This window comes from Tetrao urogallus (assembly GCF_951394365.1).
Source record: "Tetrao urogallus genome assembly, chromosome: 3".
Lineage (NCBI taxonomy): Eukaryota > Metazoa > Chordata > Aves > Galliformes > Phasianidae > Tetrao > Tetrao urogallus.
The window spans coordinates 39,307,140-39,595,497 of record NC_136815.1 but is presented as its reverse complement, the minus strand read 5'-3'; the positions used below and the strand labels follow the sequence as shown (position 1 = coordinate 39,595,497).

Genomic DNA, 288,358 nt, shown 5'->3' with positions numbered 1-288,358 from the left:
GCCTTCTGGGAACCATCTATATTATACTACCTATCAAGTAATACATATGGTTGTACTTTTGTCTGAGTTATTAATTCATTCCAAACTACATGTTTTTCCTTTCAGCGTTAATAGTCTAGTTATCTATATTTTACAGCCACAGTCAAGATAATTACTTTGAGTCTCTGCCATGAAGAGAAATAGTCCTATGCAATGAGGTGACCATGCATAAAGAGAGGGCGTAGACTCCTCTGACATATTTGCTAATGATGTGACATTTAAAGACATCTCAATGTACTGCTGTTACAAGAAGAGTTTTTCCCAACTCTTATTGGGATATACCTGTTGAGAGATGAAATCATTCAGCTCCCAGTTTCTTTTTCTTCAAGCATTATGCATAAAGTTGTAGAACCTTTTCTTGGGCAGATCTAAAAACAGGAATGGATTAGTCCTCTTTAATGATAGACATTTGATTGTACTGTGTCCACAGTGCAGCCAGCTGTTCTAGTGCCCCTGCAGCTGGTGGGGAAAGAGCATCCTTCAGGGCAGCAAAGGCTTGGATGAACTTTGACTGTGCAATAGAGGTTCCTGTCTCTGCACTTAACATGAAGGGAACAGAAGGTGAAATTCCTGTAGTTCTGTGAGACCATGTGTCCACAGGGTTTTACTTCTGCATCCCTTTCAGTCGGAATTCTTATCAAAACAGTGTTAGTGCTTTCTTCTGAGTCCATGCTCAGAACATGTGCTATTCCTTTCCCATAGCTAATACCTGTGTGACTGGGTTCTTAAGTAAAGATAGCATTAATCATCAGTTGCTTTACCATAGGCAGTGTCAGTGTCATCAGTTAGCGCTATACAGAACGTGAAACAAATCTGTCTTATGTGAGTCAACCTCTTTACAAAGACCAGCAGTACAATGTTTGTGGACATCAGCTATCAGTGGAATAGGCTGCATTCCCAACAGTCACAAAAGAAATTCTTTAAATCAAAAGGAGTAAGTGACAACTAGAATATAATCTGCTTGAGCATCCATATGACACACTTAGGATAGAGAGTCAGTTATGGGTCTTTCCTTAGTAGATAAGGAAATCTAAAATCCCCCAGAAGGGTTTGCACTGCGCTCAACCAATTAGCAATGCACAGTTATCATCATTGTTAACCTTTATTTACTATAGATGTTTATTAACTTGTTTTTGTTACTAGCTGCTGTAATGGCTGTAAAGACATCACTACTGGCCTCAAAAAATTATAGAAAGCAGTGTAAAATAAACCTTGAAGGTAATGGAAAATATTTTTTTCTCTTTCGTTGAACAAACATCTTACTGAATGAGCAAATTCTTGGTCTCTGGAGTAAATGAAATGTTATAAATCTCTGTACATCAAGAAGAATTCATTAGTTTTGTGACCAGTTTGTGACAGAAGCTAGTTTGTGACTAGACCAGATTTATCCTGGAGGAAAATGCAACATATGGGAAGACAGAGGAAAATGTGTGTTGTGGGAGATTCTTTTTATGAAACATGGAGTCACTGTGAGCACTCCAGAAAATTGGAATTGATCCAAACACAGTGCATTAATAGATAAACTTTATCTAGCCAGAGATAAGACAGACACTGTTGCTACAGTAAGGGATACAGGAAGCAAATCTCATTCTGTACATTGTACCTGGCATAAAATTCTTTGAAAAACTGCTTCATAAAATTAAATTGGATTGTCTTGTATATAGTTAAATTAATTTTAAGAGCCACATGGACCTGGGCAGAAAGTCAGTTTATGCTTCTTTCCCTTTTCTGCTTAAACCTTAGAAATTATTACTGTTTCTGTGGTGTCTTCCTCTAATTGTAGAATTATTCCCTAGGTATTAATCTGTTATCCTATGTATACTATAGCTAGATAGCTTCTAATTTCAGTTTTAAATAAATGTGAATTAGTAACAGGATTTAGAATTCTGTACAGATTAGCTAGCAATCTCTTCTGAAATGCACAGGTGAAATCTTATTTCTCTTCTATTATTGATAGACTTCCACCACAAAAGATGAATGAATGTGTGGAAGTAGATTTCTGTTATATTTATGTTATGCTGGGTGCAGGGTGCTAGTAAACTGTTTCTCTTCTGCATAATGATAAATCAAAGATGAGATTAGTCCCATCTTATAAAAAAAACCCACCTTCTTCTCCACAAAATATAATTAAAAAAAAAAAAAAAGCAGAAAAAAAACAGCAACAAAACCAACCCAAAACATCCCTTCCCCATGTGTTGAATTTTAGAATAAAGTAGTAGATGTGTATGAGTTGGTAGCATAACATTTACATAGAAGTAGTGCAAGTGAGTAGTCAAAGTACAAATTAGAAACGAAATAATATTTAAATTTCTAAATAAGTGGCAAGCTAAACTATAGGGAAGTAGTCCAAGATTACCTTATTGTGAGACAAAGAATTAATTTCAGGATTGCTAGGATTACTTAAAATGCTGAATACAAGAAACTGGGGAGAAGAACGGTCAAATATTTCAGAGCATCTTCATTAACAGCTACAATAGTAGCTGGAAAAATAATAAACACTTTCACTTCAGCTTTTAAATAATTAAACGTCAAGTTTTAAAAATTACTGAATCTGAGGATTTCAGTATTTAGACTTAGTAATGTTGTCGTTCAAGACAGATTTACTGGAACTACAGAAAAATGCAAAGAATAGTTTGAAATGTCTTTTTTTTTTTTTTTTTTTTTTTTTAAGTGCTAACAGTAGCTGTTTTAGGATCACAGTTAAAATGAGTGCTTAAATATTTGATTTTGTGTTGTGGCTGAGGAGGTTTTTGGGTCAGAGCACCAGTGTGGCTGAAGGTTTCTCACTCTGATTTAGACAAAGTAAAGTACCTTCTGAGCAAATCAGATTTGGAGTTCAGATCTAGCACTAGAAGACCAATAGAGTTATACGGAAAGTCATGTCTTTTTTATGAAACTTGTATATAATTTAAAATGTATCACCAATCAAACTGAGAAATTTGAAGTGTTACTAGTAAGTGAAAACTTCTGTTTATACATGAGGAATTTTTTGTGCTGTGAATTCAATTGTAGAGTGATGGGTACAGGCATGGAAGACACTTTCTCCATTCACCTCCGGGTATATTTGTTTTCAGAAATCCTAAGAGAAACTCTTGCTTGTCTAATTATTTGCTTTCTTTTCCCTTATCTTACATGGTATTAACAGCAAGGAACTCAACAGTTTGAAACTACTATATAATGTGTATATTATTCGTTGCAAGCTGGAAAAATGTTTATTATTCCTTACTCAGATTATGCTTTGTGTTAGCTTTTTTTTTTTTTTTTTTTTTTTTTTTTTAAGGTAACTTTGCAGGTTATTATTCAGTGATACTGATAATATATATATAAATACTATTTGAATTGGTAGGCATTGAGGCATTGTTTGTATTGACAGTGATGAAGGCTGCAAGTTCTCTGTACAGCATTCTATTTCATAGGGAAATTACAATGCATCAGTATATGTTCTGCTTGTTGGTTTCTTTGTTAGAGAAACTCATTTTGCTTAGTGCTGAGAGTGTGCACTGAATTACTAGTTCACACTATTGGAGCAGTATGAGTGCTAAAGTCTCTGTTGCCATGAACTTACCATCAGCAGCTACCTACTGCGGGACCTGAAAGAGATCAGGTTGCTTAGATCAACTGGTAATCCTTGGAGAAAAGCCTAGGAGATTTGATTAACTTCAGGATCCGATCATGATAAGATCAGGAAAGGCCTGGGAAAATGTCTGATAAAGTCAGAAGAGTGTCTTGTAAAACACTACTCACACATGGATATTGACAGCACATTACGTATAGAACAACTAACAGTGTCTAATCCAGAGGAGGTCAGGTAAACTGGTAAGAGCTTACAATAGTTGCCTCTCTATTGACATTTCAGGTAATACATCTCGACAAGAAAAAGCTTTGTACCATTTCCTCTTGGAACCTGACATTTATAGTTAAGATTAGAAACTGACTTGTATTCCTATTTTAAGAGAATAGTAGCCAAATAGTAGATATTACTGTGCAATAGCATGAAGTAAAGCTAAGCTTTTGTGTGCAGGTGTGTTGTCATTTTTTATTTTCCAGGAAAATAAAAAGCTAATGTACTCAGTTAAAGCTCTTGGTTTTGAAAGCATTTGTTTTTCCATTTACATGGAATTTTCCATTCCATGCACACAAGCATTTATGATCAAGCCTCACTTCTGTGCACTTTGCAGGCCCATGCAGAAGCTCTCTAGATTTTCACTGTTTAATGCTTCTGCTTGTTGCATACTGTAGTGCAGGTGGAAAGATGTTGGGCCCCTTTTTATTTTTTTTTTTTTACTTTGACCACCTCAAATAGGCTTTTGGGTGCCATCTCTCTGTATTGTTTCTTTGAGTCCAGGTTTTGGTTGCTAACTTTGATTCGATTTCCCGTGTGTCTTAGGATAATTAATTGCATATTCTCTAAGAAGTCTAAATGTATTTTTTCAAAATCTCACCTTATCTCAGTTTCTCTCCATGTTACCATCTAAGTGTGTAATTATTTTGCTTATTTTGAAATATTCAAGCGTCTTACATGTGCACAGAGACCACTTTGGTGATATGTTTTACTGTTTCAGAAACAAGAAATAGTTGGCATATTCTCACATCAGTTTACAGTACCAAAGAAAAATAATTTGCTGTATCTTGAACTAACTGTAGATGTTTCCTTACTAATAATGTAAGTTGTCCATAGAAGTTTTCATAAGGTGGTGTTTAGATTTGTCAGACGCTTCGTTGTGTTTTGTGACAAAGAAATGTTCCTTTAAAAGAAACAATTAATTTTATAATATATTTAATCAGTTTATTTTTCTTTTTATTAGGTTTCCTATTAATCTGTTCTTAATCTGTTCTAAGATGCTCATATAATAGTTCTGTTAAAAGCAGATGTATTGATGAAATTAACTTTGGGCTAATCTCTAAATATGATCATAGTTTTATGCACTGAAAGCTGCTATCTTCATTTACTAAATATATTTTTCCTTTTCTACATATTCCTCTGTTATACTGACAGATAGTTTATGTGACTTCACCATGCTATGAATTAGTGATGAACTGTTTTTATGACTATAGAAACATCAAAGATTACTCTGGTTGAAAACAGGCTATGAGTTAATATTAGGGTTTCCTGAGATCTTTGAAATTACAACAACTATTTTCTTTTTTAGTACGATGAAGACCATGGAGTTTACATTGTGGGTGGGCATTTGGCTTGTATGATGTGAGCAATGCATATGATAGTTGCTTTATGTTCTGCCTTGATTTGTTCAGTATGCTATTGCCACTCTGCTTGTTTATCCTGCTCATGAAATAGTCATTTATTCTCCCAAAATCCAGACAGGATTCAGTTCAAGTGGATTGATATACACATAAATGGCAGGAGGGAAGAAAAAAAAGAAAGCTTTGAAGATGGAGTTTGGAAATCCTATTTGGTGTGAGACAGATATGAGTTGTGCACCAGTCCCTCTTTCAGCTTGTTTGCTTTTTGTATACAAAAAGCAAATACTTAGTTATCTCAGAGGTCCAAAGCAGAAAACAGCATACTTAGGATAAATAAAATTGGATTTGGTGAGAAAATCAATAACGTGAGACATGCAGTTGAGCTTATTAAACTAGAAGCTTAGCCAGCTGAATTCTGGATTTACAGTAAAAGGATACAAATTATATAAAACTCAAGTGATTTATTTTAAAATAAGTAATGCTTCAGTCCTCAAATGTCATCACATCAGGAGCTCTCTCAAAGCTTGATTTTCATTTATTAAAAATGAGAAGTTTGAGCCAAAGTGTAACTTCCTTGCACCATTTATTGCTTACTTTCAGACCCCTGATTTGTGGAACATCCTTCTGGAGAGATGGATTTTAGTTTTCTAGAAAGATCTAGGGAGTGATTTTAATGAGAAACATAAATTTGCTGAACAAAGGTTTGATGTAAATCTAACTTGTTCATCTAATTTTGTAGATTTATTCCAAGTATTTATTTAAAATATGTTAATGTACATTAGAGTATTTGAAGTACAGGTTGTTCTCTGGTAGAGATATTTAATAGCTGCTAACTGTATTTGGTTCCCAATCAGGAAAGCTGTATTCCAGCAATTATTTAAAAAGATCTAAGTAATTAATTTCCTAGGTAATACTTCAGCAAAACTGTGGATTTGAGAACTTCCAGAATTCCTTTGCAACAGGCACAGATAACATCTTCTTGTGGGTTTGTTTTTTTTTTTCCTATGTGAACCAACAATGGTTTCTAAAAGTCTGTTCCCTCCCACTGATTGTAAAGGTTTTCACAGAATCACAGAATCACAGAATCACCCGGGTTGGAAGGGACCTCAAGGATCATGTAGTTCCAACCCCCCTGCCTAGCAGGGCCACCAAACATACACATTTAGATCAGGTTGCCCAGGACCCCGTCCAACCTGGCCTTGAACACGTCCAAGGACGGGGCATCCACAACCTCCCTGGGCAGCCCGTTCCAGGGCCTAACCACTCTCCTCGTAAAGAACTTCCCCCTAACATCCAACCTAAATCTTCCCTCCTTCAACTTGGATCCATTTCCCCTAGTCCTGCTATTGTCAGCCCTTATGAAGAGTTTACTCCCCTCCTGGGTGTAGGTTCCCTTCAGGTATTGATAGGCTGCAGTGAGGTCGCCCCGCAGCCTTCTCTTCTCCAGGCTGAACAAGCCCAACTCCCTCAGCCTGTCCTCATAGGGGAGGTGCTCTAGCCCCCTGATCATCTTAGTCGCCCTCCTCTGGACCCTTTCCAAAATCTCCATGTCTTTCTTGTACTGAGGGCTCCACACCTGGACACAGTACTCCAGATGGGGCCTCACAAGAGCCGAGTAGAGAGGGACAATCACTTCCCTGTCCCTGCTGACCACCCCTCTCCTGATGGAGCCCAGGATCCCATTTGCCTTTCGTTTTTCGTTTCGTTTCGTTTTTGCCTTTCGTTTTGTTTATTTGTATTGTATCTTTCTCCATGGCATTGTATCTTATTAGCCACTTTCCAATGCTGTTTTTAGGAGGGCACCAAGTATAGTAAATTGAAGTAAATTTTGTCTGGATAGTAAAGTATAGCAAATCATGAAGTATGCAAGCCATTGATGTGACAGTGGGAAGAACACCATTTTCAGTCATGTAAACAAGCTCGTCAAACATTTCTCCTTCTTCCTATAGTATTTATACCTTTTCCTAGCAATAGAGGTGGCTTCTTTATTCTACAACTGTGATATTATAAAGCTTACATTCCTCCTCCGTTTTATTGAGGAAGTTCTGTCTGTTCTGATTCACCATGATTCCTATCAAACTGACGTTGCAATTTTTTTGAAATTGTGTGCTGTGTTTAGATACCTGAGGTTGTTACATGAGGATTAGATACACAGCTTGTTCTGAAGAATTCAGAAGGCTAGAGAACAGCATTTTAATCTGCTGAAGAATGTCTTAATGTCTACTATAATCTCAATATCTGCCATTTGTACTGAGTTCATGTAGTTCACTTTTCTCAAACATATGATTCAGCATTATAGGTCTTAATTATTTTCTCTAAAGGTCTGTGCACCACTTTCTTTTACTGTTCTATTAGTGCTCTTTCCTACTATTACATCTTCACTCTCCCATTAAATTAATGCTTGGCTCTTGTTCAACAATGTAGCAATTGTAGCAATGATAGATCAGGTTTGTTAGCAGTAGTTTAGGAGTATAAATGTGGTTTCTTCATGTGACTAATCTTTTAAAATTTTGCAGAGGTATAAATCTAATACCCAGAAAGATTCTTTCCTCCTCCTCCTCTTTTTATTACCTGCCTTAGCCTTTAATTCCATATGCTTTTTGTCAATCCATTCTTTATATCTTCACAATCCTTCAGTCAATACAATTACTCCTTTTTATTTCTTTTCTTATTTTTTCCTTCATTTTATCATTTCATATTTCTTTTATTTGCATTCAAAAATATTTTAAGAGTTTATATTCTATATAATATTATCCTTTTTCATAAATTGCCTGTGGTCTTCACCTAAATAACAACAATAAGCTTTTTTTCTTTTATTCACTTGCTAACTTTGTCTTCTATCTTTGCCTTTGAATTCTTTTAGTGTAAATAAAAGGTGCCTGTGCTGTTCCTCCACTGGCACTGGTTCTAGAATGTCTGCAACGTGTCCTCCATCTACTTTGCACTATAGTAACATATTTACTTCTTAATGTAGATTTCTCTGTTATCTTATGCTGTTTCTGCTTTCCCTGACTACAAGAATGACATTGAGGCCCTGGAGCATGTCCAAAAAAGAGCAATGAAGCCGGTGATGGGTCTGGAGCACAGAAGTCTTATGTGGAGCAGCTGAGGGGGAACAGGACTTCTAACAGAACTTCTTCAGTCTGGAGAAGAGAAAGCTCAAGGGAGATGGTTTTTGGAGTCTGTAGGTTGTAGTTGTTAAAGGAAGTTGTAGTGATGTGGGAGTCATCCTCTTCTCTCATGTCAGTAGTGGTAGGACAAGAGGCTTAAGGACAAGAGGACCTTAAGCTGCTCCAGGGGAGGTTCACACCAGTGTGTACAGCATGAACACCAAACAAGAGGAACTTTCAAGCCACTGTGTAACAGGCAAACTATGACTTAGTTGCCATTACAGGAACAAGGTGGGATTGTTCCCGCAACTGGAGTTTTGCAGTGGATGGCTATAAGGTCTTCAGAAGGGATAGGTGAGGAAGGAGGGGAGTGGTGGCATGGCTCTTTAGGTTAGAGTGGGTTTTAATGTTGTTGAGCTTGTGGCTGGGAATGATAAGATTGAGTCTCTGTGGGTAAGAATCAGGGGAGGGCCAACAAGGTGGACATCCTGTTGGTGTCTATTATAGGCCGCCTAGCCAGGATAAAGAGATGGATAAGGCGTTCTGTAGGCAGTTGGCCGAAGTTGCGTGATTACCAGCTCTTGTTCTCATGTGGGACTTTGGCTTCCCTGATATATGTTGGAAATACAGTACAGCACAGAAGAAGCGGTGTAAGAAGTTTGTGGAGTGTATGAAAGATAGCTGGTAAGAGAGTCTACCAGGAAAGGTGCTAAACCTGCTGTTCACAAACAGAGCAGGATTGGTGGGAGATGTGGAGATTGGGATCTGTCTTGGATGGAGTGACCATGAAACAGTAGAATTCTTGATGAAGTCAAGAGAGGGGGCAGCGAAACTGCTACCTTGGACTTCCAGAGGGTAGACTTTGAACTTTTCAGGACCCTGACAGGGAGAGTCCCTTTGAATTCAGTCCTGAACAGTAAAAGGGTCCAGGAAGATTTGGTCACTCCTCAAGAAGGAAGTCTTAAAGGTGCAGGAGCAGGCTATCCCCCTGTTCTGTAAGAGGAGCCGGTGGAGAAGAAGATTGGTGTGGATGACCAGGGAGTTTTTCCTGAGGCTTCATGAGAAAAAGAGAATCTACCTCCTGTGGAAGAAGGGTTGGAGAACTTGAGGACAGTACAAAGAAGTTCTTAGGATGTACAGGGAGAAAATTAGAAAAGCAAAAGCCTAGCTTGAACTCAACTTGGATGTAGGGGTAAAAGAGAATAATAAATATATAAATATATAAATATATATTTTTACAAATACATGAAAAGTAAGAGGAGGACTAAGGAGAATCTCCATCCTTTACTGGATGCAGTGAGAAATGTGATCTCTGAGGATAAGTAAAAGACTGATGTTCTCAATGCCTTATTTATATCTGTCTTTCAAAACCAGACCAGATGTCCTCAGGGTACTCTACCTCCTGACCTGGAAGTCCAGGATGGGGAGCAGAATAAACCACCCACAATTCAGGTAGAAACAGTTAGAGATCTGCTCCTCCACCTGGACTGTCACAGTCCATTGGACCCGATGGAATATACCCATGGATGATGAAAGAGGTGGTGGAGGTGATTGCCAAGCCACTTTCCATCATCTATCAGCATTCCTGGTCGACTGGAGAGGTCCCAGAGGGTTGGAGGCTTGCCAGTTGCCCATGAAAAAGAAAGATCATAAGGAAGTTCTGGGGAACTTACAGGCCTGTCAGCTTGACCTCTGTGCCAGGAAGGGCTATGGAGCAGATCATCTTGAGGGAGATCACATGGCATGTGCAGGGAAACAGTGGGGTTGGGCTCAGCCAGCATGGGTTTGTGAAAGGTGGGTTCTGTTTGACCAACCTGATCTCTTTTTATGTTTGAGAGATCTGCCTGGTGGATGAGGGAAAGGTTATTAAGTCTATCTAGACTTCACCAAAGCCTTTGCCTTTGTCTCCCACAGTATTCTTCTGGAGAAGCTGTCTGCCTGTGGCTTGGATAGGTACACTTTGCTGGGTAAAGAACTGGCTGGATGGCAGGGCCCAGAGAGTGGTGGAGGTCAGGAGAGGTCATGTTCCCCAGCAGTTGGTGTTTGTCCCTGTCCAGTATTTTTTTTGATGATCTGGATGAAGGCATTGAGTACACCCTCAGTAAGTCTGCACATGATACCAATTTTGGAGGAAGTGTCACTCTGTGGATCTACAGAATGATCTGAACAAGTTGGATAGCTGGGCTGAGGCCAGTGGGATGAAGTTCAGCAAGACTAATGCTGGATCCTACACTTTGGCCTCAACAACCTCAGACAGCGCCATAGGCTTGGGGCATAGTGGCAGGAAGACTGTGTAGAGGAAATAGACCTGGGGGTATTGGTCAATGCTTGGCTGAACATGAGCCCAGCAGTCTGCCCAGATAACCAGGAAGGCCAATGGCCTCCTGTCTTATATTAGAAATAGTGTTGCCAGCAGGAGCAGGGAAGTGATGGTCTTAGCTCTGGTGAGGTTGCACCTTGAGTACTGTGTTCAGTTTTGGGATTCTCACCACAAGAAAGACATTGAGGCCCCAGAGCGTGTTCAGAGAAGGGCAGTGAAGCTGATGTGGAGTCTGGAGCATGAGCCTTATGAGGAGCAGCTGAGGGACCTGGGATTATTTAGAGTGAAGAAGGCTCAGGTTGACCTTATTGGTCTCAACAACTACCTGAAGGGAAGTTGTGGTGAGGTGAGGTACACTCTTCCTGTGTAACTAGTGATAGGACTAGAGGGAATGGCATCAAGTTGTGCCAGAGGAGATTCAGGTTGTATGTTTGGAAATACTTGTCCAAAGGAGTGGTGAGGTGCTGGAACAGACAGCCCAGGGAGGTGATGGAGTCACCACCCTTGGAGGTGCTCAGAAGCATGTAGATGTGGCTCTGAGGGATATGGTAAATGGACATGGTGGGGATGGGCTGATGTTTGGACTAGGTGATCTCAGAGGCCTTTTCCAACCTCAGTGATTCTATACTGTCTCAAGTGTCTTTGACATAGCGCACCTTTCTCATTCCTCGATCAGTCTCTCTTTTCTTCCATTTGTCAACTCTCCATTTCTTTCCTGTTTCAGTATTTTTCATTTTAATTAATTTATTTTTGTTTTTTGTTTTACTTATTTCCTACTACTTTTTCAATTTCTCCCTTTGTACTGATGCCTGTTGTCTTCCTTCTATACTCATATATCCACTCAGAGAGTTTCAGTTCTCTAGTCTAACAAAAATGCTACTTTTGAAAGTCATTTTCCTCCAACCACATAACTCTCTCTTTAAATACTTTTGTGTTCTTTCTTTTACTATCTGAGGCAACTCTGTGCTCTTTCCATTCCAAACTGTTTTATACTTTCGTATCTGCTGACCTCTTCTTCACACTAAATATCTTCTAATTATTTATTGCTTCTCTGTTGTTTTAACTCCCTCTGTTAGATTAAGATTTTTCTCTACCTATTCTGCCTTTCAGAACAGTCACATTTCTTCTCAGCTACAGGCTTTCCTGTTTTACTGAGTGCCTTTTCACCCTAGGGAAAAAACTCCCTAAATCCCAATACATCATGGAATACTTTCTAATTTGCTCATCTTGCCAGTGATACCTGTGTACCTTTTTCATTGAAGCTTTATGTCACATCTTATTTTATGAAAGATGCTCTGAAGAGATTATTTTGAAGTATGATGTAAATACGCAGTGTTAGAGAAAGAATGAATAATATTATGACAAATTCATATTATTTCAGACAAATTTAGAAGTCTTTCCAATATAGTTATACTTTGTGCTTTTCATCTCATCATTTTTGGCTCTCACCTTGTAATGTACTTTTCACTTCACTAAAAGTATGATAATGAAGCATGCATAATTGAAATGAAAATCGCTTCAGAACCACTTCTGATTGAATATGTTGAGAATCATAATCAAGCACTCCTGAAGTCACAGAAACTATGCATATTGATGCGCAGCGGAAAGTCTGCGCTCTGCGTGAGTCGCTTACTTGGATGATACACTGTCCTTTGAACTATTTTAATTACAAAAAAGGTATCAAGGATACACTAATGGGCAGTAAAACAAATCAATAAACTTACATAGGCACAAAAGAACAGCTCTATCAAGCTAAGTGATTAAATGATAGTGGTAGTTATTTGATGCATTTTATGTTCAGAAATGGTCTCCAAAGGAGCAGAAAATCCTCAAGAACAAGAAATACTTGTCTTTGATACACCCACAATTCTCTCTACAGATGCATTTTTTCCTTTTGATGAGCATATTTATGTGCTTAGTTTGCAAACTGAAGCTATTCTCTCCTGACTGTTTAAATAGTGAAGTATGACTTCAAATAGTTCAGTTCTGATCACGCGTTAGTTCTGTAATATGCTTTCTCCTTAGAAGCTTCTTTTTCTGAGTGGGTTCTTTTGAACAGCTGATTTCTCTCTCTGAATTACAGATATTGCTAAATTGTGTAATACATGGCATGCTACTGATGAATAGTTGCAGTTAATTTGACATAGAAATCTGTTTAAAATATTAAAGTAAGAAAGTCCGGGGCTGAAAAATTAGAAATGCTGTGCAACTTGTATGCAATTTACAATTCATATTAGGACATACAGAATCTATAACTGCACAATTAACTGTCAAAAAGCAAAATGCCCTGCTGATTGCATAAGGTGGATAGCACAGAGGAAAGGTAGATTAATTCAGTATTTCCTGTTCTTGCCGTGTCACTGTGCTGTATTTATTTCAAACCAACAAATTCCTTGTGGATAAATATTGTGATTGGCTGTTCTCTTACTTTCCCGTGATAGTTTTAGGATGCTTTATTATATTTAAAAAGAAAACAAACTTTTAGAACATACCTGTTAGGTATTTCCCACTTTACCTAGCTGTAAATGTAAGATGGGACAAAAGTAAGGCTAAATTTATTAAATTTGTCAGCTTATTCTTTTACACTATTCTGCACGCTATAACTCATTCTTTGTTTGAATCTATACTGCAGTACTGGTTAAGCAAGCAAAGCACTTACGAGATCCCAGAGGTTGTGTTGTATTACAATAGTGTTATGATAAAATGAGGAAGTTATTGAAGCTGCAAGTGATACCTATGATTTATGTTTCTTGTCCTTCATTGTTCAGGGATGATGTGGTTGTTTCAGGGAAAGAATTTGGTATTCTGTGAGGTGTGCAGGTGATATAACTTGCAGCACTCCCCATGGCTGCCTTGCCATGCTCAGCTATGACTGAGACACTTGTCTTGCAGGCACTGTCTGGCCTGGGCAGTTGATGGAGCACATATTCTGTGGGGAGAACAGTATATGCAAACACCATTAAACACATGGCTATGTATGCTTGCCAGAAACTTGAAGCAGTGTGATCTGGATGACTTGCTACTGTGCACTGATTCTCAAATACTTGACTGCATCTGTAATTCACGTGCTTTTTATGTGTTTGTGTGCATTTAATGTTCTATTTTTTATGTTTTATATACTTTTTTTTTCTCTCTGGAAGCTGAAATATTATAAACTGGACCATGCATTCCTACTGTCAGTTTGGCTTAAGTATTTTCAGTCACACGCTCAAAATATTTCACAGCATGGCCCTCAGTAACTGAAGGTAGTAATGTTAGTGAATCAGGTGAAAGCCTTTTTTTTTCTCTCATTAGAAACGTAACTCTAGTCAATAACAGAGGCATACTTTTCCAATTTATTATTAAATTCCAATTGATTTTACAGCTTTTTGCTAGTAACAGGTCCATAAAAGCTCAACACAGGTTGATGTTTTGCCTACTGAGGCACATCCTCAACTGGTTACAGAATTCTGTGTGCTCTTCACTGTTACTTTGTTCCATTTGTTCTAATCACCGCTGCCCAGATCACATCCTCTTTTTCATCCAAGCATTTTGAATAGCAGTAAGTATAAATGTAAAAAAGAAAAGCATTTAATCAAAAGTAATACTACAAGAGATCACAAAGCTGTAAGGAATAATTTCTGAAACAAATCTAGCAACTTCTGTAGCCATAGGGTGCCGTTCTCTCATACATAAAGAAAGATAAACAGGATTAAAAAGCTGTACTGAATTTACCACACCCCATAAAGCTTTAAAGATTTTAGAAGTCGTAGAGTATGTGTAGAACATATGTCTTCCAAAGAAAGCTGGTATGCTGCCTGGTGAGGTCAGTTTCCTGTGGAAAAACCTGAATAAGTTTTTGTATAGTAAAAGCCATATTTCTTTTTAACTCCTGGATGTAGTGACCTCAGTTTCTAAGAAATTATGTTAAATGGATGGGAAATTTCTTCTTTTTTTTTTTTTTTCCCCGAATTTCACTCTGAGAAAGAATAAAACTTCATAGCTGATGTTTTCCAAAAGAAAAAATAAGAGAACCAATAAAACAAATAAAGATATCTTGTTCAGTAAATGATAGTCTAAGCAGCATTAGCAAGAATAGAAGCATATGAAAACTGTCTTTTCTTTGGTGAACTAACTGTATGTATTCTGTGAAAATTGGTGCAGAATGCTCTGTGTGATGTTGGTATTGTAGATTAACTCTAGAAACCTCTAAGCCCTTAGCCTTTTTAAGATAAAGACTGCAGCTCTGGACATCATCCAACTTTTGCAGTTAAATATGACTGTCGACAGGCTTCTAAATTTTGAATCTCAGTCGTATCTGTGATAGTTCTTCCTCTGTGTCTAAAAGAGGTTTGACTATTAATGGAAGCTTGTTGATGAGATTCTATCCAGAAAAGCTGTCATTATCTTTTTATCCAAGCTTTTTTTTAATGTAAGTGGCATAACACTGTGCGGTGTTTAGTACTATGCTAAAACACTTGCTAATGTTGATAGTTTTATATAAAGGAATATTCATTATGAAGGAATAATTAACAATCATAAAATCAGATGTGAAAAAATCAAAAAAGTACTACAAAATAGTTGTATCAGAAAACACTCAATACTATTAATGTGGCTTTTTAAGTCTTTTCATATAGAAAATGGTGAGTTCATAAGCATGTGTTTTTAAAATAAGTCTTAGAAACTTTTGACCACTAAACCACTGTAAAATATTTTATATATTATGTATCTATTACATGGTAGTTACAACATTCTACTTAATAATTGTTAACTTGTAATAAAGAATTTTGCTACACTCAGTACTTGTTACTAGTGCATGGTTACCCATGTAGTTCATTTCTTCTGGCAAATGACTGTTTCCATGAGGCAAAGAATCTAACCATTCTGGTTCAATTCCCACTCCAGCCTTAGAACTTTTCACCTACAGAGTCTGCAGGGCTGTTCTCAATGAGTTCTCCCAGTCTGTACGTGTGAGATTCCCTGTACTTTAGGAATCAGTTTGGAAAGGTTCTGGTAGTTATGCTTATTTGCATGATATCTATCTTTAGTCCTATTGAAGACTAACAAAATAAATCAAAATTGTACCTTAAAAACATAGGTGGTATCTTCATTGCAGCCTCACTTGAGCTTAGATGGAAAAAAAGAAAAAAAAAAAGAAAAAAAAAAGAAAAAAAAGGCTAGTCTACACTGTGACAGCCTGTGGGGCATAGATTAGTTGCACTGTGCATATGCAGTGTTTTGTTCATGTTGTTGTTGAAGGTTTTGTTGTTGTTTGTTATTATTTTGTCTTCAGTAGTTCAGTACTTGGACTTTCCATTTCTTTTATATCAATAAAATAATTGCTTATATAAAAGCAGAGATTTACTGTGTAGGTTTGTGGGATGCAGGGAAAGAGGAAAATAAAAGATGACCTTTTGAGGGGTACAAGGATAGAAAAAAAAATTGAAAGGCTGGTTTTATCATTTGATGATGGCAAACCAAGTAAACATCGGCTATCTTGAGGTAAACAATAATTTCTGCTGTTAGAAAAGAGTACTTCCTATGGCTAGCAATTGATTCTATCCACATACTTTGTAGCAGATAGTGCCCAATGATAGAGAAAACTGCAAGCTAAACATCATATTACAAAGTAATACAGTTTACTTTGAATCAATAAGATAATTGAAACCAGCAGGGTTAATGTTTTCTGAAGCAAAGTTCAAAGAATCCATTCTCTGCTATTTATGCAGAAAATCATTCTACTGGCAACTTGGTCCTTTTGTGTTCCTCTGGAGTCCTATGTTTTGTTCTGCTTTGTTGTCTTAATGCTGCTGTCTTTGTCCACGTTTCCCACTAAGTTCATTCCTTTTGATCTGCCCCTTATGTCTTTAGCAAAACTCTCTAATGTGCTATGTTTCACCTAGAATATCCATTATAACTCAGAGCTTTTGCACTTATGTTAAACTGAGTGGACTGGACTGTACAAAAGAACCTCTAATGCCTGAAATGACTCGGTGGGCAATGTCAGCAACTATCCAAATATAAAACTGAATATTAAATATTCATTAAATATATTTATATTTATAAACATAAATATACTTAATATTTATATTAAATATAAAAATTCATTAAATAAAACTGAAATTCAGATTGCAATGTGGGAGCCAAGTAAAGAGATAGCACTGTAGAAAGATGGTGAGTTGGATCAAAATGATTCCCATGATTAACAAGATGCAGAACATATGCTTACTGAATGGTTAGAAACCAGTAAAGGAGAAAAATGAGAACTATGAGCATTTCCAGAGCATAAGAAGTGTGGAAAAATGGGAGGTGTAGGCAAAGGAGATGACTAGAACAATGGCTTTTTGGAATGACGTACTAGAAACAGTCGTCTTTGTTTTTCTGTTAGACAAACTGATTTGAAAATTATAACCACCAAGAAAACCCATGAAAGTGTGATTTCTTATTGAAGCTTAATTAAAGACTTTTGTATATAATATACAGAAATAATAGAGGTGAGACACTGAAATTTGTTGAATGGATTACTAGTGTTAACAGTGATACGTCTCAGGGCAACCTGTTTGACACAAAAAGAGGCTGGGCAGATCTGTTGTAGGCCAACCAAAATTGCCTTCAAATAATAATAATTAAAAAGTAAAGAAGCTTTCTGATTGAAAATGAACTACATTAACGAGTGTACTTTAGTGGGTTTTCTATATCTTATCAAGGAGTATTTTCGTACTTGCAATAACTTAGAGGGACGGCAATGAAACAATGACATGTTTGCAGTCTTTGGTACTTTCGGGCTATATATAAGTAGATGGAGCAAGGGATTGTGGATGTGCTGGTGAATACTTTGTATTTTGATTGTTTTTTTTATATTCAAGTAGTTTAGCAAGGAAAGAAAAAAAGTCTCATGAAATATAATGCTTCTTGCTGTGTTGATTAAAATAGTATGAATCATTGTCTTAATGTATTCCAGTTATTTTTTTTCTCTATCTTTAAAAATTGAAAACTGCTACAAAAGCACAGTACTTATCTCATTTTACAGAAGTTAATTTTGATACTGAAAAAATAATGAAATATTTTTATGACGATACTGCTTATTTTTCTCAGAGTTGATTTACCAGATTACTAACAAAGATTGCTGGACAGAAATTTGTGTGCTACACATTCAGTATGTTTTGATTCATTTTGAAAATGTTTTTTTCTATACACATGTATTGTACAGAAATGTTTGAGATTCTGAATTTGCTCAAGTAAATTATTCAGTTCCTAGGACAATGCATGCTTGCATTTGAAGGTGAGACACTGCTGCTATTTGATATAACTTTCCAGAAAAATAGCCCATGTTTTTCAGCTTCAAGGGGGAAGAAAAAAAAAATTTTTTTTTTTAATTGCTTTAATGGAAATAGTGCTAAAGAGAATTAGTGACCTGAAAGGAAAATCAAGAAGCTGTGCATTTCAAAAGCTTAACAAAACTTTGTAGGTGGAACATGATGGGTAAAAGACAGTAGTAGCAAACTAAGAGTGAGTGAATGAGTGCCATCTCTCATGCAGAGCAATACAAATCTCTTAGCCTTCCTAACAATATATTTTCTATCTTTAAGTGGCATAAATAGCAATGCATAGCTGCTAATGCATTATGTACATTTGTCAGGAACCATGGCCAAAATGTAGAGGGCAGTCTGTTCTGCAGTCCATTGAGTCCTAAGGTTTCAGGTGGTTAAAATGAACGTGAAGGAGATATTTACTGCAAATATTTTAATTCTGTTGCTGTGTAGGAAGACATTTAAAATGTACTATCTAGCCATTAGTGTTATGGTTTAACCTGGCACATAGCTCAGCACTAAACAGCCCTCTCATTTTCCCGTAACAATTGAATAGGGTAGAGAAATGGAAACAAATGAAAACTCATAGGTTGAGGTAAAAACTAAGACTGAAAAGGAAAATAGAAACAAAACCACAGTTGTAACTGTATGCATGTATATATCCACAGTGTGCTTACTTGCCACCTGAAGTCCAGCCATCAGTACGCCTACCCACCGATCAATGTCCCACTGGCAATGCAGTGTCTCGCTGACAGACACCCAGCAATCTCAGAGCAGTAGCCCCACCACAGTCAACTCCCTACAGGTTTATTACGCCATATCACACGGCGTGGGATAACTTGTTGCCTAAATCAGGCTAGCTGTCCTGGTTTGTCCCCATTCCCTGCTGCTGTGCTGTCATGGTAGTTGCTCTTCCCACTGAGTGGCCTGGCCTGCTGTATGTGAACTCACTATTCCTGAACAACCAAAACATTGTTGTGCTGTTAACACTGTCTCAGTTTAAATCAGGAAAGTCAGTTATGCAGTTATTGGTACATTTTGTACAGTAGTCCCTCTAAATCTTTTACAATGTAGAAAAGCTGAGATTGTGTCTGGGATCTGATTTGAGTATCTTCTATGAGCTTTATATTTTTTAGTTCTGCAAGATTAAATAATCAAGATTCAAGATCATTATGACAAAGCAAAGAGTAAAGGCAGAAATTATGTTGAAGCATGAAGAAAAATTAGAACGTAAGAAAGATAAAAATAGGAATAGATCTAAGACTGATTTTAGGAGAACGATTGCAATTTAAATTGTAAACACCTTGTGTGGCACTTTCTGCTTATTATAGTCTTTGCAAAGCATAATTGTATTGTCTAAATTAAAGTCATTCATCAAAAATTAATTATATATTGTCAGATAGTCTGCTGCTAGATGTGTATGAATATTGTTCACTCTGGGTTCTTACCAAAACATCTTTTTCATCTTATGCTATAACAAGACATAAGGAAGAATTTTTTCTCTCAGAGAGTGGTCAGGCACTGGAATGGCTGCCTAGGGAGGTGGTGGAGTCGCCGTCCCTGGCAGTGTTCAAGAGGTGTCTGGATGAGGAGCTATGACATATGGTTTAGTAACCTGTGGTAGCAATGGTAATGGATGGACAGTTGGACTGGATGATCTTGTAGAGGTCCTTTCCAACCTTGTGATTCTACGATTCTGTAGCTGAGAAGTTCTGATTTACTGGTGGAGAATTTCTGCAATTAGAATGTATTTCATTTTGCCTCTTATGCAGCCACTTTTTTCACTGTTGAACCACATCACATAAATGAGTGAGAATTAGAATATATTTTATTATTTCTTAAACATTTAAGTTTTTGCTTGGTTTTGATTTCTATATGTGGAGAAGCTTGTTGAAACAAGGACACAAGAAGTGGTTAAATGTTTAGGTATTATTTTTGATATGTATTTGTTATGATTCATTCAGTATAACTTTAATTTTCCTTTGATTTTTCCATGTAGTCATCTTGAGTGGTTGCAAATGAGTAGAGAAAAGCATACATTAAATTTCTCTGGTAGACTACTCATTTCTTTATATGTTCTGCTGAATTTTAATCTTCTTTTCTTTATTAGCAAGAGTAGAAACTTCAAAGTGCTGAAGAAAACTGACTTTTCCTATGTTAAGACTTTGTCTCCTATTCCTTAAAAACTCTTTGCAAAAAAAATAAAAATGTAACTATGTAATAAAAAGCTGGATCACAAAGCTTTTGCAAAAGGCTATGTTGTGATAATACAAGCAGTCACATCTCTAGCACTTCTGCTTTTTTGAAAAATGGTCTTTAAGCCTTAACATCATTTTTCTTTTTCTTTTGTTAAGCTGCTTAACTATGAAATGTACATTGGCCATCACTATTAACGTAGCCTAAATGCTTCAAGTTGGCGTCCTATCCATCATTTAAAAAAGAACAAAAATGAATATCAGTCACAGAAAGAATGAACAAGTGTTCTCTCATGCACCGACATTTAATCTCACACATACCTATTACTTCATAAAATAAAAAAATAACCATGCAGGGATGCATATGCATCTTTCTATGCATTCACCTTTAAAACTAAAGATATATTAAGAGGACTTGTTTCCTTACCCTTTTAAAATAATCATTTCTGTAAAAATCAAACTGGACCATTTGTGCCATGAAATCAATTATTTAATACTTAAGAAGTTACCAATCAAGATCTATGCAAACATGCTTGATGACTGGAAGAAAAAAAAAAAAAAAAAGAAAGACCCCAAACCTTTCACATTCATCATATTGCCTCCTGTTAGTATTATTCTAACCAGCTGAACTGGTCGGGCAATACTTCCATCAAATCATTGATTTGGGATTAAGATCTGAACATTCCTTAGAAGTATAGGAGTCTGAAGTAAACTCCAGTGAGATGGCTGCTCAGCAACTCACTATCTTTGAAGAATTTGGTGAAATTGCTAATTTTGCATTATAAAGTCTTAACTCTTGAAGATAACAAATCTTAGTAAATCAGAGTTATTTTTGTTATACTTTAGTTACGTAAAAAAAAGATGGGAGGAGGAAGTTGCTAAGATCCTCTTCATTGAGGGTGAAGTAGGATTAGTGATGAGGACTGACATTTGGTGTTTGTTCTTCTACAGGTTTCCTCTATGACAAAAGATGTGTTGCAGTGCTTATCTAGCCATACTTTATATGTCTGCATTTTTATATTTTATAATGTGCTTATGTTATATTTTAAATTTAGGCATTAGTCCGTGTTAAGTCTCATTCTGTATGCTTTGTGTAAAGCACTAAATGTGGTGGAAAACCTGCAGAGAAAGTTCACATTTAAAGCAAGATCCCATATTATTTCTCAGTGCAGGCTGAAGGAAGTGTAGCACTGACTGCACTGTAGAGGGGCTAAGCTATGAATGTTAACAAGGATGAAAAGTACACATTCTTTGGATGTCACCCTACAGTTGCACCGTTAGCCTTTGTCCTTTATTGTGCTTTTCACTACTGTTTTTCAGTACTCCCTTACTTTGAATATGTCTTGTAAATTGCAAAATACTTGCATATGGAGAGACATAAGTAATGGCTGTATGAGGCAAGAACTTGTTTCTTGCTGCAGTATTTAGGGTGCATATTCTGTTGTTCTGAAATGTTTTACAACTGTCACTGTTGGAAACATTGTAATGCTCAACTATGGCAAATTCTGCTTCTAGCCTACTAATTGTTTCTTAACTATCCAACAGCAGTGTTGTGTGAAATGGAAGAGAAAATAAAGGATCTGGGGAAGAGAAAATAAGGGATCTGGTGGATGGCAAGCTGGACATGAGCCAGCAGTGTGCCCTTGCAGCTCAGAAAGCCAACTGTATCTTGGGACGCATTGAAAGAAGAGGGGTCAGCAAGGCAAGGGAGGTGATCCTGCCCCTCTGCTCTGTGCTGGTGAGGCCTCATCTGGAGTACTGTGTCCAGATGTGGAGTCCTCAGTACAGAAGAGACATAGACCTGTTGGAGAGCGTCCAGAGGAGGGCCACAGAAATTATGCAAGGGATGGAACACCTTCCATATGAGGACAGGCTGAGAGAGCTGGGGCTGTTCAGCCTGGAGGACTTGTAGAGGGCTCTGAGGTGCCTGAAAGTATCTAAAGGGGGACTACAAGAAAGGGGACAGACTCTTTAGCAGGGTCTGCGGTAATAGGACAAGGGAAAGTGCTCTCAAATTTAAAGAGGAGAGATTTAGATTAGGTATGAGGAAGAAGTCTTCTACAGTGAGGGCGGTAAGGCACTGAAACAGGTTGCAAAGGCTGACACCCTGCCCTTGGAGGCGCTCAAGGCAAGACTGGACCTGGCCCTGAGCAACCTGATGTAGCTGTGCATGTGTTCGTTGCAGGGGAGTTGGACTAGTTTAGCCTTTAAAGGTTCTTTCCAACTCTAAGGATTCTATGATTGTATGAAAGGAGTTCAAAAAAAGCTCTTGAAACCTTTGGTGTGATCTTCATGCATTCTAAATAGCTGATTTTTTGAGTCATTTCACAATGGTTGTGAATGCTTCTGACTGTGCTGTTGGGTTAAAAGAATGCATCAGACAGCTTTCTTTTGTAATATGTGAAAAGATAACATCCAAACAAAAATTCTTCCTGACAAAAGCTGTGGCTTGTGTCAGAAATGGAAATTAAATACAAGATTGATGACTTGATCCAAAATGACACTTTAGCCTTGAGGATGCATCACAACTTTTTATTGTGTAATCTGTAATTAAAAACCAGAAAACATCTAAGAAAACTAGAAAATATTTTGAAAAACAAAAATACAAAGTGTGTGTTTTACTAGAAAGCTAATTCACAGATTTTTTATAAGATCAGGAAAAGAGAAAGGGGGCAATCACAATATCAGACTAACTGGCTATAATGTTCTTTTTCCAATTAAATGAATGAATTAAGAAAAGAGGGAAGTAGAGAAAACAGATATGTACCATCTGTGAAATGAAGACATAAAAAGAGAGTTCAAAATTTTCTGTTATTTTTATATATAAACAGGTGTGGTTACAGGAAAAAAAAAGTGACTGGGTAGAACTTTTTTAAAAAAATCTTGTTTTATAGATATACATATATATCTAAAGTATATTTTTTCTGAAAGTGTCCATTATAAAAATATAACCATATATGTGTTTAAAAGTAAGTTCTATGTGTTTTATGAGTATATTGCAAGCAAAATAGATAAATAGACACAATATCTTCATTCATTTCTACTACTTATTTTCTTTATGTAAAGTAAGATTGATTTTTATGGTTATTCTGGTTTAAATGGATAAAACTGAAAAAAAAAGAGGAGGGGGAGTTGCTCTCAGGTATTTTCAACTCACTGTTGTAAAATACAGGGTTGAGCCAAAGTCCTTTGTTACTAGAGGTGTCTTAATGCAAATAAATTTATTTCATGGAAAAAAACAATGTTTTATTGTTCTCTTAAATAAGTGGGACTGTATTCTTTTTCAGAGGAGTTAGTGAAAGAATGAGAGAGAAAAGATGTCAGGCAAACAGAGCTAGTTCATGGTGAAAAATACAGATGCACATAGACCAGATTTTATGAAGAAGCAGCATTTTTAAAATCACCAACTTGAACATTTACAGTAACTAATACTATATTTATGTATCTATATATTTACATAAACTGTATATAATTTTTATTAACATAACAGGCTACTCATTTCTAATTTTCTTTTTCTTTCCACTATAAACCATCCTTTTGGGCAGCTGCTCTAACAATTCTTAACAGAGGCAATATCTTCCCATGAGCAAATTCATTCTATAAACCCCTACCAAAAAATCTCAAAGTAAATTTATTAAGAAATCGTCCGAGTCTTATGTAAGATAAAAAAAAAAAAATGGTCTCATATTTGAAGTTGATGTTAGTGTAGTACACTTAGCTTAGCACATGCACTAAGTTTACTAGGTACAAGAGATATGAAATAAGTTGCACTTCTAGTTCATCATGCAATAATATACTCAATTCTCATCATATAGAATAAGGCATGTAAAATATGACTTACAAAAATAATGCTAAACATACTATTCTACAGGACACAGGCATTTTTTTCTTGTACTGGAAAGTTAGGAGAGCAAGAGATGTCAAAATGGGATGACTTCAACATAGCTGAGAAAACAGCTCTCTCATCTCTGTAGAGAGTGGAACTGTCCTAGCATCCTAGCATAATATTATTTTCTATGTTTTCCACACTTTTTCTTTAAAATATCATATACATATACACATAATCTGTATGTGAACATTAACTGTTGAAGAATTTAATGGAAATTATAGAATCATGTAATGAATTGTGTTGGAAGGGACCTCAAAGGTCATCTTGTTCTGGCCCACCTGCTGTGGGCAGGGTTGCCAAAATCCCTTCTCAGTTATTTATTTTACTCTTCTATGGATGTGCATGTAAGTAATGAAGTAAATTATGTTTTATCCAAAACAACACATGCTTAGTTCTGTTCTTTTTATGGCTACTCAGTAACTTTTCATTTTCTGAGCACAAATCCATGAAGTATTAATTATCTGAATTTAATGTTTAAATACTAAATACTGAATTGTGCAAGCCATGCAGGTTTGTTTTGCATATGTTGACAGTAGAATCCAAAGCTCAAACAGAAAGCTGACTTCAGGCCATATTCTCTGCTGTAGTATCATTGAAACTGAAGACTTTTTTTTTTCTACTTATTTCTCCTCATACTATTTGAAAATCTTCAGCAGCCTCCTACCAAATAGAGTAGAGTCTAGTGAATTTAGGACATAAAAATAAATGCAACTTCATTAGTCTAAGACTTGTCAAATTTAGTATTTAGTTTATTTGTTGTATTTAGTATCATTAGCTTGATTTCTAATATCAGAAAGAATGAGATTTTGCCAGAGGAGGCTTAGATTTGGATATCAGGGAAAAACTTTACAAAAAGGGTGGTAAAGCCCTGGAATAGGCTACCCAGGAGGGTGGTTGAGTCACCATCCCTGAATGTGTTTAAAAACCGTTTGGATGTGGTGCTCAGGGACATGGTTTAGCGGAGGGTTGTTAGGGTAGTATGGTTAGGTTGTGGTTGGACTTGATGATCTTGAAGATCTTTTCCAACCTGGGTAATTCTATAATTTCCAGTTAGTAAGATGTGTATGCAACATTATAGGATATTTGGCTTAAGTTTCTCTGGTGCTGGCCTTCTTGTTGTGACAAACCATCATTGTATGGGGCAAACAATTTCCTAAATTCTCAGCTACATTGTGAAGATGATGAACAGACATCAGAAGATCACACAAATTGTAAAATATGTACATATAAAACTTTCTCATCCTAAATTTTCTTTGTTATGACTTTCAATGTCTATCAGTCATAAAACAGAAGAGTAGTCAGTTTTACACAAAGAGTCTGGGACTGGTTATAGATGAATGCCAAGGGATTTTCAGTAGTATCATCTATGAGGATTGTATGAGTATCTGGAAAAAAAAAATCCCCATCAAAAAACAGCAAGTAAAATTCTATGGGAATTCTCTTTTTTCAAAGACAAGATTTCATTTGTTTGTTTCTTTTAGTTGTCATATTCTTGAAAAAACTATAATTTATTTTGAAGCGACAAGGAAATGGTTATTTATTCCGTTTTGTCTAAAGTGCAGTGAGTCCATGGCAAAGGGATGAATAATGTCCTGCTGGAGCTGTGTTTGATGTTTAGTTTGTGGTTTCATTTTTATACTTAGGATTCATATTTCCAGAAATTAGGACTTTAGTGATGGTATTTGCTAATGTTGTTCTTAAAACTTATGATCAGTGCAGCAGAGCTACATTGTGGAATTCTTTACACGGATTAGACAGACCAATGCATTCTAATTTTGGAAGATTTTATGTATTTAAAGATCAGAAAAAGGGATTTGTAAAGGTTCTCATTTTGTTTATAGCTATTTGTCTTATTTTTGCTGTTATACAAGATATCTTCTACACTTGCCAGCATTTGTAGATTTGTGCATAAACATCTCAGGGATGAAAGCATGAGAAAGACAACACATTATCTTTCATAGTCTCTTTATTTTTTTTTTTTCTGGTTTGTTTTACAAATTACAATTTATTATAGCTAGTTGTTTCATTTTATCTATCCAGTTGTATTCTAGGCTTTAAATACACAGGAGACAATTGAATCATAGAATCATACAGTGGTTTGGGTTGGAAGGGACCTTCAAGATCATCTAGTTCCAAACACCCTATTATAGGCAGGGATATCTCCCTCTGGACCAGGTTGGTCAATGTTCCATTCAACCTGGCCTTGAATACTTCCAGGAAGATACCAATAATGCATGGGTACATAAGTTGCTCCAAAAGTAATGCTTTCTATTTATTTCCCTAGAAACGACAAGAGATACAAAGTGCATAATAGTGCTATTTGATGGAGCACATTCTCAGCTAAAAAACAAAGCAACAACAACAAAAAACAAAACAAAACAAACAAACAACAACAACAACAACAACCAAGCTGTTTTTCAGTGTAGTCACTCCCACTGGCAAAGCATTTTCACCAGCAATGAACAAGAGCCTGCATGCCATGCTTGTAGAAATCTGCACCAGCATAGAAGACCTACTGCTTCACCATTGCTGTAACTTTTGTTGCTGAAATGCACCACCTGCTACTTAATTGTGCTCGTATCTACTGTTTGGTCTCTGTAAACATTCAGAAAACATTAAAAAAAAAAAAAAAAAAAAAAAAAAAAAAAAAAAAAAGCCAGTGGGTTCCATTCTTTCTGCTTGGAGGCATTCAGTGACATACCTTTACTTCATAAGTGCTTCCGTGTCAGATGCCATTTTGTCAGACTGCCCCACTGCTGCCATCTGTCACATGGCAACAAAATGTAAAGGAATATTGGTGGATTGGTTCAATCACTACTGCATACTACCAGCAGGCTCTTATGTTGTGAGCTGACATAATAAAATAGGAGGCATTACGTTCAGGGCAGTCCTCATATCCATGCCTTATTTTCTTGTGCTATGTTTGGAGTTTAGATGTATCTTGTACATCAAAAGCAATTTGGGAATTGTAAAAATTCTAATTGGCTTTTACTGCAGTTTTCCACCTTCTTAAAATAGTGTTGTTTAAAAAAAAATTGTTAAAAAAAAAAAAGTGTAAGAAAATACAGTAGTCTATCCACCTTCTATTTGTATGCTCTGAATCTTGGATTTTTGTATAACTTCAGCCGCTCTGACGTAAAAATCAGATTTTCTAGCTCTCAGTTGTAGCAAATGGGAAACCACTTGCATTTCACAGATCTGCTTCGTAAGTTGCATTAAGAATTTTCATGTCATGATACGTAGTGCCATGATGCTTGATGATTAGGCGCCCAGCTAGAACAGTGAGTTTCAGGATGCTTAAGGCATCCCCAGGGTTGTTAACCTGAGGTACTGTCATGCATCAGAAAGCTGTTTTAACTGCGTAAGTCCCTTTTATGCCTGAGCAGTTAGAAAGGAGTTGGATGCCTGAGAAAATCTTTACAAGCATAGCCAGAACTGCCAGCATCTAGGTCATGCCTGTAAAGACTACTTTTCATTAGGGAACATCTGAGTGAGTTTCTATTGCACTGTTTCCTTTTGTTTCTCTTACTGAAACAAAGTACATTAAAATCTTTATCTAGGAATAGACTATGTACCCTTAATCAGTGGAACTATTCATGCATGAAGCTACTGGTGAATGAAAATCTCTCTCATGGTGATTTGCTTTAGGAAAGATGGTTAAAATAGGCCCAATGGAAATAGGAATAGTAGATTCAAGACAAAGGATCTGAGAGAATTCAGGCCATCTCAATGAGCATGTGTGAAGGTACAACCCATGTTAGAGTTGCACGTTTTCAGTATTACTGGGTCACGTATTGTGAGGAAACTGATTGCTCTGCTGTTATTTAATGTAGTCTTTGGTGTTATTGCTTAAACCAAGGGGATTTCAAAAAACCAATTTTCTTCTCAGTGTTTAGTAGTTTTTTTCCTCTCTATTTTGTTTTAATAGATGAAAGTCTCTGTAGTTGGTTTCGCAGTTTGATTGAGATTATTAAATGACATTGTAGAATGTAATGAGAGTACAGGGTGTATATCTCTCGTAACCTGTAAGAAAATGTTTCATGAATGCAATACTATAGATGAATGTTTGAATTTTCAGTAATGCAGGATAATGTTTATTTAAGAACAATTTTAACTAGATAAAAAAAAAAAAAAAGACAATTACATTGTGATTTATTTAAAAATTCTACTTTGAGGCCAATTCAAAAATTGTGGAGTTTCTTCAGTGTAATCACTTCTATTCTTAGAAAATTGAGTTTTTATCACTCTGAATACCTCTTGGTCCTGATTATCTACATTTCAAACTAACAAAGCCCAGATAGTACTCGAGTAAAAAGAATCTCATTCAGCTTATGGGAAAGTGCACTTATGAGTCACACGTTGTTTTACTGTTTGCAATGAAATGGCTATAGCCACTAGTCATTCTTTATAATTACCTTTCAGTTACACATTTTGTTATTGTCTGATAAATGGGAAAATCTTAGCAAGTTTTGGAATTTCATTGCAAATGAATGCAAAATACATTTAAACGCTTTTGGCAGTTAAAGGTATGTTACTTTATATTATGAGAGGCTTTACTCTGTAGTCTCTCAGCAGGAGCCAGAAATTTCCCTGAAAGTTCACTTTATTTGCTGTGAGGAAAGCTTACTGAAGAAAACTGAACGTTTTGCTCAAGACTTTCAGAAATGTGCATGTGAAATTGTTATCCCATATATTGCAGTTTTACTGTGCGTTGAAGTAGTCCACATATACTGTAGATGAAAGAATGTGCAGAATTATGTTTGTATTGTACGGGCAGAGCAGCTAGTAGCTGTTGACTTAGCAGTGAATGCTGTTTGGTAATTCCTCAAACTGTTTACCTGAAATACATCAGAGTTTAAATCTACATTTGCTGACTCTGATTGCTGTGCCTGGAGAGCTATGCTACAAACAAGCATAACTTCTGATACGTCTTCTGTAATTTGTTCAGTTCTCTACTGTGCTTGCACTGATAGTGGACAAAATATCAGTAAACAAGCAAAAGGATTTTATAATATTCATGCTCAATAACAGAGGAAGCTGCTCAGATACAAAAGGGAAATGAAAGACTTCCCTGAACATGTTGCCTTCTCACTCTCTGTTCAGAGAGTGTTTGTTTCTGAATTCTTTCTGATTCCCAAGGCTATATGCTGTTGCCACTCTGTGCTGCTCTCATTCTGTTGTATCTCAAGATAAATAAACTAAAACCTGTATTTCCTATTTCTACTCGCAGGTACAGCAATCTATTTTTCTCTTCCTACTTTAAATCTCTAAGGGAAGTTTCACTTTGATTTTTGTATTAGTGGTTTTTGTATTAGTGGTTTGTCATGACCACAGCTGACCTCCTTCCTCCTCATTTGGGAACATTTCAAGCCCATACACTGGACCAGGCAACTTTGGGCCCAGATAGGTTTCAGCAGCTGACTCTGATCTCTCTGATGAAACTCAGGACACTGAGCAATATGAAAATGGAAATCTTACTGGGAAAGGAAAATTTCACTCAAAATCAGAGTCTAGAACTTAAACAAAAGAATAACTTTGCAGCGCTTTATGTGCTGTGGTGTATATAAGCCAAGGTAATGTGTCTGAGAGCCAAAGCATTTGGAAAGAGAAGTGGGAACCTCGGTGGATTAGGTAGCTTTATGCACAGTGTAGGCAGGTGGGAAGATTAATTTGGAAGGGTTAGTCTCTGATGAAATGAAAAATTTTGCAGGAGATAATGAGTGCTTATAAGCAACTTGGGAGGGTTATTCTGACAGAGATGTGTAAAGCAACATGGTCAGCTGTGGTGACGTTGCTGTCAGCAAATAAATAGAAGTGAAATTAAACTTGATAACAACAGTGTTTAGGTAAAGACAGGACTTTAAGGGGATTGTATTCCTGCTGACTAGTCAGATAAGCGTGCTGGCTAGATATCCATTCCTACTGCACCAATAGAAAGGTGCTTTGTGCTGTAGAGAGGGAGAATATCTATTGTTAGATGAAAAGGAATCACTTTATATTTTTCCCCTGCTAAGGAAAAGTAATCATTATAATGATTCGGAGTGACCACAAAATAGTATTTGAAATGCCACTCTTTAGAGGGTGGGAAATATCTCAAGAACAGTGAACAGAAATTTGAAAGTTCTTTAAGGATCTGCATCTTTGAAAAGCTCCTTAGCCCTAAGATGCCAACAAATATACTTGCTGTTCTGGGAAATATGGAGAGACAAGAACAACTCTTCTCTTAGCGTTCAAAAATAATTAAATGACAGTGTACAGGAGCTTGTCTCCTATTTATGGGGGGTGGAAAAGTTCTGAGAAACAGCAGGTGATATTTTTCTATACTTAGTAAGAAGGATTCTGGCAGCTGGTCATAGAAAACCAGGACATAGGTTTATGATCACTAATTACTCCTTGTGGGAGTGATACTTGGGCTGTGTTTTTCATCCTACAAGCTTCCCTGAGAAAAAGCAGGAGGTAGAAGAGTTCATCTAGATGATATTTTGATCTGGGGAGAAATAACAGAAGAATAGAACTGGTGACCCAAACCAGCCTCTACCCCAAAACAAACCTTCCAAAGAATGTCTTGTTGAGGAAATGAGATTTTTAATACTTTCATATAAAAATCAGGCTTGTTCTTTTTCTCTTTTTATGTTTTTTTTTTTTTTTTTTTTTCTTCTTTTTTCCAAAGTACACACAAAAGAGCTGGAAGTGAAAATAAAGCTGGGTTAAATTGCACTGATGAGTTTTTGAACAGCGTCTCCATACTGTATACTGTATAGTTTTGCATTATCTCAGTCAGAGATGCATATTCAACTGCCCGTATATTCTGCATTCAGCCTTTTTGGCTGACCAGAATCTTCTGCAATGCCAACTTCATGTATAAATAGACAACCTAAAGCATCCGTGGATCTGGACAGAATGGCCTAAAGTTTTAATTATTTAATGCATTATGGCTAGGATACTATTCCTCAGCATCTAACTTTGAGATTCTAAATTACTTTTTCATAATGCCACTGTCCAAATGTTCTGTAAGGTCTTTCTGATTCCATACTCAAGTAAGAGTCAAACAGGAGACTGTTCAAACTTCTACTCGGTAGATCTTTATTTCCCTATCTTTCAACTGAAGAGACATTAGAATCTGAAATATGTAATCATGTCATATCATAGAATGGCTTGGGTTGAAAAGGACCACAATGATCATCTAGTTTCAACCCCCCTGCTATGCGCAGGTTCACCAACTACCAGACCAGGCTGCCCAGAGCCACATCCAGCCTGGCCTTGAATGCCTCCAGGGCTGGGGCATTCACAACCTCACCTGTTCCAGTGTGTCACCACCCTCTGAGCGAAGAACTTCCTCCTAATATCTAACCTAAACCTCCCCGTCTCAGTTTAAAGCCATTCCCCCTTGACCTTTCACTATCCACCCCTGTAAACAACTGTTCCCCCTCCTATTTATATGCTCCCTTCAAGTACTGGAAGGCCACCATGAGGTCTATCTGGTGCCTTCTCTTCTCCAACCTAAACAAGCCCAGTTCCTCAACCTTTCCTCACAAGAGGTGCTCCAGCCCTCTGATCATCTTAGTGGTCATACAATTTTGTATAAATAGCCCTGTGTGTTACCTGGTTCTGTATAACTTTTCTTATGACTCTTCCCCTTCCATCATATGTTGAAGTACATGAGAGTCAGAGAGTAAGTGTCAGCAAGATACTTAAGTGCAGAATGTGGCAAATGAGACTTAATTGTTTATCAGTATCTTGTATCTTTGCAGTGACTGACATTTGACATCTCTGGTGTTCTTACTGCAGGCTCGTCACACAGCTTTCCCTACCTCCTAGTAGAGCTACACTTTGTCTCTGCAGAAGTTATTTAGCCAGAGATCATTCTCTTTTATAGCTTTTTTTTTTTTTTTTTTTTTTTAATTTAAGCTTTAATCCATACCTGCTTTTCATATCACTGTCCTGCTAATAACCTTTTCTTGCATTTTCATCTGCAGTTCACTTGACCTTTGTTTTTCAGCATAGACACAGATGCTTTTTCAGCATTGAAAGAGATTGTTTTTCAGCATAGACGGAAAGAGATTGTTTTTCAGCATAGACAGAAAGGCTCTTGTGTTTGCTAATACATAATCGCAGGCTAATAGTGGTAGTTCATCTGAACGCTTCTTCTGAACAATACTTGGGGAAAGCAGATCTGTTGAAAACAGTTATATTTTTCATGGAATTAGATTATTGTGATCCCATCATATTATGTTGTTTCAACTTGTTTCCGTAGCTGCAAACTTTGTGATTGGATTTCATAGAAATTTGATGACATTTTTTACTAAGAAAAAAAAGCAAACTTCCAAATTGAGATAGGTAAATTACTTTTTTGAAGCAAGATTTGCAAATTATAGAAATGAGATATAATTTCATACCTTGCCTTCTACTGGCTGTAGGCATATAGCTTTCTTATTTTCCCTTTTGTTTATTCTTCAACTTCTAGAGAGGCCATCACTGTTGGTTCAGTCATTTCTATGATTGCAATTTGAACAGGAAAAATTTTTGTTATGAATATCTAAGAATACGTACAGGACAAGGGTGGCAGGTAATATGAATCATTAAATCATTAACTAGTTGTACAATCCTCTTTTTCTTTTAAACTGAAAAAGTAAAAATATTGCCAAATGCAAAAGTTATTTTCAGCCACAGCAAAAGCCATAAAGTACATGCATCAGATGTGGGATTTTGAGGAACTGGTTTTTCTTTTCTGTAATCTTTTGAATGCATCAGGATAGCATCAGAGGAACATTCTGTAGTGTTTAAATATATGTTAAGTTATAATATGTATTGTTTATTATCCTGTCTTCTCTCCAGGAGGAAAAATGTCAGCAGTGGAGAGGGAATTTTATGCTTTTTAATGTATGCATGTTGCTGTATACTTATGTGGTGGTTTTACCCCGCTGGGCAGCTAAACTCCACCACAGCATTCTCACTGTCCTTCCACGAAGGAAGATAGGGAAGAAAGTATGATGGAAAGAAAGATAGTTAATGACTTGATACAAAGCTAATTTAATTAATGGAGAAAGAAACAGAAAAAAAATAAGTCACGTGGTAGCAAAGAGAGAAAAGAGTTGTTCTCTACTTCCATCAACAAGCAATATTTGTCCATGTCTCAGGAAGCAGGGCCACAATACATGTACCAGTTGTTTGAGAGAACAGATGTTTTCATAAAAAGAACTCCCTTTTTTCTTGCCCCTCCTCAACTTTTATTGTTGCATGTGTTACTATATGATACAGAATATATATTATATATATATATAGCCTCTATATATATATATATCTATAGCCTCTGGTCAGCTTAGGCCAGCTGCTCTGGTCATCTCCTCTCCTCACCTCTTGCCTATGATCTTCTGGGCTTTGGAGGTCATTTGAAAGTTTTGTTTCTGTGCTAGTTGTGCTCAGAAATAGTTATAATATCACATCAACATTTTGTCTGTTCTAGCTGCAAGTACAGTGCACAGCACCATGCGTGCTGCTAGTTCTATTGAGTAAGTAGGGGAGTTCTATTTATACGTTATTAGCACTTAAGATTGTGCTGTTAAGCACTTTTTCTGGAAGCTGCCTTTAATTTTTGAAAAGGATGGAAAATTTCTGGTGCATGAAGGAGGTCATAAATAAGTGGCCTTTAAAGCAGTTCCCTTAGGAACCTGCCTGTAACCCATCACATAGCGCAACCTTGTCTCATAGTCAACTTCACTGAAGCTTGCAGAGAAGAACGGAATAAGAGGATGGCCATTTGCCCTTTATTTGCTGAAAAAAAATGTCCCTGAAGAATGTGAAATTCCTTTTTAGCTACGTTTGATCAAAAGTATCATCACTATCATATAAAGCTTTCTGCCATCCCCAGATATGTGTTCTTGTCTCAAAATGCTTCTTCATCAGTTGTGCACACAAACATGCACAGCCTTTCTAAAATCTTAGATTTTCATTGAGTGTAAAAATATATCTTGCTATTAGAAGTTTTGGATTTTAAACTGTGCCTGCCACGAGCACTTGAATGCCTGAGTTTCGAAGACTGTAATTTGGAAGTTTAAATGAAACTGTTCCTATTTACAGTAACTCTAAAGCAAGTTGAGCTTTCCTTTTAAAATCCTTACAAAACAGCAGTGGATTTGTAGCATAAGTTGCTATTTTCCAAAGGTTTCACTTAATAATGTCATTCAAACTCAGCTAAAGAGAAGCTATTTACTGTATATTGCTCTGCCCATGGTGAGAAGAGATGTCAAGAGATGTTTGGCACTTTTTTCCAGTTTTATTTTTTTCTACCATGTGAACTTTTTTTCACTCTTCAATTCTTCCTTACAAAAATAAATAAATAAAGAATGGTGATGTAGTATAAAGGCAATAAATTAAACAGTGGCAAATAATGTTCTGCAGTAAATTGAAGAGTGGGTCTGACTGTGATCTCTGTATCACGGATTGGAGTTCTTGCTGAGTGCAGTGATGCAATCTAGAGAGATGTTGACTTACTTTCACTGGAAATTTATGAAGAATCTATGTTTAAATGGATTTCATTTAGAATTGTGTTACAGAGGTTCGTACTGTATTTATGTGATCCTCAGCTTTACCAGAGCTTCTTGAAACTGTTCAGTTAGTAAATCTACCGTGAGCCTCTTACGTCCCTCAAGAACAGCTGGGTCAAAAGTGCTTAGCTGCATGCCTAGTAAAATCAATTTCTTATAGCTCTTGTGTAAGCTCTGTGGTTATTGTCTTAGAGGGAAGACACCCGTTCTCTTCCACAGAATGTAAGAAAGGCTGCTAAATCAGCAGAGAGTGGTCGTAAGGTTTGAAATTACAGGTGTGTTTGTTTTTTTTTTTTCCTGGGAATTAGTATTTTCTTGACTGAGATACTTCTGTTGCCAAAGTTTTTTCATCCTGCTAGATCCAGCAATTTTAACTTCTCATAGGAGAGGTGGACATAGCTGTTGCTATCAGGGCACCTTGGGTAAAGCAAACAGTTTCTCTTGCAGCTGGAGGGCCTGTACGTTTGAGCCATGCATGGCAGTGTGGATCTGCTCTGTCTTCACCCCAGGAGTAAGGGACAGCAGCAGAGGGGTAACCTCAATATGAGGAAGGCAGCTTGTTGCTAGGATGAAGACGATAGGATAGAGCTAACAGACAAAAAGAAGTCTGAAGTTGTGTGATAAAAATGATGAGGATTATTTTATGTTTTATAACCTACCTAGAAATAGGTTTCTGGTGAGTGACTTAGATTTTCATGACTGCAGTTGTAAGGTGGACTAGATACTTTTGTAGGCACTTCCATTATGTGTGCGCTATTAATGCTGGGAGGTTCCTGTGCATGATTTCACTGATGATCCTTCTATTTAATGACACAGATATATGCTATTGAGGAGGAAAAATATCTGAATTTACAAATAGGGATATACTTTTGTTTATTCTTGTCAGATATGTCAAAGGTTTGATTGTATCCTGATCTCTAATTGTGTTCATTCTTTGACACTAGGTAAACTGTAAATATTTTTAACATGACAAGAAAAATGCATTCCATTTGAGGAACCCATATTTTATTGCACTGTTGTGAGAATGTGTATGTAAGCAGACATAACGTGCCAGAAGAAATAGCAGCCCATTTTGTTTTATACGCTGCTGTATATGTTTATGTTGCTATTTAATTGCTTGAATGGGAAGATAATAAATCCTGGTGCACACACAGTATGCCTGTTGTAATCATTTGTAATTTACATTAGAATAAGCTAGTACAGAGGCACATAAGAAGCTCTGAAAATATTTACATATCCTTCACTTCAAAAGTTTAAAATCATGGAGAGTGTTTGCAGTTAATTACCAGCCCAAATAACAAGAGCAGTCAATAACTCCAGAGAGATTTTAGAATTAATGCCTTCCTGAATCCATCATGATCATCTGGCTTTTATTTTGTGACTATTCCCTCTTTCATGAACTCAATTATGCTTAAGAACAAATACTTATGAAGGCAAAGTAACAAATGTAAGAGAATAATTTACCCATAATGATAACTAATTATCATCTCTGTTGACCAAAAGAGTTTATTTCTGTCCAGTGACAGCAAAGGTACTCTAAAGAAGTCCAGGTTAAAGTTAACTCTTTCGTAGAAATGCTTGAGAGCTGACTCTGGGATGAATTGAATATATTAGAAGTAAAAGAAGAATCAAAAGGATGACATGAGGAATGGGACTCCTGCAGTCAACTTTTAGGACCGCACAGTAGTTTGAGATGTTTTCAATTAATTTTCTCTGTCTAGAACTCTAAAATATTTTTCTGCTTTCAGTATCAATTCTGAAGGGACTAGGGACTGTGTTGTGGTTTGCTTAGAACAAGTAGAGCTAAGGCAATGGTGAAAAAATGTGTAACTCTTGCTATTTTCCAGGATTTGGGAGACAATTACTTCATCTTTATTTCCCAGTTTTTAAAAAGACATAAGCATAAGGGAAATGAGCCATTAGACCAAATACAGCTTTTCTGTAATAAAACAGACTTATTATAATAGGTTTGTACTTGATCACTTTTTTGTGTGTTTCAATGTGGTTTGTTTGATTTGATTTGCTTTTTTCAGCTTGAATATTTGAACATTCTTATAGGGAAAACTTGGTATGGTCACCAAGTTTTCATGTAAGAGTCTGCCTGTACTTAAATTCTTCTGTAACTGAGCTTAAGATAGGGATGTGCCCACTTTGCTAACAGTTCATTAACTGTATGATGGGGGTGATGGCATAGCTTGATATGTGCCTTAGACTCAAGCAAGGAGGCGCATTTACGTGTGTAAATACAGTTACCAATACAGATACGGAAATCTGTATAAATTTTGGCTAGGCATATGGCTTGGATCATTATTTTGTGAACTGCCATCACAAATGCAAGGCTGCTAAACAGTGGAAGTCATGTTTTTACAAATATTAAATGTAAAGTTCAGCTACAACATTTATGTAGAAAATGAGAATCAATATTTATGCAGCAACAGGCCTGTAAAATGAAATTATAAGTTGAGTATCTCTTTCATCTGCCTATAGTTTCACCTGCATGAAAACTTATAATTTACATCATAAATAAAGAACAAGTAGTATTTGCATTCAATCTGGATATTGAGAAGTTCATGGAAGCAATATGAGAAATGAACACTACAGTATTTCAGGTCATTATTACCCATTTCAATTGCTTTAATTCTGACTAATTTCAGTACTTCATTTTCTTTTGTATCATCTGATTTCCATGTATTCTGATTTTTTCCTTCTTCATAGAGGAGAATAAGAGTGTAGAAAAGAATCATCTAACATCGCCAAGCCTAGAGATCTTGACATAAAACTTTTGCTTTTCTTCTGGTTCACTATATGTAACTGTCTAGAAAATTCGTATTGATTGTGCACGAGCAAAGTGTGGGGATGAATTTTTATTGGTAGTGTAACTCTGTTAGCTAACTGATGGCAAAATCCTTTGTTTTTTAATAAAAGAGCTTGTGAATACTCTTCCAGAGAAGTTTCTGTGTGTTCCACAATATTGCTGCAATTACAAGGCGTAAAACCAGGGCCTTTTCTGCTCGAAGGGGGAAAATGGAAAAATAGCTAATGCTGATGAGGTAAAGCATTTTACTTTTTTTTTTTTTTCTCCTTCTGGAGTGCATCTATGTTTACTAATCTGCTATTTCCATTTACTTATTATCTGCAGGGCATAATGACTGTACTTGCGTGGTTTATTTGAGGATATTTTCAGTTGTCCTCTCCAGAGTATTTGGCATATTCTATTGAATTAGCAGGTAAAAATAAAGGAACAGTAGACCACTGTGAAAGTCATTTCATTTTTGATCAACCTCATTTATTCAAAATAATAATCAGAACATTGCTAAAGAGGAGACAGAGCTTCCATCTTGTAACTGTCTACATAATGTGGGTGCCCTGTGGAGCTGAGATAGGTATCAAATGGCAGAGAACAGCCAAGCAGAAGTGGTTAGGCCTACCCCATTTGCAGATTAATTATATTCTTTGTAGGGGTGCTTTGAGTTCTTTTCAGATGACTAAGCTCACAGTTCAGTATTATTATAGTAATCTTATATATATTTTCAGAAGAAATAAGAATTAGATTCTTCTTACCTGCAAAGTGGATTATCGCTTTTGTTACTGATATTCTCCGTATATTACTGATGCTGATGCTGTAGTCCAACTGTGGACTACATCATTCAGAAATTCATTTGCATCTAGGCCATACTCAGTATTCTAATGTGTAAGGTCTGATCTCATGAGAATAAATATGACCTGGTGTTTTGCTTCTGCTGGATTTTTAAGACTTCTTTTAACTTTTTCAATATAGCATAATAAATACAGGAGTTAACTATCCAATTTAAAATATAGATAGCAGATTTTGAAAACAGGGAAGCAGCCTGTGTCCTGCCTTAGTTCTGTCTGAAGCTCCATTTAAACTTATCTGATGATGTGTTCTCTGCCCATCTTGTTCCTGAACAGCAACACTCCTTTTGAGTCAGATGTCCTTCGCATGTAAATAGGGGTGGAAGAAGAAAGAAGGAAGGACAGGAGCATTTTGCTCTATTGAGGAACTGACACTAGTCAGGATGCAGGTCTTTTCTGGAAACTCGGAAGCCCTCTCAGGCATTGCAGTACTGAGCTGTTGTGGGCTCAGTGTGGATCACTGTGTCTCCTCTGCAGCTTTACTGACATGGTTTTGGGACAGTCTGTCAGCTCTAGCAGCATTCATTGGCTGTGCAGCCTCAAGAATCCATGTTTTGTCTGATGTTGTTGAGCACCATTGGGTTTAAAGAGATTGGCATGTGTCTATAGAGGGTAAAGTGTTTCAGAATCCAGGGGAAGAACCTATTAGACTATATTAATGTGTAGTAAGTTTTTGCTTTCCTCCTAGTGTTCTGAAGAGGTGACAATTCAAGTTGCAATGAAATCTAAACAGTACTTCAGTACTTTTTGTGTTTTGGAAGCAACTGACTACTCAAACCATCTGAGAATTAGCTTTTTTTTTTTTTTTTTTTTTAACTTCTTTTAATATATTTCTTCATTCAGCTCTAACATTTTGTTTTGAGTATTTTTTTTTTTTGGTTGAAGACAAAACTTTTCATGGTCTGAATAATGTAAGCAAACATTTATGTTAACTGAATAGGTGCGTGAGATATTTCAAACCAGGTGATTGAATATACGGGTTGATTTTGCTTTAAAATTGTAAGTGCTTATGATCTTCAGTTTTGACTGTATTAGTGCAAGAGAGCTGGGACAGTATTTCCTAGAAAGCATGTGTGAGTCGTACAAGGCTATCATCATACTTTGAGGCAGAAATATTTTAAATTAGCTCTCTGAATTTGCAGAATATTTATTATTTAGAACATAGAATATATCCAAGAAATGCTATACTTCAGCAAAACTGTTTTGGCTCAGCAATGATTCCAAATAGTTTTCTAAGGTTGGCTCCCTGAAAGTAAAGAAGTCTGTCAGTCTGTCAGCTTTTCCTTGTAAGGGAAATTACAAAAATTGTGTGGTATTTCAGAGCAACCTGGGTAATCTTTTATCAAGTGTGAGAATAACGATCTCTGAGACAGAATATGCTTAGAATTTCAACAGAATGGTTGTCTTTCACTACAGTTCCACTTAAAATTGTACTCATAACCAGCTTGAGGTGGTTTTTCTTTTTCTTTTTCTTTTTTTCTGTTCACTACTTTAGCAATATATAAAGGCTGAGAGTTTATTACATTTGAAAGAATATTACACTTAGGGTAGATGCATGTAATACATTGCTCCACATTATACTCCTGTCTGTCTTGTGAGTTCGTATCTACTGATGTTTATTAATAAGTAAATTTTATTACTTGATGCGTTAAGATGTTTATACACAAAAGGGTTATTTATTTTCCATTACATTGTTGCTAACTTCAAAGGGAGCAAAAAGTGCTCGCTCATCGTAGACGTATTTAACCCCCACAAAGTCACCCATATTTACACAGATATGCACCACTTCCTACACATTTTTTTTTTCCCCAGACCCTCAGCTATTCTATTTAGCATGTTTTATTTGCCTAGTGTACCTTTCCATTAATGGACTGTTTTCTTACTGATTGGGTAAAGAGACATCTCTGCAAGATATTTCTGAGGGTCTAAACCTCAGTGGCTTTCTGCCACCGTGTTTTGTTTTGTTTTGTTTTGTTTTTCTGTTAATGGCATGTGGAGCAGATCATGGCATTATTAAGAATCTGATCTGTGTATTCATCATTAGGAATAATGAAACCAAGTATTTTAGCAAAAAAATTATATTGAAAATACATAAATTGATTCATGATCTTCTGTTTTCCATCAGAATCATATGCCTACATGAAAATGGGTAGTTTGAACATATTTTCTAAGGTTATTGAGCTGTAGTTTAGCTTTTATAGTTGATAATTATCAAGTTATTATAATTCTCCATCATTTATATTTCTTTCACGTGTTCCTGTCAAAATCTCTTAGTTTCTTTTTCAGTATAGCAGTGAAGTCTTTGTCCTGCTTTCTTCTTCCTGATCATTCTGAACTACCTGTTCCCTACGTTATTCAGATCTCATTCTGCCCTTTCCTTTGTTTGAATGCAGCTGTCATGATACTTAAAAATTGTATTAATTTTCACAGTCAGACTCTTTACCTTGAAAATAATTTTTGTTTTCAAGACTTTGATCTTTACTTCCAGTACGTTGTTCCTCAGTTGATTACATCACAAAATATTTTCCCCAGCTCGTTGGCTCTTAGACATTGTCACTAGCACCATATCTATTTGTGTTTTACCATTTGTGAATGCCGATAATCGTATTAAATTCATCAAGAAAGTTCCCTGTGGTGCATAGAAAACTATGATTTTCTTAATTGCAATCTTTTGGATCTATCCTAAAACTTTATTCTTTTCATATAAGACAAGTTTAAGTGTCGCTCCCAGGCTTAGCTTGAAATCTTCCCAGTTATTTGTTCTTCCAAGAAAACAGGTTACGGTTTCAAAGTAGGAGTAGTTTAATGTGTATAATAAAGGTTTTATGACTAAAAAAGAAGAAAAAAAAATGTTCTCACAATACAGGATAGATTTTACAACTGAGTTATAAAAAGATTGTCATGTGGAAAGTATGACCAAAATAACAGATTCTGCATGGGTAACTTGTCAGAGTACTAATCTCTGACTAAATCATGCAAGCAGACCTAAATGCGAAAGGATCATGGGTTTGAGCTTGGAGAGTGTTTGCTCATCATGGTAAAAATATGGCTACTGGTGCACAGAACTCAAGCAAATATTGGAAGATGGGGCATTGAATCATAAAATGCATTGGGTTGAAAGGGAACTTAAGAATTACGTAGTTTCAACCCCCTCGCCATGGGCAAGGCTGCCACTCACCAGCTCAGGGTGCCGAGGCCTAAAATGCCTCCAAAGACAAGACATCCACAGTTTCTCTGGGAAACCTGTTCCAGTGCATCACCACTCTCTGAGTTAAAAAAAAAAAAAAAAAAAAAAAAAAAAAAAATTCCTCCTAATATCTAATCTCCCCTCTTTTAGTTTAAAGCCTCTTGTATTTCACTATTAGACCATGTAAAAAGTTGGTCGCCCTTTATAAGCTCCTTTTAAGTATTGAAGCACTGTTCATTGCATTGTTCAGCAGAGCACAGCTCTGGTTTGTAGCTGGTCACATCTTTCTGTCTCACATTATAGTCTCAGTGCTGTCCTGTCCAGACTACATGCATACACAATCTGCCAGGCAGGCAGACCCTAAAACACAATTTCCTTCCCAGATATTTTATTTATGCTCATCAGTAGCTGTTGCGCTGGCCTGGTGTTTGTCCTTATGTATTTTCAATGTATTTATGAAAATGTACTCACACTTTTCATCTCCCTTATGTAATATTCCTGAAATAAAATGTCAGGGAAGAACCGTATAGAGTCTCTCAGTGCAAGAATCACTTGGTCTCTTATCAAAATCCATGGTCCATAGGCTTGCACTGAAGCTGATCTGTCACTGAATGCTTGAACTGCCTCACCAATGTCTTCTAAACTGAAAGTTATGAAGAGAGGGAAGATAGAAGGAAAAGCAGCCCCTGGCACCTGCTGGAACCCAAGTAAACAAAAGGCAGTTATTCGTTCCACTATGGAATATTTATCCACAATTTACCTAGAGACATGCTTGATTCTTTGGAGATTAATGGAGCTTCACTGTCAACAACTCAGTCCCTCCTCACGGCTATTTCTTTTTCCATCTCCACTTTACAGGAAATAGTTATTTTCATTTTATCCAGATTACTGTAACAGCAGAAGAATAAATGACTTTTTTTAACATCCAACCAAAACGCTGCAGTGCCATTCCTCTCCCTTCAAAGAGGCAGCATAGTACAGCCATTATCTTTTTGAGTGATTTTGTTTGTTTTTTTTTCCTGTGAGAACTTAGAGGAGTGGTGTGTTGTTTGATTTTTGTTTGTTCGTTTTGTTCGATTGATAATTTTGGAGAAGTATGACTAAATGAACAAATAGAAAAGAAGATGGCCTGTGTCTTGTTTAATGATGTCATTATGCAGTAGCTGTGAATCAGCAAGCTTCATTACCTGAAGGCCTTTTCTAGTAGGTACATCCTATCTGGTATGTGAAAGAAGACCATTTTCAAGCTTACTTGCTCTTTGTTAGTCTGCTTTTAAAGGAGGTCTGCTTCATTTTGGATCTCGTGTAATGTAGCTGGGAAAGTAAGACTTGGAGGTGCTAAGAGGTTCCCCTGTTTCCCTTCTCATTTCAAAGAGGATCAAAGCAGCAGGGTTATTTGCCTGGCTAGAGGTGTCCTCTAGCACACTTGCACTCTTTTTGGTACCAAACATTTTGAATGTTTTTTATATGCCTGTGAATGCTTACCTACAAGATTATCTATCAAAAACAGATATGCTGCTGCTCTGAAAAAAAGTGTTTGTCTCATAAATCAGACGCGACTTAAGTACTTGCAGAAGTATTTCTCCTCTGCTGCAGATCTGAAATACCTGTAATATTCACTGTCAGAGAGAGAGGATTCCTCTTTACTATTTTCTTACCTATGATGTTTTCTCACTTTTTAAATAAGTGGAAATTTCTAGTTGTAGAAACAGAGCTTCTGACTGCTTGAAGGCAGTGGGAAATAAAAAAGCAGCTATCTCTCTAAATGTACACAAAATGATCTACGCTGTGTTTGTTAGACTTACAATTCCATAAGTTCCATGAAGTAGATAGGAATGGAGACTGGGAAGCTTTAGGTAAGTTAGATTGTATCCACGGAGTTTTTCTGGTCAGATAGGCAATAGGATTCAGACCTATCTGTACCCTGTCACAATTCCTGAGGGTCAACCACAGAGTAGCTCCACAAGAACCAAAAATCATTTGATGAGGAAGCTATATTGAGTAAAGCAGATTAAAATTAAAATGTCTGCAATTCAATTTGCTTTTAGGCTAATGTTTTCCCTGAGGATATTTTCAACTTCAGGGGCAATAAAATCATAAGATTATATTTGACAGCTTGAAAATTACATAGAGGATAAGGTGTTTCCTTTTAGAAGAGTCTGTTCTTCAACTAACAAATTACAGGTTTGCCTCTGGGTTGCTGTATAGATCTAGAAGCTCAGAATTTGCTGTTTATTTTACCAGGAGTATTTCAGTCTTTATCTTATGGGTCTGAAGTCACCCCATCCCCTGATGGCATGCTTAACATTTTGTCTCATCTGCATTGCCTGCAAAACACCTGTTTACCCTCCCACTTCTGAGCACAGAATCCCAGATAAAGAGAGCAGCACAAGAGCATAATTGTGAAATAATGCCAAATTCCTTTCTTCATTTCGTTTTTTGAATCCTGCTTTTGATTCTTTGCGCTTTACTTTAGGAAAGAATGAAATTTGTGTTTGAATGATAAATAGCAAAATAAATTGGCAATCACCCATTGGGATCTTAGCAGATCCCAATTCCAGGATCTTAAACTACTACCTGAAAACAAACTAATGAGCTGTAATTATTCACAAAGATTTATAACTTTAGATGTCCCTGATAATTTTTTGTATGATGAGGGTATTCATATGCTTTGATTCCTAAATATGGTTCAAGCTGAACTGATAATCCTAGATGTTAGGACCAATTACATGTAGGGGAGCTTTTTTCCTGTTTGTTTGAAAAATGTAGTGAAAACTACAAGTTATTCCCTGTTATAACACAAATCCAGTACAGTCACTTTTCCTGTTGGACTTTGTAAGCTCTCAGACAGGAACATAAACCTCTATTTCTTTCTCTGTCAGAAAATTTCTGCACTGGGTTTCTCAGTGCACGTTATTGAAAATGGTGAATAGAGACATGCTATAGATTTTTATACACTCCCCTATTTTTTCCATTTCATTGAATTTGTGAAACATATCCGCTTCAAAATGCTTTCCTAATTCTTTTTTTTTTTTCTTTCTTGTTTTGCATCAATCTTTGCAGTTCAGAACAGCTTCAGATCAAACAACTTACTTCCAAACCAATTCATTTAGATACATCTATGTCTGAAGAAAATATCCCAAACTTTTTACTCTTATGGAGAGGCAAGTAACAGCTTTCTGCTTGAACAACTACTCATGCATATTTATTGAATAGCTTTGAGGATGTTATGATGAGCTTGCTTATCAGTGAAAATGACTTGATGTAGTCTCAGATCTCAGTATCTGTGATTCCAATTAGGAGTTTAATAAATGTTGAAACCTTTTAAATCTTTCATTTATTGATAATGTAACATGACAATAAGCAGTTGATGATGGTGGAGAAATTCAACAAGCATCTACTGTCTAGATTAATTTCTTTTTCTTTTTTCTTTTCTTTTTTTTCTTTTTGGTAGCTTGCAGAGCCTGCATCTGTGCCCCACTGCATGTTTAACTTCAGAGAACTCATTATTAGTTCCTTTGTGCTCTAGCAATTTTCATCCTTCATAGTCAGAATTGGGCAACCAATTTTAAAGAATTTCCATGCACAAAGGAGTAATAAACATACTTTCATTTCTTCATACTCCAATAAGAAAGCCAATTCTGCTTAAAAACATAAAAGATGAAAACATTGGAGGTACGCATTTAGCATTGCTTTATTTTACATTCCTATAGAAAGCAAAAATAAGTACTTTGTTAATCTGAAGACAAAATATATGTCTGGCTAACATTGGAAACTTCTGTTATTAGGAAGTTTGATAGTGAATTGTAAGAGACACAGACTTCAGTTTTACACCTGCACTTCTCAAAATGTGTTGGAACCTGGATTCTTTCTCTTTTCTCTATGGCTTTGCTGGCTGATGTTACTGACTGGTGTTAGTCCATGGGGAGCACGAATAGATATCTGGTATCTGAGGGACATCTGATAGATATTTTCATAGCTTATTCTTGAGAAGTATCTATGATATACCATGCTACTTCTGTAGTATATGTAGTGTAGTTCCTGGTGCTACAATAAAAAGGTACATTAAGAGTGAACCAACTTATCACAGTGAATAAATAACTGAGCTTACTTGTGGAGAAGCTGTCCTTTTCATCATATAGGTCTCCTATGGATTCACATCTGATGCAGTCTGCTAAGTCATTTGTTCACACAGCTGCCAATCTTGTGAGTTTTCTCATGTATCCTTTCACTACAGAAATATTTTCTCTGGATGAGTCTTGCAAATCTCTGAAAACTCCTCAGTGTTAAAGTAGTGTAAGAAGCGCTGCTGAATATCAGAAAATGCACTTCATGCCTCCTGGTTTTGCAACATCCTGTTAGTAGCTTTGAAGGTAGCAGTCTGAACATTTCAAGGAGATACAGATTTACACAAAGGTGCAAAAAGCTTACATGCTGCTGGTCTCATTGCTTCCAGATCATCCAATTCTTGGGTGTTTTTAAGATATATACCTGTGATACTGTATTTACCATAAATGAACAGACTGTTTTTGCAGAAAAAGTCGAATTTATTTAATACAGCTGTTAAACAATGCATTTCTGTGTAATTCTGTCTGAAGATGTCAACTGTTGAAATTCAAGTCAGCTAAAACTGTTTAGATAACTATATGCCATCTCCAGCAATTCTCTCTTAAATAAAATTATTTATTTTTGTTTTCCAGACTGTTTTGCCATATGAAACCAACAGGAAATTGTAACCCAAAGTAAGTGGAAACTGATACCAAAATAGGTCATTATCAGAATTCCATACAATTATATTTACCGGGCTTTGTTGGTTTTTGTTTTTTGTGGGAGTGAGGGAATAAGTGGAAGTTACCTTGATTTGAAACCTTCAAAAAATGTCCGATTTTGCTCCTAGTTATACAGGATTTACATTTCTAGCTATGACAGAACTTTGGCAGTGATACATGATGACTGGGATTAATTTAGAAATACAGGTAAGCTTTTGGACCATGGCTACTTCGTTTCCAGGGTGGTTAATCGCAATCAGTCACTTTTTCTTGTCTTGAGAGCTGCTTGCTGAAAAAAAACAAATCTGTAGACTTGCAGTCTTCTGAAATTTTGGAATATTCTGTTTATCATGTAGGCCAAAAATAAAATTGGCTCAATGCAATTAAAAATCTTATTGATGGTTAGAGCGTTAATTGTTTTCTCTACTCCAGTTTACTTAATTTAAATATTGTCTTCAGAGTATAGAATATAATGCAGAATTAATTAGTGTAGAATTTAATAATAGTTTGGCTGATGATCGTAGTCTCTTCCTTTCTGGACTTGTACCATTCATTTTAAAAAAAGGATTACATTTAATGAAGTAAATGTGTTGTTTTTTATGACCATTTTCTGTAGATGCTATTTTCCAAGAAGAGATCATGACTGAAAATAATCTAAGCATGCTGGTTTTGGAGGTTAAATGTTTTCAGGGAATATCATAATTAGAAATTTTGAAGTCACAATTTTATGGTTTTGATTTATTTTCCATTTAAGCATTTCTGTCTTTTTAAGGCTATGGGAGCTTTCTGTCTATATCAGCAAATTAAGAGCCATTTATGTTTCTGAATGTGAATTAAGGATCCTATAGATTAGAGCAAAAATCTGCTGCGTAATCATCACTGATGAAAAAGAGATGATGAAATATTTTGTACTTGTAGATATCTTTAAGATTGTTTTTTCTTTTTTCTAACATAATACACATTTTCACTTCAGTGCTTATTTTTAACCAGTGAGTGATTACCAGCTCCCCAGCAGAGCTTCTGCAGCCCCAGTAATGGCATTTTTTTTCTGAGTCACATTAAGAATTACCTCTTCGAGCTCAGCTTTCATATGTTCTCCAGGCATAAGGCCTCTGCCCAAAGAAAAGGTGGATTTGGCTGTTTCAGTAGTGAATTTCACTCTTTTGATTAGTATTTACATCCTGCAGCTAGCAAAGTATTTGTATGTGTGTACATTCGTGTACTGGAATCATGACAATAAGTTTATGGTGGAAACCTATCAGTTTTATGAAGAATATGAATTTTGCAAAATTACATTTTATAATTCCACTTAAGATGCAGAGATTTTAAAAAAATAGTTTATCACTGTGGTAATAATAATAAAAAGAATTTCCTGCAAGACAGAGCTTACATATAAATAATGAGTGCAAATGCAAATAGGACTTAATAGATCTGAATTGTCTAATAGTCACTAGTTACTGCTCAGTGCTTTCAGTTTTTCTGTCAAAACAATCTCAACCAAAAATGGACAAAGCCATCATATTAAAAAAAAAAAAAAACAAAAAAACCACGTAGTACGCATATTGAGTGTCTGATGCTTGATACGAAGTTTTAGGTTTTCTTTAATGTGGGTATTTTTTAAAGTCTAGTTTTGTCTTGTTAAGGCATTGCTGATTGTACTTAAATTGAAGTGTTTTGAAGTCGTTATCTGTGCTACACCCTGTTTTGACAAGTTTAATGAGCAGGTTATAAATATTTTCAAATAGCTCTTCAGAATGCTCTGTAACTCCCTTGTTCATTTTCTTATTCATTTTACTTATGAAAGAGTCTCTCAGGAGTAGCACTTTTAAAATGTAATACATGCCATATTTTGTTGGAGTGCAATGCTGGATTTAGTTCTTATTAATGCAAAATAAAAAAAGAAGAAAAAAAAGGAAGCTGAAATTTAATTTACATGAAAATTAGTATTCAAAAAAGGTGATATATTAGGGGAAAAAAAAAAAAAAGGTTGAAATGAGACCAATCTGTCCAGTCGTTCCCTACAGCATGAGATCAGCTGTTCTTGAACCATTCCTTGAATATTTTTATTTAATTAATTCTTGGAAAAAAAAGAAAAATTAGGGTAGAATACATCTAGCAACAGAAGTTCACAGTTCTCATAGGCAATTGATTTCTGTGAACTGATGAATGGTTTCTGCTACTGGAAAATTCCTATGTCATCTTCGTTGTGATTTAATCTCGTACTTCTTATCTTACATTAAACATGGACAGCAGCTTGTTTCCATTCTCTTTGTTCTTTTTTTATGTACGTATATGCGTAAGTTTATGTGCGTATACAAAATATCTAGATACACAATTTTTAATATATGTGCATATATTATTTACATATATGAGAAAATTGAGATTCAGTCTTCTTCGTTCATGACTAGGAAGACTTGAATTCTCAGAGTCTATGGGCCATATTTTTGTATGTGTCGCTATTCATACTGCTGTCCTCTGAGCTGTCTCCATCTGCTTTATGTTTGTTTTTTAATGTTTTGTACCTAAAGCTGTAAAGAGCAGATAACAGGGGGATATAGTAGTGTTTGAGCAGATTGGTGGAAATGATGCTCCTATATTGTAGTTGTCTCTGGCAATGTATACTAGGGAAACTTTGATTCAGCTGTGCCAGCATGGCCTTCTGTTTCTGGAGTTAAAATGATAACTGCTAATAACTAATGTTGAAGGAGAATAGAATCACAGGTCAGTCTTTAGAGTAAGGAACTGTACGTAGGAACTAACATTATTATTGAAGTTATTTCAGATGTTGCACGGGTCTTACGATATCAAGCAGAAAAAGAAAAAAGAGTTCAGTGCAGCACAATGGGATACCTGTTCTCCCTTTGGCTTTGCCTTACGTTTTTGTTTCTTTGGTAGATCCTTTCATTTGGGTAAACAGTCTTGCTGTAAGGTGAAACTTTTTTTTTTTTTTTCTGTACCCTGTGTATATTATGCAAAGACAAATTATGTCTTTGTGGAATATACAACCTCAGTAACATTTTCAGTAAGGATAAGTCTGTCGTTAAAATAGTGATTTTGAATCTGCGTTTGTTGCTCTATTTTTGCAGCTTAGAAGGCTGATGAATTAAGCTAAACTGCACAAATCCTATTTCACATTTTGTCCTTATTGAAAGATCTAAATTGCTTTTCTCTGTCAGATAAATTCCAAAGTAGGCACATATAATCAAGGTAATGAACATAATGTATTTTCAGTTGTGGATATTTTTCAGCAGGTCTCTCATACCTTAAAAGTCTGCCGCTGAAAAACATAATTGCAATTCTCTATTTTAATTCTAGCATATTATCTCACCTTCTTTGTCTGTTTTTAGGTACTCATTTAGTGATTTCTTACATGTTGCTGGATTGATATTGTTGTTTGATACCCCACTGATTTCAGTGGGACACCATGCAAAGCACAGCAGCCTACCAAATGTTGATTGGTGCCCTTGGGAGCTCTAGTTCCCCTAGGCAATGACTACCTTGAAAGTGCATTACAGAAAGAAGATGCAGAGATACTTTTGAAGTTCAGCATGTTAGAAGTGCCACAATAGAAACTTTACCATATGTATTTAAAGACTAATGCAGTCCTTTAAAATATAATTGCTCATGTATCAAAACAGCTACATACTTCTATTGTATATTTTTTTTAATTACGGCAAAATCACCCTCTTCTTAGTAGTGATGTCACTAATATACACTGTATGCAGTAAAAGATACCTGCGTTAAAAAACTGGAATATATAGAAAAACTGACGCAAAATGAAAAAAAAAAGAGGACACCTTCATTTCACTCTTAGTTCAGAGCTTAAAAAATGACAAGGAATTGTATGAAAGTGCAAATTGCTACCAGGCTAATACTAGAGTTTCGTAAGTCCTCTGAAAACCTGCCCAGGTTGTCAGAGGCTTTTATATGATGTGAATCAGGTTTGAAGCATTTTGAAGAAACAAAAAGGCTGACAGGAAATTAATTTCTAAGTACAAAATAAATTAAACATTGAGACTACTATTCTGGTTTCTTTATTCATAGAGGAAAATCTCAATGAATGCTGCAGATATTAATAACAGTTGAATGTAATGAAGAATAACGCCCATATTTTGTGATTACTCATCTCTTGTCTATTTTCTTATCTGCTAAAAGATAAATACGCTGTCCTAGAGTTCACAAGTTTTTCATATTTAAATTATTCATATTTCATATTTAGTGCTGTAATTTACAGATTTTTTTCATTTTTTACTTTTTTAATTTACATTTGTGGAAATTTTATTTCTTTGATTGGTTCATTTTAGAATTTTTCCTTGGTTAAAGCTTTCTCCATCAAAACTGGTTACAGAACTGCAGCGTGTAGAGATCTCAAGTATTGCTTCCATACTAAGATTTTTTAGAAGGAAAAAAATGCTTCTAGATATTAAACCATGTCCTGGTAAGTGCAACTTGGAAAAAAATATGTCCATTAGAGAGCTCGGAAGAAAGTCTGTAACCACCTTACTTGTACATGGGACACTGTAGTCGATGGTATCGTTGCTAATAACACCCCTGGAAATACAAACAAACACAACACACACCTGACAGCAGGATCCTTTCCTTACTGAAATAGGAAAAAAAAAAAGCCTGAGGGAGCATTCAAACATGGAAATTCTCAGTGCATCTGAGAGAACTGAGAGACTTCCTTGTAAATTTAGAAATATTTCAGTTCCACATAACAAGAGCGTTTCTGTAAGCGGGAGAGCATGAGATTGCTTAGGGGGCTGGAGCTAGCATGCATGCTAGTATGTATGCATGAAATCATTAGGCAGCTCCTATAACAAAAGTTCCTGTTATGTGTAATCATTTTCTGTGCTGTGTGGGAGGAGCCCTTGTACAACCAGAAAATGCAAAAAAATGGCCCATATGAAAACATTCTAACTGATGCTTTTTTATTATAATAAGTTGAATGTATTTTCATATAATGGTAGTGTGACTGATAGAATTTGAGAATATTTTAAGAAAATTACAGTTTTTCTTATTAAGGCTTTTAGCATATTTTCTATCCCCCTCCATTTCAGCTGTTGTCCACTCTGACTGAATCAGATTGACCATCTATGTTACTTTGCTCCTGCTGTGTTTATTGCTTGCCTATTGCTGAAGTAAAGAGAGTGACTAGGATGCAAACATTACAAAGAGAGATGGTTCTAAAACACTGATTGCTGATCAAAAGCTTCTGTGAACGATCATAAATATTTATTTTCCCAAACTGAAATGGAGTGACAGAAAACTGCAAATAGTTTTGTATGTGTGAGACACTTATCTGAGTTTAGTCCCAGGAGGAGCCTTATAGTGCAGGTGACAAAACGTAGATTATAAAAGTTTTAAACTTTTTAAATTCACATTTATTTTAAAAAATGGGAATGATCTCCATTTTATTAACTTTAATTTCTGAAAAGAAGCATATGTGAGGTTTAAATATAAAATCTAAAACCAACATTGTTATGAAGTTGAGTCAACATTAGTGGATATAACAGTGCAAAATATTGTTTTCTTTACATTTGATAACCTGCTCATTTTTACTATTTCTCCTTTTCGTTACTTCTTATCAGTACATGAGGCATAATGAATGATGTGTTCTTTTGAAAGTCTGAACTGAATTTATTTCTGTCCAAGTATTTTGAGAAGCAAGACAGATTATGACAGAAGTCCATTTGATTACAATAGAAAAATGTGATATTATGATACAAGAAGTGAAAGAATTATTTATTTTTATTTGCTTTGTGTGAAGATAGATTGTGTGGCTAATGGCATATAGGCTGTTCTGCAAAGGACAAATTCAGAAGATCCTCTCACAACAGCAGTCCCTATAATATACTCTTGCAACCGTTGGCATAAGTGAAATCATGGAGTTTTAGTATCTTAACTGTACTGCTGCATAGAATGCCACTCTACTTGTTGTAAAATCAGAGGTTTGGGGATGGTTGCTTAGTTCTCTCAGTTGCTATATCTTTATGGAGTGCAACGAGAGTGTGAAAATATGAGATTCAGTACATTTTTGTTAATCGAAAATAACCATTGAGAAATGTGAAGTCTTTGGTGTTTTTGAAGGTAATTGAGAGGTTTCCACTGCGATCAGAAGAGAGAAAATTTCATCTGCAAAATTCTGAACAAGGAAGTAATTACTTTTAAATTAAAAATAGTCTGTGTCCGGTAGATTTCCGCAGGGTTTATCAAAGGAAACATTTAGGAAAAAATAAAATATAGTATAAACTATTAAGCATGTGACTGATACTGTCCTGTACAACATCCTTGTTTCTAAATTAGAGAAACATGGATTTGATGGATATATCACTGAGTGGATTAAGGAATTGGCTGTATGGTCACACTCAAAGAGTTGCAGTCAACAGCTCAGTGTCCAGAAGGAGACCAAATGAGGTGACTTTCCTCAGTAGTCTGTATTAGGATCAGTATTACTTAACATCTTTGTTAGTGATGTGGTCATTGAGATTGAGTACAGCTTCAGCAAGTTTTCCAGCAATACAAAACCGTGCTGTCAACATGCTGTGGACATGTCAACACATCCAGAGGGACCTTGTCAGGCTTCAGGGGTGGGCCTGTACAAAACTCAAGAAGTTCAACAATGCCAAATATGAAGTCCTGCACCTGAGTTGGGGCAGTCCCAAGCACAAATACAGGTTGGGCAGGGAATGGATTGAGAGCAGCTTTGAGGAGAAGGACTTGGGGCTTTTGTTTCATGAAAGGCTTTGCATGAAGTGGCAGTGTGCACTTGCAACCCAAAAAGCTAATTTTATTCTGGGCTGAATCACAAGAAGTGTAGCTGCTGGTCAAGGGAGGTGATTGCATCCCTCTAATCTGCTTTCGTGAGATCTGACCTGGAGTACTCTGTTCAGGTCTGGTGCCTGCAGCACAAGAAAGACATGAAGCTCTTGGCGCAGATGTCGAGGAGGCCATGAGGATGACCAGAGGGTTGAAACACCTTTCCTATGAAGAAAGGTTGAGGGAGCTGGGCTTGCTCAGCCTGGAGACAAGAAAAAGAATGTTCTGGGGAGACTTTCTAGTAGCATACCAGCTCTTAAAAGAGATCTACAGGAAAATTAGGAAGAGACTCTTTAGTAATGAACGTAGTGATAAGGGACAAGATAATGACTTTAAAGGAGAGGACATTGAGATATTACACATCATTCTTCACTATGAGGATAATGAGGCACTGGAACAGACTGCCTGGAGTGTTGTGGATGCTGGATGTTGAAGGTCAAGTATGATGGGGTTTTGGGCAAACTGATCTGATGGAAGATGTTCCTGCTTGTGACATGGGGTTTGGAAGTAGTTTTCTCCAAGGCATCTGATACTCGGCTCAAACTTTCGCCTTCATTACAGAATCACAAAATTGTAGGGGTTGGAAAGAACCTTCTGGAGATCATCTAGCCCAAACTCCCTGCTAAAGCAGGTTCTCCGCAGTAGGTTACACAGGAAAGCATCCAGGTAGGTTTCAGATATCTCCAGAGAAAGTGACTTCACCACCCCTGTAACTATACTCATCTAAGTGCTTTGTAACCCTCAAAGTAAAAAAGTTTTTTCTCATGTTCATATGGAACTTCCTGTATTCTGGTTTGTGTCTGCCATCCCTTGTCCTGTCACTGGGCGCCATTGAAGAGAGCCTGGCCCCATCCCCTTGACGCACACCCCTTAGATATTTCTATGTGTTGAAAAGATCCCCTCTCAGCCTTCTCTTTTCCAGGCTGAATAATCCCTGGTTTCTCAGCCTTTCCTTATAAGGGAGATGCTTCAGGGCCCCACCAAGATGATTAACTTTGTAGCCCTCCACTGGGTTCTCTCCCATAGTTGCCTGTTTAACTTCAAAATTATGAACAGTAGTGGTATCGTAAGTAATACTATAAATCGTTATATTTCCAATTATAGATAAGGTGTAGCTAATTAATTCCATATTCAGAGTAAATCTTATTGATTATGGAGTTTTAAATACACAAAATAAATGCTTTTACAATCTTTAGAAAATTAGTGTTAGACATCACTACATAAAAAATAAAGACACGTTGTGCTTTCAGTTGCACTGCTATAAAGTTACTTTCTTCTCACTGAATGCTATATTTTATACTACAGCTTAATATACAGCATATATTTAAAAAGTAATAATAGCACTTAGGTTTGGCTTTACTGCTCTCAGTCATTTTCCCTTTCCCAGTGAAACTTGTCAGTATTATTGTAATTATCTTGCATAGGTTTTTATTCATGTAAATGTTTTTCTTTGTGTTGTTGATGCAAAGTTCCTTTAACTGTTGTCATAGAAGTCAACTTTTTCGTAGAAACAACTTTTTATATAGTCACTTGTGCAGCGGTTGGCTGTACAGTCATTGCATTTCCATGAGAACGTCTCACCCCATTCAGCTGAGCAACACTGAGTCTAAAGAGTGATTATCTTTCACTCCAGGGCGTTTCTGTGGCATGTGAGGAAACGGGCAATGTACTTGTGTAAATTAATCTGAATGAGCATTTGGAGGGTGAATGAAATTATTATGGAGCATTTATATTATGTCATTGCTGAAGGCACTGAGCAATCCTCCATAATTGTAGCCATAATTCCAGACATAGCAATATTTTAAATTTTATGGCATATATCGTTCCTTCAGTGAAAAAGAGAACTATTAAAAATCCTTTTTGGAATAAGCTGTATAACGTATAACAAAGTAAAAAAAGTAAATAAATACATTTTCTAATATTAAATACAACTTTTAGTTTTATATTTCAGACCATAGATGCATTCAACCTCATATCAAAAGACAAGTATCTCATTTATTTTTAGTAAATTGACTTACTATTTGCAAAATCATTGAGAGTTGCACAGCTGTATAAGGGTAAGGTTTAGATGCATGCTCCTTTTTCTTTTACTCCCATTTTCTCTTATCTTGAAGTGGCTTTGTTCACATGCTCCTTAGAATTCTCCGGTTTCTCTGTGTGTATGTCTGCCTGCTGTCCACTGCCACACTCAGAGAATAGTGAAGCTGGCTGAAGGGACAGTTTATCTGGTCTTTGGTAGCTAAAGACCACAGCCATGTGGTAGCCATAAAGACCAGTTCCATATGAACATGTTTAAAGGCTCTGCCATCGTTTTCCACTTATTGGAGTGTTTCTGAGTGCTGTGTCTGCAGAGATTCTTCAGATGTGGTATCCCCTCCCATTTGTGCTACAAAATCAAAAAGCATCACAAATGAAAATCTCAGACATAGCCAATGCTCCTTTTGCCTCCTCACTCATTCCAGTTTGATTTTCCCATATAGCTCTTGATCTGCAGCCCAGTCTGCAGTTTCTTACAGGCAGCAAGAAGAAAAAATCATTCCTTAAGAAAACTGTATACGAACACTGTCACAGTCTGCTTCGGTCCCAGTACCAGGAGTAAAGTGGATCCATCTGTCAAGTCTTTACACCTTTTGCTTCCTCTATTCTCACCCATTTGTGTAGTATGAGTATGTCCTGTACAGCCAAGGGCAGTGGTGTGGTTTCAGTGGGACAGTGTAAACACCATTCCTGCCTTGTGTCTTTATGTTGTCCTGTTATTTATCTTTAAATTCTTTCTTCTGTCCCTTTGCTTTAAATGTCATTCATAGGAATTTAGGAGCATGGAAGGGAGTGATTTCTGAGGTGTTGTGCAGCTTGGTATTTATCTCTGGATGCCCAGCTATCTGTGTCTGTGTGCCAAGGAGTTAGGCACAATGAGAGACAAACCTGAGCTGCCAAGCTCATAGTTCTTACCTCATGGTGAGAACTCAGCTGAATTAATGAATTTTCATGCACTAAATGGTATTCTGAACCTGAACCAAATCCTGCTGTGCTTAATTTCCTTTACTGATCCCCTTTTTCCTATAGCAGATAAAAGTTAATAGCTTGTTGTTAATCTTAAATGAGCTTCTTAACTGATATTTCTTAGTTGCAGAACTGGTGACCTTTCAGTTTTGGGTAGGCAATTGTGAGTTAACATGAAGACACTGAAACCAACAGTAAATTATTTGTGTTATCTGTTTCTGGTAGGCATTAAAATGTCTTCTGATTTACTTCTGCACCTGCTTTTCATGACTTCTGGCATTTGGATTTTGAAGCCAAATGTGACATGCAGATAGGAGTTTCTATTTATTTACTTGGAATTTATTTGGTGAAAATAATGAAAAAAGGAAGATATTCTTCTGCAGTGTAATAACTGACATTAGAGTTCTTCATTCTCTGAACCCTGTGTTTCAACAGTTTATGGGCTGGTTCACCCCAGTTCCATGACTAGCAGAGTGGGGGACCCACAACCCGGTAAAGGGAAAAGGGGAAAAAAGGGAAAAGGTAGGGAGATGGGCCTGAAAACAAAGCAGCAGCAATGATCTAAGGAGAAACAAACTAATTTACTAAATAAGGTATTGGAATGCAAGATAACACACCGTAATACAATAAAATACAATATAATTAGAATCAAAGCTGGTAAATTAAAAAAAAAAAAAGAGACCGTCCAAAAGCCGAAGGCCTTACTTTAATTCTGAGATGAGATGTGCAATTGGGGTGAGCAGAAGGGGAGAGAGAGGTCTCATGACTTTGCCAGATGTTTTATCTCCTCTCTGAACACAAAGTCCTCTGGGAATGTAGTTCTTCTCTTCTGGGACAGGTGCCCAGAACTGGAACATTAACTCTTTAACTCCCAGTGCATGATGTTATGATGTGAAATACTGATAACCAAAAAATCATAAAAGATCACATTCATGGCAGAGACTGTAGAAACGTTTTAAACAATGCATTAATTTTATGTAAAATGTTTATACTGACTTTTTAAATAAGATTTCTTTCCATAATTGGCATTATTGTCCAGACAGTTCTTATGAGAACTTTCTGATGTTTCTTACTGGCTTTCGAAAGATGCTTTTTAGCATTCAAGAATTGTATGTATTTGGTCCAATTTGTATACCATACCTTCCTTGACATGTGGTTCCAGGCTCTCTGTGTGGTCTTCCAGTGCTTAATTTCAGCCTGGATTGCCAGGGCAGCACGTAGTAAGTATGTGCTGAATGTGACTGACATTGATTGCTATTTTCACTGAGCATCAGTAAAGAGCAGCTAGGCTCTGTGCTACTTAGTGCTGTGGAACAGAAGTGTGGATCTTGATCACCATGATGTGTTTAACATCTAAGCAGTTCAAATCTTCTGAATTGAATTCTAATTCTGCTGCAGCAAGCTAGTCCCGACAGTTTCATGAAATGTGAAAAGAGAGGTGGTTGAGGAAAAGAAAGGAGTATTAGTCAGTGCTCTAATTTAAGGGCCCTCTGAATTTTGATCTCAAAGTAGCACATTTTCAAGATGCTTTTATCCATGTTTTAGAACACTATCTCTGCAGATTTCTAGCTGAGAGATTTCAGAGCAAGAGTATAGAGAGGTAAAAATTCACTTTGTTCCTGACTTAACAAGAAGCACGGGAGCAATTTCTCAAATCTCTTTCATTGTTTAAAGAACAATCATCATATTATTTCTCACTGTAATAGTTTAAGGACAGTTAAGCTGCTAAGCGTTGCCAGGTTTACTATGTATCTTTTTCAGAAGTTATAGAAAATGAAGAATTTGCCAAATTGGCTGGATTGAAATAGAACCAATATAAGCTTGTTGCACATTTATTTAAGTAATGATATCATATGTAAAAACATACAAACCCTACAAACATAAAACTGTAAGCGATAAGTTTCATCCTGGCACAACTCATCTGTCAAATGAGCTGCTTATTGAGAAACAATTTATTTTAATGACCTTACACAGCAGTCTACAGTGTCTCACTTCTTTCAGTGTTTCTTCCTTTTCTGAAGCAGGAACTTTTTTGGCGTTTTGTAGGTCAGTTTGTAAATGTTCTCTGACTGATGTCTTGTCAAGTTTATGTTACATCACTATGTAAGTACCTAAAATTGTGTATACTTGAGCAGTTTTTGTTTGGCTTTGTTTACGATGTGGAAAAGGCAGTCTGCTCTATTATTCTAGTGTCATTTTGTTTTCTGTTTTTGAACTACTCTCGGACTTTGGTAGATGATTCTTGTATCCAGATTTAAAAGGAAGAAGGAGAAAAAAAGTTTATATAGATTTCCTGAGTATATTAGATTAAACGACCTAGATTTGCCGAAAAGTTGATAAACATGATACCTCATCTTCAGAATTTGGAAATGAGAAAAGCTATAGTGCTTGAAATACTTGGAGCAAGAGAATTTGCAGCACGGTCATTCAGTTGAAGCTTTTGAGTATTTGTGTAGTATTCTAATAGTGTCTTCTTATTAAATATACAGCATTCAGCTTTTTTTTTTTTTTTGCATAAGTTTCAGACATAAGTAATGGCGATTTGAATTTTGGAAGAACAGTGGCAGAAAATGAAAGCAAGATCTAATATAACTTGTGAAATGTTAGAGTGAGCGAGAAAAATTTAAAAAGAATAATAGAGAAAATATGGACAGGTTGTGGAGGTGGTGAGATAACACTCCTGGAAAAGATTGGAAAATATGAGAATTGAGAGGGATAAATTAGTAAATATTTTATCTTTTTATTATTTTCCAGCTTGTTGGTATTTTTACCTCTATGCAAAACAGTGCAAATCATGACTATTTCCAAGGAACTTAAGATGAAACTTAATACAGAGAAAAATAGTTCATTCACACATAACATATAGATTAGAATTTAAGCTTTGTCATGATCCAAATATCTTGTATGAAAAAATAATCAGTTAAAATACTATGTTGATTTTATGTTTGTTTTGTTGTTTATTCTCCTAAATCACCTCTGCTGAAACTGAAAGTCAAGGAGAGAACATCATAAAATATATTCCACATGATTAAATTCAATAAAGTGCAAAGGAATTACAGTTTTGAAGTATGTGCTCTGTTAATGAAATCCTGAAAATTACTGTGGTGAAGAGAGACGTTTTAAAGTCTTGTGGCTGAAATCACATCATAATTTTACTGAAAGATTTTAGGTTAGATATTGGGAAGAAATTCTTTACTCAGAGAGTGGTGAGGCACAGGTTTGGGCTGCTCAGGGAGGTTGTGGATTCCTTACGTTCAAGGCCAGGTTTGATAGGTTCCTGAGCAGACTGATATAGAAGCTGGCAACTCTGCCCATGGCAGGGGGCTTTGAACAAGATGACATTTGGGGTCTCTTCCATCCCAAGTGATTGTATGATCTATCATCTCTGATGATCAGGGGACTCTCACGCTTATCTGTAGAGGGTTGTAAAGTATATTATAGCCTGGAATTAATCTTTGTTTTGTTGTTTTCTTTTTTTTAAATTTTTATATATATATCCCTTAAAACAAACGATACAAGAAGAAATCTAGAAGGAAAGCATGTAATACAGTTGCTAGATACATCAATATAACAAAGCTCTTTAATGTTAGATTTTGAAAAATAACTTCGGTGTTCTTTGAAGTGACAGCTTGAATGATACCTCAAGCAGTTAGACTAATTTATATTGGTTTTTAAGTACATTTTGCCATATTGAAGGACTGTATGCTCTACTATGCAGCCTTGTAAATAGGAAATTTCCCTCCCTGAAACTTTCAAGTAATTGTTGTAATAGCGTATGTCAGAGTTTGTACTTTATGTTGCTCATGTGGGCTGTTTGAGATTCCTTGAGTTCTAAGGGTTGGTTGTCGTTCTACAAAATGTCATCTCATATCTTTATAACAAGGACCAGTACTATTTATTTTTTATGATATGCTCAACTGTGAAATTCAAATATTACCACCAAATTAGAAAGTCTCATTAAATCTATTACTTCTGGAAGTTAGCTAATCCCAAAATAATTTTGTCTTCATAATTTTTTTATACATAGGGAGAAGAAAACCCACCATAAGACTTCATTGTTGTAAAAGCTGAGTTCAGTAAGGTATTTAAAATATATTTCTAACTTTAAATACTTGAGTACTTCTAATGCTATTTTCACAAAACTGTTCCTTCGGAAGGAGGGAGGAAGAGAAAAATAGAAAGAAAGGTCCTTGAAAAGACCAAAGTCTGCTCTCCTGATGTCCATAGTAGTGAATTTACTTTGCTTATCCCTTTCTGCACTAAGGAATGTGAACTTCAGCATTTCAGGGTCACTACAGCCAAGGCCACTATTGAGCTTTGCATTCCCCACCAGTCTCTCCATGCTGGTAAGAATGAGGTCAAGCATAACATCTCTTCTTACTAGCTCCTTTGTCACTTGGATAAGGAAGTTATCATCAACGTAATCCAGGAACCTTCTGGATTCAATGAAGGCTAGGGCTGCTTCTATCTATCTATACTCTGTCTGACATCCAGGTCATATGCCCTGTACAGACCCTCATTGCAATGTCATCTATCCCTGTCTTCCATTTTATCTTGTCTCATAAGCTCTCAGATGGAGCTCCATACATTCTAGCTGCTCACTGACATCAAGGATGATACCTCCCTCCTTATCTACCCTGCCCATCTTTCCTAAAAAGCCTGTATCCTTCCATTTCAGTGCTCCAGTCATGGAAGGCACCTCACTGTGTCTCTGTAGTGTTACTGACATCAAAGCCCTGCAAGCATGTGCGCAGCTCCACTTCCTCTTGTTTATTCCCCATGCTGCAAACATTTTCATAGAGGCATTTGAGTCCCTGATGAAGCTGACTTACTGTCTATTGTCATTGAAGAGTTACTGTCTTGAGGGCTGACAAGTAACTGGCCCAGGGAAAGACAAATTGCTAAGCAGCTGAGTGTTATCAAATATACTGAAAAGGAATAAAACCAATGCAGTCTAGCGAAGTGTAATTTGGCAACTTGAGAGCATATATACCTCACTTTTCTGTGGGATAAATTCTGAAGATACAAGCTATGGCATCCTGCCCTGTTCCATGAGGAACAAAACGATTCATTGTACTGGCAATTCTTAAATAATTTTTGAGGGGTTCACTGCAGCTGAAAGGTCCTCATAAAAATCCTGTACAGAACACTGCTCTCAAGATTGGGGCAGGGCTAGTCTGTTCACCGCTGGATAGGAAGAGCTAAATGTTTTTTGTTTGTTTACTGAGTAGAAAGGCTTAGTGGCTGAATGTAATGATTGACAAACAGTACTCTAAATCCTTTGATAAACTCCTCTGTACATAAGAATATGTGTTCTCATATGGCCTCGTGTCACAATAATCTGTCAGGTGTATTAGAAATGGAGGGAGAATTCAGTAAGGGAATATGCTCAGTGAAAGGCATCAACAGAGGAAGCATATGCTTTTGATCCCAGATGGTGAAAGGTGGGATAACAAGGTTTACTCCTTAAATGGAAATCTGTTGAGGAATAAATTGAAAGATTATTTTGTTGGTTTTTTTTGCAATACTGAACAGAACTGAAGTTTGCTTAAGACAGATTTGGAGTTTGTTTTCCTTTCTACTTGGTTTTCTTAGGCTCTAGAAAATATGAACTATAAAGAGAAACTTGGATATTTGCTTTTTCAGTCTTTGTGAGTGCCATTATGTCATTCCCTGCAAGGACTGACGTGATAACTCACATGACATCGTGCCATCTCTTTCACCACTGATTGCAAGAATCAAAAACACTGTGGGTGAAAACTTGGATAGATATTTACTAATTGTCAGTCTTGTGAATCTTTCACAACTAATGTTCTTCTTTAATAGATAGGTTACAAAATCTCATAACAGCACAGTATATTTTATAGACTGACTATTAGTGATTGTTAGTAGTGCTGTATGAAAAACCACTGCTATAAAACACTAGCCAAAGCAGCAAGAAATGTAAATATTTCTCACTGAGGGAACCAATTTTTTAGGCAGTCTGATGGCTGCTAAAATAGTGGAGGAATACAAGAAGCTGGAAACAGTGCTGTTGCTAGGAGAGGTAATATAAGCAGATCACAGAAGAAATCTCAATTTTCAATGGTGAAGCATTTTCTGTCTCTAATACCTTCTTTAGCATTCTAGTTTTCACCTCACTTTAAATTGAGTGAGCTCGATCTGTTATGCTCTGTGAAGAGTTCTTTGAAAATATGATGAAGTATCACAGACACAGCATGCATAGAATAGTATTTCTGAAGCTGGAGCCTTCCCAAAGGATTTCCACTCAATGTCAGTATTTATACTTCACAAATTGTTTTGTTTGTGTTTTTTTTTTTTCCTACATGCATTCAAGCTGAGGTAAAGCTATTTGATACCAGGGTGTCCTAAACTGACTTATTCTCTAATATGTTCATTAATTGGCAAAAGGATTTATACTTTTGTGACTCTGGGTAACAGAGAGCCCTTGACATTTATTTTGCAGAACTCCTCCTAAGCCATCATTTTGCACTGTCTTCTATCAGTCTCATTTAACTTCTCTAGCATTTACTCTTGGTATGTCCTTGTAACTTACTCTGATGCCATTTCTGTCACACTGAAAGTAAGAGGCCAGTCTTTTCCCTGGGCTATGCGGATGCCAACATTTTCTAAAAATAGTCATGTATTTTGTTCTGCTGCATGGTCCTAATTTAGCTGAGCTTCCTGCTTTAATCATTCCTCTGCGACAGGTTTGCCAAATCCCAGATCCTCAAACATACTGTACAGCCCCACAACACCCATATTCATTTCCTGCATCGCTGTGTTCTGGTAACATCTGCTCATTCACTGTAATTCAGTGTGTCACCGGACATCTTTGTTCGCCTTGTATCTCCCTCTTTCACTTGAATATTTCTACACTGATAAGGAAGCAATAGTGAGTCAGGTAGTACCCAAAGCTGCACTTAAGTAATTTGTTCTCAGTAGGCACGTCACAAGTAATGAACTTTGGTAGTTCTGGTAATTTTATGAAAACATTTTGAACTGTGGCACATTTTGTAACCATGTAACCGAAGATGTAAAGAAAGCATCTCTTAATGCATCTCTGACCTGATTGCTCTTCTCAGCTTTATTTCCTATAGCCAGCTCAACTCTGAGATTTGTGTTGTTTCCGTTTCTGCAAGATTAATCTTTGTTTTCTAGGGCTGAGAATGTGTGTGTTGGGGGGAGGTAGTGGGGGTGGGAAGGAGGAGGGAAAGAAAACCAATTGGGATCCTTCATATACCTGAAAAAATATCCTTTCACTATACCAATTAGAATATGGAATAGCACTGATGAAGAAAATAGTAAGATTAAACTTTGTAAATGTGAGCCTGATCAAGCTGACATTTATATAAAACCAGTTTTGAAAAAGAGTGTGTAATTTGGAATTCCAAATGATTTTATAAAACATACATTTATTTTCTCATCTCTCTGCAAGGTAAAGGTTTCTTTAATATTCATTTTCTAAAATTCATAACTTGTACCACTCTTCCCTTATTATTTCATTTCCTGTTCTCCATTTTCTTCTCTTTCAGATCTTTTTCTTTCCATGTCCTTTTTCTTATCAGCAATCTCTTAACTCTTCTTTCACATTTTTCTTTTCCTTTTTAAAAATTATTTTCCTTTTGCCTAGATTTTCTCAGACTGGCACTATGTTGTATCTCTTAACATAGTCACATTCTGGACAGTTCATAGAAGTTTCTTTCTTGCTCCCATTGTGGGAAGATGTGCTGAAAAAGTACTTATACCTCATCCAGTTCCAGATGGAGTCTTTAAACCATGGCCTTTCTATTCCCTGAAATAGATTTTAAACTTAATAAAGGAACTGTGACCTGAACTCTGTCCTCTCCTCTCCTCTCTTGACTGAGAGTCTTGGAAAGTAAAACAAAGGGCAAAACTCCTGCTTAGCTTCGGTGACTGTGTCTGAAATGCACAAGTTGTTCAGTACTATTTTAATGTACCAATATAAATGCACACCTATTATAGCTGTGCAATTTAGTGACATCTTTTTTTTTTTTTTTTTTAATCTGGAGATTGATTTACTTTCATTACTTATGTTTAAAATCTTTCAGTAAAGTATAAGCTGGAAAATACTTGAATTAAGCACAGCTATCCTCTTGGTACTGTCACTGGTAGGCTTGGAACCTGCAAGGCTGCTATTACAGCTACTATAGCAGTCGCTGTGATATTCTGCTGCTTTTTGTGAATTTCCACAAAATTAATCTCCTAGTTCATGTTATCAATGCAACTGGTTTTTGGCATGGAGAGTAGTTGCATAATGTAGCCTATATCGGTAGTATTTAACAGCCTTATCCTCCAATTAGGAAGGCTGCAAGAAAATTGCCTATTGAGAATGATTACATACTAATTACTCAACCATGTTGCCTCTTGTTTTGAAGAGTACTAACTGAAATGGATCAAGCCCATAATACATAACAGCATGTATAATAAAATACTAGCACTGCTTAATTTTAGTATTCTCTACTATAAAACAGGTGTAATACTGTCATGAGTATAGAATTTTCAGTGTTGATTTTTGGCTATTTCCTCTCTGGAAGCAAGTGCTTTATGGTGGTTACAGACTTTCATTTTCTCTCTCCTGTCTGTTTTGTCGCTCACCTTGCCCATTGCCCAAAAGGTCCCCAATTGGTCTATCCAGGTAGCTCCTCTGTTTTGGCCTACAGAGTTTCCCCTTTCACTGATTTCTATTTTTGTTTAAATTATTTCATTTTGTTTTATTTTTTGCAGAAGTGCAATTTAATCTGTCAAAATTCCAGGGTCTTTTGCAGACGTGGGAACTGTAAGGCTTTTCATAGCAAGACCAATTCCTCTGTTTATTAAGTAAATTAATATGCCAGTCCTTACCTTTGTCTTCAGAGACAGCTTTTCTTTTTTGTCTATATTACTGGAAAAAAAAAAAAAAAAAAAAAAAAAAAAAAAAAAAAAAAAAAAAAGATGTATACTAAGAAGCATGTAATAAAAAACAATTAAAACGTGTCTAAGTTACGTCTGAATAAAAAGATGGAGTTTTTGTGACAACAATAGTTAGGAGTTACTAATATTAATCTCACATTAGTCTACATCATAATCAGTATTGTAAATATGTCCAAGACTTTATAGCCAAAGAAAAATATCTTACAGCTTTCAGTTTTTGCCATCCTGGCTCTCAGTGAGTTTAATAACACATTAAGTTAAAATCAAAGCAGAGCAGTAGTCAGTGAGGTAGAAAATTAGATAAACAAAATGACTAATTCCCATGAGGCGGGTAACTGATTAAACAGGGGGGGTTCCTGTAGTTGTCCACCCACATCTGCTGGCACTGGCGTCATTGTCTGGTGGCTTTGTGTTCCTAAACCAGAGGTTTTTACCACTAATCAGTGTTAATCTGAATCAACCTCTATTTTCAAGAGAGGACCAGGCTGTATTTGGTATTTTTTTTCTCCTTATTTCTATACCTCTATGGCTGGCATTGTAGCCTCCAGAAGAGAACTGTGTGAACAGCTGGGATGACCACTTTTTCATCCCAATCCAATCCAGTGCCATACAGAACGATTTTCAGTGATGAATGCTACTGTTACAGAGAAAGAAAGAGTTGTTTTCTGATTAGTTTTAAATTTTCTCATAGGCTCCTTAAATTTGTTTATTTTAATTTTGCAGTGCTTAAAGTGCTGTGTTTTCCTCTGTGGCATATTTTGCATATTTCAAGTTTTCTTATATATTTTGACAATGTATCACTGCAGGAGCATTCTGGCAATAAACGAATGTATGACAGTACTGCTATAAGTTCCTGCTTTCTGGAGTTCAGAGGAGTTAAAGAGGCTTTCATTGCAATTATATAAAAACTCAACTGAAAGTTCTAATTATGCTGATTGAGTCAAGTTGTTGATGTTTGTTTTCAGAAAGTGTTGAATGTGCTATATCTGCTATATGTAGAAGTAACTGCTCTGAAAAAAGATATATATGATGAGAACTGCAAACCATGACTGTGGTATCTCTAATGGCTAGAAATACCTATATTGTGAACAGTATATTTGAAATAGGTTACTGTCTGTTTCTCTTAACCTGAAGAAAATTAATGTTCTAATGGTAGATACTGTCTTTATAAGTGACTTTGCAGATATGATACTGGAGTAGCAATGTCAGTAATCCTTGGGAGTTCTCTGTAATGCATCTATGGTTTCATCAGAGATGGCAAACAAATGGTGATTTTAATGATTTTAGTGGTGAGTATTCACTGTGTGTGAATACTTGTCATAGGAATTCTTGGATAGGAAAGCCACTGTTGAATATGGGGTCTGGTAACAGAAGCTGAGTTGCAGTTCTGACTTCAACCTGAAGCTGTGTAATGGTGCTTTAATTGTATTACTTTAAGTCGACCTTTGTTATTGTTTTTATTTTTTCCAAATTATTCATGTGATTATCTTGATTATTTATGGAAAACCTCTGAAGTTCAAATGTTAGAAGAACAAAAAAAACACAACTATAAAAAAAGTTATTGACATTAAAGATCAATGACCCAACAGAATAAGTGACAGAAAATTTCTCTGGGCTGAGTCACAATCTCAAGTTTTCTTAGCCCACGTCAATAAGAAGCCTGAGCTTTTGGCTCTTATAATCTTCCATGAAGATGGACTTCTCTACTTTTTTTTTTTTTTTTTTTAATTAAAGTTGCTTTTGATATTTGAGTTCAGTCATTTAAGATGAGTATGCCAGCAAAGAATATTGATTTGACAAAAGCAAGAATAACTGGTTTCTTCTATTCCACCACAATGTTCTGATCTAATGTACTCTCATGCGATCCGCCCATCTCCCTCTTTAGCTTCCAGGCTTATTCCCCTAATTTTTCTACTCCTGAATACCTGAATTCCATTTCCAAATTATAGTAAAACTATCAATTGCAAAAATAGAGATGACAGTAAATGCCAACTCAAAAGAAAGCTCCAAATATCAAACAATCACTGAAAGTTAATTGATGCCAGGCTTTTTACTGGATTGTCTTGTTTATTGCTACCATCTCTAAGGAAAAGACTAGTAAAGCCCAGTGCCTTTCAGTGCTGCATTTGACATACCTTCTCAACAGGTATGAGGTATCCTCTTTTGTTTGGGCCAGGTAGACGCTTATGACATAAATTTGGTACAAAATTTTTATTCACACTTACAGATGTGACAAGAAAAGATTTTAAAACCCTACTACCACTCTGTCTCAAAAAAATTGCGTGTTGATTGCATTGTGTGATCTATAGTCTGGTAATTTAAAATATGTCAGACTGTGTTTTGACCTCGTGAATTTTGAATAGGAATGTTCTTTCTTGGACTCTGAATTATTTCATAAAAAGAGATGGTAAAGTAACGTGAAAAAGTTTTGGTGATTAGTTGAGTTGTGAGTCAAACAATGTGTACTCCTTCAAAAACGAAGAAAGGTAAATGCTGTTTAGGTTATGAAGTTTCAAATGAAACTTGGATTTTTATTTCTATTTATTTATTTATTTATTTTCCTGGGGAAGTTTAAAATGGCTGGTCATTTCAGTGGACTTTATCTTTTGAATTTTTTTAAATTAAATTTCTTTCAATCGTGCTTACCTTGTTAGTTCAATCTCTATCAATGTATACCAGAGACTGTGATTCAAACAGTTGCATATAAAGAGAAAGAATGCCATACCTGTTGAGAAATCTTGTTTTGCACTTTTGTTTTTATGTGGAAATCTTATCAGTCAATTAACAAAATGCAAATATGTGCAGCTTTCTACAAATGTTTAGTGGAATCAAAACATTCAGCTGATGCTTTAATCGATAAAATGAATAACTTCTGTACTACTTCTGGCATTGTGTCCCTCCTTCACATAGTCTGATTTTGCTTACCGTTATTAATTATATATTATTATTTTGATTTTTAAGCATGATTTTTGCAATGCATTATGTGGAGGAAATGCAGATTTCACAGGTTTCACTGTGAAATATTTTTTTCCCATTCAAGAGCTTCTGAAATAAACTTGAATCTTTTTATCTGTTATATAGAGGTATAAATATATATGTCAGATATTTATACAGAATCTGAAAAATCCCAAATAAATGTGGTATTATTTTATTTCCATTTAATGAAAGTCAAAGCATAAGAGAATAAAATTACCATGTTGACTAAATGTATTAAATATAGGCTAAGACACAGGCAAAACTTATATTAAATTGTGAGTTTTCTATTAAGCATTTTCTTACCTTCTCCTGAATTTGAAAAAACATGCTAAATTTCAGAAGTGCAAACATTCCTTTCTTAAACTTAGTTCTTCAAGCAATTCCCAAGAATCCTGCCAAACAAAACCTCCTAAGTCTTTACAATTGATAATTGATTTCCTTACCTCTCCTAGGAGATTGGCACAATGCGTTTTTGATTTTTTAACTTAAATGAAATGAAAAGATGCAACGCGATATTGAATGTCTCACTCCAAACTATTTGCATTAGGCATAATGCCAGAGACATGAAATTTATATTTGACTGGGAATCAATTGCCATGGCAAAGGAATTGCCAGTATCTCTTTTGTTAGGAAGCTCTGTGTTGAGAGGTAACACAGGGAAAAAGCAGACTGCAATAGCAGATAGTCAGAGAACTTCTGTTTGTCTTGAATAGGAAGCACAGTTATTTTGGTAAAACTGGGAAATTGACCTAAATTATGTAACAGTTTGTACTGCCTTCAGAGAAGCTTAGAATATGTGGATATTTATCCTCATTTGGGCCTCTGGTATCTGTGCTACATCTGTTCAAAATTAAATACATTATTGTATTCAGATAATTATGGAGAATCATCAAAAGATAACACTGGAAAAGTGAAGGAACATTTAGTTTTTTTCTGAGCAACATTCCAGGCTTTAATACAGAGCCAAAGTTTCCTGTCCAAGCTTGTTGTAGAGCATTCCTCCCAAAAAAACATGCAGTAGCAGTCCATTGACATTTAATCTTGTCATTTTCAAATGATTCTCCCATATTACTGCTTTTTTACCGGTGAAAGATCATGTGTTGCATTGTTCTTTTTATTTTTGCCATTTCCATCAGTTTGCATTTGCCAAGCCATAACTGCCTGCGTTACACGTAGATGTGGGACACCAGATAACTTTTGATGCAAATAATACTGGAATGTATAACCGTGAGTCCAGTATAACTTCATTCAGTTAATACCGGCATGAGGCCCACTTAATTTTGAATCCTCCGTAACTGTGCTTGTGGATTACGAATGCTTGCAATTAAAACAATAAATTATGACTAGGAAGTAAATATAATTCTTAACTATGGTAATGGGAATTAAACATTTAGAAACCTTGTTAGCTACTAATTGCCAGCTTCAATTCTTTTGAAGCATGTGCTTTGCTGAGAGCTGGACATTTTGTCAAAAAGCTTTGTCAGATGTTTGTGCTGCTCACTGACAAAAAAAAAAGAAAAAAGAAAAAGAAAAAAGTGCATGTCTTTGCTCAGTTGAAACTTTGCCTTGTTCTTTGAACTACTGGGTAGATGAAGTATATGTAATGTATTCCAGATCTGCAGGTTTCTGACTATCTTTCAGTATGAATTAATTCATGGAAGCTAAAATTCTGAATGATTTCTCCTTGTGTATTGCATTCTGTGAGAGAAGTAAGGATGTGTTTGGGTATGGGGAATACATTCCCAGCTTATGGACAAATTTTTCAACAGATGGGTCCAATATGCTACTACAGTAAATGACTAAATACATTATGTTAACTGAATGTAAGTAACTCTGTTTTCAAATGAAATATAATGGAAGTAGCCTGGAAAAAAATAACAGAATATGTTGTCAACCTGTGGTTACTAAATGGTTCCTTTGGATTCCTGTGCTGTGTGCATGGCTCAGAAAACTGTTCCAGCCCAGAACACTTTGTGGCAAGCTGTCCAGAATAGAGAAGAGTTCGTGAAATTTGCATTTAAACTAATGCCTCTGTTTCCCCATGTGTTTTGTTTTGTTTTGTTTCCCTTAAAACAGAAAGGACCAGCTATGCTGTGGAGAAGAGATAATTAATAATAAATTTTAATAAATTTCTCTAAAAACACCCTGCACAGTTACATAGAAATGTACTTCATTTCTCAGCGCACAAAGAAATGAGATTTGATTCTCCAGATATCTCCAGAAAGTGGAGCACAGACAATTTTGGTAGCAATGAAGGCAGGAGAAGGACTTTAAAAGGTGAACATGTAGTTTATTAGTTAATAGCTGTCACAATTGGTTGCAAGATAAGATGTTTATGCCTTTGAAACATGGTTTTAGTCTGCTTGCCAGTAAGCAATTCAGACAGTGAACATTCTTGTGACTGTAGACTGTCTCTGTATAAGTAAGCTTCTTCCGAGTTCAAGACTCTGTGAAGATGCAGACAGACAGCTCTCAGAGTCAAACCACCAGACAGATCTCCCCAGTTGAGGAAGGTAAGTATTAAGAGGAGTAAAAAATTGTTTACTCAGTTTTCCAAGAAAAAAATAATGTGATTTATCCCAAGTGAGTAAGAACTATGCAAGCTGCAGTGGTATCATGATAAATTCAGTTGTGTTTGATAATACATCTTTCTCCTAGAATTTGTTATTTTTGGATACAATATTCTGTTCTTTGCAACAGTAACCTTGAGAATTGTTTTGTACTGCTGCTCCAGTTGTACTCTGTTTAGCTTGTGTCTTTATGAAGACTTTACAAAGTGTTTGTTATCATTGTCATGCATCCATGAAGTTTTCTTTTGGTTTGCTATCTTATTTTATTAAAAATAGTGGAATGTTCTGTCATGGTGAAATTGCATCTATCACACTACAGGAGTATAACCTGATTTATTATAGGAAGACCTGAGCATAACTCAAGTGCTCAATGCATTATCCTAAATGAAGCTTTGTCTCTGAGGGCTGCCTTAGTCTTCAACTTTGCCATTATGTTTTAGCCATTGATTTCCCATTAGAACAAAAATGCCATAATATTACAGCTCAGTAAATGCTTTCTTTGGTATTGAATAACTGCTTGTTCTGTCAAGAGGGTGTCAAATTCTGTTCCCAACCTGTCATTCATGTGCTGCTTCCTAGACATCTATCAGTAGAGATGAGCTAAATAAGTTTGGTAACTCAGTTTTAGAGGAAGTATGGATTGCAAATCAAGTAGAAAGGAAGAAAACTAACTTTTTAAAGCATGCTTGTTTAGATAACTTTGATTACATGTCCCAAAGCTTTTCAGAGGAAGTGTCATTTTCTCTTTTAGCCGTTACTCCTCTTTGAATGATATACACTGCTCATGCTTCACACTACACTTGTGCACCAGACCCTGTCGCAACACTGCTACTTTTCCTCTGCATGTCAACCTTTCATAGCCACAGACAGGTGTTTTTTTCCTCACCTTATAGAGCACAGTTTGTGCCAAAGCAATTTGTGTATGGGGAGGCAAAAAGAAAAATGAAATACTGATGCTGAAGGTATCTCTGGGCGCTGATATGTTTGTGTGAGACTGAAGGAAGCTCTTTAGAGAGTTGGAAAGATACTCAGGTAAGTGTGGCTATGATTTCAAGATAAGGAGATTGCCGAGGTTAGCCAGAGGCAGGCCAAGAGACATCAGTCAGTGGTGGATTTCACAGTTTATTGTTTTTAAAATGCTTTGGTTTTAGAATTTCTTGGATTTCTTGGTTTTATATGTATCTATACATATATATATATTGTGTATAACAGAAGGAGAAAATTACTAATCATTAAAATATTTTACCAGCATAGCATCATAAAATGTCTGTGTGATGCATTATATGTATTCTTGTAATTTAATAACGTAGAGAGTTCTTCCATGGAAACAGGAAACAATGAAGTTTCTGAGCTGATGTATGAGATAATGAACTGTGTAATCTTAGATGCTGTGTGCTGTTTCCAAAATATCGAATGTTAAAAAATTGCTTGATGGACTGCAAAAAACCCCCTTTGAGAATGGGCTTGATTTCCGCTCTGTACCACAGCGAAGAAACAGTTGGAAACAGTGCTATACAGAAACAGTGCAAGCCATTCTGCAGAGATCAGTGACTGAGTTTGTGATGTGTGAAAAAGGTACGCTAACTGCGGGAAATGTGGTTTTGTGCTGAGAATTCTGTAGTTCCAGATACACATCTTAGACGTCATTTTAATATTAGAAGATCTTATCATCAATCATGAAAAACTGCCTCCAGACATCTTTCCCAGAGGAAGTCTCAGAATCCAAAGGCAGAGAACCAGGAAAATGAAGAACTGCCCACTGTAGGAGATGAGGTTCAAGACCATGTATAAGGATCTTGAAGGTGCACAGATCCATGCATCTAGTGATCCTGAGGGAACTGGCAGATGAAGTTGCTAAACCACTCTCCATTGTATTTGAAAGCTCTTGGCAGGCCAGTGAAGTTCCCAGTGACAAGAAGAAGAGAAACATAACCCCCATTTTTAAAATGGGAAAAAAGAAAACCCAAGGAATTGCAGTTATTCTCACCTCCATGTCAGGTAAGATCATGGAACAAGAGATCCTACCGTAAGCTATGCTAAGGCACACAGAAAAAAAATGATATGACTGGGGACAGTCAACATGGCTTTACTAAGGGCAAGAAGTGCCTGAAAAATGTGTTGGTGTTCTGCAGCAGAGAGGAGTTACTGTTGCCATCTACCTGGACTTATGCAAAGCACATGATACTGAACCAACACTACATCCTTATCTCTAGATTACAGATACATGATTCTGATGGATAGACCAAGTGGAGATTGGTGACAAACAGTTTTCCTTGGTGGGTCTATATTGGGGCTGGTACAGTTTACTTTTGTTGTTAGTGATGTGCATAGTGGGATTGAGTGCATATTCTTCAAACTTGTTGACAACATCAAGCTGCATGGTGCATTTGCCATACAGTATGTAAAGGATGCCATCCAAAGGGACACTGTCAGACTTGGCAGGTGGTCCCAAGAGAAACTCATCAAGGTCAACAAGAACCATAAGTCCGGTCCTGCACCTGGGTTGGGGCAGTCACAAGCCAAATACAGACTGGGCAGAGAACTTGTTCAAAGCAACCCTGAGAAGAATTTGAGGGTCCTGATGGATGAAAAGCTTTTCATGATGTGGAAATGTATGTGCACTTGCAAGTCAGAGAGCCAACCATGTCCTGGACTGAATTAAAAGAAGCATGATCAGCACATTGAAAGAGTTGATTCTTCCTGTCTACTCTACTCTCATGAGACTCTATCTGGAGTACTGCGTTCAATTCTTCAGCTTCCAGTTTGAGAAGAATACGGGCCTGTTGAAGTGGGTCCATAGGAGGGCCATGAAGATGATCAGATGATCTAGAGCACCTCTTCTGTGAAAAAAGACTGATAAGTGAGGTTATTCAGTCTAGCAAAGAAAAGACTTCAGGGAGACCTTACAGCAGCATTCTGGAGCCTCAAGGAGGAATCTAGAAAACCCGGGGAGGGACTCTTTATCAGAGAGTATAGTGACAGAACAAAGGATAATGATTTTAAACTAGATGAGTGTAGATAGTGTAGATTTAAATTAGCTATTAGGAAGGAATTTTTCACTATGAAGATAGTGAGGCACTGGACCAGGTTGCTCTGAAAAACTGTGGATATTTCATGCCTGTAAGTATTCAAGACCAGGCTGAACGAGGCTTTGGGTAACCTGGTCAAGTGGAAGGTGTACCTGTCTGTGGTAGGGGATTGGAATTAGATGATATTTAAGATTCCTTCCAGCCCATAGCGTTCTGTAATTCAGTGAAACATTGTGTGTAACCTTCCTTGAGAACTGAAGTAATTACTTCAATATGAAATGGATGTCAGAAGGGTATTTGTTGTATTATCAATTTTTGTGTGTGTAATATATCACGTAAGGGAAAAGAATTGTCAGCAGGTAGACTTGCCAAAATATTAGCAGATAGAGAGAGGCAGTATTTATAATTTGTGATCTGTCCTCAAAAATGACAAAACAGAGCACTGAAAGTCAGTGCTTGTTTGCCATGACATCTCTCAAGCCATAGGATAGAGAATTTATTTTCATAAATAACATTATCCAGCATATTAGATTTGCTGGAATAACTGTAGTGATTGAGATGTTTAAAAGATTTTTATTTTTTTTTTTATTTTTTTTTTTTTCTTCAGTAAAGCTGATATTCATATGAAAATTCATACTATATTTACTAATTATCTGAGCAAATTAAAATTTATTTAGGGTCACCAGCTGTACGTAGAATCATCTTAGTTCCTGACTTTGGTTCTATATGGTAATATAGTAATATTTATTAAATGAATACATAATTACATCAATAATACATGAAAACAACAAAAGAGATGAAGATAGAATATCACTTAGTTGTGGAAAATGCCTGGGTTTAACAGGATTTGCATTCAAGTGTAACTAAAAAGTAACTGCAGAGCAGTCATCAGTTATTGTGGAACCAGTGTTACCTGAGTATTGCAGGACGTTTAGGAATTAATAGAGTGTAACTGGAGACACTTTTTTTCTGTAGCAGAAGTTACTGACTTGATATAGTCAGGGTCTAAAAAAGGATAACACTGTGCAGCACTCCAATTTTTATTTTAAAGATACAAAAGTTTCTGGTTCTAGAAAGCTAAGAAGTTCACAAAATATTTGAAGTAAAGCCTCCTTCCCATTTCAGCTTACTCAGCTGTGAGAGGGAGAGTTTATAAAAAAAAATACAAAATACAAACTCATTTCATAATAACTGTCCCTCAAGAATGAAAAGCCTTTGAAATTGTAATAGTGACCTTGTCTTTCATGAGCATTTTGAGAGCAGAATTAAAAATATAGATGTTTGTTCATTCTTGGTGCACTTGTAAGGCTGACAAGGAAGCAATGATGTGCTGTAACCTAGCCAAAATAGGCTAGCTCTGTTAGAAGTAAGCTTGGTGCACAGGCTGCAAAACAGACAAATCTCAGTAAATACAGAATATTGCCATGTGTGTGCGCTTGGATTTAATAAAACTAAGTACAAGACAGTAAAACAAATTAAGATGCTTAAGAGATTAAGATATTTTTAATTAAGATTTGCATTTTTGTATTATGTTTTTTTTTTTCATTTCATTTTAGCTTGTGCTCTTAGGTTGAAGCTTTTGAGTAGAAAATTTATACAAAAAATCATAAGCACATGATTCATTCAGAATAATAACAAACTACTTGATGGGTAGGATTTTGTTACAGGTTTTGCATCTCAGGGCATTGAATGAAGTGTCTGTTTTGCTCAGGAGGTGTTGCCTGGAAATGTTTTATGCAGAAGGATGAGAATTTGTATTGTAGAATGAGGAGCAGGACACTGTTCTGGTCCTCTGATAAAAGCCAGCTGTGGTAGCTTTATCTCATAAATAAATGAATGAATAAGTGTGCACTGGGATGAGTATACTTCAGGTAAAGTTCTTGCAAAGTAATAATAATAGGATTTGGTATGACATTTTGCCAGCCCTCACTCATATCCCCAACTTTTCTAACATTTGTTTTTTTTTTTCAACTCATAAATATTTCTGCAGCCGATACACTGTTAAATGATACTGGATTCCACTGAGAGGTTACGTATGTTAATAAAATGGGTGACAAAGGTATTGATTCCTGATGTTTCTTTTGCTATGAGAGAAAAGAAAAACAAAAAATCTTTCATGAGAGCAAGAACATTCTGAAAAGCAACTCTTAACTGTGTCCTTCTGAAGTGTTACTTTCCAGTACACCCTTACTTTTGAAAAGAAATGAAAAATAAACTCGTTTTTGCAATATGAAAAATAAATTTGAATACCCCCACAAGATAGTGGGAACAGAAAAATATCTCTGATCATACCCTGTGAAACCAAGTTGTGTACTTTATAAGGAGCAGAAATTACTTACAACATCTTATGCTTCCTAATCCTTTTGCAATGTTGGTCATTTCTCTTTTTAAGGAATGACTATATCTGGACCTGACAAAGGCTAGTTCAGTTGTTCAGCTTAGACAGATAACTTATGTTTTGCAATATCTTTTTCATTCTAATGAGCTCTTTCTCTCTATTTTAGACAAATATCACTTGCTGTGTCATAGCACATGGATTTCAGGACCGCCTGCGAAGAGGTAGGATCAGATATTTTTCTTTTCAAACAATAGTAGATTCAAAATCAATGCACTTTTAATCCTTTTTATATGCTAACACACCCTGCCCCTCCTTTACCCCCTTTTTCTGCAATGTGAGGAATTATATAATCAGATGTAAGTTATTCAGTTGATTGCTTCATGGTGGCAGGCAGACTCTGTAATAGAACATGAAAGCATTTTCACAGGTGTTTTCATCACTGCCCCTCACCTTTGTCCCTTCCAATTTACCTCTTTGGGCACAATGTGGGTGCAGGTATCTTTGTTTTGTGTGAGCTTTGCCCTTAGTCTTTACCATTTATATTTGAAAGCCTGTACATGAAATAAAACATCAGTGGAGTCCCAAATCTATCTCTGTTCAACAAAATCAAAGGCAAAATGTAGGAGTATGGGAAAAGGGTAGGGAAAGATTGGAAGGTATGAAAGTGACCCAAACAAAAAGTACTTCAATTTTAATTTGATGAGACAAGAGAGTAACTTTCACATAGTATAGGTATATAGTTTCAAAATATCAATATAAAGTAATTCAATTTCCCCTCCACTAACGATGGAGGAAGTGTTTTTGTTTTTTTCCTGTATTTTTACTAACTTTGAAGGTAAATAAGATATATTTGAATATGTTATTAAGTGCAGCAAATCTTCTCAATGGTTTCCCGTGGACAATTTTTCTTCAATATGCTTACACAACTTTAGTTACACCACATTATGTTGTAATGTGAAGTCATTTTTAAGATTAAAAAAACCATTCAGTTGCCTTCATACTGAGAATAGCAAACAGTGATCAGGAAGGTGGTCATGTCTTTATAAGTGACCATAATTCCATGAAAAATAGAAGTGGAAGGAGGAGAATAACAATAGGTCAGAGAACTACATGTAGCCAAAACAATTTTGACTTGAGAATAAATTGATGTAAATTACTTGGGGGAAGAGAATATGAGCAGGCTGAAGATTATGAAATCATGATAGCCTTCTGAAAAGTGCACTGAGATTAGAAAATAATATTAAAGTGAATTTGGTCTTTGGGAAAGGATACCATGATGGTTGCCCACAATACTGTATGAGAGACTTTATATGCAATCTAAATTCTGTAATACAGTATATCCCAGATTATTTGCCTGGGGTAAAAGAGACATTTCTAATTTTTTTTCTTGCTTTTTTCTTTTTAATTGATTTATGGAGCAGATATGCGTTATCTTTACAGGATTTTTGTGTTGTTACTTTAACTGCAGCCTAGTAGAGATTGCTTAGCAGCAATTAACTTAGCTCACTGCCCAGCAGCAATAATGACAACAGCAGCCCAGAGATGACCTGGAATATGAGTCATGTCTTAGCCTTTAAAGTGCAAGTATACTGTCAGATCTGTTTCATTCAGTATTTGGTTTCTAATTGGGCATTCATTTCAAACTTAGGTCTTTAAAAATCTTTTTTTTTTGAGCTTCCATGATAGACATTGGAAAGACAGGGTTACTCCTCCCACCATAAAAGATGCTTGATCTAAGCAAGCATTTCTAACTTTTAAATTAATTAAATTAAATGAAGTAGATTCAACTCCATTTTATCTGCTTTGCGTGAAATTAGGTCTGTGCCACAGAATCAGTGGTGCCACTTCTGAGAAATTCTTAAAGCTGCAATGAACTAACTACATCTTGTGTCCCAAGCCAATCAAAGTTAATAAAATATAGACTTTTAACCTACTTTCACCAAATAAAACATCAGTAGCCTTATGCTTACAGGTTTAGCTAAATTTTTAACTAAAACCTCAGCACTAACATTGTAAGATATCCTCTACTTTCGTTGTTGTTCATGGAAAATATATCAAGCTGTATTCTCCTGGCCCAAGAGACATGTAGCCATCATAGTTCTGCAGCCCCAGATCCAAACAGTAGTGGGGGTGAAGATATATATATGAATATATAATATATATATTCATATTCATGAATATATATGAATATATATATGAATATATATATGAATATATATGAAGATATATATATATCTATATATAGGGAATCTATATATATATATATAGATATAGATAGATAGATTATATATATATATATATATATGCCACTAGGCATATGCACACAGAGCACACATAAACACTTCATATATGAATAGAGATGTACATATGCATGTATGTGGCCAGCCATTTGAATTATGTGAGGACACGCAAAGCACTCGCACAAACACAGATGGCATCAGCAGCCTCATCTAAGCTTCTTCTCTGGCTGAGCAAAATAGATTTTCATTAGAGATTATACTTATGTATGCATACATAGAATGTAGGTGCTCCAGCAGCTGAGCTTACCACACAGCCTGCCCAGTAGCTTCTCCTGGGGCCCAGTCTCCTCAGTTGCTGGCACCTGTAAATACACACACAAGTCTCTCATCCAGGAAAAAAGTTACAAAGGAATTCAGTAAGTTACCTCAGAATATGACCAGATAGATGTGCTGACCAGTGGCCTATTTAGATGCAGCCAACCTCTCTTTATGTCCTTGCCCATCTACCTTCTCCCCAGATCACTTAGATACCTCTCTTTCTCTGCCCGTGGCTCCTTCTTAAAATTTCCATAGTAAGTCCTGTGCAATTTAGAGCTGCATCCCTTTCTTTCAGGATCTGAAGAAGGGCAATAACAAGGAAGGGAACAGACTCTTTAGCAGGATCTGTTGTGATAGGACAAAGGAAAATGTTTTCAAACTAAAAAAGTGGAGATTTAGATTGGATATAAGAAGGAAGTTTTTTATAATAAAGGTGGTGAGGTACTGAAACAGCTTGCCTAGTGAGATGGTAGATGCCCCATCTCTGGAGACATCCAAGGTCAGGCTGGATGGGGCTCTGAGCACCCTGATGTAGCTGCAGATGTCTCTGTTCATTGCAGGGAGGTTGGACTAGTTGACCTTTAAAAGTCCCTTCCAACTCAAACAATTCTATGATTTTATGATAATACATTTCACACCCCTAGACAGTGAAGCTTCTAAGTCCCAAAGATAGTCTGGTATTGTATCATCACGAGGAACCTGTCCCAGTGGGTTCATCACATTCATTACATCTAGATACTGGGGCTGGGACTCTCCCAGGACAGCACTGGGAGTGGATCAGATAGAGTGTGCCTTCCTCTGAGTCCTTATTTTGGGTTTCCACCTTCCTGTCTGTGTGCTTCCCTAGCTTGTGGAAGTGGAACTTTGATAGGCTGATGGCCTCTGTGATGGGCCTGGATTAGCCAGGCAGGGTGTTACTCAGGCTCCCACCATCTGTTGTCTGTATAACTTTGTGCACACAGACAAGGTTTTATCACATTACCTAACAGTTGTATTTTTCATTTACTTGGTTTCCAGAAGGGTTTGGGGTTTTTGCTCCGCTATGTGGACAGTTTCCTTTGACTTGTGCCATCCAGTTCTATTAATCAGTTAATATAGATTTTAATTTGAGTTCAGTATGAGATGCAATATTCCATTCTGTCAAGTATTTCAATTCCAAAATATCTTTCAGCCAAGATTTTATCTTTGAGTTTCTTGTGAAAGTGATGATAGAGACTAAAGTACCATTGTGGCACTGCCTCCTTAATGAACTTATAGTTTTGTTCCACTGGTACATCTTCAGCAGCAGTTTAATCTCTCCAAGCTGTATTTTGTGTGCAATCACAAAAGCTTTGTTATTATTTTATTTCAACTACTGACAAGAAACATAAAATAGCTCTAGTCTTTGTTTCACAGTACTTTTATTTGATTGGTTATCTAGTCAGTACATTTACGACTTTCAGCCTTCCTTTCTGTACTTCCCCAGTTGCATCAGTTTCTCAATTAATCTATGTATCTGAGAAAAGTAGTCACTGATCTTGTATGCCACTATACTTACGAGGCAGTTTTTGAGAATGAAGGTAAAGGTTATCACGAAGCCTTCCTCTTCTTCCCCTCTTTGTTTCCTTTCTACTGAATATCTTATTGCTCTTTTTTCCCAATTCTCCAGAGACATGTAATCACCACCACCACTTCAGAAGAACTGAGATAGCTCTCCCAAAATGCTGAGTGAAACTCAGACACTTCACTGGTACTTTCATCCCCATCCTTACTAATGGCAGTAAGTGATTTGAACTGAGTTTCAACTAGCATAAAAACAAAATATTCCTCATAGATGCACTACAGACAAGGCATACTAATCATAATATCCATGGCAAGCTCTATTTTTCCTAATACTGATGTGAGTTAAATTCAGTAAACAGCCAAATACCACACAGCTACTTGTTCACTTCTCCCACAGTGGAACACAGAAGAAAATTAGAAAGTTTGAGAACTTGTGTATTAAGACAGTTTAATAGGTAAAGCAAAAGCTGTGTGCACAAGCAAAACAAGACAAGGAATTCGTTTACTGCTTCCCATTCCCAGTCAGATGTTCAACCTTTTCCAAGAAAGCAGGGTTCCATCACACCTAATGGTTACTTGTTAAGACAGACTCTGCAACTGTGGATGTCCATCCAGATGTTCACCCTTCCTCCTTCTTCCCACAGCTTTTATTACTGTGTACTGTGTCACATGGTATAGAATAGCACTATGGTTCATTTGAGTAAACTGCCCTGGCTTTGTCTCCTCCCACTGTTATGTGAGACAGTCTCAAAGGTCTTGCTGAAGTCCAGGTAGACAGTATTCACAGTTCTTTCCACATCTGCCAGGTCAATCATTTCATGGTAGAAGTTCATCAAGGTGGTCAAGAATGACTCCCCCATGGTGCGTCCACAGTGAGTACCTCCTGTTGACTTTATTTCATGTTTCTGGAAATGGTTCCCAGGATTAGTTGTTCTGTTACCTTTCCAGGGATCAAGGTGAGGCTGACCAGCCTGTAGTTCCTTTGATGCTACTTCTTGCCTTTCGTGAAGATAGGAGTGATATTTGCTTTCCTATAGTCTTCAAGCTGTTCTTCCAGTCACCGTGATCAAAGATTATCACTAGTGGCCTCACAATGAATCCTATTCCATGGATCTTTTCCAAGAAGATCCTTGAAAAGATCAAAGTCTACTTGTTCAGGTGCATGATGTTCAGGGTTGTGAGCTTGCTTTTCATCTTCCTCCCTGTCCTTAGGATCCTGAATTCTGTCATTTCATGACTTCTTCAGGTAAGACTGTCTCTGACCTTCATGTTCCCAACAAATTCTTCATTGTTGGTATGAGGTCCAGCAGAATCCCTCTCTTTTGTGGATTCCCTATCACTTGGAGGAGGAAGTTATCAACAGTGCACCTCAAGAACTACCTGGATTGTTTATATCCTCTTGTCTGGTCCTTTGCAGCAGTTGCCAGCTTGGTTAAAGTTGCTCGTGAGGAGCAGAGCCTGCGAACATGAGGCTGCTCCTATCTGTCAGTAGAAAGCCTCATTTGCTTGTTCTGCTTTTGCTTGTAGCAGACACTCACTGTAACACCACCTTCAGCATCTAACAGGATTTTGATTTGAGATTAGAGTGCTGAAATTGTCTTTCCTATTTACAGTTTGAGGCTAAGTTCCTAATGCAGATCTTACAGTCAGTGGAGCTTAGTGACCAATTCATCCCAAACCTGATAATCAGCTCAATTGCTCTCTGAGCTTTAGTGACCACAATGAGCTCTTCACTGATTATAGTAAGAGCTTAGAAGAAAGATGCAGTTGGGTGTCAATCTCAATATGATTCTGATGATTACTTTCTGCTGAATAATCTCGTCTGTAGACTGTGCTTCTTTTCAAGGCATCCTGAAATGAGTTTTTTCTTCAAGAAAATTATTCTATGTTGAACAATTCAAAAAAGGAGATTTTGCACATACACATAATTTTTTTTTTTTTTCTAAAGGGCTATTCTGGATTTCATACTCTTTTCCTTCACTGATCATCAAATGTATGAGTTGTACTGATTCTTGTAAAACGTTTTTTTAATCAACTTATTCAACAATTTCCAAGCCATAAGACTATCTATCTCCACTTTTATCCTTTATCCAGAGCTTGCTGAAATTCTCAAGAGTGTAAGTCATAGAGTCACTGAGTTCTTTAAACTCTGACCTCAATTCACTTGACCTTTTTCTACATTCTGAAAATTGTTGCTTAGAAGAAAAATTCAATCTCTGACTAATACTACAGTTTTTGTATTTATATTTTTTAAATCCAGCTTCAAATCATAATTTTATCCCAAAATCACAAGATGGAAAATGATGGACATTTTTTGATGCCTATAGAAATGTTAATGAACATAGTAAATTTGAAGAAACATGCAGAGTAGCCTTTGTTTTACATGGTGCTATCTCTTGACCTGAATTGTAATTACCTAATCTACTCCTAGTAAGTCCATTAGCAATCCAGGTATTAAAAAGCATTCATTTATAGTGTCAGAAAATGAAAGGTTTTTTTCTACAATTTTGCCTTAGTTCAGAAAGAAACTCATATGTACATTTGTATAATTGTATATGCATATATATACATTTTCCAAATGTTTAATTTACATATAGAATTAATCAGATTATGTGAAACAAAGAAAATTCTCTGTAAGACTTCATTCTTTTGAGAAAACACTTATTGAGAATGCCATAGCTAAATACTCAGACCTGACAAATCAAAGAAAAAGAAGATGGAGCCCAAATTCTCTGTTTTCTTCAGTTATCTTGGGTTGAAGTATAGAATTCATGTGCAGGAAAGTACTTGTTATCCTCTGGATTGAAAAATGTTGGTACCTGGTAGAACAGACTCTGAATGACAGGCTGAACACATTCCTGTATATCTGGGCTATGTTCCAGTTTTTGACAGTGTGTTTTTCACCTACGCTAGCAACACTCCTCCTACAGAATGAGTAGCTGGACCATTTAAAAAATGCCTTTTATGTGGTTCTGGCACATATTTCTACTTCTTGTATTCATTGCCATCACTCCCTTACGCCTCTGATTCACTTTCCTTTTTGATTATTATACTTGCCATTGTAAAGCAGTGACAGGAATGTCTCCATATGCCTTGAGGTCAGCTTCTGTTCAAATAAACATCCCAATGTGTAGGTATTCCTCTGAAGTTAACTGCATACATTTTTAAGGCAGTTTCTGCAACCCATTATCCTTACTGGTATCGGATTCTTTATGGCTTTAAACTAAATTGCAGAGTTTTGTTACACTTTGGAAGACAGGAACCAAAGGAGAAAATTAAAGTCCAGGTCATCCTGTATAGAAAAATCACTGAGAGATTTTTTTTTTCCTCTTCCTTTCTTCCATTGCTTCACAGACTGAATTCTTGGATATTTGCTGAGGTGCTGAGGTCTTTTAAAAAGGATCTGAAACTGGAGGAATTAAAGTAAACTAAATTGCTTTATTACCAAAGGGCAAAAGCAATAGATAAAGTAGCCTAACCAAAAGATATATTAGTCTCTTGAAAACTAATGAAGATTAACTAAGATGGATTGGAATACTGATTAAATTTCCTCTGGAACAAAACCCTGGAAAAGCTTTGGACTATAGAAAAAAGATTAAAATTCTTAATAATAATAATAATAAATTAAAATTGAAATTATTTAACAGTAAATCTGTCAGTAGCCTTATTTAGGCCAGGTAAATTAAAAGGTATTGATGTTTTATGTCCTGCAGGGAAATGACTCTGAAACCAATGTGTAACCTTATTTATTTTGGTATACCTTTAGTAGAGACCATTCTGCTAGCCAAAATGTACAAACCATAGTTTTAACAGAATCACAGAATGGCTGAGTCTGGCAGTGCCCTCTGGGTCCATTGGGTCTAATCCCACTCTATCAGGGGCCCCGGCCCATATCCAGGCAGTTGATGAAGGTCTTTGAGGAGCAGAGAGTCCACACACAGCCTGTGGGCAGCCTGTGCCAGCGCTCCGTCACCTGCACAGCACAGAGGTGCTCCTGGTGCTCTGAGGGAACATCCTGTGTTCCAGGTTGTGCCCACTGCTTCTTATCCTGGCATCCTCTTCTCCAGGCCGAACTGGAGCTCTCTTTTGTATATATTTCTTCTGAAATTTATTTCTAAATATTTGTGAAGGCCATATATATTACAGCAAAAATTTTATAATCTCTAAGAATTTATAAATTCTTTTTAGGAAAGATATCAGGACTTGATTTTATGCACAACCAATATGGCTATGTGGAATAAATCAGAGTATAATGGAAAAAGATTTTTGAAACACCTTTTTCACTGCCTTGTTGCTGGTAATCATTTGAGTGTGGCCATATTCTTTGTAGAAGTATCCTGCTTTGAGGGCTCTGCTATGTCATGCCATTCTCCAGCAGTGTTCTGAAACAGAAAGTTCAACACACAGTGGTATTGCAAAGCATGTATGGATCAGTTTTCAGCTCCTCTCATAATTACGTTAGTTCAGAAACAGCAGGCAGTTTCTAAACTCATACCAACGACATCATCTCTTACCAAAGCAGTGATCCTTTGTAATTGAGCTAAAAAGCAGGTGGCATCCAATGGCAGAGACAATACAGTGGAGGTGCAGAATTCACTGCATCTGTCACTTAGGAAGGAAGACACCTTTATCTTCTTCATTGCTTTTGCTTGAAGTCACTAACTGCTCTCTCATACAAAACCTCATTCTTTCATCACTGTTTATTACTTCCCTATCCCTTCCATATCCTGCCTTGTAGACTTCATAAACACATGCAGCTTGTAACACTCAGTTTTCTTGCCCTCTTTATAACAGGTGCCTAATTCTACAAATAGGATGAAGAAAATAGGAAGAAATACAAGCATTTTGAGTGAGCAGTTTGGGCTCACTCACATGGGCAGTCAAGGTGTACTGGCATAACAAAATGTTAGCAGCTGAACTACACTCCTTTTTCCATGTCTGCTTCAATGCAGTGCAGTTTATCATACATTTGAGCAGGAGAGGATGCTTTGCCTGACCTCACATTGACAGTTACAGTAGCTCAGCTGACATGACATATGCTATTTTATTGCTGTAAGTCAGGGCAGGGCAGGACCCTCTGGCAGTGAAATATAAAAGCCTTGAAGGGAAAATTTTTGGCGCACCCTCTTGTGGAATCTCATAAAAGTTAGTCAAGGGAACAGAAGCTGACATCAGCCACAGCCTTGGCACATGCAAGAGATTGTGGGGGTATAGACAAGACAGCCCTCCTGATCTTCCAGCCGGGTTAATTTTTCTGCATGCTGTGTGGATAAAAGGTGCTGATGTGCACTGTGATTTTACATGAAAACATATGTGCAGAAAAACTTCCCTAAGTTGCAGCTCAGTATAAAGATGCAGGAATTTGCCTCCTTATTTGATTCAGTTTAGTGGATGCTTTAAGGTGGGAGGGAAAAAAAAAAAAAAAGGAAGAAAAAAGAAATGTCAAGAGATATAAGTAGAACAATGAAAAAAATAAATGTAGGTCTTTGTTCTTACGGAATTGTCTTGAGCTTATCTAATGAAACTGAATTGGATTTTTAGCATCATCTCCTAGGATCTTATCCTTTATATAGTTGTTTATGCTGCTCTCAGATAACATAGGGAAGGACGTAGCATAATTGAAGCTTTAATTTTGAGCTGTATCATAAACCGGCTTTCATAAAGCCCAACAACAGTGAAGTGGTTCATTGCATTTTAGAGTGTCTGATGTAAGTAAGATGCCTGAATGTGCAAATCAATCTTTCCAAGAGCCAAAATGTTTTGCTGTTCCCAAGCTTGGTTTCCTTTGTTCAGACTGAATAAACTCAGCCCACACGCATTTGGAAACTGACTTGAATTTTAAATTTTTTTCTAATGCCTAATTGTGCCTGCTATGATTATGTGCCTCTTAGTTCCCACAAAGAAGCCCCTTAGCTTTGTGCAGAAAGATTCTTTTGAGACTTTATAGGGTAATAGACCAAATCAGAAATGTGCAGTCAAGTAAGGCAGTGCTACTAAAACCAGTATATTAAAGTCAGAATTTATTCCATTGCCATTTATCCAGGGGATGAAGGAGAGCATGTTTGCTAACATTTACTATGGGAGAAAGGTGTTTTATAAACGGTGTGTGTTTGTGGGCTTATCTATTTTGTTTGACCATAGTTGTTTACTGCTTACTTCACAACTCCATACAAGGAAGATCCCTCTGAGTCTATAAAGCAGTTATGAAGAGAAGGAATTGTGCAATTTAACTATATTACCATCTCTTTATTTTTATTTTCTAATATTTTATATGTGTTCTATGAGGGAGTTTTTCATTGGTACTGAAAACTTAACTCTTTTTGCTGATCCAGTTATTTAATTTGTCTGTCCATGTCAAGCCTTTTCTATCCCATCCTGTTACAAAAATGACACATAAATACTAAAACAAGTCTGTATAATCAGAGCACTCACTACCTTTAGTGTGAGTTTAGTGTTCAAAACCCTTTTGTTTTTGTTACTTGAATAAAATATTTCAAAGATTTGAGTAAATTATACACTTTTGCTGCCTGTCCCTCAGAGAAAACATTTTTTTGAGTATTGAGCATGGAGCCAAAGTAAAAGAGCAGTTCATCAGGGGAGATTATATAAAACTATTTAAAGATTGCTCTTGACCTTCCTACCTCTTTTAGCGCCTTGTAGGAATAATTTAAGCTTTCCTTCTTACAGTTGCCTACTGTCAGTTCTGTATTTCTGTTTTTTCTCTTCATGCTATAGATCTAGGGTATCAGAGCTTATGGGGAGATCTTCGAAACACTCTTTTAAACTCTTGTCTGAGAAAGAGCCCTTAGATTCAGCCAGGTCAACCTTGGCAGAGAAAGTTCACCGCAAGACTTTTGTGTCCTTGATCTTCTCACAAGTCAACTTTCTACAGACCGTGGATTAAAATCTGACCTGAATGAAGAAAACATAAGTTCTGTTACTGGCATTGATGAGCCTAAGATTTAAAACCATTTTCAACTAAAAATTGTTTTCTGAGATATATACATAATTACATATATACTTGTGTCTATGCAAGTACTTGTATTTTATAGATAAAGGCAAATTCTGTGTTAAATTGCTAATTTTTACATAATATGTAAATAAATTTCTCATACAAAAATGTCCTAGCAACTTGTCTATTTATGCTAATTTCAATACAGCCTTCAAGGACATACTGCTAATACTGTGTGTGCTTCCACCTGCAGATTTTTTCACTGCTCTTATCTCTTATAGATAGAATCCCAAAAGTTGCACCAATATGTGCTGACAAGGATTCTGTTAAGTTGCTCAAAAGCCATATATTTTATACAGGAGAATCCTATGGAATTCCTGACCTGTAGCTGTAAATACAGAATACAGAAGTGAAGTGGGAATTAAGTTACTGGAGGGAGTTATATTCCTTGATCCTGTTGTCTCTTAACTTCAGTATTGTCATTGAGAAGTACTGTAAGTCGATGTGCTTGTGCTTTGATAAAAGCCCAGAACAGGTTCACATAGGCTGTTAGTGCTTAGTGGTTAGTTTGGAGATGTTATACAGTTGTATGTCTTTTTGTGCCAAAAAAGGTGCAGCACGCAGAAACAGCAGTTTTGATTTTGTATCCAAGTGAGCTGTCATCATTTAATCCAGAGATGGAGAGTATAACCAGAGCTACCCCAAAGCTAACCAAAGATGTGTTATAAATTCATCATGGACAGAATTAGGCTTTGTAATTGAAAAATGTACCTCTGCTCATTACGACCACAGCCATTTGTTCTTTTCAGTCTAAGCACAGTAAATGCATAGCAGTAACTGGTAATAGCTTTGGATACTTATTGAAGTATGAACACAAACTGTATCAAACTCTCAACTAAGACTTATCATCTGTCTTTTTTGAAATTTGGAGCATGCTGAGAAAACTTTTTTCTTTATTCCTTTCAAGACAAAGACAGGGATTTGTTTGCTGCAGGATGGTAACCAGGAGCCTTTCAAAGTGCGACTGCACTTAGCCAAAGATATATTGATGATCCAGGAGCAGGATGTGATCTGTGTGTCTGGTGAGCCTTTCTATTCTGGTGTAAGTAGTTCTTATTTCCTCTTTTAAGATGTACTTTACAAAAAGTAAAAATACTCATTGTGTGTGTACATGTGTGTGCATATGTGTGCATTTACTCTATTTGATATTTCATGTTACATTGTTAATACTGAGTATAGTTTAATCAAACACTAAATATATTCTAATATATCATCTCCAAGAGTAAATTTTAATAATACTCATCTAGGAAGCATCAGTAGGAACAAATATGTTATATGCACAACTTATTGTATTGTTTCTCCACACCTTAAATCTTGGAGCCACATAATACAGTTAAGAATACACATAAGAATGACAAAAGCATTGACTTTTGCTGCAAATGCAGATGTACTTCAATATCTGATTATCGTCTGTGGAGCTTATGAGACAGTTGATGGTTAACTGTTCTGGTAGAGCTTTACTGGATGAAAGTGTAGCAATTACATGTTATCCTCTATTGCTTGATTTGCCTCATAGGATAGCATAATATCAAACTTGATGTATGTTGCCAGTCAATAATTTGAGGACCACCAGCTAAACTAGCATTTTACATTAATAGAAATGGACTTCTGTTGAAACACTGTAATAGTGAAATTTATGTATTACTATTTTACGTGATGTAATGTAAAGATGCAGGATTTCTTACTTAGCACGTCATTGAATTTTGTGGATAATAAATTGAGTTTTGGAGGCAATTTTTTGAAAGATCTGTGAAACGTTATGCAGGATAATATTGTAGTTACTATTGTAATGCTATGCTTTTATTTTATTTACAAGATAGCAGAAAAAAAGGAACAGTTACTATTCATTTCTATAGATGTACTGCAGAGAGATTTCTTTTATATTTGTTCGGCACTATTCTGATTATTTAGTTTGCTCATTTAAGTGGAATTTTCATAGGATTTCATGTTAAATCCTGTGAGGCATAGCAGTGTAATACCTATATTATGTCTATGTTATTAATTACTGCTGTTGCCACATCTCTATATCTCTAAATACAAATATTATATATATATAGTATAATAATATAATATATTATATATATTTATATAATATATTTATATTATATATATATAGTATAGTATAATATAATATATATAGTATAATAAAAAGATAGAAATGAAAATCTAAAAATAAATTGGTAGCTTGGGTTTATTTGCATGTCTTTTGACCATTTCATGTTGTACAGTTTGTTAATACTGGTCCATGTGCTGTATATGTAATAGAGATGTTCCTTTTAATGTTTCTCTACAGACATGACATCTAGCAGCCCAGGCAGAAAGAAATGATGAGTTCAAACTCTGGCTATAGCTATAGCTGTTCAATTAGCAAGACGCACTGCAGCACTGTTTCTCCACCAGCACCATTCTGGCTTTATTTATTGCAAGATTTTATCACTCAAATATATGACTTTAATTATTATGCTGTAACGTGTATTACTTCTGCTGAACTTGGTATTTGAATGTCTTCATGAAATGCATATTTAGTTTTTTCCCATTTCACAGCAAGACTCTCTTAGAGCTTTTCCCTCTTTAGGTTTGTCACATCCCGTCTGTCAAAAGAGGGAGGGGTGAGGAGGGGTGACCAGATTCTCAAATTCCCTCCGGGTAGATTAAGGTGAAGCTGGCACTCAAGTTCTGAACACAATCATCAATTTTAATGAGAATCTCTGTACTACTATTATCTTAAAAGTATTGGTATTCTTACAATTGTATTTCTCTAAGCCATGCAGATAAACTTTGCAACTTTATAAGAAATCGAAGTAAGGCTTGCATTACTTAACTTTTTGATGGAAAAAGAAAGAAAAGAAAGTGAAGAATTGGCAAGAGACAGAAAGAGAAATGGACAGAGAAAGAGAGCATTGGTTTAGCCTACAGGGTAACCTTGGTCTGAGAGAGCACCTGTCCTGAAGTTTCAACATACTGAAGTTTCAAAGCCACCCTGAGCTTTTCTCTGGCATTCTTTTAAGCCTGTTAGATTTCAGCAGGTTTGTCGTAAACAAGTTTGCTTGTCAACAAGTTAATCAACAAACTGAGGAGCTTTGGACAGAGCAAGGCTGTCCCTTCTCAACAGGGCCCCACTGCTCTGATGGTGACTATGTCATTAGCCTTTCGCCTGTTGTCATGGTGATGATCTTATTTTGTATATGTTTGAGACAATTCCAGACATAGCACAGATAAAGTGTTTTTCATTGGCCTGCTACAAGGTTGGCACTGTCACTGTTGAAAATAGTGTGTATTGCTTCACTGATTACAGTCTCCCTACTGTATTAGCATATTGAATCTATAACTCACTAACTAATGGATATTAATGTGGTGCTGAGGAGTTTATTTTCACTTGACAGTGTCATTGGTAGGCTAGTAATTTTTGACCCCTTTACTCTTGTTTATTCTGAGATTAAGACTAGATCTTGAATCAGTAGGCTCATTCTAGCTAAGGATGATTGGCATTTCTCAGATAGTTAACTGTCCTTTTGTCACAGGCTATTTAAATAATGTGGAATTATTAGCTGTGACTGTGTAGCATGATCAGATGTACCACAAACTTAGTTTTTGCTTTTTTTTTTCTTTTCCATTTTTATTGCTGCTGTTTTTAAGCTTCTCTTTTAATTGTTTGCTTGTTGCTTTTTTATATTTTACTTTGTTTGGCTGATTTTGCTTTGTTCTTGGTGTCATTCTAGATGACTGACCACATCTATTTTTCTTTTACATGCTTTTGAAAGAGCAAGTTCTTTCATTAGAAACTAACATTGAATGCCTCGTTGAATGAACTCTAAAGAACAAAAATAAAATTTGTAACTGAGGAACAGTAGCATTGTTAAATTGTACAGACAAGAAGCTACAGCGAAAATCCTTTTTAATCTGTTTTAATCTTCAAATAATTTGATTATAGGATGTTGAACTTACCACTTCACTATTTAGAAATGAAAGATTATTACTACGCTTCTAGTTCAGAACAGTGTCTCTTCTGTTTGTTGAATTGGAATCAATTTGCATGCTCCTCTGTGTAGGACAGACTTTAAACAGTCACTGAACGTTCCTGCAGTATCCTGATTTGCATCCTGCAGAATAATTTAAATGAAAGCAATGAACCCTTAGGAGTGAGGTGCTGCTTAATGTGAGTACATGAAATAAAGACCTAGTTCTTAGTATGGAATTCTTCCTTTTTACTGGAAAACAATTTTAATTTTCTAAACCTGAATAGATGCAAAGGAACTTTGTTTCTGCCATCATCACATGCAGTTTGGAGTAAGAAACTAAAATGTGTAAAAGATTATAAGCAGCATAGCATAAAAATAGTGTCAAAATCTAAAAAAAAAAGAAAGCATCTGTTTCTTCAGTAGTTTGAATGAAGTGATGGTGTTCGTGAGGATCATGCATTAGTCATACCTGAAGCAGTTCCATGGAGCAGTAGAGATAGTTCTAGTCACAGGTTACATAGATCTAAATTTCAGTATCACTTGTATCAACGAGTATTACAGAGATTTGCTTATGTATTTCCAAGAGATAGAAATGTTGTGGATTCACCATTAATCCTACTAGCGGGCATCTGATGTAGATTTGGATTCCAATGCAAATGAACAAGTTAGATGTGACGTTTTGTGAATCTTGAAGTCTAGAAGGCAATGTCTGTGTTATTCCAAATGAAATCCTTGCCTGGAGGAAGAGTTGATAGTGTGCTGAGTGTATGTCTGAGTTTTGACTAGTGCATGTGATGAAGATACCCATGGGTCCATATGAAAAAATTGGAAGATGGGTAACTGTTAGGTCAGCTACATTTTTCTTTCCCTCAATGTAGTAGACTCTTAGAAAAGATCTGTTCATATTTGTGGTATTGCCAACAGAGAGCTTTATTTTAATCATCACAAATCTCTACAACAGTTACTTGTGCTGCAGAACAGTCAGGATTTTTTCCTCTTTTCATCTCAAAAATAAATTCCCTGAAAGCAGATGGATTATATACCACATGGGCACTTGCCCTCGTTATTGATGCAAGGAAAAATTTTATTTTATGTCTCCTTTCAAAATGCTTTGAATGGCATGAAATTTTATTTGCAGAATTTTACTCTATGATGTTCAAGTTGACGTGCAATAAGGCAAACTCCAGACTTTTCAGATGCATAGGTCAACTGACACGACTAACAAGGATGGCCTGATACTCCTTGCTGCAAACTAGGTGGGGAGGTACCCCTAAGATATAGTATGTCTCCTTTGAAAGAAAAATCTTCAGTAGGCTAATTCCTAGGAAACTTATTAATCTTTACAATTCCAAATCATAATTTTTATTTTGTAGTTAATCCTCGTAATTTCTATCACCTTTTCTGTCTGCCTGAAAATCAAATAACTGAGTGTCTGTCTTTTATCAGGAAAAGTAGCTACGTGTTGAGGAGGATTCTGTTTGTTTGCTAATTGTACTCAGGCAAGCATTTTTTCTAATAGAGTGTATCTGCCTGTTAGATCCAGAAACCAGTGATGACAGTGTACCATCTGACAAAATGGGTGGTTTGAATCAGCTTCTGTTTTCCTAGAAGACTGAAAATAAACAGCGAGCAGCTGGCAAAATGCTAATTTTTGTTACGCCAGCAGTTTGTTTTCTTCAATAATTTTCTTAAAGGTTCTGTTGAAGAGTAACAGATTTTTGAAATACAGCTAACTTGCTATTGAAAAGACAGAGATAGCTCTGATTCATGTTGAGTAATCTAATTCCTTACAGCTATGCAGTAATGCTTTATTTAATTAAACATTTAATAACTTCTTTTTAGCTTTTTTAAAGGATGTTTTCAGGAGGTAGATATGAAGATCGTCTATACTTTCAATGCTAATAAAAACTGAATATACATTTTTATAAATTTTGGAACATCAGTTCTCCAGGTAGTGCAGAATTTCTCTAAGAATTTAACTGAGTTTGATACAAATGTATTGAAATTTAACGTAGGGCCTGTAATTGCTTTTGGATAGGTGAGAAGCTTTCATCAGTAAGCATCTTTTCCAAGGTCAGAGAGTAACACCGAGTTAAATTGTTGAACTGAAGCCAGATCTGATTTCTGGCATTACTAATCAACAGCCATTCTTCTTTTTCTTGTAAAGATAAGAACCTATTATGGCTCACTTTTAAATGTGTCCATTTGCTATTGTGAAATCAACTACACTGAAAGATTTATAACTCTATAATGTCAGTGTGGATTACAAAAAAATTAGTTGCACAAAAGAGAGCCTTTCACCTTATAAAATTGTACAATACATTGCTTTTTGTGATGTTATTGATTTAAATAATGAAGATATTATGTCAGAATGTCACTTAACCCTGACTTGCCTGAGAAGTCAGATGCAGTTATTGCATTTCCTTTGTTTACATATTTGGATTTTCAGTTATACTGAAAGTGTTTTTTAAATGTGTTACTTTAGATCTTTCATTTTGAGAGGATTGTGGGTTTTTCTTCATATATCTTGGTGTAGGTAATACAAATTTAATTTACATTATCAAAGCTAATGACTACAAAAACGAGTGGAAAAAAGGGAAAAGCTTAAAACATTTTTGATTCACATGAAGCTTTGATTTACTTTCTGCTTTCTGTTTATTCCGTATTTATTTACTGTTTTGATTCAGATGTGAGACTGAATTGTGGGAATGTTTCCAAAGTGAATCTTTCTCTCCAGAAGAGAACTGCAACTGCAAGAATGGATGGGTCACCTTTCCAGCACTGTCTATTTTATTACCTTCACAAAATCTATCTAGAATGTGTTTGGTTTGTTGGTTTTTTTTGTTTGTTTATTTGTTTGTTTTTTAATTAATGCCGGTATCTGTCTGATATTCAGTGGACTGGATGAAATTTTCTCACAGAAGTTATCAAATATCTATCAGAGGATGGTAACTTTTTTTTTTCCTGCCAATCTGGACTATTTATAAATTACAATATAGACCTGACAAATGTAAATTAAAAAATGAAAAAGGTTATTTTGGGACAATCCAAGACAGCTTATTTTTCTGCCTCTATCTAAAAAAATAGTAAGTGTAGCAATCTATGGAGGTTAAAATACAAGGCTGCCATTTGTAAGACCAAATTTGAAAGAATAGAATAATTTCTTGTCTTTGCTTTTGCTGTTTCTTTTTGTTTTGTTTTTTGTTTGTTTGTTTCCTCACAAAAGAGGCAATACAAGCATTGAAAAAGATGAAACAGTTGGAAAACCCAAAGCATTGATCAAGGTATGATGGGAGGTGGCAGCTGGAAACTACACCTATGATGAAACTACAAAGGGCATTCTTTACTTAACCATGTGAGAAATCAGATCAATGCTGACCTTGGATTTCCTTTCTTCTTCTTTGTTTTCATTTTCTTCCTTATATGCTGAAAAATTCAATACTTTGAAGGCAATACATCCTAGAAGTATAATTTTTACAAGTAGAATTTTAGATGAGTGTTTCTGGTTTGGGGCATATGCTGTATTAACAGTAACACACTGGAGTGAAAAAAAGCAGAGTCAGGTGCTCTTGTTTATTAGAGTCAGTTTTAGCAGTTTGTATCACATCTGCATTTATCATGCACAGCTGCAGAGGAGCCAGGATTCCCAGTTGACCAGGTGTTCTGTTGCCCTTCCATACTGCCAGTGTTCTTCAGTTGTACAAGGAACTGAAATAAGGAGATTTCAGCAGTTGAGCAAGGCCTTTGGCATTTAGACTTTTAATTCAAATCAGTGATGTGAGTGACCTGTGTATTTTTAGAATGAGTGTGAAGTTTGACTGCTCACATCAATTAATCCAAAGAAAAAACAGTAAAAAAAGAATAAAGCATTAGCAAAAAGAAGATATAAAATCTCTCTACTGAAAATGGATGAAATTATTCAGTGGATAAAAAAAGTGTTTTTTGTTTGTTGTTAATATGTATCACAGAATCACAGAATTGCAGAGATTGGAAGAGACCTTAAGAGAACACTGAGTCCAACTCCTCTGCTATAGCAGGTGCCCTGCAATAGGTCATAGGGGTAGGTGTCCAGACAGGTCTTGAATATCTCCATAGAAGGAGACTCCACAGTCTCTCTGGGGTGCCTGTTCCAGTGCTTCTTATGTTCAAATTTTAGGCATTTTGTCCTATCACTACAGAGCACTGAGAAGAGCCTGGCCTCATCCATTTTCCTCCCGCCTCTCTTTAGATATTTATAAGCATTAATCAGATGCCCTCTCAGTCTTCTTTTCCTTAGGCTGAACAGTCCCAGGTTCCTCAGCCTTTCCTCATACAGGAGATGCTCCAGGCCCTTTATCATCTCTGTGGCCCTCTGCTGGATTATTTCTAGGAGATCCCTGTCTTTTTTGAACCAAGTAGCCCAGAACTGGACACAGTATTTTAAGTGTGGCCTCATCAGGGCAGAGTAGAGGGGGAGGATCACTTCCCTCAACCTGCCAGCCATGCTCTTTTTAGTGTGCTCTCTTTTTAATACTATATATATGTATATGTACACAGACATATGCTCAGTATCACTGCAACAGTTCCATCCACAGTGAAAACGGAGTTCTTGTTTTCTGCCTGTAAATAGTTAATTGCATAGACTTGTATGCTTTTTCTGATTATTTATTGTCACCGCATGCTCACAGGATCCTTCTTCATTTCTAATCTTTAAGATGATATCTGTAATCTCAAGTTCATACTGGCGTTTAAGGGAAAATTTTAATACATCTTCAGTAGAAAACTAAAAACTACTGCCTTTCTGTTTCAGTGCGTAGCTCTCGGATGAATAAATTTTTGGCAAAACTCTTAGCTCTCCTTTCCAGTCAATGAACATATGCGTGGATGAGGAATTTTCTGAGTTACAAGCATAGAAAATGCTGACAGCTTGGCAGCAGCTTTGAGTTTTTCAATAAAATGATAACTGCTTTTTTTTTCTGTTCCAGGAAGCAGGTTGTAAAACACTCTTTGAATACTGTATCTAAAAATCCTAGGAGCTCTAACTTTCCTTTTGTTTAGTATAAAGTAGCTAATAAATGTGATAAAGGAATTATAAGCTCACAGGGTGTGTTGTTAGTCTTATATCAAACTGGATGGGTTCTTATTAGACTCAAATCAATCAAAACTCAGAGACGGCATAGTTTGGGGAAGCTGAAAAAAAAACAGTGCAAGCTCAGTGATATCTGTGTAAATAAAGAGGGGGATGTATTGTACTCAATGGAAGATATAAAGGGTGAAATAGATTTTCACCTGATGTGTGCACCTACTTAGAATCATCTGAGTGAAATGTTTTTTTGTTGTTTTTTTTTTCTTTGCTGATTATAGAGAAAGCTACCTTTGACCATTGTCCAAGTTTTAGATGACTTAACATTGATCAGATTGAATCTCATTATTTTTCTTCCAATGTTTTGGTTAAAAAAAGGAAAATTGATGAGATCTGGGGTGTGATCTTGTGCCAAGATTCTGGCGTCTGACAGTTTGGGAAAAGCTGTTTCATTCTACTGTTTATGTGAGGCTTGTAGTAGCACAGTAGTGGATTATTGGTGGTGTAGTAATGAGATACTTAACTCTTACGTAATTCTGGTTTATATTTTTGGAGGTTGTTAGTTTGCATGTTTATGAGAGTTAGATGTTTTGTTGTGAAGAATATGTAAGCCCTCACATTTAAGGTACACTAAAGTAACAAAATTCTTTTTTCTAGGAATGCGAAGTGTGTAGAGTTTGCCTCAGCTGACTACAATGCAATACTTTGCACATAACACATAACTAGAGCGCATCTAACATACAGTATGCTCTTGAATTTCAATTCTGTTCAATAACAGCCCAGACCTGAAATATTTAATATCTGCTCTCAACAGAGATAGAAACGAACCTAGAAAAAGTACCATATGAAACCCTCTGATAAACTGTGTTGTGCTGTGAAGTTACAATTGCTTGAATTATTTCTGGATGTTCTATTTGCTTACTCTTCCACAATTTTTCCACTTTGTAATCTGCTATATTGGTAAAGTATTTTTGAAGTATATTCATTTTTAGCTCTTACAAAGTAATGCCAGGCTACAGTGTAAAATATTTATAGTTTTATGTCAGATGGGCTATCAAACTCAGGGAAAACAAAAAATAAAAAACAAATGAACCAAACATTTTTATGGCTTGCTTAACTCTGAAGTTGAGTGAAAACCAGAATGCTGACTCTGCTGACTTTTTTACATAGGTACGTATATGTGTGTGTTTCGATAAGAAAGAGAACAAAAAGGCAGTTTTTATTAGGCTTTTTTAAAAGCATAGCTCTAATGTAGATTCCACTCTTTGTACTTAATGGAGATGATGAACTTTAAAGAAGATTTATGTCCTTTAATGAGCGTACTGCTTCATTTGAAATGTATGAAGTATAATATGCTTTGTTCCATGCATAGACAATGTAATACTGTTATGCTAGTTCTCTTTAATTAAAAAGATTGTTATTTTTCAGTGTATTCTTATATAATGTAAGTATTTTCTGTGTGATCTGAACATATATAACAAAAATATTAGAATGTATGGACTAGAATGTAGTAGTCAGTCTATTGTTCTTAACTACTTATCCAACAGGAGACAGAGCTGAAAATGGGAGGTATCTATCAGAAAAAATTACTACTATCAGCAGAGCCACAGCTAAGTGTTTCATGTTCTTATGTGTAAACTCAGCTTAGACCAAACATCAAGCTGTGTTCTATATTAGTTTATCCTGACTTTATTGTTGTCAGCATTATCTGACTGAAACCTCCTGGTGGATGAAAGATTTTCTGAGTTGGTTTGTGGCCTGGCATAGCTCTGTGGTTTGAACTCTCTTTCTGGGCACTTTGTTATTAAAGTTCCTAGAAGGTGTCAGCGAAGAGCTGAGAATGCTCTTCTGGACTCTGTGCACAGCATAGATGCACACTGATGGAACAGGTTAGGCATATGTTCTTCTACTGCCATGCTGTACATTCGTTAAGTTTTTAATGCATTTCAATACATCTCTTTCTCAGAATTAAACATTTACAAAGGTTAGTGTAAATAAATAAATGTGACGTCTCATTTTAGGCAGCTATCTTTTCTTGGCTCTCGAAGCACTGTACAGGTGGTTTGTGCTTGCTTTTTCTGGAGTTTCACAATTCATATTTGTCACAAATGTGAGAGACAACTGTGTTTTCCCTCAAATTCAGCATTATCCATTTCCCAAACCTCTTACCTCCCTACCTCTTTTATTTTCTTTTTAAATATAAAGGAGGGGAAAATAGATCTGTAAATCTTTCAAGCTCATTCATGCTTGACAAGTTTCTCATAGGAGACAGGAGAACACTTTATGCTTCCGTATGCTTCTTGCACTCCTCAATAGCAATATGGACTGAATTATGATCCATTCCTTAATGTAATAAATAACATTGATAGTATATATATTTTACTTGTGCATGCAAATCTGAATAGCACTGGCAATCTTTGCCAATTGGACTGGAAAGTATGAATGTATATATTCAGATTTAAGAAATTATATGTATTGAAAGGAATATAAAATCTAAACCATGTATACAAGACATGAGCATTCTAGCTATTTCTTCTATTTGTGACTGGACGTATCTGCTGCTAAGATTTTCACTGCAAACCAGATTGACTTATATTAAATGATTTTTGGGAATAAAATCAACATGAATGACAAAAAAAACCAACATGATTTTGCTTTTTAAATGTTCATATCTAAGGCAGACACTAGCCTACAATTAATCCAGAACAAATTTTAAGGATAAGTAATAGAAGAGAAAACATGGGGTGCTTTTAATAATTGCATCTATAACAATAGCCAATAGTTTTAATTTTTAAACCAGAACCTCTGTGAGGTCAAACAGTGACTGTGTTTACGTTAGTCTCTTAATTTGGATCTGGAATGAGCCTTGAAATGAGTTTCTGGATCATCTTAACCATTCTTGCTTTTGTTCATGTCACTGAGTGCTGTTGGAGTACCCAAGCTGTATTCCTTTTTAGATGAAACTAAATTGGAGAATGTGCCTCTGAAGTGCAATTTATGTGCTTCAGCGTCTAGTGTTTAGTCTGTCTACAGGACCAATTCAGGGACAGTTGAATTGACGTCTGAAATGCATGTGTTGTGGATGAAGTGCCCTGCACTAATAGCTTAACGCTACAGATCTGCTCTTGTTTCACTGCAGTATTTGCCAGGGCACACATTGCTACTATCGTATGAACAGAACAAATAAATTTTTGTCTGAGTCAAGCTGTGCTATACTTTGTTGTTTACTCCTGCAGCATAGATTTCATAGGAGTTTCACATTCAGGAATTTACAAGTTTGTCATTAAAGGTAAAATCAGTGTAGGAGGGTAGCACAGAAAGAACTTAATGAAATGTGATTCTAGATGTTGTGGCAGAAAATACTAAATCTAACCAGACTTGATTGGACTTTTATTTTTTTCTTTTTTTTTCTTTTTTTTCTTTTTTTACAGGAAAGGACAGTCACAATTAGAAGACAAACTGTAGGAGGATTTGGATTAAGTATAAAGGTAGGATGATTTTTTGGTATATTATTCCATATCACATAAGAAAGTGTCTTTGTATATAGTTAATTTTAGTTTTAATGAGTACAAACTATATTTCACATTAGATAGAATATATTCTAAAAAGTTTGATGCTATCACAATAGGGTAGCCAGCAGCTACACCACCCTATGGAACAGAAGGCAATGGAAAGATCATTCCATTAAGATTCAAACTAAACAGATCTGTAATATGATTTCATGTGAGAGTTGAACAGTATTTGCAACTGCACAGACTGTACTTTTGTTCAGTAGCACTCTATTTAAGTGGTTGTTAATGTTAATTTACAGTGGCAGGCACAGAGAAGAGCCAGTAAGTTCATAATCAATTCTCCTAGAAATAATACCATATTACTTCACTGCAATTCATTAGTTGGGCAGAAAGTGTTACTACTTTCTTATATTGTTTTCTGTAGATCAAGCAATTGCAGTAATTTATCATAATAGTTACCTTACTTTTGCTTTCCTCAGTAAGAGTTAAGAACATATGGAAGTGAAAGTGATCCTTTTTGAGGGACAGGGGGGTTAATCATTTTTGTCCTCATAAGCTCTATGTAAATCTATATTGCCATTATTTTGAAAACCTTACCTTAGCTTAGAATCTCATTGTGGAGATTCAACATTATTTTATCTTCTTAGCACAGCAGTCCTTAGACTCAAGATGGCAATAGAAAAAAATCAAGTGTACTTCACATGAATGCAAAGAGCCTTAAATGATGCATATAAAGTTGAAGTACAGGCTTTTCTGTGAACAGCTGCTAGAACTGACCTTATAAAAACTGACTCAGAAGAGGGATTAATGTCCATTTGTGTTGTCATTGATAAGAATATTGCTGAATAGAAATACAAACTCTTAAAATATATCTTGGCACACTTCCTTTTATCTATTTGATCCACTAATGACCTCTTTTCAAGGAAAACTGATTGCTATTTTGTAGCCAAAATTTCTCATGAGTTTAGTCAACAGGGTGCAGTGTCTTTATAGGTTACAGTTCACTGAATAATTTTTCAGTAATGTGTGTCAGTTTACGATAAAGTATACAGGGGAATGAGGTTTTACTCATTAGTAGTAAGAAATAGCTGCTAAGAGTAAATTTTGTTGTGGTTTGGAAAGCAAGTTTCATGAAGTTGAATAAAAGTGACTGAAATTGTGTTTGTTTTTTTTTTTTTTTGTTATACTTTACAATAGGCTATCTTCTAAAATTAAAACTGTGAAAAGAAATCAAAATCACTTTGTGTTTAAGTATCAGGTAAATAGGAGAAACACAATCACTGGCAAATAGAAATTATAAAGTGAATGGGTGGATGGTCTGTCCTAAAGTAGTGGTATTTTTTTAGAGCAAAATATCCACTGTTCTGAATAAATTCCTTGGAAGATGCAAAAGGATTTAGAAATGCCAGTGTGACTATGGATTTTTCAGATTATTATTATCAGCCTTGGAAGATATCTTTATGCATTCATGAAAGACCATATAAACTGAATAAGGTCCTATTTCTGCAAAATAATCTATATTAAAAGCTGCAACAGAATTTACGAATCATAGCATTAAATTATTAAACATAGCTTCTAGTTTTACTGCCAACTTGTTTTGATCATGATTAATAAGGTAGTGGACCTACATACATTCAGGCTTGAATAGATATTTTCTTTTCAACTTTTAGAATGACTAATGACCAGATGAAGATTGTTAGTTACTTTAACAGATATTGCTTCAACAGATCTCATCAAATAGACAGATCTTTCTCAATAAAATGCATTCAAACTCAATCAGATAATATAGATTAGATAATGAAAACGGTGAGAACAATTCCGTGGTCTGCAATATTCTATAAGTGTGTTTGAAGCAAGATGATTCTGCTTGTTCTAAGAGTCAATGAACTCATTTCGTATCTTGCTAGATTCTTCTTTTTTTTTTTTTTTTAATCCCGTATTCTTAATAAATAAATAAATAAATAGATGAGCAATTGGATATTAAATTCTACCTAAAACAAAGTATTCTGCATAGGCTTATATTACCATATTTAACTTGTAGTAGGAAATAGAAATGGAACTTAAATGATGCTTTTTGTAGTTTTCTAGGCAAGCTGTGTGAATGCTCATTGACAATGACTTTTTGGGTATGCAGTATAAGTTCCAAAAAGTGCCAGCTTTCTCTTTTAAAAGGTACCAGTCAATCTTCTTGAAGATGAGTAATAGTTTGCTACTTTGTTTTGGTTTGTTTGGGAAAAATACTTAAAAAAAACCCCATATATATATAGATATATATAACCCATATATATATAGATAGATAGATAGATATAGATATATATAACCCAGATATATATATATATATCACAGGAAAAAAAAATTGTTTTGTGAAAATGATTTAAAGTAGGGATCTACAAGTTACTCTTAAGGAAAGGCTGCTATGAGAGCCAAACCTGCTTCATATGTTTCATGAAGTTTATCTCATAGCGTGTAAGGAATTCTTAACATACCCTAGCTTTATCTTTTCAGGATCTAGGAGATATGATATAGATGTCTGAAAACAGAACCTGTAACTATTGAATTTGAGACCTAGGCAAAATGCTAGTGGTGGAGGAAAAATAAGGAAATTCCACACCTTATCCTGACTGATCATTTTCCCGTGCCTGGTGTTTGTTCTCATTTTTGGCACTCACATGTACACACTTACACAGAACTCATGACTCTGTATGTAAGTATAGTTGCTGAGATATCACATTTCAAGTTTCCAAAGTCCCTATGCCTTCCAGAGAAGAGAAATACTGCCATAAGGATATACCGGGAGCCAAATTTCTGTATACGTCTGGAAACCAAAGCAGCTTAGTTTTGGATGGCCAACTAATTTTGTTTTTTTTTTCCCTGTTCTTGTGCCTGTGAACCAGCTCCTGTACTTCTGTTGTTTCTTCTTTTATGAAAAAAACATCACTGATCACTTTGTTTTAAGACTTGGTCCCGAGTGCTGCAGTGCTTCACTTTCTGCAGTGGATGTGAAGTGAGCAGCTGTAGCTGATCAGCCATCATAAATTAACCATCCGTACTTGTTAGTCAGCTTGCTGAACCTTTGTATCTGTGTTAGGGCTTTTGGAAAGGTGCTTAAACCAACGAGCCATGCAGGCGAGGTGGGATAACTCACCTGATCTCCATTACTCAGCTGCCAGTTCTTGATGCCAACAACTTATGCCTTAAGCACGATTCTTATTTGAGTCACTGCATGTTTTAGAGACTCAGTCTGGATTTAAAAGTTTTGAATAAATGTGAATGTAATGCATCCCCTGCTACTGCTATAAATGGGGCAGAGAACAGTAGCAAACCCTTTCTAACTCAGCAGCAGTGCAGATTATGTGACAAAGTCTTAGGGCTTTTGTGTTTGTTTTGGTAAATTTGCCTCCCATAACTTCCTGTATTACAGCAGTTCTGTGTCTTAAGTTACTTAAGGATGAGTGTTATCTGAACTCTTTCTTTCTGTCTTATCTGAGATGTGAGTTATAAGTGTACAGTGATTAATGCCTCTCACTTTAAAGTATTTGCTTTGAGATGAATTTGTCTAGTTTTAGCATTCAGCTGAAGAGTATTATCATCTGTTTTTTCGTGTTAATTTGATCGTCTGTTTGCTACCAGAAATCTTACATGAACAAATCACTTTCTCTTAAATGTCTTACCCTACCTTAAATATTCTTGGTTTTCTTCAATTGATTGCTTTCTTTCTCTCTCTCTACCCCCTACCCCCCTCCTTTTTTCTTTTTTTTTTTTCCCCTTTTCTTTCTTAAGAGCAGACAGATAAGAAGTTAGTAAATTCAAAATGAAACTCCCTTGTAGTTTTTTGGTGATTTCTTTGTGGGGAGAAAACTCTTTCGTGTTCTTAGATGCTCCAACTAAGTTGTAAAAATCAGATTCATCTTAAAAAACTGCTTACAAAATTGATTTTTACACAAGATCTGAAACTAAGCCCTTTTAAAAATTGATTACAATCCACTCTTTGTAGGTTTGATAGCAGAAATACTGTGTTCTGCTGTACTTCATTTTACTGAAGTTAATGGCAAAAGTTTAATTAAATTTGGAGCAAACCTGATCTGTCCACACTGCTCAGAAGGAATTATTTTCTCATTTTTGAAGCCCCTTTAAAACCCTCATTAATAAACCTCTGTGAGAAGAAACAGTCGTGGAGTAAGATTTAGAAATTGATGACTGCATTGTAGTATTTCAGTCATTCATCACATCTCTGACAAGTTTGAGATGCGGAGATTTGACACAAGAAGCAGCAAAGTATGACTTATGAAAGAACATCATGTTTCTTAATAATTGTAGAGTGTAGTGTTCTTGGGGAAATAGTCAGTAGAAGTAATAGTTCATTAAATTAATTAAAGTTTGCAGGCTGACTTCTAGATACCAGAACTCTGAACTGAGCCATTTTCATGCTTCTCTTTTGATCATTCTTTATATGATGAACTTTATCACAGATTTACAGATTTTCTAAGATTGTTTGACTTCTGAATGTGTGTCTACATAAAATATCTATAAAGGTACTGTTCTGAATAACCTTTGAATATATTCAGATAATTTTCTTCATATCCATTCATTCTGTGGTAATCTTTGTTATGAGAACATTTTCTCTGCATTTCAAGTAGAAACAATAGAAGTTAGAAAGCATTGTTTAATGTTGGAAATATGCAAATAATTTTTTTCAGGATGGTATCTCTGACAAAAGCAGATTTTATTCGCAATTGCAATGGTGGATGACCTGCAAGCAGGAGCACCCTTAAGGACACAATGACGGCTTTTTGTACCTTGTTTCCCCTTTTGCCTATGCTTCTCCCCTGTTTCCCCATTGGCTGGGTACTCCAGGTTCACAATCTTGTCAAAGTTTACATTTGTTAATTGGTGTGTTATCTGGTGTTAGCCAGTAGCCATCCTGTTGTTTCCAAGATGTCTCAGTGTTCTTCTTGTCATATTGATATGGTGATTTTCTTCAAAGTCTTCGTTAGACAAAGAGCACTGTGGGGTGGGGTGATGCCAGGCCTTCCCAATGTCTCTTCAGGCATTTCCTTGTGCATGCCATGACTTGTTCTCTGGTTTGATCAATCTCATGCAGGATATTCTCGCAATGTGTATGATAAAATATATATAGATACACTTATATACTGCACGTGCATTCCTAGGGAAGGTTCATCTAGAGGATAAGTAATGCAAACTATCAGAGACCACCCACCCTCCCCCCAGGTAAAGTAGAAAGACTCCCAAAAAGAACTATGACAGTGGAGACCATGAAATAAAAAAAATATTACCCAATTCTAATGCAGAAACAACATTTGATTACCACATTTAATAGGTGAATTATCTAGCTTTTAGTTTACAAATCTATCCAGGTAAACTATTATATCAAACAGTGAAGTTGCAAAAGGATAATTAACACTAGCATGTTGTTGTCCATATTGTTTAATTGTTAGCATGTTACCTGCCATGATATTGGCTTATGCCAACTGGCATTTTGAGATAAGACTGTTCATGATCACAGATGAGAACAAAATGCATCACGTCATTCTATTTCAGTCTTGAAGAGTTTGTCCACATGGACATGAGCCATACTGTTAAGACAAAAGCAAAAAGGGCAAGAGAAGTGATTGTCTCTCTCTGCTTTGTGCTGGTGCAGCATTAGCTGATCTACCATGTGTAGTTTTGGGCCCTCAAATGCCATTGATTAAAGCTTCCTTTATTTCTTTTAATAGGACCATCTCTGGAGCTGGGCAGCCAGCTTTATTCCAGGCTAATACTTGCACAACTTTTCTGCTTGAGGAACAGTGGCAAAGAAAATTTCAGTTACAAAGAGCAGTGGTAGAATCTGAAGACTGAGTCATTAACCTTCAGTAATGTTAACTGACATGTATTTGTCCCATCCACTGGTCTGGGATTGTAGGTGGAGAATAGATTGATAGAGTTTAATTTAAGAGTTGAAAAGTAGCCATTGTTTCCAGAGCTTTCAGAAGCAGTGTATCTCTTGAGTCTGTAAAGCCAGAATTCATGCGCTTTTACAGAGAATCAGACATGTAGGAGTTAACGAGTCCTAAGACTAATTCAAAAGGGATCGTTTATAATGACTGGGTGTGGTTGCAGAAAGGGGGTCATTTTTTTTCAGAAGTATTAAGAGATGCTTCTTCAAAACTGCAGTGAAACGGAGTTAGATATAGAAAGTGAGAGGACAAGGTGGTGCTCATTACTGTTTGGTTGAGGAATAACAGGAATTCCCCTCTTTACTGGAGAGCTGAGTTGAATCAGGGAGAGCACAGTTTACGGAGAGAAAAAGACCTTAGTTATGTTGAACTTTAATCACTGAACTCCTTGGCTGAACTTCAAATACCTTGCATAGTGCAATATTTTTGTAGTATATTGAAGGCTTAGAGAGGGTACTGATATTTGTTTATTTGAAAAATATAGAAGAAATTAAATGTGCATGTACCTGAGAAAAACTCTTAAAGTCTTATTAATTTAGTGATCTGGAACTGGTTATCTAAAGTGAAGCCATTGTTTGCGACTGCTGTTTCTATGGTGAAAACCATCAAAATATATTTAACAAGTTACAATGCTGCAAACTGTTTAGTTTCAATATGTGTGTAAACCTGACTGAAATGAAAGTAACATCATGGTATTCGTGGAGACCATGGCCATCTGGAACATGTGCAGTGGCAGATATGAAAGGCTCTTTCTTTGTATAGATAGAATTTAAATACTTTATGAGACTGCCCATAGAGAAGGGAGACACAGAAGCATGTTTTCTATGGTTTTCTTTTCCTCTATTCCATAACAGATAAAGCTGTTGAGTGCAGGTCTCTGTTCAGTTTCAAACAATTGGTTCCTGCATGAAGAAGGGATCTGTACTAATCCTTAGAACATCAAAATATCCGGGTCAGACCACTCAGTTCATTGACACAGAGTGCCTGGACCTAAGGAGTCAGTAGTTTTCAAACAAAAGAAAAATAAGCAAACATCGAACCAGGATTCTTAGGCAAAATGACAGTGTGGCATATTGTCATTTCTGATTATCTGAATTTGTATAGGTTATGTTCAGGCTGGCACTTTGGTGCTGACTTCAGAGGAAGAAACATATTTGTGATTCTGTTACATACTTGTCTTTTTCTTTCTTTGAGAGTGCTTTTCATTTAAGGTTTCTTTTTAATACCTTAAGCACCATAAACGTTTCCAGCTTCACTAGGATAAATTGAATGAAACAACAGCATTGAATGCTGTCAACCTGTTGAATTATCATTCAACTTTCCTTTATTATTCCCGCATTTATTGAACACCTACTGTTCCACTTAATGTTTTCTTTTTGTGTTCCTTGTTACTTACCCACTGCTTTGCTCACTCTTTGTTCATGTGTGACAGAGATGGAAACAAATAAAGGCTGCTTTTGAGATGAAAGTCCAAACTTGCTTTTCTTGGGTTTTTGTTTACATGTTTCTTACCAGCATGAAAACTGAGTGTTCACAGCATGATTGCTATTGTGGTGTGATGGCCATTCTGCCTTTGTAGGACACAGTTTCATACATTAAACTGTCCAAAAATTGTAGAAACGGATGTTCTTCAAGTCTTGTTCACTTCCTTGGCTAATTATGGAACCTGGGAGCTTCTTCATGAGAGGCAGTAAGAAGTAAGAAATTAATCCAAATCAATTCTATATTAGAATTAGGCATAGACAAAAAGAAGAAAATTTGGATTCAGAATTATTTTCTCAGTCTCTTTGAAACCAAGTTACAGAAAGGGTAAAATATAATTTCAAACAAAAAGATATCTACAGTGACTCATGAGATTACTGTTTATTTTATTTTCAGGGTGGAGCAGAACATAATATTCCAGTGGTCATTTCTAAGATTTCCAAAGAACAACGAGGTGAGTGTTAGATTAGTACACTATGTCTTGACATGCTCTTTATAGCAGGGTGTTCTAAATCTTATTCTCTATAAATATACAAAACTCATATTTGGAGAAGTTTCTGAACATTGTCTTCAAACAATCTTTTAAATGTTCTTGTAAAGCATAATTTTTAAGGGAAAAAAAATAGGCATGAAAATATTTAATAACTTTAAGCAGTGCAAAAATAATACTTCTGTCTTTTATTTCTGAATGCTTATTGCCAGAAAGAAGTAGCATATTGAAAGTTTGGTCATTAAAATATGTGAATGCAAGAGGAGAAGCATGTCTTTTTATACTGGATAGTAGGATAGTACTCGGGTGGGTAGTGGCAGAATCTTGATAATACCCTTTGCTATTTCAACTAGAATCATTGAATCACAGAATGGCCTGGGTTGAAAAGGACCACAATGATCATCTAGTTTCAACCCCCCTTCTATGTCCATGGTCACCAAGCACTAGACCAGGCTTCCCGGAGCTACATCCAGCCTGGCCTTGAATGCCTTCAGGCACATGGCACCCTCAAACTCTCTGGGCAACCTGTTCCAGTGTGTCACCACCCTTGGAGCGAAAAACTTCCTCCTAATATCTAACCTAAACCTCCCATCTCAGTTTAAAACCGTTCTCCCTTGTCCTGTCACTGTCCATCCTTGTAAACAGCCATTCCCCCTCTTGTTTATATGCTCCCTTCAAGTACTGGAAGGCCACAATGATGCCTCCCCAGAGCTTTCTCTTCTCCAAGCTAAACAAGCCCAGATCACTCAATCTTTTCTCATAGGAGAGGTGCTCCAACCCTCTGATCATCTTAGTGGCCCTCCTCTGGACCCAATCGAAGAGCTCCATATTTTTCTTGTACTGACGGCCTCAGGCCTGGGCACAGTAGTCCAGATGGGGCTTTGCAAGAGCCGAGTAGAGGGGGACAATCACCTCCCTCTCCCTGCTGGCCACCCCTTTTTAATGCAGCCTAGAATATAGTTTGCCTTCCAGGCTGCAAGCACACACTGCTGGCTCATGTCCAGCTTTTCGTCCACCAGGACCCCCCAGATCCTTCTCCGCAGGGCTGCTCTTAAGGAGTTCGTACACCTGGGATTGCCCTGGCCCAAGTGCAGCACTTTGCACTTGGCTTTGTTGAACCTCATTAGGTTCACATGGGCCCATTTCTCCAGTCTGTCTAGGTCCCTCTGGATGGCTTCCTTTCCCTCCGATATATCGACCACACCAGTCAGTTTGGTGTCATCTGCAGACTTGCTCAATTCCATTTTCTGTGTCACTGATGGAGGTGTTGGAGAGCACTGGTCCCAAGGCTGAACCCTGAGGGACGCTACTTGCGACTGGCCTCCACTCAGACATAGAACCATTGATCACAACCCTTTGACTGCGACCAGCTAACCAGTTCTTAATCCATCTAATAGTCCATCTTTTGAATCCATACCACTCCAATTTAGAGAGAAAAACATTTAATGCTGCGGTCAGTAAACTTTTGCAGCAACTGATATTTAGCAAAATCAGTACTGTATGAAGGCTTTAATCATGCATATTTTTAACTGTCAATGTTTTGAAGTTGTGGGAATTATATAGCATGTGCTATGAAGACGGGTTCTTGTTAGATGACTCGTGATGCACTCGATGAAGGATCAAGGTTGTGAATAAGTACTTCTAGGGTGTATTTATGATCCTTGTTATGTTTATGTGTATTTGTGTATATAAGCATAAGCAAACTTGGAAGCATTTTCCTCCATCTGCTTACAGTAATTTTGGAATGCTGCTTCTGCACAACTAAAAAGCTCAACTAGAGAAAAAAGCTCCTATTCATCCACACACTGTAGATAAAGAAATGTACAGGGGAATCTTGAAATACTGAGATCTGAAAGCTGACCCTGAAATGTAGATGTGATGGTCGTGTGTAGAGATGCTGCAGTGTAGCAGAGAATGAGCCCCTAAGGAAAACTAAAAGGTTAGCCTTAAGAAGTGACTCCATTATTTTCAGTATAAATATAAGTGTGTAATATATAATAATGTGACATATATTGCCTACACAAGCTATTAAAAAGCTATTAAGCACTGCAGGAAAAATAAGAAACATAGACAAAGTTTAATTGAGCACACCAAAGTGCATGCTGTTTCCTTTTGTTATTTTTTTTGTTTTGTTTTGTTTTGTTTTGTTAGAGTGATGCATTATTTCTAACTTCAGTACATACTTAAGGTATAAACTCTATTACTGCTTTCAATAAAAGTGTTTAGAGAGCTAGTTGCAAGGGACATCTCTTCTGTAGAACAAGGCTATGCAAGTGTCATCTCTGCTTAGTATCTTGGAAAATGCTGTTTAACCTAGAACCTGTACCTCAGAACGTTGGAGGCTTAGTTCTGCCCTTTTACCAATTGGATTCTGGTTCATTTTTTAGGCCTCTAAACAAGAATGTGATAGTTCATGCAATTCATACCAACCGTGTTGTATGTAGGTAATTAAGTCATCTGTAATTTGATAATAACATGTAAGCCCCATGTCTAAAGAGGAATATTGAGATACACATTTCTTAAACATAAAATATATTAGAAATCCTCTCATAATTCAAGAATCCATTGTTGTGTCTTGCCTAATAAGGACAGACCTTCAAATATATTATCATAATTTATCTGAATATTATTGCCAGTCTCTCATGTAAAGAAGTAAAAATTAGTTGGACCAAGTCAAGTTTCAGATTTTTCTAAACAGCATCTTCTGTGATGTTTTAAAATGCTATAGACAAATAATTCCATGTATTCTGTTAGTATTCCTTAGTTTTCATGTTAGAGATTATATATTTTTTATAGACACTTATCCTTTATTATATTAATTTTGTGTTTATGAAGTGCATTTGATAGCTCTGTAATATAACTCAATATTTTAAAATGTTAATTTTTGAATCAGTTTTGGTTAATTCCCTTATGACTTGGAGGGTATCTATTTTAAAAATCAAGTCCAGTTTTTATGATGATTTTGTACAACACCCTGATTGCTTAGCTCTTGAACAGAGAAGGTGTTATCCAGCATAAATACACCACTGAGTTAATAAAAAACATAGGATCTACAGATTCTTTGATAAAATCTTACAAGTTAAAGGTTGTCTTTCATAAGTAGCTCTAGAGTTCTTTTCCCTCAGAGCTTTTAAGAAATCATGTCTCACAGGTAGATAGGACCTAGTTCTGTAGTCATTCTGTTTTCAGAAAAGCCTGCCATACTTCACCATTATGGCCCAAAAGATACTATACATTGATGGAAGATGTTTTGGAGTTTTGTTACTTCAGATGAAAGAACTCTTTCACTGAAACAATGAAAGCTGGTGTTTTAGGATTAATAAGATTCCAAATATCTACTTAGAAGCTACGTATTGCCTTTTCTTCTTTTTTTTTTTTTTTTTTTTTTGCTTATTTTTTAAAAAAAATTATGTAAAAACATAAATGAAATATAAATGTAAGTACAAGAAATATGGGATATTTTGTGCAAATTGAGTGAAAAATATGCTTTCTATTTTCAGCTGAACTTTCAGGTTTGCTCTTTATAGGAGATGCAATTCTGCAGGTGAGTGAACTTGGAAGTACTTTTATGTATAATTTTCTAGAAAAGTGAAATAAAATCTATACTTATGAAATGTAGAGTAAGTCTTCTCTTTATCTTTTTAATAACAGATTAATGGAATTAATGTGAGAAAATGCAGGCATGAAGAAGTGGTGAGCTTTTCTGTTTTTCAGTCTACATTTCGTCTATTATAGTTATTGAAATGATAGCAGTACACTGGTGTCAGTTGTATTATTGTTATTCCTAAAAAAAAAATAGACTGTACATTCTTGTTTAGAAAATCTTTGATCTTCTTTGTAGACTTGTTATAATTACTGTTCTCAGATTGTTTACTAAAGGTGGTTATTTTATTATGAGGATTTTAGCTGTATGTTTTCCTAACCATTCTTCTTCTGGCTTATAGCTATCAAATTTAAGTACTGCTAAACCTTTCTGGTTGTGCGAGGTCATTTTAATTTCAAAAGTCATAATTTGCACTATGTTGGGATTTATTTGTTGTTTTAAAACCTATTTAAAATCAAAACAAAGCATTAGTCTGGCTTCCATTCTCTGGCTTTAATTTATGAGGATGCTCTCCTCGTTCATAAGGGTAGAAATAAACAGAGTATTAAGGAGATTCCTCATAGAGGAGGCATGTGTATTTGAGATGTAAAAGTATTATATGTGTTATATTTGACTGTTTGATTGTCCTTAAGGACTTTCAGAAGTAGGAAACACTAATCTTGAGAAATAATGCCATGAATGGAAGATTACCAAAGATTACTAAAGAAATTATCCTTTATTCCTGTTTAGGTCCACAGCAACTATAATTGTACAGCTCATTTTATCAATTCATAAATGCTCTGCATTTAATACTGTATTCTGCATTATGACAGATTGATAAATGTATGCCATTCAGGTATAGAAAGCACGGGTTGATGAAATTCTGACAAACAAATAAGTGCAGGCTGAAAGACAAAATGAGTGCACTCTTCCACCTCTCAGAATGCATTTATGCAGTGGTTTTGTGCTGGAAATTTGTGTTGCAAATCATTCATCATTCCTTAGAACTGTCAACTGTTTATTGGCTGGTTCGGCCCAGTTCTGTGACTAGTGGAGCGGAGGGTTTTCACACAATCCGTGCCATCAGAAAAGGGAGACAGGGGACCCCAAAATAATTAAAAACAGTGGCAGTGATCTGAGGAGAAACAAACTAATATACTAAATGTGGTATCAGAATGCAAGGTAACATGCTATAATACAATATAATTAGAAATGAAGCTATTAAATCAAATATAATGAGAGTGTCCGAAAGGTTGGAAAGGCCTCACCGTAACACTGAGGTGAGATGCGCAGTTCAGTTGAGCAGCAGGGAAGAGAGCCTGGTGAAGAAGAGGACATCAGGTGACTTTGCTAGGGTTGTATCTCCTCCCTGACCACAAGGGCCCCTGGAGTATGTAGTTCTTCTCTTCTGGACAGGTGCCCAGAACTGGAGCATTAACAGTTTAACTCCCAATACACTACATGGTGTTATGATATGAAATACTGATAACCAAAAATCATAAAACCATGACAAGAAACCTTAATCCATCCTCTGTATAAACAGAATAACATTCATATTTGCCTTAGTTTTAAGCTTTGGCTGTGCAGTAGTGGCCAGATTTTAATCTTTTATGGGATTACCATAGTTTCGTTTTAATGCTTTAATATGGTAAATATCTCAATGGGATTTCAATGTGATGTTGAAATTTCAAGACATGAGAAAAAGATGTTAATAAAAGTGCAGACCTGCACACAAAAAAGCAAATTAAAACTGTTAAGTTTATTGAAATCTGCCCAAAAGGACAGATTCGCATAGAGTAGCCAATATCATTTTACTTCATACCTTTTTAGTCCCACGTAATGTTCTTCTCAAACTCCTTATAAATAATGTTATTTAAATAAGAATAATAACAAAGCAAAGGTGTTACCTTACTAGCTATGAATGTGCCATTGTGTATACACAAGTATTTGTACAAATAATAGTACTTGGACAAATAATTTCTAAGAATGAAGAATTGATATTGGCCAATATTTAAGTAGTCTATGTAACATTTTTTAAACTAAGATCTGCAGAGGAAGAGATGTAAAACAAACATAAATGCCATATTTTGATTTTTTTTTTTTTTTCTAGAAACATTGAATTTAGTATGATCATAGCATCACAGAATCACAATGGTTAGAAAAGACCTCAAATATCATCCACTCCAACTGTCCACCAATCATCAGTATTTCCCACTAAACCATGTCCCTCAGTACAACATCTCAGTGTTTCTTGAACATCTCCAGGGATGGTGACCACCACCTCCCTGGGCAGTTTGTTTCAATGACTGACCACTCTCTCGCAGAAGAAATATTTCCTAATGTCCAAAATGAATCTCCCCTGGCACAACTTGAGACCATTCTCTCTAATCCTATTGCTAACAGACCCCCACCAGGATGTCCACCTTATTAACCCTCCCCCTGACCGTTATCCACAAAGACTCATTCCCAGCACCAAGCTCAACATCAAAGCACTCTCTAACACAGAGAGCCACACGACCTCTCCTTCTTCCTTGTCTGTCCCTTCTGAAGAGCTTATCACCATCCACTGCAGCACTTCAGTTGTGGGAGCAATCCTACCTTGTTTCTGTAAGGGCAACTAAGTCATTGTTTGCCTGCTGCACAGTGATGTACATGTATGTGTAGTGAATTTGCTGAAAGTCTGATTATAATAAGTGCTGGTTTATTAATGATAGATCAGGTAGTTCATTGTACATTTATGTAGGATTTTAGGCACAGACCTGACTAAGGAGCAGATACAGAAACTAGTTTGCCAGCAGGAGTTACAGGTAGATTTTGTCTGCAACATGTTCCATGAAGCTGTTATAGCACTTCTATGCTAATCTTTATCAAATATGGGATCCATAGTTCTAATGTCAAAGTAACAGGGAGAATGCAAAGTATGTAGAACACAGTTGCTCTCAGCATGGATTAGAACTGCAATGAATACTTAATGTCCAATCCTTACCACATCTAGGTACTTTTGAAATGGCTGTGCAGGGTCCATAATGTTAGAGCTTTGTTTCGTTCTGATCATAATTCCTTTTTTTCTGAATCTAGTTAAGACTTAGCAGGTATCATATGATGAGAGAGTATATTAACATTTTGAGTTGCCCTGATATCTTAGAAAATATTTACTGTGAAGCAGTAGGAAAGATTTTCCAGTGTGTAAAGCTGAAGCTTCCCATAGGAAATTCAGACGCGTATACATTATCTGCACTTGGAATGCAATGTGTGTTCGTTCTTTTTCTTTTCTAGATCCAACGCTTATTGCTGTTTGCAAAAACAAAAGTACATTACAATCTGAAGCCTGAATATGAAAAATCAATAGGTAGATAAGACTTATAAGGCTGAATATGTAGGCTTACTTGTTTTTTGGTTTAACTTACAGGAGATGTCTGCCCACTTCCCATTGGAATTTTCTTAGCTTTAGGTGAATTTTGAGCTTAGTTTTCCATTTGTAGAAGGTGAGGATATTATTCATTATCATGAAAGGATATTATGAGTTTGTATCAAAGACTGAATGTCAATTTGTTGTTCTACTGGGGTTGTAAAGAATCCCATCTAAACACAGCAGAGCATTCCTTCCCTCTTAGTACTCTCCTATGGTAAAATAAATATGTTCTGTCTGGTAAAATATCAGCATTGGAGGAGGTTGGAAAAAAAAGTTAAAAAATCATCTCTCAACATCATAGAGATAATTTGTCTCTAGAAGCGCAGTCTCAAGTTGAATTTGGAAGTAGGGGATGTCTTGTTATATTTCTTAATTTAGATGAGTTGGAACTCTTTCTACTCTGGATATTTTTTTTTATTTTTTTATTTTTTGCCATCTTTTTTTCTCTCTTTAGCATTTTGCAAGACTTTTTATAATCTGAAATTAGGAATAGCATGCATAGACAGGCATACACATTTAGGCTTCTGCCTGAGGAATTCGGTGCAACAGTGCATAAATCCAGTCACCAACAACGTCAATCCAAACAGTAAACACCTAGTCTTTTAAGTGCTCATAACAAAAATGGTTTCTCACCAAGTAAGTTACTTGAAATGCGAGGTTATTGTCCAGGGAGAAGCTGATATTGGTAGATATAGTATCTGTGTAGGTATTTAAACTTTGGTGGTTTTTTTGATACAGCGAGGTACTCTGTGTAGCACCATATTACAATTCAAATATCAGCTACATTTTGAACAAGGCATCTTTTCTGTGAGTTTGACATGAAATGAGATGCCCATGTGCATTGCATTGTAGCTTTCACCCTTTTCCCTGTATTCTAGCAGAATTTCAATTATGATATATATTTCGTAAAGCCGATGGCATAGAAGCTGTAGTTACTTAACTGGAATTATGTGCAGGAATTATATGCAGTTGACAAATCTTTTTTTTTTTTTTTTTTTAATCAGTTTTCATCCAAGCTGATTTTTTAAACTTATGATGAATATCTTCAGTAATTTTTTTTCATATTTTAAACAGAATAATAATCATATTGCATTTATAAGGCAAGAGATGAAACCGAATAGATATTTAGACATTGAAGCTGCATAGTCAGCACTTGTAAGAGGAGAGCTTGATCATTCCTCAATAGTTTTCTTCATATGAAGAGGCCAAGATGTTAGTTATTCCATACTGCCATTCTGTTCGAGAACTGTGGTTGTAAGAAAAGTGTTAACCTCACCTGTTTTACCATGGTATAATTAATGAAAATATCTGTAACAACGTATTTATAATTTCCTTATTGTTCACGAAACTTGGAGCTAATAATGATCTGTCAAGTATTTCGACATTAGTTTGAAGTGAGTGTACATCAGGTAGAAAAGAACCTAGCTGGTATAAATAATCCCTAGAGGTACCTGTTTGGCTGGTTTTGTCTTGTTTTTGTGTTTTGCGGGAGCTCTCGTTTCTTTTTCCTATGTAGTAGAAATTCTTTTTATTAGGATGCATCCTAGAGAAGTAGTATAATATGTATTCAGCCGTATTTTTGTTGTTTAAATAAACCGTGTTTGTGCAGAACACAGAAAAGGCTAGGGTTTATTCAACAGCCATGATATTAAACTTTATAAATACACTGATCTGCATTGCATATCTTCCTAACTTACTTTTCATATCTTTTTCTCAAGTTAGCTATACTTGTATTACTTGTTTTAAGACTCCATCTCTTAAAATTATTCAACACTTCTAGTAATTTTAATAAGTGGGTAGAATGTTAGCATGGGGAATATTGAGTCAATATGATTAATATAATTATTTTCTTTTTACACTGCTGTAATTCTCAAAGTCAAAATCCTGTAAGGTTTAGTAAGGGTAGAGTGAAAGTATGAGTCGCATAGAAAACATGAAGTGCCACCAAGAATCAAAGGAAACAAGAATGCATATAGCATTCTGTGAGTTCAGGACATTTTAGTGTACAGAAAAGGGAATCTTCTATTGACAAATATTATTTTTCCTGGGTTACTATTAAAAAATTTTCTCTAACTCATATGTACTAGAAAATATTATCTGAGAGGCAACATCAGTATTTTCTTTAAAAGGGAAATGGCCATGTGACATAGACTAGTAGGAAATGTTCAACTCTGAAAGACAACATTTTTATTTCTTATGGCTTGATACGGATCAGAGAGATTACATTGGTTGAAGGAAAGCATGTACACTACTTTAGCTAGCCAGAAAGAATCACAAGTAAAGAGTTGTGCTCAAAAAAGTGCCAGTATTTATCCAGGGCTTATCTAACACCTGTACTTCTAGGTCCCCCCCTTTTTTTTCTCTCTCTCTCTTTTTTTTTTTTCTTTTTTTTTTTTTTTTTCTTTTTTTTTTTTTTTTTTTCTCCCTCTTTATATTGGGTCTTTGTATTCTAACTGTTTGGTGGACGAAGAAGAGGAAAGGAAAATGGAGTCTATATTTTTTCATTCCTATTCAATGTTGGACTGATCAGCCAGATATAGGAAAGCTTCCAAATGGCCCACTCCATATTTCTTACCCATTAGTATGGAATAGTATAATACTGGTGCTTTGCTACCTGTTTGTCAGTACCGTGCCTGTTTTTATAGTTCAGCAATTTCTTTCTTGACATTACCGTGTTAATAGTGGACTCTTTCTACAAGTTCAATTTCGTATGTCTTGTTTCCCATTAGTTATTCTACTAATGTAGAAGATAGTGCCTACTAAAACACTGGGTTAGATCACAAGAAAAAATTGAGTGCAGGTGTCATGTCAAAAGGAAGAAGTTCTACATTAGAATTTACAAAGGTTATCCTTTCTTCAGACTGTAGTGCAAAGACCTGCAGATGTTGTTGCCTGCTTGTGCCATTAGTACTTTTCTGAACAAAATGGGAAGTAGTCAGTGCTCAAGCTGAAATGGCATTACTATGGTAATGACATGTATCTTTAAATTAGGTCTTGTAAGTGTAGGTAGATATGCTCTACTTCACATGCCCTTGTCAAACCAGTCCTGATTCAGAATATTTCCAAGGTTCTAATTATGCTGACCCACTAAAAGAAAAGTTCAAAAGAACAGTCTGCATTAAAAAGTCTCCCATATTTTAGCATGTCAGTGTGCAAGTACTAAGTACTGAGAGTATCTCTGTTTTCCCTGAAATACTGAAATTTCTTCTTATGATATTTTGAGTATAATGCATTTTACATACTAAATGGGTAAACAGACATCCTTTACAAAACCTTCATATTTCAGTCATGTTAAGGCTTTTTTGGAATCTTATATATAGTCATATTTACATAAAGTTCTAATGCAAAACACATTCAAAGTCTCCTGTACATGTTAGGTCATAATGTATTATTTTTGAATTTCTGGTTATCCAGAAAAGTTTGGTGAGATCTTGCATCTGCTGCAAGGAATTCTAATAGATAAAACATTGCATTTAAACATTTGTACTGGAAGATTATAAGATTTTACAAGTTATATAAATTATCCTTCTGTCAATCAGTAAGTGAGCTTTGAGAGTAAAATTAATCACCTGCACAATGGTGATCACAAAAACAGTACAAAGACATTTAAAATTTTACTAGTACAGCTACACTTCTCAATGTCCAAGAAGTTATGAAGGCCAAAATCTTTTCATCTTATTGGAAGACTTCTGTTTAAATGAAAAAGTGTGCCTCCCTCCTGATGATACTTTTTCAGTAGGCTTTTCAGTAGGTTTTTCAGTAGATCTTCTTGGAGCCTTCTCTTCTCCAGGCTGAACAAGCCCAACTCCATCAGTCTTTTTCATAGGAGAGGTGCTCTAGCCCTCTGGTCATTTTCATGGCCCTCCTCTGCATCTTTCTTGTATTAGGGGCCCCAGGCTTGGACGCAGTAAGTTCTCCTGATGGGATCTCATGACGGCTGAGTAGAGAGGGATAATCAGTACCCTTGCCCTGCTGGCACTCCTCTTTTAATGCAGCCCAGGATGCAGTTGGCCTTCCAGGGTGCGTGCTCACACTGCTGACTAAGATCTGACTGTACAGATCTTTATCCATTAGCACCCCCAAGTCCTTCTCCACAAGGGTGCTGTCAGTGAGTTCTTCTCCAGATCTGTGCATGCATCTGGGATTGCTCTGACAAAAGTGTGGCATCTTGCAATTGGCCTTATTGATGAAATTCATTATGTTCGTGTGGGCTCAATTTTCAAGCTTGTCCAGGTCGATCTGGATAGCATTCCTTCCTTTTGTTGTATCAGCTTGGTATCATCCACAAAGTTGCTCAGAGTTCATTCAATCCCATTATCTCTGTTGATAATAAAGATGCTCAAGAGCACTGGTCCCAAGATGGACCCCTGGAGGACGCGACTCATGACCCTTCTCCACATGAACATAGAGCTGATGACCACAGTTTTCTTGTTGCGACTGTCCAACCAATTCTTTATTCACTGGATAGTCCACCCTTTAAATCCGCATTTCTCCAATTTAGAGATAAAGATGTAGTATGGGATCAACTTAAAGGCCTTGCAGAAGACCAGATAGATGACTTACCTTTGTCCACTGATGCCATTGCTTCATCTCAGAAGGTCACCAGATTGGTGAGGCAAAATATTCCTTTGGTGAAGCTCTGCTGGCTCTCTCAGATCATCTCCTTGTCTCACATATGTCTTCATGTATTTTCCAGAGGGATCTGCTCCATGATTTTCACAGGCATGGAGGTAAAACTCGCTGGCCTGTAGTTCCCCAGATCTTTCTTTCTCCCTTTTTTAAAACTAGGAGTGATATTCCTCTTTATCTGATCACCACGGACTTAACCTGATGATGATGTTGATAGTTTTCAAATATGATGGAGAGTAGCTTGTCAACAACATCAGCTAGTAAAATATCTGCAAGTGTCCTCCAGTTAATTAATACCCAATGTGAGTACCTCCAAATTCAGTTCTCCCAAAATTTAGATTTAGATGCTATTGAAAAAAAATGTAAAAATGTTTAGACAGTGTTGTTTATTGATATTTCATATTTTTGGATAACTGTGTTGGATCCCAGCTAAGCAAAATATGTATGCCTTTGCCTAAAAGTAACAACTAAAATGTTTTGATGAGTTAAGGACTCTTTTTTTCTCAGTTTTATATAATATTTATGAAGTACCAAGTCAGTTTCTCAGTTTTAGTTAGATGCAGTAGAATTATTTCTCCACAGTGAAAAGGACACCATTACATTAAATGTCACTAAAGACTCTTATTGTGCATTTTCTCAGTGAAAACTTCTGCCACTGAGTACGTTTCCAGAACTACTAAAATATCTTTCTTTGAGATTAGAGCCTCACTGCCAAGAAGCTTAACAGAGTTAACTGCATACATTGATCTAAAACATTACTTAATATACAAATTTGTCCAAGAATTATGCTTTATGTCATTGTGAAGTTGATAACATTTAGTGTTGAACAAATACCACTAGGCTTACACATTAATATTTATTCAAATTCAGAATTAAAATTTGATTTCAAAGTCTTTAAGACTACTTTGTATTAATTTTTCATGAGGACTTATATGCTGGTGCTTGATTAGTGTGACTGTTCATGAAAAGTAAATGTTAAGGTCATATTTGCCATTAGCAAATTTTACATTGAATATGTAAATGTGAAATTTGCCACTGGCTGTGTGTTTGACCCCAGTCTTGCAATGAGATTAGTGTAAGCACACTTATTCTGTTACTGATTCCATCATCACCCCCTCACTTAAACTGGGGTTCTGCTTTCTCAGAAAAGCATTCTAACAATGTTTTGAACAATCTCAGACATATTTCTATTCAGAAAACATTTGAAATTTAAGAATGTATTTCAAATTGCTGTGCCAACTGGGCAACTTTCACTATTGAAATATTAGGAACAGAAGCAGGAGCCAACGTGATATTTGGTGTAGTAACATGCCTGAATTTTGTGTATTACTTATGATATTTTCACAAACAGTATGCAGAAATAAGAAACTTGTTTAGTAAATGCCTTATAAATGTCACATATATTAATCAACTGTGAAAATGCTTTTTCTGGTAAATTTGAAGTGTCTAAAAAGTTTTAGTAAAGAAGCAGTGAATTCTTGTCTGTTTAATAGATAAAGAAGCAGCTTCTGTGTTAATAATCAAGCCTAGAAAGCTCAGACCCTTTAAAGGTTCATTACTCTAACAAAAAAATAATAATATTAATAAAGTGCAGTATGACCAAACTGTGAGGGTAAAAATAAGCTCTAAATCCTTAACGTGGAAAATTAGATTGGAATTATTTCCTCCTATAAGTTATTTTCTCCAATAAGTAATTATTTCCTTCTCTCACTTTTGTGGTGGGAAGCAGACTTTACTTGGAAGATCTCAAGTCCTTAATTCCAAGTCACATTCAGTTCCTCTTTCAGCTTGCTAGGAAAAAGAATTTCCATTTTCAACTTCACTTCGATTTTTTATTTACAGTTACTTAGAAGAGAAAAAAATATTGGAAGTGCTAAATCTTTTATATGAAGCCTTTTGGCTTTAGCATAATGTCTTCTATCATTAGAAAATACATTTCAATTAATAAAAGGATTTCTAATGGTCTTCATTCAAACTGTATCTACATAGTCTAGAACTCATGCACGTAAGTGTGAATATAGCTGATGTTACTTATTTTTCCAAATATGACATGGATAATGTCTTTATATTATATGGGACTAGTGCCCATTAAATATACTACTTGTGTGACTAGTAAAGGATTTTATGCTTAAGGATTAAGTAGGAGGCATTTCTACATCTGATCTCGGTGTTAAAATGCCCTAGATTGTTTTTTAAGAAAAAGTAGAAAAAAAAGTTTTTGAAGTTTTGCATCAGGTTTCCTTGAAGGTAAAAAGCAATTGCCATTTGTTACAGAGAAGCCACGTGCAAAGCTTTTGCAGGCTGCTTAAACATTCTGCAGGTGTTGATAGTTTTCTTTGAAAATTCTCCGTCACATGTAGTCAAGAAGACCTAAAAAAGAACAACCATCTCATTAAAGCATGCTGTCACAGTTGGTTTCTGACTAATAGTCAAAAACATCTTGTGTCTTAAAGGAGAAATCCACTGCAGGCTGATGGGGGGTGATTGTTGGTAATCTGACTGCACACAAAAGTTAACACAGGTATGATGGTGTTGTGTTGAGAAAGCTTTGGACAAGTCTGTAGATTTTGTAACAGTACTGTAAATACCTGATTCCAGCAGGAGTTATATTTTGCTTATAAATAGATCACATATTAATTCTGAAGTAAATTTGATTAATTTTTATTTGGAAAGCGGCAGTAAGATTGATCCAAACCAAATTCTGGTTCGTGTATATATTTCTGAGCTCTGATACCAATGAGAGACTTACACAAATAAATTCTATTGTAATTAAGGCATGTAAGTCAATAGGAGATGAAGTATGCATTTTACTACAACTAGTTGAGATCATAAGTAGGCTTCTTGACTTAAAATATTTGACAGACGATGGGGTTAAGTAGTTTATCTAAATGATGTTGGCTTTATCAGCCTCATACAGTTGTGATATCCAAAGCCAAAAAAAAAAAAATTTTTTTTTCTTTTGTCCAAAACTTTTCAAGCTACTAATTTCATACCTTTAAAAAAAAATGTAGAATAAACATAATTTAGTTTCAACCATACTAGCAACAGTTCTACTTCATTTTTAACATTTTCTGTACTATAAGGCCTTTGTTCACTTTTCTCAGTCAGCTCTTTAAATATATAATTTAAAAATGTGTTTATAAATTCATGTAGAAAGATTGTGGGTTCCCAGCAGTTGAGTATATGTTAAGTTTCAAAAAAAAAAATTGAATAGCTATGGGAGTTTAAATAAGAGTTTTTGCAACTGTATAGCTGCATAGATAATTCAGTGTAGTTGAGTAATCTAGAGGAAAACTATATGGGGGTTGATAATGAGAAAAAAAGGGTTGGCACTTCTGTGATTCAGCTCTGGCATTCACTCTCTACATATAGGCGTATTGAAAAAACTCGTGAAACATGGACGGAGTTTGGATTAGTCTTCTGGTTCTTTGAAATTTGTTTACTTGCACAGATTATTTTTGCCATATATGAGATATAAGTAACTGTGTAAATACTCAAGTAAGCTCTATAACAAATCAAGTCAAATTTCAATTGACTCATTACTTAAACTCTAGTCAGAACATGAAAATAAATTTTGTCCATGTTGTGTATATTGTAATATATGCTGTAGGATACAAGAAGCATTTAAACGTAACGTGCAATGAAGTGTAAATTTTCAACACTTAAAATATTAATCTTAGCACTATACGGTATCCTTTTACAGTACTGATATATTATTTTCTACTCATTTTCTTGTTGGAATGAATGATTGTTCAGTGACTAATTGGTGTATCTGTGTACTTGTTTCTTTTGCAGACTATGGTCCCAGACTAATAGAAATCCATGGAATAAAGTTTAGGGAGCATTAAGAGAACTCACTGTTTTAAAGTGACTTTTGCATTATTATAATCACAGAATCATAGAATCCTTAGAGTTGGAAGGAACCTCTGAAGGCCATCTTGTCCAACTCTCCTGCAATGAGAAGGGACATCCACAGCTAGATCAGGTTGCTGAGGGCCTCATCCAGCCTCATCTTGAAAGTCTCCAGGGACACATCAACCGTGTCACTGGGCAGCTTGTTCTGGTGCCTCACCACCCTCACTGTAAATAATTTTTTCTTTATATTCTAACCTAAATCTACCCTCTCTGAGCTTGAAACCATTTCCCCTTGTGTTCTGTCAACTCAGAATTGACAGTCTGAAGGTTAGCCGGTATGATTCAAAGAAAATACAGATAGATCATTGTAAGCAACATAGTCAGATTTTATAATGAAATCATTTTTTATTTTTCTGATGGTGATATGGAGGTTTGAGTTTAGGACTACCACTGGCATTTCCATTCTTCAAACACTAAAATTTTAGCAAGTTCTAATTCCTTGTTTTAGTTTCTGTATTGGCCTGCTAATAATTTGATTGAATATGAGCTGTGATGACCAGTAATAGGCTATTTTTAGTAAATATAATATTTTTATTTTTAGTAAAACAGAATTCCAAATTAGAGTACGTGACCTAAGGAATGCAAATTAAGCACTTCTAGCAATATTTTTTGGGGTTTATGTTTATTAATGATGCTAAATTAAATGAATGAAGAACAGGAAAATGCTGCCAGAGCATCTTTCCTGGCAGTCTTTTACTTTTGTGATTCTGTTAGTTTTTCATTTCTCCTCCTCCATTTTTTGCATGATTATCTTTTGCTGAGGCTCTCCTATGTTATTTTTGAAAAGAAAACATCTAACTCAGCAGTAATTGCTGTCTGTTGCTATTTTAATATTCCTAAGCATTTTAGTGCTGATTATGGAGCATAATAATAAGAGTTAAAAAATACCATTTTACAAGTTCAAAAACTAATCTTTTCTTCCAGCTTGGTTGTCAGTGTATCACTGAAGTGATAGAATTTTCTTTTTACCGTGGCACTACATTGAAGAAAAATCTGACAGAAGTCAGAGTACTCTGTAGCTCATATTTGAACCTCGGAACATGATTATATTTTTTATCTCTTTTTAAAGGCAGATCACTTAGTGCTCTACTTTGTACTTGAATCTTCAGGTTACTGGAACTTTTATGTCTACATTGGTTCATAAGCCAATAAGAGCAGGTGTGACAAAGATCAATGAGTGAAGACAGAAGATAGTTACAACAGACTGGTGTGACATTGCCCATCTGAGAAATCACCTGATGGTCTAGCTCAAATGAGCACTGACACTTGGAATTGAGAATAATTTTGCTTCTGAGTGCTAAGTCTGATGGGACTTGTCAAAAAGCATCAAATCCCAAGAGACTGTGTATATTGCTTTGAAATGATTTTTTATATAGCGTCTTTGTAGCTGGATCATTCTCTGTGTTAGTGCTACCTTGGTTCAATTCCCGTGCCATCTTGAGAAACACTAAACCTTTTTCTGCCACTTTTCAGAATAATTGCTTAGTGATAAACTGAATATGATCTTTCTGCTGTAACTACGAGTATTACTGCATCCACCTTCCCTTTTATAAAACAGTACTGGTAGCAAGTTAGGTGCAAAAGTTGTGTCCGAATAGAAGTTAATGTCTTCATACACCCTCAGCACATGCATTTCTTCTTCCTTTGCTTGAGGAAGTTTTCCATTCCAGTGTGCAACTCATTTGATTTTGTATCTAAATATCTAAATCAAGTTCTCTGACCAGACAGCAATCAACTTCTCTGGTAATGTCAAGCTATGATCTGACGTATGCTTTCAGTTGAGCAGCGTGAGTTGGAACTGCTGTCACAAAATGATGTTCTACTTTGTACTGTACATCAGTAAGAAAGATTTTGTGAAGGAAGAAAATTTTTGATGATTTTAACTATTATACTAATTGATTTGTTGTGGGCAAACATTTGATAAATATTAGAGCATGGGAATTTAAATCTCCCCACACTGGCATATTTTTACTGTGAATATCTGTACTATTCTATATCACATACATGGGTTTTACTGAAAGAAACAATTGCCTTTTTACATAATTAAACATAATTTGAGGCAGTTGTATGCATGTGTCGAGCCTTCTAGCCTTGGGCCCTTAAGTCATTGTACCAGAATACGTATTGTGGGATCTGCAGATGAACCAGTACATTGAATAACAGTGCACAGTATCCTTCTTTTGTTTTTTCAAATGATAATAATTTAAGATATTCATTAATGAGCTAATTTTTGCTTTCAATTACAGTGAAGAATGGTGTTTGCTGTGGTTCAGAAAATCATAAATCTTAAGGAATATATGCTTTTTGTTGTCTTCTGTTTAAGTCTGTGCCAATTCATTTATGTTTAAATTTCATTTGTAATTTAAGAGTGAATTTAGTGTCTCATTCAAGAAAAATACTTGCTGAAGTCAGAGGGACTTCATACATCAGTGCTTTTGTGAATATATTGAGACAGACATCAGCATATGCTCTAATGTTGTCTTTAACTGGCACTTTAAAAGGTTTTATAAAATTAAAGGGCAACATTACTATAAGCATTACTGAATGCTCAGATTACTGTTATTGTTATGTAGAGACTTTATCTTCTAATCAAACTGTTTGACTCCCTGTTTTCAACATCTGTTTTTTTTTCCAGAGACACAACTCTCCATAACAACTAGCCACATTTATTTTGGCTGTTACCCTTTTATAAAAGTTACCAATTTTTCCATTTCACATTAGCTGTTCCAGTATATTCCTAAAAACATTCCCCAGCAATTCTCAGTAAGAATAGATTTCCTCTCATATCTCATTCTCTTTATGCATGAAGGAAAGATGCTAAGGGAAAGTGCCTGTTGAATGAAGACATCAAGTAAACCAGTCCTATAAAGCACACTTGATTTAATACAGTTCAACAATTGTTCATTATATATATAAAAGAAAGGCAAAAATCTAAAGTTGCAGTAAAGATTTCAAATGAAAGCTTCAAAAAAGAATGTTAATTCAATTAAGAATCAAAGTTTCTTCAATTAACTTTATTTTCAAGAATGGATTTGATAATCACTGAAAAGTAAGTGGCATGGGATTGGTAGCTTATTTATTCTCTTTGTAGTAATCATTAACTAGTAGTTTTCTTTTTCAATATTTTATATCTCTGTTGTACATGTCAAGACCAAGCACTTTCTGGCTTACGTGTTTTATGTACTCCAGTATATGCTTTACTTGAATAGGTATTGCTGATTTCATCTAGATTTTGTACCACTTCTTCATCACAATTTTTCATTCTATAAGTTTGAGAGAGAAAGAGAGAAAGCTTGGAGTAAAAAGGTAATAGCAGACTACTTAGGACAACTTCTAGCATTTCTACAGCAATGTTATCAAACGTATAGTCATGTAGACTTGTGGCTTGTTTAAATTTTGGAAGAAAAAGTGTTCAGGGACAGAGTTTACTTCTCAGTTTTTTTCACAGGTGGTATCCACTTAGGTATCTTCAAAAGGTGACTGTAAGTTAGAGTTGTTAATTCTGTAACTTCTCCCTTTCTTTCCTGTTATTGAGTAAAAGCATTTTTTAAAAAAGGTAAAGGATAACTTTATTTTTCCTGCACTTCGTCTATCCACATCTGTGATTGCAGTTTAGAAAACATGCTCCTGTTTGCTTTGGCTATGACTGTTCTGAATCATGTGACTGGTACAGAAGAGAGAAGATGTGTTTTCTTTGAAGGCTGAGGTTACAAGATATCTCTGATGGAATTCAGGACTTCAGAGTCTTGATCTGACTAACTATTCCACTGACAGTGTCATTTTTATCCTATGAAATAAGTGTTATTTCTGAATTCTGAGGTCTAAAACATCAGAAATGGGAAGTATTCACTGAAGATCTCTGTGCTACAGCAGAAGTTTTGGGATGTGATTTAAGATGGTTGTTAACAAATTAAGAAATTTGTTGTGATACATGTTTGGTTATTGGCACACATACATACTACATTGCAAAGTATGCCTTGACAACCAGTATGCTACCTTACATAATAGACTAAAATTTCTGAGTGGATTTCAGATATTGGTACAAATAATGTGCCATAACATTGTTATTCCTCCATAGCAGCCACTATAGAATTGGAAATATTGTGTCTAAGTGAGAAGTTGACAATTTTTCTTGACGGATTGCTTTAAATTAGCCTGATGTAGTGCAGTGATTTTCACATGGAAGTATCCCTGAAAATAGCAATATATATGTATGCAGTTTAATGTGTAGGATAGGTTTTTCATTGGCATGGATTAAATGATTGCATCAACTAATTTACATGGTGTTTTGACACAGCAGCATTGCAGAAGGGTTACTTGTAAGTTACCTGGACACAGTGAGATCACAGCAGAAGAGAACAAATATATGCCAGATTAAAAAGGCAACTTAAATTAACTCTTATAAAATTAACAAGTTATAGAAGCAGAACAACCGGTAGTGTTCATTCTGATACCCAGAGTTATATCACCTCATGGCTCTCATGAAATAAAATGATTCTAATATAAATTATCACCTGTTAAGTATAGCATTTTGATTAGATGCTTGTGTGTTTCCTCTTTACCAGTCTGGGACTGGTAAAGGGACTGCCTGGACTTCTCTTTCTCTGCTGAGCAGCTTGGGGTGTCATCAGCCACATCGCAGAAAAGCTAAAAACATGAAAAGGAGCTACAGAAGCAGTTATGGGAGAGAGAAAATATGGCTGAGAGCATTCACAAATGGATAGGGGATTCACTTGTATTCCTATTCCTTCGTAGTCCTACCATGCCAGGACTCTGGCATAGCTGTGGAAACTACAGGTTTTGTTTTGTTGGAGATTTATTAGACAACCTCAGCAAAACTAAACTGAACCAAGAAGAATTTATACATGTGGTTTACTGTTCATGCCAGGTCTGGAAGGGAGAAGTACGCAGCTGAAAAACGTCAGAGAACAGCCAGTGCTGTTTCCAAACCGGTATTACCTGTTAGTGTGACTATGAGCAGAGCACATAGAAAGCTTTACATCTTCCTTTCTTTTTTGAAAGATGTCATTGCAATACACTGCAGGTATAAGGAGCTGCATGGCATTGCTTATACTTCTGCTGTGTTTTGGTCATACATACATTGTCCTGTTTGTGCTTCTCTTCCAGGTTCAGGTCCTTCGCAATGCGGGGGAAGAAGTGACCCTAACTGTGTCCTTTTTGAAAAGAGCACCTGCTTTTCTCAAACTGCCATTGAATGAAGATTGTGCATGTAAGCCTTTATTACTTGACCAAAATAAACCTTAATTCAATGCTTGTGAATACTTGCAGCTTCTGAATCTAGTGTGCATTGGGGGTGGTTAACAACAGCTTTCTCAGTCAGCATTGTTGCCCAAATATGAGCTTCTCATATTGCCAGATCTCATATTAGCAGTTACCTTAAACACAAGTGTGCAGTTGTTGCTTGAAAAACAATAACTTTTGAAAAACAAGATTGCCTTGTATTTGGCTGGTGCGAATCAGCAAAGTTGAGTCAGGGGAATTACATTAGGTTACAGTAGCTCACATTTTGGTGTAGAGTATTTAAAAGCATTTTTCCGTGGAGCACCAGATAAGAGTTTACTCCAGGAGTTTTGTGTTCTAGATGTGAAAATGAGATCGTGTGTATATATTATGAGAGCTTAACTTTCTCATTTAAAAATCAGGAGTTTTCATGTAGGTGTCTGTATACCTAAAAATAAATTTGTCTAAAATGTTTAATATTTTAAGTCCAAGTGAGTTTTAGTAAACTAGCCCCATCAGAAACAAAGGAGACAGCTGGCTTCCTTTAATTGCCTGAAATTGTGAGTGTGGGCACTTAATTATACAGTTGCAGCATACCCAAGCATATGTATAATCATCCTGTGCCTTTTGGCACCACTACTTTCTGCTTTTTTCTCCTAAAGGGAGCAACAAAACAAAAAAGTGTTTGATTTCAATACTTCTAGGCCTTGATGTTACATCAGTAGCAATTAAATAAACTAAGTTTTGATATATCTTATATAAAATCAGTTGTAGAAGTACCATCTTTATCTTGTATCCAGGTATTGAACTTTAATCAGGCAAGAAAAAAAAATACAACACCAGAAATCTTCTTAAATAAAAAAGAATCCCAGTAACTCATTGCTGCTTTTATGAAAGGATGTGGAGCATAGAGAATGCTGAGTAAAGGACAGTAGCATGCACTTGAATAGATCCTATCATATATGATTTATGAGATGTAGCTCTGTATCCTTGTAAACTGCTACAAGAACTGTTAAACCTGTGAACTTCATAGAGAATGACAAAAGCATTGTCTGACTGTTTCCTTTAAGTGAGAACCAAGTAAGTGCACTTTCCATTTATTATCAGATTAGCAAATACATTTGTGATTTTTTTCTTACTGAGTAGATTATTAACTTTTTTACAAATCACTAAGGAGTTGAGCTTTGACTTTTGGATGACAAAATCAATTGGAGAGGGAAACATGCAAGCACACAAACACATAAACTTTTATTATAGCATTATAGATAATGATACATTTTTGTATATTCGTATATCCGTGTTGGTGTTAGGTGCCCCCAGTGACCAGAGCAGTGGCACTTCCTCTCCCCTGTGTGACAGTGGTTTGCATCTCAACTACCATCCCAACAACACGGTAAGAGCTTATATTTCTTTCATGAAATTACATCAGAAAAAAAATTGCTAAGTGAAAGTAATAAAAAGCCAGCATCGTGGGAGGAGCTCAAATTAGCATTGGAGACAGTTCCATAGGGGGCTAGAATTTGTCAGCCAGATATTATAGCTAAGAGTAACACTGAGAAATTATAGCAGCTGAGATTATGCTCTGATAAATGTGATTACTATTTTTATCTGGACAATGGAAATTTTGGGAAAGTTTTGTGTTCTACATTTATTTGCAGAGCAGGGGGAATAAAATTATTAAAGTGACAATATAGCTATTTAAACAGGAGTTAGAAAACCTTTTCAGAATATATTACATATATTTTATTTATTATTTAGAACTTTTGACCAAGGCTTACGTAGGTGCATGTTTTTGCCTATTTTTAAGATGCTAACGTTTTTCTCCTATTAACTAGCTCTAACAATTGTATTGAAGAACAATAGCATTACACAGCAAAGTGCCTTTAACTTGAAGTGCTACAGATCTTTGTTCAGATTTGTCATAAAAGATTCCTTTGAAATGCAACACGGTGCTTTTATTGTATTTCTTAGTCATTAAATGCAGCATTTGTGATATTTTGTATAGTTCTAAAGATTTTTTTGTATGTATTTGGCTTTGTGATAGATATACTAGAATAGAAATCACAGACTAAATAAACCTGTATATGACATAACTATTATACTATATGAAAATGAACAGAAGTTTAAGCACTATTCAGTAGACTTCCTGTCTCTAATTTCTGTCTTCCTTTATTGTTCTTTCTCATTTCAATAATAAAAAGTTTAAAATGGGAGCCAGAAAGTTAAAAGTCAATAGCACAGATATAAGCCTGATTAGGGTCTAGGAATCCAAAAGATTAAACTAATTAGGTTATACATGTGCATAGGAGAAGGAATTCATCAAAAAGAGTTAAAAGTAATAATATTGAGTCTTGCTGTAGGACAAAAAAAAAAAAATAATAAATATATATCTTCTAATAGTGGAACAACATCGGAAACAAACACCTGAGCTATTTGTATACGTATGTAAAAAGGTAATTGGAGGAGATTTTAAAGTTATTTTGTTAGCCACTTCAAGTCCATCTTTGCTTTGAGGGTTAAAGCCTTTCTTCCATTCAGGAATCCTATTGCTGCTGAAGGTGTCAAAATTATGTAAGTTACCTACAGTTTCTTTTTGAACTAATAATAATTTAATGAAAACAAGTTTTGGTTTTTTTTTCAGTTTTCTGTTTTTTTTTTCACTCAGTCTTCTTGCCTGGGATATCTCCTTGTAATGGAATGGAATGCTTCATAAAGTCAGATGAGAACTCTATATGAATTCTTAACATATGCACAAAACTTTCATTGTCATTCCATATTGTCAAATTATTTTCTAGAATGTATTGTGTCTTATGGCCATAGGGTATTTCGTAGATACAGCCTTGGTGATCCACATGACAAAGATTTCTTGCTCAAAAGGATTTGGAGTAGACAGGTCCGGTTTGGACCTAATTTAACAATAGAAAATGCTATGCAAAGTGAGGTTACCACTTCTGTTGCTCTTGAACATAGATCTACTGTCTCCATCTAAACTTCTTGCCACATTTCAACTTTTTCCTAAAGTTTCGTCACAGCTGGAAAAAGTTCCTGAATATAGACAGAACTTGAAAACTTCAAGACGTTGTTCAAAACAGTATGCTAGCTTAGTATTTCTACTCAGTCATTTATTTATGTGAATTTATTTTGTCTGAATCTATGGAATGTTTCACCAGAGCACCAGTGTTTTACGTTCATGAACATACTTTTGAAAATCCTGCTATTCAGGATTCAATTTTACTGATATATAAAAAGCACTTCACGTATTTCAGTGCAAATGTTCTTTAACACATGGCATGACGACTACCCTATTTTGAAAAGCAAGTGTTTTGTAAAGAAAGAAAGAGGTGCTGGATTTTTTAAAAATAATTTTGATTTTTTACTCAAAAACTGTATCTCATTCTCATCTATATTGTCTTAAAATATACTAAAATTAAGATGTATATGTATAAATACCCCTTCTTTGTAGATATAATCATAGACATGATCTAGTTGAATTTTCATATAAATAATATCATGTGTAAATAGGTAAAATTAATATATTGAGTGAACAATTTTCATAATTTATTATTTCATGTGAATTAATATAAAATATTATATAGTATTATAATATATAATATAATTATGTATAATATAATGTTATATACCAGTGAAGTGAAATTAGAATAGATGTATATGTAATCGAGTGTGGAACCATAGAAAACACCTGAATTATGATTGAGTGACATAGAAATCTCCCTTACTCAGGGTACAGATATGAAGCCTGTAACCAATAACATAATATACAGGAAATACTTTTATTTATGACTAATCACCCCCAAGAATGATGCAGTCTTTTTTTGCTGGGTTTCTAAAATAATGTTACTCATAGTTTCTCTAAACATGTTGATGTTGAGCTTTACATAGGTTAGTTTTGTTTCTGACAAAAAGTTGAGAATCTGTCGAGTGCTAGCTAGAATTTGTGCCGATGATCTGAGAAAAGTGGATGATTATGCTAAACATAAGGTCTTTGAAGTAGCTATCTTTCTTTCCAAATTTGCTGACTATTTATAATGAAGCCCAAAACTGAGAAGGGCCTTCTAATGTTTTTCAGGATACATTATCATGTTCCTCATGGCCAACATCCCCAGGACTTAGATGGGAAAAAAGGTGGTGTGATCTCCGATTAATTCCACTTCTTCATTCACGATTTTCCCAGTACCTTCCAGGATCAGATTTGTGCAGGTAAATAAGTTCAGAAAGCTGAAACTATTGACTTCTTGATTTAGAGATTCAATCCCCAGGGATTTGCAATATTAAGAGAAGTGGCATTATTAATTCCAATGCAGCTCTGAGAGATAGGGGACAGAAGACCTGGGGCACTCACAATCAGGCTTAAATTTATTGCATCGTCTGATGACCTGACTAGTGATCAAGCATTAATATCTTGAACTTTTTCTGTTCCTACATTCAAAAACACATGAAGTTTCTTAATTAATATGTAAAATCTTCATTAATATTTCTGTTATAAGGGTTTTGCAGAAGGTTTCAATTATCAATTCTTTGTTGTTATACTCACACTTTTGCCTGGAAAGGGATCTTGCAGTCTAGTGTTACCACTTCCCTCCAGGTGTGGGTTTACGATCCCAATGAAAACTGAAAGATCATAAATCAATTTTGGGTTTCTTTGGGGTCAATTTTGTTGTTTCTCATCACAACCTTCTTCTCTTTGGTTCTTACCAAATGTTTGAAAGTTATGTAAAAGCCTCCCACAGCCTCAATTAATTCAAAGGGCTATTGTTTCTTTAAAGTTTACCATGTAGGTTTGCAGTCTTGTTTCCTATTCAACAGAGCTGATATTAAAGCAGCTTAGTAGTCACTAGATGACTGTTAAACTAAAAACAGCTTATGGTCTCTGAATAGTGACAGCAAAATCATGCTTACTTGTCTACATGATTCTTGATCTCTTGACAATTACTGGCCCAGAGAGCTAACTTGTGATGCAAAAGCTACATTGGTTCATTGGCTGAAATGAGCAGGATATGGATACCAGAGATGTAAGATTTCTTGTACGTGATTCTCTGAAAACCTTCAGCTCAATGTTTTACAGTGGTTGAAATATATATAATTAACAACACCTGTCGTAAAGGACCCAGAATTATAAAAGTCAAATCTGAGATCTGTTCTGCTGTACACTCCAGATAAGATACTAGAACTACTCATGGGGAAAATTAGGATATATTCGACTATTCACAGGTTTAAGACTTTCACATTCAGTCTTCTGTAGCAATAAAACACAAGCTTAATATGCTCATTATAGAAGTTGTACATTACAGAGAAAGATTATGTGTAGGCAGCAATATTCCTAAGATTTCAATTGCAAAATAAATTTACAGATGTATACCTGAAGTCATGCTCACACCTTGAGTGATTACTAATTATCTCCCTGTATTTTCCTGTGCTATCTATCATGAGGAAAATTACTTAAAAGTTTTAAAAAAAATAAAAATCAAGTTTGATAGAGAGAAGCAGTTGTTGGGTTTTTTCCTCAAAAAGCTCAGAGGCAATATTTTGTTGGTAACAAGCTAGTCTATGAGTGTTTTAAAATAGTTTGTAAATCACTGTATTTTAAAATATGACTTTAAATATATTTATTTATTTATATTTATTTATTTATTTAAATATATTATATTTAAATATAATATTAATTTAAATATTTAAAATTTGTTTTCAAAGAAAGATAGAAAAATTTTTAAAGGGACTGAAAATGAAAAGAATATAAAGAACAATGTTAAGAATATTGCTAATAATAATAAAGAAAACAACATAAAAAGTTACATGCTATATAAAGTTGTCTTATATCATTTTTAGAACCTGAGATGTGTAATTGAATAAGAATATGATCTTAATTTTTTCTTGTTGTTGTATTAAAAAACGGTCAATAAGAAGTTAGTTTTTAATAACATATCTTTTAGATTATGCCTGTAGGAGTTTATAGACAGATGACCACCTCTGTGAAAAGACAACTGAGCTGATGTGTTAGCTGATAGATATAGATAAACCATCGGTGTCTTCATGATCGTGTTAGGATACATAAGCTTTATCTTCCAGTCAGAACTTATTCTTCATGATGGAATTGCTCAAGGAAAAGGCATGGCTCTAATTCATTTTTATACTAGTCCTAAGTGAAAGAAAAGCGTGTACTTGACACAGACACAGAAGAACATTTATGGTTGAGGTAGATGCTAGCTCTGCATTCTATAAAATTAGTTGATAGTTTTGTGAAGTAAAAAACTGATAATTTTGCAGAATCAATATCAGTCTTAAGATGTCAGAAACTGCCACTAGTGACACTCAGTTTTATGTTGAAGATAACACTCGTTTTGCCTCAGCCTTCTAAAAAATCTAAACAATTTTAAACCATGAATGTATGAATTTGTAGGGGAATGCTAGCAGTGGAACTTTTTATGTTCTCTTTATGCTTAATAATATCCTATTCTGTGAAACTGATTCATAATGAGCTTTTGAGGTTCTGAAGCTAGAGACTTGTCAACCTTCCCAAAGGCCAAAAAGGCCTTTTACAGAAGTTGGATCTCCTATAGCTTTATAATTTGAAAGTTTCCGCTTGTTCTGTTGTTGTTTAGCACTCAGTTGTGGAAAGTCAAACTATAACGCATCGTAAATCATTGTGTAAGTTCCAAGAATGTTGGTGAGGTAGAGACACCCCAGTGGCTACTGCCTTTGTCAGTGGATGTCTCTTGGCATTCCAGTGTGATTTCCTAATGATTCTGCATTCAGAAATGCAACTGAAAAAATCATTAATGCTATCTCATAAATTTGAATTCACCAGCTATTCCATCGTCAGGTAAGAAGAGGATCATTTACAATGAAAATTCTATCACCAAAAGCAGCTAACTAGCTAGCAGTAACCTTAATGTGTTTTGAAAATGAATTTGGAGAATGAAACAAAATTTTTTGAGAAAAAGGTACGGTATTCCACTGAATTTCATGAAAGGCTACCTACAGTCTGCTACACTTTCCTTCTCTGTGATCTTCATATTCAATTATTAATGCTTTGATATGCATCAACTATTCCACTTGTTCAGCTTCTGAAATCACACAGGGTTGGACAAGATTCCATAGAGCTAGTCAATAGGATTTTCTTATAGCTTCTTGGAAACTTAATATAGGAATAGTTGACCTTTTTATATGACATTTAACATGTAGCTGATTGTTTTAATATGTCAGGTATTTATAAACAGGAAAACCAGCAATTTATCAGTGTTCACTGGCTGACCTTCATTGCAGTTGAAAGAAAAGCATTTCTACAAGTATTGTTAAGATGGTATGCTAGAACAGATGAAATTTTCTTCTGACCTGATCTGTTATGACATGTCTATAGGCAAAATGCGTTCCAAGTAATTGCTGTGGATGGGGTTTGCAGTGGAATAATTCAGTGTCTCTCTGCTGAAGACTGTATTGACTGGCTACAAGCAATAGCAAGTAACATTTCCAACCTCACAAAGCACAATGTAAGTATGGATCCAAGCAAGCCAGAAGGTTTCCCAATCATGTTTGATTATAACTGTCATAAAAGCCTAATGGGTTCAAGCACAGAATTATCTGCATATAAACAATGCTCGAGGCTGTCTGAGAGAAGTCAGCTCAAGTTTATCATCAAATCAGACTTTGTGAGAAATCACTGAATGGGAAAATATTCCCCCCTACAGTCATCTAGTTCACTTCATCGCTATCAGCATTGCATATTTAGCAATACCAGCTACCATGAGAAACAAGGACTAGATACAAGAGAAAGCCAGGTGTGATGGATAAGAACATATAAAAGCAAAAGGAAATTCTGCATTTTCCTGATGGATTGAAAAGGTATATCTATATTGAAATTTTTGTAATTGGATCTGAATGAGATATTAGGTCTGTTTAGGTGTCATTTAAGGCAAGGGCAATACAAGTCCTCACTATCGAGAAAGATTAAATGTGTTTATGCTTCATGCACTGTACTTTTATGGTCTGATCTTGTGGGATAGGTAACTTTTTATTGCAACAAGGATAACTGTTATGCGTAGGTTTTGCTATACTACTCCTAAGTTCAGTTGAAAGCTCTTAAGTTTGTTGGGGTTTTTTTGATCTATGTAGGATATATCTTGCATTTGATAAATAAAATGTAGTTTACAGCTTACAATTCTATATGATTCCTTTTCTGTTCTGTCTAGAAAAATACAGAACACATGGGTAACTCCATTATTTTGAAATAATTTAGAACAAGGAAGCCCTTGAGGATTTAATTTATATTCTTTCAGATTTCCTTAAATCTGTTTCAGCCTCCCAAATCTAACTAAATTTGCTTTTCTTTCAAATACAGGGAACATATTGAAGGAAGTTGTATTTCTTGCAGATTTATATTCAAGATGCAAAACTATGCTCCATCTGGCAGCAATATGTAAAAGTCATTGTATTATAAAAACGTGACAGACATGAATTCATCCACCATCTGCAAGCTTCCATGCAATGCAAGCCAACTTTATGGCTATTTATTCCTCCTTACATTGCTGTTGCTGCATAGAACTTCTTGTCTATGAGGCATCCTGACAAATGAGTGTGCTGGTTAATTTTTTTCTCACCATTGTTAGTTGAGACTATTGATTATTCTTACAATCTAAAGCAGTATGTTTGTTTACTTACAACAGTAGAATAGAAGACTTTAAAATGTATCTGATAATACATTATGTATCTCTTATGAGACTGTACCCGTGGTTACTTAGTTACTATTGTTACATAAAATACTTTCAGTGTTTTAAAAAGGAGTACAGTGTATTCCAGACTAGTTTCTATAAAGAAACACAAACACTGTAACTGCTGTTACAGTGATATATATAATAGCTGATTATATAACTATTATGCAAACATCTATATTTACCTTATCCCACAGACATCCTGTAGAGAAATTGTGATTTAGTTTGGGCTTACGACTATAGTAAATGATGTGTTTTACAACTGTCCCAATTGTTTATTGCTCATGTGAGTTCATGAAAACCAGTGAGACTCTCTTTTTCATGATATACTTTTCTTAAAAATGTCAGTTACCAGCAAAAATTGTTTGATAACATTTATGATAAGTGAATGTAAGCAATATTAGACAGTCAGAGGAAAAAAGAAAAAAAGCAAACTGTTATTCAGAACAATGATTAAATATGAGTAGAGGTCTTTTTTTAAAAAAAAGATTATTGACCTACACATACTGCTGATGCTAGCATTCTTCCTCTGTGAGAATCATTTACTCGCAATCATTCTCCCTTCCCATTGGTGTGCTGTACCAAAGAAACAATGTGAGTACAGGACTTCATTTAATTTTCAGACAAAATATATCGACTTTTTTTCTTTTTAGTTTCAGTTAATGTTTTATTTTTATCTAGGAGTTACGTAATTTTTCACTTAAATACTGTATAATAGTTTGTTGAAATGTAACCATACATGCTTTTTCTAACTTATGAAACAGAAAGAAGATAAAAACTAGTAAGATTATAAAAACTATGTTGTTTCTGAAAGCATGTCCTTTACTACTGTGTCAGGTTTGGACTCAGTAGGTTTGGGTGGGATTTATCTTGCCCAGTGCTAAATGTCTTAAAGCAGAACATCTGAATAGTTATCCCTCGGCTTTACTTCTGACATCTGTTTTCTGATTAGATGAATCCCCTCAGGACATGTCTTTGTTTCCTTTGACTGGTTATGGACCCTGAGGTGGTGAGTTCAAACTCAGATATCTAAGGATATGTGTAAATTCTGTCACAGGTCTCCTTATGGGGCAAAAGAGAGCTTCTCTAAAGAAATCTAGTGAAGAAATGTCTGGGTATTTTGACAGAAAACATTCTAGTTTCAACTAGCATTCTGAACTATATTACTTTTTTACACACAAACTGTCTGAAAACCGTCTGATGGTTCAAACCCCACAGATGAGTGTGGTAAAAAGCCAGCTTTCTTTCCCCGTATTTCTTTGCAGTTGTGAAATGTAAATCCCAGGCTCCAAAATCTTCTTTTTGAGTCTATGGTTAAGTTACATTTTTGTACGGATAAAGTCAGAATTTCTTCTATTGCAATGTAAAATGTTCATATCTGACACAACAGTGGTGTAGTTCAGTTGAAGAATCAGCAGTGTAGCCAGAGAGCAACAGGATAGCAAAAAGGCATGTGTGGAAGCAAAACCAAAATGTCTTGATGATCATCACCTCTGAAAGACAGTTTTGCTAATTGAATCTAAGTAATGGAGTCGAACATTTTGTCTATGGGCCAACACATATTACCTGCAGTAATTTGAAGACTGTCCATCCTTGTACAGTGTGAGATAAAACTTGTATTACTATGCAGCAAGATAGTTGCAGTTTTAATGCAAAGATTTAGAAATTTATATTATGACTATTCATAAAAATATTGGTATGCTGACTGATGTAGTTGACCTTATTAGTTCTCAATTTTTTGTCAAAAGACAGACTTCAAGCATGCAGTATTTTTCCTTCTATTTGTAGTTTAGGAGCATTGTCCTCCAGTGTTTCTGAAATCACAGAATCACATGATACTGACAATTTGCATTTCTTTAGTTCCCCAGGAACAATAAAACAATTACAAATAAGATGGAATGCATCCCGTTAAGATTAAAAAACGCAAATTGACTTGTATATGGGTATGCAGTTCACAGGATATTATAGAAATGCACTGCTTAAAGTGACATACTATCATAGTATAATTGATGATGTGATGAATCTATAAAGGTCATTCATTTTGGAAGTAGAATTCTTTTCCAGTGTGAGCCATTTAAGCTGCTTCTCTGTGAAAAAATTATCAGTTTAGAACTACTCAGGGGTTATATTAAGCTCAGAGTTTTGTTGAAGCAATCGTCAAACTAAAGTTTGTGTGCTGAAACCTGAATAGGTTAAATTGAACACACACTTGGGATTCTAATTCCCTTGTGAATTCATGACATACTTGCTGTTAGTATGGATGACAGGCCAAAGAAGATTTGAAAGGAAAAAAACTGCCACTTCTACCTTTTTTATCTGTGCTTTTCTGTTCTGCTGTGCCAATTCAGCTGTGAACTATTAGCCCTTCAATAAGCTACTTTTAGTCTGTATCAATTTCTTTGATAACTAATACTGATTTCTCATGTTTCACACAGTATCCAATGGATCATACAACTTTTAAAGAACTATGCTCTTGGAGCAGTCTAAGAAAAGACTCTAAAATCACATGCTATATAAAGATCTACTTGATGCCAATGCATCCCTAGTTTATGTGATACAGTTTTCAGGGGTCTCAGGGACAGTATTTGTAATGACTTTAGCAGGGATGAGGTTTTAACTAAGTCATTTTTCAAACCTAATTCAATTCAAAATCACTGGGTACCCCAATGTATTTTCCAAGTGCAACCAAAAATAAATAAATAAATAAATAAATAAATAGATGCGAAGGAAACATGAACAGAAGTTTTGGGTTTTGATAACAAAAGATATTATATACTTATTTTTCAGTTATCATCTTGTAGGATACAGCTTAGCTGATTCTTCGGGTATTTATCCTCCCGAATCGATATATGTCACTCTTGTCTATTGCTTTCAAATTTTTATATAGTGAGTGCTATGGTATTTCTTTACCACTTTCTTTTGCCATCATTTCCTTGGAAGACACTGCGCTGATTGCAGATTTATATTTCTTACCTTGACTTTTACACTTGACAGAGAAGTAACAACAAGAACTTCAATAGACAGAAATGACAGGTAGCTGAGTAAAGGTTGCCAAGCAGTAAGTGAAAAAAAAAGAGTTTTAAATTTATCTTGGGAATGCCCAGAAGATCTTGCAAGAACTATTACCCGATAACTTGACAACATTCCATCACTTTCTGTGTAAATCTTGCAAAATACCATGTGTCTGTGAAATTTATAAGGCACACATGTGCTACAGATTGAAATATGGTGATAACACAAAAGCAGTAGAATTAATAGGTCTACAAAATTAGTATCTGATTCTGGGCATGCCATGCTTTCCTGAACATAAGACTCTATTTTGAACAGTTTCAAAAGTTCAGTTGGACTATTCAATCATATGCTTAAAACATAATGCCTAATAAAAAGAAACTGCTGCTAAGTTCACAAACTAATTTGTCCTGATCTTCACCAGAGACAAGAGAACAGTAATAGCTTATTAAATATCTATATAATTCTGAAGTTTGGATTGTAAGTTCTGAAGTAAGGATTGTATAGGTTACTAGGGGGCAGAAAATAAACACAAAGTAGGAGAAAAAATGCAATTAGGTTAATATGATCTGTTCTGCTTGTGGGAATAGTTAAATATCATAGGACTACATTCAGTGTTTAGTAAGATTTTTAATGATGTTGATACTATGTGTGTCTTTTTTTGTTGTTGTTGTTGTTGAATTGTTAAGAGCATACTGTGGAATGCTATTTTTTGTGTATAAATCAGTGTCAATTATATGAAATGAACAGATTTCACATTTCAATTTTTTTGTTTGAAATACCATTGGTGACCATCAGGATGCTTTGATGTAAGTCATTTTGGAGTTTTCAGGAATTTTAATCTCTTAACTATCCTGTGTGTATTGCAGTAACAGTGAGCTTTTTGCTGATTACTAAGCTATGCATTTTAGGAGCAAATCAAGAAAGATGAGTATTAGTAGCAAACCTCATCAAGTGGTATATTCTGTAGTAGTGCAAAAGGTAAACACTGTCTTCTAGAGTTTAAGGCCTTTTGCAATGAAGAAAAAATAAATTGAAAAGTGTAAGAAGTCTTCAGAAGAGTCTTAATATATTTGCTTTTTGCTGAAATTGAATGAATTACACAAATTGGATGGTATCTGTTAAAATGTATAATGATCTGTTTCCTAAGCAATATTATGGATTCAGATGTTTATAGATTTCTGAAACTTTGTTTCATTGTTTTGCATTCCATTCCAGACTTTGTAAAAGAAATCACAAAGCTTTTTACTCCAGTGTTGATATGTAGGTCTCCATAGGAATGTTTAAAACTCTGAACTGGATGCTTTTGTATCATAACATTGTCATATATCTGTAGTTCTCATATGTAGGTCTCTTGAGGCACATTGGTATAAGTAAATAAATGTAGTCAGATCAAATTTACATAAACTGTTTTCTATTTTTTCTACCCTTTAAAAGATAAATGTTTCCACTTTGATATCTAGAAACACATAAGGTTCTATGTCATTTTTATGAAGTATTACATATGGCCTTGTATTCACAAAAAATTTGTGGTGTTTGCTGCATGTCTTATTTGAGTAACTGTTTGTTGTTTATGTGGTATATCCTCTTGGGTGTACTGACTTAGCTGCAAAGAAGGACAGGTTTTTCCAAACTTTCTTGCTGTTGCTCCTGTGTATTTCATCTGTATCTTAATAACGTAACTTGAATTTGAAGGTTATTGTCTAGAATATCATTAGTCAAGAGAAAAATGCGAGGAAAGAATGGTAGTTAAATGTGTTTTTATAACTTGTGCAAGCTTTAGCATTTTTCAGAATAGTCACCTTATCTGGGAAACCTGTAACACAGAACTTCTGCCTTCATGACTGGAACCTTTATTATGACACATTCTGATTATGGTGATATCACTCATCATTCAGATATGGAGTTTTTGCTTGAAATAAACATTGTAAACTGTAATTAGTCATGATAGCTTTGAAATGAAATTGTCTTTTTATACTAAATTTCTCCCAAGTATGCAAACCTTTTTAATAATATAATTCTGGTTTTACTGAACACATTATCACAAGTCTTGAAGCAGTCAATAAAAATGTAACCATCTCTGTCACAAATTGCCATCTATGTATCTCTAATTTAAGAGTAATAACATCCTTTAAAACAAACAAACAAAAAATCAAATAATCTGTGAACTGAACTATAATTTACTTCTTACATGTAAACCTTAAAAAAAAAAAAAAGCCACACAGTACTGATGCAGAGAGAATATTTTCTCAGCTTTATCTTCATAATGTTGTCACATAGCAAAGAATCCATACATTTTCTCCAATTCATTCAGTTTCATATGGATTCAAACTAAAAATGATAGTCTTGCATTGGTACTTAGATAAAAGCAAAACATCAGAATATATGATTTGCTCTTTATGTAGAATTTATTTGAAACTCTGAAGTTATCTCCCTCTTTTCTTTAGCATCATTATTATTGAAAGCTTAAGTTGGCACTCTATAATAAAGTCTGTGCTCTGGTTACAAGACAGTTTAGAGAGTTGTTTTGACATCCAACCGTGGTAAAGTATAGAAAGGAACATGTAATTAAGAAAAACTGAAATTTTCTTCGTTGGTTTAAAGGGACAAAGAAAGGATGACAAGAATAAAAGAAGTAGGGCTAGTCTGACTGGGAATGCAGGTAAGCCACTTGGGTTTTTACAGAGAGGCAGTATGTGGAAAAAGAAAGTACTCGCTAAAAGTTGCCCTTTCCTGCCAAAATGCCAAGCTGCCCTTTCAGTAACAGCTGGAGACCTCCATCTGTTTTACTTTTTTTTTTTTGTACTACATACTGTTCAATATTCCACAATTGGTTTATTGTAAGTGAGAGTGCATTGGAAGAGGCTACTGAATCACAAACTGCTGTTGATAAAACTGCAACTGGGAACTGGGAGGCTAAGCAGTAGTATAGAATAGTATACAATCCTCTTTGTATCTATTCTTTTTGCTATCTAAAACATAAATATCATTATTTTAAAGTGGTTAGCTTGTTTTCACACCTGTTTCCTCTTATCATTAGGTAATGTTTATTAAAATATCATTAGATAGTTTTAAAAGATGGTTACATCTACAGCTTTGCCTTTCTTCCACAAGAAATTAAAAAAGAAAAAAGAAAAAAAAAAAGAGAAAAAAAAAAGAAGAAGAATTAAAGGAAACTGAATGCATTCAAAGAGCCATAGCGCACACCTTAGGGTATATACGTTATTAGAAGATTAGTGTGTTGAAAATATTTTCTCCATTTGGTTGTCTTGCTTCATAAAGTGCCATAGACATCCAGCGCACTCTGGTAGCACATAGCTTATATTTGCCTGAGAAAGAGAAGGACTCAGGACACAGGGGAGTGTGGTAAGAAACAGGGATTTAGTCATTATAGCTTCAAGAGATTGGGGGGAAAAGGTCTAGCTGATGGGAAAATAAGCAAAACTACAGATGACCTATAAGCAGAAAGTCCTGCATAGGAAATGTGCCTGAGATTGCACTTGTGACTTATACATCAACATAATGAGTTACGAAAGTCTGTTTCAAGTTTTGTATCTCCTAATAATACTGTATGTAGTAGTTGTAGCAGTTGTCTGTGAGCAAAGTCTGAAACTATAGGCATGCTGATGGCTTGTGTAGGCAGTGATCCAATTGTAAGGTTTTGTTTTGTCCATTTGTTTATTTCAGAAAATGAGATAATTACTTATTTGAGAGAATGTCACTGAGACCATGAAATTAGGCATGACAAATTTAGGATGTAGTATCTTGGTTTCTTCTTACTGTGTAACGTGTGGCACTCCAACTTACCACACTGGAGAGTGAATTATTCATTTCCTTGTGGGATTTCTACCTTTTAAAACTTTTTTGGTAATGATCATATGCAACTTTTCTGTTGTTGTTGTTGTTTTGTTTTGTTTTTTTAATTGTTTCAATTTTTAAAAAACATTTTAAAGTTTTAGAATTGTGTTTTCTTCATTTTACCAATCACTATAACTTTGGACTGTACTAAGAAGTAAAACAGGGGTCCCAGAGATGCAGCACTCTTCATAGAAACCTGAATTATAATCAGTTATTTCATCTTGGGAGAGAGGAAAATAAAGAAGTAAACTGCTTTAATGTTACATATGTGTTACATATATATGTGTTTGTACATACAGAAATCCTAGAATCAGAGAATGGTTTGGGTTGAAAGATACCTTTGATATCCTCTAGCTGCAACTACCCAGCTATAGGCAGGGACACCTCCCTCTAGACCAAGTTGCTCAAGCCCCATACAGCCTGGCCTTGAATGCTTCCAGGGAGGGGGCATTCACAGCCTCCCTGGGCAACCTGTTCCAGTGTCTCACCACCATCACAGTAAAATATGTACATGGAGCTTAAGATTTTAAAATATTAAAAAAGAAAAAGGTAACAAATCTACAAAACATATTTTACTGCTTTATTTCTTAATGAAATCAAAACCTGTTATACTCTGCTACATAGAATAATGTCTCCCCTATATTTGATTAATATAAAAATGACTATGCATTTTTATATTCAATGCAGGTAATCAGTTCTTTATTCCCCAGTTTTGCTTTTTTAATGAGAAAATTGTAACTTATGCCTGAGTAGTCTGTCAAGAGAGTGCTTCATGACAGAAGTGTACATACGGGATCTCCAGTTTTAGATAGGAAAACTAGTCCCTAGTCTTTAGATATAGAGAATGAGGAAATAATAAAATACTTCTGGAAATATGACAACTGGGTAGTTAAACAATGCCTTAAACATTTCATCTGTCCCCTCTTACGGTTCACTTTCATGAAATATAACATAAAATGCATCTGAGGAAGCGCTTGATGCCCATTAAAAACCCTGCACTTAGTTTTAGCTGTATTAACAAGGAGATGATATGAAGTCAAAGCACATGTACAGTTTAATTCTTTAACAAGATATATTGCATTTTTTATCATAAGGCTACTTTTCAAATGCCAAAAGAGAAAATGTTTTTCTAATTGCTAATAGATAATTTACTACTCATCCAGCATGATGCATTGAAACCACATAAAGAATCAGTAGAAAGTATTTTTGTAGCCCATTGTGTCAACAATAGAGTGGCCAGTCAAGCAACGTGAGAGAACAATTATTTTTAGGTCAAACTGTTTAGAGATAGGTTTGAGTATGTTCAACTAAACTATGTAGAGGTGATTTATTTGCACATTTTATATGCTTTCAGTTTGTACAGAAAATGATTTTTTTGTAAGGTGAATTATCATGCAAACTTATGACAGTTTTCTCCACAGCAGAATCTGTTACTTCTGTCTAGCAGAAAATACTGTTTTAATTGTGTTTACATCCTGAGGTAATTTTGCAAGGTAATAAAGTAGATGAAATACTTCCAAGAGCATGTCATCATGCTGGAGGATCTCACATAATTCAGGATACTTAAAGGAATTTTATCAGGTCGTCTTTTCTGCTGTTGGAAATCCTAGAAAGTAATCTCATTTTTTACTAATCAGATAAAAATATAGGAATTCCATATAATTCAGATAAATTAAATGGTCTCAGAAACAGTATGCCTTTTTTCCAGTAAAGGCAAGATCCTCTCTACCTGAACTGGCTACATAGTCTATAGGTAGAAAAAAAAGTCATTAAGATGTAAAGAAAGTGAACCAGTCCTCTTGACTTAGGCACTTACTTCTTTCCCATTGACTATATAAAGAATGCAGATGTCTCCAGAGGATAATTCAATCTCCTTAAATTAAGTAGCTACCTCTTCCACTTCTAATAGGAAGTGACAAGAGGATACTTTAACGTAATAGCCTACAGGTTGGAAGAATCACCCTTACATGAGAGAAAGAAGCTTTCTGAGTTACTTGGCCTGCAGTGCTGATGCTGTCTCACCCTTGGCCAAAGTACTTCTAGATACAGTGCATGGCTAAGGCTCCAGTCCCCTTTCCATACAATGTTCTCTTGGCTATCCATTGAGCCACATGTAAAATTTGTACCTATGCCATTTAGCAAAAATCAAGGGTTGTCTTTCAGTCTCTCTTGAGTAGGAGTATTGCTTAAGTACAGCGCATGTGCTAATCTAAGCCTTCAACCTAAGAATGAAATGTCTGCTGTCATTGATGGGTACTCTAATCTTGCTTATCATGACCAAAATGATCAGACATGTGATTCCCTGTATTATAGCAGTGCTTTTGCTTTTGCAGATTTTTTTAGCCAAACTCATTTTGCAAATATCATTAATAGTGCAAAGTCTCAAAATGGCATACAGGCAGGACGAGAGAAGTAAGTGCAAACTTCTTCAGTCATGTTTGCTATGAAAGAGAAAGCAGAAAAGTCAGGCCTCAGATAGATGCCTTCAGTTGAGCAATTGAGGATTTTCTATGTTTGTGAATGCCATGTAAGCCTGCCATACTTTTTTCAGTACTGCTCTGTCTTAGGCTTTTCATTGCAATTCACAAAAGTTTTAAGAATAAGAAAAGTTTTGATCTCTTTCTGAGATCAAGTTAAAAATGCTTCCCTGACATGCATGGGAGATGTACCCCACTATTTTGGAGTACTAAGGCTTCCTAATTTATAGCATACTCATTACTGCAGAACTGCACACTGCTTTGGGAAAGCCAAATTTTTGCAAAAGTTTGCCTTTCCTTATAAGCAAGACTCAGTCATTGCTGAATAGAGCATAACTGAAAATATTAATTTTGTTTTTCCTGATTTACTTTCCATTCATTGCGGTTGCTGCTTGCCCCACCCCTGTACAGGTGCAGAGACTGGGGAAAATACAAGTTTCACTGGGAATTTTCAGATATGTGTGCTTAATTATATAGCAATTTACAGCTACTGTGCAGAACTCCTAATATCTATTTTAATGATTTAGTAATTCTACTCGAAAAGAAGAAAATACTTCTTTTCTCATATGTGGTACATATTCATTTCACTAATGTTAATCTTGTTCTGTTCATAAAAAAAAAAAAAAGAAAAGAAATACAAAGGCTCATAATGTCTTAGTTAAGATGTTCTCATAGTAAAATAATCATAAATCAAAGAAATTAAAAAAAAAAAAAGGGAACAGGTAGATGTGGGATTGGGAAGAGATTTAGAGAAAGGAGTATGACTGTGATCACACATTTGTTAAGATATCACAACTTTGGCTGCACATTGTAGCTCTGGGGCTCAGCTAGTTTTATGTTGGACAATGTCTGTTCTCCAGATGATACCCAACATATAAACTCTTACTAGTTTATATAGGCTATCTGTAAGGGACCATGAGGATATGAATGAATTCCTCCTTGCTCAGTTACTCATAAACAGTAAACATTTTTTAGAGTATAGGTGGGTAGGTAGATAGGTAGATATAAGTAGACAGAAATAGATACATGGATGGGTTTTTTTGTTGTTTGTTTGTTTGTTTGTTTCTTTGTTTTTGTTTTTTCAAATTTTCAGTAAAGAATCACCACTACCCAAAGGTCAGCCATATCTGAAAACTAAGATGGCATAATTCAGAAATATTGAAATGCTGGAGCCTGACAAGGGTAGTGCTGCTTGCCTCCCTGCCCACTGGCTAGGCTGCCTCAGGCTTAAGAATTTCTATCAAGTGAGTCTGTGGCAGTACTGCACTCCGGGAAAGATAAATGGAAGATCCTGGCATGTGGAATAGATGATTAAAACATCAAGGACTCAAAATGGCAAAATAATCCATATTCTCTTTAGAATGAAGAATTAATGAAAAGTTTAATCCTCCCAACTTTTAGTAAGTTGATTTTATTGGAAAATGTCTGCTGACAGGTGTCTACCTGTTTTACTCTTTACTTTTTTTTACTGTACTAATTTTATTAGTAATCTGTGCTGAGTATTCTGAAATGCCACAAAGGTTTTTCTCCTCATGAGTTTTTCTGAGATACTTCAGATGTCTGCAGAGGTACTCCTGAAGTTTCTTATTATGAGGAGAAATGCAAATGCAAATAAGAAATAAATCTTCAAAGAAATTAGCATAATAATTAATAGATTTTATAAAACCGAGCAATTCCTACATAGATGTTTGAACTTTTAGCAGTGAGATTTGTCATTCAGTTCTACATACTTGTATATGCTACAGTCATCAAAAGGTGTGAATGTATTTTGTTTATTATTTGTTTTGTTCTTTGCAATGCTGAACCCTACTCATGAAAATATATTTTAATAGCATATGCATTCTTTTTAAATGTTGGTCTCGTAGCAATAGGAATATTTTGAAGTATTTTGATTTTGCCATCATATGTAGGTTGTTTCAGAGGAAAAAATATATCCTTAGGCTAGCACGTTCCATGTGGAGTTGTGGAGCTAAACTTTCTCTTTCAGCTCCCCTTTAAATAATTGGTAAATTGTAGTCTGTGTGCATGCTTCATATCAGAATTGTTTCGTTGTAGCATTAGATTAACATAAATGGATCTTAATATCACTGTATAAGTATAATCTATAAATTTTAAAGTACTATTTCAAAATTCTAAAAGTTGTTTTTTAGAAGCTGTTTCAAACTGATTGTTTTTTAAGTTATGTGCCTAAAGAGATAGTATAACTTTGTTGTCATCTCCATCAATCTCACTGAAAGCAATAAAATATTTGTGAAATATACCTGCACCCTAATTAAAATAGCTACTCTTGCTGCAGCATGAGGGGGATTAGTACATTCATTTGCCAAACAGTAACCATAAATAGCATTTTCATTGAAAAAACGTAATGAGCAAAAGTCAGAAAATTATAGTATGCAATTTGCATAAAAAGGGAATAGTCCGTGGACTCAGCAAATAGAACTCCCTAGGGCTTGCAGATGGTTCTACCGGTAAATTAAGTTGCTATTCCCTTAGTTGGTTAGGTTGTAGGTCAAACCTAGCTTGAAGCAATTATAGCTGACAGACCTCTCTTTAGTCTTTTGATGCAAAACTCATTTCTCATTACCTTTGTAAATTCATAGAACAAATCACAGTTTCCACGTTATTCTTAAAACTTCTTTCAACCCTAAAATGAATCTCACAGAAACCTCCCACTCACTCTTGGTTATAATACCATTCCTTCTTTATACTGGAATGATTTAAAAGGCAGACTACTTCATGGCCTAGTCATCAGCAAATATTAGAAAAGAGTTGACTTGCAGCATTACTGATCTTTTTATCTCAAATGGCAATGTCATTTTTATCTGTTTAGAACAATTGCAAATCCAAGGTGTGTTTTTTAATTCTTTATTTGAATAGATGACAAACCATTAGCTCTGAAACAAAAAGCTTTCAGCTTGAAATTTATGTGTCTTCTTCTCTAGTCACTAAAAGACAAGAAAAGTTGATAGTAATAGTGGAATTATTTTCAATACAAAACTCTTCTATCAGTCTGTCTGCAGTTGAAGAGTTCTTTCTATCAGTTATCCCTGTTGTCTTGTTTGCTGCTACCAATGGAGTGTTATCACTGATAAATATTTGGTTTTTTTACATTTTCACATGAATATTTGTATTATCCGAAATCAGTAAATAGTCTTATTTTTTGTAAGTGGAATCCATACCTCACTAGTCTACTGGGAGAAAATGCAAGAAGGAATGTCTTGGCTAAATGATGAATATCTTCATTAACCTAGTACACAAGAAAGAAAGAGTAGAGAATTAACTTGTTAATAAGCTTAGGCTCAGGAAGTATAGCAGAAGAATGTGGAATCAAAGAGGTGGTAGCACTACATGAGATTTCCTCTAAAGGAAAGCAGCAAGTGTGAAAAGAAATAGTTTTGGCATACACTAGCATTAAAAGAGAGGACAAGGAAAGGGCTGGTTCACAACATACTGAAAATAAGATTATTGCTGGATAATGTAAAGACAGTCAAAGTATTTAATGCTCTTTTGTATCAGAAGTTACTCAAGATGTAAATTGTCCATTTTGTACATGGTACATATTACATTGTATGTGTAAATTGTTGTAATCAGACGACTGTGACCATTCATAAGTGTGACAGTCTAGGATAAAATTGGGATGGGTTAGAGATCAAACAGCAAAGAAATTATATGTTAATGAGAAGAGTTCTAGGTAAACATATTCTTTATGATTCAAGCTAGAACAAATATAAAAATATTTTAGGAATTAAAACCTTTTTGTCCTGTTTACATTACACTAAAGCTGCAAAGGATTGAAATTATATTCAAAATCAATTTCTGAGTACAGAAATTTTCTAGATCAAATAAATATCAAAGTAGATACAGTAGATCCTGTATGTCTTAGAACACACAATGAAGACAGATTCTGGGATAAAGGCTGTCTTTATGTAGTGCTGACTTCATTAATATGTTTTCAGTTATGTATAGCTTGAGAGAAAATCTTTTGCAATTTGTATTGTGAGTATTAATACCCACATAATGACTCCTAAGTATATTTAGCAGTCATAATAAAAGAGTAATTCTGTATTTTATATATGAATTTTTGCCTTCATTCAGCTCTGGGATTATTTTTTTCATTCTGGGTTTTATGATTTTGCTCTCACAATCAGCTTATTCTTTATGAATGGGGATGAATGATATTAGTTAGATATTCACTTTGTTTGCTCTAAACTTTCCAAATAATGTGCCATTGTGGTATATATTAAGTGTTGTTATAATAATGTGAAATTTCTGCAGCCACATCTCACACTATTTACTATGGCAGTAAATAACAATGTAACCACACAATTTTACTCATGGAACATTAGCCATTTTCCTTGCAGCTTGGCATACGCATTTCATGTACTGTAATTTGTAGCTTTGTCATTATCATCATGGACTGTTACATTATACCTTCGCTGAATAATTTTTTTCCTGTATTTTGTAACGCGGTAGTAAACTTGTGTGTCACATTTTCTTTTCTCTCAGCAAAGTTAATGTCCATAGTTGTTGACTAAAACTTCAGTACAGTAACAAGAGAAAATGTGTTCTAAAAAAAATATTTAATTTATTCCAGTAACTTGTTTTCAGTGTCATAAGGATGATTCCTCCTTTAATAGTACATTTTATTGTTGGTCCACTGATATCTTGAAAAGGTGAAATGGTGCTTACATTTATTAACTTATGAAATCAGCTTTTCATTTGGACTACAAGAAGTATTGATATTGCAAAAAAAAATCTATACTTTCAACTACACAATCTCTTTTACAGCAGAAATGTAATTAGTGAGATGCTGTTCTGAAATCTGTGGAGACAGATGCACTTTGAATGAAAGATTTTAAAAATGTATCTTGAACTTTATGGATCATGTGACAATTCTCACTCCTGCACAAATATGTCATTTTTAAATGGATTAGAAAATTGTCTTGCTTTTTTTCACTTTTCTGTTCTCTGCTGGGGGGAAAAAAAAAAGAAAAGAAAAAAAAAGTGATTTTAAAAGATCACAATTATCTTAATATAATGCATTGAAATCCAATAAACGTTCATAGTATTTGCATAGGTAAGCCTGAAATCAACATTAAGGTAAAACTTACCTTTAAATTTTATTGTGTTATCTTCTGAAGTGCTCATAGTTGTTCTTAATTGCAAGAAGCTGATAATTCTCAAGAGGACGAGGATAATTCTTTTGACTTTTAATTATTCAAAATTCTTCCTATCTAAGGATTATAAGGTCATATCCAAGAAAGAAAATATATACCATCAATTCCTAGTATGATAATTTAACATTACTTTGTCAAAACTCAAATAGTCTTCAAATGTAGTTAAGTTTCTAACAGGCTTCTTAAAAATAAATAAATAAATAAATAATAGTCTGAACTCAAATTGTGTCATTGTGAGAAATATGGGTTTCCCCCATATTTCGAGTACTGCATCCTTTTTGGTACTTCGACAAATTCTACCCATTGGCCTGCCTTTCAGTTATAATCTGACAGATTGAAAATGACCATATTGCTCGGTATTTGAACATAACTCTTCAGAAACACCAGAAAATGCTTCAGTCCCAATATTGCATCATATTTTATGATAACATTTGAATTCTTGAATTCTAATGGGGAGAAATTGGAGGTAAGTAGGAGCAACTGCATAATTTAGAAGTGAACTGAATTCAGGATCTCTCAAGCAAATGGCTCTGTAACTTTTTGAGAGAAAGAGGTCTGATTTTTCCTAAAAAAAAAATTAAATTAAAACAATGCAGTGATTTTATTGCAAAAGTTTCTCGTTGAAAAACAGCTCAGAGTATAGTTTAACACAATATAGATTTAGTGAATAAAGCAAATGTGGAGTACAGTGGGTTTTCATGTGAGTAAAAATGATTGTTTACATGGGTTGATAGTAATAGGACAAGGGAAATGGTTTTAAACTAAGACAGGGGAGGTTTAGGTTAGATATTAGGTGGAAGTTTTTCACTCAGAGGGTGGTGACGCACTGGAACAGGCTGCCCAAGGAGGTTGTGGATGCCCCATCCCTGGAGGCATTCAAGGCCAGGCTGGATGTGGCTTTGGGCAGCCTGGTCTGGTGGTTGGTGACCCTGCACATAGTAGGGGGGTTGGAGCTAGAAGATGCACTGTGGTCCTTTTCAACCCAGGCCATTTTATGACCCTATGATAAAGGAGTGACTAACTAGAAGCATTTTACAAAATGTTTTTAAAATAAAAATAAGTATTTATGCAGTTTCAAGTGAAATTTCAAATGATTATTTGAGATGAATTGTGAGTTTTCAGAACAAATGAAGCACTGTAAATACAAGGCTTTTATAGCTATCTTACAGTCACATAGTAAAACATTTCATTATTTATTTCCTATCAAACTTAGAATTTATATTAATATCTAGTTCATTATCACTTGAACCTAATGTCTCAACAACTCTTTCGTATTATGTCAAACAAATTATTTAAATAGCATAATGGCAAATAATCTGACTTTAGCTGACTTGCAAACAGATTATTAGCTGGTGCTGTCAGCCAAATTGTTTCTGAAATATTGCTTTTCTTCCTGAAAGTTCCTAGAGAATATAAGTGTGTAATTCCTTTAGACAAAAAAGTCCAATAAAGATCTTCTTTTGTATATGAATATATTTTTTAATCCAGTCAAACTACAGTAATCTGAACCTTGGGATGGTAATGGGGTGATGGAAGATATAGTAACTATAAAGACTACAGAAAACTTCTTCAGCTTCCTTACTTCTGGTAATGGTATTTGTTCATTGGCAGCTGAGAAATTTATTTAAGTTAGCCTGCAATTTTATCATGTTATATATAGTCGTATAAAATTCCCCATTTCTTCTGCTGTTCTACTGTCTACTTTGTTGTATAAAAAGACAGATTGGGAACTGTGAATGTTATCTCTGCAAAAGTGAGAAATAAAGCAAATCTTGGCAAACTCTAAACTCTTTAGGGTCAAGGTCAGAAGCCTGCTGATAGATCTCAGTCTCAAGAGTGAGAACAAACCAGATTTAGCTGCAGAATTCAACAAACTGCCCCTCATTCACTTTTAATCAAGTCATATTACTTGTCAGGAGGAATTTAAAGGCATGCAGCCATGTGACTAAATAAATGAGCAACTCAAAAGATATGAATAAGGACTCTGGGGGGAAAGGACAGGAGGAAATTAATGAGATTCAGTGTGCTGTATACAGAGCAAACTGTTAGAAGATAAATCCAGTTATCCAGTATTTTTCCTTGTACCATCTACTAGTAGTGGATGTAGAAACTGGACATAGGAACCAAAGCTACAGTTGTCTCAGTCCAAATGTTTACAGTGGGTTTCTAGAAGTTATGGTTTGCATTTCTCATTACGAAGAAGTCTGAGGAGAGCAAGATGTCTCAACTGGAGCATACATTCTACTGAAATGTCTACTTGCAGGTCTTCTTGAGGGGGAAACTGTTCCTTCTAGGCAGTGATTTAATACATTGCTGCCTCATAGTAACTAAAGATACAAGCCTAATGACAGAGACAATAAAAAATTAAGTGAAAACGGGGCAGGCTGAAGAGATTGTGAGATCAATGATTTCCCTTCCCACAAAGAAGTGATGTATTAATCATTGGTGATGAAAAATTCTGTCTAGTGACTGAACCAAACCTTGTAGGAAGCCTTTTGTCTACCAAGGGCTTAAATCTCAGAGATGTCAATAAAGCCATCTAGCCAAAAGGATATTAACTGAGGCAACTCATTCATGACATGCATGACCTAATTTCAGTGTGACTATAAGAAGATCATATAAGAAGATCACTATAAGAAGTGACTGAGACTTTTGGTGGTTGGCGGACAGAGATCAGAAGCTGTTGTAATGTGCTAGCAAATTCTCCTGATCATGCGGGAAAAAATGTGTCATGGCAACCAAAGAGGACGATAGCATGAACTTGCAAGTAAGGGGTGAGGTGGAACTGTTTGGCCTGAAGAAATGAATAATGTTTCAACTTGAAAAAAAGCTACACAAAGAGAACACAGTTTCTTTGTTTCTGTGATGGATTACATGAGAAGTAGTGAATGTGATTCTCATGCAGTGCAACCAGAAATAGTCTGTTCAGGTATTAAAAAAACTTTCCACGCTCAGTGGAGCAGTATTTAATAATAGATTGACTCATAAGGCATTGAGAGTACCATCATTACAGGGCTTTATAAGCTGCTCAACAGTTTGATCTATTGAGTTCAGTCATGTTTCTATTATTTTGTATCACCAGCAGCATTAACTTATTCATTGTCAGTGCTTGTAACTGCATTCAGAAATATTAGGATAAGACAAATTATTTAACTTATTTTTATCCTCATTTGTTTGGAATTCTGTGAAAACTGGAAGTAAATACCGTATCTTGTTTATTGTTATATCTAACTGTTATTTCGTAATAAAATTGTAAGTGAAAAGTAAAATTGAAATGGGAGTTATACATTTTATTTAACTTCCAAAAAAAATCAGAAAGTATGAAATCTGGTGTTTTATATCAGAAGATATATGTAAGATTATTTCCTGACAGTATAACAGTCTGGTTTCTGCTGGGTGAATAATACACTGTTGGTTATAGAAGCAGTTTCACAGAATGGTTTGTGATGGAAGAGATCTTTATCCAGTTGTAAACCCCTACCATGGGCAAAGATACCTCCCATTAGATCAGGTTGCTCAAATCTCCATCCAGTCCAGCCTTGAACATCTCCAAGGATGGGGCATTCACAGCTTCTCTGGGAAACATGTTCTAGTCCCTCATGTTGAACTTCTTCCTTATAACCAGTCTAAATCTACTCTTTTGTTTAAACCTCTATCCCTTCTGCCATCATTACATGCCCTGTAAAAACTCTCTTTTCATCTTTCTTATAGGCCCCTATTAAATAATGAAAAGCTGTAATAAGGTCTCCGTGAAGCCTTGTCTTCTCCAGGGTGAACAATCCCAATAATAACTGAAGTAACAACTGGTGGACAGAGGGGCCAAGAGATGCAGTTCTGATAATCAGCTGTCTAAACCCATCACTGTTAAATGAGAGTTTCTTCACCTCAAGATCTGTTACACTATATGCCATATGCTTTCCTTTTTATATTTGATGTTATCCTTCATGACTTCACTCCATTATTAGCTGACATGAATTACTGAATTTATAACATAAATACTTTACAAATGCCAAAAAATGATCCTTGTTACTTCCTATATGTATATTGCTTGTTGTTTATCATCCCAGTTTCACAACAAGCACAAATAATTTTATGTATTAAATATACAGTGATCTGATTTACTACATTTACTCTTGAAAACCATATATTCTTTTTGAAAAAAATTATTCCAAGTCCAGAAACCTTTCTGACTGAATCAATGACATATCTTAATCATATCTAGCACACTTACTAAATAATATTTTCTTCAACAGTATGCATATTCAAGTATTTTTCATGTCTTTTTGTATAGGTACCTGTACTGTCTTGGTTTTGTGAAGAAGAATGATCCAATGTTTGCTTCACTGTGCTCTTATTTCAAGACCTAATTCTTTTCATTGCCTTAACCTCGTTCTTTTGACACGTGTATGTATATTGAAGCTCCAAGGTGTTGGCATTTTGAGGTCATAAAGAGTTCAGGATGTAACAGCTTCCTTTACATTTTGTCATCTACTGAACCAGTCATTATGACCTGTTACTCCTACCATATTCTGAAGTTTAAATGTTATTTCGTGGTCTCTGTCAATGTAAATGTAAATAAAGTATAATTTGGAGATGCCCAACAGAAATATATTTAACTATTTTGTGAGTAGTTATTTTACTCCATTTTTAAATATTTTTTTTTACTTTTCACATAGTTGATAATTCAGTAATTGTACTGCAATGAGCAGTCAGTATTATGAAATAAGTGACAGTTATCCAGTTGTATTTCATTATCAAAGTAGTGTTTCCTGTATCTCCTTCTGGGTCATTTGTTTTAATAATTTTTTTGTTTTTATATTGTTCAAAATGCTTCTAATAAATCTTCAATAGGGAGACAGATGTTTTTTGCTTTCTCTTGGAACCATTATAGCCTTTTTCCAGCATTGGCTTTTGATTGTTAGCAGTGTTGCTTTAACAGCACGCTGTGCTGCTAGAGTTCAGTGCATCACTGAGCCTGTCTTGATGTGGAAGCACATTAAACAGATGTGGTAATATGCATGTTGGAATCATAGTTCAGATGGCCATTTTTCCTTTGATAGTGTTCTTATACACCATAAATTGATTATATGCTTAACATATTCTAGTTTTTTAATATGTAAGTGTACTACCTAAATATGCATCAGTGTAAGACCTCTATTAGAAATTATAATCAACTGGTCTGTATGTTTTTATGTTTTTGTTTTTGGGTTTTGTTTTTTTTTTGTCTGTTTGTTTGTTTTTTGAGGGGGGCATCCCCACATCATACTAATCATCCTGTGTGTGTAGCAATATTTAGCAAAGATCTGCATGTGTCAGCAGCTCATGAAATGTGCAGGTTTTTAGTTTATTTTATCCCACTGGCTAATGCAGGATAGTCAGTACAAGAATTTAACAAAGAAGCTCATACAACTACAGAGCTACTTTCCAGATGAGACCTCAGCACCATCTGAGGTATTTTCTTCCTCTTATATATAGAATTCAAAGGAAACTTACAGTTTCCATAATGAAAGTTAATCCAGGGTTATTTACATACTAATACTGACCCAGAATAAAAATCCGTCAAGTATCATGTATAATGATAGCAAGAATTCAGTTGTAATCTTTTTAGCCAACTGCTACTTCAGGACTTTTGCCAGTCTGCTCATATGGGGCCTCCTGAATCATGCTTACTGTCACTTAATTGCCCATTTACTCTTTTGTCCTCTTCCATTAATACAGGATCATCACAGAATGGATTCATGCTTTTTTTCCAACTTGCTCCAATTTGTAATGATCTTGCTGCCTGTTTGCAACCACTTAACATCCTACTGGCATGCACTTTCTTGTTGCATTAATGCATGAGAAAGTTATTGCATTTAATTAGCCATTAATGAATGCAAATCAGCAGTTATGAAATGCAAAAAAATTAAAGAAGGCTCCAAAGATTAAATTGTTTGGGGAAATCTCTATATATGGCCAGCATAAATTAAAATAATAGAGGGTAATTTTTTAATGGAAAATTTGTGATGACGGAGGAAACCTACAAAGCTACATGACTTCTGTTGATTGCAAGGAAAAGATAGATCATATGTGAAAGTATGGGAAAATATTATTTACTATCTAAGTCAACAAAATACTGAGCAGGAGCTGGTTCACCCTTATTCTAGATGTTGTACAACAGTCATAGTGGTTCCTATATGTAATAAAGCGGTCTCTGTCAGTTGCTCTGTCCTGACAGTAAACACTTACTGTACTGTTGCTTCTTCCAGAGGCCCATTTATGGTACCTGAGACCCACACTATCATTGCACATTTTTCCTCCTATCTCATTAGACCTATGAGTCCCTCATTTACAATTTTTTTTTTTTTCAGGAAATAATAAGATAAAAGGAAGCATTAAGACATAGAAACTTTAAAAAAAAAAAATTTTTTTTTTTTTTGTAAATTTAAATTGTTGAGAATTGGAAAAACCTGGAATCTGTGTCCTTAACTTAGAGTTTAGATAATACTACTCTTAAGAGTCCTTAACGACTGCATATGCTCATTGAAAGGCACATTTCCTCATCATCTCATGAGGATCCTATGATTACATTGGAATGGCAAATTTCGTTAAAATAAATGGGTAAAAAAGGTCAAACTCCCTAATAAATAGTGCTTTTTAGATTGTACTTTAAAATTCTCTTATGGGAACCAAAAATAGTTATTGTAGTACTATTTGCTTAAAGAAAGTCTGAAATAGTAGCTCTCAGTGGAGTGAACAATTTAGTTCAGTTTCAACTGAATTTTAAAGCTTAAAATCCAGGTTTTGTCAGTTTCATCAGCTGCATTCCAGCAGAGGGCAATGAGAATAGAACAAAAAAATCTATAGTATGTAGGGGACATTCTGCTAACTTCCTCCTTATCTGGGATGAAGGCAGTTAAAAAATAAAAATAAAATACAAAATAAAATAATCATGTACACCTAAAACCTCCTCACCCTTTTGAGGAGTGATATCTCCCACATAATTTCTTTGTTTCTTCTGCAGAGAGGAAGCTTTTGAACATTATCCATATGTGTTGATACCCAATGCACAAATTAACTGAATATGGCCATAATTAATTATTCTCTATATCTCACTTCATATAAACTGTCTGTCCAGTACTTTTTATGGCTATGATATCCTGAAACATTTGCCTGCTTGAGTTTTTGAAACGTATCTAGTCATAATTTTTGTATTTTTACCCCAATGAATTATACTTCGAATCATTATTTTAAGATAGCTTCTGCTATTATCTCTTCTCCATTTTTCATCTCTTATCAACATCACTTGCCTGCTTAGCAGTCTGAGGCAGATACTTGTTTTTGACCTCATCTCCTCTTCCCAGGTTTTGGTGATCACCAAATCCCAAACTACTTTTGTTGCAGCTTTCTTAGAATTTTCTTCCTAATCCACATTCCAGAGAGTTGAAGTTGAATAGAATTAAGCCCTTAGCACCTGTTTTGCTGAATATGAAGTAGACATAGGTATTTCTCATTCACCTAAATACATCTTTCATAATGATTTCTGCAGTTTTCTTCAGAACAGAATGTTTAGTGCTTTCTACTCTTGTACCTCAGCTGATTTTGTATTGCTCTAGTTAAACAGATCTTTCTAATGGATATTCTCAGATTACCTGCCTACAAGGTTTTATTTAAAATATCTGCATATATCTCTGCAGTTTATCATACTGGTATGCTTTGTCAGTCCTCTGGAGAAAACAAGTGTTATTCATTCAGCATTAGTTACGTAGTGCATGTCCTGTTATTGTGCTTAGTAATTTTACAATGAGTCAAGTAACATTATGGAAAACTGAAGAAGCATTTCTCTTTTAGATAATCTATCTCAAGTAACAAGAAAAAATTATTTTCTTATTTAATTTTTTTAAAATGGAGATTCTTTTCTAAAATGATTCTTATTCTAAAAAGATGTTCTACCTTTATCTGAAGCAGTGTAAATGTTGCACTGCTCTGTTAGGGCTCAGTGGGCAACAGAATTCATTCCTTGATGATAATATCTTTAATCTTAATATGTATTTGACTCATTTACCCATAGCTACCAAAACAATTGTGAAAAGTTGGCATAAAAGATCATAAAATTAAATATAGGAACGAAATATCTATAATGAATGCAGATGGTAAGTATTCTAGGTTTGCTCAAAAAAATTTCAGGGCTTATTCTGAAAATAAAAGAACATTTTTATTCTTCTGCTAATGTCAAGAATGGGTATGTTCCACACTTAATTCTCCTATTGGACGCTTTTTAGTGAGATGGCTGGCAATGTTTATTTAGAGTGAATCAATCATCAAAACTGTAAATGCAAACTCCTTATGAGTCTTCAGTCTCAGATTAGGTTAGTAATAACATTTTAACTAGTGTATTTCTTATTGTTCTAAAGATAAAAATTACTTGATTATCAAATTATAATTGTCAAAACTAAATTTGTACACTTGATTCTGCACCTGGTTTAGGAGTATAGAGTAAGTTAATCTCATTTCAAATGCTCTTCCTGATCAATTTTCCATCTTTCTCTAAGGAAAAATATTTTCCTAAAGCCCAGCGACTTTGTGGAAGGTGATAAATAGACCTAAATAGCTATTACTTAAATACTTCAGTTTAAATCACAGCTTCTGCTCAGAAAGTAGGGAAAGTATGTGATGTTGTAGAATTTAGACAATAATTCAACATATATTCTCCTTTCATATTTTCTGAAAAAGAGGAATAAGCCATGGAGTTACTACAGAAATGTCCCTTTATTCATATGATTTTCATCATTATCCTACAGTAGATTTTCTTTTCTTTTTTTCCTCCCACACATAATTTGGAAGGAAGTGTCTCACACGTCTCCAAATCTTAATGTGTTTTTTTTCTTCAACTGACTGAGATATTAATCTATTTTTTCATTCATTTTTATAGATTAAAAAAATCAACAGGAATTTCCCCGTAAACCAGCAGGTAAGAAAACTAAAATTGGGGTATTTTCAGTCATAATTCTAATTTCATCTGTATTTAATTCTGTTGTAGCTGTGCATTGTGTTAGGTTAAAAAGTTCTTGGTAAGTTTTCTTTAGAGAGCACCTTGCTGCTTTTTTGTTTGTTTGTTTGTTTTCCTGACGTCAGTGTGATCAGTTTGGTATGTTCACATTAAATAAGATCATGCTTAATCTTTTCAAATTAAATGAAGTTTAATGCATATGTTCAAACTTAGTTTCTTCAGATTGCATGCCATCCATTTTCTTATAAAAGCAGGAAGGGAATTGCTATGCTTAACAGAATTATCCATTATTAATCGATGTTTGTCTAATATTTTTAGAATGTGAAAAGTCTCTTGTCTAAATGAAAGCATAAAAATGGATATAAATGGTTATGGGGCAGATCAGTAGGAAAATTTGGAACAAACTGCATTATCTGATTGTCTCCAAGTTCACCCTTTGACAGTATCATGATAGTGGAAGGCATGGCAATGCCTTGAAATGCCAATAGAATTCCTTGAACAGAGGTGTTTTCTTGCTAGCAGAATGACTGCTCTTCTCTAAAGCTGAGTATCGGGTATTTGGATCCTTGAGTCAAAGGGAAATGTTTAGATGGCTTGAAACTGAGAGACTGGATTTCTGTTCTGATCTTGTAGTTGCTAGAGATCAAATGAGAATGGAGAATAATCACATCTCTGCATTAGGATCAACACATATTTAAGAAAACCATAAAAACAAAGCATGAACAAAAAAAATTCAGAGTAAAGATGAGTACACTGTAAAGTGATCAGAGGGTCATTTGGAGCATAATCCCATACCATAGTAATGCCTTTAGGCTATGATATACATATGAGCAGTTGAAAATGTGCCTGTTTGGTAGTGGGCTACTTATCTCAGAGTACAAGTCTAGTAAATAAGATGAGGTAATTAAGTTTGCTTTTTCGTTGTGTGTCATAAATGTTACATAATGGGGATTTCTTTTTAAGTAATGGAGTAGTGGGAAACAGAAAAATTAGGTTCATCAGGAGGAATAAATTGCCTTCATGTTGACCAAGAGAATTATGTACAGCACTGAGCTGCAAACTTGACTTCATGAAGATATATTTGAAGAATGAAAGTACTTTCACCTCACATTTCAGTCAAGATTATTTCTGAGTTACATGTCTCTGGTCCAACTTCATTAGTATGGAATTGTACTAAGTGTAATTCACATAGCAGGAATGGGCATTATTAGTTTCTTTGCTTCTTTCTTCTTCAGAAGGTCCGCAAATCATAATAAAATAATAACAAGTATTTATACGCCTTGTATAAATAAAGTTAGAACAGATGAAACATAGTAAACAGACACATTTTTATTTGCACATGTTTTTTAATTCTTTACAGTACAATTTTATATTACAATATTTAGATAATATAGATATGTTTATTTCACTGTTGCTTCCTGATGTTACCAAGAAGTCATTTGCTACATTTAGCAATCTAAGTTAATTTTATTTAAGCATTTTCAGAACAATTTCTGTAATATCATCTGCTGGCAGTGACTAAGAAGTGCTCCTGTCTCAAAGGAGGGACAAAATACCTATTTAAGAAAACAACAACAAACACTTAATATTTTACTGTTACGATTTACTCTGAATTTGTGTCCATGTTTTTATTAACTTAAAAAAAGTAAGGACAGTAAAATTATAAACAACAGTTATAATGTCCCACCAGACTATTATTCATTCAGAGTTATTTGCTGGTTTTGAACTCCTGACATATAGAGCATTTTATTTCTCTTCATTGGAATTCCAGTGTAAAGCAAAACTAACTTGCTTGGCTTGAGTAGCTTGCTATCCGCTGGATTGGCCTACAATTAATGTGTTCCCTTATCAGCATCAATCACTGTCTTTGAAAAGAATTACTGTGAGCCATTTCAAGGAAGTCAGCCAAAATGTCAAACTGAAAAGTAGGAGGCGGATCAGGAGATAAGGTCTCACTGTCCATCAAATACTGGAAAACATTTATTGATCCACAGATATCTTGAAACTTTAGGGAATATTTATTTTAATATAAACCCAAACAGACTCCTGTTTGGGTTTATTTTACGTAGTTTCCTTTTGTTTTTAAATTGTAAGTGGTGGTAGGAAATAATACCCTATTTAACTTAAATTAGGAGAACTTACTGAGAAGAGTCACAAAAGAGTACGTAGACATACCATTAATTTCTGTCTTCTGATATGCAGCGGACATAAAAAATGTGCAGGGAAGCAACAGGCCTTTTTCTTTGATAAATCATTATATGTTTACTAGAATATTAATTATCATCTTGAATATCTTTATCATTGTCGCATTTATTTTAATAAAAAAACAATTTTGTCTATGATTTTGAATAGCAATTTTTAACTTCTTTTAGGCAAGCACATAATGAACTCAAGTTTCACTCTGAAACTGATCTGATTTGGATTTTATTTCATATTATTTCTTACAATATATTTTATCTAAATTAGTCCAAACTACAAGTACATTATCTTTCTTACTGTCCATCCTATGTATCTTCTTAGTAGGAAAGCAGTACCAGGACAAACTGCTGGATAAGATAGACATGGGAAAACCAGGGAACTGATTTTCCATTTACTGCGTTAAAGCTGTGTTCACAAATGCAATAAATTGCCTCTTGCTTCTGTACTACAAAGACAAAAGCCACGCCTGAAGGCTTAAATACAATCAAAGAATCTACACAAAATGATCTTATTCTGTAATAAGTACATGACCTTAGGAAATACCTACAATTAGTATAAATTGAACTGCTGTGTTCTTTTAGTTCTCAGATCTTTCTCATTACACCAACAAAAGTTTCAATATGTTCTCTCTTTCAAGATCTGAGCATTAACTCAACAAAGTATCCAAGTATCTTGGTTTAAATAGGCTATTTTCCATGGTTGCTGGAAATTCTATCTGCAGTCTCAGCGTAATGCTTGACTGTCATCATTAACTACCAAAAATTTACCAGCTTCAGAGGGAAATAAAATAATTTTGTTTTAATAAATTGATCTTTCATAACATTGTTTTTAAAATTAATCTACTTTTGCTCTGTTAAACAAAGAAAGCAAAAATATTGTAGCACTTAAAGTGTCATACAAATAAGGCAGATATGCATATCTTCATATAACCCTTAGTTTTATTTTCTCAAGGTTACCAAACACTGTAGGCATCACTTTCAAAAGCAAAGAGCAAAAAGCAGTTTAATCCCATCTAAAAAGTATGTTTTATTTTCTAAGGAAGGATAAGTATCCTAATACTAGAAGTGCATTGGTATTGGATGTATGATGTGTGTGATGTATTGGATTGGATGTGTACGATGATTTTTCCACATATATAACATACCAAAAGAGGGAGAATTCCTGCTCATCTCTCACAGAGATTTTAAAAGATTTGCAGAATCATAGAATGGCCTGGGTTGAAAACGACCACAATGATCATCTAGTTTCAACCCCCCTGCTATATGCAGGGTCGCCAACCACTAGACCAGGCTTCCCAGAGCCAGAAAGAAGAGATTTCCCCTGAGAACAGCCAGCACTGTTGTTGGCTTTGGATTCCAGCTAATTGAAAAATCAGTGGCCATTTGGCTGGCCAGTTCAGATGGTTGCCTTTAAGACTGATAGCCGTTCAGAACTGCTTGATATCAGAAAAGGGAATGGTAGATGGGATAGTGTGACTTTGGCTTTACGTTCAAATATTTCATTTTATTCTCTTTTTTAAAGCTTAGTTTGACTTACATGCTGTGTCTTCACCAGTGGTATTCATAAGGCTTCATACTTGGAAGAATAGTTGAGTATTTGTTTCTAGGAGGCAATATTCATGTTAAATTAACAGGAATGGCTTTCAGATTTGGAACACTGTCTGAGTTCCTTGTGGACTGCAAAGACAAATTATTTCACATAGGGTGCTACCCCTAGATGTCTTGTATTCTCTGGGAGGCTCACAACACTAGCTGAGAACAGAAAGATATCTCAGTGAACTGATGAAACTGAACTTAGAAACAAACATTAAAAGAACAATTTTAGACAAACAATTAAAAAGAAATTTATGTTTCTTTTTCTAATGCAGCCCTTAGTGTACTCCAATTCAGAATACTGCCACTGTTTTTCTTAGCCATGAAGATCGTTCTCACATGTCCCTCTTGGTTCTGTAATGTTAGTTCTTTTTTACTGCTTCAACAGGGACTTCAGCCCAATACATCTAAATTTTCCCTTACAAGGAGAGCATCCCAATGTTTCTGTAAGAAAGAAGGCAGTGCTTCCTCTCACCAATGCAGCCTTGATGGAACGCTTTTTATATGGAACAGTGATTGGAATGTCTGGGCACAGCAGTGTATTTAAAACTCTCTTTACCCATGCTGTATCTCTATTACAATGAATTAAAAATTATTTCCCTCCATCTTTCATCAAGTACAACTTAAAAAAAAAAAAAAAAGTATAATAGAGAAGAAAGTCCTTTAGTTGTACACTATTTCTCTTCTATCTACAGGTAGCATGAGTATTTTTGAAACATTTTTCTTGTCTGCACAGAAGATATTCTCATTGAGTAGTTTTGACTATCATTTTTAAGAGGAATCTTTCCCTCTAGAGTTTTCCTAAAATTAGATAAGAATTGGTAGCTGTCCTGGGCAAAGTTAACAACTTATAATGAGATTCATGCAGCTCTAATATTTCATGATATTACTTTGGAACTTATAACAGCCTATTTCTTACTTAGATTCCTATGTCTCTCTTTATTGAGTACTGTTTCCAGTTCCACAACTGTGTTTCATTCAGTCTTAAAATAACATAGTGGCATAAGTAACTGATGTCCTATTAACAGACAGAACTGGAGTATAACTGTGCATATCACATTCTGCAGTATTCAGTTTTCATGAGCTGTATTGCATTGCAGGCATATCGTGGAATCATAGAATGGCCTGGGTTGAAAAGGACCACAGTGATCATCTAGTTTCAACCTCCCTTCTATGTCCATGGTCACCAAGCACTAGACCAGGCTGCCCAGAGCCACATCCAGCCTGGCCTTGGATGCCTGCAGGGATGGGGCATCCACAACCTCCTTGGGCAGCCTGTTCCAGTTTGTCACCACCCTCTGTGTGAAAAACTTCCTCCTAATATCTAACTTAAACCTCCCCTGTCTTAGTTTAAAACCATTTCCCCTTGTCCTATTACTGTCCACCCTTGTAAACAGCCATTCCCCCTCTTGTTTATGCTCCCTTCAAGTATTGGAAGGCCACAATTAAATATTTACTTTCTCACTGAGATTCAGTTGAGTGTACCAGTTTTTCTTGTTTTAATATAATTTAATATATGCAGCTACATGTGGCAATGTCATATCATAACAGCTATATGTCACCTTATATTCTGGCTTAATAGGCTGCTGTTCCACTTGATTAAAGTAAGACTCTTAGAACAGTCTCTTTTAAAATTGCTTCTAAAAATTATACTCAGTGAGTTTGTTTAATAAAACCTCTTATGAAAGCTGTGTAAAGGTGAATGCATACAAATGGCATGGTAGCTGGCATGCCTGTCACCCAAGCCAATGTCCCTTGCTGAAGATGTGTTGCATCTTTATTACACTTAGAAAGGTGAAAGGCATTGCGTAGATGGGCTCATAGGACATCTGTTCTAGTGGTAACATCTGGTGGTAACACACTCCATATATTTTATTTATTTTAATAGTATCATAATAACATTTCAGATTGTATTGTATTCATATTTTTAAACTGGAATGATTAAATGCTGGAATTCTTTTGGAAGGTGACATTCCTTCAAAGAAACCATGTCATTATTCTAGTAGTTCCTTAAAGACAATGTGTATGTTCACTCTTTTTGGTGTTTTGATATTTTTTTTTTCCTGATTTGGCTTAATTTTTGAATTAGCTGTTTTACAATACACCACTACTATAATTCCTCAGAGTCACCATTCTGCATCTCTTGATTGACAGTTGCTGAACTTTTGGGTCTTTTGGTACATCTGCTGTAACACCATCTGTTGTCACTGTACAGTTTATTTTGAAGGGAAATCTCTGGAAAGAAAATTCTGTTGTTAAATGTTTATAGACACACACAGGGGAAGCTGAGTTCTTGCTGTTAAATTAAGCAGAAGAACACGATAGGGTGTAAATTATGCTCTGCTAATTCACCACATTGTATTGTCAGTCATCTATGGCACTTGGCATGGATTATTACTCCATGGCTTAAACCTACGACAGGCTTTTATTGATTATTAATATTGTATGGGACTTTCTGTAAAATAAAGTGAATACATTTATATTTATATATTTATATAAAGGTATACTCTCTTTAGTTGACAGGAAGTAGTAACAGGGTAGTTTCTGTGTTGTTCCAGTTGCTTCTGAGACACTTTCTGTTATTAAAACTGTGCTTCATTTGGCCAGTAAGGAATTTTTCTTTACATAGTAGTTCTAAATAGTGTTGAGCTTCAGGATATAGGCAAGCTTTAAAAAGGACATGAGCACCGTTGCAAGAGAGTTTTTAGATTTAGGAAACCTATATGTTGACCTTTGAGAGGAAAGCCAGATGGCTTCCCAGAGAAAGTGGATTACCTGATGAGCTAGACAATATTCATGTTTTGAGTCCCTTGATTAAGTTATTGGATAGCAGTGCTGGTATCGTGGGGCTGTGTCACCTATTGCTTAAGAGACAATGGAATTAATTTGGATGCCTGCTGGAAATTTAGATGACAGAAAGGAGTGATGAGATGAAGTTCTTATTTAAATCTCAAACTATAAGTCTCAAGCTGTGTATCAAATAATTTCTGCATATCCAGCAAATTCAATTTTGCTTCAAGTATAGATTTCTCCCTAATTTATTCCTACTTACTGCTTTTTTTCTTGCGTTTTTTTCTCCTTTTTTTCCTTGTATCAACTTATTAGCTCTTTTTTTTCTCTGCAATATTAATGTCACACCCTGGAAATACTTTCCAGTAAGGGTTATTTTTTCCTGATTGGATTTATAGACTATGTCCACATTAGATCTGAGTTCAAATTTTAGTTAATACAGGAAAGAAAGTACTGTGTTCTCAACTAATGGCCTACATAAAGCAGATGAATGAAGGAAGTCTTACTGCCTTGCTCTGTTGTAAACACTTGAAATCTTCTAACATAGACACACCCCACAACTGCAAGTTGTTAAGTAGAATCCTAAATTGTAAAAATAAAGAGGTATCATTTATTTACTAATTGTAAAAGAAAGATGATTAGTTATTGTACATATACTAATGGCATTTCAATGGCAGGTTGACAGAGGACTGTGTGGAAATGGTGGATTAGCTACCCGTTTGCCTTTTGGGTTCTGGAGAATGGAGAACCATTCAGGAAGCTAAATGCTTGCAGAGCCTGGTCTAGCCTGACCTTGAATGTCCCCGAGGATGGGGCATCCATCACCTCTCTTGGCAACCTGTTCCAGTACCTCACCACCCATGCTGTAAAAAACTTCTTCCTTACATCCAATCTAAATCTCCAAACTTTTAGTTTGAAATTACTTCTCCTGGTTCTATCACATCAGACCTTGCTCAAGAGTCAGTCCTATTTTTTTCTTTCTGCTCCTCTTTTTAGAACCTGAAAGTTTGCTCTCAGGTCACCTCAGAGCCTTCTCTTCTCCAGGCTGAAGAGCCCCAGCTCTCTCAGCCTGTCCTTGTAGGAGAGGTGTTCCATCCCTTGCATCATTTGTGTGGCCCTTCTCTGGATGTTCTCTAACAATCACACAGAATCACACAGAATCACCCGGGTTGGAAGGGACCTCAAGGATCATGTAGTTCCAACCCCCCTGCCTAGCAGGGCCACCAAACATACACATTTAGATCAGGTTGCCCAGGACCCCGTCCAACCTGGCCTTGAACACGTCCAAGGACGGGGCATCCACAACCTCCCTGGGCAGCCTGTTCCAGGGCCTAACCACTCTCCTCATAAAGAACTTCCCCCTAACATCCAACCTAAATCTTCCCTCCTTCAACAAGTATGTTTCTTCTGTACTGAAGACACCACATCTGGATCTAGTAATCCAAGTGAGGTCTCACAAGTGCAGAGTAGGGGGGCAGGATCACCTCCCTCTCCATACTGGCCACACTTCTTTTGATGCAGCCCAGGATATGGTTGGCTTTCTGAGCTATGAGAGTATACTGCTGGTTCATATCCAGCTTACATCCACCAGTACAACTAAGTCCTTTTTGGCAGAGCAGTGCTCCATCCTTACATACCCCAGCTTGTATTGATAGTGGGGGTTCCCATGACCCAGGAGAAAGACCTTGCACTTCGATTTGTTGAACTTCATGAGGTTTACCTTGGCCCACTGCTCAAGCCTGTCTAGATCCCCCGTAAGGCATCTTGTCTCTCGGGTGTGTTGACCACACCCCACAGCTTGGCATCATTCACAGACTTGCTGAGGGTGCACCCCTTGATCCCACTGTTCAAGTCATTGACAAGATATTAAAGAGCAGTGGTCCCAATACTGACCTCTGAGGGGCACCACTTGTCACAGATCTCCGTTTGAACTTTGGGCCACTGATAAGCACTCTCTGAGTATGATCTCATAACCAGTTCCTCATCCATCAAACAGTCAATCCATCATATCCATATCTTTCAAATTTGGAGAAGAGAATGCTATGCACAACCATGTCATAGGCCTTAGTGATGTCCAGATAGATGTTATCAGTGGCTCTCTTCCCTTGTTCACTGATGCAGTCATGCCAACAAGATCGGTCAGGCATAACTTGATCTTGGTGAAGCCATGCTGGTTATCCATAATCACCTCCCTGTCTTCCTTAGCAGAGCTTCCAGGAGGATCTGCTTCTGTTCTCTGGCACTGAAGTAAGACTAACAGGTCAGTAGTTTCCTGAGCCATCCTTTCTACCCTTCTTAAAAATGGGTGCTACATTTTCTTTTTTTCCAGTCACCAAGGACTTCATCTGACCACCAGGACTTCTCAAATGTCATCAAGAGTAGCTTGGCAACTACATCAGCCAATTCCCTCAGGACTCTGGGAGGCATCACATCAGGACTCATAGACTTACGTGTTACTTATTAGGGAGGGTATGCCTTCCTGGACTTTCCTTTTCCAGGTGATGTACTATAGAAGCCTTTCATATCCTTCTTTGTGCCCTTTGCCAAGTCCAGTTCCAATTGGATCTTGGCTTTCCTGACACTATCCCTACACAGCCTTGCAGCATTCTTATACTCCTCCCAGGTTACCTGTCCCTGCTTCCACTGCTTGTGTATTTTCTTCTTGAACTCCAGTTTGACCAGCAGGTCTCAGTTCAGCCATAATACCTTGCTCAGGAATTTATCCTCAGTACACTACAGGAATCTCTTGGATTGCCTACAAATCACTGTTCTACTTTTTCAACAGATATCAGGGTGGTTGAAGACCTTCAACAGGATATGAGACTGCAGTCACGATGCCTCCCGTAGCTGGAGGAAGAAGGCTTCATGAACAGGTTTAACTTGATATGTGGCCTGTAGTAGACCCCAACCACAAGGATTCCTTTGTTGTCCTGGTCTCTGACTCTCACCCGTAGGCTTTTGACTCCCCCATGGTCACTCTTCAGGGATAGATCTTCACACCGTATTCCTTTCTTGATGTAGAGGGCAAAGCTTCCTAACCTCCTTCCTCACATATCCCTTCTGAAAGGCTTGTAGCCATCAGTAGCCACATTCCAGTCATGCGAATCATCCCAGCAGGTATTGTTCATGGCAGCTACACAGTGGCTTCCAACTGCTCCTGTAAATCTTCAAGGAACTGGCTGATGTGATTGGCAAGCTGCTCTCCATCGTATTTGAGAAGTCATTGCTGTCTGGTGAAGTCCCTTGTGACTGGAAAAAGGAGAACGTCACTTCCATTTTTAAGAAAGTGAGAAAGGAAGACCTGGGAAACTATAGGCTGGTGAACCTCACATCTATGCCTGAACGCATTCAAGGCCAGCTTGGATGAGGCCTTGAGTAGTGTCATCTAGTGAGTTGCAACTGACCACAGTCACGGGTTGGAACTAGGTGATCTTCAAGGTCCCTTCCAATGTAAGCTATTGTATAAATTTATGATTCTGTAAGATCCAACCAGCTGGGGTGTAGAGTTGCTTCAGGCTGTTCCCAGGGAGAAGCCTGAAAGATTCTTTGAGTGTTTGGGGTCTGAGTCAAAGCTTCATTCATGTGAGTTTTCATAAATTTGTTCAATCTTATAAGACTCTTACAAGAGAAGAACTGAATTGGAATTCCCACTTTGACTAAATAGATAGATAAATAAATAATTGCATATACTTTGTAAAATATGTTTATGCCCATTTTTTTTTGTGATGGTCATAGCTTAAAAGTATTTTGCCAAGTAGACAGCTTGATTTACTACTTTCCAGATTAAGGACTTTTTGCCAGATCATTTGCCTTACCTCATATGCTCCTTTCAGATTTAGTTTTGACCTCTTTCTGATCTCACAGTTCCTGCGTGTCTTTCTGCATAATGTCATAGCTTCAGCAGGAGCAGTGTACCTCAGTTAGGTGATGAAAGATACGTTTGATGCATTCACTTTCTGAGTGCTATAATTAGTAGGTTGCCATAAAAGGGGCATGCCCTTTAGCTGCTACTTTTTGCAAGAATATGATTTTAGCAATTTTTTTTTTTTTTAATAAACATGTTCCTGTCTGTATGTATCTAGGACTCTTCTGAATCAGACATCCCCCTAGCAGATTTATGCAAGGGAATTGTTACTTCCTTATTTGTCATAAAGCTTTAACGTTGGATGAATTTTTGCAGTTAAGTTATACTTAGAAGCATAACAGTGTACATAGGGTGAAGTCAGACAGTGAGAAAGCACTCAATTTAAAAAGCAGCTTGAAGGGATTTGATTGATATTATTGCATCAGTTTATCTCTGTATTATGTTTATATGCATTACAGATATCTATAAATCCTGCTTGAAGCCTCTAAAAATATTTAGATTTATATTTGACCACTGAAGGCATTGGTTTTGTAAAATAAACAAGTTGGTGAAAGGGATTCCTTAAATTTATAAAATTAATTGAAGACTGCTTTCTTTTTTTTTTTTTTTTTTTTTTGTGTGTGTGTGATTGAGAATTTATGACTGGCAACATAAGTAGCAATTACTAAATCTAGAAAGGATCATTTTTAATTCTAGAATAGATTTTTATCTAGAATAGATAGAATATATAAATAAATAGAATATTTGCATCATTTTCTTGCATTTTGAACCAGACTTCTAGCCACTATGCAAATGGTTCATGAAAGCAGGAAGACAAAAAGTATCTTCCAACTACTTTGTTTAGAAACAGATGCCTTCAATAATCAGTACGTTCTGTACCTCTCTACTGTCTTAAAATGTCCTGAAAAGTGGTAGCAAATACAGAAACAGTGAAAGAAGTCAAATCATTGTATTGACAAAAGACACCTTTCCTTTAAAGTTGTAGTTAGAAATACTAGGTATGGGAAAAACAGTTTTCTTTAACCCTAACTTGGGACTTAATATGGACTTAATACCTCTGGTTATCAGATACAAATTTGTTCTATCTGGCCATTTTGGAATTTTTGTTGAAAGCTTAGGGTTTGAATTAAAAACACTGCAATAATTTATTGAAATATTTTTTCCTATTGCCTGAAGTCAATTTACATTTTCCGAAGAATTACATTCATTTTGTAGATTAGAATGGAGGTGTTCAGTAAACCAATACAGACATTACTACTTAGGGAATCGTATGATCTGAATAAATTAATTGGAATCAATGAAGCATATGCTTCAACTGTTGATCTCATGTTGAAGAAGCACATGGAACTCAAAAAGCTTAAAGAAAATATTTCTAATTAAAGTGTATATCAAGAGGAGAGGTGAATACACATTTCGTTGTTTTTCACTCACCTATTTTATATCTATAATAATGATATGCTTTTCCTCTCATATAATACCCTGTGAAAGTAAAATTTCCTGAACTTCTAAGAATAGTGGACAATAGAATTCTGAGGAGCATAGACAGTTATTGATCTTTCCCTTTCACTACAATAATGTTTCATGTTACCAGCTATAAGGTTGCCACTTGAATTTTATAAAAGAGTTGATGCGTAGAATTGTGCAAAATAATCAACCATTTATGGATTACATGCAAATGAAATAAAAGAACTGAGAAGGATTAATCACTGAAGATGTGGGAAAGACAACTGGCAAGAAAGCTGAATAGACAATGTAAAAAAAATTGTTAATTTGGAATGAAGAAGCATCCATTATAAAATCATGATTTAAGAACGCTTTTTGTGTTCTTTTAAACAATTGCATTACCTGGTAAGAAGACAATATTTGATGAGAATGCATAGCAGTTACGTGTTTAGCCTGTAAAAGAACTTTTGATTTCAATTTTAAAATTTTCAGAAACAAAACTTCTTAAGTCCATCTTATCTTATGACACAGCGAACAGCAACTTAATAGCAGTAAATATGCTCTTCTCAGAAGCTAATGACAAAAACATTTATTTATTTATTTGTTATAAATAATTTTTCTTGTTGGAATTTCTCTAAGAGATGCAAAGTTTAGAACCAAAAATGTGCATCTTTACTTACATAGAATCATAAGGAAAATTGTGCATGTCTGAAGCAGCAGATAGGTAATGTTGAGTCTGGGAACTTTCAGACAAATTCCAGACAGGCATCTAGCTTCTCTCAAGTCTCTGGCTGATGGCTCTGGTGGCATATAAGTGGCTGAGTGTCCATATGCACTTTATCCAACTGATATTCCCAGAGTACTTCTGAAGTCCAGCAGAATCAGAATAGTGTGATACTCAATTTCTAGCTGCTTTATTTCAAGTATACATTGAGAAGTCATGCTGCTTTCCATAACTTTTTAACAACCCAGTGTTTGTGGTACTTGCTTCATAGCCGCACTAGTCACTCATTATTCCAACTTATTATTCCTACAAGCCTGCCCTAATGCCAATAGATTAGATAATATGGCAGCCTCTCTTATGTCTCCTGCTCAAGCTGGTCTGCAATTCAAAAACTATCCAAGACAATGGGAGAGGACATCATGCAAAAAAGGGTCTGAACCCCTGAAAATATGCAGAAAGATCCTGAAATAGAAGTGAGCTCTGTGAGAGGAAAAACCTTTGGCTAAGTGTTATTTACAAGTCTACATCTATAAATTGTTTGATAGTTCCTGTCGATAACTTTACACTTTTCACAGGGCTTGAAATTTTTCATAAAGATCTCTTCTGCAGCCCCAAAAAGGCTGATTTTTTACATTGTCCTCCTAAGAGACTGTCTGTCATACTGAAGAGCTCTCTGTGGATACAGAGCCTCTGAGTCTGTTACTGACGTTGGAGCTTCATGTAGGATCAACACAGCTATCTTAATTTTGGAAAAGATAAAACCTTTACGGGATTTATTCTTCCATGTTATTCATAATGGTGGAATGCTTCTCATTGACAGAATGGAATTAAGAGAGTAGTGATATTGCAAAATGATTGTTAGTCAACACTCTTTAAAGGACTGACTTTTTCAAAACTCAACATTCATGGAAATACTGAAATATGTCAGAGATAAAGTAACATATTGACAGGTATCAATCTTTCGTAGAAAAATAATTAAGTGCAATGGGAGTTCAATAAGTGTTGTGAACTTTATTACTAATTCCCTGCCAGAGGCCACAGGCCTGTGAATGATTCTTCAGGTTCACTTTAAAAGTAAGGCAAATGAAAATAAGCTTTATTCTAACACAGCAAAACCAGGTTTAAGAACCAAATCAATGATAAAAATTAAGGTATAGATAGAAGCATGAAAACAGTAGCATGCAGAATCTATTGAATATCATGTTCTTCATCTAATCATCTCTAAGGTTTTCTCAACTCCAGGAGAAGGGATTTTAAAAGTAGTTTCCCTCTACCTTGCTGTCTCAGAATGATGCTGTGTTGTGGTTCTCTTTGTCAATCTAGCCATACTTGGATTCATTGTTTGCAAGTTAATATTTGAAGTAGTTGCACATTGTTCTCAGTTCTCTTACTTTCTGAGTAATTAATTTAGGAAGACTTTTATATAAGAGAGTATAAGAATGTAGGTTATATATATTAGTACGCAGTATCCTGTTTACCATGGAAGTACCATGGCACTGTTAAAAAAAGTCACGCTGAAGTTGGATGCTAAGAGTAGTAAACTGTGACTGCTCTGAAACAGATCCCAAGACACATATGACTGCTTTGATACTAAGGATACTGAATCATAGACAGATTTGTTGGATGACTTATTGTAGGTTACTTGGTCAAAACCCTGTTCCAGGAAGGGTCAGCATAAGTCATGTTGGTCAGGACTTTGCCCAGTCAAGTTCTGGATATTCTTACAGATGAAGAGTTCATAACATCACACACAGGGGGAAATAATTCAAACTTTTCTATATTTTTTAACTACTAAAAGACATCCAGGATGCTTTGATACACATTTTCTTTGCTATAATGCTACAAGGTAGACATATTTAATAAATGCATAGACTTAGCAAGATGTATACTGTGCCTTTCATTTGCAGAATATTTATTTATCTTTATAAAAAAAAAAAAAATGGACTTTTTTTAAACTAATAACAATTTCCTATAAGGAATTTTGAAATTACCATACAGGAAAAAGTATACTAAAACAGCTGTATGAGTATAAATATGAGACTTCCATGATAGGAAGCTGTCAGTGCATCTGTTCTAATCTTTGAATGGCCTCACATTAAAAATAGCATAAATTTTACACTTTGTTTCTAAGAAATTTTATTTTATCTTATTTATACTATTTTTATTTTACCATCCTTCCTAAAATATGGTAAAGACTATGTTAAAACTCTGGAGAAGTAGCTAATTAAGAAATTTAAGCAGTATTTTGAATAGATAAGAAATACAGTAATTAGCAGTTTACTTTCTTCTTGCCTGGAATATCTATGTGAAGTAAAGAATGACTAGGAGATTATGAATTTTTGATTGAAGAGAGCATGCTGGTTCATTTTTCATAGAAATACAGCTTCTTTCAACTGAACATGATTCAGCTCACAAACAGTAATAACTTACTGAATCTTTATTAGTAAGCCAGCAGCCACTAAATTAACTGGTTTGTGTCACCATTTGATTTTGAAGAATGAGCTGCTGCAGTTAAGTTAGAAACTGCTAGGACTGGGGAAATAAATAAATAAATAAACTGGAATGTTATCACAAATAAAATGTATTGTTTTCTTACTATTTTCTTACTATTTTTATTTTCTTACTATTGTTGATAGTGGTCAGCGTTTATACAGAAACATTTCTGTGATTAAAAAAATTACCCTCATTTTTAAATGTGTAAAATGGGCATTCTGTGCACTATTTCTGGTTCCATATACATCCTGTATCCACAGTAATAAGCATTTCTTTTTAGATAGAATCTTACTAAATTCAGCTTTTCAAGTCAAATTTCATATTCATCCAAAATGTTAGTGTGTGTGTGTATATATATATATATATATATATATATATATGAGCCATTAGTTTGAAATGTTCTGATCCCTTTCCAAATGAATAGTTTTTTTGAAGTTATTAATAGTCAAAACTTTTTTAGAAGTCAGAATGTTTATTGGTAACATAAATGCTTTAAGCAAGTGGCCTCAATTTTATTCCACAAGGGAAAACATTTCAACAGCTTCTCACCTCAATTATGTAAAAACTGCCACACTTTAGCATCACGTGTTCAGTTTATTTAGATAAACTGATTTTAGGAGGATGCAGTTAAAATAGTAATCAAGTCTTTGTACTTTTTTTCCATTTTCCAGAATCTGTCCAATGTTATTTTAATCCACACATGTGAATACACTTGTGCATTTAAACAACTATGTAACTGTTGCTAATTACAGTCATACAGCTTTTGTTTAAGAGTTCTGCTGGGTGTCTAAGAGTACTCATCTAGCCTGAAAGAGAAATGTGTTTTGTTAATAAAACCTTAGTGTATCAGGTTCTCTGAAAAATCAATCAAATTTCTCCTTGTGATCTACGGAGGGAAGGGAGCAATGCCAACAGGAGCAATTGCTTTAAATTTCATGGCTGCTTTAGTATTAAGGCAATCAAATGTGAAATATCAGTGCATCTGCACATCATGCATGATTATGCCCCGTTATTTTGATGTAGGAGAAATAGAAACTTAGATTAAGTGAGGAATGTGAAAAAGAAAACAACCTAAATAAACATAGATCACACACTGTGAAAAAGTGATATGAAATCTCATCAGACAAGATTACATCTTACTATATCCAATTCTAATGAAGCAAATCAAAGATGGCACAGAATTAATTAATTAAAAAGTAAAGTTGTCTTAATGCCTAGAAATCAGAAATCATTCATTCTCTTTTCATTACAGAGGAAAAATATATCATACTTCTCTAAGTAATAGTACACTTATATTAATTTCACTCCCATGTGTAGCTTCTGTCAGTCAATAAGCTGCACAGATTCCTATCAAGTCAGAGGAATGGAGCTACCTATCTTCATTGCACTGAATAACATACAAAACAGGAGAAATTAGGAGAATATGAGTAACCGTTGAACTGAAATCATTTAAAGCTTCTCTCACTGTACCTATTGGACTGTATTCTTGAGTATTTTTCATTCAGGAATGAAAGGAATTTTAGAGAGCATGGTTATTCAATTATTGCATGACAATATAGTGTTGAGTACTGCTTAATTCTTGAGTATTGAGGTATGGCTATATCTTTTCTTCGAACATTATAAACTTCTTTGATCACCAAATCAGAGGTAGTTGAACAAATATTTATAAACGTGCCATGTGATCTGAAGTAAAAAAAAAAAAGCAACTAACCTTTAAAAACTTTGCAGCATTCCTTTCTAAATCCTTACTCTGAGATTGAAATGAGATTGAAATGTTATTTGAATTAAATAGTATAGGGTTTTTTTTCAGTTATGCAGGTATCTGGAAATGTTTATAACTAATTTCTGAATATATGCAAGTACAAAATATGCTCCAGAATGTCTTTATTTTTTCCATATTGCATTAAGTTCCCATGTATTCATCTATCTGTTGGTCTTGTATCTGAATACTTCTTGATTTTGTATTTCTGCCTACTGGCTCTCTATACTTCACTTGCATCATATTTTTTTGATGTGATTTGTCTGCAAATATTTAGAATTCCTTTAGAGAACTTTTAATGAGATAATAAAAAAAAAAAAATAGACATCTGTTAGGTATGTGGCTTAACTCTTTTGTTGTTGCTAGGGCAATAAAGGAATTTTCTCTTATATTTTGATTGTTGTAACAGGCTTGCTTTACGCATTCATGTGATTATAAGTAAACTGCCAGTGTATCACGTTGTGTCAGTGGTTCAAGGTTTGTAGTTCTGTAAGATTTGACAGACATCAGCTTTCTTGCATGAAGTATTTGCAATTGATTTGAAGAAATTGCCTGAGGAATTTGTCAACACTATTGATTTTTTTTTGTCAGATAGTCTACATGGGCTGGACGGAAGAACGGGAACAAGACTCCCTTCAGGATCGAATGTATACACCAAAGTTTCTAGCACTGAGGGGATCTTCTCTGTATAAATTTATGGCACCTCCAGTAAGTATATTTCTCATGCTGTGTGGACATAAATGTTATTAAATAAAATGATTTCATGTAATATGTACCAGGCTTTTACACTGAGCGCTCATTTTGTTAACGGCATTGTAACTCACAGCACTGAAAAGTTCCAGAGAAATGTATTATAAAAGTAACAGAAAATAACTGTTCATTAGATTACTGTGCAGCTAACAAATACTTCTTTCCCCTCGGTCACCTGAACACTTAGAACAATACAGGAGAGAGCTATTTGTACTAAAAGGGGGCTTTTCATTTCCCTTTGTCAAGCAAAACAAGCCAGAAGCAAGTTGGTTACATTTAAACTGAACTGTCATTCTGAATGCAAACTGCTGAGATTTTGGGTAATACAAAAGCTTTTTGCAGGCTGTGGAAATGGCACAGCTTGTAGAGCAATATCTCTGTCTTTAATTTTTACCCTGAATATAACTTCTGTGTAGTTTGAGAGCACCAAAGGGAAAGTAGGGAAGCAAATGAGGCAGTTCAGGTTGAATATTAATTGGAATCTGACTGACAAGAAAGGGCAAAATTTCAGCTACTGTCTCCAAATCAGCAGTTTAATTTCATGGCTTTATGGTACATCTAAGCTGCAGGAAACACACATATCATCTAGCTAAGTTTTAAGCCAGTAGCTAAGGAGTTGGCAGCAGACCCATACAGGCAGTACTAAGAGTTTAGCAGTTATCCTGATTTGGGCTGTAGATCCTTCCTGTTGGAGGTAGTTCAAATTTAGATGGCAAGTGCCCACGCCATTCTTCATTCACAATTCTATCTTCCTCCTAGATACAATGCTGAATGCTCCTGTTCTGTTCAAAAGAAAAAGATTATTCTTTTGTAAGCAGCGTGGAAGAAACTACAAATTTCTTTACTGAGAGTTTGTTGTTATATTATTTCTATTTATATACAATATCATTTTTACTATTAGTTTCCAGAAGTAATATGTTGCTTGTGGGTAAATGACTATGGGAAGAACCTATTTATAGTAGGAATGTGAACCACAGTGCTGTGAGTTAGGACAGTTCTGTCAAGCTGCTGCTTTATGAGACAAGGCTGATTTCAAAGTCTTTATTAGGGCCTTGTTTCAGATAAGCTGTGGGCAAAACAGAATTTAATTATTAAAAATATAACAGATTCTCGTTCTTATTCTAAAATAGGAGGACAGTTGAAACAAAAAGAAAACAATTTCCATTGAGTAGGAGGGAAGAATAATGATAAACAAACTCTTTAAAAGACAAACTGGGGAAGAGTTTCTGTAGAGGTGCTTAAAACCATTTGTATAATACTCGTACACTTAAATGCCCAGAAAAATTTCTTCTTCTTCAAAGACTGCAGAAGGCTTTTTAGAAGGACATTCTCTATGCAAACTTTTACACGTACAATTGTTTGCTGTTCTGTGGGCATGTATATTCATCTCTTCCAGGAATTAAAAAAGATTAAGAATAAACTTTCAAGGCTACAATTTTGGAGCTTCTAATTATGTAACATGTAAATGTTGTTATAGGAAGAAAAACAATTTTAATTATATTTGTATTATAAGCTTCTTGGATTAAGCTGTTTCTGAACAGATCTGCCAACATTTTAACCAGAAAATTAAAAGAAACTATTGTCCTGTTAACTCCTGAGGGAGGCATGTGTTTAAATAGTGTACCTCAGCTGCCTCCCCCTGCTATATTTTTTTATCTATTTGATCAATAGCACTTCGCCTCTCCGTGCTCAGGTGCATGATCAGTTCTAACATATCTTATTTGCATCTTAAAACTTAATTACCTTTCAAAGATTTCTTGGCACACTGGTGATCAGGACAGGCAATTTCTAAAGATGCTGTGAGAAATTTTATGAAGAAGGGGGAGCTCTCATGTGTTTTCCCCAAAGCATGGAGCCTGTAATGAACTTCTAAATGAAACTTCAAGTAGCTGTGGCCTTCAGCAGGAGTAGAGGTTACTTTTCCTGATGGGACAGGGCAAAATGATACTTCTCTGGCTGGTGCTTTGTGTTCAGTGGAACTGTAGCAAAACTCAACTCCCCATTCCTCTGTTCCTTGTGAGAGATCATTTCATTTTCTGTCTGAATTAGAAACAGATTAGTTGTTTGGTGTGGGGTTTTTTTGTTTGTTTGTTTTTGTGTGTTACGTTTGTTTTTTTGTTGGTGGTGGTTTGTTTTTGACAAAAACGTTTTGCATTTTTTTGTCACATCTCAGAATAGTTTCTCAAAATTCATTGACAAAGATTGTATATTTCCAATATTTCTTCACTTCCTCATTTTATATGAAGCATTATTTATTGATCCATAGTATTTAGTCTCTTTCTTCCTTCTAAATCTGATTTAATACCCATACTTCAATAAGATGGTAAAAAACTGAGTTTGAGGATGACAGCAAATAAATAAAATTCCATTTTGAAATTTTAATTCTTGAAGATATGAACTATGAACTATATATATATGCATATGAGTATATGAACTATGAAGATTTTTCTTGAAAGAGTTTCAGTTCTAATAGTCTGTATCCCTAAAAATTAGTTAAGTATAGAATTTTATCATATGGTACCAAAATCACTTTGAAAAAGAAAGTAATATGTCACAGCATCCAAGCCCATACGTGCTTCTTAGCAATATGGGGTCTATTCATAGTTTTCTCTTTATATAAAAAATAAGTTGGTCTTATGTATTATCTTCCTTTTATGCTGTGGCTATAATTTGATGATATTTTTCAAAGAGTTTTATATTCTGAAGTTTTGAAAAGCGGACTATACTACTTCTTTGACTCTTTTGTCTTGCCTAGCTGTGTAATAACCATGATCCTTTGAAGCTGAGGCACTGCAGTAATTCTTGTAGGCCTCAGTTTTTCTTTTCTCTTTTTTTTTTTTTTTTTGATTGTTTGTTTTGTATTCCGTCTTTTGAGACTGTGACTAATTCTCCTCTTTCCTTCTTGCAGCTTCCTAAAAAAGTTATTTATAGGCTTTTTTAAAAATAATTGCTTAAAATAAATACTGTTAAAAGCAATTGCAAAAATTGTGAGATAATGTGAAGAAACAGACTGTTATTCAAATCTCACTCTGTTCGAATTTAAGAGCAGATTCACACTGGTAAGAAAAAAAGTGTGTATTTACCTTTGTTTTCTCTTGTTAGTTTTTTCACCTAGATTGCAAGTCACATGTGATAAGTGTCTAGGACACTACAAGGTTGGAAACTTCAGTTTTAGGACCTCTGCAAACAATGTATGTATAACAAGAAATTCTGTTATAAGAACAGAAACAAGGAGAAACATGTTAGGGTTCTGTGAGAACATTTAAAGGGCTGTATCATTTTGCAATCTCAAAGCAACCCCCACCAGCATGGATAGGAGACTCCCAGGGGAAACCTGTTCATTCAACGTAGATTAGCCTGCATGAAAAGCTATTGAAAGTGCAAGGAGACAGATGCCTTTTCAGAGCTGATCCATGGTAGTTTGTGCTCTGAGGTAGTGCTTGCCCTTTCTGTGTACATTATACTGGATGTAAAAGGTAGAAAGTTTTAGGAATTGATTTTTATTTTATTTTTTTAATAAACTGAACTACTGAAATGAAGAATAATAACTTGGTTTCTTTTCCTGTTTTTTCTTTTTTCTATTTTTTTCTTCCAAGGTCACAACCTGGGATTGGACACGAGCTGAGAAAACATTTTCAGTCTATGAGATAATGTGCAAAATTTTCAAGGTATGATAAAAAAGTATAAAAGAAATTACCATTTTGTCAGAGCAGTCGAGAAGCCAGAGGATTACACTGGAACTAGAAATTCCTTGTGACTGCGTTGCAGAAAGACATCAGATCTTGTCCCTATGAATCAATATTATAAGTCCTGAAATCATTATATACTGATTAATTAGATAAATTTAGAAGAATTGATTGAGCTGATTTTTAACTTGGAAACTGTTTTATTTCTCCATCATGTAGTATGTGTTTTTTACTAAAAAAGAGTTTTATGGCTTTGCTTTACTTGCACATTCAATCATTAGAACATTTCTTTTTCTAATTGAGGATTTAAAAGAAATACAGATCAGTTCTATTAGTTTCTAATGTGTTGAAGCACCTCACAGTTGCAATGTAAGATCACAGAATCATCGAATCACTCAGGTTGGAAAAGACCTTAAAAATCCATCGAGTCCAACCACAACATAACCATACTACCCTAACTCTAACAGCCCTCTGCTAAATCTAAGATTGCACTAAGGCAGACAGCAAAGTCATTAAAATATGTAATACCATTCTAAAAATGTTTGTCCTTTTTCTAATTGTTTCAGTTTACTTTAACTATAGGAAATGGGAGAGCTAATTAAATGTTCTGAAAGCTAAATCGATAAGTAGCAAATTGAATAGATCCATTTCAGTGCATTGTATTTATTTATTTTTTCTGATTTTGTTCAGAATTAAAACATACTCTCTCTTTTTAAAACATTGAAACACAATCTTCCAGATATTCAGTATTTCTAAATCTAAAACATGAGGGAGAGAGAAGGAAAAAAGAGACGAAAAATTCTCTTTCCATTCAGCTGAAGTGCTTTGCCATGTTGTTTTTACTAGGTTAAATTTTGGGGGTTTTTTGTGTGAGGATTTGGATTTTACTTTTCATCCAGGCAGAGTCTAATATCAAGAGGTATGAAAAAAATATTTTAAAGAAGTGTGTCCCTTTGGGAAGACCTTGTACTGACATACATGTACATTTTCTAGTTTTTGTAGGTCATGTAGGTGAACTCTATTCCTTTAGGAGGTAGATTACAGATGGAACAACTCAGTAAAATATGGAAGCTTTTTACATCAGAGACTTCAAAAATAAGAAACCACATTTTTAATCTGAGTAAAAAAACACTGTTAGCAAACAGAAATAGAAAAGGCAAAGGTGTTCTTATACAACTAGTTTGGACAGAGGATGACTGTGGTTAACTACCAAGTGTGTGCAAACATTGACTCAAGTAGGAATAAAATTAACAGAAGGAGCTGTTCACTCTATGAAAGCATTGCACTCAGGAGTAATATGAACCACTGTGCTTACAACACAATTACTTTTAGTGACTAATGAAATATGGTGCTAGTGGCATATGCTTTTTTTATTTTAATGGTAGTCTGTTTACTTCAGGACTTCAGTATGGAAAACAATAAGCCCCTAGCACCTTCTCTTAAGATTTAAGCCTGTAGGAGCAAGGACAACTCCTTGTAACTTTATCCAAAGATTTTACTATTCTCTTTGCACCTATGATGTGTACTTTTTTCTAATTCAGAAGTCTTTCTTCTGTTCCTTCTTTCTACTGTCTTACTTTGTTGATACTCTTCTAATTCACTTGTTTTTAGCCATTTTTTCTTTTTTCCTCTTGTTCTTTATCCCATTTGTGTGTACTAATGTAAGGATTTATTTATTTATTTATTTTCACCTGTGTAGCAGAAGTTTGTTACATGAAAGTAGGGCTTGCCCAGTCAGCCAGAATGCAGGCCATCAAACTAAAAACTGAACCAGGACCTTCCTGGTGCAGGAAAGATTGCAAAGATGCTGTGCTTTCTTATCATTTAGTTCTTCAGACTGTCTGTAGATCCTCCATTCTCAGTCTGTTTTAATACAGGATTATCCAGCATAGGGATAATTGCTGGTTAAGTGATCTAAAAATATTACTGATGTGTTTACCTTGTTATTTATATTCAGTTATTATTTTATGGTCTGTAAGCATGATCACATTCATAAAATAATGAAGTGTTTTAAACAGGTTTTTTAAATTTTTTTACTGTTGAAAACATCACTGCAATGAAATTACAGCTTCCAACATCAGCATGTTAACATTAATCATCTTCTAGCTTTCTGCAGCAGATTATATCGGACTTATCCATTGTTTCACTAAATATTCAAGCAAGTAAAACCAGGAAAAACAGCTTCCCATTACTATTACTACACTGAACCTCTGTAATGACTTAAGTCTTAGTTCAGCTTTTCTGCCAGCATCAAAAAGTGTCCAGGTGTATTTGTACAAGACAGATTTTCTGCATGGATATTACCCAAGCAGAAGCAACTTTAAAAAATTTAGATTGTTACTTTGTGATCACTTCCAAACTTCTTCCCTTCTATCATACCTCACATTCTACTTTTATTATAAATTCATTTCCTTGGAGAATAATTTGGATGCTAAAATTGAAGCCTAAATTCACAGATATTGATATATAGCATGATAACTTCAGAAGCCCGATTAAAAATGTGGAGAAAAGAAACCTGGACTCTTCTAGTGCAGTTTTCCCTTTTTTACATTTACTGTTCTTCCATAAGAGCTACTGAGTTCATGTTATTCTTTTCGGAAATATTGGGAAGATAGCATTGTTCTGTGCTTCTCCTTCGATAGAGATAATCATATGTCACTGGGCAGAGATAAATCCAGGAAGATACTCATTCAATTTGCAGTGGAATGTTATCACTCAGTGTATCTTGAATGGGTTTAGTTCCATCTTCTTTGTTTAAGTTCAAATTGTTCAGGCTACTCATTTACTTGGAATAAATATCACAGAACATTCCCAATTTGAGGGATACAATCAAAAGACTTTTAAGAATATTATTCTTAACTATTCTTGCGTGATCACCATGGATTTTGTACCAAATACCCCACCTAGCACTCACCCATGCAGTTCCTAGTCTACTAGTTTAGACTTCTCATGGGTGAAGGAATGTTTTCTAATGAGCAGTTTTCATATGAATGTCCTTGTTGTGGTTTAACCTGGCAGAGAGCTTAGCACCATACAGCCTTTCACTCATTGCTCACCCCTCCCAGTGGAAAGTGGGGAGAGAATCTGAAAAAAGTAGATGAGATAAAAACTATTTGCTAAGATGGAAGAGGAGAGAAATAGGAGTAATGATAATTATACGTGTATATATATATAGTACATATATTTATACATACATTTACAAATTAATTGATTTACAATGTAATTTCTCACCACCTGCCAACTGATACCTAGCCAGTGCTCAAGATTTTCAACATATGAATATGGTGTGGCCCTTGTCAGTTCGCTATAGTGTCAACAAGCAGTCCCATATGTACTTAATATATTAGTACAGATACAGCTTCTGTAGCTAGTATTCAGTTTAAATAGAAGGACTTGAAAATGGTCTTTGCTAACCTTCATATGAATTTGCCATGGAATGAGAGGTAATGTTTTAGAATTAATGTTTCCACTGCATATTTCCTTCTGTATTGATCAGGCTGCTGAGCTTACTTAGAAGGTAAAAGATATATTGTTTGCATGAAAGACTGAGTGTGTTGGCTTGGCCAGAACTGCTGCAATGTCTTTATATAGCCAGAAGGTAAGCAAGTCTTGGGTTATGTCTTCTTTGTGAAAGTGAATTAGTAACTGTCACTGTAGCGCTTACTAATCAAAATGTATATGCATTACCTGGTTTGTTTAGATTGGAATGAGACTTTCAGAAACTTTTTCCATTTTTAGATTTATGAACATTATAAACTAGCATGCAACTTTCACCAAGCATGCTAGTATTGTCTGTTGCTGTACTCTGGAAACTTTAGGAAGTATCTTTTGTGAAACAAGGACAGGATTTACTACTAAATCTCTCAGTAAAAATTTTGTTCCTTCTTCCAGTCCCTAATTCTGTCAAAAATTCTGATGAATGCCACTAGAAGAATTTTGATTAAAGAAACCTTCTATCCTAAGTTTATCCTTTTAAATGGTATTGTCGTTTTCATCAGTTAGAGAGATTTGAAGTTTCTCTCCATGACAGAAGCACTGAAGTGAAGAATGTGAACTGCAGGATCTTACTGAATGCACATTAATATTTCATTTTTTTAATATGAGAGAATACTACTTCTAGTGACAGTAAAATATTAAAACACTAAATAAGTATTAATGTCTACCAGCCAGCAAAGGACTTCACTTATTTAGTCATCAGGAAGGCAATGTGTTAAATAAAACTCAGAATCATGGCAAACGTTTTCTTCATACTTGACTGTATGCATACAGTGTGTTCTCCTTTGCATTAATTCCAAAGGCTTCTCATGAACTATGTATGAAACTGAGATGCCATTTTCAATTTCTGTAATTCTCTCAACCTCAAGGCAGGATCTCCTGCGCCTCAGAGATTAAAGTATTATGTGGTTCAAAACTTGTGGATTCATATTTATTAAAGTCCTCATGATAAATCTCTGTTTTGTTGTCACTGTAATGTTTTTTTTTCTTTGTTTGTTTGTGTGTTTTGTCACATTACCAGGAAAAGAAAGAGGAGGAGACTTAACCTAAGCAAAGCAATAAGTCATTATTGTTAATCTGATTAGAACTTTCTAAATAATAAAAACAAAAAGAAGAAAGATTTTAAAAAACACTATTTTGACTTTCCAAAACAGTTTTACTGACATAAATTCAGAAAATGATCTCTGATAACATAATTCAATATTTAAAATCTAGATAGATAGTGAAAAAGTAAAATAAAATAAAATACAGTAAAATAAATCACATTCAATTACTGGAATAGTAATATGATACAATCCACACCAGTGGATAATAAGGAAGTTTCTATGAAAAGACTTCAAAGTATCTATTAAAAATATATATAAGTGTAAAAATTTTCACAGTCACTATTTTGAGGGTGAAATTTTAATTTGACAAGCCAATTATTAAAACAGGCTGAGTACAATAATCACATTTTAATTATATTACATTAAATTATTTATTATGCTTCAGTAGTGGTAACATAGCAGTGGGCTGCACTTGACAGGAAAGGAACATTATTGAAGATACAAATAATTTAGATCTGATGGAAAGATACATAAATTGATAGGCATAAGAATTAATTTATTAAAAATACAATATGTTTTTTATATGGGTTCAAGTACCTTAAGAGGGAGAATAGAGAGCTCTGAAAAACTCTTTAATCCTAAAAAGAAAAAGATAAAATGGAAGAAAAAGCAGGAATTAAAGTTAGGGAAGTTCAAATTAGGAAGAAGTTAGAAATTTTAACATTTCTTATAATTAATCAATGGAATAAATTGCTATGAGAAATTGGTACTTTTAAACTATTTTTTGTTCCACCAGTTGTATTCAAACTGATACTACTGGAATATCAACTGCATACAGATATGATCTATATTAAATAAGCCTTCATGCAATATAATCTGATATCACTTCTGACATTAAAATGTGTCAGCGAGTCATTTTCAGCACAATTGGTGGTGGAGTTTGCCATGAATATATATTGTTAATTTATTCCGGAAGCAGCTTGTTTCACCCAGAGCTTTATGGTAACAGGTAAAGCCCCATTAGTAGTCAAATAATTCCAATGTTAGCATTGAACAAGACTTCTAAAATTGAAACCAGAAGGTACTCATATATCATTTGCTTTAGAAATAGGCAAATGGCATTGGCTCATTCTGTAATTCAAAGCTTGTTGAATTGAATCTATCTTTTGGTAACTCCTACATTTTTGATATGCAGTCGAATTGTGTGCATCTTTTGAGTATGCTTTTGTGTGTGCTTGTGTGTGTAAATGCAAATATATGTAGGTGGTTCCAAAAGTAACGCCTCCTTGCAAACTGTATGAGTTTCAGTAGTGCTAAGTGTCGAGTCCTGCATTTTGGTCACAACAACCCGAGGCAACCCTACAGGATTGGGGAGGAGTGGCTGGAAAGCTGTCTGACGGAAATATACCTTGGTGTACTGATGGACAGTCTGCTTAATATGAAAGCTGTGTGCCTAGGTGGCCAAGGCCAATAGCATCCTGGATAGTATCAGGAATGGTGTGGTGAGCAGGACTAAGGAAGTAATTCTGCCCCTGTACTCGGCACTGATGAGGCTTCACCTCCAGTACAGTGTTCAGTTTTGGGCACCTCAGTACAGAAAGGACATTGAGATGCTGGAGCAAGTCCAAAGAAGGGCAACAAGGCTTGTGAAGGGCTTGGAGAATATGCCCTATGAGGGGTGACTGAAGGAACTGGGGCTGTTTAGTATGGAGAAAAGGAGACTGAGGGGAGACTTACTGCTCTCTTCAAATACCTGAAAAGTGCTTACAGCGAGAGAGAGCAGGGTTGGTCTTTTCTCACTGGTGATGGGTGACAGGATGAGGGGAAATGGCCTCAGGTTGCAACAGGGTAAGGTTAGGGTGGATATCAGGAAAAGCTTCTTTACTGAAAGAGTTAAGTACTGGAATAGCCTCCCCAGGGAGGTGGTTGAATCACCACCCCTAGATGTGTTAAAAAACAGTTTGGATGTGGTGCTCAGGGACATTATTTAATGTTGGGTTGTGAGAGTTAGGGTAGTGTGGTTAGGTTGTAGTTGGACTTGATGGTCTTGAGGTTCTTTTCCTACCTGAGTAATACAAAGGGCACAATAACACTATTTGACATGAAAAAATTCTCAGCTACAAAACATTACTTTTCAACTTAGTCACCATCATCAGCTGTGCATTTTTGCCAGCATGCCGTGTTTGTAAAAATCTGCACCACTGGAGATGACCGTTGTTACCACTGCTGAGGCATACCACCAACCCCTTACTCCGCTCACACTCACTTTTGGTTTGCATACATGTTCAGCAACAGTTGATGAATGTGAGTGGGTGCCATTTTCTCTGCATGGAGGAATTCAGTAAGACACGTTTGCTTCATCCTCACTTCCATGTCAGATGCCATTCAATCAGACTGCCCCTCTGCTGCAATCTGTCACAGGGCAACAGCATATTACAGAATATTGGTGTGAAGATTTTGCCTCTACTGCCATACTACCAATATTTGCCTTTGACATACATAACAAAATATAAAGAGATCCAACATAACAAAATAAAAATAAGCATTACTTTTGGAGCAAGCCATATATAAAAAAAAAAATTAAGTATCTTTGAAAAATTGGTAAATATTATTTATGTAATTTCTTCCACACAGCAGATAGAATTAGTGAACATTTTTAGGTAAATTGTAAAGAATAGTAGAAAATGCTACATTTACATAAAGTGAGTTTGCTTTGTGTACTTGAGTTACTGATATTCTTCAGCATAATTCAAGCATCTCCTTGTAATTGTGAGAAAATGCTTTCTATCATTCAGTCACTCCCCTCTCTCTTAAGTGTGTCATGCAAAAACATTCAGAGGTTTACGATAAACAGCATATTTTATTTAGCACTAAACAGGAACCATATTCAGACATCAGGTCAGATCTGAAATGAAATGTGAGAGTAATTATGAATGGCAGTCTATGTTGACAGTGTGTCAGGATGGTGAATTATTCATTCCCATCACTGTAGCTATACTTTTCTCTCTACAGTATTAATCTGGACCAGACATGTGGTTTGTTCCTCATTTTTAGCAGTTACTGTGTAAATTACTTAAATACAATTATGTTAATTTTCTCATTTAAAAGTCCTCTAATGTTATTCATCATCCCCAAAAAGACACATAATAGCCAGCCTTCATCTTCACAAAATACAAGTTGTGTTTTGCAGAGAAAAATAATTTACACTATTGCTTCAATTATTGTTTCTAGGAAAAGGATGCAAAAAACATAAGAGACTATGGAGAATGCTAGATAAATTTTAAAATCATAGAATCATAGAATTATTCAGGTTGGAAAAGATCATCAAGTCCAACCACAACCTAACTATAGTTCTCTTACTAGCAACCCTCCGCTAAATCATGTCCCTCAGCAACACATCCAGCAACCCTCCGCTAAATCATGTCCCTCAGCAACACATCCAAACAGTTTTTAAACATATCCAGGGATTGTGACTCAACCCTGGGGAGCCTGTTCCAGTGTGAATGCCAATATACTCAAGTGAATGCCATACTCAAATATTTAAAGTATCAATATATAAATACAATTTGCTCAGTGGCTGAGGCTTACATGCTGATATGATTCCAATAAAGCACTTTACACAAACTCATGCTTAGGTGGCATAAGTCATGAGTGCATTTTACTAATACTAAATCTAGGGAAAAATGCATTTTTAGCCAGAGCTCAGCAAGGTGTCAGCTCTTGGAAAAAAGTACTAAACTGCTGAGTATTTCAGTTCTAAGTAATTGAAATGATTTTCAGTCCTGCGACTCTAAAAGTAGATGTATTTAATGTCTCCAGAGAAAAGAGGTTCTGTTCCCACTCTAACTTATTTTGGTATAAGATAACAGTGGAAATAATAAATGTTCCCCTTGTCCACTGGCATTAAGGCCATCATAAACTTGTCTCTAGTTATACAATAAAGAAAAATGTGTCAGGTGCTAGTATCATTCAGTACTGAAATAGAACTACTACAGCTGCTGAATTCCTATCACTGAGTCTTTTTAAGCTTTCAGGGGTGTGTAGCTGCTCCTTCCTTGAACTGAGATGTGCTCCAGATAAACACGTTTCTTACATGATCTTCCATATTTTCTGTGATTCTTCTTTGGTGTGAATGTATGTAGTGATAGAATCCTTAATTCTGTTATGTTGTTAAATTAGAGAAATTTAATTTCTGCTTCTTTTGAAAGCAGAAAGTTTTGTTAGTTGCATGACAACTGCTGCCATATCAGGTCTTGTTAACTTTTTGTTTGATTCAGAAGGAAAAAAAAAAAAGATATTTTAAATATAAAACTTTCAAGTAAGGCTTTTTCTGTTTCCCTCTAACTTTAGAAAGTTAAATTTTGTTTTGTTTTTAAAAGAGGTGTTTTTAAAGGAGCTGTTTATTGTTTTTTTTTTTTATATAATGTTAAGATAGTGTAAACTGTCTCTCTGTCAGAAAATGTAGTCAGCTGAGATGGGCTGGGGCTTCCATTGTTAGAGTGATCCTGCTTCGTAGGAGGAATAATAAGATGAGCACACAGACTAAAAGGAAAATAACAAATACAGAACAGATACTTAAATGATTCTTAGAAATTTTCTGCTGGTTAAAGGCATCAACTTTTCTTTCTAAGAAATTGCTTCTTACTACCTGTCTATGAAACGCTGTGGGGCGTTACAACATCCGTGTGATGTAAAACCAACTTTTAACTCCTAACATAAGGTGAAAGGAATGATGAAAGAGAATGGAAATTAAGCATGAAAGAAAAATGATGAATGAGCATACCCTACAAAAGCAAGTGTATGTTTTACATCCTAGTTGCCGTTCAAGATTTATCAAAAGTTTGAGCACTGATTTAGTCTGAGCAGGACTCTTTTCAGAATCTGTGATGCATTTCAGTGTTTTCTTCACTAATATGTTCTTATTCATCAGTTTTTGCAGGCTTTTTTCTTTTTTTGGTGTAGCATTTTTCTTCAGTTTGTTATTTTCCTCTTGTTTTCTGGTCACAATCCTTAATTATTTGAGTTGATTCCAGAAACACTTTATGGTTAATCCTGCCTTTCTGACTATCGCAATAATTAAATTTATTGTATGACATTGGAGTTTTATTATGTAAAGAACTTAGCACTGTAGGCCTTCACACAACAGTGATTCTGTTATATTTTTCACTAGATATGTGCTCTGTTCATCATGTGAAATATATTTTTCCTGTCTCAGAGACAACTTATTGATATTTGCTTCTGTGCAGAGAAGTCTGCACAGTACTTACTCTCAATAGGCAGAACCAACACTGAAAATAGAATTATTAATTGCGTAACTACTTTTTATTTGTAGTCTTATTATAGAATCTGCTTTTTCATAGGCTCTTTTGACTTTTTCTTATACTATTAGAAAGAAAATATAACATTTCTTAAGAAACACATATAATTATGGCACTAACTCAAGGGGAGCCTATATTCAGATTCATGTTCTGATTCAAGAGAGTCTTTAAGACTGCATTACCTTTTAATCAGGAAGAATAGGAAATTAATTTTACATTTGTGCTTACTACTGTACCTAGTAGGTTACAGGGAATTAACTTTTTACTTCTGTTAAGGAATCAGACAGACCTTCATAACAGAAATTTAATTGAAACTAAAACTTATCCTGTCCTCATAACTATTTTTCCCTTTCAGAATGTGTATTTTCATAAAATTTGAACATTGAAAAATGCTGTGCCCTGTTTTAGTTTAGCTGTTATTCTGTAGCTATTTAAATAATCACATGTATGCAATTGCAACTTTTTTTTTTGTATGTTTTTGATATTAAAATTCAAAAAAAAAGGTTTCATGTGTTTGTTCGTGCTTGCATGCAAGTGACATGGGGTGTTTTTTTTCTTTATTATTTGATTAATGAGTATTTTTTGGAGAAGAAGTATCTCTTCTTTTTCACTTTGGAGTGAATCAGTTTCCTGCTGCCTGTAAATGCTATTAGAACTATCACCATAGCAACTAATGGTGATGGCTGAAAGGAGCGTTCCCAAAGTTTCAGAAAAAAAAAAAAAAAAAGATCATTAGAATCCCTTAGAAAGGAGTTTTGTTTATGTAGATGGAGATAATAAGTGTAAAATAATCAGTTCTCTAATGCTAGTGCCAGCAGGTGTAAAGGCATGATGTGATCATTTTTTACAGTCATCTTAATATTATTGCACTCTTGAATTGATGGGAGAGAGTTTTGTAAGACAGATTTCTTTTTATTTCAGAACTGTCTAAAGTAGTTCAAAAAGGAAGCAGGTTTTGTTGTTGTTGTTGGGTTTTTTTCAGCTCTGTGTTATTAAGAATTATAATCACTATCACAAACATTGAGTTTTACCTCACTTTAAAAGAGAAAATAAAATATATCAAGGTCTGTTTTGTCTGTGTATATAGCTCTGATTTGAATGGCTTTGAACATCTTACATAGTTGATTGCACATGTCAAGAACTGCTCACGGTGTCACTGGTATATACAGTTCCACCTCCTAATTACTTTGTCCATTATATATATATATATATATATATGATCTATATTTAACAAGAGAACCAGTATGTAAGACTGTTCTCAAATAAGTCCTTCTGGGTGAATGTCATAAATGGAACACATGGACATAGTTTTGTTTAATCCTTCACAAACCATTGTAGAATAGAACAATTGGTCTTCATTGCAGTCAGAGTTCAGAGTCTCTAACATCTTAGTGGATTTAACAAATAGCCCAAATATGAGTATTTATTGCATCCATCTTACAGAAAATGAAAAAAATACATGTAATCAAAAAGGAGCACTATTATTTCTGGAGAGGCCAGGATTTCAAAGAGAAAAAATTCTCTTGCTGTAGAGAAAGTGATGTAATTGCTTAGTGATAAAGAGGTATTCTGCCTTAATTTGAAAGGACCTGCCTAATGAGCCATGCTTAGTTCCCTTAGACAAATTTATTACTCTCACTTAACATGGACATCATTATTAATTAGACAAGCAGGAGTCATACCATCCTGTCAGCAGAGATGTTGGATTACCCTGAAGCTGGGTATAAGCCAAAGACTTTTCTCACCACTCATCCTTCAGCAGGGCTACTTTCCTTCCAGTAGGAAATTAGCATACTGCTACAAGCTTTCTGACTGTTCATCTTCAGAAAGTCTGTATTAATTCACGTTGAGAACATCAGGGGTAAATGGTACAGTTGATCATTACCAGTATGAAAAATGGCTCAAAAATAAGATGAAATTAGCTATTGACTATAATTGACTTGTGAGTAATAATAAAAATGCAGGGTCAAAATACAAAGTTGTAACCACATTTAAACAGAGTAGAACATTATTTTATATTTTAAATGAAGTAAGTATTCTGTAAAAGTCAATTAGTAATGATTTCTTCTTAATCCAAGCCTATTTTTAAGATTCCTGACAGGTTCATCTTAAACTTCCAGGGAGATTTGGGTAATTCTCAGTTGGATTCCTGAGACAAAATTTCACTTTGATTTCCAACTTTTTCTAGGATTTTTGAATAGCTGTCTTTTAAGTTTGTGTACTTATTTTTTCCTACATTTATCTATAATATAAGTAAAAACAGGGTTAAATCTGTGAATTGGTATGTAGGCTTCACTTTTTACATGCCTGAGCACAAATAAAAACCTGAAGAAAAGTCTTGTAGCAAAAAGGAGCAGAAGCACTAAAGAGAGCCTTGCAGGGATATCAAATTCTTTTTACAAATAGGAGAAAATTCTACTAACGAGGAAGCTACTATCTCATACGTATGGAGGCGTCATTGTAAGTGAAAATATACCATTCACATATATTTGACTGGATTTTGTTTTTACTGTTACCATTTTTACCACATCATTACCATGTCCATGGCATGGATATCAAAATCACAAGTACATACTGATCATAAGAACTAATTAAAAATATATATTTTTTTGGTTTGATAAATTGTAATTTATTTTTGTTTGTTTGTTTGCTTTTCAATCCAAATAAGAAAAGATAAATTCCCATAAAATTTATTATTATTTTTCTATGTTATTTTCTGGTATGAGGAAATGCTCTTTTTTATTGTATTTTTCTTTTTTTAAATATCTTTGCTTTTCTCTGTTTTGTTAGTATGTACATTGTGCATGTAATTTGTCACAGTCTGTAGTGATTGAAATACTTTAATATTTTTTGTAAACCACTGAGAAGAAGTGCTACCTTGTACTGATTAGATCTTCTCTAAGTGCAATATTGGACTCGATGATCTCTGGAGGTCCCTTCCAACCCCTACAATTCTGTGATTCTGTGTGATTCTGTGAATATGTTCTCATGTTAATGTGTAAATAGCAAAAGCATGGGTTAATATTCCAGATCCATTTTATCTCCTTTCTCCCTCCAATCACTAGGATTAATGAAATACTCAGCAGGATCTACTACAAGTATTGCTAAAAAATATTGGTAATAAAATGCATAGGCTTTTATGTAATCACTTCAAAAGACTGTTCCAAGATTCTTGCACTTTCAAACACATTTTAACAGAGGTCAGTCTCAATACAACTTTTAACACTTTCATTTTCACAATTCATAGAAGAGCACAACCCTTTTACATAGCCAGCATGTTCTTAGTAGGAAGAAAACACACACACACACACACACACACACACAAAACAAAAACAAAAACAAAAACAAAAACAAAAACAAAAAAAAACGTAAAAATCTGAAAGTCTAACAGTATAATTTAAAAGAGTCAAACCTTAACTGTTCCCAGCAAAGCAGAGACATAGAAATATGCATTCTGGAACCAGGCACTGTAATTCCTCCCATTTAAAATCAGGGTTTGTTGCTTCAGTTGCTTGAAGTGACTGCAAATCTTGTAATCCCACATAATGCTGTAGCATTGTTTTAAAAAATGAACAATTGTGCTATTATTCATATTTTTTTCTGTATTGCCTCCTGTCAAGTATAAGTGGAGATGAATTCAAAATATTTCTAGTTTTGTCTGAAATTGCAAGTATGAAGAATTAAATTATTCCCTGGAAACAACATGTGCCTACACACTACTTTTGTGAAACTACATCCTGAATAGGTCTATTTGATTATGAACCAGTAAGTGTATCAGTCAGGTGTAGTTCTGGGACCCTGATGAATTTAAGACTCCACTAAAGACCTATTAGCTGAGAAGTGCTGCTACACTGTATAAAGTAGCTGTTCTTCCTTGGAAGAAGGAAGCTGGACTGGCCATCACCTTTATTCAGCCAGTTCCTGGTTGGTAGAGTTTATACTGCCAGATACTGGATGGTATGTTTTATGTTGATACACATATTCACAAGATTAAACATTTGTCATAGTAATACTGTTCTGTGTACTTCAAGGATCAGCATCCAGTATAACAGAGTTGTCATTGATAGCAACCCAGACATTATGACCAGTATTTTGAATGCTGGCCAAATCCTACTGTAATCAGAATTGACAGAGAAGTATTTTCCATAGGAGACAGACTTATTTAGCTACATCTAACTAGTTCATCTAGTTCATCTGAACACAAATGATTAGTCTGTATTTATTTTTGAGTATGCTGTTTTTAAAATCAAAACGCCTATGTTCATTCTGGTTTTTCTATCCTTCTGTCCATTACTGTGCTAAGGTGCTAAGCTTAGAAACTGTTGGAAGGTTCATAACAAAGGAGTTCATTGCTTCACAACAGTTGATCATTTTAAATTCTGAACAATTCAATTTCATCAAAGTGATTGGAAAAGAGAGGCTGTATTGCCTTCATAGCTGTTTTTTTCTGAACTATTTTGAGCCATGAGCACCCAGGAATGGATTCTGTCCTACTTTCTGAGTAAGTCTATCACTTGAATGAAAAGGAGGAAGGTAGTGTTCATTCCACTATTGCCTTCATCCCTTCTCAAGATTAATAGTTTATCATAGAGATTCCTGTTCTGTACATTTCCATTCTCTGCCAGCTTGAGGTTCCTGGTAGTCTGCCCCAGGTTGGCTTGAACAATATAAGGCTTGTATTACTAGTTATGGTCCCCCTTTGGTCTGTTCAGGTTGTGATAACCAGATGGCGATACTATCCTGGGAATCTTTTGCTGATCGCAGTTATGACCTCTGAAACAGGATAACATGTAGAAATTTCACCTAAGCTACATGTACCCAAATTTTCCAAACTGTTTTCAAGGACAGCTGGTGAGCCTGTGCTTTGTGGCAGCTGCTTTGCTGTAATAGGAACAATATTAATTAAAACATTTTCTGCAAGGACATTTTTCACAAGGACATGCTAGAATTTTAGCATATAAAGTATCCTCTACTCTTTCAGAAAGAAAAAAAAAAATCTTTGAAAAACATTTAAGTGATAGATTTCCTGATTAACTTGATTATTCTTTGATTTGCTAGCAATCATTAAATGTTATATATTTCTGCAGTCGTTCCCTGTATGTTGTCGCATTGAAAGTAAAGCCAAAAGCATCTTCCTTCTCCAGATCCAAAGCCAGCAAACTAATCACTGGTCCCCAACATAGTCTTTGCTATTAATATATAGCTGTACACAGATTTTACGATGGATATTTAAGCCGTCAGAAATATGGGCTTATTTTATCTAGCTTCCATAGGCAAAGAAGAACAGATGGGCTTTTTAGATACTTAAATAAATCTGTTGCTTCCTTTGGCCAGCCTTTCAAACTAGGATGGGAGAGTCACACAGACCAGAGAAACTTAGCTTTTTGTTCTCACATGAATAGAAAAAAAAAGTAATGATGTATGCCAGATTATATAACTTCAGGTTTTCATCAGGACAGTGATCTACTGGACCGGCGGAAACATTGTTTTGGTGTCCAATCTGAATCTGGAGAAGATCTTTACTTTTCCGTGGAATTAGAGACTGACCTAGCACTATGGGAAAAAGCATTCCAGACAGCAACTTTTTTAGAAGTTGAACGGATACAGGTGAGAACAACTGCCTTGATGATTGCCTTTTGGTACATTAACGGATTATGACAAATTAAAGACTTAAATGAAGATATTCTCTGTCCTTATGGAACTCTGAAATCATTATTATTGGAGAAAGATATGAAAAAAAAAAAGGGAGAAAAAAACCATAAAAATTATTATTAAAAAGTTATCATCCTAATGGATGTTTTAATGTTCCAAGCTTTAAAAATAATGTGGATGGAACAGTTTTAATTGAAGTTGCCGTGAAACACACTCCTACAAAATTACTAGTGTATAACCCTGTTAAAATATTGGCTAGTACTTTGCATGCCATCATTTTCTGCATCCTCATATTAACACAAGCTCTGATGGTTGTTTGTTTTTTTAACTTATCTTTATTTACACAAATTGTTAGCTACATATATATATATACGTTTATATATATATGGCCTTCTTCTGACCTATAAACCAGTATTGAAGATTGACTGAGCACTAGCTAATACACTAATGGTGGTCCATTTTGTAAATGATGCATTACTCTCAGTTTTAATGCTTACTATCTTTGTTGGAGGAGGAGTTTGAGAAGGTTCCATTTGTATCTTTTAAGTTGATGCGCTCTGCTAGCATTTACAGGAGCTACTCTTACCTTTTGAGCTCTGGGTATTGTGCTAAAGAATACTAATGTAGTTTTTCTAAATAAAATTTTCAATAGCATATGCCTCTGCTACTAAATATTTAAGATGCTTTGTGTTTCCTGTACAACTATCTGTAATGTTGTTCACAGAAAGCCTACTGCAGCATCCATAAAAGAAGATATGGCAATTTTATAAAATAACCTTTAACCCTGAATTCACTTCATATTTGTTTGTCTCTGATACTGAATCGTTCTGTAGCATTCCTAGCTCAGTTTTTCTTTCGAGTATGAGAACTTCATTTATTCAAAATTACTCCTGTCTCCAAAAAAAAGAGATTCTCTAAAAAAAATATCCTCAGATTTTTAACTTGTTGCACTGTTGATGTTCAGAATAGCAGTGAAGAGGTCAAGGTATTTATTTCCTGAGTCTAAATGATTACAGCACATTTGGAAAAGTGGACAAGCAACCATTTTGTGATAGATTATTACTGTGGAACATGCACTTATAATTTCACCTCTCTTTCTTGCCTCTCTTTCTGTTACTTTGTTTCAGTTTGGAAATGAAACAAAACAAAATGTTCATTTTTTTTTATAATATAACTGGCCTTGGTTCCCCAATTTTCTTTCAGCAATCTGTTGCTGCTTTTGTCCATCAATTTCCAGATGAGTATGAAGCCTGGTTCGAATAGATAGTGATGTAATTTGTCTCTAAAAAACTCTTTCATTGCTCTGAGAGAAAAAAAGGGAGCAAGTTCAAAATCACGGCATCAACTGTAAATGTTCCCTAAAATTCTGTTTTATGCAGTTATATTCATATAAATATTCATATTTCATGTGAATGATAGTCCAGCTGTATGCAGGTTTGTTATATTATGAAATCATGTAATTTTGAGAATGTAACCACTGTTTAAAACAACCATTTAAAATTATCCAGATGTTTTGCATATTGTGCCATAATCATGGAAATAATAACATTGTTTCTCAACTAATATAAGTTAGCATTAACCTCTACTGAGTTTAAATGAGACACAAATTTTATATATGTCTAAAGAACATATAACAAATGCAAATATTTTAAAAATGCCTCACTACAAATATGTGTAAGTTCTATTTAAGCCTAATTGATAGCTTTTGCCAAATATCTATGTAAAACAAAAATTAGGCAGACAGATGCATTGTCTTTTTTTTTTTGCAAAAAGAATCAAGCTGAAAATAATTTGGCCATAGTAAATGATATGATACTGTACTGTGTGTTATCATAATATGTTATGGTCACTCTTTAGTTAGTTTTATTTAGAATAGCAAAAGTAACTGATGGTGTTTTATAATTAACTATTAAAACAATTAAGAAAGAACTTAAAATGGAGATCCTTTTTCCTCACTATCTCACAGCTTTGTGAAGAATCATGAAACTGAAATATATAAATAATGAAGTGCAATTATATGATTGCCAAGTTCATGTAAAGTTCCTACTATTTATGCAATTTTTTTCTCCATTTTCATCTTTTTTTTTTTTCTCTTGCTGTTTTTATTTGTATTGTATTTGCTTGTGGCCTGATGTAAAGATTATTATGTAAGCTGCTTCGTAGTGCCTCGCTTTAGAACTTCGTCTCCTCTGAAATTGAATCTGAGTTTGAGTCTGAGTTGTACCTTGGACTTATAGTCTGGTTTCCCTTTGCTTCAGATATAGCTTATAGTAGGCTTACAATTTATCATTCTTCGTAAGTTAGACTGGATGTTCTTGAGGAAGTAGACTCAAAAGAAAACAATGCTCTGAGTCGTCTCCTTCAGCCCCTGATCCACTGAATTATTCAGAAACTCAATTTAAGATTCTGTATTTTGTGGAAGAACAAGAAATGAATGCTGGATTATTTTCTTCTATCTTTTGAGAGGGGGATGCTTCTGTTTTGATAAGTTTTTTATGACCTACATGTGAAAAAACAATTATCAAAGCCAAACTTCCTCAGGACTAAAATACATGATAAATGTATACAAACTTCTTAATTATCAAGTCCTAGGAATTCTCCTAGGAAGAATTATTTCATACAATCAGCCACTCCACTGGTGGCCTGCATATTATAATGCGCTTTCCTACCACTGATGCCCGTGTTGTGCTGAACGAGGCCTTTTTCCACAAGCCTTGCAGAAAGAGCCTACAGCCTGGGAATTGGGCAGCTTTTTCAGTGCAGCACTGAGTCTAGGCTGAGATGTCCTGCTTCTCATAAATCTTATCTTCTCAGTGAAGCTTATTGGCTCAGGCACAGAGCTATGTTTAAGCAATGTTGTTCTAGAAGTAGCTGTGCCAGCTCGGTGTGCATTGTAGACTGCTGCTGCTGAAGGGGAGGTCAGATGAATTACACAGGGATACATATTTTGAATCTGAGATACTCTCTTCTTGCCAAATTTCTATTCTAAGTAAAGGCTGTGTGTCTGTTCTAGATAACTTGGAGGTCTGCGAATAAAAATGTAGTTGTTTTACATGTACTGTAAGAAGTTAGCAAAATAATTCTGCAAAATTGTTTTGCTTTGCATGCAAAACTATCCATTTTGCATTTGAGAACGTATTAAGTAATAAATCACTCTGAAATACATAACTTTCTACTGATTAATGCTTTTTTCTTCTACTGATGAGGTATTGCCAAAGGCAATATCACCTCCTTTTCAAACAGCAAAGATTTAGATTCAAATTTTACATTTTTGTAGCAAAACAACAACCCAAAACAAATAAACCCCACAATTTTATTTGCTATCGTAAATACAAATACCATATGACTATGACAAAACAGAGTTAAATCATTGATTTTATGATTAAAAATTGTCATTTTTTCATGCATTTATAATTATAATGACCAAGTGCATCCCTGTATTGTCTGAATTCAGATTTTATACATCTAGTGAAATACTTGGAATTTTTTCAGTGTTGTAAGAAAATAAACCAGACACTTTTCCACCTCCACTTTAACAGTAAGAAATCTTCAATTTCCTGAGGGACATTTATAGCTTTCACACCTTTGGTGGTTTGCATAATAGCATATGATTTATTGTTACTCAGCGGTAAATTGGCCTATTTACACACAAATTGCTTGCCATTTTTCTTTTTTCTTTTCCAGATGCTAATTTTGAGATATATGTACAATAAAACAAAGAAATTCTGGTCCTGGAAAGAAGTTGAAGAAATGTTTTCTATATGTGCTGTGGTAACTGCCTTCTCTCATTTTTGATTTACAGTGCAAGACATATGCCTGCGTTTTGGAGAGCCATCTCATGGGGCTTACCATTGACTTTAGCACAGGCTTTGTCTGTTTCGACGCTGCAACAAAGGTAAAGATCTAAGACTTCTTTCCATCATGGTACTATTATTTCTTCTAATTTCGTACACTTTAAGATAAACAGTGCATCCTTAAAATGTACCATTTTTTTCTTTATGCTCTTGCAACAGATCATCTCGTGTCAACTCTTAACTCTCATGCTTTAGTTTAATCTTGGAGGTGATTTCTAAATGATAAGAGAATCTGTATTTTGTAATGTGCGTGTTACTGAAAACTCAATGCCAACTTGAAACAGTATCTTCATTTTTTAATATCATATGAAACACAGACTTATTCAGTGTGATGTTTCCTTACTGATGCATTCTATTTTTTGAAAGGAAATAATCTTAAATTCAATCTGATGTATAAGCTTTAAAAGGAACATATCTTTCTTTTCTCCTGATTGGGCGTGTGTTTTATTATGGAAACTCCCAAAATATTTTCTTAGATATCTTTGCTCAGAGGTCTTCAAAAAGAGAAATATGATCATACAAGTATTTTTGGTACTTCTGCTGCCTAACTCATGCATCAGAATTGTGCAGGATCCAAAAGGGGCAGTCAGTTCATAGAATCATAGAATCACCAAGGTAGGAAAAAACCTTCAAGATCATCCAGTCCAACAATCCACCTCCCACCAGTATTTTCCCACTAAACCATGTCCCTCGGTGCCACACCTATACATTTCTTTCAGGGATCTCATCTCATTGGGCAGCTCATTCCAGTTTCTGACCACTCTTTTGCAGAAGTTTTTCCTAGTATATAACCTGAACCTCCCTTGATGCAATTTGAGGCCATTCCTTCTTGTCCAAAGGCTAGATATTTGGGAGAAGAGGCCAACTCCCACCTTGCTGCAAACTTCTTTTAGGGAGTAATAGAGAATGGTAAGGTCTCCCCTGCACCTATTTTTCTACAAACTAAATAATCCCGGTTCCCTCAGCTGCTCCTCATAAGGCTTGTGGTCCAGATTCTTCACTGGCTTCATTGCCCTCATCTGAACACACTCTAGGATCTCAATGTCTTTTTTGTAGTGGGATGCCCAAAACTGAACACAGTTCTTGAGATGTGGTGTCACCAGTGCTCAGTACAGGGGGGCAATCACCTCCCTGCTTCTTCTGGTTACACTATTTCTGATACAAGCTGGGATGTTATTGGCCTTCTTGACCACTTGGGCACCCTTCTGGCTTGTGTTCAGCTGAGCATCAGCCAACATCCCTAGGTTCTTTCCCTACACACAGTCTTCCAACTACTCTGTCCCAAGCCTGTCATGGTGCTTGGAGTTGTTGTGGCCCAGCACTTGATCTCATTGGACTTCATCCCATTGGCCTCAGCCTAGAAGTCCAGCCTGTCCAGATTTCTCTAATGGGCCTTCCTAGTCCCAGGTTGACACTTTCTCCCAGCTTGGTGTCATCTGCAGACTTACTGAGCCCTTCATCCATGTCATCAATAAAGATATTAAACAGAAGAGGCCCCAGTACTGACTGCTGGGAAGCGCTACTTTTCAGCAGGACACCAGCTGGATTTAATTCCATTCATCACCAATTCAATTCAGTTCAATTGAACTATTTGTCACTCTATCTCCTGCTTTTCCAGTTAATATTAAAAATACTCAGTACAACTGGTGACAGGTAAATAATATGCCATCACTTTCTGCATTGTATTAAAATGTGTCTGAATCTCAATAAAGTCTCAATAAAGGTGAGAGTGGTCTCTACTAACTGTTGAAAATGCCCTTTTCTCCAAAGAATGTGCTTCTACCCTATATCTCTAGTCAGCCCTTCTGACTACGTTACCTCCATTACCTGATCAAACTCCTTTTTCTTCCCACTTCAATCTACTTTTTGCACAAGTTGAGATGAATTGAAACCCAAATTCTTGTGTAGACTCTCTTGTTGTTGTTGTTAAGCAGATTATCTTTTAAGATCCATCAATACATGATTTTCAATTTAGGAGATATTACATAAAATGTCAGTGCAATAGAATTACATAGTGGAAAAAGATTGTGTAGGTTTTCCCCCATTCACTAATAATGCTGTAGTAGTTTGCATCTCCTTCAAAGTTCTTGTACAGGTCTTGTTCTTGTAAGACTTTTGAAACTATTATCTGCAGTTCATGCACACCACAAATTTAAGGTTGCAAAGTACAAGCAAAATTACATTTATGAGTACACTTTCAGGAAATGTACTGCAGATTTGCAGATACAGATAAAAAGCTTTATTAGAGATATAACTTCACTGTACTGTTTTCTCAAGCAGGTCACTGTACCTTTCCAGTTTTTCAAAGTTTCTGGAGACTTCATTGTCAAGAACAATATTACTTATAAAACAGATTCTCTTTTGTCTAATGCTTTTAAATTTTCTTTGATAGGAAAGAGCAGAAAAATATTTCAAATATTGAAATTGACTACTAAAACAATAAGGCAGCAATTAGCTTTGCCAATTAGTCCCCCACCAAAATACACTGTAATCACCAACACTAGAAGAAGTTCAGAAAAAAAATTTAATCTACCTTCCACTTCAAGCTAGAAGATACTTGATTGGGTAGGCTGGCAACTTTGCCTTGTGGAAGCACTGCTTTCTTCCCTACTCAAACTAAAGCCACACTGCACAACCAAGTAGCAGAAGATCCATACAAGATGGCTGAAATTAAGCTTTGATGATTTGATAACAGCATAAGAAAACTAAAAAGGAATGACCTCAAGTTGTATCAGGGGAGGTTCAGGTTGGATGTTAGGAAGAATTTATTCTCTGAAAGAGTGGTGAGGTATTATAAAGGGCTGCCCAGGGATATGGAGGAGTCACTTTTCCTGAAGATGTTTAAGGAAAGGGTAGATGTTTTATTAGGGACAAGGTTTAGTGGGCAGTATTGCTGGTAGGTAAACAGTTGTACTAGATCTTAGAGGTCTTTTCCAAACATTCATGATTCTACAGTTCTATGTCATGCAAATTTCCATCTTCCAGGTCGCCAAACTTGAGAAGACTCATGACTCACAAAGCCTTATAAAATCATCTGTCAATTTTACTCATTTTCCTCTCACCTTCATCTTTAAAGCCATGAAACCACATGGCGAAGCTGATGCTTCTACGGTGGCTTCCAGGCTCAGCATCCAAAAAGTTGTAAAATTTTAAGCCATGCACAGTTTTAGTGGACTGTTGGGGAAGAATCTTGAGGATCTAAACAGTGATGAAAGAAGTACACTTAAAGAACCAGCAGAACGTGTCACCAAAGCGTGTCTGAAGTTAGGTGAGAAAGGGTAATATGTTATGCATCATCTGACAAATTGTGGAGGTCCTCCTCCTTCTCTCCTGCTAGCCCTGTAGTGAATATCAGTCCACAAAGCATTTGTTGATCCTAGACCAGACCAGCAATCTCTGTTGCATTCTCTGTGCATTCACTGCACTTCCATATGGGCTGCAAGAAGCAGTGGTCTTCTGCTGATCTGTCAAATCCATCATTAACCACCTCTTATCTCATTCTAATCTCCAAAGCTCCCAACAGCACTGTAAGAAAGACTGCATGGCAGGAGTGATTTCCCCTGAAAAAAATATTTTCTGTTTTTTGAAAGTTACTCTTATCTCCTCGTTTTTCCATCTTTCACTGTCCATGTATTTCTTTGTATTTCTTGTGCTTTTGCCTGGTAAAAACATTTTGGCCTTCACGCTTGCTAGATTTCTTTTAAAAACAGGTTGCCTTCAAGAATGGAGGGAAAAACCAGTGATTGTAAAGCTCAGACACCAATACACAAAGAATTCTAATGTTTTCAGGGTTGATTTTGTTTACCTTTGATATAGAAAAACAGGCAACCAGAATGCACAGTTTAAGATAAAGACACTGTGTTAAACATACATGTTCTGTTAGCATGCATACCAGAGAGCTGACAAATGCTAATCCATTTTCATGAGCTCCTAAATAGGAAAAGCATTACCTCCACTATTATGATTGTGGCAGGTGTAGGTTGTGACTCATAATATTCTTCAACAGTACTGCTATATGCACATAAAATGAAACATAAACTTGAAGTGTTCGGTCACATGAACTAGAAGTATTATTCTCTACCTAATGTTCAAAATCTCTTTGCAAGTAAAGAACAGTGAAAATGAAAACAAACAAACAAAAAAAAAAAAAAGGAAAGAAAAATGGAAATCAGTCTGTAGAACAAGGAAAATGAATAAAATTTAAACTAAGTTATCAATATTTTATGAATATATCAATATAAGTTTGTAAGTTAAGATTGTATGAGTGTCCTAGGAACTACCACATGAAGTAACATACTCAGGATTAAAGACAAAAATGCTTCTTGGAATGCTGTGCTATCCATGAACAATTGCATCTAGTTGTGTATAGACTGCATACATTTTTACAATTAGTATTTCAAGAAACAGTACGAACTATTATCTTTCATAAGTCACTGTAGTAGAAAAATTGTTTTCAGTCACAGATTTCATCCTTTCTAAAATAAATAGAAATTCCCCAAATAGATAGAAAATATGAATAAACTGGCTGCCAGTAGCAGTTATGATTCTTTTGCTACCTGCTCACTTCTATTATTTTTCCATTAATTCAACTTCTCCTTTTTTCGTTAGCACTGAACTTTAAGGCATATTCTATAGACTCTGGAGTTCAATGTCAAATAACTCATTCAGTCTAGCTTTTACTCATTGCAGAATAGTACTACAAATAGAAAATATTCTAAAGAAGTAGAAGGGATCTTGAACAAGTACTTGGAGGATCTAATGAATACCATTAAATAAAAAAGCAACATCAGTTTTACAAAGTCTTTTAAGCTGCAAAACTTTGGATGCTATAATTGCATTAGGAGATTCTGTATAGGCATTTTTACTCTTCCACGCATCTTGGTTTTGATCATTTTTGAGAACAAGATCCTGGGATAGATAGATAGACCTTTGCTATAAACCACTATGCCAGTTGTTAACTCTCTCAAGAATAACTATCCCCAGGTTACCTCTAAATCGACGATTCCACTGTTAAATGACAACTGACATAACAGTGCTTGAAGAAATTGGATCGATAAAATTAGTAAAAATTCTTAATATTCTGAAAAAAAAATTATGTGAATAATTGCAAAAACAGTCTGGCATTGGCCGGGAAAAGGAATTTTAGAACCCCCTGTGCACTGCATGTTGTCATGATGTGGAATACCAATGGAAAACCATGAAGCCATGATGCTAATATGAAGAGAAAGTCTCCATGGGAGACTTACCAGTTGCAATGATAGTACACAAAAATTCATTTTTCTGGTTCTTTTTATTTATCTTTTATTATCTTTTTCCTTTGATAACTAGAGAAAAGTTTTGAAAACAAAACTTGCTATAATCTTTCTCTTGTGATGCGATTCTTCAGGGAAAATGATATTTTAAGATAAATTCTCTGTCCTCTACGGGTCACATAATATTTCTTAGACAAACTCATAGTTTTTAAACGGTTTCATTTTAAAATATTCCCTTACTCTCTTTTACATTCGACTTCTAATTTTTACTTATCTATTTATTTATTTATTTGTGATGTTTTGATATTTCCCAGAACACAGAGCTCAAGTACTAGCTTCTGGACATGTCTGAGAAATCCTTTTTAGTACTGTGGTGTAGTATAAGTTTCCAGGTAATTTCTGTTTTTTTCTAAAGTATGTGCTCATGGTTTTGTAAGTATTCTCTTTTATTCACTACTGAACTGAGAGTGAACTATTTTTTAATAGTGAATAATCACTACTAAACTAAAGCCAAGTTCTTCATTTTATGATATGAACCATTCGCCAGCTTTTCCAATATTCATGTTATTGAAGCAATTAAGCAATATTTGATTTATTTTCCCTTCTTATACTTCCATTTACATTTTTCCAACATACCTGACAAAACTTCACAGATGTTCTAAAATCCAAACTCACTACTAACATTCATATGGACCAAGCAGTTATTATCAGATATTTGTGAGACAGTGGAGATCAGAATCTTACATGGAAAAAAAACAAAGAGATAAGTAGAATTGCAATCTTGGACTTTTAAAGAGAGAGTTTTAACCTCTTCAAGGATCTACTTGGAGGTATCCCATAGTTAAGCACTGGGCTCAGGTAAGAGGGCCCAAGAGAGTTGGTTGGTACTCAAATCCATTGGCCCCAATGGGAGTGTTTAGGGAGCTGGCGGAAGTGATTGCCAAGCCACTCTCTATCAATTTTGAAAAGTCATGAAGAATGAGAGAGATGCCTAAGGACTAGAGGGTAGCAGTATCACTCCAGTCTTCAGAAAGAGGAAGAAGAAGGATCAGTCAGCTTCACTTCCATTCCTGGGAAGGTGATGGAACAGATTATTCTGCATGTCACCTCCAAGCAGACAGTAGAAGATTATCAGGTCTTACCTGATATAAGGTTTTATCAAGGGGTAACCTTGCTTGACCAATCTGGTAGCTGGGTAAATGGAGGCAGAGCAATAGATGTTGTGTACTTTAACTTGAGCAAGGTGTTTGATGCTGTCTTCCATAGTAACTGAAGCTTTGGAAGTGTGAGATAAATGAGTGAAAGGTAGGGTAAACTGGGAACTGGCTTACTGGCAGAGCTCTGAGTGTTGTGATCAGTGATGTAGATTCTAGTTGGAGGCCTGTAGCTAGTGGTGTACCTTAGGAGTCCCTACTTACCAGTTCTTGTTCAACATCTTCATCAGTGGTCTGGATGAAGGAATAGAAGGCACCTTCAGCAAGTTTGCTGATCATATGAAGCTTGGAGGAGTGCTTGACAAACGAGAAATTTCCATTCAGCAAGACCTGTACAGGATGGAGAGTTGGGTGGAGAGAAACCTGATGAGGTTCAACAAGGGCAAGTGCAGAATCCTACACATGGGTAGGAATAACCACATGCACCAGTACAGACTAGGGGTTGACCTGCTGGAAGGGAGCTCTTTGGAGAGAGAACAGGGTGTCCTGGTGGGCAACAGGTTGGTCATGAGCCTTCAGTATTCTCTTGTGGCCAAGAAGAGACCAGTGGTATCCTGGGATTCATTAAAAGAGTATGGCCAGAAGGATGTGGGAGCTGATCCTCCCCTCTCTGCTCTGCTTTGGTGAGGCCACATCTGGAATATTGTGTCCAGTTCTGGCCTCCTCAGTACAAAAAAGACAGGAATCTCCTAGAAGGAATCCAGCAGAGGGACACAAAGTTGATTAGGGGCCTTATCCCATCTCGTGCCCAAAAGAGCATCTCACTTATGGCTGAGAGACCTAGGGTGAAACCTGGGACTGTTTTAGCTGGAGAAGACAAGACTGAGAGCTGATCTCACCAATGTTTATAAATATCTGTCTAATGGGCAAGACTAAAGTGGATGTAGCCAGATTCTTTTCAAAAGTGCCCAGCAACTGGACAAGGAACCATGATTAATTTCTATGATGCGGTCCGTCATTTACAGTAGTAATATACCTGGTATGGAAAGGTCATCTGCCTAATGATCACGTGGAAGCTTCAAGGTAAAATTTGAAATGTCAACTGGAAGTATATATTAGGTTTTATATATAATCAAAAAATGTTTATGATACCATCAGCATATGTAAAAGTTTAAATGTGATCTCTGGTTAAGTGTTCTCACAGCATCTAATCCATTATGGACTTCTTCAAAAAATGTCCACCATCTTTGAAGTAATTGGTACTATTTGAAATCTGCACTATTTGAAATACTGGAAGAACAAAATCCCATCTTTCTTCCTCTCATATTACAGTTGTATTCTGCTAAAAGTGAATTCAACAGCCTTTGTGAACACTGATTGGATATTTTCCTTTCTGTTGTGCGCTTAATCAAGTTTTCTGGACTCTGTTCAGCTACATCTTGCTTAACAGAGAGTCACAAGATATGCAACATCTACTGCAGACACAGTTTTTCTTTTGAGATGTTTTAGGCCCTAAATGTTATTTTTTAAAAAATATATAAATTCTAAACATATACAAAATATCTGTTGCAAATGTTGAAAGTTACAAAGTTATTGCTTAGGTAATTTTCGCAGCACTAAATATCAGTGTCTACTGTAGAGAATGTTTTTCCCAAGAACTATGATTGCAGGTGGCCACTTCAAACCGTACATTTCTCTAACATTGTCTACTTGTGTTGCTAATTGGCCTACCAGTAATTCAGAAGGACCATAGATGAGATGAAAGCCTCATTGAACATGATCCAGTGCAAACACCTAGGTTGCTGTTAAGTAAGCTTTAATCTCTTTTCAGTGAGTGTAATCTTTGCAGAATTTTCTAACAGGTGAAATAAACAGATGCACTCAATGATACTAAAGGAACTCATTTTATTATTGCTTATCAAAAATTCATGTCAGCTTTTGTTAATCTAAATATGCAGGTACTTTCCCACAATTCCCTTTTCCGATGTTAGTTTTCCTGTTTCCAAAATCTAATCTGTGAGGTTCTGAACTTCTGCCACATCTTCACTCCATTTCTCCCTAAGCGTATTCTGTGTGTATTAAAAAAGGAAATAAGCTTGCACTTTTGTGTGTGTCTAATCCAATAACTTTCTCTTATTTTATTCACTATGAATAGCAAAATATATATTCCATTTTTCTATTGTCTCTCAACACAGCCCCAAAAGAATACAGCAGACCTTTTTATCAGGATATGTACTACCAGTGTCAGAGAATTCTACAATTTAGCCATTTTCAATTACCCTTAATGCACTCTGTCTGCAATATGTGTGCATCTATATATGCTTTTTGCCAGTATTTAAATATGGTGAAGCTGGTTTATGCCCATTTGGGTTCATTGCTCTATATCTTAGAGCACTACTGAAGTGCATTAATCATCACGAAGAAAACACCACAACAGTATTTGAGGCATGTTTTTTATTTCTATTTTTCCAGTTTATTTCCAGTTTTTGGTTTCAATAACTATTCAGTTATTTCTTCTGAGGTCAGAGGGAGACCAATGTAGCATCAAATCATAATCAGTGAATCATAGAATAGCTTGGATTGGAGGAATATCAAGGATTGTCAACTTCCAATCCCTGGACACACTGCACACTTAAAGAAAAGGAATACATTGCAAACAATAAATAGCATTGCATTTTTAATATCACTGTTTTTAATATCAGATGTCTACTCTGTAATGCAGAGCAGAATTTGTCTGAATTTCTTTAGGAAGAAACTTCTAAGTAAGTATACATATCTGAAGATCTGTGCAAAAAAAAAAAAAAAAAAGAAAAAAAAAAGAAAAGAGATCCAGACTTCAGTTATGGAGAAGGCAGAAGGCAACTAGACTCACTTCAGGGTAAAGAATTTAACTCATGTAAGCAAATATTTATTCTATACTTAGAGACACTGAATAAACAGCTACTGTACCTTTGAAATAAATGCAGGATGGTTCTTACAATCCTGCTTTGTACCGAAGGAACAAATTTTTGATAGGTTATCCATCAGTACTAAGCAAATAAAGTATACTTTTTTAGTATTCTGTGTATCTTCAGTAATTGACAAGGCCAATTTTATTTTATTAGGGATGACTTCCTTTCTTTTTTCCTACATCTTACTTTCACTCTTCATCTTCCATATCCTCTCCTGTCTTTCCCTTTGCAGTTATAAAGCTACAGAAGTTGACAAAGAAAATTGCCTTGTAGCATAATTATTTTGTAGTAAGACACTCTCCAGAGATCAGTGACACAGTAGAACTGAACATGAACAATATCTTAATCTTTTTCCTACTGCTATCATTATGGACAGAATGCCTCTTTACAAGAATGCCATCTTCCTCAGTTACAACTGAGACAGACAAATTAAGGAATATACAAGATGTCCGAAGACCCAATTACTTTTATTCTTGAAAATAGAGATCCACTGGACATTTTTACATGATTTAGTTTGACTTATAGAAGTATCATTAATTTTAGTCAGATGAGAAACAACAGTAGTTTGAAATGTGTATGCTGAAATTTAGAATGATTGAGTAATATATATAGAAAATAAAGATTTGCCTTAAAAAGCTAAAGAGAAGCATAATTCAGTCAGATTATAAGAATAAAAGAAGATATTAATGGAAAATAGGTCTACAGCTTTTTTAAGATGTCAAAGAAAAGACAACAGAAGACAGTTCAGTAATGAAACTAATAGGCCATAAATTAATTCTATTCTGGTTAAAGGCTCTCACGTTGAGAAAATATAGCTGTTGTTTTTTATGTAATGCCAATGCAAAATGCCCTTGCTAAATCATATAATTATCACAGAGCCGTGAAATAGGCAAATACAAAGAGTATGTATATTCCTCATAGTTAGGTAAATAAAAATACAAAGATAAACTGCTTATTCATTGTCGGTTTGGTAGTCTAGTCTTTAATTAGTGTGAATCAAGCTTCTTGATCAAATAGAGGACCAAAACTAACACTCCAGTCATACCCTAAACTAAGATAACAGTGATTTAGCACTATACTGGTACAATTGTTTAGAGGATAACTGATTTGGTTTTCATAGCACTATCAGAAAAAGGGATAACTCATCAAAATTGCATGTCATTTAGTCAGCACTTTGCAATGACAGCAATTGGTACCTAACTGTCATAGGATGCAGTCATGACAGTATTTTCTGAGGTTCCTTTTAGCATATATTCTCTAGATTTATCACCAGTGCATAGAAAAGGAACAATATAATTTTCTTTCATCTGTGTGACTGTGGGGAACCATAGCAGAGTATTATGGGAACTGAAGTCAATAACTTTTCATCTATGTACCATTTTTTTACTTCATTGTTGTTGTTTTCACAAAACAAAAAAACGTAGGTAGAGAGCATCCACAGGTAATTGCAAGAAAATAACATTAGCAGGAGATAATATATGCTAATTTTACTAAAAAGACTAAATAATTCCTAATTAATTACTTATAAATAATACATTTATAATACTGATATTCTCAGACAAAACTTTATAAGAATAATACTTCTCTTATAAAGTTTTGTCTGAGAATCTCAGTCCCAGATATCAAGTGAAAAATATCCTGTTGCTTTCAGTCAATATATGATTTCAGTTTTTTTGATTATATTTTTATTCATCTCGGGAGATGTCTTATATGTAATTTGTCAGCTATTCTGTTCATATGTTAGCATTGTATTTTTCTATTCTTTGAGATTAATTTTATCAAATAGTACAAAATGTAAAATGCAACCTAAGAAATCTATGAGTAACAGCTAGGGAAAGGATGTAGTTCTTTTCATTAGCATGCTACATACCATATTCAGTGCTTTTATTAACTAAAAGAAATCCTGCCAGGATGTATTATAAAGTGTTAAGTTCAATGAAAATGAACATTCAAGCCCGTAAGCACTTCTATTACAAATGATGCATAAAAAACGATTTAAAGATAGTTTATATGACACACATTGGTTCTTTGGTATTATTTGACAGCTGTTTTACAAATGTACTTATTGTTCAGTTTATACATAAAAATAAATTAATTTATTTATACAAAATTATTTCAACCTAAGTTTAACTCTCTGTGGCAAGCACTTACTGTACAGTTCTGAAGAACTATGATGCTCAAAACAATGAAAAAATCATTGAACTGTCTTTGCTGATGATATAGATTTCAGTTCCCAAGGATTCTTATTCCTATTGCAGAAGAATAGCTATCCAAGCAGTCACTGAACTGAACACTTTGAAGCTAAAATAAGTCCGTAGGACATGTGAAAGATAACCACATGTGAAACTCTGTTTCTTGTGTGTTTAAGTCAGAGCTGTAGCTATAAGTCTCTGTGAAACTGTGCACGTAAGTCTTGCTTCTTTGTTCTTTGGCTCTATGAAGTAGTTGCTGAATAAAGACAGGCCAGTCTCTGTTCTCTGCTTAAATATTTTGCACTAACTAAAAAAAAAACAAATAGTCCTTAAAAAAGATGAACACATGGACTGGCAAGAAGAAGTAAAGCAGATCTTTCATTTTAAAATTATTCCATGCATAGTCAATGGTCCTTTTAATCTTTATGCTTTAGATGACGAGGATTCAATAGCCTCTGCAAAGTTTTCTCTTAAAATGTCAGTTCTGGGAACCTGTTTTGATATTCTGAAGAAACAAGTGCAGTCTTGATGGGATTAGTCTCTACAAGGATTTTGGCACGTCTACACTACAGACCTGATTTTGTAATGTAACTCAGCCATTGCTAAGTAGAACTCTCAATACTTGTGATATGCTTAAATTGAAGTGTGTTCTTGAATTATGCCTGTGGTTTGGTATGACCATTATTCACTGTCCTCTGAGCGGGAATGAAGCAACTGTCAAAGTTGCATGGGAAATGCCAAAGAATTAAAGTTTTATGCATTCTTCATCTTCATTCAGATTTAATCTGAATTTGGAAGAAAGTAATGCCTCATATATAATTCCATGAAAACTACAAAAAATACAGAGAGCACAATAACACTATTTGATAGAGCAAATTCTCTGCTTCAAAACAGTATTTTTCAACATACCATGTGTACCTCTAGTACACAACCACTAGTTATGTATTTTTGTCAACGATGAACAAGAGTCTGCATGCCATGTTCATAGAAATCCGCACCAGTGGAGGTAACCCACTGTTGCTGTCACCACTGCTGAAATACACCACCCACTGCCCACTGCCTCACTGTGCTCACATCCACTGTTTGGTCTCCACAAACATTCAGAAAGCATCCATGAACATCAATGGACACCATTTTTTCTTTGCTTCATATGCACTTCCATCATTTTGTCACACCTTCCGGCTGCTGCCATCTATCACGCTGCATCAAAATGTAATGGAATACTGGTGGGAAGGTTCAACCTCTACTGCCATACCACAAACATCTGCTTCTGACATCATGGGCCAATATCATAAAATAGGAGGCTTTTGGAGCATCCTTCATATAATTACAAGCTTCAATTTCAGTACTGGAAAATAAATCTTGTAACTTGGATTGTTAATATTGTCATTTTTTCACCCTCTTCCAGTTACTTAGACAATTATGATGTAACTAACTTTACTTAGGTGAAGGTGAAAGATGTATTTCAGCTTAAAGCATAAAGAAATTAACACACTTGTAGAGGGAGCTTGATTTTATTTTGGAAAGTTGAGAATTTCACCTCTCACATTCTGTTTTAATATCAGCTAGATACAAAAAAAGAAAAAACATTACGCCAAGACAAATAAAAACAAGGATGATCATACAATTACATGAAAAAGTACGGAAATCACAATGAAAATACTACTTCTTCAAAACACCTGCAGGGAAAAATACCTTTTAATTAGGTTGAAACTACTTACAGTTAAAAAATGATTCTTCTAGGCAAAATGAAGTTTCTAATGCTGTTTGACTATTTAAATCTACATTAGATACAATAAATGTAGAAGATTTTTTTCGAGCCAACTATATTTTTTTTAATTATTATTCTATGCTTATTTTGTCAAGCAATCTGTCTTTTTTCAACATGGTATGATGCAATTCATAATATAAAGACTTGAATGACAGTGTAATATGTGTGGAATATGTAATATGCAATTCTTTGAGAATATGTGTGGAATCCATAATCTGCTTAAATTCCCAGTTAGAGCTTTAATAGGTAAACTCAAAATTAATTTTTAATTACTGTATTTTCTTTTGTTATGTTATAAATTTAAGTATGATATGCCCTTTATGTAAATACAACTAGATTTTTTTTTTTTTATTCCCGTGTAAGTGAAAAGAGAGGAATTTTATGAAACATAATCACTTTGTATGGATTGGACAATGACCAAATATTCGGTGTAAAAATCTTTGGGTTTAGACATGATAAATCAGAATAAAGTATAGTTAAAGAGATTTCAGAGTACATTTCACAGATATGGTCTGTCAAATCTCAGTCAAATACTGTCAAAGTATACTACATCCCAAAGAGGCATCAGAATACATAAGACTCAGCTGGTTTTATGATGTACCATTGAGAGGTTAAAAATTCTGCTAGAAGGAAATCAGCTGTTTGTCATACAGTTTACCACAACAACTGCACTGACTTGCTTGTGCATATGTATTTTTTTTCCTCTAGGCTGTACTTTGGAGGTACAAATTTTCCCAGCTCAAAGGTTCTTCAGATGATGGGAAGAGCAAAATCAAATTCCTTTTCCAAAACCCAGATAATAAACAAATTGAAGCAAAGGTAAAAACAACTTTTTTTCTTTTATAATTCTACCTTAAAACATCTATTAAAGCAGCAGCTGGGAGACAAGATGAGTAAATCAAACTAAATTATTTAAAAGTCATTCAATGTTTGAAGTGAAAATAAAACCAAAGAAATCTGAATAAACTGAATTTTTGGTAAGTTAAAGTCTTTTATAGAGTGCCATTACATTAAAGAAAAAAAAGAAAAAAAAAGACTTGCTGCGTTTAGGAGTATTTGCCAAGTCTGTTAATAAAAGAGAATGGCTGAGAAATTCAGTGACCTATCTTTTTCTCTACACTTGGTATCATGAAGAAGCAGTGCAAAACATGCTTGAGTCAATTTGGGCAGAAAATACAGCAAAGATTTAACATTTGTTACTACAGCTCAATAAAAAATATTACAGATTAAACATATATCCTCTTACAAGAAGATGGCATTGAAGCTTTGTGTCTTGGTCTATTTTAACATTCTGTTTTGAGTTATGCTCTTGATTCAGGATGTTTTTTTTAAAAGCAGTTACCCTGGAAGATTTATGCCTAATTTTATGAATATATTTTCAGAATTTATTGTCCCAGTATGCATAAGGAAGTGATCTTCTGGGAACATTGAAACTGCCTGAGAGTCTGAATCAAAGGTCTTTTTCATTAGAATCCCAACATTTTTGTAATCCTGATTATGTTTGCTTGGATGTGCTTTAAAGCTGGCTTTTGAAGCCCTTACTATACTGTTTTCCCAGCTATTTATTTGATTTTAAATGATATATTCAATATAACGAAGGTATACAAAAACTCCTATTAAATCAGTAGAAATGAAGTGTGGTAGACTTTCAGTACATTCATATTTTTCTTCATTCTTATATAAGAATGTAATAAGAATATAATAAGAATATAAATATTCTTATTTCCTTTAGCAAATATTTCAGTAGTACCGAATTTCTTTTCTTCACTAATAAAAGCCATAACTTAACACCCTAAAGTTGTGAGGATGATTTTCTTTTAAGCAAATAATGGGAAACTTTTATTATGCTTCTAAGTATAGCTGGAAATTGAAACTCAGCATTTCTTTTCTTACATTTATCTCATATTGCTATTACATGGATACAAGATTTTAGAACTAATTTAATGATGCAATATTTCTTAGAATTTTCTTTGGAATCCAAGAGTCGAATAGTGATGCTTTATTTCATCAATTTAAAAACAATGCAGTTACAAATCTAGATGTTGAATAAGAAACATGGTTTCATCATTTTATTCTTTTTTTTTTTTTTTAATTAAATCTGTCATGCTAATCACTTTTTAAGTCTCAGAGATATTCTAGTATTTTATGGTACTGTTGTTCCCAGTTAAACTGAACTGAGCTTTATTTCTAGGAAAGTTTACCTTTCCACCTTTTATCAAAGTAGAAGTTATACCTCTAAATTATGAAGGCATAATATTGTACAAACTTACTAGTATCCTAATTAATATACTGACATGTTCTCTAGCTGCTTTTATTGATTATAAATTTAATCTTTCAGGTTTATCAATTTAGAAATATATATATACATAATTTTCTTGATACTCAAAGCAAGTCAGTTACATTATGATGAAAAATGTCAGATTGTATTGTGTTTGGACAGTGTTATAACATTTATCAACTTTCTATTTGTTTAAGTACATTGTTTAGTCTAAAAACTATAAGATACACTTGTCTGAAGAAAGAATGAAAACATTTTTATGTCATATTTTTTAACTTTGGTTAGCTTAAAATTCTGTGAATAGGCCTCTCTGCATCCACTGAACCTTTCAAGTATTTAAAGCACTATTCAGCAAGAAAAGATGCAGAACATTTATTTTTTGGACTTTATTAGCATTACAGAACTGGAGACATATCTATTTGGGAAACTCTCTAGTCATTAAAAAATGTTAATCAGATTTTAAGAAATGCTTGTAATGCCAGGTTTCATGCATGCTGTATGCAGGCTTCATTTGGAATCAGATGATGGGAATTTTCTCAAACAGCTGTTAAAGGTTGTGATGAATATTCATAGCAAAAGCTATCACCACCTGTTAAATGAAATTCTGAGCTGCAGAGCCTGGAGACCTGCTGTTGTAAGGAGGACATACAGGGTAATGTTTTATTGAAATAAGTACAATTGTCTGCCTATTATATTATGTGGGGAATATAGTGGGATGAGGACTTACAGCTGAGACAAAAAATTCTAAGGAGTCATTACCTCAAGTTGTTAGGGCTTTTCATTTTTGCATTCTCAAACAGTAGTGAGAAACCAGTGTGGCAAGTAACTGTGGTACAGCTCAATAAGGTACTAGAAATGAGAATTGGTTTTTCCTCTTCATTATCAACATTATCGTGCTGTATGCACAACCTGCTATGGTGTGCGCATGCTTGATTTGAGACTCCTGCTCTTCTTGTTCTGCAGTACTTTTCCTCCATCTCTGAGTTTCAACTGTGCTGCTGACAAGATACATTTAAAGTTTCTAATGTGCTATAATTCATTTTCACCTTGCAAATGTAAAATGGTTCAGTTACAGATTGATTGATTGATTTCCAGTAATACTGATTTAATCCTAGAATTCCTTCATGTAAAAATGTGAGTTATCAAAATCCAAATGCTTCCTATCTTCACTTTATGTAATGCTGCACATTTGTGTGCAGCCTGTATGTGTACAGTTATGGCTTGTTGTGTCTGTGTGATAATATTCTTTATATCTCAAATATTTACTCATGACCTAAAGGATTAAGAGTAGTAGAGTGTTGAGGTAGTTAATGTTGATTAACATTTAAAAAGAAAAATAATTATGCAGCAGTGTTAGCCGTTGTGACTTTATAGTTTCCTCTTTGTTCTGATTGAATATAAAGAACAATCGTTTCTAGTGTTACGAAATCTGAGATTTTTTTTGAAAAAGAAATGCAGAACTACATCCTTTCATCAGTCAACTTTAGTTTCTGAAAAACACACTTGCCACCAGAGTTTACATTCCTAAGTGAAAGTCCTTCACTGGCACAGAAAACCTAATATTTTTATAACACTGTCAAAATATTTCAGTGTTTTTCATGCCTGACTTAACAAAATTAAAAATGGCATGTTTTGAGATGAACAACATATGCTTTATATTTGGTTACTGTTTAATTAGAAATACTTCTTTCAGGCTCAAAAATGGTTTAACATTTAAACTAACTTAGAGACTTTGTACTGGTGTTTTTGTTTGGCCTCTCTGAAACAACAACATGCTACTGTAAAGATGCATAGTATAGAATAAGGGAAGTGTTTCCTTGTAGACATGAACAATTGCAGTCTGAAAAACCTGAACAGTAATTACCATAGGTCACACTGGTGGTCAGTGGCAGTGCCTGCCAATCAAACACCTGACTTTGAAGGTCTCAAAGTTAAGGTCTAAGTAGTTTCTGAGATGTAAACCATTTAGAGGCAACATTAATCACCAATACCTCTTAGACGTTCCAATCTGTAGGTTATTTCCCAGCTGTCACTCAGCAGGAGATATTGCACAGGTTTGCAAAGTCAGACAGAATTTTTCTGACTGAGAGCTACAAAATAGAGCAGTTGGCATGGAAAAGAACATGGAGCCTATGTGTCCCTCTGCTTCATCCCTGTTGTGCTGCTCTGGTTGCATTGAAAAACATAAACGGCAGATCTTTCTTTTGAATTATATAACATAGAGGGGATACATTATGCATCCTGCTATCTAATTACCTATTTCTTTAGCTATAACTTCATGATCTGTTAATGGCTTTTCAGCATTAGAGCAGCCTCCAGAGGCTAATGGAATTTCAGCACTGTAATAAACTCAGAGCACTATAATCTTCTGTTGTACCTGACTGAGTAGTGGATCACTTCAATGGAAACAGTTTTATGTTTTTCTGAGAAAAATGTCTTAAACCTATGAAAGATTCTGTTTCTGTACATATAGACTCCCAAACATTGCCGTATCCAGTATCTATATATCTAAAGCAGAATTGTTGCTAGGTTTTTTTTGTTTGTTTCTTTTTGTCATCTTTTTTTGCTACATACCATTTCTATTTGAATTTTGTAAGTAAATATAATAACCAGGAATTTCTGTAAACTGAAAGGTTGTGTGCCCCATTGCAATGGCAAGGATTTGATGCCTGATAAAGTAGCAACTACACAGTTGGACTGAGAAAATGAATGTCCTTCTTACATTTCAGCTCTGTAACATAAAGCATGATGTATATCTCAAAAACTATTCTCTCTGTCCTTTTACCTTTCTGAACTTGCAAGGATTTTTCACAGCTTAACAGCTTTCTCAGCAAAACTCGGCCAAGGTCACATAGCTGTGCTGTTAGCTTTTGTTCACAGACTAGCTAATGCCCTAAACTAAGTGTCATGGAACAGTGGTGAGCAGCACATGAAGATGAAGATCTGGTCAATTGGGAAAAACTGTGGTGTCAGCAAAAGAAGGTGCATAACTTTAAAGATCTGGCATTAATATGGAGTAATGAATAATGCACTAATAACAATTAATGGTAATTAATTTGAACTTGAAACTATTCCATATAGAAATCGAATATAAAATAAAACAGCCTGCATTAGAGATGTAATGTGAACAAAATGCTTGCCTTCTGGTGTGTTGTAAGGTGTCTTGATGAATGCTTGCACTATTTTTCAGGCTGATATATCTGCTCATTTCAAGTATATTCTCCAAAGTATAATTTTAATTTAATCCTTGTTCTTAGCCTTGAGGGCTTTTCTGTGAGCATCACAGTTCTCTTCAAATTTAGAATTTCAGCTTTAAATGGGTTTCAAGTATCTATCCTTAGTATTTTTATGGAGTGATTGCTCAATTGCAGTGACTGCCTTCTGAGTTCAGATTTTTGAACTGTGTGGGTTTGCATGACTCAGTTTTTAGTTTTCCCATGTCTTGCTCAAAGACTGTATTTTTTTGTATCTGTTTAAAATCACATTCTACCTTAGTATATAGACATTTGATGAAGCAACAAATATATTCACATATCAGCAGTTTATATGTGACAATACAATGGTTTTTTTCTGAATCACAAACTAACAGTTTCTTGAGTTTGCATACATAGAGTTTAGGTAGCCGTGTCATTAATATAATGAAAAGTAGCTGATTTTTTTTTTTCTTTTATCTGACAACATTATCTGTATTCGTTTTTTCCATATTTGTCTTCTTCATCTTTTGTTGGCCTACATTGTCCTATGCAGAAACAGTGAATCTTCAGATTAATAACCTGAAAATATCTGGTATAATGACAGCAATGTTGAGTGAAAGTAGTTTGGTCAAGAAGGTGGGAGGATGATTTGAAGATCAAGATCAAGAGGATACACTAATATTTCAATCTGGAAAGTGGAATAAGAGTAAATTGTGTTTTTGTGCATGGATAAGTAGTTGTGGCTTAAATTTGGATTTCTTTGCTTTTTTGTGATTCAGAGCATCGGCTTTTCCCTACAGCTTGCAGACGTAATAGCTTGACAGAATATTTCTTCAGGTTTCTTAGGATTTATTTGTTTGTTTACTTGAAGCTGTGTGTGCAATGTGCACTACTTTGCTAGATAAAAGTGTGTTCAGACAAGCGTATGACTGATAGCAGAGTATTCTAAATACGAAAACAACTAGGGACAGTTAGATGTGCAGAAAAGTCTGTGGGTTCTCCTCCGTTTTATGGCAGTCCTGCAGACCTATGGCGATTTGAATGTGCAAGTTCTCAACAGAAGTTGAGGGAATGTTTTGTCTGTCAGCAGTTCTCTGTGAGCCTTTATCTGTTCATTAAATTTGATTGTGACAAGGCTAATCTGCCTGGAAACTGTTGTTCCTGATGAATCCCTTTGCATCAATCTTACTCCCTTAAATTCAGCTGCAGCTATTAATCAGACATTTATAAACTCATCACATACCAATATCAGCCCACTGTGTTTCACACTGCTTCAAATTCCACTTTTAATGTGAACTCTGCTTGTAACAGTCAGCATGTGACTTTTTTAGCCTCTGATCCACATCCGCTGCTGGGGAAATAGGTGTGATCACAAGAGTGTGACTTCTGCCCTGCACAGTTACAACACAAGCCATCAGTGTCTTTAAGTAGCTTCATAGAATTTGGTTATATGCATGTATTTATGTCTTCTAAATAAGCTGCATTACTTGGATCCTCTACTTAAGTCACCTTAAATGCATGTAATTTTTTAAATTGTGTGATCAGAGAGATATCATTAATTCGCTGCATGATGTACCCATTGACACTGAAAGAATTATGTTTCATGGCAAGTAGTATCTAGCATTCGTTGACTTGTTAGTGCTCATCTTTACTATCAAATTAATTTATGTAATGTTTCATTGCTAACGGCAGTAGCAAACCATTGGGACCTTCAGCAGTTGTGCCATTGAAGGTCCATTGAGCAGTGGATCTTCCCAATGTGTTACTGTTGCAGAAACAGCTGTGTCAACTAGTGAAAATAACTGTATTAATGCACTGTGAAAATTCAGTGTCCAGCAGCCATAATTATGATGTACATAAGAACTTTCAGCAATAGGATTACCTAATTGACTCGAACAATTCTCAAACTGCAATATTTGTTTTAATAGACTTGCTCTGTGGACACATAGGTGGAAAGACAGTCTTTCCAAATATAACACAGAGCTGACATCACAAATATTTGTAAGATCCACTAAATATTTATATTTTCATCTTAAGCCTTAGTATTATTTTATAGTACCAAAGGATAGATGTTATTAATAGATTGCAAATGAAAAGTAACAATTTGAGCGACTGATGCTTCTTATTCAGACATAGTTTCCTTAATTCCTTGTTTCCTCATCTGTGACTTTCTCCTATTTTTCCCATCTATGATAAATTTTCTTATTTTGAAATTTGGATAGAAGGGGAAGAAATCTCTGGCACTGTAACAAACTACACTTTTCCTAATGTTTAAAAATGAAAGTATCTCTAAAAAGAATTTTTTTAATGAATACAGATGGCAGGTATGCGAAACTTGGCTCAAACTTCATCATCTTTATTGTGAATTGCTACTTAAGGGAGTTTAAAGAAGCTTGTAAGCAATTAAAAAATCATTCTGAACATTTCCAAAGGACATCTGCTCAGGTTGTAAGAGAGTTGAGCAGAACTCCACCCGTTTCATACATTGCTGGGATACTCTGTGTATGTAGCCTTCTGCTTTCAGGCAGTTGTTCCATCTCACACATAAGGGATTTCTGAATGTCTCCACAAAGCTTTTAAAGCAATATCTTCCAGAAAAACTCAAGAGGAAGGCTCATGTAATTTTTAGAATTTTACCTTTTTTTGTTCTTGTTAAATTCACAATACTATCAATATTTCTTTATACAAAAGCAAAGCTGTCAGCACTAAATAACCTGGAAATATCAGTACTAGACAAAAACACAAATAGGATATACCACAGTTCTGTGTTCCTGGTTTCAGTGCAGAAATCTACATAGGCAGTGAATCAAAGCAAAAAGATCATAAATCTGCATCACCATCCCTGCGTGCACAACATCAGTGTCAGCTTTCAAACACAGCACGTTCTTATTGATTAAATGCTAACATCAAAAAACCATACTGAAGAATTCCTAGAAAAAATCCATCATCATTATGATCCCATTGATAAGATAAAATCAATGAGACACAAAGGAAAACATTTATATGTGTATATATATATATATATATATATATATATATATATATATATATAAAAATTTGTTTTGTTTTGTTTTCATCTTGTTTCTAAGAAAATCTCATCTGAGGAGCTGTAAAAAAAAAAAAAAAAAAAAAAAAAAAAAAGGCAAATTAAAGTAGAACAAAAAGAGTTTTCTCTAATATTTTTAATAAGATCAAAATTCCAAGTATGTTCCTTACTTTTGGTACAGTAAAAATAATTGCCTCAGTGAAAACAGCCAGAATATCTCTGTAGTAGCACTTTATGAAGTTTTTTGTTTTGTTTTCTTTTTTAACTAAAGATTAGCGTAGGTGAGATAGTAGTTACCACTATGTGGTGACATGACAGATAAACATGACATATGTAGAACTCAGCATTACTGATCTTTGTGGGTACATTCAGCAGTAACCCAGAGGTATGTAGACACAATGCACTCATTCCATTGATTGATTTATTAAAAGAAATCAATCTGCAAAATGCACCAGATTTGCATATTTGTATATGGCTGTCACATTCCTTCCTCTTTAGCAGGCAGAACCTCATACTTCTGTGCAGCCACTTTACTCAGAAATTTGTTCATATTAGCTTCCAAAAAAATATTTATGGAATAAATAACGCTGTCCCTTAAGTGCCTGTAATCTAGAACTATCAGATACATCAGCAGTATTACATCAGACTATTTCCATTTAAAACTCAGTTCATTCCTAGGTGCATGTTTGTGATGTCTTCTTTTGCTTCATGATTAATCTTTCTTTTTTCACTTCCAGGAGCTGGAGTTTTCCAACCTGTTTGCAGTCCTTCATTGTATCCATTCGTTCTTTGCAGCCAAAGTGGCTTGTTTGGACCCTTTGTACGTAGGCAGTCAAGCAACAGCTTCTGCTGCTCCCACAACTTCTGGTACTGGCAAATTAAAGTATACAACTTGATATCTCACATTACAGCACTGCCATTTATCAAAAAGACTTAATGTATAGATATTCATAAGATGTGAAACTGGTGAACCTGTACATGGAAACCAATTCTGGAGACAAGACATCTTGCAGCTTCAGCAGATAGATGGTCACGTGGGATCAAAAACTCATTTCTGTTCTGCAAGACACCAGTAAATAATCCTCGCAGAATCCCCAGAATAGGATGGATATGCTTTTAGTATGATCTATTTGTACTTATTTAGTGCTTTAACCAACACTGGAAGCAAAGGAATAAATGATGCAATGAGGCATTTCGGTATTTAATAAAATTTTCAAATTGCTGTAATAACACACAAAAAGAATTGTCATTTTCCTGTTTTCAAATGTTTTTATGACAATATGCTAAACTCTGAGTATGAACCTAGTACCCAATGATTATATTATAAATGACATAAGAGAAAGCGACAAGCATTTAGTACATAATGATGAGGAGATGAGCATGGAAAGACATTTGTGTAAGTATTTCTTCAAATAAGAAAGCACTTTAAGCACCGTTGTAATCCATAATTATTTCCATACATGGAGTCATGGTACTTTTTCTATTTTGTTCTTTTAGCATTAGCAACAAATATATAGCCATGTTGACTGACACAGTTCAAAACAAAAGCCCTACAACCCCACTTCGATGAGTAAGTTCCTCTTCTTCAATTAAAAATATTATAATATTACTTTAAATGTAATGGCAAGTGAAAGTTTGTAAAATATCATTTCTACTATTTACTTCCTCAATTTTTTGGAGAACTAAGAATCTGATTTTTGCTCACATGATACAGATGTTGTATTTGCTTCAGAAACAATCCACATAATGCATTGTTTCCATTATTAACCTTGATTTCACATCATAAGGTCTCAAGAAAATAGACATTCAATATTATTTGAAAAATGAGTCAAACCATTGAATTGGTAGTGATTTCTTTTTTTATATTATTAGTAAAAGGCAGGAATAAAATAAATAGCCTTTAATGATGGAAGCAATGACAGAACGCATACTGTCTTTGTATATTAAAAAAATACTACATCACCCATGACCATATAACAGAAATAGTAGTTTCAGGGTCTCATTTAATGATCAAATCTGAAAGAATTTTACATTTATAACTAATAACTTATAAAAATAATTTAATGTTGTGCTACTACATATCAATGAAAATGGCAAAATGATGGAGTTATAGCTGAAAGATCAAAAAAAGGTGAGGTTTGTTTGTTTGTTTGTTTTTTGCAGACAAAAAAAACCTAAAAGACTGCAAAAAAAGCATTTGTTGCACATTCAGAATGTGTAGAATATTTTAAATGATGCTTTCTGGGATTTCTACTTATATTATTGAAATCTGTATTTCCTTTTTTTCCCTCTTCTTATAAAAGCACATGGAAGGTAAGAGTTAAGGATACAATCTCTCTTGTGTAACTGGAAGACAAACTATTTCCCATCCATTTTTACATATTAAAAGAAGAAAAAAATCAGCATTGAATCCAGAGGAAAGCTTTTTCCAAATGGGAGCAATTCAAATGTTAAGTGGGGACAAAAGATGAATGAACTGTTGGGGTAAATCATGCATCTGTCTTTTTGCTTTGCAGTAGAGGTATTTGGATTTATGTGTGTTAGAAAGCGTCCTTGCAAAATGGAGACTGAAGGTAAAGTTGATTCTAGTTCAAAACAATCTGAAAATGCATTTTCTGGGAATTCTTTGTCATTCTCACAGGACTACCAGTATGTTCTTACTCCTTAGTAGAACTCCAAGTGTTACAGGATTTCATAATTGTGTTCCACATTTATTTTCCATGTTACATACAGTGGAATCATGTCATAATCCAATGATTAAATGTTTTAAGTGTCATAAAAATCCAACATTTTCATAGACGTTATCCTGTTTACACGAATCTTTCCTAAATAAGGGGGTTAGATCTTAGTCTCTGCATGACTTGTGAAACTGCTGTGGCTATTGAGTTTATTCCTGAGAGATTACAGGCCCCAAATGTTTTGAATCCAAAACTGCAACTTTCTGAGAAGTTTGCTGATGACAACTCAGATGTTCTTCTCGTCAAAAAGGCATGTTCTGGAAAGACAGTTTTGACAGACCACTGTCAATGAGGAAGCTTTGTATTCTGTGCTCCCAAATCATCTCATTCTGGTGAGCATTGCATTCAGACATCCAGTACAGGCATGTGAGTGTCTCTCTAAGTGCTCTGGTGGTAGTAGAGGAATCTAAAATTAATCAGTTGAATGTTTTCCCTTCAATTAGCTCAGATGATGTGCACAATGGCACCATTAAAACCAAGGGTTATTTAAGGGAGATTGTTTAATATGGTTAAGCGAGCTTAGCATTTATCTGGAAGAGCAGAAACTATACTGTTGCAAATTGATGTAGATTAAGGTTTTCCATAATTTGACAGAAAAATAAATAAATAAATAAAAGTTGCTACTTGTGCAGAAATGTCTTTATGCTGTGCACTTTTGGGGCCTGGACACTACCAGGGTGTTCTACAGAACTGTCATGTATTTTGTTTGTAGAAATGCTGTATTCATCAATGAGAATTTTTTTTTTAGTTGGGCATTGAATACACAATATTTGAGAGGCAAATAGACACACAAAAAAAGAACCTGCAATTTTTATATTTGTTTGTGTTTTGAAACCCCATATTTCAAAGACCTGAACTTGTGAAGCATAATATTTTTAGTTTCAAGAAAATAAAGGTGACCTTGGGAGAATATAAAATGCCGTGGCATTGACTACAGGTCAGTACTGGCTTGTAAGTGTGTGATTCTGAGGGCCTTTGCACTGACCTCCGATTATTCAGAGGTGGCTGCATCAGGCTTGCCCTCTCATAGCAAGTAGCAGAGAAATTCAGCCTTGAACCAATGGGAAAATTTTAAAGTCTGTGTCATAAAACAGGAAAATGTAATTTTAGTGACTATGTTTTTTATTTAAATACAAGAAGACTCCAAATTAAAGCATAGTTAACTTCATATGCATATGTCAAAACCAACCTCTATGTTGCAAGCTATCATTTAACATATCAAATATAATGAATACAAGTATTTTGTAAGTCAGCATGGCCCACTGATTACAAAGAAAAACAGAAAATTATAATAAACTGTCAGCTCTTGCTGAAAATCTGTATGCAAATAAAACCAAATATTGGAAAAAAAAAAAAAAAACAAAAAAAAAACAAAAAACACAACAAACCTTATTTCCCACAAAGTAAAATATAGTTTTTCTTTATGACATCATAAATAAGTTAAATTTAAAAGTATATGTTTTTATACTTAGTACTGTGCCTATTGAAATGATGTTATATAACATACCGTAAATATACATTCCTCAGTACACAAAATGTATTTGATTTAATTTGCTTTGCTTTATGATGGAAATTTTAGATAAGCTGACCTCCACAGAATTAACCATATGTTAGGTTATAGTGTTATCATAATTTTGTTATGAACATGTTGCAGACCTGTAGACAAGTTATTCTAGATTTCATAGGTGAATGAATATATTTCATTTCCTATATCTGTTTAAAAACACAGTTCCAGAAGGCACTTTTGAAATAAAGATCAGGATATTATAAAATATTGGTCATTTTATTTTCTTAATAAAGTGCAGCAAGAAGTTTGTAAATTGTAAGCCAGTTATTTTTTAAAAGAAATAATTTGACATTTTGGCTGTTTAAACTAGAATTCATAAAAATGTAATATAATAATATACAGTATCAATATACTTTGAGATGAGATTCCTGAAACATATTGTTTTCCAGCTTAGTTCTTGATCCCACAGAAACTTTGCTTTATATTTATTTTATATGCTCTGACTTTATCAGAATATCTCACAGTGCACAGACCATGAGCAAGTCATTGTGGTTACTACTGCTTTTTCCTTTAAATATGATTTCCTTTATGCAATGCCTTAAGATGTTTCTTACATCAAGAGAAATATTAAAAAGGCTAAAAATCTCATGAATGTATAGTTGCTGCCCTTAAAAATTCAGCAGCTTTGCTATATATTGTTGTCTAAGTACCCCCGGTATTCTCGATGCCAAAAAGAAAGTACAATTTTCATCCTGATATAGCAATGCCAAGTCAAATGTAAATGTATTAATATTAAACACTCACCTATGTACTGCACTTTTAGTTCCCTTATAGAATCTAGTCCCTGAGAAAGTGTTTTGTCTCAAAAAAAAAAAAAAAAAAAAAAAAAAAAAAAAAAAAAAAAAGCTGATTTTAATATGTTCATCTTTGGGGCAACTTAAAATGTTCAAATTTGGGCACTCACCCAAGTTACTTAAATTTAAATACCTATCATAGACACCTAGGATAGGACTTGAAGACCTCAAAATGGCAGGGCAGGGCCGTTTCAAGGTAGGACCATGACTTAGCAGCTCTTAAGGTGTGTGTCTCCCTGGTGTGATGAAAGAGATGCAGCCACTTTTGTGTGTTCACTTGTTTTAGGAATGTGCTTTTGAAGCCAGGTTCCTGCCCTTTGCCTGTTACTATGTTGTTCTTCATTTGCCAGAACAGTCTTTAAGCACATGAACTGGAATTTTAGGCTAAAACTAAATCAGCGTAACACCAATAGTTCCAACTCCTAAGGGGCATTCAGCTCATACAACCTAACTAAAGCAAGACCAAAGCCAGAATTCCTTTAAATTGCTACAGCTGCTGGATTAAGGTGAGTGTCCGTTCTGCACAGTGGGTGATGCCCATGTAGGGTGGAAGGACCTCCTTCATTTACAGAAGGTGACTGGCAGATGTCCAAGCTAGGTTCATCTGCATTGCCCTCTTCCGTCACTCCAAAGGGAAATAATTAAGGTTACATTATGCTGCTCAGCCCTCTCCCTGCTGCGTCTCTCTTCCTGTCTATCAGAAATGCATACTTTAAAATTCACTCAGAGTGCTCCAAGAACACTGCCCCATTCTCTTTGCTCTATGCAGATAGCAGAGCTGCACTCACTCAGCTATGTAAGGGAGCCTCTAAATCTGTAACATAGTCAGGGGACAGTATTCAGGTGTTATGGCAAGGGCATCTGTGTACCAGAAGAGTGTTGTGGTCTGTGATCAACATTCAGAGTAAATTGAGTAAAGTCATCTTCAAGCTTAAGTGCTTTCTTGGCTAGGAGGGCTCTTAAGTGCAATTTTAGTATTCCTGGAATAAGGTCCATAAGGTCAATAAATTTTTATTTATTTGGCTCCATTTTCCCATTTTCAGGAAGTTTAGTGAGAATAGCAATTCATATTCTGTCAGAATCAGATGGAAAATCAGGGATACTGAAATAAAAAAGAAATTTCTATTCAGATTCTGTAAATTGTTACAGTACATTACATACTCTGTTAAAATATATTGAACAATGTAAAACTAAATGCATTCATTTAGCTAACCTAGTCAGTTTTCATTGCAATGGTATGCACACCTCCCACTTTCAACAACTCACTACGAGAATTTCAATCATATGTTACAGAAATGGCTTTATTATTGAGTATATACTAATATATAATGCATAGTGTGTGTGTATTTGTGTGTGTGTATATTAGTATATACTAATGGAAAATATTCAGTATATATTAAAGAAAGTTCCATATTAGGCACAATTATAAAACAGAAGCATAAATCCATGAAGCTTTACATTTAAAATCTTAATCTTATATTACTATAAAGAAAAATGTGTATATTAGTTGAAGAAATGGCTATTTTTGCAGAACATGCACAATCTGGATATATGATAATAAATTGATGAACATTAACTGATTTACTATTTCATACCTCCAGGAATTTTGATTTTTTTAATTATTCTTATCCTTAAGAATATTTGCAATATATGTCATAAGTTTTAATTTGTTATGGATAAAAATGACTGAAAAATGTAATAGAAAGTGCTATATATTTTATAAATATTAAAAATTGAAGATAAGTATTCAATTTATTTATTTCATTTTCAGTTACTTTTTTTTTGTGCTTGTTTGTAATATGTATTTGTGACAAACATAAGTCGCCTAGTTGTTAAAGCTCATTAATGTACCACTAATAAAATGCTATCTTGTGTTTTGTTTTTGTTATGTTTTATTTTGTTTCTTTTTGTAATGGAACGTAACAGAAAAAATATAGAAAATAAATACTTTTTTAACTAATCTTTTGCATTCAGTCATACAGTGTATGAGTTTTATATCATTGAAAGTCAAATCTGTGAGATCAAAAAAATACTTGAAGAACTTGGGCTGCTATTGTCATCTCCCACCACCATGTTCAACTGCATAGTCATTTCTCACAACCCTCTTACAGATGTCCAATATGTTCCTTTGCAGCAGTTTTACCCCAATGCCAACTTCACCCAGTTTTATAGTCCACTGTGACATTATATAGTATGGGATATATCTATTTGTCCAGTTTGGGTCAGCTGTCCTGGTTCTGTCCCTCCCCAGCTCCTTTTACACCCTCAACTCCTCACTAGCAGAGCCACAAAGTCTTTGATGTTGTGTAAGCATTGCTCCACCACAATGAAAACATCAAGGTGTTATCAACATTATTTTTCTCTTAAATTCAAAGCAAAGCATCATGCCAGCCACTGTGAAGAAAACTAATTTTATCCCAGCCAAAACCAGAACATTTGTGTACAGATATATCCCAACAATCAATCAATATAAAACTGCAAGACAGATAAACGCAGAGAATGCCTTACTGCCCAGGGGGCTCAGGAAAACAGTTTTGAGAATGAAAACTGAGTGCCTCTGATGTAGGAAAGAGCTGAGGGCACAGAGGCTATGGAAGAATAGGTGCACTTTGGTATTCTTGGGTAACATGCTGTAAATCAAAAGATAAATTTATCTCTAGAAGAAGAATGAGGAAAAAAATATGATTTTGGAGACAGTTTATGAAATTCAAAGCATTTATTCTTGTGTCACTGCTACAGTGAATAGGACACATTGCACGGTTCATGTGATTATGGTAATAGTTATATATGACTTGTCTGGAGATTAGTTAAAAATCAAGAGGATATAAAGTGAAATCTATTCATTTTCCTAAAAGACACAACATAGAAGACATAGAAACAACAGCATCTGGCTAAGGGTGTCTAAGAGCCCTGCCACCCCATACCCCTGGATTTTGCGCTGTAAAATAGTAGTGGTTGAAGACAGTAGTGATAACAGTCACTTTCTTATTTTTCTGGGATTCTTAAAGTGAATCTGGAACCTCCTTCAGACTTTTTTGCTGAAGAGCTGAAGGCTAGGAAGACTTTTATCCAGATACTGAGCCATCAAGTGAGCATATGTCCAGAAACAGGTGTTTCAGCAAACACAAAGAAGCTCAACAAAATATCAAAAGCCTGAGTGAAAAGAGAAGAAACTTCCTACGTTGCTAGATCTAAACTCTCACCTTTCTTTTTTGAACAGATATATGATAGAATCCTTTAAGCTGGAAGTCTTTTTTTCCCTTTTCCAGAGTCTAGTGAGGGAAGAGACAGCATCTCAGATACGTCAAGTCCCTCAGCTTGAGAGAGGAAGAGAAATCAAAATGTAGTTTGCTGTAGCTAATGCTGTGCTACCAACTACAGCAAAGGCTCCTGAGCTGAAGGCAGTGCTTTGGTCAATTTACATTCTGTTCACACTCAAAGCCAAATATTTGCAAATACCATGAACCTAAGGCTTTCCATCAGTTTCTGTGGGGAAAAAAAAGAGCTTGTACTATGATAAAAATGGAAATTCAAAGGCAAGGGGAACTCAGATCTGTGTGATCTGTGCTTTCAGTTGCACAGAAATATGCATGGAGCAGTTCCCCGATAGAAAGGTACAGGCCCAGTCGGTTGAGTGGTATATAAGAGATCTGAGCTGTCAGGGTGGCTTAGGGGAACCTTGTGTCCAACTGTGAAGGACTGAGGGGATTGTAAGATGGAGGGAAACTCTTCAGAGGAATGTAAATTTAGGAAGAGCAGCCTAAGTCACTGAATCTTATCCAGCTTTCTCAGGCAGTCGTGTCATATAGACCCTCTCACAAATGTTTAAATTTTATCTTAAAAGTAATTAGGCTTTTTGGCCCTCCTCCTCTTGTTGGAAAACCTTCCAGAATTTCACTGCTCTGATGACTTGAAACTGTCTTCAAATTTCCAGTCTAAACCTATTTGTAGCTAGTTTATATCTATTTGGTTTTGTGCCAACATTATCCCCTAATTTAAGTAATTTTTGCAGTCCTGGTATCAGTTTCCACTTTCCCTTCCCTTCCTTGATATATTTATAGCAAGTAATCATATACCCTAACAGTTTCATTTTGCCTGAATGCATAGCACAAGCTCATGCAGAGGATGTCTGTGCAGTGCAGTGAAATTCAGTGCAGACTCCTGAGCTATTGCTGGCCCCAACCAATATGCCTACCTGTTGTGTTGTAGCTATACAAGCTCAGGGCCAGAAGCAGCTCATCCACTTCAATGCAGCTAAAGATAATAAGTACCACTCATCTGCACCATGACATACTGCTTCCAGAGCAGATAAAGTCCACGTAAAGTCTTTCTGCACCACTCTGCAGTGCTCAGTGCAGGCATTCACTAATTGGGTTCCCTGGCTTTTTTCCATTCCATTCTCTAATGGATGCAGACTTACTCTGAATCTGCCCTAATGTGACTTTTTCTTCTAACCATAACTAAACTACCTCTGCATCACGTACCATGCTCCAGATATGATTTCCCTTATGTCCTGCCCAATGGCCTTACTATTTGTCGATCAGCTGCACAGACTGTGAGTAGTTGCATGAGTTACTCCCATGGCTTCATCACACTGGTGACTCACAGAAAGCCTGTGAAAAGCCAGTATATCATGGACCTACTTGTTCTTCTGGTTGTGTGATCAGCTCTCAGCTCATCAGTAACAGGGATGGGTTATACGAACAGGTCAGTTTATCACTAAGAAGATAAACTAGGAGCCTGTCTTTTTTTTTTTCCTCTTCACTTCACAGGGGAAGGGTATGAGAGTCAGTGAGAAATGAGTCATCATTTTAAGAGTTCATTTTCAATGAGAGAACTCCAACGGGTGTCAGGGAAATGATGCAGATTTGGATGCAAATCTTTTTTTTTTCTGGGAAGCAGGTTAGAGGATTTATATTCTAGCCCTTCCTTTTCCACATCTTTTGGCTTCTAGCCATGACTGAACAGGCGAAAATAAAAAGCCCTGTAAAGGGCAAAGGAGAAAGAGTGAAAAGCTCATAGGAAACCTTTTCTTTATGGATTTCCAGAGGTAAAATATTTCCAGCATTTATCAAGTCTTGTTCCATCTTTGCAATCAGACAGTTTAATTCTAAGTGATTAATCTTTTCATTTTTTTTCTTCTGCAGTTGGATTATTCAGGTAGCTTTGGTTAGGACAGAGCTCCAATGACAAAATCGGTACTATATTCTATATGCTTCTTTCTGTTTGGGCCAAGTAAATCACATTTCTCAAATCTTGTTCTCCTTTTATACGAGTAGAAGTTTTGGAATACAAATCACAATATACTGAATTTTAAAACTTTCAATGAGTAGGGTTTCTCGATTTTTTCCTTTTTTTAAAATTTATTTTATTTTAAATAAGAACAGGTGAAGCAAATAATAAACAATATTATCAGTAATTCCATTTGTTTTAATTGCTGAGCAACCAGTCTCAAGGACTTTTACAAACAGAATTGAAAATTAGTACAAAATCAACAAAAACTTGATATGCAAGGATTAGCACCAGTGATGAGCATAGATAATTATTTGAAGAAAAGTATTGTTTAAATGAACATGAACATAAAGTTATTAAACATAAATTCAGCATTAGCTTTAAAGTAGGAGTTATGAGACATTCCTCCAGAAAGAAATATAACTTCCAGTACATACTACTCCCAATTGTCTCATAGTAAATAAAGTTTTGACAAAACTTAGATCAAATACAAGTCTTAGATCAAATGCAGTATACTACCTCTATTGTAATAAGATGACTTTTTAAAGCAGTGTCAGCATTTTGGCCTCCTGGAGATAAAGCAGCTGTGCCCTTGAAAAGACGCCCTGGAAGTTTATGGAGTCCATCAGTACAAGCTAGTGCTAGCTTCTCGGAGTAAGGCTGTCCTGTTTCTGTGTCAATCACAGAAGGCTCTGTGGCACTCTGGTACATTCCTGAAGTCTCAGTAATGGAGACTTATGTTTTATCCTTCCATTATTATATGGGAAAATACACTGACATAAAAAAAAAAAAGAGAGACAAAGGCAAGAGACAATTTTAGAGTAGGCTGGATCAGGAGGGCATCTACTTCAGCTTTTCATGTCCCTGGATGAGGAAAGGTCAGAGAATTACATCCAATTATTTTTCTAATCCTAAATTCTCTAATTATATTATGGAATCATAGAATCATAGTATCACCAAGGTTGGAAAAGACATCCAATACCATCTAGTCTGACTGTTCACCTACCACTATTTCCTCACTAAACCACATCCCTTAGTACAGCATCTGAATATTTCTTAAACACGAGATTATGGTTGTTGCAGAAAACTATGTAAAGCTTTTGTAATTATAATATTAATTTTCTTACTTCTAAACAGCTCAGTACAACTTAAATCTCTTAAATCCAGATAACTCTAGACTGTTATGGTACAGTAAAATTCTATATTCATTGCTGTTTTCAGCCCATCTAAGACCTCAAAAGTAATTCAGGAAACACATCATGTGATACATAATACCTGCATAACCTTAGTTTTAGGAATAGTAGAAGGCTTTGGCGGGAAAGAAGTAGAAATGAAAGAGTTATTCTATAATTTTTTTACTATTGAATTTCAGACTAGTATGACTTCTATCTATCATCTAGTATAAATAAGAAACAATGTTTTTTTTATGCTAATATTTTAATTGCAACAATTTCATTTATTTCATTTTTATTGTGATTCCTGTGTATTTTACCATCATACATCTAACCATTCTTCTTTGTAAAACACTGCGTTTATGGGGATATTTTCCTAAAGTAACTGTCTTCCTAACATTCAGATGATTCAGGCTTCTATTCTGGTCCATTCTTGCTGAATTCTAGTACTTTATGGATTTTTGTGATTTCCATTCAGTTTTGTGAAAGGCATTTACATTCAGTTTAAATTAGCTTGAGTATACATTTTATTTTTCTGAATAACATTAAGAAAAGTGTATGGGAACTGCTGAGTTATGGCCTGAACCTCTGATTGATCACCTGAGGCGAGCCATAAGCCAGCCAGAGGAGCACAGGTGAAGGCAATTCACCTGTGCTGCTGGAAGGGGTGGAGCCTGGCTCCACCCCTGCTAGACCTATTTAAGAGCTGGCTACCAGAGGGGAGGGATCTTGGGTCTTGTCTGGAGATCTCCTCTTCTGGTGTTTGTTTTTTTTTTTGTGGGTTTTTTTTTTTTTTTTTTTTTTTTTTTTTTTTTTTTGTGTGTGTGTGGGTGAGCCTAGTATACAGGTAAGCCCTCCATTTATTCCCTCTTGTTATCTTAGTATCCATTGATTATACAAAAAGTATGGGTAGATAAGGTATGTATTCCTAGCAGTAGTTAAAATAGTTGTTTCTGTCTGAAAAAATTAATAATCTCATTTATTGGCGTTTACGTTAGGATAACAAGAAAAAATATATATATATGTGTGTGTGTGTGTGTGTATATTTATATATATATATATATAAAACTCTTATGAGCTCTGATTTTTTTTTTTTAATATATATACTAAGATACTAAATGTGGGCTAAAAAAATGAATTTAAATAATTAATTAATATCTTTTGAGGCTGAAGTGTTATGCTGAGCTTCTGTGACAGCCTGGGGGGAAAAAAAAGCTGAAAATTATAGTTATAAGAGTAGTAGAAATAAAGTGAATATGTTTTACTTTTTTTTTTTAATTGTTTTACTTATTGCTGTATGTAAAAGAAAATTGAAGATGATCTATTCTAGAAGTTTCATGCCATGCTCTCTTTTCCATTTTCTTGAATTCCACTACTACAATGCCAGCTGTAATTCTTGAGTTCAAGAAAAAAAATGACTACTAATTTCTCAGCTTTCAGAACCTGCTCAAGCAATCTCTACAGCTTGGATTGTACTTCCTGGAATAATTCCTGGGTCTTGGCAGTTATGTCATTCTTATTAATTCATTTTCCTACAGTTCAACAGCTTTTGACACTACTCTCTATCGTGGCTTGGTTTTGGGTTTTTGTTTTGTTTATTTTATTGGTGGTGTTTTTTCTCACCATTGTGTGTTTGGTACTGTCTCCTCTATCCCCAGCAATATCTTTACCTGGAATATGATCTCATGATCTTGGCGGTTTTCTAGTATGTTCTTTTTTTTTTTTTTTTCCCTAGTGCCTTGGGCTAACATTTCTTGTCTAGGGTTTTCAGGATAGACAAACATTTCCACTGGAAAGAGACTGCTGTTAAATATGTGTGTATATATCTGTTGTCAAGATATTAGTGGAGTGCCATAAGTTTATACTGTAAAATCCTATACATAATCCTTCTCACGTCTTTAGAATTGATCTGTAAAATGTCTTTGGATAGTGAAGAAAAAAGAGATTTCCAGAGTTATGTAATGAGAACGTAATTCAGAAATCAAGAGACGAAAGTATTCTTTTCTTCTCTTTTAGATTGTTTTAAACCTGAGGGGGGTCGGGGGACGTAAAAATGGTTTTGAAATGTTTCTTTGCTTACAGTTTGCAACAGAAACTGTTGTCCCCTCTCTATTTTTTTCCTCACTTTTATGAAGGTCAATATTACAAATGTCTTTCTATCAAATTTCCCAAAATATTTTAAAAAGATTTTTTTAGCCCCTAGATGTATAGTATGTATTGACAATCATCAACTTTCTCATTAATGAGCATTTCTATGAACACTGACATTCACAAAGCACTTCCTTCCAATATGGATAATAGAGCACTGAAATAGCCCAGGTGATGTCTCCCTCTTCAGAAGTCATCTGGACATATTCTGGATAATCTGATCAAGGTTGCCTTGGTTGAATGGGTGGCTGGACCAGAGGACTTCCATAATTTCCCTTCCAAGTTTAAACATTTTATGATTCTGAATGAGTTTAAGGTGCTGTCTCCTTCGATTTCATCAGGGAGTGGTGGGCTTTGGGGTTGTGCTCTGTGCAAGATCTGTCTGAAGTTCCTTATTTTTCCGTTTTTACTTTCACACTTCTTCATTCACTGTTCCCTGTGACATTTGCTGATTACTTTTCCCTCTCTCCTCACCACTTCACAAGGAGGACTATGAGATTATTATCAGTCAGACACTCAGGTGGTCCTAGGGGAATATCTGTAAGGACAGGAAATAAGAGGTGATATTTAGAGCTATTCCATGCTTCCACACCATCAGAATTTCTGTATGAGTGATAAAGGAAGACATAACCATGCCTCATCCATTTAGTGCTCTTTTCAGATCTGTTGTCCATAAAGTTACCAGACCCATTTTAAATTAGCCAGTGTTGTCTGCTCCAACAAGCTCTTTAACATTAAGGTCTAGAAACTTACTACATAAATAATTACCCTATTTTGTATATCTTTAAACAACCTAATATTAGTTTGATCAAAAGCCTTAACTTAGTTGAATAGTTCAGCTGCAGTGATCTTGTCCATCATCTCCATGATTTTATAAACCCCAGTCATGTTCCTCCCCCATTCTCCTCTCCAAATTAAAGAGTTGCAGCCTGTTTAGTTTCTCCTCACATAGAAGTTACTCCATCCTCCTTACTGTCTTACATGTTTTTCTCTGTATGTTGTCTACATTGATTACGCTATTCCCGAAGTGTAGAGGCTGGAACCATATGCAATGCATAAAGCTGAGGGCAGCAGGATTTTATTTACCAGCAAAAATGACATCCTCTGTGGCTTTTTTTCAGTGTCTATCATGAACAAAATCCATTCTGGTAACTTTCATCATTTCTACTGCTGCAGATGGAGCCAATTATTAGAAAACCTTCTAGCCTTGGCTCATTCTTAAATATCAATTCCAAATTCAGTCTCATGGAGCCACTTTATGGAAAAGTTTCTTCATATGTATCTTCTAGAATGATCATTTGTTTGGAAAATCTTTCTCCAACACTGTGACAGTGATATGGCATTTAACTACTTGCAAAAGGCTAGTATGATTTATAAACTTTTGTACGTACTGCTTAGCTCCTTCTCTGTGTCCTAAAAAGCCAAATAAGGCTGGTCAGCAGGAATCCACTGCTGATTCTTGTCTGGACTGGAAAATAATTAAGTTCTAACCTTTCCTTCCAATTTTTAAAACATCCTTTCCTCCAACCTGTTGACAGCTCAGTTCCTTTAAAAGACTTGGGTGAGAAAGACCATCAGAAGCCTTTGAAAATCTAATTATATTGTTTCCATGGTGCTGCCTTTATCTGTGGGCTAGTTGACCCCAGCCCATGGACAGAAGTCCAGCAGGTTACTGAGGCGGTTTTTTTATCTCAGAAAATATGGACTTAAGCTCCACATACTACTTCATGCATGTACTCAGTACTCTGTGCTTTATTGTAGGCTCATCTGCCTTTGCGGTGAGTGGGAGTCTCCATCCTGCAGCTCCCAGAATCACCTCCTGAGCACTTTTTCAGAGATATGAGTCTGGGCAACTAGAGCAAAGAACTGATTTATGTCTCAATAGCACAATGTAATATTTTCCACAGTGCTTTAATTTTGTAGCTGAGCTCCTTGGATGACTTGCCATATTATCCCAGTGACATCTTCTTCATTTAATACTTTCATGTATCTCTCATGGTAGTGTCTATTATACAACATAAATACACAATCCTACAACATACCCCACAACCACACTGGTTGTGGGAATCTTCTCAGAATCCCTAGATTCATATAATTGATTGAGCTTCTTTCTTATAGTATTTTTTATACCACTGTCCTTAACCATTTCATTAAATAATTAATTAAAATGCAAACAAATTCTGAACTTATTTTGAATGCATGCCACCGCGTTTGTCCACAGCCTGAAATGTTTCCTGAAATAGTAAACATAAGTACAGAAATACAAACTTGCTAGTTACCTAGTCTTAATCTACTTGAAGTTGATGCAGAGATACAAGGTAATGTGGTGTACCACAAATAGCTTCTATACGCTGAAAGTCCGAAATTACAGAAATTCAAAAAAGAAAAGAAAGAGAGTAGGAAATAAATATATATTTTATATGGTTTTGCTTGTCATATTTGAACTCCCCACTACAGGAGATCAAAGTCCCCCCCTATGGTGCCAAGCTCACAGTTTGAGAACTGCTACTTTGCACTTAGAAAGCTGTGAGGTGCAAAGTAAAAACAAGATCGAATTCTTGGAAGAGGTCAGTAGTTTATTGTACTCTTGTTCTACCAAAAGTATCTTATATGGTATGTAATTTTTTATCTGTAGGATTAAATTAAAGCTGACAAATACCAGGGAATTTGATTACTTTTGAAAAAAAAAATATATATATATTTATTCCATTTCAAGAACATCAAATACAGGGTCAGTTAAAATTGTGGTCTTAGAAAAACAAGTTTTTCTGAATCTTTTAACTTGCATACTATTGGCAAGCCATGTACCTGGCTCATAGCTTACTTTTCTCACCTCAAAAATTAGTATAACACCTTAAATATTTTGAGATTAACAGAAGAGAGCTTACTGAAGAGAATGAACATACCAGTTCAAACAAGTATATCACACCAAAGTTATGTAAGTCAGAATTATATATTCATAGAAAAATTCAAAAAGTGCTTAAAAGGTAGAAAGATTTCAAATAAAAGTATAGATTTTATAATGATGCTTTTGATCTATAATGTATAAGATCTATCTATGTATTAGTTTTTAACATCCCACAGCAATTTGGCAAGTTGATCTCTCAGTTATACCACTGAAAATTTCATATATAAACCCAGTATTTCAGTAATTATATCAGTACTACTGGAATATGGTTAAGTATTAAAAAGATTAACATTCTATATGTTAATTATTCAGAACAAGAAAGTGTAGCTTCTTATCTGCCAATATAAAAAAAAAATAGCATGTATGCAAACTATGATTTTTTCAGCAAGTTACTGCAGATTTCCATGTTAAAAGCCACTTTTGGTTGTCGTTCCATTACATATTATAAAATGCACGTGGCTAAGCTGCTCAGTTAATTAAATTGGTAACTAAATTAATGAGCTGAACTAAGATTTAGGAGCATCAGTAACTGGATTGTCTGGAATTTATTTAAGGAAAAATTATGCAATAAAGAAGTTTGTAACCCTGATCCTCCTACGTTTAGACATGTGGTATTTGGTGTTTGGAGGACAGGAAAAGAAAGAAGAAGCTTCAAAGGTAAGTTAAATGGATATTCCTCCCTTACGCTATCTCTTAGAAGAACACATGTAGACATTGTAATTCCCTACAAATTTCTGCCAGCTATGCTTACCTGGCTCTGTGATCTAATAGTAAAAGACGTGTCATGTGCCAATGTTGTTTGTTTGTTTTTATAGGTTTTCTTTTTCAGGTCATTCTTTTCAATAGCGGCCACATGCAAAGTAGCAAAAATGCTGCTGATCACAATGATTTTGTAGATAAGATGCTGTAAATTATCTGGAAGTTTATCTAGATAATGATAACAAAAAGCAAGTTATGTTACAAATATTCCTATGGTCTTGCTGTCATGATCCTGTATGATTTTTCTACATGCATTTTTGTCCTTCTCAGATAGCTAGATTCTCCTTTTGACTGTAGTTTAAGAGTAGAATTAAGCAAGAAAATAGAAGTCATATCAAGAAAAGAAACATAAAGGAACACAAAGGAATCAAACTAAAGCCAGTTGGGAAACTGCCTACTCTTTCTGTGGAAATATATTTCTTTCATGTATCTGAGCAAATGAGTGAACAGGAACACTGAAAAAAAAAAAAAAAAAAAGTCTGTAAATTTCATGACTAGAATGTAGAAGTGGAGGTGACTGGAAAATTACATTTAAGGGGACTTGAGGACTGTGTCTTTTCATTCTGTCTTTGAACTTGTCAACATTTAAAAAAAAAAAAAAAAAAAAAAAAAAGCCCTTCCATTCTCCAGTGCTTCAATAGAATTTTATGGAGCTAAATGTCATATGTACTACAAATATGCAAGGACTGCTCTGAATGTAATGCTTCCTATATTATTATGCTGGCCCACAAAATCAGAGGCGATGGTATCCAGAGGAGGATTAATCTTTCCACCAATATTCTGTTACATTTTGTTGCCATGTGGCAGATGGCAGCAGAGGGGCAGCCTGACAAAATGGCATCCAACATGGAAGTGCGTATGAAAAAATGTGTCATTGAACTTCTTCTTGCTGACAAAATTCCACCCACTGACCTTCATCAACAATTGCTGAATGTTTATTGAGACCAAACAGTGGAGCTGAGCACAGTGACGTGGTGGTGATGTATTTCAGCAGTCGCAGCGGCAACACTGGGTCACCTTCATTGGTGCAGATTCTTATAATTATGGCATGCAGGCTCTTGTTCATCACTGGTGAAACTGCATAGCTAATGGTTATGGTGACTACTGTAGCTGAGAATTTGCTTTATCTAATAGTGTTATTTTGCTCTTTGTATCTTTTGTAGTTTCCATGGAAATAAATATGAGGCATTACTTCTGGAGTGACTCTCATAAAACCTATTCTTTTCTGTGGATAACCTAATACAAATTTATTACTTATGTGGTTATTTGTGGCTATTTTTTTCCCTAGTGTTGTAGAATAGCTGATCTCAGAATTAGGGCCTCTCGCTAGTCCTTTCTGATGTATTTTGTGTAGGAACATATTTGCCTGAATTTTATAACTTCTGCTTTTCTTCTTTTGTGATCTTGTATTTTCTTAGATAATCCAGCATCATACTTAAAATAGCATGCTTTCATTCTGACATCATCAAAAAAAAGCACAGCGATTATAAAGTACCAAATAATGTGTTAGTACTTTTTCCTAATTCAAGCCTTTCCAAAAAGGTGTGTGTGTGTGTGTGTGTGTGTGTGTGTGTGTGTATGTGTGTATCTGGATGGATTCTCCACTCTGGATGTTAAGTAGTAGCCCTAAACTCTGTCCCTCTGTATAACAGAAAAGTTTCTTCATTCCTTTATTTGTGCTAGTGGGCTCTTTCCCCCTTCAGGTTCCAAAAGATGTTGTAGGCCAGAGCCACCAAATAATGAGGTTTTTTTCTTAATGATTCTTACACAGGACATATTCAGTCATCTATTTTCTACTTTTTTGACTCATCTCAAACAATTCCAAGTAGGAGACACTTAAGCCAAAAAATACAGAAACCACTAGGTAAGACTGCTGCATTATCAAATAATTTAAGAGCAGCTCTAAATGAGTCACAACAGAAAAACTGCATTGATGAATCCTGCAGGAATCAATAGCTCTCTATGTCTGCTCAGCAATCTATATTAATTGTTATTGAAGAGTCTAGAACTATGGCCAAAATTCAGCATGCTAATGAAATTATATGTCAAGAATTACATTAATATTACATCTGATCTTCAAAGTCCAATGGCTGATATATCACTTAGAGGTCAGTAAGAGTCAAATAAGGACAGCAGCTGTTGCACAAAGTCCTACAGGATTGTTTAACACATACTCATTATCTTCATCAACAGATAAGCTGGTTTTTCATGTAAGATAAAGTGACCTTAGGAAGACTAGTCAAAAGGAGGATTTAAATCCTTTTTTTTCTCTTTACGAAGCTTTAACTGGAAGTTTTGAAACAAAGTAGAACTCTAAAAATACATTTCACTTGCCATTTCTCACCTTAAAGGAAAGAAAAAGTCATTGAGTCATGAAGAAAAGGCTCCAATGCTGTGAAAAATAGATGTTTACTTCTGCCTAGAGTTCTTTTCCATTATGTATATTGCCTAAAAAGTAGTACTGCAAGGTAATCACCAATTATAAGAGAGCCCTTGCTGGACCATTGTGGTAAGTGGTAATGTACCGAGAATCAGATCTTTTCATAGTTTTCATAACATAGAAAAACCATACATTTAATAACAATGTTGGCTGACCAGAAATGTTCAGTTTCAATACTGTCTATCTACATGTGTGTATGAATGGCAAATAAAGATGAAAATATCTGTAACCTCATGGCAGTTTAACTTAGAAGGCAGGTTCCCAAAAAAGGATCTCTAGTTCCAGTTGAAAATAGATCCACAAGGGATTACAAACTCAAATTAATTGGGTTTCATTTTGTGAGAAATGCAATTCAATTAACAAGTTATGTCATGGGATCACATAGTGATAGAACAGAATATAACTGTAGTATTAATCTGTTAGTGAGTTCAGTATCAGAAAATGCTTATAGACTACATTGTTAAAAATAAAATAGATTTTGCCAATATGCAAAGATACTACTGCAAGAATACTACCTCCCTCCACAGATATCACCTGATTTATATACAACATAATTTCATGGTGACGCTTTTGCCATATTGATGTCATACCACATTTGTAAGAAAACCAGGCATTTGGTATGACTTATACAACTTTATATATATAAGAAACTTCTACTCCTGAAATGTAGCACTACCTTCTCTTCCCTGTCTGTATGAATTTTCAATTGTATTTAAAAAAATCTGTTAATATAATATCTATAATATTATTTTTGTGGACTGTTCTTAACTGCACCTCCAGTAAAATACCTGATTCTGTACCTAGTGATTATTGTCCCTTGGATTAAATCAAATAAGCAGAAGTGTAATGTCACAGACTTTGCTCAGTTAGGTTTCCTCTGTTCTAGTAAGTAAAGTGATGCTGCATAGCAATCCTGGGCACTGAAACTGTACTGCTTTTACTGTGAAATTATTATGGCTTTATACTCCTAGGGCTCTGGTTAAATGAGTGATTAAAGCGATCTCTGGCACAGAGTCTTTCTCGGCTGTCTCTAAAACAATTCCAGGTGTGATTAAGGAATGAGCACAGAGAAGGGCTGTTCGCAGTGAGTGTCATCACCCTGTGAATTGTGCAGATGTACATATGAGGACTACTCCATGCCAGCTTGTCTCAGTGCCAGAACACAATATTGGGTATGTTTAATTTAGTAAGACAGATGTAGCCTTGGAGGCCTTTTCCTGTGTATTAACAGAAAATCATGTAAGAAATCACAGTCCTAAGTAGAAGAAAGGCATTAATATGATTTATACCTGTTTACTGATACTTTAATGTGTTTGTGGAACTAACTAGTGGCTGTGTGGTCACTGACTGTTGCTTTCAAGGCATATAATATATTCCCTGTTCTCAAAATGCTGCATTAGAACTTTCTTATGGGAAACCATGTACATTTTGAGTTCTGCCTTTCATGCTGCTCAAAGAATATAAAAAAAAAAAAAAAAAAAAAAAAAAAATTTGGATGTAAAACAATATCATTTGGATACATGAAATTTTATTGAAATATAGAAGGATGGGAGCCAGAACTTTGCATCAGAATGGTCTGTTACAGCCTTCTGAAAGATGCACCTGTGTAGTCCATCTGGGAACAGAGCTTCGAAGAAAATCTGCTCTGTCACTGGACTTGAAATCAATAAAAATAAAGATGTCTCTGATTACAGTGCTATTTTATCAGACTTGAGATATGACATAGCAATAATATAAACACAGTAGATTTTATATACGAAGTGTTTCCTGATCCCATTAGATTATTATCAAAATATTTTAGCAAGTCTGCTGAGGAGAAAAGTTCAAATACTGGTATATAGCAAAACTCAGTTATAAAGCACTTCTTCAGAGTGTAATATTGCCTTAATGCGCTTTTAACAGGATTATAATTGTTATCACCAACTAATCTGTAAATCTTCAGTAGTTGTTATAAAATGCAATAACTTTAAAGCTTTCTGCAAGGTAACTAATGATTACAACCAGCACAAGAAAAGTGATAGATGGTCAAATGTTGCAGCATGTTTCCAGCAAATAAACTCTCTATGCCTAAAAAGAAAGTGATTTCTCAGGGAAACTCTCTTAATATGGTGTAGTGATCAATATCACTGGGCAGGTATTTGTAGCATATTCACCTGAAATATGTGCTGAAGACATTATAGGCAAAAACATGTTTAACTACAGTCATGGTCATACAAGATGAGCAAATATATCTTAGGAAAATCTGTCCTTGTTTGAATATCTTTAATGGAGACATTAAAAATGTGACAGTTGTTGGTAATTAGAACTCTCTTGTCTGTAATAAACTTCAATAAACTAGCATCTATAGCAATCTTTTTTTTTTCTTTTTCTTTTTTTTTTTTTTTTTTTCATTTAGATAACATAATGAAGCATATGAAGCATTCTGGAAGCTTAGTTTTAGATGTCATATTCATGTCGTTGTCTTACAATGTACTAGAGATCATTTTCATTTAAGAACTCCTGACTCCACAGTAGGCATATGGCTGTGCTAAGTAAGTCAAGTTTCCTGATATCTGATCAGTAAGTTATAAACTCCAAGCTTCTACCTATTTTGCCCTATCTTGACTACTTGTAATGTAGTTGTAATGTGTTGGAATCAAACCTAAAGGAGAACTACTATTCAAGTAAATAACAATGTTTTAATGATTAGAATTAAATGATTAGAACAACAAACAAGAATGTGTTATGAATGGATTGTGTGCTAGTAGTTCTGAGTTAGCATCAAATATTTTGTTCAAAGCTTATGATCTCAGTTACCTTCAAGTGCTACTTTGTCTTTTAATTTCTTCTTGTGTTTTGAGACAGAGATACACAATGCTTTGCAAAAAAAAAAAAAAAACATAAACAAGAAAAATAAAAATAAAATCAGTGGTCTAGGGAAATTAGTCTTTTACACAGTAGACAGTTTTTAAATGTTTATGGTGCTCAATATTGACTTGAGCTCTCATCAACTCTTCTAGGGCGCTTCTGACACCATTCCCCAGTAGCAACAAGAGTGGAAGCAGTAAGGTGGAATGGCTTAAGCAGTTGCAGCCTGCTGAGGCTTGCCATTCCCACAGAAAAGCCAAGCTGCCCCAAGTTTTGCAACAGTTGAACATTATTAATGTCACAGCATATGCTCATGGAAATATCACCTTCTATAAATGACACATTCTTTTCAGCCTTCAGAAGTATAAAGAAACCGAGTCTACAGAAATCAGAAAACTAGCAGCACAATTGTACAGAATCAAGACTAAAGATATGGCTCAGGCTCAAAATGAAGTTCCTAATGAAAAATTAAAGGATTTTCAGTTCTAATGTTTCACTGTCTTAAATAAATTAACCACATGGAAAATACCATCACATAACTTTCTTAGACTTTATCAGTATTGAAATAGCATTGCAGAAAAGATAATAAACAGAAAATATATACTGTGAATACATCTGACATCTTTGGCCTCAATCTTACATGCTCCAGTTCATCCTGTTGTGCAGTCATTACTTACTCAGACCTTTTAAAAAGGTGAAATTGGTGCGTCTGAATATTGCTGATTGTTCCTTTCTGTTTAAAGTGTAAGACTGAGTTGACATTCCTGATTTATTTTGCTCTACTATATTTGCTGGATCTATTTTCAACTTTCTTCTTCTTACATTCATGGCTTGGCAATCACAATTTCCACAGCTCAAACTGAAAGAAAAGAATCTCCCTACACTAATAAAAAGCACTTTTTCAGAGAGCAGTTTTGACTCTGTAGTCAAAATTAAGTAAACTAGTATTAGGAAATACTATTATTAGCCCTGACTGCAAAAACTTAATTGCTTTTTTCCATTCATGTGTCAGGTCAAATTCTGACCACTCTGATTACATTATCATCTACTGACTGTTTGTCTGGTTGATTTTTACAGATGCTTTCTGTCTTACTCAGTGCATAAAATGGACAGAGCTTCATACTTTGGTTTTCACTTATCATTCAAATTCAGTTTCTGCTGCACACCATTAAAGTCCACTCTGAATAGAGAATTAGTAAACCTCCTGGGTTTTGCTGTCATTCTCATCAGTATGATGTCTGAACATCTCTGAAATAGCAATAAATTTGCTTTTTCAAAAAGTGCTGAAAAATGACTAGGTATTGTACTTGCTTATTGAGAGGGAACAGAACACAGAAGAAAAATCAAAAGCAGCAAAAACTGTCCACTCACATTTGGTATCAAGTCAGAACTGCTAATGGTTTTCAAATCTGCAAATGTTCAAGGTCTGGTCCCTCTGGCACCAGTCAAGAGTGGGCGTGGTGGGGAAATTGCAGACAAATACCCTACACAGGATAAAAGTTGCCCATAAAACAAATATAGTTCACACTGGTTTAAGTACACTCAAAGGAATGAACGAAATCTGTTCTTCAGTCATAACTCATCTTCTTCAAAGACAAAGACTATCCTTTCTTCACCAGCAAGGGTAGGTCATTTGTACCACAACATTGCATGCCTACAACGAAACATACATTAACTTTGCAGACAGCTTCATTTTCTAATCAACACTGTTTATCATCATGGTGTGAAGCCTACCTGAAAGCACTGCTCAATAAGTGAGATGTTGGTGTTTAGCTCAGCTCTAACTCAACAGATGGCTTGGGTAAGCGATGGAAAACCAAAGTAAGCAGAGATAATTGTCATAGGAGAGGTTTCCCCCCCCAAAAAAGCATTATATCTGTTCAGATTTACAGGACTGTTTTCCATGGAAAAGAAACAAACAAACTGTTAGGTAAAATTCATTTAACAGGTGTTTAGGGCAGGAAATTAGAATCAGCAAATCAGGTAATGGCAGCTCGTTTTCTTTCAACACAGACAAAATCAAAGAGAATGGCTTGGGATGGCAAGATGAACAAATATTGTGAAAATAAACATTTTTTTTCCTGAAAATACAAATTGTTCTGAATGCACTTCTAAATAAGATATCTTTCTCTGAATCTTGCCTCACATGAAATCTTACCATAGTGTCATTCAGATGCAATACATTTTTGTCTTTATTTTTTCTGACCTCTTCATGTTGTTTCCTTTTTTTTCCCCCTCAATTTAACTGCACACTGCATTTTTCACTTATCTGTCTATTGCAATATCCAAGACTGGTCTTTAAAACTTATCTTAGGAACATCTTTTAAAACAGGATATTCTCTTTCCCCTTTTCTGAAATCGCTTGCTGCCACGTTTTCTGCCCAGAAGTCATTTGTTTCTTCTCCGCTAATGCATGCAAAGGCTCTGACCATGAATCCCCAAGTCTCCAAGATTTCCCTTATAGCTGTATAACCTGCGTTCCTGTGTCCTGCTCATTCTCCTACCTTGTCCCAAGGTTTTTATCTCTTACTAAGTAACAGAGAAATTCCCATCCTGTGCAATATAGAAATGAGGTCTCCATCAGCTTTTTTTTTTTCTTTTTTTTCTTTTTTTTTTAAATACATATAACAAGCTGTTATATGAAGGAATCCTAAAATTAATGTCAATTTTGTAACTTTTAATCCATTAGCAGCCACTTCATGAGCAATCGAAATCAATCTCACAGGTGCTGAAATGTAAACCTATGACTGGGCACCAAGGAAAAGAACTGAGGCAGAAGCTGCTATAGTTAAACTAAGATAAGTCATTCCCAACACTAATATTTCTCTATTTTAATTTTCCTATCATTATAATCTTTCGATATTAAGAATAGAGTATACAGAAAAGAAATAAAGGTTTGAATATTCTCAGGTTTAAAGCCTTAAACATTGAAAGTCTTCATCTTCTTGTATCTTGGAATAGTAAAAACGGCAGAATACCCTTGCTTCTATGAATCTCATTGTCAAAAAAAATGTCTAATTCAGTACTATTGAAAACCAATTTTGTCTAAGTATTTGGTGTGAAACCATATCTCTCTCTCCCAGGAAACGATCACAATCCTGGCATTTTTAGTACACATTCAAGATATGAAACTCACCAGGGCTTTCTAGCTTTCAGAAAAGAATGACAGACTTCAGATGCTCCTTAAATAAACATGGATTGTGTAATGGGACTAGTGAAGATGTACCATCTCTCATCGTTTGTTCCATGCTTTTGTTTCCTGATGCTCTACCTTCAAGTGGAAGTAAATCAGGGAGAAAAGCATTCTCCAGCAGGTCCCCGGCAGGGTAATAATAGAACAGATACTGACCATCAGCATTATGTATATTGAGGTGGAAAAATTAGGCTGCTGAATCTAGATTTTGCATTCCACTTGGCAGTTTGGATGAACTTAACCTGGAGAGTTACAGCAATGAGTAACCTACTGCTCAGCTTTCATTTGCCATGGCACCTCATTGAAGCCCATATGGCTCTTCTCTTATGATTAGGAGCACATAAATAAGGTTGAACGGTAAAGATTTTCATGTAATTTATACTTACATGTCATTGATTACTTAGATTACAATTCTATAGAGTTGTAAGTGTCATGTCAATGTCTGTATGAATGTAAGAATGGAAAAAGAAGACCTCTTAGGACTTCACAGAAAAAAGATATTTTGTAATGAGTTTCAAGGTGGGAATTCTTAAACAAGACTAGAATATCTCAAGATGTCTGTCTTGAGGAATGACTTTGTGATGACCTGTATTTCTTTCTACCTCCTTTAAAACATCCTTGCTTCCATGGAAACAAAAATAAAGCCGAATCTGAAAGTGAATTTTATAGATGGATAGAAAGCTGCTTGTTTAGTAGCTGCATAAGTACAGCATAAGGAAAACTCAAGCATACAAGCATGTAAGAAAGGATTTGCATAATGGCAGACAATTCTCATTATGAACTCAAAACATATTTCCATGAGCATATATTTTTACTAATACAGGAACCCTAGCAGCTTGCTTTCTCTGTAAGTTACTCAAGTAGAGGGGAGAGCAAGAAGTTTGTGCACATCCTTAATCATTTTTTTTAGTCGTATAAAGAAAGGTCTACAAGAGTGTGATGTTTTTTTGTAGGTCAGAGGGTGGTGGAAAGTAAATATGATTCTAGAGAATCCAAACCTTTCAATCAGGAAACTGTGAACAGCTAAGAGAATCGTACAGTGAAGAGTGAAATGGGATAATGTCCAGAAGATAATGCTGCCTAGGGAGAGATAGAAAAAATGTCATTTTGAGATTGTGAGTATAATCTGTATGTGAACTGTGGGTGCTAGTTCCAGATACAGATGCACCATTGTGCATCACTGAACAGTAATCATCTAAAATATCACTTTCTATTTTGCATTTGGATTAGCTGCTGTGTAAATGTCTTGCACAGTCATATCTTAGAAACTGCACTACTTATTTGGACAGATTGCTGTTATATGACATTTAATTACTTTCAGTTCCTCTGCATTCCTGATCCAAGAGGCAAATGTAATTGCACAGGAAATATGGACTACAATTTTTAGACAGATACTCAATGAATAGAACTCAGTTGCCAATCAGTTTTGGATCTGAACTACCAAGACCAAAAATATTGTTCTGAGTTTCTTATCACCACTGACTACTCTACATATATACACATTCACAAATATCTTTGCAGTCTGCCAGGAAGCCATTAGATATTGCAGATGTCCATAGAAGCTGAATTTGAACATAAGAAGCACAACAGCGCTGATCAAAGCTGGAGAGGTTAATGCAAGGAAAATCCAACACAGTAGCATTCCTGGCGTGCTTGAGCATCTTCTTTGATGGTGGCAGTTCTCTGATATTTTCCTGCAGCACAGAGAGTCCCAGTGTGTGTCACTAGAGAGCAGAAACAAGTGTTGAATTCAGTAGATCCCCCTTAGAAGCCTGTTGATAATATGATAAGGGCTAAGGTGTAACTGACCACACTTGATCCTTAAAATGTTTCCCTCAGAGGAAGAATTTTTTATTCCTAAAATTTGAATAAAATTATGCAGTGTAATACTTCTGGATGTTAAAAACTTTCACACTTTGACAGGCAGAGCCTAGCTTCTCTCTTTTGTTAGTCTGATGATTTCCAATCTGAGACATGGAAAATTCCATGCACTTGATGTATATGGATTAGGCTTGTGAAATTAGTTCATTTTCTTCTCAATCTCTAATCTAACATTACAAAAAGTTACGGACAAGCTGCTGCGGTATTAAACAAGTGGATAAGAACCTTTCATACTCCTCTTGAGAAATCTAGCAAGTAAGTGATCACCTATCTTTAATTAGTTTGTTTTACTAATTCAGAAAAAGGGCACATTCAAATGAAGACACTACTTAAATCTCTGTTTCCACAGTTTTGTTGGTGTTTTTGAAGAAAAAGTACAATTTTCTTTTAGAAGGAATAGTATTTTCTAGTATTGCCTCATTGTTTTTTTTTTCTCAGCCAAAATAAGTTGAATTGTGCTACAAAACTGTTTTTTTTTTTTTACATACTGACACCCAGGTGGCATTCTCATTTTAGTCCATATATGAAAACATGCTCTTGCATGTTCTCTGGATACTAAAAATAGATTTTCATCCTGGATATTGAAACTGGCAGTTTTCAAGGGTAAAAATTGTATAACTTGTAAGAAATTGCCTTTTCTTTGAAAATGAAATGCAATTCTCAGTCAGTGAAGCTGTAACAGAAAATCATATTTTACAACATTTTTTTCATTGTTGCATTCTTCAATAAAAATAGTTATCAGAATAACATCTCACATCTATACAATTTGTTCTCCTTGACAAGTATTTTCCACACTCTTGGGTGCATTTAGCAATAATTGCATTGCTTATTGTCAGAGCATTTTTCATTGTCAAATATACCAAAAAGAGTAAACAACGGTTTCTGGGATTAGCAGATTAGTGCTATCTCATCATTTTAAGTGAATTAGTTTATGAACACCCTGCTACATGTGATTTTGTCAAAAATACAGCCTTTGTACAGGAGTTTAGAATACAGTTAATAAAATATTTTCTACGCCATCTCTCCTATTATCCTATCTTAAAAAAAGGAACAAAAGAATTAGTTATGTTAATAACTAATAATTAGTTAGTTAAAAATCAAATTTAGTGAAGAAGTGAAAACTTATCTAACTCTGGCCTTTCAGCTATTCTGGACATATCTTTCCATGCTGAAAGATGTGGTCAGATGTAGAATAAAGTCGTGGGGATAGAGGAAGGAAAATGAAGAAGGTAGGGAGAAAGAAAAAATTGAACTGGTTTGCCAAATTTTACAGCAGGCAGTAAACAAAAAATTCTGGAAACAGATCTGAAGCTGTAACCATATTCCTCATCCCTTTCTTCTGGTTCTATCACTATTGCTTGATTAACACAATGACAACCTTGATAACAAATTTCCTTCTTTCTTTCAAGAGAAGATTTAAAGACATTAGAGAAATAAAATCAAAACTTTCTGAGTGGACACAGTTTTATTCAGGCCATTGATTTACTGGACAAACATATGTTCTTGGCCAGCAGGAAATTATACAAAGAGTGGATGGTTTTCCTTAGCATTGTTTTCAGCTCAGGCATTCCAGATTTACGGATCAGGCCTATCATTCTGTGACTAAGACTGAGGCTAATCTGTGAGATCAGTTAATCTGGGCAGCACAACACTGATTGTATGTGAGGCCAACTAATTGTGAGTTCAGCATTTGTAGGTATTGAAAATTAAGAAACACTGAAATACACAAAGCATTTTTATATAGACTGCAAACAGATACCTAAAAGGATTTTTTTGTGTTTAGTGTCCTTAAAATAAAACAAACAAATGCCAGATGAAGAGCACTTCAAATAGCTAATTGCTCCTTTGAATCACAACTGCATGAGATTTCTAATTCTTGGAATGTTATGCAGCGCATTGTTTTTTTACTGCACTGATGAAGAGTATGAAAATGAATAGCAATCAAAGTTGTTTAGTTAGCTACATGCATTTATTGTAGATTTACTAAAACTGCATATAATGCATGGTTTTCTCTATGTTAGCTGGGAGAACTATGCATTACTGAAAGGAAATTACCATGGATTAAATAAAGTGCCACGTTAGTCAGGAAAGGTGGAAGATGGTACCTCTGGAATCTGTTTTATTTTGAACTTAGTCCTGCAGAGAATGTATACTCTTTTATGCACAGCATATTTGCAGTTCATGACCCCTTCTGTGCTTAGGTAGTTACCCATCATTCTTTTCAGACATATGACAAACCTGATTAAATTGTCCTCTAAAGAAGATTACAGTTAAATGTTTTTAAGTAGTGAGTACTGGAGCACTAATCATTAGAGCCCTTTATTATAATATTTATAATAAGAAGACAGTAAGAATTATATTTTAACAAACATCATCACCCTCTTCATGAATGTTGAAGTGGAGGATTAATTACAATGACAGCTCTTATTAAAAATCCTTTGTGAGTGATCTTGGAAGTTTCTTCTTAAAAGAGAACTTAACTGACTTCAGTAAAATAGATTTCAATTCCTCTTGAATTTATACTATAAAAGTTTTGGGAGTGATGCTTAAAATTTTTTTTAAGATAGCTATTACCTCTAAATCTGGTAGAATATTTTAACAACTTCCATTGGTATTTCACATCATTTATTTCATGTATTTTTTTCCACTTTCACTGTGGACAATATTTTTGAATTCATATTGCTTTGTGGAGAATAGTCTTGCTGTTCTTAGATAACATGTAAAAAAAAGAAGAGGATAAAGGGAATTGAAAGATTCAAAAAAAAAAAAAAAAAAAAAAAAGAAGCTAATTTCTGATTCATATGCAGCAGTGTCATAGCACTATTAACATCACACTTCCATCAATGAATACAGAAGAATTGAGCTGCTCTCTTATACTCCATTTTCTCACATTTTCCTGTCCTAGACTTAATGTCTATGTAGAAAACAGAGGGAAAACCTGTATCACAAATACCCGATTTGACCACAGTTTGACCAAAATCTTTTTCATGTTTGCCAAAAATCTGACTTACTGTTTTGCAAATGAATGGATAAAGATGAAAATATACATAGAATCATAGAATCATAGAATCACAAGGTTGAAAACGACCTATAAGATCATCTAGTCTAACTGTCTCCTCATCACTATTGCCATCACAAGCACTAACCCATATCATGTAGCACATCATCCAGACACCTCTTGAACACTGCCAGGGACGGCGACTCCACCACCTCCCTGGGCAGCCATTCCAGTGCCTGACCACTCTCTGAGAGAAAAAGTTCTTCCTTATGTCCAACCTGAACCTCCTCTGATACAACTTGCGGCCATTGCCCCGTGTCCTGTTTGTTGCCTGGGAGAAGAGGCCAAATCCCTCTTCACCACAACCTCCCTTCTGGAGGTAGTAGAGTGCAATGAGGTCTCCCCTGAGCCTTCTCCAGACTAAACAATCCCAGCTCCCTCAGCCACTCCTCATAAGACTTGTGCTCCAGACCCCTCACCAGTTTCATTGCCCTTCTCTGGACATGCTCCAGAACCTCAACATCTTTCCTGTAGTGAGGGGCCCAAACTGAACACAGTACTTGAGGTGCGGCAAATATATATATATATTTCCCTCTCCTAGACATTCTTCGGAGACAGTGATTAGATTAGCATGTTGTTTTTCACTGTTCATGAATGAATGAGCTGGCACAAGTATTACCAAATGGCTCAACAATATATATATATTTTTCTTCCTTTTTTTTTCTTAGTCTGGAAGTGGGCATTTCTTGGGAACAGCTGAAAATGGTATAATTGTGCTTATTATCTATTAACTAACTTTAATCACATTCTGACAATATTTAATGCAGCAATGAAATACAATGTCATAAATGTTCCCGTTAAGTGTTTTGAATAATACCATCCCTTTGTCATTTTGGACAGGGTATACGAATGGTCTTCTATAGATAATGTATGTCGTACTGTTGCAACTCTAGTTAATTGTAGGCAAAAGCTACTTAGTTCCTAGCTAAGCAGGTCTTTATGCAGCTTTCTGGTGTGGATTATTGCATGAGTCAAATTAGATATACAATTGAAACTTTAGTGAGACATTGTCTTCCTGTAATATTCAGATGTGAGAATCATGCTGATAAGAGGGAAATCAGAAATGAATTGCATAAACCATTGCTCAGGTGTGCACATTTTACAATGTTTTTGAAATAAATCTCTCTCATGTAAGTACATTGTCCTATTATGACAAAATTTTGTTGATTGCATGTGTATACTTCACTATATGTATTATACTTCTCTGTAAAATTTGAGATTATCTTTGCACAAGAAAATGCACACATGTTCAGAATATAGTTAATACTGTTAAGTACTTCCACTGTATTTCCAACAAAAAAGAACCAGATAAACACTTGAAGTAAGCTTGAGTAAAAGTGGTTATGAAATAGTAGAGGTGATGATCCTTAAGACAAGAAGAAATTATAATGTTAAAAAAGAAAAAAAAAAAAAAAGAAAGGCCAGTAGATTACGGGCAGGCAGACTTCGATAGTCTCAGAAAATTGGCAGCACTCAATTGGAAGCTTAGAAAAGAACTGGCAGGTTCTACGAATATATACAGAAATGATATTAAGGTCATAAGTTCACTCTATCTCAACACAGAAAAATAAAATTTTGAGAGATGAACTGGACTACATCATGAGTTCTTCTTTGACTTCAGAATAGGAACATATTTAAAAAATAAGATACAAGAAATGGAAAGTAGGTTAAAGCAAATGTGAATGTGAAGCATGAGAATACAAAGACATAGTGAAGTATTAGTATATTTAGTATATATATATATTATATATATTTATATTATAATAATATATTATAATTATATATTATAATATAATATATAATATATTTATATATTTAGTATATATATATATAATAGTATATATTATATTATATATATATACTATATTATAATATAGTATATTAGTATTAGTATATTTGCTGAGGATAAGTTAATGGAGGCAGTTAATGGGGAAGGTGTATTATCTAAAAATGATGCCAGGGATATGTTAAATGACAAATTTTTATTTTTATTTTTATTTGTCCTTAAGAAAATGGTCACTTTTGATCAATTGACTTCTACAGTGAATTCCCGCAATAAACATATAATAGTCTTCAGTAAATATGATGTTATATATATGTTGCTTAGGTAAGAGATTTCAGATCAAGAAGGCTAGATGAATTTAAACCTAGGATATGTAAGAAAATGCTTGTGAATGATCAGGAGCCTTATAGGCTATCTTTGAGATCTCACAGGCATCAGCAGAATAGAAGAGTTTTTTCTTTTTCCTTATTTATTTATTTATTTGTTTATTTTGAAAAGAGGAAAGGAAGAAATTATAGGTCAGCCAATTTTCAGTACTATAAATGATCAGAGAACTATTTGTGAGTCCCTGAAAGTGAACAAGGAAATGAGTAGCAGCCAAAATTAATTTGTCAATAACAGGTGTCAGGCCAATTTAATTTTCTTCTGTGACAGGGCAGCAGACCTTCCAGATAGAGAATGCCTCATGGATGTCATATATCTTAAATCTAGTGGAGCTCTTGACAGAGATTCCCGACATCTTCATAAGTAACCCAATTGATCTAAAGAAAAAAATAACTGGAAATCTATTTGCATAGATTCAGAGAATCACAGACTCAGAGAACCATTGAGTTTTGAAGGGACTTCTTGAGATCATTTAGTCAGCTTCTCATGCTCAAGCAGGGTCAACAAGTACAGATCGCTCAGTATCATGTTAAGTCAAGTTTTGAGTTTTTCCACATATGAAGACTACACAATCACAAATTGTGTAAAAATCAAGTTGGTGGAAACTAAGAATCAGTGGCCATCAATTGCTCTGGCAGTACCACTTACATGTGTTTCATAAGTTTTATCTTACATGTGAATATATCATGAAAAATGCAATGTTTAGAGATTGTAGGGATTTCTGTCAGTTATACATTAGGGACCTGAACAGACTTAAAATGTGGGCCTGGGAGAACCTAATGAGGTTCAACGCAGCAAAGTGCAAGGTTTTGCACTTGGGTCAGAGTAGTCCCAGGGATACATACAGACTGGAAGGAGAAGTCCTTCATAGCAGCCCTACAGAGATGGAGCTTGGGGATCTTGATGGATGAAAAACTGAACATGAGCCAGCAGTGTGCTCTCGCAGCTTAGAAAGCAAATGGTACCCTGGGCTCCATCAGAAAAGGGGTGGCCAGCAGGGACAGGGAAGTGATTTTTCCTCTCTACTCTGCCCTTATGAGCACCCATCTGGAGTACTGCATCCAGGTCTGGGGCCCCAATGAAAGAAAGACAGGGAGCTGTTGGAGAGGGTCCAGAAGAGGGCCACAAAGATGATTAGAAGGCTGGAGCACCTCCCCTAGAAAGACAGGCTGAAGGAGATGAGCTTGTTCAGCCTGGAGAAGATAAGGCTGTGGGGTGACCTCATTGAAGCATTTCAGTACCTTAAGGGAACCTATAAATGGTAGGGGAGTCAACTCTTTGACAGGATAGATAATGGCATGACAAGGGGAAATGGTTTTCAGTTGAAGGAGAGAAGATTTAGGTTGGATGTCAGGGGGAAGTTCTTTACTATGAGAGCGGTAAGGTCCTGGAACAGGCTGCTAAGAGAGGTTGTGGATGCCCCGCCCCTGGAGGTGTTCAAGGCCAGGTTGCATGGAGCCCTCGGCAGCCTGGTCTAGTATTAGATATGGAGATTGGTGGCCCTGTGGCAGGTGGTCTGGAGCATGATGATACTTGACGTCCCTTCCAACCCAAGTCATTCTGTGATTCTGTGATTCTGTGATCAGAGATGAGCACAGTAAAACTGTATTCTGAAATGAAATCTTTCAAAATAACTGCTTTTCCCTCTCTGTTTAAGTACAACAATGTAGTCAGTATTTAATAAGCATTAAGTACTAAAAAAATGATTTTAATCCCATTTACTATCTGATCTGGACAAAACATCAACTGTCTAATTTCTAAGTAATTCTATTACTTCCATATTTATTCTTTTTTTTTTTTCTTTTTATTTCTTAGGTTTATAGAAAATGTCTTCTGATAAGAGGTACTTTTGAGGTTGATATTGATGCTATCAGCATCACTTACTTGGAGTGAACAATGATTCATATTTACGAACTCAAGAACATTATGTCTCATGAATTACTTTTTTTCCATTGTATAAGTGGAAAATGAGATTTGGGAAAAAGTTTACGTACGCTTACATTGTAGAATCATAGAATCACAAAGTTGGAAAGGGCCTGCACAATCATCTAGTCCAACTGTCGATATTATATTTACTTTTCTTTAAAATAATGGATGTTTTCAAATAGAAATCATTAAAGAAGTAATGCAAATATTTCATGAAAATCAATCACATCTAGGAGAAGTGTAAGTGTTCTGGAGAAGTCACAACTGAATAAAGTGTTCACATTAAATGCTAGTCATGTTAATTCTAGGATGCTAATAACTTCCCAGTCAACTCACCCAATCAATCAAATCACTCAGATCACTCACACCAGAGGTAGCGTATATGACACAAATAAGACCCATTGAATAACTTGTTTCTCAGGCACTTTTTATGCAAAGATGTGTTTTTTGAAAGAAGGCTTTTGAAAGTGTGCCAGAGAAATGAACCTTCTTTGCCTGCTAGTTTAAAAACTAGCCAGCTGCTCCCAAAAGACACACATACTCATTCATATTCATTCCTATCTTCAGGACAGATGACGTTAGAGATTTTATTCATTTCAGTGGACAATTTAAGTAGAAGTGTCTTAAGTACTTCTATGCATTTAAGAGTAGCCTAGCTATTTCCATCAGATGCTAAGTGCTTTCTATTGCAAAGAACTGTAGCACTGTGGAGCATACTCAACATTAATTACTGTTTACACTGAGATAAATCTGTGCAACTTGGTGATTGCCCATTATATGGGAACTGCTGAGTCACAGCCTGATTGAGACCTGGGAAAAGGATCCAGTCAGCCCTGAGAGCCCAGGAGAAGGAAATTCATCTGTGTGACAGGTAGGGTTGGAGCCTGCTCCACCTCTCTTAGACCTCATTTAAGGGCTGACTGCCACTGGGAAAGTATCTCTTTCTGGAGCTTCTTTCTTGGTGAAGCTTTCCTCTGCAAATCTAGGATCTTCTGATACAAGTAAGCAATCTTCTTCCTTTTCTTTATGGCAACTCTCTATTGTGCTGGTTCTTCTGTTAATCACAACTTTTGTGTAATGCCTTTCCCACTGTATTAATCTGTCCAGTTCAACACCCATAAAAATATTGTATTTGGCTTTAAAAAATTATTGACAATTTCAGGTACCAGTGTAGTGTAGTAGATACAGTAGTTATCTGTTTAGAAAAAAGACTAGATGGTAGGGTGAGTACTATGTACCTGCACCTCTAATGCTTATAAGTTTTCAAAGCGTGTATTTCTGACATATATTTCCACAGTTGGAAATGCATTTTCCTTTTCTAAAGGAAATCATTGCAACTGAATCCAAAGTTAACAAGTTCATGAATGTCATAGGGAACCTCCTACCAGCTTCTAGTAATTGTCTGAAAATGATTTTTCAGAAGACAAGAAAATACAACTTGACTAGATTCTCATTAAAAGTAGGCAAGTCTGTGAGCATGTACAAAACAACTGTAACTAAATGCATAAATACAACTGAACTCCATAAGTCTATCAGATATTGTTGCACATTCACCAAACAAATTGCTATTGACTAATTGAATGTCTGCTGTGGTCAGACAGATTGATTGGATTTGTAGAGATTTTGGCAATTGTTTTACTATAACTCAATAAGTTGGAAAATATATGCACGTAAAATAAAACAAGACGTTTTCATGCTACTTTAAATCTCTGATTGAAACCTTCTGTTGCTTTTATCTAGGGTCCTATGTCACCCTTCCACAGGTATTGTCAAATGTTATCTTCATCTCAGTATTGTACATTATACTTTACTGCCTAACATTACCATTCAGTGCTTGAATCTTAAAAAAAAAAAAAAAAAAAAAAAGACAAAAACCAAACAAAAACACCCCCACAAAACAAGCCATTCTTTTAAAGTAGAGGTGTATTTAAAATAAAAATATGCATAGTTCTTTGCATTTATTAGCACACTAGCCCTAGAGGTGTGTCTGCTATTTAATAAAGAACTTCAGATGATTTTCCCAAAGAATCAAAGGGGGAAGAAGATCAATCTGTTGCAGATGGATGCAAAATATTAGTGCATCCTTAACTGTTTTCCATTCACAACTAGCAAATGTACTTACAGGACAGATTACTGCTATTTTTTGTCATATCAAAAAAAGAATAAATAAAATTGTAAGTAAATACTTCAAGTATACTTGTGGACACCATCTTCTCTTCATTATGTGCATGTAAGTAATGAAACTAAATTTGAATTTGTATTTCACTGAGAAATTTCCATGTCATCTCTTCTTTATTGATGACAATGTCCTTTTTTATGTTTTCCTTATAGAGGGGACAAGAAGGAAATAGGAAATTTCTAGAAATGCTTGTGATATTTTTGTGCTTTCTCTCTTGGATATAAGAAATTTAAAGTTTGGTCAGATTGATCCAAATTTCTAAAATAAATATAGACTTATAACACTATACATATGTCACTTTAAATAGTATGTCTCCTGGAAAATAACATTGCTTGAATTTTGAAATGGATATATAATTGATACCTGACGAAATAGGTCTTGATAATCTATAATGATAGTGAGAAAGCCTGTTCATAATTTGCTGTTACTCTGGAAGGAGCTGAAGCTGGAGACTGAACTGAAAATGCTGATAAGGATTGTTAGTGCCTGGGGATAATTGTGGAGTCTATAATTTTTAATCTCTAAATTAACCATTTAGCTACAGGTAGCATCGGAAGGACTGAAGTCTGCTTAATGAGAGTTGCTGATGATTATCTTCATGGTATTTCTAATTTTTCAGGTGTCTGCTACCACGGCTATTGATAACCCATTCTGATCACCTCAGCTAAGGAACAACATCAAAAAAGGAAACATATAAGTATATTAGAAACTTATTGGTGAACAAACAATCATGTGAAAATTAAATATTACATCATATCAGGTATCTAAATAAAGATCAGCACATAATCACCCTTTAGAACTGGGACTTCGTCTTGATAACTCACTGATAATTAGAAGATTTTGTTCAAAAAAAAGTCTTCACCTAGGTAGCCACAAGGTATATACGCTGCAAACAAAACCTAGCCACTAGTATACTTCTGATCAGCAGATTCAAAAGTCAAGGCTTATATCACTAAAAAGCAGTAAATAAGTGATGAACAAGATGGTAAATTATTCATTGGTCTAAATCATCTACCTATTCATCCTAATATAAACACAAATTACTGTGCCATAAGGGAAAACAACCCTCTACTTTTAATAAACTCAGGCTCTCATGGCAAAGAAAAGCTAAAATTATATGGGAAGAAGATAATTAACTGATGTCAGGTGATTGGAAGTTATTTTCTTTCTTTCATTAGATTTTTTTCATTAATTACATGACATCCATACAAAGAATCTTGATTTCTCAAATGCTTAACTGAACTTCGAATACAATAACATCCACAGTGAAATTAGCAGAGATGAAAATGATTTCTACCAATAGAAATGTTTAAATGCAAATTTACAGGAGGAATGCTTAGTAGATAGCACACGGCAGACACATTCTCAGAAGTCAGAAGGAAAAAATGAATAAAGAAGACCAAATCAATATGGTGGAAAAGTTGCAGAGAACACTGAGAATGTGTCTGACAGAGAAGGAAATAAAAACAGTGATATAAAACAGGATAGAACAGTGGAGAATTTTTAAAGATTAGTGTGTCCTAGAGCCCTAAATACATTACATTGAGAGAGTAACCAACCAGAATGAGGCATTAAGGGTGAATAATGAAGCTGAAAGGAAGGAAACATTACATGGCAGCACTTTGGGTACAAAGGTGACATATTTAAAGTCAAAGAGAAAACAATTCCAATCAAACTATGGAGAAGACATGATATGTATTTTATAATGCATAACTAGAGAGAAATGAATAAGTGACAGCAAATACGAAGACTAGAACTGGCAGTGAAGATAGCAAATAAGTATCTCCTCAGTTACATTTACTGGGAAATTACTTCTGTGCATCTGACGTTCAGTCTTGCAGGCTTTCTCATATGGTGTATGAGAAGTCTGTGGATTATATATGTAAATTTATTTCAATATGTTCTAGGAAAAAAACAAATCAGTTCTGAATTGTACAGCCAAATCAAATTTAAAATCTGGATCTAGTTCCTAAGAAATACTAGAGAACAATTGCAAAATAAGAATTCACCAGAAATACATACTGATTGAGTGTTAATACACTGTGAAATTAATTTGGTAATTTGGAGAAGTCTAGTGAGCAGAAAAACTGTGGGAGGGAAAGTTTATTAATTTTGAAATAAATGAGAGAATAGCAAGAAGGATTAGAGTTCTTAAGTTTTCTGAATGTTCTTAAGTTTGTGATCCTTTTAAAACCCTAAATATTTCTCAAGGATCTTTCACATATAGCTGTGAAAGAGTCCAAGTGCCTGGCCATACACCTACACACAGACTTTGCTGCTGATGAGAGAGAGTGTGTCAGGGATCACCGTTCAGGACAATACTTAGAATTCCTTGAGGACAATGAAATCTGGATGTACTGAAGATGAACATATAGGGGAACACAGTGAGCCACAGGGCTTCCTCTTAAAGTTTGTTTTTTATTCCAGCCTTAACACAAAAGATGTGAAATTTTATAGGAATGTCTTTCCTGTAAGTTCCATAAAATTGTATTGAGAAGAAGATAAATTATATTGACTCAGCCCTAATGTATTTTAATGCATTCCACAATAGGTTTCCAGATCTAAATCTTTAAACCACGTTCATCTGAAGTTTGTTAAGGTCAACTTACTGTAACTTATACACTATTTCACCATGTGGAAGAATATTCTATCAGAATTAATGAGTGAGCTCTTGTCTCTTTCCTTTGGCTATTTTATTCAGAAGTCTCAGCAATTATGAAATATGAAGAAGAAGCTATGAGAAAACCTACATGTTACTGAACATCTTCTAATGTCCTGACTTTCTGTTTTGCTCTGCACTGTGCAGAATTAAAATTACTTGTGACCTCAAGTGCACCCTTGATATTTGTCAGTGCTGGAGAAGAGAACTGTGGCTCTTGGAATGTGCTCTGGATCCTCTGTGTAGAGCTGTGCTGCATTAAATCATTCAAGAACAGCATGGTGATAGGTTTTGTGACATTTCATCTGCCTACATTATGAGAATCCTCCATGCAGCAATCCTCAAGGATTCTTTCATCAACTGAATTACATTGCCACATCATGTCTACACTATTTTGACCATCACAGTTGTTCTATTTATATTTTTCTTGTAGTGTGATTGATGCAGATTCCCCAAATCATATTGCAAATAGGTGTCATAATTTATGTTTCTGATAATAGCGATCAGTAGTGCAGCAACAATTACGCTAAAAAGTATCCAGCTAATAAATTGTCCTGTGTCAACGGTTTATGGGCTGGTCCGGCCCAGTTCCGTGACCAGCAGGGCGGAGGGATCTGCGGATCCGCGCCTCTGGGAAAGGGGAAGCAGGGGACCCCAAAATACTTGAAAACAACAGCACTAATCTGAGGTGGAACAAATGATTTTACTAAATATAGTATTAGTAAAATACAATGAGAGAGAGAGAGAGAATCTGTTTGAATTGTATAGACCTCACCACAATGCTGGGGTGAGAAGTGCAGTCCAGTTGAGTGACTGAAGTACAGACGGCAAAGTGCAGATGGCGAAGCGCAGGCAGCGAAGCGCAGATAGCGAAGCGCAGGCAGCGAAGCGCAGATAGCGAAGCGCAGACAGCGAAGCACAGGCGAAGAAGAAGAATCAGGTGACCTTGCATGGAGTTATATCCCCTTGCTGACCGCAAAGCCTCCTGGGGAAATGCAGTTCTTCTCCGTCGGACGAACATTCGGCAGATATCAAACCCCACCCCCAGTGCATTACATGATGTTATGGTGTGGAATACTGATGACCAAAAATCATAAAACCATGACATTCCACCCCTTATTCTACATCACTACATCATGCTTAACACATGGGATTACAGACTGCACTCCCCCAACATCAAATTCCCTTGTGGTACACACTGAACATCCCCGTTTTTCTGCATCACCCACCAGGTGGACCCAGGTCCCTGGGCAAAGACAGTTCCGCGAAGAGGTTTGCCCTTCCCAGAAGCAGGAAAAACCCAAACTGCTTTTCCTAACATGTTCTTTACATGTACTACAGGGACCTTATCTCCCTCTACAATATGTAGGGAGCTGGATTGGGTAGGACCATCTCGACTGATTGATCCTCTGGTGTTAACCAGCCAGGTGGCTTCTGCCAAATGCTTCTCCCAGTGTTTAAATGTTCCGCCACCCATTGCTTTCAACATGGTTTTTAACAACCCGTTGTAGCGTTCGATCTTACCAGAGGCTGGTGCATGATAGGGGATATGATAAATCCACTCGATGCCATGTTCTCTGGCCCAAGTATCCACAAGTGAATTTTTAAAATGAGTCCCATTATCTGACTCAATTCTTTCCGGGGTGCCATGTCGCCACAGGATTTGCCTCTCCAGACCTAATATGGTGTTTCGGGCGGTAGCATGGGGTACTGCATATGTTTCGAGCCACCCGGTTGTTGCCTCCACCATGGTGAGCACATAATGCTTACCATTGCGAGATCGTGGCAAAGTGATATAATCAACCTGCCATGCCTCCCCATATTTGTACTTTTGCCATCGCCCTTCCTCCCAGAGAGGTTTCATCCTCTTAGCTTGTTTAATTGTGGCGCATGTATCACAGTCATGAATGATTTGTACAATGGCATCCATAGTTAAGTCCACCCCTCGGTCTCTGGCCCATTTGTATGTTGCGTCTCTCCCTTGATGACCTGAGGTCTCATGGGCCCACCGAGCTAAAAATAACTCACCCTTGTTCTGCCAGTCCAGGTCTATTTGAGCCACCTCAATTCTGGCAGCTTGGTCTACCTGATGGTTATTTCGCTGATCTTCTGTAGCTCTACTCTTGGGCACATGAGCATCTACATGACGCACCTTTATAACCATATTTTTTGTTCGGGTAGCAATATCTTTCCATAGGTCAGCAGCCCAAATAGGCTTGCCCTTTCTTTGCCAATTATTTTGCTCCCACTGCTGTAACCACCCCCATAAGGCATTTGCTACCATCCATGAATCAGTGTAGAGATAGAGCATTGGCCACCTCTCCCGTTCAGCGACATCTAAGGCCAGTTGGACAGCCTTTACCTCTGCAAATTGGCTTGATTCTCCTTTCCCTTCGGTGGCCTCTGCAACTTGTCGTGTGGGGCTCCACACAGCAGCTTTCCATCTGCGATGCTTTCCCACAATACGACACGATCCATCTGTGAACAGGGCATATTTCTTTTCATTCTCTGGTAATTCATTGTATGGTGGGGCTTCTTTAGCACGAGATACATCTTCTGCTGGTGGTGTTCCAAACTTTTTACCTTCAGGCCAGTCCATGATGACTTCTAGGATTCCTGGACGGCTGAGGTTCCCCATCCGTGCTCGTTGTGTAATCAGTGCAACCCACTTACTCCAAGTGGCATCAGTAGCATGATGGGTGGAAGGAACCTTTCCCTTGAACATCCAGTTCAGCACTGGCAGTCGAGGTGCCAGAAGGAGCTGTGTTTCAGTACCGACTACTTCGGAAGCAGCCCGAACCCCTTCATACGCAGCTAAGATCTCCTTTTCAGTTGGAGTGTAGCCCTCCTCCGACCCCCTGTAGGCTCGACTCCAGAATCCCAAGGGTCGGCCTCGGGTCTCTCCTAAGGCTCTTTGCCACAAACTCCAAGTGGGGCCTTTCTCTCCAGCAGCAGTGTAGAGGATGTTCTTCACATCCTGTTCCATCCGTACTGGCCCCAGGGCCACAGCACGGGCTATCTCTTGTTTAATCTGCTCAAAAGCCTGCTGCTGCTCAGGACCCCACACAAAATCATTCTTCTTCCGTGTCACCTGATAAAGTGGGCTTACAATGAGGCTGTAGTTTGGAACATGCATTCTCCAAAAACCCACTACACCCAGAAACGATTGTGTCTCTTTCTTATTAGTGGGGGGAGACATGGCAGTGATTTTGTTGATCACATCTGTCGGGATGTGACGACGGCCATCTTGCCACTTTATGCCTAGGAACTGAATCTCCTGGGCAGGTCCTTTCACTTTGCTTCGCTTAATAGCAAAACCAGCACGGAGAAGGATCTGGATTATTTGCTCTCCTTTCTCAAAAACTTCCTTTGCTGTGTTGCCCCACACAATGATGTCATCAATGTACTGTAAGTGCTCAGGAGCACCTCCCTGTTCCAGTGCAGCTTGGATCAACCCATGGCAAATGGTTGGACTATGTTTCCACCCCTGGGGCAAACGGTTCCAGGTATACTGAATGCCCCTCCATGTGAAAGCAAACTGTGGCCTACATTCTTTGGCCAAAGGAATGGAGAAAAAGGCGTTAGCAATGTCAATGGTGGCATACCACTTAGCTGCTTTTGACTCCAGTTCGTATTGGAGTTCTAACATATCTGGCACAGCAGCACTCAATGAGGGTGTAACTTCATTCAGGCCACGGTAGTCCACCGTCAGCCTCCATTCTCCACTAGCTTTACGCACTGGCCATATGGGGCTGTTAAAAGGCGAGTGAGTTTTGCTGATCACTCCCTGATTCTCTAATTGATGAATTAACTTCTGAATGGGGAGCAAGGAATCCCTGTTGGTGCGATACTGCCGTCTGTGCACCGTTTTTGTAGCTATCGGTACCTGTTGCTCTTCCACTTGTAGCAACCCCACAACAGATGGATCTTCTGATAGGCCAGGCAAAACAGATAACTGCTTAACACCTGTGTCTACAGCAGCTATTCCAAAGGCCCATTGATACCCTTTGGGATCCTTAAAATATCCCCTTCTGAGGTAATCAATACCAAGTATACATGGAGCCTCTGGGCCAGTCACAATAGGGTGCTTTTGCCAGTCTCTACCAGTGAGGCTGATTTCGGCCTCCAACATAGTCAGTTCTTGGGAACCTCCTGTCACCCCATGAATATAAATTGATTCTGTCCCTTGGTGACTCGAGGGCATTAGAGTGCACTGTGCACCAGTATCCACCAGGGCCCTATATTTTAGTGATTCTGATGTGCCAGGCCATCTAATCCACACAGTCCAATAAACTCTATTATCCCTTTCCCCCCCCTGGCTGGGGGCAGGGCCCCTCTATTTGTTACCTCCGTTGTCTGCAGCAACTGGAGCAATCACCTTTCTGGAGAAGTTCACCTTGGTGGTTGATTTGTCTTGTAATTCTTTTACCCGTGCTTGAAGTGCTGGAGTAGGTTGCTTATGCCACTTCTTCATATCTTCTCCATGGTTGCGTAGGTAATGCCACAAGGCAAAACGTGACGTGGTCTTACTGTTGTCACTTGTTCGAGCAGGAGGACGTCTTCTTTTGATAGCTGAGACGTTGGATGACACTGACTGGGAGGAAATCAAGTTGATTAGCCCCTCAAGTAGGCTGTTTTGGGAATTCTGTTCCTCATTGGATGTATCTGTTACCACCATGTATTCATCGGCATCAGGCACGATTGATAGTTTACCTATTATATCTTCTTGTTTGTTCTCCATTCTGTCCAGCTTTTCAGCTACTTTTTCAATGGCTGAAACACAAGCTCGTAGAGGGCTTAAATGTAACTCAAAGTCTTGAAGTTTATTAAGCAACTCATTTATAAGGGGTCTTCTTTCCCCTCTGCCATACATAGCTGCAAATGTACTGGCGTACCTTTCTGGTGCAGTCTTTGTGAATGTACGCCACATGTTTGGTGTACACCTGGCTCTCTCGGGATCATGCTCTTGGTCTGGCTCATCAGGAATGAAATCGGGGCTATGTAGTGTTTCCACCACAGCACATTCTCTCAAATAACGGATGCCTTCTTCCATATCAGCCCATTTCTTCTTCTCAGGCATCAGATCGTCTTTGAAGGGGTATCTTTCTTTTACAGCTAACAACATCCGCTTCCAGAGGGTGAAGGCCTGGTTCTGGCATGTACTAATACCTCTGTCAATGGCTGAGTCCCTAGCAATGCCACCCAGTTGGCGAGCTTCTCTACTATCTAGCCACACACTGTTGGCCCCATTGTCCCAGCATCGAAGTAACCAAGTAGCAATAGGCTCATTTGGGTGGCGTGAGAAGTCTTTTCTCAGACTTCGAATTTCATTCATTTTCAGAGATCGATCAACAAAGGTAACAATATCTTGCTCACCTCTTGCTCTTCCAGGACTTCTTGCCCTTGTAGGTGTTGGTGACCGTGGTCTTACTGAGGGCCCCTCCCCTGGACTCAGAGGTGCTTCTCTTGGCCCTCGGAGCCACTCCTCTGGACCTCTTTCCTCCTCTTTTTTCTCTTCTAACTGAGTCGAGATTCGCTTTGTTTTCCGTCCTCTTACAGGGGCAACTGACATCGATTGTGGTGCCTCCTGTGGTTGATCAGGTTGGTCAGTTCCAATGCTCTCATCCTCCAGTTCAGCTTGGAGCTTGTTTCGTTCGATTATGACAGTATCTAGCTCAGATTGGAGGGTGTGTTGTTGAGATTGAAGATTGTCGAGCTTGGATTGCAGGGAGTCTCTCTCAATTTGGAGGGCATCTCTCTCAGATCGGAGGTTTTTCCTCTGGAGCAGGAGACTCTCTCGCTCATTTTGAACTTTTTCCCTGAGACTCTTCCTTTCAATTTCAGAAGCTCTCTCTCTCTCCAGGATAGTATTGAATAAGGCCCGATAAGCATTAGCCAGGCCCCAAATCATATGTGCCTCCTCAGAACTGCCCAAGCCGCAACATTCCTGCCTTAAATAGCTGTTTAGACTCTCGGGGTCTTTCAGGTGTTCTGGAGTAAAGTTCCATGAGACTGAAGATTTCCATCTGTCTAAAGTCTTTCCCAGACCTCTCCACACTCCCTGCCACTCAGTATTCTCTGGTTTTGGGGAGGACATCCTCAAAATATAATAAATACTAATACTGAGCGAAATGATGAGCAATACATTCAGGGAGATTAGTAATGCGACTAGGTGTTCATTCAAAAACTGCATTACAGGCTGAAAGGTGAGACTGGAAACCTTAAAAAATCCCAGTCCTGTAAAATTGACAGCTGTCTCCGGAATTGTAAGCCACATTGTACGAACGTGCCAGGTCCATATTTCCACCCATGTTTTCAATTGATTGTATATGCCGATTGCTCCATAGAGCAAGGTGGCCAGCTTAATTAATGCCCAGTATGTTTTGAGCATTAGGAAAGAAGAGGCAGCAGCGTGCAGCCCTTTAAGAGTCAGTTTCACTACAGAAAGCATTTTTTTTTTTTTTTTTTTTTTTTTTTCTTTTTTTTACAGAGGCAAGATAGTAAAGCTCAGAGTTTACAAATATCCTACGATACTGGCAGTCCGCCTGGAGTTCTCAAGGTCACGTTTTCAGAGAGTAGTGGTAAAACAGATAAGCTTTCCCAACGGAACTCTCCGAGAGCAGAGAGTCTAAACAGCTAGAAAGCAACTGTTGCCCGCATTCTCCACCAAAAATGTCAACGGTTTATGGGCTGGTCCGGCCCAGTTCCGTGACCAGCAGGGCGGAGGGATCTGCGGATCCGCGCCTCTGGGAAAGGGGAAGCAGGGGACCCCAAAATACTTGAAAACAACAGCACTAATCTGAGGTGGAACAAATGATTTTACTAAATATAGTATTAGTAAAATACAATGAGAGAGAGAGAGAGAATCTGTTTGAATTGTATAGACCTCACCACAATGCTGGGGTGAGAAGTGCAGTCCAGTTGAGTGACTGAAGTACAGACGGCAAAGTGCAGATGGCGAAGCGCAGGCAGCGAAGCGCAGATAGCGAAGCGCAGACAGCGAAGCACAGGCGAAGAAGAAGAATCAGGTGACCTTGCATGGAGTTATATCCCCTTGCTGACCGCAAAGCCTCCTGGGGAAATGCAGTTCTTCTCCGTCGGACGAACATTCGGCAGATATCAAACCCCACCCCCAGTGCATTACATGATGTTATGGTGTGGAATACTGATGACCAAAAATCATAAAACCATGACAGTCCTGTTCATGTATTATACATGTTCTCAGTCAGGCATGCTTGTACGTTTTAGATTTGAAGATGTTGGTGACTTTTCAGGCAGCTAAATTTACATAAGATTATAAAAATTTATGTAAGATCATTAAACTTACTTGAAATTATTATCACTCATGGGCCATCTACTTCCATGAAGTCAATGCTTCCTTGAACCAAAAAATGTGATTCTGCTCATGGCATTTTTCTTAGATTTGTTATTCAACAAATTTTATACCATACGTACTCTACATAGAAGAAAAGTCTGACTGATGTTTTTGCTTAGTCCCTTTTTCTTCATCAGTCAAAGAGATCAGAATAACTGGCACGTACCTTCCCAAGCAGTCCTCAGAGAAGGAATGCCTTGATGTCTATCATGCAATAACCGATTTCATTCCCTTGCTCACAGGTGCAAGCTGCTAACTAACATCTTTGAAATCCTTCTCCCTGGCTCAAGTAGAATGTTCTGTGTTTTCTGACCAACTTGTATAAAATATCTACTTTGCCACTTCTGATTTATTTGTTAGCTTTCACAACTGCATATTCAGTGATACTGGAAAATAATGTTTGTCACAGGTTGTAATCAACTTAACTTTACTGTATACCAGTTATATGCTTTAACATGTATTTATTTCAAGCATTAAAAATAATATTCTTTGTAATGTAGTTGATATATTTTTCTCATTTTAAAACTTTTTTAATCAGCAACATGTTAAAGACACGCAGGCTTTGATCTTACACAATATTGAGCTCTCTGAACTTAAGTTGCTGAGAATTAAAAATACTCTTCACTTTACAAATTTAATCCTAAAAAATATTTATAGCATTGCCATAATTCTGCTCTGGTGAATTACCATGATTTCACAGCTAGTAATTTAAAAAGTCATTTTCATGGAGCTGTGAAAATGAGTTGTTTTGCCTGAGTTTATCATATAAAGATCAATATCACAAGGACCCTAATTGTTGGAAATCTTGAAAATTACATGATGATCTGAAGCATTTAGACCAGCTTCCACTTGAAAGTCAGCTTCTCATTCTCATAATAGTTAATGCATCAACATTTTCTTCCCTAAATAATGCTTACTTTGATACTTTTTCTCCTGTACTCTGTGGAATTGTTACTGCCAATATATTGTACCAGATAATAAATATTCCATGTTTTTTGTTGCTGCTGTTTGTTTTTTATAATTTAAAAATATCACTCTGTGAATAAAAGTTAGGCTTTACTTCTTTTCTCTTCCTCTTCTATTTCTTTTTTCACGCCTTCTTCCAGGCAGGGAATGCACAATTAACATTTCCAAGTATTGCATTCCGTATAAACATGTAAAATCCTTAGACAGCATTTTGGTATTAGAGCTACCAATTTGAAGATATTTTCTAAGCCATATTTTCAATTTGTTAGATCTTGCTGCTCTACTGTAAAACAAGGAAAGCAAATAGCAAGTCAATAATTTAACAAATTTATTGCTGTTTCAAATGGCAAGCTGAAAAATAGAAGCATCTTTTTAACAAACAAGCTCATACAGTTGTGGACAGCTTTCAACAGATCAAATAAGATGTGTGTGTAAGTTGAGAACGATAACTGTATCTTTGGGGAAGGAAAGTGTTCAGACTCTGCACAACAGAGGCAGAGACAGGGGTTGCCATTTTCTTGACAACAAGCTGTCATATGTCAGAGATGGAGAGTACTTCTGTGAAAAATTTTCACTAGTAACTTTGACTAACTTCTACACCTTGAATGTTAGAATTTATTGTGGCACAGAACAGTTTGCTAGCTTTACTGGTACTTCTACCATGTGAATGGCTTAATTCACTTCACTGAAAAAAAAAGTTAGGTAAGTCGCATGAAAATTGGTGGGGAGTTCCTGTCATACATAAATGTCTCCAGCCACTGTCATAAATGGATCCACACAAGCAATTTGTAAAGAACAAGACTACATAAGAAGAAATAAAAATTGTTTTTCATTCTCTCAAAACTAGAATCCTTGAGGGATATCTGCAGAACACCTTCAAAATTGGAAATGGGAAATAAAATTTTCAACTTCTATGATATTTCGAGAGCTATGGATTAATTATAGCTGATGTTAAGACTGGAGATATCAAAAGACCGTGGCAGTTGATCTATCTGTTCTTCACTCTCGGCTAACAGTTCATTCTCTCATAAATGCAGAGAACTTTATTTCACCTTTTGGCTTTTCTGAATCCCAGCATACTGTATTACCGCAAACTCATTTTCCAACTCAAATTGATAAATGGATCAACGTGATTCAACCTTGTTCTCAACCTGGTCTTGGATAGACTTAATTATTGTCTTTGTCTGTCAGAAGCATCATGAAAATTAGTCTATTTTCTCAATTACATCAGTTTCTCAACTAAAGATTATATATGTATTATTTCTTAATACAAATTTTGCTTTTACTGTGTTCTTAGATATACACAAGCACATGTTCAGTTAAGATAAACAACTGAGTTAAAATTGTGAAAACATAGATAAAATTTGAGAGATTTTATCTTCACCATGTGATGCAAATTTCCAAGAAAACAAAAAATTTGGATTCTGGTTCCTGCGAGAAAGCTGTGGAAAACTAGCCAGAATGAAGATTCCATTAAAATGAAGAAGTAAGCAAATTAGAAACAGTGTGTGGTGATGTATTTTTAAAAATTAATTTAAATCTTCTCAGAATGTTAATATTTATAATTAATTTTTTTTCTGAGGTTTATAACAACAGCAGTCAATGCCTATGAAGAATTTTATCTGTGGAGGGCAAATTTGAATCTAGATCTGAATATAAATGAAATCATATAAAATAACAGCTAAAATGAAATATGATTAACTCATCTGTTTGGCAAACAAACCTTTTAAAGATAATTCTGTCTGTCTGCCATATTGAGGAGTACTGCTTTTCTTCATACAATGGCATCATAGTTATATTTTAAGAAGCATTCTCTTCATACTGTAGTTACAAGAATTTAGGTTTCATTAATATTGTATGTTTTACAGTACTGTAGGACTTGTTAATAGATGTAAAGTGCTTGGAAAATCTGCAATTGAAATATCTAAAGATTTCTGGAATTTCCAGGAAACCCTCTGAGTGGCAGAGCAGTAAAAGTTCAATTTGTAAAGGAAACTGAATTGATGATAAAAACCTTGTTTATGTTAGATGCATGCACTGAAAATGATGAAGTATAAATGAGAAAATCTGAAAAATCCTGTGAATAGCTTGGTGATAAAAATTCAGACTCAGTCAAAAGGTAGTCAAGGTAGCCAAGAAAGCCAATGGCATCCTGGCCTGTTTCAGAAATTGTGTATCCAGCAGGAGCACGGAAGTAATTGTCTCTCTGTACTCAGCACTGAATAAGACAAATAAGATCAAAAAAGATTGGATAAATTATTGGCAAAAATAAATTTTAAAAAAGAAACAAAACCCCTAAGAAGTACTATTAAACACAGACCCTCCAATTGAGGGTCTGCAGCTGCAAATTGCCTGTTTTTCTCCTTTAAGATGTTTTCCCTAAGCAAAGCTGATACTTTATGTAGGCAGGTTTTTGGAAAATAGCTCTTTAACCTAAGGCACCTGTACACATGTACTTATGCTGTCCTGAAAAACTCTAGTTCATTTTGAATCCATGATTCCAGCTAGTACCTTGATGTGCTGCCAAGCTCAAAACATTTTGCTATATCTTTGCTTTCCATAATATTTCATATGTTGTGCGGCACAGTGTAGTCTCTTTTTTCCAGCTCTATTTTTTATTCAGTGACTGTTTAAAGCAAAGGTTGCAGCTCCACAGCTCCATTAGTGCACAGGTCAGTTTCATTTAAATGGCTACAAGAAGTCAGGACAGGCAAATGCTGTTTTGTAACTGGATCCTTCTGCTCAGGATCCAGGATATACATTTCTACTGAAACCTATCAGTAAATGTCACTGTATCAAACAAAAAAGCATGGCATCTAGCAGCTGTCCTCATTAAATGAAAAAAAGAGATATCAAAAGTAAGTGGATAGCTTCTTCACTGCAGGATTTAATAAGTGAGTACCACAATTAATGAGAGGAAAAAAAAAGAAAAAGGAAAAAAAAAAAAAGAGAAGCTGTCATTAAATGTCTTTAGCACGTAATATTTTTTGGAAACTATACGAATTACAAATTAAACACTCCTTGTTAGGTGACAGTATTCCACCACATCCTAGCACGAGGTGACTGAAAGAGATGTCCCGAAGTTTATCTGGATCTTTATAGTTGATGGCTGAAGACATCTACCTTCATCTACCTCAGAGCTGTGTTGCCACATGGTCTCTGTTTTCTTTGCCTGCTTTTAAACTGTTCCATCCTGAGCAAAGAGATAACATGCAGTTCTGGATTTTTTTCCTCTTCTATGTACAATTTCTACCCTTGTTTCAATCCATAAATCTCAACTTTTTTTTTTTTTTACTTTTTTTTTTTTCTCCCAGTTGCAGCTCAAGATTCTTGAAATGCCAGTGGAAGTATTACAACAGAAATTGTTCTGTACAGTCCAAAGGCTGCCAGCAGAGACTGGAGGCAAAGAAACAAGGCCTTTTTACCTCACTCTTTGGACATCAATAATGAATGTAATAATCTATATCTGTTATAGTATTTAATATGCTTATTTCCAGATCAACTGCATCAGAATGTGCCATTGGATAGGTATATTTCACTTTTATAGAATAGAAGGCATTTTGGTAAGTGTCTGGTTGGACATTATGAAGAATTTCTTCTCAGAAAGAGTGGAGTGTTGGAACAAGCTGCTCAGGGAAGTGGTGCAGTCACTGTCCCTGGAGGTGTTAAAGGAAAGGGTAGATGTACTTCAGGACAAAGGTTAGTGGGCAATGGTGGTGGTAGGTAGACAGTTGGACTAGATGATTTTAGAGGTCTTTCCCAACCTTAGTGATTCTAAGATTCTGTGATCTGGCTGAGGCTAATATTGTTCACCAGATAATTGTTTATGCTCAGATCAATCACCACAGGCTGTGTCATGCAAGTAAAAATAAATAACTGAAGAGCCAAAAGCAGTAAAGTGCCAAAACTTAGCTGACAATCAGAATTCAAAGAGCCCTGAGCTTGTCACTTTTGAAATAGCACAGAAAGCCCTTTGGAGACATGGGTAGTATTCATTGTTTGTCCAGTGCATGAATTATCTGAGAAGTCTGGCCTAAGATTTCACTGGAGACCTTTACAAATACAGGTACATTATTTAGGATTTATTTATTTTTATGTAGAAAAAGAAAAACTGTCATAAAAAAATCACAATGCCAAAAAGTCCAATTATCAAAGAGAGAAAATGTAGCTTTCTACCTTTCATTCAGTGGATTTTTTCTAAATCCTATGTAAACAAATAGGAAAGATACAAAGTCACTTAGCATTGCTGCAGTTAGAATTAAGTCACTAAAGCAGCCAGTCAATAATTTGCTGTTGTCTGTACACAGACTCAAATAATTTCTGAGAATCCAGATAATTTCTGGATTTTTTTTTTATTTTTTTAATTGCTGATTGCAAAGATAATGTATGAAGTTAAACAGATGAACAATGACCCCTGATTTTTATAAAGAAATTTGGCAAGATCAAAAGGTAAGTTCGCCAGAAGTACTTGGAAGGACTGAGGAAGTACATGCACAGAAGAGTCTGTGGTAAGAGGTATGAAGACCTTCCTTTGGCACGTCATAATTTCTTTTTAATTGTTGACAACCAAGTTGAGGCTGTGGCAATTCTTTGAGTCCAAATGGTTCAAAAGGTCCTATTCAAATGGTGCCTTTTTGCTTGCAAAACTGTGGCACATTTTTTTGGAGGAGAAAGAGAAGACACTCTCTGTTCTTTTCTCATGTGAATAAATTCTGGGAAGAAGTTTTATGAGTGTTTTTGTTAATAATTTTAAATGATGAAAAAACAATCCCCAAATTCAGTATTCATGTATTAGGGAGAATATTCTGGTCCTTAAAGAAGGAGAAATACAGGAATAAAATTTCAAGAAATTGGTGCTTTTGGAAAGCACAAATACACACTATGTATTTCGGAATAAAAAGCAGGACTGTTAATACTACCTTCTGCTGTGAGCAGGAGCTCTGTCACGCAGCAACAAACCCAGTCAAAGAGCTGCAAGTAACTAATATGTTTTACCGGTGCATGAAGGTGAAGGAGCAATGCGTTAGCTACCTGCTGTTCTTTAAAATGAAACTCCTTTCCTAAGGACAAACTGCCACTCCTACTGCCATCTGGTGGTTCATGTTTAATGCAACTGCCTTGTATTGAACTTCGTTTTCTTAGGGTGGCTTTAATTCAGAACCAAGCATCTCTCTTCGAGCAAACTGAATTGCAAACTGATTCAAGCAACGAATTCACGCAATGGATGCTAATGAACAGATTCCTCTGCAAGTAACAGTTGACTGATTTCTTGATGGTTCATTTGGGCATCCATACAGAGGACAAGCTGTGATCTCATTTTGCTAATTATATGAATACATAATTGCAAGTGAAAGCTGAAGTGAAGTGCTGAAGAATTCTAACACTTTATTGAGATAACTGTGTTGGTAACACTAATCTAATTGATTCTAAGTTGCTTAAGGTAAAGCAGAAAGAGAAGATTAAGCTAACCATAGATAAAACAGTATATAAATTATCGATAAGTACATTAGATGAAAATAGAGACATAAAACACAAAACAATGTATTGAATAGGCTCCTTTAATCATGTACAACATAAGTCTGTAAGGTTATATAGCACAGTATGGTTTGTACTGTGGGGATTTATCATCTGAGTCTGCAGTTAGTCTTCTATAAAATGAGTTTGTAAGTATTATGCAATTAATCTGCAAGCCGAACACAGCCTAAGGACTACTGAGCAAGAATAATGTAATTAAAAAAGAAAGAATATTTTACTTAGATTGCACATGTTTATTACTCCAGTGATAGTTCTACGATATTATTTGAACATTTTTGCTAACTAAAAATGTGTGAATTAGAAATTGAAATCAAAATAGAAAATCAATAGCATTTATAATCTGCTGGTTTGACTTTGTTAAGACTTCTTCTCATGATTTTTATAGGCATTTATGCAAGGTTTAATTTAGCTCTGAATAGCAATAATTGGGTAAAAATGTAGGAGTAAAAGAACATTATATAAATCAAGCTACCCTTGTTTCATCTTGAACAAGCAAGTTCAAAAGAAAATATCAGTTTGATATGAAATTTTCCAGGTGAAGATTACTGATGTGTATGCATACTGGTCAAGCAGTTTGATTACACAATACAAAGCTCTTATATTTCAAATGTTATTGTAAAATCAAAATCAGTTCCTCACTTTGCAGTTAATAAACATCATTCTTTAAGTTTATCAGAATGGCTTCTATCAAAAGTGAAACATCATATTACTATTGCTGCATCAGTAATAAAGGTAGACTTTAACAGGGTGGTTTATGATTGTCATAATATTGAAGTCTGTTAGTGAGAAGTTTAAATAGCACTATTTCAAAACCTAAATTACTTTTTTCTATTTGTTTTTTTGTTGTTGTTTTTGTTTGTTTGTTTGTTTTTTAAGCTGTGAATGTCAGTATCTTTGTATCTACTAGCTTAATTCCACAAGCAAATATAGTAGAAATACATTTTCTGTGTAAAGTCAGGACAAATTAATGAAAAAGGTTTTCATTCCACCTTGTATATTGTTTTGACTAGCATATATTTTTTTGTTTATATTAGCATTAAGTTTACGTGTCTTTCTAATTATTTCTTGTTGACACAGAATGGTAATCTCTACAAATTGCAGGTACAAATACATTTTCAGTTGACTGGTTGCAAAGTAATTATCAATAAACAAAATCTATAGCTACTGAAATAGCACAGTTCCAACAGCATGAAAAACAATATATTCTTCCTGTTGTTTTTAAAAACAAATATTTTTACCTGGAAACACATGCAAGCAAGTTGCAGAGGATTAGAGGGATGTTTCTAATTTTTTTTTATAAAATATTATCATTTTCTGCAGGAAACACTGATGTTTTGAATAAAATTTTCAGAAAAGTTTCTATTAAGCTGAATACAGTACTAATCAAGAGATAACAAAGATCTCCATACAGTTACATCAATGGAAACTGAGAATAACCTTACAGAAATACCTATATAAATGGTGGAGCATAAATTAAATCTTTTGAACGATATATTTGACTTCAAAGTAAATAATATCAGAGCTTAATTTGTATTTTTAGTTTACTCTGAACTTAGATGTTTATTTTGATTGACTGCACATCTAACACGTAATAGCCTATCAAGAAACTTTTTTTTTGATTTCTTTCTTGCTTTAAAAATATTTATTTATCTGCTCTTCTCTAAGGTCATTGTCTTTCTCCTCTTCTTTCACGTATTCCTCTTCCTCTCTTAAATTCAACCAACAATCACATATATGTAGATAGAAAAAATTAGAAGTGTTTATTCAGGAAGAATTAATTCAGTGTAGTATGCAGTTCTAGAAAGAAGGGATCTTTTGCTGTTAGTCATGGTCAAGAGTCCTGTTATGAAAGAGAACAGTTGAAGTCAGTGAATAAATCTTTAAAACATAAAGAGTGACATTTCAGATTAGAGGTTGTCATTCAGTGCATGTCACTGGGACCAATAGCATCTTTGTTATTGCAGAAGGCATTGCTCTCATGGATGTCCCCTATTCTGCCAACTTAGAGTGTAGTTCTTGCTCAAATTCTGCTTTGATTTGGAGTTACCTAATGTAATTGGTGCAAGGCACCAGGCTGATTTTCCAGAACATTGGACCTTTAGGAAGACGATAATCATTTAATTAGTATCCCCACTGCTCACCAATAAAGCAGTTATTTAAGAGTTTCTATCATGAGTTTGGCTTTAGACTGGAAGCACAGAATTAAACAGAAGCTTCTCATCATGAATGTTTTATTTCTGCAGGTAACAAGGAAGCTCAGGTAAGAAATTTACAGGAAATATCTTGCAAAAAATTTTGCAGTTCATGGGGATAGAGAAAATGTATATTGTACCCCATGTATATTAATAACTTAAATAGCTAAAATGTATATTAATAGCTTAAAACAGGGACATGGTCTAGAACAGAACTGTTCATGATGTGATTGGTTGTTGGCTGCTTCTAGTCTAGAATCCATGTGTTCTTCCTCCATTTTTCTGTGAGCTCCTATTGTGTTCAACAGCAATAGGTTACAGGCAGTTGTTGGCAGTGCAGCTTCAAAGTGACTGTGTAACACAAATCAAAATCTGAGATCCATAAATAGCACATTGCAGTAGAGATAAGAAACCAGTTAGTATCTTTCTTTATAGTGGTTTACATGACTTCCAGATATATGGAGATAAACCATATACTGTTATTCATAGTATGACTATTGAAAAAACAGCAGATCTACGAGTTACAGAATCACAGGATCATAGGATTGCAGGAGTTGGCAGGAACCTCAAGAGATCAATCATGTCCTGTCCAGCCCTTCTGCTAAAGCAGGTACCCTACAATAGGTGGCACAGGTAGGCATCCAGATGGATCTTGATTATCTCTACTGAAGGAAACTCCACAACATCTCTGGGCAACTTGTTCCAGCGTTCCATCACCCTCACTATAAAGTAGTTCTTCAGCATGTTGATATGGAACTTCCTGTGTTCAACTTCTAGGCCGTTACTCCTTGTCCTGTTGCTATACACCACTGAAAATAATCTGGCCTCATCCGTTTGTTTCCTACTCCCTTTAGATATTTATGAACATTTATCAGATCCCCCCTCCACCTTCTTTTCCCCAGGCTAAACAAACCCAGGTCACTCAGCCTTACCTCAAATGGGCTCTTTATCCTCTTAGGTGCCCTCTACTGGACTTCTAGGAGAATCACGTCTTTTTTGAACTGAAGAGCCCAGAATTAGACACACTTGGCCACAAATGTGGCCTCAACTAGAGGAGAATAGAGGGGGAGGATCACTTCATTCGACCTGCTGGCCAACCTCTTTTTAATGCACCCCAGGATACCATTGGGCTTATTGGCAACAAAAGCACACTGCTGGCTCATGTCAATCCAGGTCCTTCTCTGCAGAGCTCATCTCCAGCAGGTCATCCCCTAACCTGTACTGATGCATGCAGTTATTCTTCCCCAGGTGCAAGACTTTACATTTGATTTTGTTGATTTTGTTAAACCCATCAGGTTCCTTCCTGAATTATTCAGTCAAGCTCTGGCATTCAGCTGTAGATCCTTTCAGCTTGACCATGACATTGTCTATCTCCAACAATGAGAAAAAGGCTGTTAGAAAGACATCTAAAATTCTCAGCATATTCTTTTTTGTTGCTGTATTCATAAAATGAAGCAAACAGTTATCATTATGACCAAAGACTCTATTTTCTATTCCTCAGAGTTGAAACCATAGAATCATAGAATCATATCTTTTTTCTAGGTGTTGTTCAGTCTGAGGAAGTCTAGAGCATCCCTTCCCATCCCCAGAAAATCCAATAAATATTTATTGTTGGCATTCTGCTGTTAAAATTATGTCACAGTTCTTCTGACTAGTTTTTGGTAATAACGAGGTATTATAGTGAAAGTAGAAATTGGAAGACAAGTGCCTTCAAATATGGCTAACTACATTTTTAAATTTACTTTTTTGTTGTCGTTAAAGAAAGCTTCTTGTGCAGCATTTAGTTCACTAACACACTTTTTCATATATGTCCTCTGGACATCAGTTACTTATAACTAAAACATATTGCCTTTAAAATCTTGTCTCAGTAGTAATCTTTAGGCATTCCCTCTGTGTAAGCTTCTTAATCCACCTGCTTACAACTCTTCGTAAGAATTGCTAAGCAGTAATGGTGATTTGCTGACTACTTCCTGTCCTGAAAATTAAAGAAAGTACTATACACAAGACACATGTGATTGGGGTCACTACTGTAACTGTTTTATTAACATAATTAAATCTCAGTCAATTACAGTCACTAAGCCCTGTAGGACAACTAACTGTGGTTGTATTGCAGTACAACTAACTCTTCTGAAAGTAATTTAGATAAAGATTCTTGTTAAATTCTATTTTCATCTGCTACTGCTCTAATAAAAAGATGTTTTCCTGAGAGGAATTGCTTTGAAAATTCTCCTATTGTTTCCATCCCTCAAGTAGAGTAATACTGCACCTATGGTTAGTCAAGTCTCTAAAGAGCATTTAATGCAGTTACTGTTTATGTTCACAATGAAAATCAGCAAAATGAAAGGCATATTTAGAACACAAAAATAACTATCTTCTTCAGCCTACATCTTTTCAAGTATTTGTTTATGAGGCTAGCTGTGAAACTTCTCTATTCAATCCTTCTCTTTATGCCTGCAAGGTACTGATCAGAAGGTTGAAATTCAGCCATCAAGAATGTCTTGCAGCAGGAAGAATCTGCCATTTGATCTTTTCTTTTATTCCATGCTGTGAGGGAATTGTTTCATTTTAACAAAGTAAAAAAGTATTTAGTTGGCAGGTATTTAGTTAATTTCAGAAGGAAAAAAATAAACAACTAACCAATAAATCTTTGAAATGTAACCAGGAAAGAAGAAGGATATTTAAATAACTAAATAAATGTATGTATAAAATAAAAAAAATAAAAATATTATTTTCTCTACTTGCTGTTTTCATATTATTATTTTCATTAAATGAACAATCATATCAGACTTGACAAACAGATAGAAGGTACTTGTATCTATGGAAACAATAATTTTCACCTTCAACATTTCATTTTTAAAGCTTTGCATGCATGCATACCTAAATTCAAGATATTTTTATATCCACACGAAGGTGAAAAATCATTGATAAATTGCATTATACCTTTCAGTATTTTTACACTGTTCATTACACATTATAGTCTTCGTATCTAATATGAAGAAAGGTGTTCTGTTTTGCTTTTCAAAAAAATTAGTTCATGCCTCCATTTTATCCAATGTCAGCCAAGCACAGGAAAAAGGGAATACCTGCTCTAGCAATAATATCATGATGACTTATAGAGCTAATGTTTTCTTTCCAAAATTACTTTTCATTTGGCTGGAAAAAGCAAAACATTTTTTACATGGTAGTATTCTCTTTACGCTTTTGCATCATGACTATCCATTTGAAAGCAAAAATGTATTTTTATATATTAGTGAGCCAATATTACCACACATTATAATGTTTAAACGGTTAAATTGAATATGACTGCAGATGGACCCAAACAAAATAAATGCAATAGAATAGTATTCTTAACAATATAGACACAATGTTCACAGCTGGGATTGAAGAACACGTCTGGGTTCAAGAGTCTTGTTTTCTTTTTGCACCTTTGACTTCTTACTGCAGCTGAATTTCTTCTACATCAGAACCAAAAATGTGTTGAAGGAAGTAAAAAGTGTATTTTTCATCTGAAAACCAAAAATTCTTTATGTTATAGAAGAATATGAAGCTGCTCACTCATAGCAGATAACAGATCTTTTGCCACTTGCAAGAAACTGAACATTTTTTTATTAACTCAGACTCTTTGAAAAGTAACATGAGCAGAAGTGTATTTAAGAAGAAACTCTCCATTGAGGAGAACAACTGACAGAAAAGCAATCTGCTCCTTCAGAATTCTGTCTTGCTGTATTTGATTGTTTAGAAGAACTCTCTACCTTAACTTTTCCCAAAATTTCTTTAGGAGAAAAACAATGTTGATAGCACACCAATGTTTTAGATGTTGCTGAGCGGTGCTTTACAGAGCCAAGAATGTTTCAGCTTCTTGTACTGCCATGCCAGTGAGGGTCTGGGAGGACACAAGGATTTGAAGGGGACAGAACCAGGATAGCTAAGCATCAGTCAGGGGATGGTGATACACTGCACACTGCACTGAGCATCACTTGTTCTGTAAAAATATATTTACTAAATTTACTGTTATTATTTTCCTTTTTTTCTTCCTTTTCTGTCTCAGTATATAGTTTTCATCTCAACCCACACATTCTACATTGCTTTTTTTTCCTATTCTCTCCCTCATCCCACTGGGAGCAGGAAGCGAGCTCAGCATGGTGCTGAGCCTCCTGCCTGGTTAAACCACAACAGCTACTTTATTACTTCATACTCTAAATAATGTCCTCCTTAGTGCTAATTGTACAGAAACCTCCACCTACTCTAAGAAGAAAATCAGGTCAGTTAAACTGAGAACAACATATCTGCTCCAGGGAAAATATATGAATATGGCTGTATGGATAGTTACAGGCTGATGCACAGATAAATATTTACCTCCATATCTTTAGGGATATACAGACACAAATACATAGCTATATATACGTACATGCATAAATATTAAATTTTTATGTACTTATTTCCATGCAGATATAAAGTCCTTATTTTTCACTTAATGCATCAGTGGTGGCCTTTAAATGATGGAAAAATTTTATTTCAGTTAATAATGGATGATCTTGTTGAATTTGCTGTTCCATTTGACTTTGCCAAAAGGCAAATGAAATGATCTAGCATGCCAGCTTTCTCACTATTCACACAATATGAACATATATAAAAGCTGTTCACAACACTAGCATTTTTAAAGTATAGAGAAATGAATAACTAGTGTTGTTGTAGAGATATGAATAGCTTATTTACATTTATCCAATAGCAAAAAAAATCATTTTCATGTGCAAAACCAGTTCACACCATGTAGCCTCTTTGCAATCATTTCTTTATTTTTAATTTTGAATAACTATTTTAAATAGGACTCAAAGTAATAGGCCAAATAAAATAATTCACCACTGGTTCAAGTCTAGATCATCAGAAATGACAACAATAAGACAGATGGAATATTTTTGATCATTGTTTCAGATAACTGAATCTTTAGAATTTTTAATGCTTGCTACTCATGTTTTTTAACAAATAGCAACTTACCTCATCACTCCCTCCCCTATGTATTTATTATTAATATACTTCTCTTAATAACTTCTTATTATATTTTGGGTGAATATGGTTGAATTAGTGTCCTAACTAGTTCAGGGAAAGTTTACTTTATAAAGATCAACTTCCTATCTTACAATTATTGTGTACCAAGATATAGATTTGGAAGGAAGGACATTAAATTGTATCAAGTATTATACTGTGCAGAAAATACACTGAATATTGTGAGAAGGATGTAGTACAAAGTGCTGCAGCATAGCAGTCGAGCAGAACTATGGAAACATTCTTAGAGATTATTTCTTCATTGTCAAACTTGATTCTATGAAGAAGCATCATGTCCGTGTACAAACAGAATAACAAAGACAGTGATTTTCTATCCTGAAATTGCAGGGAAGCAAAGCAATCCTTTGAATTTGCACTGAAAAGAAAGAAATATGTTTTTTTAAAAAAGCAAAACAAAAATACTTTTCACTTATCCTTCAATCCTTACTAAGAATCATATAACCAACAATCCTTACTTCTTAACTCCATTTACAATGATTTTAACAATTTTAACAATTTTAATTGTTACCAATATGCAGAACTGAATAAATAAAATAAATAGGCATTTTAACTAATTACTTTATAAAAATCACCTCCCTTAACCTGCTGGCAATGCTTTGCCTAATGCAGCCCAGTACACCATTAGCTTTATTTGTGGCAAGAGCACATTGCTGGCTCTTGTTCAACTTGGTGTCCACAATGACTCCCAGGGCCTTATTCGTAGAACTGTTTTCCAACTTGCAGATAACCCCAAAGTGTCCGATGTTGTTACTCCCTACATTCAGGACTTTGCACTTCTCCTTGCTCTACTATCAGAGCATTTATCCAGCCTGTTTCATTTCACTTACAAAGTGTCTTCTGTGAGTTGCTGAAGCGTGTTACAAAGAACAAAATCATATGCTCACAGGAAAAAAATGTAAAAAATGATTTTTTTATTCAACTGTATGTGCACAGTGAAGGATTTCAAGGTTTCTGTCTCTAAATTCTGCCTCAGTAATTGTGATAAGGAGTTTTATAATCTCTTCTAGACAGTATGTCTAATCATTGTCATCTGCTATTTACAAGATTCATTCCATGAATCCTTGAATCTCACCACATATTTCCCTTCCCTTCCTTTTCCTATTATAAACTAAGTCTTATTGCTTTAAATGAATTAGAAAAGGTAGAGGAACCTGATATGGCATGTCAGATGCTAATCTTTGACATTCAGCTGAAAGTATTAAAATGTTCTGCTGGCACACATGAAGGAACAGAGAGTTTTGTTTAGATAAGCAAATATTTTAAAGGATCTGATAAATTATTGCTTGCTTGCCATGATTTTGAAAACAGAAGCAGTCTGTGCAACAAACAATCTTTCTGGCACCTCAGGGAACATTTGTTGGTCATCTGCTTTAAACGCATGAAGTAAGACAGCAAATAGCTGTACACAAAATAGGTCTTTCCATATCAGAGATGAATGAATTGAAATGTTGGGAAGTACTTTTTAATTCATTCTTATTTACTCATGGCTATGAGAGGTTATTTATTTATTTGCTTGTTTATTTATTTGTAAAAAGTAACAATTAAAAGAGCTGTATTGGTTATTTAGACTAAAACTGGTGTAATCTTAAACATTGAAATCGGTCAGCAAAAGGACACGAAAATGGGTAGAGAATAATGCAGAAGAAAAATAAACCAGATCATGAGTGCAGTAATAGAAGGTAAAATATAAATGTCAGTGTTTCCTACATTGACAGTACATGAAAAATACAAGGATATAAGGAATGCATATATGAGAAGGCAAAAACTACAACAGCAAAATAAAAAATCCCACTGATCCAAACAAACAAACAAAACCAAAAACAAGTGTCAGTAGTTACTTAAAGGTTACAATTACACTTTGAGAGATTACATAGTATTTTTTTTCCATAATTTTGATATTCAGAGTAGAAAAATTTTTTAAAAAATCAGCTTACATGCTAATAGAAATTGAAGACAGGCTTATGAGTAGTTTCATAACATTCTATCATGATCAAGTTTGTTAATGCCTCGCAAATATATCAACTCTTCTCTGTTTTTACATAAATATAAGACTTTGAGTGTCTCAGATATATTGCAGGAACAACTAGTCTGCATATGGGACACATGCCCCATGCTCTGGTTGGGAGAAGAACCATAGCAGCATCCCTTTACTTTTTTTTAAATTAAATTTCAATCTCTCTCAGGCAGAATTAAAAAAAAATTAAGGACAGCATGTTCTACATATAGTATTTTAGTCCCTGCAGGTCTGGTGACCATTTTTTTTGGCCTTTAATGAACAAAGTCATGAAATCATATATATAGGAATGAAATCATTTCTGTGAATCTACTTTGCTCACAAGACTTCAGGAGAAATTTATATAAATGCTTCCATGCATGTGAACACATCTATCTACGGAGGTTGTAAACTTTCCCCTCTTTTGTTTAAAATACATAAGCATTTTTAGTGGACTTCAGCACTACTAGGGAAGAAGTCTGCATGAACAAACAGTATCTCCTGCATAATCTTTTTCCTACACAGCTTTCAGCACAGCTGCTGATATGACATTTCATAATGCCATAGGAGTCAACTGTTCTTTTTAAAAAATGATAATCAAGATGACTTCTAACGTCAGCTACTTGTGTAAATTCATCCATTTACATTATTTCCATCTGCCGTTATTATCCTTCTCCATTTTAAGGCAATACGGTGATATTTCTCCATCACATTGCAAAAGCGGGTACTAAAGTGATTGCCATGTAGTTTAATTTTGGCTTGCCACTGCTCATCTTGCATTCTTTACACAATCAAAGCTTCTGCTAGACTCAGGAGAAGTTTGAATGCATGAAGAATGAAAATTAGATCTTTTTTCTGTGTGCAGTGAGTCAAGCTTGACCACAGAATAACAGGTCTAGAATACTGGATGTGCTCTCCTCATTAGGAACTTGTTTGCAGGTTGCAGGGGAGCTGTTAGGTCACAGCTTGATCTGGTGATTGAGTGCCTGGTGAAGGGCTGTGGCTGGCTCTTGTGCTCCCCATGTGACCAGAAGGGATGGACCCAGGGTGGAGCCACCCTGGGCTTATATAAGGGCCAGCCACTGAATCAAGGCCTAGACTGTTTCCTGAGGAGGGATGCTGTAGGGCTGGAAAGTCCCTTTGCTAGTTGGGTGAGTTTGTGTCTTCTTTTTGTATATGGTTACTCGTCTACTTGTGGATACTTTGCCTGGTACTGCTAAGGGCCTGTCAGAAATGATTTTGCTTCTATATGAACAGAGCACAGGTTTACAGTAATTTTGTGTGGCTGTCTGAATTTTATATATTAAGGCACAACGTACATCATGTAACTGTAGAATAGCTTGTGTTGGAAGGGAAATTTAGGATCAGGTAGTTCTAATCCCCTTTCTGTGGATATGATTGCTCTCCATCAAATCAAGCTACTTAGAATCTCATCTAACCTGGTCTTGAATGCTTCTAGGGGTGGGGCACCTGAAACTTGTTTAGGAAACTGTTCATCCAAACGAATAAAGAAAAAAAAAATTATCTTGGGTGTTATAGAGAAACATATACATAATTAAAAACTCTCTGACATCAGGGAATGTCCTGTAATACTTTTAGTTAGCCTATATCTTCCAGTACTAACATAGAGTGAAAAAAATAAGAACAAAAAATATAGGATTGTAATTGGAATATATGATTGGAGTAACTGTAGGAAAATAAAGGAACGAGGCATACTATCAAATTATCAGTTCAGACTATTTGGTAGGGTGAATACTTGACAACAAAAAGGGATTCTTATTATTGGGAGGAAAGTTAAGAAAACTATGTGGGAAAGACAAAAAGGACAAGAAAAGGTAGAAATAGAGCAATTCATAGAATCAGAACATTGATTGAATAGAGCCTTAAAATAATCCAGTTCCAACTCTGTGCTGTGGGTAGGGTTGTCAATAAATCAGGCACTATATCAGCCTGCCTAAGAGCCTATCCAATCTGGTCTTGAATATCTCCAGGGATGGGGCATCCACAACTTCTCTGGGCAATCTGTTCTAGTGCCTTACCTCCCTCTGAGTAAGGAATTTCTTCCAAACATTTAGCTTAAATCTCCTTTCTTCTAGTATAAAGCCATCCCCCCCATTGTCCTATTAACATTGGACCATGTAAAAAGTTGGTCCCCCTCCTGCTTGTAAGCTCCCTTGAAGTGCTGTATAGCAGCAATAACATCTCCCTGGAGCCTTCTCTGCTCCAAGCTGGACTCTCTACTTTTCATTATAAGATCAGTGATTGCTTTTGGGGCCTTTCTCTGGATGTGCACCAACAGCTGTGTCTTTACTGTATTAAGGGCCCTAGGATTGGACTACTCCCGGTGGTGCCTTGCAAAGGCAAAGCAGAGGGAGACAGTTGCCTCCCTTTCCCTGCTGGCCACTGCTGTTTGATGCAGCCTTTGCTTACTGTTGGCCTTCCAAGCTAAGAGACTACACTGCTGGCTCATGTCCAGTTCTTCATCCATCAGGATCACCAGTCCTTATCTGCAATGCTGCTCTCAAGGAGTTCTCCCAGTCTGTGGCCATATTTTGGATTGCCTGATACAAGTGCAACACCTTTCACTTCACCTTGTTGAACCTCATT

General features: G+C 35.5%; 1 protein-coding gene across 1 annotated transcript; it reads left to right on the top strand.

The window, feature by feature from the left end:
- Positions 1 to 76,350: 76,350 nt before the first annotated feature.
- Positions 76,351 to 223,854, top strand: SNTG1 (syntrophin gamma 1; the record flags this gene model as incomplete). Its single annotated transcript, XM_079533868.1, has 17 exons — positions 76,351 to 76,362; positions 87,887 to 88,021; positions 99,432 to 99,488; positions 107,348 to 107,405; positions 110,942 to 110,985; positions 111,093 to 111,134; positions 128,108 to 128,210; positions 129,532 to 129,614; positions 132,309 to 132,439; positions 135,597 to 135,726; positions 160,377 to 160,415; positions 177,911 to 178,027; positions 181,666 to 181,737; positions 197,069 to 197,221; positions 201,069 to 201,161; positions 215,149 to 215,259; positions 223,696 to 223,854. The coding sequence occupies 17 exons, from the start codon at positions 76,351 to 76,353 to the stop codon at positions 223,852 to 223,854; spliced, it is 1,539 nt and encodes a 512-aa protein (XP_079389994.1).
- Positions 223,855 to 288,358: the final 64,504 nt, after the last annotated feature.